Source organism: Cynocephalus volans, chromosome 4 (assembly GCF_027409185.1).
Source record: "Cynocephalus volans isolate mCynVol1 chromosome 4, mCynVol1.pri, whole genome shotgun sequence".
Taxonomy (NCBI): domain Eukaryota; kingdom Metazoa; phylum Chordata; class Mammalia; order Dermoptera; family Cynocephalidae; genus Cynocephalus; species Cynocephalus volans.
The window spans coordinates 101,977,118-102,248,774 of NC_084463.1; the positions used below are offsets into that span (position 1 = coordinate 101,977,118).

The window sequence follows — 271,657 nt, forward strand, 5'->3', positions numbered from 1 at the left end:
AGCAGATTTGTATAGGGGCAACCCAACAGCAATGTTCCTCAGGTGCACTGCGTTTCTCTCACTTTCTGCCCTGGTTCTCTGAAGCCGCAAGGGGAAATGCCTATGGGAACTCACAGGCACTCAGGCATAGGAGCCCTGAATATGGGAGGAATTAACATCCTGAAGGGCAACACTTGACCAACAGGAGATGGGAACCAGCAGATAAATGCTCCCCACTCCCATCCTTTAGGGGGACACTGTGGCACCTGAGGTGCACTAGAGGAGGTGCACTCTATATGGTACCTCAGAAGGTCCTGTGGGATCAAACCAACTCATTAGCCCAGCCTTGCACTGGCTTTCCCTCTTTCTCTGGGTCTAGCTCCCAGTTCCTGTAGTGATCAACTCATTCCAGTTTGTTTGGGAATTCTCCAATTTTAGCACTCTCATCTTAGGAAACCCCTCAGTCCCCAGCAAATAAAGACAGCTGGTTACCCTACCAGTTCCTAACCCCTGCATTCTTGAAATCACCTCCCAAATAAATCCCTTTCAGGCAACTCCTTGTCTCAAACTCTATTTTTGGAAGGGAACCCAAGCAATGGCAATCCATCTGGGTCTCTACAGAGCACCTGCCTGTCTCTGAGATCTGTTTCTAACCAACTCAAAACAAAGGCATCAAGGAGCAGCTGGCAAAGAGCAGCTATATATCCTCGAGAAGTGAAAAACTATAACTTTCCTGTTATTGTGGATCATTGTCTTGTGCCTCTTGCCAGTTGTTCTTGGGTATGACTCCACAAAATACAAGGGGAGTGTTTTCTGTGAGCCTGCCAGCAGTCAGAACAGATTAGAAGAGCTCCTGCGCCTCTGTCTCTTGCAGTGAATGCTTCTAGTTTCTGGGTTACAATTTTATCTGATTTGAAGCTGAAGATTTTTCTTTCTTTCCAAACTAAAGCCCAGCTAAGTGAATTTTCCCTAGAGGCTCCAAGAGGCAAAACTCTGGACCAGAGAAGGTTGTTTTGCACCAGACACAGGGAACTCAGGCCCTTTAGAGGATAAATATGTATATGACGGCTCAGGGAAGCTCAGGGTGTTTGTGTGTTTTCCTTAGAGAGAAATATGGTACTGCTTAATCGTCAGATTGTCCAATAATTTAATAATTTGCTCTGTGTTTGAGTGAGAGATCTGTTCCCCTGTGTAAAAACCCAGCTGCACTGGGTTTGAATTGGTATGAATTGAGGGATTGGGAGTGGGGAATCCAAGGGGATTCTAGAAGCCCAACAGATATTTCAGCTTGCTTGTTTTTGGAGGATTGGTCTGGACATACCGTGGATGATAAAGAAATTAGTCTGATATCAAAGATACTTTTGAATTAATTAGGCCTCCTCTGTAAGTTTGTAGAAAATACAGCTATAATGTCTCTCAACCTCAGTGGATTTCCATTTATATTGGTTTCAAGAGACCACTGAGGGCTTATATAAATCTAAGATAAAGGGACTGAAAATCTCCCAGAGGGAAAAATTAAGAAATCAAGCCACACCTCCAATACTCTAAATGTGCTAATCCTTTATGAAAAGCCCTCTGGCTGAGAGAAAAATAAAAGAAAAACTTCAAATTGCAGAACATTGTGCTTACAAAGAGACTTGAGCTGTAAATTGTACTCTATAATTTATGTTAATACATTTAAATAGACTAAAGAAATTAGTCTTCAAAAGGATGAATCTCTTAACAGTTTTCTACTTAGAAAAAATGACTTCCAAGTGAAAAAAGTGAAACTGCTCAATTGAGTATTAAAACCTTTAGGTTAAAGGCAAATTTTACATTCCTGTAAGAATAAAACAAAATGGTGTGAATAACCTTGGAAAATAAACTAGGTTGTTAATACAAATTTAAACACTATTTTTGTTTTCAAATCTAAGCCCTTTCTTTAAAATGTTTTTAGATGGGAAAAGAGAAAAATCCAACTTTGGTTTAATGCCTTCCAGGTTCCTGCTGAGTTACAAAGTAAAATATGCAGACCAGGCCCAATAATAAGCAAATTCACATCAGGCCCCAAACTGGTAGTCGTAAAGATTTTCAGAAACCCTTCAGTACTAAAACCTCTAATCAAGGTTTAGAGAATTCTATTATTCTGTAAAATAAATGTAAGGAAGCCGTCGAGCCACTCAGCCAAGTGGCCTGTGTGTGGCCTGGTGGGTACTATCTTGTCTGTGGGGGGTGGGACTTCCTTTTGCTGCTCTGCACATGACACCCAGGTTATAAACTGCGAAGACAAAGAGAGTCAGCGTACTCTTCAGTTGAATTCTCCTGTTAGAAGAACCCACAAGTTCCCTCTTTTCCTCTCCAGAGTTCCTGTTTTCTAAAGTGATTTGGCCCGTGTTTAATTATCTGGAGAATCTTATGGGAAAATTACAATGTGTACACATATCACTTACATTGTTTTTCACCTTCCTAGTCTTAGTCTCTTCAAGAGTATTTTCTCCCTGTTTTATCTCAATGATCCACCTCTTCCACACGTCAGGAGAAACAAGGTACCAACCTGCGTGAGAGTTCCAGATCCGCCTTGAAAGGTCTGACGCTCGGGTGTTCAGCAAGGCCAGGGGTAAATGCGCACCGCGCCCCCTGCTGGCTGCATGTGCTCACCGCAGACGATTAAGTGCTGATGGAACAAATGCGGTTGCTGATACGTCTCGGAGGAGCTCCAAAGTGTCTGGGTAAGGGGTGGACACCACACTCTCCTGATTCAAAAGAGCATCAGAGTGTTTTCTAATCTGTACACAAAGCTGCTCTGTGGGTGGGAACCTGCCATCCGCTCCTACACACAACCACTTCAGGGTATCCCTCGAATATTTCTCATTTTATCATTTTCTAAGGAAATACAGTAATCCTTCAGTATCCATGGGGGATTGATTCCATGACCCCAGTGGATACCAAAATCAGCGGATGCTCAAGTCCCTGATATAAAATGACATAGTATTTGCATATAACCTATGCACATCCCTCTGTATACTTTAAATCCTTTATAGATTATTTATATCACCTAATGCAATGTAAATGCTCTGTAGATAGTTGTTACACAATACAAACGCAACTATCCAGATTTTTTTCCAAATATTTTTGACCCACGCTTTTTTGAATCCATGGATGTGGAGTCCATAGACACGGAAAAGCCAACTGTACCTGGAACAATATAGCTGTTTTAATTCCAAGAGAAAAATGTTGGTTTCTGCTGAGTCAGTGCCTGGTATTTTAATTAGCTCAGCTTTCCCTGTGCATACACCAAGGGTGTGTTTTCCAAGACAGAAGAACTTTCACGTCCCAGCTCTGTGGCATGGACCTGCTGGGAATAACCACCGATTCCACTCAAGCAACTTTTACCCTCACCCTCGGGGATGATTGTCCTTTGGATGTCGGTTTTGTTTGACCGAGCATCTTGCCAGAATTCTAAATCTGCGCATGTCCCCAAGAATACTTGTGTTCAGGAGGAAGAATGTGTTCCGGGTATAAATATTTATTTTGTGTGATCCTTCCCAGTTGAGGAATTCATTTTAAACATGTGTAACAGAAGCCCGCATGGCAAGAGTGGAGCTGGAAGGAGCAAATTAGCTGCTCTTTGGAGTTAGCTGTGATTTGGAGTTTGGGGAGGAAAGGAGAAAGAAGGAAGTAAAAGCCATCCGATCTTGCACACCCTTCATCAGATGAAGTTCTGCCTTATTTGTCCCCCTCATACCTTGTGACAATGTGCCTTTATCAGTTAGGGTTTTTATACACAAAGCTCTCAAATAAGCAGATATAAAGTGGAAAGACAGATAAATACAAGGAAATTAAATGCTATTGCATGTGCCCTTAATATTCTCCATCAAGGCAAACGTTTTGATAAAATAAATTGCACTGTGAATTTTAGTTAAAAGATGACTATCGGTCTTCTCCCTGATTTTACCGCAGTGGTAAATAAAAACGTAAATGTGGTATTTTAGGCCCCCAAAGACTTTGAATTTAATTTTTTAATCTCTGCAAAAGCTAAATTGAGTAGAATTTCCAAATTTCCTGATGATTTATTACTTGCAGCAATATTTAAAAGTATGTAAATGTAAACATGAGTATTCAACTAGTTTAATTATTTTAAAGAGCCAGTATTTATAAATCGGTTCTTGTATTACTGGAATGTACGTAATATTGCAAATTGTGTGCACCTACAGTTATTCCACTTAAAGTGGATAATGTTTTGTTACCATATTTCTCTTACAAATTTTTGTAATCAGCAGTGATTGATTGTTCAATGTTAACTTAGTATATTTTCTAAAATCTGTAAATGATTCTGGATCACAAATGATGAAATGTTAACAAGTTATTATTTATCTGGAGGTTTTTTTTTTCACATTAACAAGTGTATATTTATTTGTTTATTTATTTATTTATTTTTAAATTTTATTTTGTCGATATACATTGTGGCTGATTATTGCTCCCCATCACCAAAACCTCCCTCCCTTCTCCCTCCCCCCCTCCCCCAACAATGTCCTTTCTGTTTGCTTGTCTATCTGGAGGTTTTTAAAGAAATTAAAATCCAGAGAAACAGAAAAAATTAAGTATGTAATTACCACATAATCCCCAGGCAGGCTTCTAACCTGTGTATTATTTTCTATGTATGAGCACATTTGGTCTTTGAAACATTCAAATTAAGAGGGTAAAATTAGACAGTATATCATAACCATAGCTTTGTAATATGCTTGATAATATTCATTATGTTTTTAAAAACTAGATATTGTCATTTAAGCATATTGTTTGGTATGATTTTATGTGAGTGTGTATTTAACCTGAGACAGAGTCTTGCATTCAGGTGGCTTATTTGGGAAGTGATCCAAGAAAGCAGAAGGGCAAGACCTAGAGGGTGGAACAGGGAAGGAGTGAAACCAACATAAGGATGCATCATGGTGTGGACCATTGCCACTGGCACCATTGGTGCCTTCTGAGGGTCTATGCATTTATGAAATGAGTCTCAGAACCATCCACCTGGGGAGCAAAAGGGAGACGCTTTTGTCTTTTGACTTCTATTCTCCATTGATTGAGGGTTGCCCCATGGAACTTTGACATCTCCACACTTCTGGGTAAATGGGTATGAATGCAAAGTGGATGCTCTGAGGCATCCTGTGTCTCTGAATCAGGGAAGCCTGGAGGCAGGAAGAAAGAGGCACTGCCTGCCTGAGGAGAGGTGCATCAACAGGAACCAGCATGGGACGTTCACTGCAGCTGTGACTGGAATGGTAGGCGAGGCTGAGAGAATGTGTGTGGTATATAAAAGGTATTTGATACAAGTTACGTGCATGCATATTAAGGCATATATATTACAGTTACTGGTTAAAAAATAGTCTTTGGCTATGCAGTCTGCTCTAAACATGAGGTAGCAAAGTTCTATATTTTCTGCTCAGGTAGCAAAACTTGTTGCCTCCTCTGTACTCTCACTTCTAAAAGTCTGTTTGCATATGTCTTAGTTCTTACTATGCTTTTAAGTACTTCATGACTGTAGACAATTGTTTTAAAAATCCACATTTCCTCGCTAATTGCTGTAGATTAATGTTTGTGCCCTGCCTCCCCTCCCCCCAGTTCGTATGTTAAAATCTTAACCCCCAGTGTATTAGGAGGTAGGGCCTTTGGGAGGTAATTAGGTCATGAGGGCAGAACTCTCATGAATGGGATTAATGCCCTTATAAAAGAGATCCTGGAGAGCTCCCTTTCCCCTGCTGCCATGTGAGGAAACAGTGAAAAGACAGCCATCTATGAGCCAGAAAACAAGCCATCACCAGACACCAATCACTGCTGGATTGATCTTGGACTTCCCAGTCCCAGAACTGTGAGAAATAAATTTCAGTTTTTAAAAGCCACCCAGTGTATTGTATTCTGTTGTGGCAGCCTGAACAGATTAAAGTAAAAATTGGTCCCAAGAAAGTGGGGGTGCTGCTGTAACAAATATCTAAAAATGTGGAAGTGGCTTTGGAAGAGGCTGGAAGAGTTTTGAGGCACATGCTAGAAAAAGCTAATATTGCTGTGAAGGGACTGCTAAAGGTGATTCTGAGAAGAGAGGAGAGCTGTTGAAAAGGTCTTAGTCTTTTTAGAGAATACGTAAGTAATTCTGAACAGAATGTTCATAGGAATATGGATGGTAAAGGCCATTCTGATGAGGTCTCAGACAGAATTGAGGAACATGTTATTGGAAGCTGGAGGAATGGCAGTCCTTATTGTCAATTGGCAAAGAATTTGGCTGAATTGTGTTCACGTTCTAGCGTTTTGAGGAAAGTAGAACTTGTGAGCAATGGAATTGAATATTTAGCTGTAGCAATTTCTAAGCAAAGCATTGAAGGAATGGCCTGGTTTCTCCTGAGTGCTTATAGTAAAATGTGAGGTGAGAGAAATGATTTAAAGACAGAATTGTAGAGGCTGGCTGGTTAGCTCAGTTGGTTAGAGCGTGGTGCTGGTAACACCAAGGTCCAGGGTTTGATCCCTGTTTAGGCCAGCCACCAAGAAAGAAAGAAAGAAAAAAGATAAAGACAGAATTGTTAATCATAAAGGAAGCAAAACTTAAAGATTTGGAAAATTCTCAACCTATCCATATTGTAAAGAATGAGAAAAGAACACTAAGCCATCCTTTGGTAAGGAGATTACTATGGATCAGCTATCTCAACAGAAGCCAGGAGCTATTCTCTAAGACTATGAAAAAATGAACCTGAGGACAATTCAGCAATTATCAGGGCTGCCTCTCCCATCACAGGCCCAGAGTGCAATGGCTCTAGGGGAAGAGCAGATTCAAAGGAGGAACCTCTGGTACATGAGGGACCTGGAGGATGTTGCTTGGCCACCTCACATCACAGTCTCCACTCCCTGCACTCTGGCACTGTGTTCCTTGGCTGCCCCAAGTGTGATCCCAGCAGGCCAAGTACAATGCAGGCCATGGTGGCTGCCCCTCTGGAGGATGAAGGCAGAGAACTGTGGGGATGTCCATGTGGCACTGTGTCTGCCCCAAGGCATAGTGGGTATGTGGCTGCCTTCACCTAGGTTTTAAAGGAAGGCCTGCAGCAGAAAGCAGCCATGGGGTGGGGCCACCCAAAGCTGTGGGGGTAAGACCACTGCCCTAGTAGGCCTGGAAGTCAGGCTCTCAGCCCTAGTGGGCCTGGGGGACAGAACATTGAGCCAAAGAGAATTAAGCCTTAAGAACCCATGTAGTTCGCCTTGTAGTTTGGACTTACTTAAGTATTGTTACCCCCTTTTTTTCTTATTTCTCTTTTTTGGAATGGGAAGTCTGTCCTATACCTGTCCCATTATATTTTGGAAGCACATAACATGTTCGTTTCATAGATTCATTGCTAGAGAGCAATTTGCCTCAGGATGAGTTGTAGTTTGAGTCTTACTCATGTCTGATTTTGATATGTTTAAATGAGACTTTAGACTTTAAATTTGATGGTGGAAAAATTAATTTTATGGGACTGAATGAACTGCCGAAGAAATATGGGTTTTTATGGCATCTTTATTTTGAAACGTTGCTGGTTCTTTTTAATGTTTTGTTTCCCAGATTTAAGAAAACTTTTAAAACTATAGCAATTTGATAAAGCATGCTTTTGTAGACAGAAATGGAAACATTTAGTTTTCCTCTCAACCTGATCCCTCCAGAATTTGGAAACTATTCATGAGTACTATTTTCATGGCAATATGGTATTTTCATAAGTTCAGTAAGAATCTGTTCTCTTTAACAGGATACAACTGGAAACATTAGTTACATTACCAAGGCTTCTATTGGAATGTCTTATTTGAAAATGTGTATAGAATGCCTGGCTTCAAGTTTTCCAGACCTTACAGTAAGTGACTAAAACATTATCACTTCCTGGCGGGCCCAGTGATAGAGTTTGCATGTCAAAACCTGATCTCCAACTTGGCAGTGTTGGGAGTGGTTTGGGTCATGGGGGCAGATCCCTCATTAATAGATTAATGCCCTCCTTGGGGCAGGGGTGGGGATGGGTAGTGAGTGAGTTTTCACTCTATTAGTTCCTGTGAGAGGTGATTGTTTAAAGGACCCTAGCACCTCCCCACTCCCTTTCCCTCTCTTGCTCCTCTCGCCATGTGATCTGCTTCTATCCACTGGCTGCCCTGCCTGCCACATTCCACCATGAGTAGAAGCAGCCGTCCCAGAGTGGTGAACCAAATAAACCTCTTTTCTTTATAAATTACCCAGTTTCAGGCATTCTGTTATAAGCAACAGAAACAGACTAATATACCCAGGAACATTAACATATCTGAAACAGCAGGCAAAATCTAATGTCTGCCTTGGTTTGGCTTCCTAGCATCGAGATTTTTAAAAGTCTAATCTGATATTCTGTGTCAAAATTTCTATCAAAACAAATTTAAAAGTAGCCCATGTGGTTATTCTTGCTGCATTTGTGTAAATAACCAGACAAATTGGTCTCACCATGACATTATCTCTGGTAGAAGTAGGATGACTGTAGAGAGAAAAAATTATGTTTCAAAAGAAAACTGTAGTATGCCTGTTTACCATTTTTGAGTTTTATAGTCTACCTGTAGCCTGGACTGAATTCTAAATTCTTCTAGTGTTTTCCAATATGTGGCTACAACTCTCTAAGAACAAGAATTGATCTTGTTGGAGTGAGCAGGACTGAAGCCATGTTGGGACCTAAAATTAAACGGGCATTAAAAGATTTTGAGAAGACACAGTTTTTTTCCTTGGCATGCATTTGTCTGAGGTCCCTCTTTTCCCATTGTTATTTGATATTTTGAAGCTTGGTTATGGGGCAAGATGACATTATTTACATAAATGTAAAATTGTTTTCTAGCCAGCCTGAAGCTGCAGACTTGCAGGCTTGCATGTACTGTCTAGACCCTGGCAAATCCCCTCCAGGAGGACCCTGAGATAATAGCAAGGATGGATACAGGAACTAGATGGAGTCTTGGTGAGACTTTACACCTGTCCCCTTGCACATCCCCCTCCCTCCTGCTTTTCATTTCCCACATTCCATTCCCTCAAACCCCTCTTTAAAAATGCCTCAGTAAGTCTGAGTCTTTGAGATGGCTTTAGTCTGGACATTCCCCTTCGGGTTTAGTGGAGAGATGGGTTAGCCCAACATCTCTACTCAGGTCACCGGTATTTCTGAATAAGAGCTGACTCTCATTTTCACCAGCATTTGACTTTTGAGTTGTTTATTTTCATCTGGGGCAGGCAGCTGGACCTGAGTTAGTTATCACTTTGCTCCTGAAGACCTGTGAGCTGAAGCTGGACAGCTCAGTGTAGACTTCAAGGGACAAGTCTTATGCCTGATGCCATAACTAGAGATATTCAAATTCTGGACCAGGATGAGAAATTGCCAACTTTATGTTGTGGGCAGCATTTTCCACCTCCAAGATCTTTGGAGCAAGACTTCATATCATAATGAGACACTTACCCCTCTTAATTGTTCCTTACTTATGCCTTCCTCTTTCATTTTGCAGGGTGCTATAGTTAAAATTTCAAAATCAGTAGCTTTTGTGGGTAACTTGCAAATTGCCACTCCCTGCTTCAACCCAGTCATGAGAGGCTAGATTACCTACCAGCTAAACAGAGAGAAGTCTGTGCAGTTACTAACACTTCTTGCTGTACATGGATAAATGCATTGGGTACTGTAGAGACTCAGCTACAAAAAAGATTAACGAACAAGCTACTTAGCAATGAACAAGTTATGAAGTTAAAATGGGTAGACTCCTCATCTCCTATTCAATTTTAATTGGTTTGTTTCATGGGAACCCTGGCCAAGGAGAATACTCCAAACTCTTGGTAACCCTCCTAGTGCATTGTATTCTCTCAAAAGTTTTCAGTGTTTTCGTGTAGCCATCAGTCAAACATCAAATGTCTCTTGTCAAAAGGTCAAATGGTTGTAACAACCAAAACTCAAAGAAATGCACAAGAATGAGGACACCTTAACCTATGAATGGCGTGCTGAGACTGGGAACCCAGAGTGATGGCAACTGAGAGTGGTGCTGATGCCCATAGTTTGGGTCATGGTCTCATCTAGGTGAGAGTGTGACCAAAAGGGGGGATTTGTTAAATAAAATTATAGGAGGCCATTGTTCTGGACTAAGTTCCTGCACTAGGTCCCAACAGACCAGACTAAAAACCAAAATGGAGTCACCCCTACTGAGTTCCATGTCACTTAGGCTGTGGCCAGACCTTCTGAGAAGACAGAAGAAAGAGATAACAGCCAATTTCCCCAAAAGGCCAGTTTAAATCTTCAGTAGATTTGATAATGAAGTTCCATCTGCTTTAATCCTTGCACAGAAGAGGATAGTCTGAAGTAACTTGAAGTTAACTTGTCAGTTATTTTTCTATTGTTCTGTCTTCCTGTCCCTACCTTATAAGGAAAGTAACTTTGAAATGACCAATCTGCTTTTTGTCTTTGTTTCTGCCTTTTTCTGTCTGTAAAATCAACCTCCTGCTTGGCTCATCAGAACACTAATTCTATTTTATGGAATAATGTGTTGCCTGATTCTAGAATCACAATGAAGACAATTGAGATCTTTAGCTAGAAATAAAATAAAATAAATAAATAAGTAAATTTGATGCTAGTTAAGACTTTGGGGGCTATTGAGATGAAATTAATGTATTTTACATGTGAGAAGGACATGAATTTTGAAGGGTCAGGGGTGGAATGCTACAGACTGAATGTTTGTGTCCCCTCAAAATTCATATGCTAAAATTCTATCCCCCAATGTGATGGTATTAGGAGTTGGCACCTTTGGTAGGTGATAAGGTCATGACAGCAGAGTCCTCATGAGTGGGATTAGTGCCCTTATAAAAGGGACATTGGAGAGCTCCTTCACCCCTTCCTCCATGTGAGGACACAGAAAAACATGGCCATCTATAAGCCATGAAGCAGGCCCTCACCAGACACCAAATCTAGGGGCACCTGGATCTTGGACTTCCCAACCTCCAGAATTAAGAAATAAATTTCTGTGTTTATAAACCATTTAGTTTGCAGTATTTTCTCACAGCAGCCTGAACAGACTAAGACACTAATGAAGGAGCTAAAACTTTTTATGGTGCTTATGTACCTTCTACTATGACTATCATAAAATATTGTTACTCTGATTAATAACTGATTATATTGTTACTGCGATTTTAGCCATTTCCTGTTCTCAGGCACTTTTATTCTCATTTAGAATCATCTGACATCTTCTGGCATCTCCTTCAGATGATTCCCTACTCCAAGATTAGGCCACATATTCAGAACCTTTGCAGAGCAAGCAGCATGTCTTTTCACCCAGACCATATTCAGTGCCCCCAAAAAGGTTGGCAAGAAGAACCAAGGGTTTTCCTTCTCACCTTGTACATGGAACCCATAGTTTAGCAACTACAAATACAAAAGGACTTTCAGAAAAGATTAGGTTGTTTGAAATGTGCTAGAGCTTTCAGAACTTTTCAACAGTACTATAAGAACTAAATGTTCTCAAGACTATAATGTGGGAAAAACCTATCAAGACAAGGAGAGCAACTCAACCCCCTCTCTCCTTGGGAGGATGATTGCATACATATTATTCCGTTTACTTTTATACAAGTGAAGTGGTAGCCACATGAATACACTTTAATAAGTGTATACACTTTTTAAGCATGCTCAAGTGCAAGTGTTGATGCAAAGTCTGTTGGGAAAGTTCTAAAAATTTTCTAAAGGTTCATTTTTAAGCTGGGATTACCCTTGTCTATTAACAGTTGTAAAGCCTATGATTCATGAATAACCTTATGGCTCATGTTATTTAGAATTAGATGATGTACTGGATCTAAAAAAGATGAACTGGTCAGAGTTTATGCAGAAACTGGACTAGAGTGACCACATACCCTTATAAGCATAGCTCTTAAGAGCATGACATCTACTGCAAAATGAAGACCAAGACTTATCCCACATGACCCATCTGCGGGAAAACTGTGCTATTTCTAGCTACTACTCCATGGCCACTCCCTGGCAGGGCATTAGTAGGCCAGATGATGTGGCCATCATTTCAAAGCATATCAACGATGATGCACACCAAAGCATTCTATTTGAGATCCAACCAACCAACTGACCCCCATAGAATAATGGGTAAAAGCTGTGGAGAGAGATCACATAAGGTTTATCAAAGGAAGGCATCACTGGAACTTGACTGGGAAGGGCCTTGCAAGCCTTGCCAAGTACTAAAATGGCTGACAAGTTGTATTAGTTAGAGTTCTCCAGAGAAACAGAACCAGTATACAGCCATTCAGGGTACTTCAGAAAGTTTCAAGGTTACTTTCCTTACAGGGTTAAAACAGAACTTCCTTATCCTGTCAGCTCAGGTAAACCAACCCTTCTGATTGGCTGCTGTGACTCTCCTGTTTTCAGGACAAAAAATTCCTTTCGAAATTCAGTTTGATTACATGGCACCTAGCACAAGTGATTTCATTCTGGTTTGGTTGGTCTGTTGGGGCCTAGTGAAGGAGCTTAGTCCAAAACAATGGCATCCCATGGGTTTTATTTAACAGGTGCAATGTAGAAAATTCAATTTCTTTTTTTTTTTTCATGTCCCAACACCATTGATTGACTTGTCTTTTTCCCTCCTGATTTGTGAGGCCACCCCTGCCATATACCTAGTGCCTGTGTTTGCATGGGTCTTTTTTTTCTTGACTCTTTATCCTCTCCAATGATCTTTTTGTCTGTTATTGCACTACTATACTATTTGGCGTTACCTATGGTTTCTTGTAATTTGTCTCAATAGCTGGTAGGCAAGGACAATGTAGTCTTCAGGCATGAAGACTGGGGAATGAGGAGTGAATGAAGTTCTGTTCATCTCTGCCAAACCAACGCTTGGTGAGAGCACCGAGACTTCATGGTTCTATCCACACATCAGATGGTGCCTGCTCATTTCCTCAGAGATAATTAGAGTGAGCAGGTGGCAGGGAAGAGATTCGGGAGCTACTATTAAAGTTAATTGACAGGGCTTGGTAACTACTTGAATTTCTGGTGGGGTAGTGTAGGGAGAAGAATTTAGCTAGAACAGCCCTTGTATTTCTGGCTCAATCAATCAGTCCTGCAAGGATAGCTATAAGAAATGTACAACATGAACTTTCTCAACTATAAAAATACTGGCATCAAATCTAATGCCTTAGGAGAATTTCTCAAACAAATAATACAAACTATGGAAATATCTAGTTTCAGAAAAGCAAAGTGTGATTAGAAATGGTTTATTTCTTTAGACTATAACATTCATCACAATTTAATTGCATTTTTTCCAAATAAATGGAATCATACTAAACTGCATTTTTAAGACTGTTACTGCTGACAGCACTTGCAAACACTGCTTTTTAATCACAGCGAAATATTGAGAGACCTGAGATTTATCTCAGGTAGTGAATTTTAAGACAGAGCACACATTTTTGCAGTCAGACCCAGTAGTTTCCTCATGTGTCCATGGGGGACATGAACACTAACACAGACCACAAAAATGATCCTGTCCCAAAACATCCCAATGCTGCTGATGTTGGAGAGCCAGTCGGGTCCCTGCCTCTTTGCTTTCCTCACCTGCTTCACAAAGTCCATGCAGAACCAGGCCCCAGGCAGGAAGGGACACAGCACAGCAGGGAGAAGCGGCAGGACCAGGAGACCAGGTGGCAGCAGCAGGAATGCAGGGCCTTCTCTCATTCCTGCAGATGGAGAAAGAGAAGGAAGGGCTTCTCAAGACACAGGCCTCCCAAACTTCTAGAGTTTCACCTTAAGGTCAAAGCCGTAAGGGAGTAGGCCCTAGGGCCTCTCTATTCCTGGTTAGACTCGTCTCTTGCCTTTTCAGGATTCCTGAAGGACTCAGAAATACCAGAGAGAGGGAGAGAGAGACTGTGAGGACACAGGCTTTTGGTTCTTAACTTTAAGGTCACCTCAAGTTGACTGAGTTCTTGGGCCTGATGGGTCCCTCAGCCCCTCCCATAGCCCCTTTCCAGGCCCCTGTGCTCTAAGCTCTTGGTGCCTCAGTGAGAAAGGGCTTCCCCATCTGGGGCCTGCAGCTCTCCTGGCCATTGAGGAAGCCCCTCCACACTTGTCTTTCTCCACCAGGAAGATGCTGCAGGTGTGGGCCTTTTGGAAGCCCATCTTTTGCTGCAGCATACACACTCCTTTCTGTACTAGCTGGGCTCTAGTGGTGGGATCTTTCTTCCTCATCTGGGATTCTTAGCATGCCTGAATCTGAACATAAAGCATTTGGCCCACGATAGTGGGCAGCAACTTTCCTTTGCCATACTGTCCACCTGGCTATTGTGTTTTCATTAGGCTTTATCCAAATTCGAAATTTCTCTCTGTGAAAGCTCAGAGTCCCCCTATAATCACTCTCCATGGTCCCATTTCTACCCCAAAGATTTCTCGGGTTCCCAGTACCCCCTCAGGGCATAAGGACTAATTTGGTCGAAATCTGCCAGATACTCAGTCCACTTCTGGTTGGACCCTGGCCTCTCAACAAATGTTAATTTACTTCAGCAACTTGTACTGGAGCCCTGACTCCACCAGGCCCCGAGTGCAGATGAACAGGGAGACAAAGCCACTAGGCTATAAACAAAAGATTATCATTTAAGTGGTGTATTAGTCTGTTTTGTGTTGCTGTGACAGAATACTTGGAACTGGATGATTTATAAGGAAAAACAACATTTATTGCTTACAGTTTCTGAGGCTGGCAAGTCCAAAGTCCATCTGCCGGTGACAAAAGTGACTCAGGGGTCTCACATTGCAAGATGGTGGAAGCAGAGAGAGCAGACAGAGAGTGACAGACTCTCCTCTCCTTTTAAAGCCCTCAGACACGCCCCCAACCGCCATTTTTAATCCATTCACTACAGCATGGTCCTACAGTCCAATCACCCCTTCAGGGCTCCACCTTTCAATTACCATAATAGGATTTCCCACCCTCTTAACAGTCACAGTGGGGGCAGAGTTTCTAATACATAAAATTTGGGGGACACAATTCAAGCTTCAATGAGTTTTGGGGGGACATAATTCAATCCACTGCAAGTGGTGAGTATATGGCTGAGATGTGTACGAGGTTCTCCATGTGGAAAAAAGAATTTGTTGAGCAATGTCTGTGTGCCGGGCAATGAGTTACGAATGTATCTCTTTTAATTCACAGCAATACTACTGAAGTATATTTGTTTCTTATATCCCCATCTTACAAATGAAGCTGTTGAGACACTGATTGCTTAGGTAACTTGCCCAGAGTCACAGAGCTAGTGATGATTGAGCCTGAATTGCCACTGACGTGGTCTGACTCCAGACCTGTGGCACGGAGCATGGCACAATGTTCAGTTCTGCCTGAAAGTGTCAAGGAAGGCTTGCCATTGGGAGTGGTATTTGAGCTAGGTCTTAAAAGATAATTACTGTACTGAAATTGACCACGTCTTAGATTGGATAAAACATGATATATGGTCAAAGAAGGAGAGCAACTTCAGGCCACAAGGAATGATGGGTATAAAGGCACAGAGACCTGAAAGCCAGGATGCCGTGGGAAAGAATGGGAAAGTGCTCCTGGTGGCACTTCTCACCTGTCCCAGGGCTGTGAGGGGTAACAGCCTTTCTTGATGCCCTCCTTTACTATTTCCAACCATTACTGATATGCCTTCACTGAGGATGGTGTCCTCTGGTTTTACCACCTTGAGCCTTTGACAGGCCAGGCATCCTCCCTGTGCATGTGGTCTACTGCGCTGCCTCCTAGTGCAAAACCTTTCATTTCTCACTCCACCTCTAGCTCTTCAGTCTAGCCAGCCACTTCCATGGAAATGTCCTCCACCCTGCTCCCTACTCAAAACCTGTAAACATCCACAATGGAAATCTCAGGGTCCATCAATCTGTTTTCTGGCCACTTTTCTCAGTCCATCCAGCTGTCACTCTCTTTCTCCTGGAACACCTCGAAGAGGGCATCAGTCTCCAGAACTCCCTCCACCACCATGGCCACCTACTCAGTTCAGATACCCTCCTGGCTTGCTGGGTTACTGCAGCAGCCACAGCCTTCTGCCTAATACCAGGTCTTGCGACGCCACCCCCCGCTTTGCTATGTTCCCTGACATAGCAGTAGTTTCTGTAACTCGTTTTCCCTGGTGTCTGGCAGATCTTTCTGACTTTTCTGCACAGCAGAGAGGTTGGGAGCTTGGCTTAGACTAGAAACTGCCCTGTGTCCCTGGGCCTGGGCTCTGCTCTCTATTCTAGGACATCAGCCCTGTCCTTTTAGGAACCTAACACTCTCCAGCAGTTATTGGAGGCCCATCGCTCTCCGCCCTGGGGCTTCTGGTAGGAGAGCACCCATCTTCTATTTCGTGATGGCCCCACCACTCCCACCTCCAGGGCAGACCCAGACTCACCTGAGCTGCTGGAATTGCTGTCTTGTTTTCTGTGATTTTTAGTAGAAGCAATTGAAGTTACTCATCATTTTAGGGGACATTTGAGCAAAATTGCATTGTATTGTTTTATCTGTTTGGTTTACTGTGACTTTCTGATAAACCTTGTACCCTGTAATCAACACTTTATCTTCATAAAGATGGATAGAGAATGCTTTAATATGAACCCCAAGCAGGATGTAATGACAACAGCGTCCATCCCCACAAGAAATGTTGGAGAAACAGCTACATTTTGAAACAAAGATGATAAAACAAATTGCCCAAATCATACACTTTTTTCCCCACTGTAATAAAATTTGGTGCAAGAGCCTCTACTAACAGTGTAACAACTCCCTGTAGTGCAAAGCTGAAGAGCTCTTGTCAGATAATAATGGAAGGCTTTGAACTGACAGTTACGTGAATTTTGATGGAATTCTCTTAACAGCTCTGCTAATTCTGCTGCAGGACTCCCAGTGTAGGCCACTTGAGCTGTTCCGGGAAAATCACTGAAGTTTTTTGAATAGCTTATTTTGTTCTTTATTTGGTTCTACTGCTTTTCTGCCTTTTCCCATTCAACTTTAAATTTTTTATTCACTTTCAGTTCTTCTTTTAACAGCTGGGATGCCTTTTTCTCCATTTCTTTGATACAGCTTACATACTGATCATCAAACACATTGTAAGCCATGTCCAGCTTGACTGGCCATATGTGGCCAGTAACCTGTAAAGAAGTAGAGTTGCTTGACCTGTTCACAAAGGAACCAGCGTACGCTGGAAGCTGCTGAGAGCCCATAGCATGGGCTTCTTGCTCAGCATGAGATTTCACATGTTCCTATCACAGGGCTCGTGTATGGCACATGTATGAATTCAATCTTACTACACTATGAGTAGTGTAAAAAGAAATGCTAAGTTTTGTGACTCTGTTTTGTTTACTGATGCTATTTTTAAAATATTTTTCAGATTTATGCTCTGTAAATGGCTCTAGCCACAGACTCAACTCTGGGAACTCTATTGTCTCAAAGATATGAGGGAAAAGCAAGGTGAGCAGGGTGTGGGTTGGGAGGAGATGGTATGTATTACCTGTTGTGTTACCCTCCAAGTTAGCATGAAGAAGTGAACTGCTATATCTAGAAGAGATGTCATCTTCAAGTTCAGAAATAACTGAAATAAACATAAGATGATGTAAGTGAGGTGTGAACATTAGTTTCATTGTGAGTATGTTGATGCATCAGTTGTGTTAAAGAGTCCCTCCTTCAAATCCAGAAGACCAGGCTCCTATTTATACTGCTTCCTGAACAGCTAACCAGGAGTCTGTGTTAACTGTTCTGCCTGGCTCCTGCCCCAGGGATGAGGTGACTCTGACATCCCCCAGTAAGGAGCTGGTATTGTAACAATCAGTCCTGATGAGGAATTGGTAAAGGAACACGAAAATCAACTACATTGTATTCAATACATTTTTTTAAAAAAAGAAAGAAAGAAAGAAACAATCAGTTCTGGCAATAGACAGAGTTACATGTCACACAGACTGCCACATGTGTCACACAGACTGCCAGTGAGAGAAACAAATCATGTTTAGCAGACTTCACAGGCCCTAATATTTTACTCCCTCTTAGAGAAATATTGTGACTCCTTTCACAAATGTTTAAAAAAATTCTTCTCAAAGTTTTCTTGACCCGGGCCTTAAACGTAAGTCAATACTTCTGAATAATTTCTCTCAGTGTTGTCAGCTTTCACCACGATCAGTCTGTCTGATTAATTACTGTCCCTAATGAAAATGCATTATTTTCACTCCATTTTGAGGGGTGGAGATATAAATGACATGGTTAGCAAGGCAAGTCAAAGCATGAGGTGTGATGGTCACCTGGCTTTGGGGCCTGCTCCCTTCATTCCTTGCTGCTTGCAGCTCTTGGCAAATCATGAAAATTCTCCTCTATAAGTCTCTCGTGTTACTTTCCACAGCATTTTGGCTTAGTCTTGACACGATGGTGCTTGACCCAGACCTTGAGGATGGCAGACAGGGGCTGTGAACCGTGGCTAATTGTCCTTGGTAAGACCCTTTGCTGTGATTCCCGGATCCACCTCCTTGAGCCATTAGGCAACACACTCTAGAAAAAACAGACTTAGAAGTTCTGTAGTCCAGTGGAGACTGTACCACCATCTGTTCACTCTGGATAAAAAGAAAGAATGATTAATTACCATAAACTAACTATAATCAACTGTTCAACAGCTGACCTCAGAGTATTCTTTGTTTGCATATAATAACCACACTTATGGACATCTAAAAACTTACTTCAACATGATATCAAGATGGAATACACAAATATCTAGAATGCATCCTCTGCAGAAAAACATGTGCTGAGAGAGGTGTTTACCTTGTCTGTAAAAGGCAGAACTCTTGAGTGATTGTGCCTTTCCTAATCCTGTACACTGCAGAAAGCCAGAAATGACAAAGAATCCTTGTCTAGCAAGAGGCATTGAGAAGATACCGAAGTTGATGTATAATTGCAAAAATTCTTTTAATATGTGTGGCAACTTTCGTTTTCTAGATAAAGGATTTTCTTCCTCCAAACAGCACTTGGGGAACTGTAACTGATAGGAATATTTTGTATTGAATCAAAATAATGTTCCAAGATCTCAACATATCCAGAATGGTGTCTGTTAAGAATAACATGCTTGACACATTTTTTTGTCTAAGGTTGAACCAACTACACCCTGCTTTCTTTGATTAAATACTAATAGTAATATGGATGTTATTCTTCTAAAACTTTTATTCTGAATTTGGAGGTTCTATTAAATGCTGTTAAAACTTTGAAAGTGATTAAAAAAGAAATTGGAACTAGAAACTTAATTGACATTTTCTCTTAATTCTAAAAAAAGTAATTTTGTATTTTCCTCTGTGATGACAAGTGCATTTTTTATAGAACACAAAATTAGGAATTTTGAGAGTGGCATATTCTGATTTTTAGAAAATGTAGATTTCTTCACTAATATTGAATAGCTAAAGCCTATGCAAAAGTAATATGGACATGGGTGTTAAACTGAAATTTTTTGCAAATTGAAACATGTTATAATTGTAAAAACTGGTCTTTTATGTCTGAAAATTATATGATTCTATGGAAAAGTTTCCACTTGAAATATCTGAGTACAACTTAATTAGATGATATCTGACAGATATTCCCAAGTAATTATTTATTAATTTAGTTGTTTCATCATCTTATACTCTGACCATTTTTTTCTAATATTCTTAATTGGCTCTTAGAATTTTTTAATTGTATAATATTACGGTAATGAATATTTGTATTTATCCAACATCTCTATATTTGGAGTTAATTATAATTTTTTATCTTCAGGCAAAATTATAAAAGCTTATATGTAATATATCCTTCTTTAAGGAATTCTAAGACCCTAGATAGCCTCCTTAAATTGTTAAAATCTTCCTGGAGGAGAATTTTGACACTGAGTCTGAGTAAAGACACCAGTAGCAGGAAAATACTTTGCTTTTATATCCCATATACTTTAAAATTATTTAGCAGCTCCTTATCACCTACTCACAGTGGTTCTTGAAGTTTGATGTGAATAAGAACTTACCCGGGAAACTTGTTACCAATAGAGATTTCTGGACTCCAGTCTCAAAGTTGTAGATTTAGTGGTTCTGCATTTTTAATGAGCTCCCTAGGTAATTCTGAGGCGGTTTGCCTTTTAAGAAGCACCAACCAGTATTAGGTTCAAGCTCAACATGGTGTGTGAGGGCCTCCATGGTCTGGCTCTGCCTCCCTCTCCAAAGAACAGGGATATTACATCTAATTTATGAAAATGGATAAACATAATCTTTACAGAGAAAAAAAAGTCTTCAGATATAACATATAATAATCCTGAAACATATACATATCAAGCACATAGTTAGAATATACAAGAATATATCAAGATTAAGTAAAGAGATAAGTCTGTAGCAGGTTCTAAACATCTGTATATTGATAAAACTCTGTAGATAAGTGATATATTCTCAGTTCAAAACCACTGACCTAGGATATATTGGATTCAAATTTTGACCAAGTTAACATTTTAAAAAGCAACAGAAATTATGGCTGATAACACTAAGATATTGTTGTCTAATATCATGCAAAGCATCACCAGAACTCTGATAAATAGAACCATACCGTGGACAGCAAGGGCACTGACAAATATCTAGGAACTTCATACATTTCTGAAATATTTATACTGATAACATTTTACCCATATAGATTTAACCTAGGAAAGGATAAACATCTCTTCTGATTTAACAATGTTTCTCATGAAATTTATAATATATGAAAAAACCTAATTATTTTTAGCACTTTTCTTCTTACAGGATAGAAGAATAAATCCTTTGTGATTTTCTAGGGGCTCTCTGGTAAACCTCCAAGACAGGTTTAGGGGCAAAAGATATCATTCAGGATGACTTTAGGATGGCAAAACGTTAAAAGTAGTCAGGAGGTTTGAACACTTTATCAAATAGAATCATGCTTTAATGAGAAACAAAACTTTATTACCTATTTAATGAAAGTAACAATAAGAGATTTAAAAAGTAAAATTCTAGCCATGGGTTAGGTATAAACACAAAATACAAAACTTGCTAGTTCATATAAAAGAGGTACTCCTGTCCTTGCCCAGACTTTAAATTTTATTTTTAACCAGGATTTTGTTTCTGGCAAAAGGGGTAAGTTGAAGTTATCTGCCTAATATGAGGGCTAAAGTAAGAACATCATTAAAGAGATACAATTATTTTTTAAAAAAACCAAATAGAAATACTGGAGTTGAAAAATATAATAACTGAAATGAAAATTTCTCTAGAGAGGCTTTCTTTTGTGCTGGCAGAAGAAAGGGTAAGTGAACTTGAGGATAGATTTATTGAGATTATCTAAACAGAAGAACAGAAAGGAAAAACAATGAAGAAAAAATGAACATTGCTTCAAAGACATGTACATTTTATGGATATCAGTAACATACCAACAAATGCATGATGTGAATCCCAGAAGGAGTGAGAAGAAAGAAAAGATCAGAAAAAATATTTGAAAAGTCATGACCGAAAATCCCCTAAATCTGATTTAAAATGTTAATCTACACATCCAGTGGTCTCAGAGAATTCTAAGTAGTCTAAACACAAGGAAATTCACATCTAAACACATCATAGTCAAACTGTTGAAAGACAAAGAAAATATCATGAAAACAGCAAGAGAAAAAATGACTCATCACATGCAAATTGACCAGAATAAGATAAACAGCTGATTTCTCATCAGATACAATGGAGACAAGAAGAGAGTGGGATGATGAATTCAAAGTGCTGAAAGAAAAAAACTGTCAAACAAGAATCCTATACCCAGCATAACTATTCTTCAATAATGAATGAAAAGTGGATTTTCAGATAAACAAAAATTTAGATAATTGATTGTTAGGAGGCCTACCTTACAGGGAATACTAAGTCTTGAGGATGAAAGAAAGTGGAATCAGATAATAATGTCAATCCAGATGAAGAAATATAAAGGACTACCTATTAGACCTACCTATTGACCTATCAGAATGGCCAAAATCCAGAACACCGACAACACCAAATGCTAGCCAGGATGTGGAGTGGCAGGAACTCTCATTCATTGCAGGTAGGAATGCAAAATGGTATGGCCACTTGGGAAGACAGTTTGGTGATTTCTTGCAAAACTAAATATACTCTTCCATATGATACAGCAATTGCACATCTTGTCATTTACCAAGAGGAGTTGAAAATGTAAGTCCACATAAAAATCTGCACATGCATATTTATGGCAGCATTACTCATAACTGCCAAAGCCTGGAAGAAACCAAGATATCCTTCAGTAGATGAACAGAAGTAAACTGTGGTATATCAGGCAATGGAATATCGGGCCGGCCCGTGGCTCACTTGGGAGAGTGTGGTGCTGATAACACTAAGGCCACGGGTTCGGATCCTATATAGGGATGGCTGGTTGGCTCACTGGCTGAGCATGGTGCTGACAACACTAAGCCAAGGGTTGAAATCCCCTTACCAGTTATCTTTAAAAAAAAAAAAAGACAATAGAATATCATTCAGCAAAAATAAATGAACTATTAAGCCATGAAAAGACATGGAAGAAATTTAAATGCATATTATTAAGTGATAGAAGCCAATCTGAAAAGGCTATATACTGTATGATTTCAACTATATGACATTTAGGAAAAGGCAAAACTGTGGAGACAGTAAAATGATCAGTGGGTGCCAAGGGGGAGGAGGAGGCTGGGATGAATAGGTGGAGCACAAAGAATTTTTAGGGCAGTGAAAATATGTGTATGGTACTGTAATAGTGGATACATGTTATTATTCATTTGTCCAAACCCATAGAAGGTATATTGAGAGTGAACCAAAATGTAAACTATGGACTCCGGATGATAATGACGTGTCAATAAAAATTCATCAATTGTAACAAATGTACCACTCTTGTGGAGGATGCTGATAACGGGGGAGGCTGTGCACGGGGGCGGGGGCGGCAGAGGGTAAATGGGAAATTTATGTACCTTCTGTTCAGTTTTGCTGTTAACCTAACACTGATCTAAAAAATAAAGTCTATTAAAAAAAAAAAAAGAAAAAGGAAAAGAGGGCTGGCCAATTAGCTCAGTTGGTTAGAGTGCAGTGTTCTAACACCAAGGTCTAGGGTTTGGATCCCCAAGCCAGCCAGTCACTAAATAAATGAATGAATAAGGGCCGGCCCGTGGCTCACTCGGGGGAGAGTGGTGCTGATAACACCAAGGCCACAGGTTCGGATCCCTATATAGGGATGGCTGGTTGGCTCACTTAGGAGGGCGTGGTGCTGACAACACCAAGTCAAGGGTTAAGATCCCCTTACTGGTCATCTATAAATAGATAGGTAGATAGATAGATAGATAGATAGATAGATAGATAGATAGATAGATAGATAGATAGATAGATAGATAGATAAATAACAAAGAGCACTAATAAAGGTAATTATAAAAGGTGGTATAAATATATTTTTCACTTTTCTTCCTTAATGATTTAAAAGAAAATTACCTAAAACAAAAAATATAAAATTGTATTGTTAGACTTATAACACATAAAATGCAATATATGTAATAATAATAGCACAAAGGAGGAGAGAGGGAATGAAGCTATATTTGAACAAGGAAAAGACACTAGATGGTAACTTGAATCCAAAGGAAGAAAATGAAGAGTACTGGAAATGGTAAACATGTAGCTTAATATAAAAGGCTGTATAAATATATTTCCTCCTTTTAACTTCTCTAAAAGACATAAAATTGTATAAAGTAATAATTATAACACTGTATTGTTGGGTGTTAAAGGGAGATGATAAATACTAATTATGGTTTTGGTACCACCTGCAGCAGCGGGAATTGTAGCTCTTTTCCTAATTCTTTTGCATTAAATCTTTGCAGAGATGGCAGCTGCAAATACCCTGTGATGGACTGGATTTACCAATTGGTATGAGAGGATCTGAAGTGCTACATACTCCAGCCCATTATCTGGATTCCTGCCCAATGCTTGACTGATAGCATGCTGTGCAAATCACACACTCACACTTGTGCCACCCAGAAGTGCAGGGGAGTTAATGCCCTGTGGAGGAATTTTTGACCAATGAAGGATAGGACCCAGTAGATAAATGCTTTCCCCTTTCTTCTTTAGGTGGCTAATATTCGGTTGCATTTCAAGAGGGTACTAAGATGGTCACATGGGATAGAAAAACCAGTCTTTCTTGGTGGCCAACTCAATAATGCATCCTTGTATTGGTGTTCCCATTTCCCCTCTTACACTCTCTCTATCGCTCACTCTTACTCCCTGCGGTCGAACTCCCAAGTAAATTACACATCCATAAACCTTTGCTTCAAGTTCTGCTTAATCTCAAGCATCATCTCAAGTAATTTTATAATAGAGGCAGTATAAAAAAATACAATATCTTGCATATCTGAAAATGTTTCTATTCTACTCCACACTTGATACTGTTTGGCTGGATGTAAAATTATGGATTAAAAGTAATTTCCCTTCAGAAGTTAGAAGAAATGACACAGTTTTTTTAATTTCCAGAAATGTAAATAAAAAATCTAAATATGAATCCAGTCAGATTTACATCCTTTGGAGGTAATTTTTTCCCCTACTCTCATTCCCCTCTGGAAGCTTTCAGAGTCTTTTCTCTTGGATTTCTGAAATTTCACAATGATATATCTGGATGTGGGCCTTTTAATTCCATGTTCTGGGAAACTGGTGGATGCTTTTAATCTGGAGACTTGATTTTTAACATCAGGAAAATTTCTTGTCTTTATTCTTTGATGATTTCTTGTTCTTGGTTTTCTCTTTTAAGAAGTCCTTTTTAGGTTCTGAGGAGAAAGATGGCTGACTAGAAGGATTTATCGCTTGTCTCGCAGTAAGAAAGGGAATACATCAAATACGCAACTACATGTGGGTGAAAAAAGAGAGCGAGAACACATCAAAGGAGAAGCAGAGATGCTGGTGAGTGCAGAAACCCAGGATAGCCACATAGAAAAAGAAAAAGGAAGAAAATTCCTGGTCTTCCCAACCCTATCCCCCAACCAGGAGCAGCAAGGACCCAGGAGGAATTTCTACCTGCAGGAAGGAGGTGAGCAAGCATGGCCCTACAGGCCAGTGGCCCAACCCACAGGGGGATCTGTGCTGCCCCTGCAGCTGTGCACCCAATATTAGGAACTACTAGGAACCATGCAACTGCACTGACCCAAAGAGGGATTTGCATGGAGCCACCCCCACTTCCCAGGTCCCAGGCTACTGAAGCAATTGCAGTTTTAGGATCAGTCCCAACACCCAAAGGCATTTTGATTCAGCCCTGGCAGTGGCTCCACACCTCTGAGGCCACATCATCATGCTGGGTTGTGGCTCACCCACACCCAAGCGCATGCAGCATACTGTGCCCTGGGAACAGGCAGTCCAGTGCAGCAAGAGTGCCACCCTCAAGACAGAGCGGGTCAACATGCACACTTTACAGAGCTAGAAAGCTGCCTTATTGGGGCCTCTAGCCACTACCATCAACTTCTCCTTCTTTGGTGAAGCACCCTTGCAATTCTTATAGACACAAGGAGGTGCTGGAGGACTTGTATGCCTCTCTCAGGCACAGATCCATACCAATAGCACCTGTGAGCCTGCCCAGGGCTGCCCACCCCAGCAGAGGGGTTTCAAAGGGATCCAGCATCTCTCTTGGGGGCACAGCAGCCCACCCACAGCCAGAGCAACCTTGCACAGGGCAGCCCACTCCAGCAGAGGAGCTCCAGAATGTCCCAGTACCTCTCTTAGGGTCACAGGGGCCTGCCCATCTAGCAGCAGGCTCATCCAGAGTGGCCACTCCAGCTGAACAGCTACAGAGGGCCCCAGCATCCCTCTTGGGGGTGAAGGATCCCATCCCAAACTGCTAACACCTCACTAGAGTGGTCCACTTCAACAGTGATGCTGCAGAGGAACCCAGGGCCCCTCCCGAGGGTACAGGACTCCACACATGAATCCAGTGACCTCACTCAGTGTCATCCACTTCACACATGAATCCAGTGACCTCACTCAGTGTCATCTGGGTGCTACAGAGCACCCCAACACCTCCTCTTGGGGATACAGGGCTCTGCCTGGAGTCCCTATGATACCATTGAACCACCTACTTTAGCTGAAGATCTACTGAACACCTCATTGTCTCTCTCAAAGCTTAAGATCCTAATCTCAACCCACAGACCCTGCTCAGGGTTGCCCATTTAAGCTGGGAAGCTTCAGAACACCCCAGTACACCTATCAGGGTCATGGGACACTAGCTGGGGTGCCAGGGAGTCTGCCCCAGGTCACTTACCTCAGTGAAGGAGTGACAGGGCATCCAAAAATTTCTCTCAAGAGCTCAACATCTTGCCCACCACCTTGATGACCCAATCCAATGTCACTCACTTCAGCAAGGAACTACTGAGTGCCCCAGTGCCATGAGGCACTCTCAGATAACTCTGATATAAATATGGTTGAAGTAACCACACAGAGACTACACTATGGCATCTACCTGGAATGAAAACTAAAACACCCTATCCAACAGTCAATATAAAATGCATCTACAGGAGGGAATCTCTCCCCTCAAAAGCTACTCCAGGGTATTAGAAAAAGCAACTGCTCCACCAGATGCCCTGATACCATCAACAAAGGGATACTAGAAATACAAGAAAACAAACCAAAACAAAACCCCAAGAAAATAGAACACCCTCAAAGTAATACAATAATTATCTAGTACCAGATCCCAAACAGCAGGAAACCTATGAAATGACTGAAAAAAATTCCAAGCAACAATCTTAAGTAACCTCAATGAGATATGAGAAAACTCAGGTAAATGACACAATGAAATGAGAAAACAATCCAGGATCTGAAAGAGGAATTTAACTAGGAGATAGACACCTTTAAAGAGAATATAGCAGAACTCTTAGAACTGAAGGATTCATTCAACAATGTAAAAAAAAATATATATATATATATATAAGGGAGAGCTCAAGAAACAGGCTAGAGCAAGTGGAAGAAAGAATTTCTGATCCTGAAGACAGGCTTTTTGAAATAACCCAGGTGGACCCCCCTGCTAAAAAAAACAAAATAGAATTTTGAAAAAAGAAGAAAACCTACAGGTTTTCTATCAGATAACCTTAAGGATATGAATATCTGAATTATGGGTGTTCCAGAAGGTGAAGAGAAAAGAAAAGGCATTGAAAACCTGTTCAGTGAAATAATAGTGGAAAAATTCCCAGATATTGGAAGAGATATGAAATTCCAAATCCAAGAGGCTTGAAGATCCTCAAATAGATTTAACCTAAAAATGTCCTCTCTGGGCCGAGCCCGTGGCGCACTTGGTAGAGTGCTGCGCTGGCAGCGCGGCGACACTCCCACCGCGGGTTCGGATCCTATATAGGACTGACCAGTGCACTCACTGGCTGAGTGCCGGTCACGAAAAAACGACAAAAAAAAAAAAAAAAAAAAAAAAATGTCCTCTCTAAGACACACTGTAGTCAAACTGTTAAAAGACAAAGACAAAGAGAGAATCCTAAAGACAGCAAGAGAAAAATGTCAAGTCACCTATAAGGGAGTCCCCATCAGACTAACAGCAGATTTCTCAGCAGAAACCTTATGGGCCAAGAGAAAAATGGGATAATGTATTCAAAGTACTGTGAGAAAAAAGCTGCCAGCCAAGAATAACATACTCTGCAAAGCTATCCTTCAGAAATGAAGGAGAAATAGTGTACTTCCCAGACAAAAACTGCAGGATTTCACCACCAGAAGACCAGCTCTACAAGAAATCCTCAAGGGAGTCCTGCCTCTGGAATCCAAAAAAATGGTAATCACCATTATGAATACATAAAAAAGAACAAAACCCACCAGTAGAGCAGATATACAAATGAGAAAGAGAAAGAAACTTTTGTATTACCATTACAAAAAACCAACAAATACTGAAGACGAAAAATAAAAGGGAAAGAAAGGAACAAGGGATATATAAAAGAACCATTTAAAAAAATCAATAAAAGGCCAGGAGTGAGACAATACTTTTCAATAATGACCCTAAATGTAAATGGTTTGAATTCCCCACTCAAAAGACATAGACTGGCTAAATGGATTAAAAAATTAGATTCAATTATATGCTGCTAACAAGAAACTCACTCGACCTGTAAAGACTGACATAGATTAATAGTGAAAGTATTGGAAATCATCATGTTGAAAGGATACCTACACTTCCATGTTTATTGCAGCTCTATTTTTAATAGTCCAGACAGGAACCAACCTAAATGTCCATCGATAGATGACTGGATCAAGAAAATGTGGCATATGTACACAATGGAATACTACTCAGCCATAAAAAAAGAATGAAATTCTGCCATTTGTAGCAGCATGGATGAGCTTGGAGAAAATTATGGTAAGTGAAATTAGCCAGGCACAGAAAGAGAAATACTGCGTGTCCTCACTCATAAGTGAGAGCTAAAAAAGAAAGAAAGAAAGAAAGAAAGAAAGAAAGAAAGAAAGAAAGAAAGAAAGAAAGAAAGAAAGAAAGAAAGAAAGAAAGACCATAATAATAAGTTGAACTTTAAGAAAGAGAGAACATAACTATAGTTACTAGAGTCAGGAAAGGGGAGGGACAAGAGGGATAGTGAGAACTTGGTTTATGGACACAAAACATTTAGGAAAGATAAGTTCTAATGATGTACAGTCAAGCTAGACATCTATAATTGACATTAATTTACTGCGTTATCCAATGGCTCGACGAGAGGAGAGCGAATGTCCTCAACACAAAGAAATGATTACATCTTGCAGTGATGAATATGCTTATTATCCTGATTTGATCATCACACATTGTACACATGTATTGATATTCAACTCTATGCCCCACAAATATGTGTAATCAATTATGTTTCAATAAAAAAATGAAGATATTTTTAATAGATGTTGTTCTTTCTGGATTGATCCTCTATTTCTATTATCTTTCTCTCATATTTTCTGATTTCTTGTCTTTGTTCTACCTCTTGGGAGACTCACGTGAATTTATCTTCTGCTCTTCTATTGAACTCATTAAAAACTTGGCAATTATTTTTAATATCCAAGACCTCATTCATGGCTTCTGATTGTTCCTCCCCCTCACCCCCCCAATGTTTTAAAGACTTCGTGGTTTTTTTAGAGCAATTTTAGGTTCACAGAAAAATTGAGACGAAGGTAACAGATATCCCATAGACCTCATGCCTCTCCCACATGCACAGCCTCCCCCATTATTAATAACACCCACCAGTTTCTTTGTTTTATGTAACATGTTGTTCTTTTATCTTGGTTGCTCTCTTTTATCTTGCTGGCTTTCCTCAAATGTCTGGTTATCTTTGTCATCTGTTTATATTTAAGATAAGCCATAAGTAGCTGATCTGGATACATGTACTGGGATTATTTATTTGGGGTGTACCTTGATGTGAACCAGTAAATAGCTGGCCAAATGCAGACATCTTTCCCCTAGGGTCAGTGCATGTCAATAGCTATTCCTGGTCCTGGCTCAGCTGCATGGGCCTCAACTTCCTTGCCCTGGAAAAGCCAGGGGAGAAGGGTTGGTTCAAAGGGTTGACTTCTTCAAATGGAATAGGTGTGATTTCAGTCACCTTAGGCCCAGCATGTGACCAGAGCTCAGGTATTTTGGGGGATCCTCTGCCACACACTCCATCTATCATTCCTGCTACTCTTCCCATTGAAGAAGAATCTTAGTCTCTGGTCTTGCTCTCTCAAAGCTATTCATAAGAAGAGGTGGCTTACCAGATTTTGGCTTATTTCTCCCAAGATTTAACTTTTGAAATAAGGGTCTATCATTAGCTCAACACAAATAATTACAGACAAAAGTTTAGGAAATATTCTCTACCTTAAGTCATTCAGAGATTTGCCTGGGAGGGACCCTCTTTAGTATTCTGTCACATGATTAATGCTAGATTAATGTTTGTTTCATCAATGACTACTAGGCTGGAGCTGCTTAATTACTCTGCTTGATCAGAATTTACTCTAGAAACTGGAATTATACTTACACAGATAACACTAAGTAAACAGTAGGGAGAGAGCATCATTAGAGGTGGAGAAATAGGTAGATCCTCTTCTTGAATATTTGGAAAAGAGAAAAGGCAATGATTAGAAACCTTGCATGTTCCTCATATCTTTCTAATCCTTGTTCTGAAATGATAGAGAACATGATTGCCCAAGATATTTCTAGAGCCTTCTTTATAACAGTGATAAAAATCAGAAACTGCATAAATGTCTAAAACCAGAGGAACAGTCAGTGGATAAATATTACGTAGTCTTTAAACTGATGACTATGCAAAAAGTTATGGGCCTATATTTATATAGAGAAATTACGATTGTAAAGAAACATGGGGAAATAAAAATAGTTTTTTTTTTTTAGGGATGCTTGGACTTATGAGTGAAATTTAAATTATTTTCTTTTTTATGGTGTTCTGAGTTGGTCCTTTTATAAATCCTGAAAGCTTTGCCTATATCTCTCTCCCACACTTACTTACACAAAGTTTTTGACAGATAGACAGCTAGCAAACCTTAACTCCAAACAGCAGATAGAAACCACAGGCAGAAGTTTTTGACCCATTTGAGGTTTGGCTGTATGCTCCCAATTTTGGGTAGAATTACATTACTTCTGACCTCTTTATCTCCTTCCCCAACTTCATTCTTCTAATAAAATAAAATTAGTATTGTGTTTTTCCACACCACAAAGGAAAGCATTACCTTGGTTTCTAACCTGGAAGTCCACTACTTTGACCAGCTGGGAGAAGCTCCTCAGGGGACTTGGGAATGGACACTTTGTGGACCTTTGGTTCTCTCCTCCTCTCTCTCCCAAAATACCACCTTCTCTTTCTTTCAGCTACAGAAATGCCCTAGCTAATTCTGGCCCTTTACTCTTCCATATAAATTTTTTGAAAATCTTATCAAGTTCCATGAAAACTCTGTTGGGATATTTATTAGCATCACATCAAACTGTCAGATCAAGTTGGGAAAGTTGACATCTTTACAATTTTCCCTGTCAAGGTCTTGAAGACCTTCTCATAGATTTATTCCTAGGGACTTGATATTTTCTGATACACCTGTATTATTTTTAATTTTAATTATATTTTCTGGCTGTTTGCTGCTGGTATATAGAAATAAAACTGACTTGATAATCTTATATCTACAACCAGATATAAATATTCCTAATAATTTATCTGTACATTTGTTTGCGTTTATTTTCAAACAACAGCCTTTTTATGTTCTCTTTTCTGATACTTTGACCCTAATATCCTTTTCCTTTGTTGTAATGTACTGATTAGAATCTCCAATACCATATTAAATAGAAGTGCTGATAGTGGTGATTGTGTACCTTTCCTGACTCCAAAGGAATGTTTCCAAAGTTTCCCCACGTAGGATGAGGTTTCTCTGGGTGTTTTTTAAAAAAATATGTGCTCTTTATTAGACTGTGGGTTTTCTCTCCTTAATTTTCCATAAGTACTTTTCATGACTGAGAGTTGAATTTTATCAGAGGATTTTTCTAAATCAACTGACATTATGTTTTTTTTTCTTTTTTAATCAGTTAATACAAGGATGTACATTTGTGGATTTTCTAATATTAAACCAGCTTTGCATACCTGGGTTAAATTCAACTAAGCAATAGTGTGATTGCTTTTTTACACACTCTTGGATTAGATTTGCTAATACTTTAAGAATTTTTTATGTCTATATTCATGAATGGTGTGGGCCCATAATTTTCCCTTTTTGAAATGTCTTTGTCTGACTTGGCATATTGTGACTGTATTAGTCAGGGTTTCTAGAGAAACAGAACTGATAGGATGTGTGTGTATATAGAGATGGTTTATTGCAAGAAATTCGGCTCATGTAATTATGGAGGTGGGGAAGTTCCAAAATCTGCAGAATTAGTCAGCAGGCTGGAGACCCAGGAGAACCAGTGGTTTAGTTTCAGTCCGAGTCCAAAGGTCTGAGAACAAGGAAAGCCAGTGGTGTAGTTCTTGTCTGAAAGCTGGCAGGCTTAAGACACAGGAAGAGCTGATGTTTCACTTTCAGTGTGAAGGCAGGGAAAACCTGATGTCCCAGCTCAAAGACATTTAGGCAGGAAAGAATTCTCTCTGACTTGGGAGGGGATTAGCTTTTTTATTCTATTTAGGCCTTCAACTGATTAAATGAGGCCCACTGATATTAAGGAAAAGAATCTGCTTTACTGAGTCTACTGATTTAAATGTTAATCTCATCCAGAAACACCCTCACAGAAACACCCAGAATAATGTTTGACCAAATATTTGGGCACCCCATGGCCTAGTCAAGTTGACACATAACCTAAAGCATCACAGTGATTTACTTATTCATTCTCCTGTTGATGGGCATTTGTTTATTTCTAGGATTTCGCTTCTACAATGTTCTTGTACCTGAATTCTGGAAAATACCTAGGAATATAATCACTTTGTCTTAAGGAACATGAACATTCAACTTGATAAGATAGTGGCAATATTTTAGTATTTTTTATTGGTTACTTTTATGCTGGCCATCATTTTTCTTAATATCCAGAGATAACTTGTTACTTTTTAAAAATTAATAGACTTTTTTAAGAACAGTTTTTGATTAACAGAAAAATTGAGCAGTGCAGAGATTTCCCATATATCCTCTGCACAAAATTTCTCTGATTATGAACATTTTACATTAGTATGGTGCATTTGTTACAATTAATGAACCAATATTGATACATTATTATGAACTAAAGTCCATAGTTTATTAAGATTTCCTTAATTTTTACTTAATGACTTTTTTCTGTTCCAGGATCCCATCCAGGATACCACAATATATTCAATTGTAATGTCTCGTTAGGCTCCTCTTGGCTGTGATACTTTCTCAAACTGTCCTTGTTTTTTATTACCTTGAGAGTTTTGAAGAATACTCATCAGCTGTATTGTAGGATGCACCGTCCCTCTCAGTCTATAGTAATTTTCTCTGCTCTGAAGTCTACTTTATCTGCTATTAAGATAGTCACTCCTGCTTTCTTTTGATTAATGTGTTCATGATAAATCTTTTTTCTATCCTTTTACTTCCAATCTGCCTATATTATTGTATTTAAGGTTAATTTCTTGTAGTCAGCATATCGTCGGGTAATATTTCTGAATGTAGTCTGCCAATTTCTGTATTTTAATTGGTATACTTAAGCCATTTAAATTTAATGTATTTATTGATATGTTAAGGTTTAATTCTGCCATCCTATTTCTTGTTTTCTGTTTTTTTGTTTATTTCTCTGTTTTCTTTTTCCTGCCTTCCTATGGTTTACTAGAACATTTTTAGAGTTCCGTTTTTATTTATGTATAGTATTTTTGAGTGTATATCATTTTTATGTACTTTACAAAAATATTTATAGATTTTTATATAAAAATGTATAGCTTTTTAAGTGATTGCTCTAGATATTAACGACATATGTACATATATAACTAATCACAGTCTGCTATGTCATCATTTTACCAGTTTGAATCTAGTATAGAAATTGTATGTTCTTTTAAATCCACCTACTTCCCCATTTATGATATAACTATCTTAAATATTTCCTCTCTATGCATTTAGGATCATACAGTGTTACAATTTTTGCTGCAACTATCAAACATAATTTAGAAAACTCAAGAGGAGAAAATACATTTGTATTTATTTACCCATATTTTTCTTTACCACGTTTCTTCTTCCTTTATGATGTTACAAGATTCCCTCTTTTACTGTTTCCTTTCTCTTTTAGAGAATTTTCTTTAGCCATTCTTTTAGGCTAGATCTTCTGGGGACAAATTCTCTTTGATTCATGAATGTCTTGAATTCTCCTTCATTCTTGAAGAATATTTTCACTGGATCTTAGATTCTGGGTTGACAGTTAAAAAAAAATTTTTTTTTTAATCACTTAAAAAATGTGCCTGTTTCTTCTGTCCATTGTTTTTGATGATAAATCTGTGGTCATTTGAATTATTTTTTCCCCATGAGTAAAACGTCATTTCTTTCTGGATGCTTTCAAGATTTTTTTTTTGTCTTTAGTTTTCAGAAGTTTGGCTTTAATGTGTCTTGATGTGGATTTCTTTGGATTTACCCTGTGTGGGGTTTGCTCAGCTTATTAACTCTGTAGGTTTATGTCTCTTGCCAAATTTGGAAATTTTTCAACCATTATTTCTTCAAGTATTTTTTAGCCCAACACTCTTTCTTTTCTCCTGGGACTCCATGACACGAATATTACATCTTTTATAGTCTCACGGGCCCCTAAGGCTATGTGAGTATTTTTTTCAGTCTATTTTCTCATCGTTATTCAAACTGGGTCATATCTTATGTTTTATTTTCCAGTTCACTGATTATGTTTCTCTGTCTCCTCATCCTGCAGGTGAGCCCATCCACTGAGTGATTTTGTTTCAGTTATTACAGTTTCCAGTTCTAAAACTTGCATTTGGTTCTTCTCTATACCTTTTATCTCTTTGCTGAGACATTCCATTTGTTTCATGTGTGTTTATAATTGCTCATTAAAGCTTTTTTTGAAATTTTTTTTGTCTTTTTCGTGACCAGCACTCAGCCAGTGAGTGCACCGGCCATTCCCATATAGGATCCGAACCCACGGCGGGAGCGTCGCCGCGCTCCCAGCGCCGCACTCTCCCAAGGGTGCCACGGGCTCGGCCCTTTTTTTGAAATTTTTAATTATTTATTTTTTGCAGCTGGTTGGTATAGGGATCTAAATCCTTGACCTTGGTGTTATAACACCATGCTCTAACCAACTGAGCTAACTGGCCAGCTCCTTGCCACTCATCTCTTCTTTGGTGAAGTGTCTTAAGGTTGATTTGTTTTTTTTTGTTGTTGTTCCCAGAGGAGCAATAAAAAATTGTACACAGGAAAAGTGAATAAAGTCCTCCCCTCCTCTCCTCTCTGAGCTTACCACATCACCGCTCTGAGAGCCATTTGTCTTTCCTCCATGCTCTTACAAACAAACATGCTCACACACAGTGTGCATTTACAAAGAAGCTTTTAATGACATGGGGAGATGCTTGCTTGTAAAGCAAAGAGAGTAGAATATAATTTTAAATGTACCAAACTGTATAATAATAGTAATAACTAATAGTTAGACAGTACTTACCATGTACTAGATGCTCTGCTAAGTGTTTTATGTATATTAACTCAGTTAATTTTCACGACAGCCTCAAAGGATGGGGTGATTTTCCTTCCATTTTACAGATGGCGAAAGGGAAGCTCACAGAAGGTGGAACTTGCCCAGCGTCACACAACCAATACATGGCGGAGCTAGAGTTCACACCTAAACTGTCTGGTTCCAGAGTCCACGCTTGTAACTAAAAATGGTTAGAACAAGATATGTGAAAACATTAGTTGCGTTCGCCACTGTGAATTAGGATTTTTGTTATTTATCCCTTGCTTACTGCCCTTCGTTTTGACTGTTAGAGCCAAGTTCTTTCCCAACCTTCGGGTCTTTTTATTCCTAGGGTAGACGGTTCTTTTCTGACTCACTGCTCAATTAACTGCTATTCAACTTTGAACTCTCACCCTAAATATCCCTTCCCCACGGAAGCCTGTCCTGACTTCTCACACAAGTCTGGCTTCTCCTGAAATGATTTTACAACTTCCTGTCCTGTTCTTCTCTTTTCCAGCACTCAGCACAGCTGTATTCAGTAGTTTCTGGAATGAGTTATTTGAACAGCTGTCTTCCTCTCCCCTTCCCCCTCCCCCACCACCTGCCTTCTACTGTGGGCTCCATGAAAGCAAGGTCTGGGTCTGTCTTGTTCACCTTCAGATGCCCAGAGCAGTGCTTGACACACAGTAGATGCACACCAGAGTCCTGTTGTGGAGCAGACCAGCAGACAGACAGGTCAGGAGGAGGCACAGCTTGGGGGTCCCTTTCTCTGTGTTCTAACATGGATGTAGTGGTAGGTGCTGGAATCAGACACGTAGCCCCGAGTTAAAATACTGACTTGGCAAGCTGTGCAGACTTGGAGTATAACTCTCACATTCTGAACTATGCTTTCTCTCCTATAATATTGGGTTTAAAATACCACTTTGCACCTACAAGAGTGCCTGACATAGTAAGGTGTTCAATAGTTAAATGAATTTGTTCAGAATTTTAAAGCATTAAGTGTTAATTTTTTCAAGTTTCTTAACTTTCTGTACCTCTGTTTTCTTATCTATAAAATGAGATTAATAAATGAATATATCCATCTCTTAGGATTATTGTGAGAATTTAAGGAGATAATCCACATGATGCCTAGAACCCAGTGTTCAGCATGGAGTAAATGCTCAATGAAGGTTAACTATGATTCTTATTATTATGGCTAAAGTACCTTCTGCAGTGCTCAGCACACAAGAAGTACTCTGTAGATAGACAGTGCGTAATGTTACTGACTTGGCCTGGGCTGAGTAATAACCAGCTGCTTCTGGGACAAGTGTCCTGTCTCAGCACTGCTCTAGGATCCGGAGTTGATGCTGCATGGCCACCACCCAGTGGCCGCCTTCAGCTACTGCAGCCTCAGACTTGGATAGGCTCCTTCCTGGTTCCATGCAAACCTTAGGAACGCACCTGTGGATTTCCCTAGGAGACCTGGAACACTGGAGACAGGGAAGAGAGAATAGACTTGATAGATAATTCAAGAAGGTAGATTCTACAGGACTTTGTGACCAAGTATCTACCTAGTGGGGAAGGAAGATGAATTTGTCTAAGACAGTGGTTCTCAGCTAGGAGCGATTTTGACAAAAGAGGACATTTGGCAATGTCTGGAGACAGTTTTGGTTGTCACAATTTGGTGAGAGGGTGGGAGATGGTACTGGCATCTGGTGCGTGAGAACAGGGATGCTGCCAAATACCTTACAAAGCGCAAGACAGACCCCATTATAAAGAATTATCCAGTCTGAAATGTCAGTAGTGCCAAGGTCAAGATACCTTGGTCTAGGATGATTCTCAGCATTTACCTAGTCTTTCAGGGCATCAAAAAAGCTGTGAAAAGTCTATCACTTGCTCTGTCATTACTGTGTCCAGCTCAAGGATCAGGTAAATCTGAGGAAGACACCAGCCAGGAACTAGCACAGCCTAGACAGAATTCTCTAAAGTTACGGAAAAGGAAACATTATTATAGATCATTTATTTCTTCAACTGAACAATATTTATGATCATTACACCTATATTTAATACTATTGCTGACAGTGTATGCAGTTAATCATACTGAAGGACTTAAACAGATTATGTTATGTTAGCTAGAAATTCTGAAAATAGGTCACATAATCTTATAGTTCAATTAGGAGATCCTTTGGATTTTTATGCATGAAAAAACAAAGCAGTGAAATGAACCAAGGAAAATAATCTATTTTCATGCTTCCCAATATTTGCCATGGCAACCTTGGTAAGTAGTCAGATCCCTGCCTTTCCCTTTTATGTCTGCTCTTCACTGAAGAAAATGTAAAACCAGGAAGCAGGTGAGGACTCTGCTCAGCAGGAAGGAGCAAGACCAAGAGACCAGGCAGGAGAACTGGGAATACAAGTCCTTCTCTTGTGCCTGGGAAGGGAGGAAATGTTTCAGAACACGGATGTATGAGAACTTTCCAGCTCCACCCTTCTATCAATAAACCAGGCAGAGGAGCTCTCGTTCCTCCATATGTCCATCTGGAATCCCCTCTTATCTATCGGGAATTCCTGTGACACCCAAAAGCTCCCAAGGACATCGTCCTTTAGTTCTTTTCCTCTCTACTGGAAATTCCAATCTGAGAAAGTGTCAGTCAGATTGTTGCAGCAGTCAAGCCTGATGGACAATTTAGCTCCTCACCTCTGGGTCTTCGTGCTTCGAGCTGCCAGTCCTCTGCTTTGAGAGCCCTTGGTGTCCTGGGTGCTGCTCCATGTGTGAGAGAGGCCTCTCCTGTCTGGGCTTGGAGCTCCTCTGGCCATCGAGGGATCCCTCTGTGCTTGTCTTTCTCCATCCTGGAGGGGTATTCTGGCTCTGGAAATCCTATTTTTTTTGCAACAAATTCATTCTCTGCCCAATATGACTTTGCAAAATATGGTATTCTAGCTCTTTATGAAGTCTCGCTTCTTGACCAGCATCTGATGGTAATCATTTGATCTGAATGGCAGTCAATATCTTTCCTCTCCTGGCCTATTTACCTGACCATCCTGTTTCCATTAAGGTCTGACGTGAATTGTAAAAGCTTACAAAAGTTCCTTGCGGGAGCTGAAAGTTCTCCTGGAATCATCCTGAGTTTTTGTTTTCTGTGTCTTGAATATTTTCATTTCCAGAGAAATTTCAGAACAAATGACCATGGAAATATCCTAGAATCTAATCAGAACTTGAAATTACTTCACTTTTGAAATCTCAAGATCCACTAATGTGTTTCCTGGTCACAGTCCCCAGTCTGTCCAGCTGTCACTCTTTCTCCTGGAACACCTCACAGAGGGCACCAGTCCCCAGATGCCACTCCACCACCCTGGCCACCTCCTCAGTTCAGACACCCTCCTGGCTTGTTGGGTTACTGCAGCAGCCACACCCTTCTGCCTGAAACCGGGTCTTGTGACCCCACGACCCCACGACCCCCTGACCTTTTGCTATGTTCCCTGACACAACAGTAGTTTCTGTAACTCATTTCCCCTGGCATCTGGCAGATCTTTCTGACCTTTCTGCACAGCAGGGAGGTTGGGAAATTGGCTGGACAAGAAACTGCCCCGTGTCTCTAAGCCTGGGCTCTGCTCTCTATTCTAGGACATCAGCCCTGTCCTTTTAGAAACCTAACACTCTTCAGCAGTTATTGGAGGCCCATCGCTCTCCACCCTGGGGCTTCTGGTAGGAGAGCACCCATCTTCCATTTCGTGATGGCCCCACCACTCCCACCTCCAGGGCAGACCCAGACTCACCTGAGCTGTTGGAATTGCTGTCTTGTTTTCTGTGATTTTTAGTAGAAGCAATTGAAGTTACTCATCATTTTAGGGGACATTTGAGCAAAATTGCATTGTATTGTTATCTGTTTGGTTACGGTGACTTTCTGATAAAGCTTGTACCCTGTAATCAGCACTTTATCTTCGTAAGGATGGATAGAGAATGCTTTAATATGAACCCCAAGCAGGATGTAATGACAACAGCGTCCACCCCCACAAGAAATGTTGGAGAAACAGCTACATTTTGAAACAAAGATGATAAAACAAATTGCCCAAATTGTACATTTTTTTCCCCACTGTAATAAAATTTGGGGCAAGAGCCTCTACAAATGGTGTAACAACTCCCTGTAGTGCAAAGCTGAAGAGCTCTTGAAGTAATAGTGGAAGGCTTTGAACTGACAGGTACATGAATTTTGATGGAATTTTCTTAACAGCTCTGTTGATTCTGTTGCAAGGTGCCCAGTATAGGCCACTTGAGCTGTTCCAGGAAAATCAGGCTTAATCTAGTTTTGTTCATTTGTTTGTCTTTTGCTTCCATTTTTCCTCTGCCCTTTTACATCCAGTTTAAACTTGTTCATTTGCTTTCGGTTCCTCTTTTAGCAGCTGGGGTGACTTTTCCTTCATTTCTTTAGTACAGGCCACATACTGATCATGAAACATGTCATTGGTCATGTCCGGGTCTGCCTGGCCAGTTACCTGTGACACGGAGCAGTGTCCCTTGACCTATTCAATGAGGAACCAGTGTGTGTTGGAAGCTGACCAGAGCCCACAGCATGGGCTTCTTGTTCAGCATGAAATTGCACACATTCCTGTCACACCGCTCATGTATGAAATGTGTAATGAACAGACACTAATTGCCCTATGAAGAATTAAATTTTATGGCTTTTATTTAGCTTTATCATTAAAAAAGAAATCTTCCTGTTTAGGGTTCACAATCTCTAACAGACCCTGGTCATATCTCCACCACAGGGGTCTCTTGTCCTGTGAGATATGAAGGAAGAGTGGCTGTCACTAGGATGCTGGTCCAGGGCTGGGAAACATGACCTGTGTTATTGACCACCACATTGAGATCAAAAGGTGGTCTGTTGTGCCTAAAATTGATGCTGTCTATTAGTCGAACAAGAACTTCACATAGATAATGAAAGTGAGGCCTGAGTATCAGGTGGATTGTTGGGGCATCATTTCTGTGCTAATGACTGTTCTAATGACTGTCAATCACCATTCTAAGGTCCAGACTTGTATTTCCACCTGCGTGCTGGACACCTTCCATCTTAGGTGAGTTTCAACAGAAAACTTCTCAATGACATGATTGCTTGTTTTATCCAACTTGCCTCACAACTTAGTGCATATAGAGAACATCCTTTACCGTTTATTTTCTTCCTTGGAAGATATAAACCATGTACCTAACAAGGCAAGTGAAGGAACTGATTCTTCCTGGTGAGTGTTTTCCACTTCTTCCTGTATGGAGCTTTTATGAAACAATAGACTCTTACTGCCATTTTTAAATCTGTGATCCTATTTTCCACCACAATCTGACTTAATTTTGCCAGAATCTGGAACACCACAGAACCTGAGAAAGGTAGAGGGGCCAGGAGGATGAGACCAGATATTCGTGGTAAGCCTCATTGCTGTCTTAGAGTTCTTTCTGCTCTGACTCCATTTCTGAACTGCTTTTGTTTCCGAAGTCTTTGTCATTTCAAGTAGTGATCATAAACGGAGTCTCTGCACTCCTTATATCTTTACTGTGTGACCCATAAAAAGATAGTTTTTTGTTTTGATCCCTAAGCTGGACTGACCTTTTATGGGCCTTCCCCAGACCAAAGGTTAGGAATTCCTATTTCTGCACATTTCATGTTAGACCATATGTCCCTGGATTGTAAAGTCAACTTAAAATAAAACAATTGGTATACTAGAGATAACTCAAAATCAGAGTTTCTCCTTGATGCTTCTTTGGATCAAGTTGTCCGAAAAGATCCCATTACTCACTTTCCCCTAAATAATCAGGATTAGTTATCACAGTCAGTAGAGTAACTCACATCCCTACCTGTTTGTTCAGTGGCATGAGGGGACCAAAATGGTCACTGAGCTGTCTCAGCCTCTACTTGATGAGACCACAGCTGTCTCCCCTGTTGGAAGCATTTTCTCCCCTGGGAACTAAGACTTATAAACCTGCCAAGGCCACAATGTGGGGACCAAAAGCAAATATTCTTTAACTGGGTTATTAGATGTATTCAGGAGAGGAGTCATTCCTCTTTCTTCCTATGCTTGTGTGTCTGAGCTGTGGAGAAAACAGCGTCTCATATTGGTTGCTGGTTGCGTATACTGCAACTTGTTAGGGTACTGTCTTCCTGCTGGTGCCATAACTGAGCCTTCATTTGGTCATTCCACAGTTCTTTCAGGCCAGCTGTTTCTAGGTGATAATATATATCCTAAGACTAATAAAGTCCATGGTATGAGCCTATTGCCGCACCTCTTTCTCTATAAATTAGCTTCTTGGTCAGAAGTAATGTTTTATGGTGGTAATGATGATATTCTTTGTAAGTCTTTGAATGATGATTCTGGCAGAAGCATTGGGACCAAGAACATAAAATCTGAAACTATATCTATTCCCATGAGGACACTTTCTGTCCTCAGTGAAGGAAGGGTTCCTAAGAAATCAGTTTACCACCAGATGCCTGGCTAGCCTCCCCAGGGAATGGTGCCATACTGAGGGCTCAGTATTGGCCTCTGCTGTTGGCAGTTGCACACTCACCAGTGATGGTATTCAAATTAGCTTTGATGACGGGACATACACATTGTTAAGCTTGTGCATAGCTGTCATCTGTTTTACCACAACACCTTTACCTGGCCCATTGAGCAGCCGCTGGGATAGCTGGGGAAAGAGGCCAACTGTCATCTACGTGACCAGTCGTCTTGTCCACCTGATTATTGGATACCACCTGTTGGGCATTTTTGTGGGACATGATTGTCTTCACACTCTGTGCCCATTCCAGGAGGCCCATCTACATATCTCTTCTCCAGGTCATCCTTGTCATAAGGCCATAGAGGCCATAGGGGTGGGTTGAATAAGAGACAATAAACAATGGGTCGGGTCACTGATGGGGGGATTTGGCCAATTACTAAGTGTGTCTACTTTATATATTCAGGAACTAAGGAAATACTAGATCCATTGGACACACTGTGCAGATGGACTGAGGCCAAGACTCTGTTTATCACATGACTTCCATTAGCCTTCATTCTGACCGGCAGACAAGGATGGCATTTTGTACGCCCAGTGAGTATATGAACCAGTATGTAATAGCATGCAAACAGTTTGGGTATTCTCCCATCCAATACACAGTCATTTTAGTAAGTGGCTGCAGGTGTTTCTGGGGGAGGCTTGAAAGAAAGTTTGATTGTAAGATATACTTACGACTACATTTGCAAGATCCTTCCTTGCAATGCACCCATTTCTGATTACATTGGGAATAACAAGATTCTGGATTGGCAGAGGACAGGTGGTGGCTCTTAACTTTGTAGTCAAGGTAAGTGAATTACCACAGTAGGTTACAGGGACAGAAGGGCTATTAGAGTATTTTGACCTTCAGAGATCTGTGGTAGCAACTAATTGATCATGGGGTTCTTAGGAATGAACAGATGGGCAGTCTACTAAGGGGTTGCTTTATCTATATAATTGGAAAACAGAAACCCAGGTTTCTTCTCAATCAACAGGCTGTAGGCCTGTGAACTGGCTTAAGTTCAGTAACTGGGTATGAGGCAGTAAATTCCCACTATGATGACTTGAGTCAGGTTTCTGTTTTCCAGTTATACAGATAAAGCCACACTTCAGTTGACTGCCCATCTGTTTGTTCCTAAGAACCCCATGAACAATTAGTTGCTACCACAGATCTCTGAAAGTCAAAGCCCTCTAAAAACCCTCCTGTCCCTGTAAATTCACCCACCTTGACTCCAAAGTTAAGAGCCACCAACTATCCTCTGCCAACCCAGGATCCTGCTATTCCCACTGAAATCAGAAAGCCCAATTCTCAGATGGCACCTCCCACTACCATCTTTGGTATTGCTTTTCAGGGGTGTCTTCACGTATTTTAATGCCCTAGGAACTGGCACATCTTCTGAACCTTCCCAAGGTTATGGAGGGGGTGGCTGAAGAAATTGCACATTTAGGTCCACTCCAAGATTTTCATCTCCGTGAGATTTTGGACCTTTGACGCCCTAACCTCATTGACTCTAGGTCACTGCTGAGTCCGGGCTTCAGGAAACTAGCCAAGCAAGCTGTTAAAGCCACGGTGGGAGCTCAAGTTAAATACTATATCCTGAATCCATATAATTACACTCTGGTTGATAATTTCATGCCTATCTAACTTACATTTCCTTCTCTTTGGTCTAATGCACTTAGAATCCATTTCCACACGTGTGTTCTAGCTTTCCCAGCTTTAATGTAAGTCCCTACTTATTCTGACCTTCACACAGGCTAACCACAAAAAGAAAGAAATCAACTTTAGAACTATCAAAATAACAGAGGGTAAATTTTTTAAAAAGCATCAAACACCTGGTGAACAGGACACTTCTCTTTTGGTGCCTGCCCACTGATCACTCCATGTAGAATATCCTCCCATTTCTCTCTGGCTGTCAAATCTTGCATGGTTACATTGAGGAACTCTCTCTTCCCCCTAAACCTGGAAATAAGGGAAGTAAGAGTACCCCAGAAGGGTTAACGCTTTAAAAGAGAAAGAATTAATCAGAGCAGGAACTTGAAAAAGTCTTTCCAAGAAGAAGTGGGGACGCAGGCCAGCAGGATTTGACTTTATATCAGTGGTTCTTTAGCCTGTTTAGGTAACAAATCACATTGAGAATCTGATAAAAGCTATGAATCCTCTCCAGAGAAAATGTGCATAGACACAATATTTGCATTTAATTTTTAGGTACTCAAGAATCTCCAGTTATCCAATTTATAAACCCATAGTTAAAAACTCATGCCCTGATGGACTGGGTTCAATGTGTTAAAAAATATGTTTGTCTGCAGAGAGGAGGCTAGAAAAAAAAAAATCTAAAGAAAGACTGTGTCCATCAGATAGGAACTTTGTTGGTTAGCCATGGGTATAGAAAAAAGAGTCACAGAGACATGCACTGTCAATGTCCATCCAAATATCATCCAAGGGAAAGAACATTCTAGACAAAGAAACCCATCACATGTTCTGGTTCTGGAGTAGGACAGGAGTGTCACCTTCACTTGGCCTGAAGCCACTAACCATTCGAATCATTGAATTCCCTTTGTTTTGCATTTATGCACACCATACAAACTTCTGATTATAGTTTGGATCCTCCGGTAGCCTGCCTACAGGGCAAAAGTGCTCTGACCACAGAATGTGAATATGCAGACTTCTCTGCAGAAAGAGTTCCAGTGTGAATTAACAAACCAGCATTTTTTCTTAAATCAGCATTCTCTGGGAGATTGACTAATGAGAACCCACATATCAAGGGGAAATACCTCTATGAAAGATTGATCCGGTTTTCTAAGCCTGCAAGAGAATATGATACATCTGCCAAATTTCTAAATTAAATCTCTCAAATGTGTTGTCTTAGAACAAAGAGTCTGCCAGAGTCACTGATCTTCGGTCTAAATGAGAAGAATCACATGTGGAATTTTCAGACTCTTCTGCAAAACAAAGGGATTTAAGTTATTTATATATGTTTAGGAGTTACAGACACCAATTATGGTCATACAGTTTCCCATGACAACCAATTATTATGCAATGCTTTGGGATTCAAGGTTTCTTACCATAGGAAATATTAAATTTTTGAATATCCAATTTTTTAAGGAGATTTTTCTGATAACCTTACAAAGTCACCTTTTTTTTTTTTTTTTAAAGAATATAAAATATTGAACAGGATGGCTACAAATAAAAATCCTCTTATGAGAGCTGTAGTCTTGTGATTATTCTTGCCTTCATCTTTCTCTAACAAGGCCTGGGGAGTGGTTTCATAGCTCTGAATTTCATCTCTGTCTTACACCTTAATAACACTTCTCTCTAGAATTTTATTTCCTTGCAACTGATATATAAGAAGGCTGCAGTCTCCACTTTTAGGCAAGATTTTATAATAGCCAGCACTCAGTGGAAAATGCAAGGTCTAGAGAAACCTAGGAATTAATAAGTCAAATATGAAAATAGTAAATTGAAAGAAAAATATATCACTCATATATCATCCAGCACTTGAACTGTCTCCTTAATCAAGTCCACATTCTTAGTCTGGTCTCTAAGTCCTTCCAGAAATTGTCCCCCACCCCCACCCCAACCCCTCCGCATGCATCTTCTTTCCCCTCAATTCCAGCTCAGTCTCTGTTCAAGCCTGGCAAATGGACTTTGTGCAGGTTCCCTCAGAAGCAAACCACAAGATTCAAGTGCAGGTTGTTTTCTGGGGAGGTGCAGGGACTGCCTGCAGGAGAGAGAGGGAGTGACACAGGGAAGAGAAAGGGAGCCAACTGCCACAGAGAGCAACTGGAGCTTCGCCCCGCAGGAAAATTCTGGTAAGAAGTGCAAAACACACACCTCAGAATCATCTCACTAGAGAGACAAGTATTTTATTTAAAATACACCAACTCCCATCAGTCTTTGGTTGAAGGCTCCTCCAGGGAGTGTTAGTTCCCCAGCACTTTCAGTATGCAGAGTTTGGGTGGGTAAGACAGCTTTCTGTGGTTCTGGAAACACCCCTAGAGCTGCCAGCTGTTCTGATTCCTTGACCCCTTTTATCTTGAGGATAAAATATACTTCCACTTTCAAAATGAATTTGATGGTCATTTTTTGGTTCACTTGATTACCTACATCTTGCTTGTTGCTGACCCTCCTTAATGTTCAAACCCTCTTGGCTTAAATTAGTAGTGCTAACAAGTATGCTCATTCTGACATATTTTAGGAACATATTATCTGTTCCCTTTATCCAGCCAGAAAATTTGAATCCTGTTCCCATCCTGCATTTGGTCTCCATCTTCTATCTTCTAATCATCTCTGAGCTTCGTGGATGTTCACATGGTCAAGTACATCTTCTCAACATGTAAGGCTTCTCTGCCTTCCTCTCTTCCATGAGTTTCTTCTTACCAAAGCACGCCTTCCGAGGATGAGGGGTTCCTCAGGTCCCAGAGCTATCTGTGGGATACTTATCTCCTTCAATGAAATCTTTCTTGACCTTAGGTCAGAGGGTGGAGCCTATCATACTCCTTAGTTCACAGCCCTTTGTCAACACTGGTCCACTCAAAGCCTCTCCCTTCTTTTGTTTATTTATTCCCTTCCCTACTTTCAACATAGGCAATCACTCTAATATATTTGATTTGTATCTTTTTATTTGCATGTTTCTTATAAAAATGTATTATGTTATGTACTTGTATTTTTAATTTATGTAAAAGTCCTTGTGCTATTGATCAATCTTTACTAAGTACTGTATTTCTAAGATCTAGCCTTCATGCTATATGTACATCTAGTTTGTTGCTTCTAACTAATAGATGGTATTCCTTTGGGATATGTATATCTAATTTGTTGCTTCTAACTAATACATGGTGTTCCTTTGGGCGCACCCACACACACACACATTTTACCTATTCAGTCTCCCAGTAATGGGTCAGGAGATTGCCCCAAATCACCACTTCTTTAAAAAAGAAAAACTTGGGCCGACCCTGTGGCGCACTCGGGAGAGCGCGGCCGCGGGTTCGGATCCTATATAGGGATGGCCGGTGTACTCGGTGCGGCCGGTCACAAAAAAAATAAAATAAAAAAAGAAAAAAGAAAAACTTGCAATGAGTACCTCATGTATCTCCACTTTGGACATGCGTGAGAACTTTCCTTGGCTATATGCTCAGGAGGGAAATAATTGGGTAATAAGGCTCCTGAGATCTTATTTTTACTTACTATTGCCAGGTTGCCATGCAGAATGGCTGCACCAGTCTGTTATGCCACTGCAGTGTGTGAGCGTCTCTATATTCCTATATCCCCACCAACACTTAGCATTAAGTAGCTTTCTAATTTTTGCCACTTGGAAGTGCGAAAAATGATCTAACTCCTAATTTTAATGACACAGTAACACATGGCGATGCTGCAGATGGAGCCTTGTATTCTCAATGACTTGGCCTCTCCTTCACACCTCACGCCTACTCAGTTGTTAAATCCCATCAATTTATTGCTGAACACCTCCCAAAGCCATTCCCTCTTTGTTTTCCCTTTGCTGTGATCTAGAAAAACATTTTCCCCTCTCACTGTTGAAATTGCTTCCTAATTTGTTTCTTAATTTCCAGATGCCACCCCATCAATACATTCTATAACTGCTGCCAAGCTAATATTCTAGAAGCACAGACCTTTGAGGCAGGAATGAGGATGTTGAGAATGAATAATGGTGGGGATTTTTAACCTAGAACTCTGGTTTGGGGGTTAGATTTTCTTTCTAGCAGGCATCTCAGCCTAATGAAATGTCAACCAGTTAAAGATATCATTCTTATATAAATCTCCATAGTGAAATTTCTAAAAAGTGAATAGCATACCCCAAGAGAAAGAAAACTGGAAATCATAAATGAGTTGAGAATATATCAGTTTGGAATCCACTCTTTTGAGACAAGGAAGTAGATAAAACCTTCTAATCATTAGCAGATGACCCCTTTTCTTGTGTTTTTAAACTTAGCATTACCATTTCCTTAGGATTATTTAATTACATATTATGAAAACCAACTCAAGCTCATTAAGCCAAAAAAGAACTGGGGGACATAAAAAGGGGGTAATTTATTATGAAAATACAAAGGTGGCTTACAGAACCTAAGGGAGACATGCAGTCAGCCCTCAGAAGGAGAATTTGGAAGCTGTAAATGTAAACTCTGCAATATCTCTCCACTCATTTCTTTCACAGTCCGGCTTTCTCTGTTTCTCAGCCTACATGGCAGAACATCACTGTACCATGGATCCCAAGTGTGCATGCTACAGATGGCACAACCCACAGAAACCAAATTTATTCTCTCTCGGCCTCAGATTAACTCACTTTGCCAAGAACCCGGGATTTTATGTCACCCAAGAGGTCTAACTAATACAGAAATTGATCACAGAAATTGCTGGTGACAGACTAAAAAATTTCCAAACTGCTGGGAGGAGGTGTAGTCCTTCACTACTTAGTCCATGAGTTGCCAGGTCGTGAGAAACAACATACAGACCAGATGCAGATGGTATCCAGGGATGTTAGACTTGGAGCTGGATGCAGAAGTTCCATGTGACTGGATTGTCACCCACTAGTGAGTTTGAGGTGGTCTGTGGATTATGTTCATGGGGACATTTGGAATTGTACACATGAGAAGACAGGCATATGTGTTGAGCAGTTAAGGGGTGGGTTGGGTGAACATGATTGTTTCTGTTTTACCAACATCTCTCACATAGGAAGATTTTATGGGCCAGACCACAAAGTGATGTATATCTCTTCTGTCCAAATTCTTTTGGCTAGAACTAAGTTCTGTGACCACACTCGCCTACAAGGGAGGCTTGGAAATGTATTCCAGATGTATTCCCAAGATGAAGAGAAAAGAAGTTTGGTGAGTATCTGGCCATTCTCTGCCACTAAGGCCTTGCACTTCCCAAAATGACTTCAAAACTCTTTAAATTCTAGAAAGCCTGCTCTGTTCTCTCCTCTTCTCTGCATCCTTTCCACTTTTCTGGGTAGCAGAGTATCCTAGCAGAGCCTACACAGAGCCTGGGCACAGGAGGCCTAAAACTCCCTTACACTCATCCATGTACATGAATTAGTTCTACAGGAGGGTTGGAGGTGCTTTGTTGCTGAACAAAGGGGAAAAGCTCGGAGCCTCAGGGAGAGGAAAAAAAAAGGGAAATAAAGGCCCACATGGTGTTTATTCCCCAACCAAACCAAGGAATCTTGCAGCCTACTAGAGAATTAGATGTCTAGGCTCAGAAATTGAGAAGAATCTTCCTTGTCTAAACTTGAGGCACCAAATGCCTGTTTATCTCAGTCTCAAATGATGAAGGAGATGAAGAATTCAGAAGAAATGTCATTCTCCTAACAGCTCAGAGCATTCAGCTAAATATCACGTGAAGCTACACAGGCCTACTTGTAGGTTCCCATCACTGTTTTGGAGTTGATGTCTGTAGGCTGTTTTTCTATGAGTCAAAAGCCGTATAAACATGATGGGGAGAGGTAAATGTGAAGAGTTCAGAATTTACAATTGAATCAACATTAGAACATGATAAAAAATAATGTAAATATGTAATTTCAACCATAATCTTATCACTCCTATACAGTATTTTTATTTCTTTATGTTTCTCTTTAGTGTTTATTCCCATATAGAAATACACTCACCTTTTTTTTTTACATGTTCATTATTTAAAATACTACATTATAACTACTGTCATGGTTAAAAGGAGCCTAAGGAGACATGGCAAGTAAGTGTAACGTGGTATCCTGGATGGGATTCTAGAACAGAAGGGACATTAGGGGAAAACTAAGGAAATTTATGTAAAATGTGGACTTTAGTTAATAACGAGGTGTCCATATTGGTTCATTAACTGTAACAAATGTACCATACTGATGTAAGATATCAATAATATGGAAAAACTGTGTGTGGGGTGTATGGGAACTCTCGGTACTATCTTAAGTTTTCTGTAGATCTAAAACGTTTCTAAAAAATAAAGTCTATTTTTAAAAAGACTACATTATTATTCCATCCAGTAACTGTTTTTCTGGCATTAGGCATTCATGCTGTTTCTAGTTTTCCACTGTTAAAAATAATGTTCTATGAACATTCTGTTAAATGAATTCAGAATCAGAGTCTGCTTCAGATAGAACTGAAAAGTAGGCAAACTCTGATGATTGCTCTCTCACCTCTTCCAAACACTCAAGAACAGGTTTCCCATATTTTCCCAGCCTGTTAGGCCCCATCTCCCTATGCCTTACGGTACTTAATGCTACCTGCATAATGAGTATCATTCTAGTCTCTGTCTCTAGTCTAGTTTCTAGAATGAGTGCTGAGCAGAGCAGAAGGCATTTAAACAAGTCTAGCCCAATACTGACTGTCCCAGCAAACATCTATCAAGTACTCATGACATGGTAAGTGATGGTGCTAAATAACAGGAGTTCTCTGTGGCAAATATCCCCTCCACTTAGAGTAAGCTGATTTCATGAAGTTCTGTTTGTGGTCATCTAAACTTGAGGGTTTACATTTTAAAAGGTGAAGCCAATTTCATCCTATGTATGGGAATCTTTTTTTCATATAGTTTTCCACTTCCTGAATATAGAGGCCATGCAGAAGCTAAAGAATGATCACGCTTTGGCTCAGAATGTGTCAAAGTATCAGACCATGACTAAATCTTTGGAGAAATAAGCCAATGAAAGATAAGCTTTCTTCTTCTAATGGACAAGCTTTGGGAGAGCCCAGTGAGAGGCAGATTCTGCTCGAATGTTCAGGGGTGGTGGGGATGGGACGGAAAAATGGAGTGGAGAAGAATAGCGGCTAACTTGTAAAATATCTGAGCCCTGGTCACAACTCAGGCCAATGTGGTTTATATTGCAGCCATCCCATTAGGAACTTCCCTTCATCTCAACCTTCCTCCTGTCGGTTTCTCCAGGACAGGGAAAATGGAGACCTACAGAGCTGAGCTCTGGCCCAGGCATGGCCATTAACAGCATGTCTATGGTAAGTCACATCCATCTTGCAGTGAAGCATGCACAGGGTTTTCCTCTAAGAAGCTAGGTGGTACTAAATGGTTGGAGTCCTTTCTATTTTTTTTTTTTTAAATCTTCATGCACAATAGAGTAATCTTCTGACTTATGGTTCAAGATAGAAAACACGTGTTTGTGTGTCTTCCCACCTAAGAACCCATTATGTGATTAAAAAAAATAAATAAATAAAATAACATATAAACTCACTGCAAAGAGAAAACAAGAGAGGGGATATCAGTGTAAGAGAAATTTTGACACATTTCTAAAAAGAAGGAAGTGGATGGAGAAGTAGTTACAGATGAAGCAGGTGCAGGAAGCTGCAGACTGGAATGTGCAAGGGGGGTTGGAGGTGGGGGAATGAGTTGAGAACCTAAGGCAACCCAAAGACTCAAACACCAGGAACAGCCACAGGAAGAAAGAAGACTTGCACGTGAAAACCAGGAAATAAATTGTAATTCTACAGATAGAACATTGTACCTGTCTTGCACCCTCTCCCACTTCACCCACATGCAGAAATCCCAGCAGACGGGCTCTCTGCCTCTCAAGCAAATATTTAGAACTTGCTTGTCTAATTTCTGCGCTCTGGCTGGCTGGTTACTGGATCAGCCTAGAACAAATTCCTCATATAAAAGCCCAGTACATGCTCATAGAGTCCCAGTCAGGTCTTCATGGCTCTTTTCTTAAAAATAAACAAGAATTACCAGCCATCTGAAAGCCTGCAAGATGAAATAGAGTAACCAAGAGGCTATGAAAAAGAAAACCAGCTCCTGAGAACTAAATATATAACAAATAAACAATTCAATAGAAGTATTGTAAGATAATGAAACAGAAAACATAAGAAAAAAGATTAGCAACATTAGAGTAATAGAAATTACAAATAGATGAAACAGGGGGTGAGAAATTATCAAAAAGATAATTGAGGAGAATTGACCAGCGCTAAAGGACACAAATCACCAGAATAAAAGGATCCATCAAGTTCCAAGCACTCAAATTAGAAAAGACTCACATCTTGATAAATTACTGTGAAATTTCAGAACTCTATGAACAAAAAAAAATTATTCTAGAAGATTTCAAAGACAGATGAAAAAAAGGTGACTTCTGTTAACATAAGATCATGAGATCTACGGAGGAAGAAGAAGAAAACTTTATTTTCGGGGAAAAAGGCAACCTGCAAATTAGAGAACGCAACCTGTGCAGGAAATCCGAAAGTGCACGTTCTACAGAAAGAAAGGAGAAAATGGTAATTATGTCTCTCAGGGTCAGCTTTACATACATATTTAGTAGGTTCGGGGAATTCTATGAATATTTATGAGTGAAGTCAGGCGTGTAGACAGTAGGTAAACATACATGTAACGTGTTCCATTTCAGTTTGGGGTGGAGATTTAGTATTAAAATGAGGTGGAATTTGGTTCCTGACAGCAAAAGGTCACTAAAGGGCAGAAAGACACTTTGTGTGCAATCTCTGTAAACTGGTCAAAGCTGATTTGGAGGTTGCAGCTGCTTATCAGGAAGGAAAGTTGGTGAAGCCAATTCTCTGTCCAATTGGCGCTTGTAGTGGGGCTGCAATATAAGGGGCTGGGGCAGAGTTGTCTGCTGGGGTCAGTTGGGAAATTTTCCAGCTCTAGCTATTTTGACATTACCTTCCAGGAGCAGTTTCTGCTTAATTACTGGGGAAAAAAAGCCTCATGGCAGTAACATATATATATATATATACACACATATATATAAGTGTGGGAATACATGTTGTAGAGAAAGTGAAGATAAATGGTGTTCCTTGGTTGTCTAATGTAATTGCGTATGTGTGCCTAGGTGTCCTGGGTTATCAGACTTAAGTATATAGGACAAATGGCTCCAATCCACGGTGTCCCCTGTCCCTGGGACGCCCCCTGGGGGAGGCCACGGGGAGGACGCCACCACCACAGCTGCTGGATCTGCTGTAAGCCACCGCTCCCACCCCTGCCACCACTGCCGAGGAAGCTGAGGAAGCTGAGGACTGAGCTCATGTCGTCCGCCAATGGCTCCCAGGATCTTTTCCTGACTACCTAGCATGGACCTGAGTGTGAGGGGTCTGGTGACCCAGCCTGGCATGTGAGGGGTCTGTGACCCAGTCTGTACAATGGGTGAAGCGTCTGTGGGCCCTAACACCTAGCTCAGACAATACAAATGGAAAACTTAGTGTAACTAAAATACTGAAACATTTTGGCTTTAGTTATGAATTGCCTAGCCATGCAACTGGAGTCGTTGCATAGCTTTACAATCGGCTGCGTTGGCAGTATTCTGACAATGGCCCTAACCTGACACATGTCTAACCTCTTATTCTGCTATGGCCATTTAGTTCTGAGCATCTCTCAGATGGTAGTTTTAGAGCATCTCTCCTTAGCCACAGGGAGTCCATTTTGTCAGTCTGTTGGGGTACATTTTAACACTTCCAAATTAGACTTGAAAATTAGACTCACATGAGACTGTTAATCTATAGTCCCAGGTGCTAGAGAAAATAGAATAATGCCTTTAGAATTCCGAGGGGAAATGTTTTAAATCTTTAATTTCATATCCCGCCAAATTTTCTGTCAAATGTGAAAGTAGACTAAGAATGTTTTTAGATAAACAAGGAATCAGAATTTTTACCTCCAACAGATCCCCTAGCAGAAAGTTACTTGAAGATATGCTCAAAGAGAACAAGTAAACCAACAAAGGTGAAGACGTGAGACTTGAGAAGCCAGTAGGATAAGGAAGGGAAGTCCCAAGTAAGCAACCAGTACAGGTTGGAGTGGTGGGTGACTCCAGGGTGAGGGAGCTAGAGGAAATATGGATTCAAGAGATTTGATATCCTTGAGAATTTGGAGAAACCTAAGAAGGTGATAAAAACCAATTTTCTTTTTAGGAAACCATTGTCCTCTGTTTCTAAAAAATTGTTTTAAAATTCTTCCCTGATGAATCTACCCTGCACTTCTCTCCTCTTCTCTGTATCCTCTCCTGGATGGTCTCAGAAGTTGGCTGTCCCAGCAGAGCCTACTCAGAAATTGGGGGTGTAAGGCCTGAAACTCCCTCCCGAGTCCCTGTTGATAGAGTTGATATTCATGAGGGGAGGGGAGATGGGCTTTGATTCGGGGTTGAAGGAAGTTGTTGCCTACAGGTAAGACAGGAGAATTACAAGGAAATGAAGAATTACATGGTATCTATCCCCCAACCAGCTCAAGGCCCTTCTCCAATGAGCCATTGATTTAAATGGGGCGCTGCTCTAAAGTCAAAGGATGTCCTGTATAATCCAGGCTTAAGCTAAACAATACAAAGCCCTCACTAGTGACATGATTGGCTAAGAGTCAACACATGCTCTAAGACATCCAGTCACAGGGAGTCTTAGGAATTTAGCTGGGAATTTTTAGGCAAAGATTTTCACCCTTTCCTGACAGACATGGACCTGGAATGATTAGCCCCAGAAGATTCTGACAGCCTTATCAAAAGCACAGGGCAGGGAGACCCTCTCTGAGAATGAAACCAACATACACTGGGGTGTAGGGCCAAAAGATAGAGAGGACCCAGGTCGTTATTATGTTTTACAAGCTCCTGCTTTAAGTCATGCCTGTAGACAGCCCTAATCTGGAACTTTTCTATTATGTGAGTCTGTAAATCCACCTTTTGGGTTGGGTTTTCTCTTGCATACAACAGAAATATTCTTAACTGATACCGGCTTTATGCATTTGTGTATTGATTTTCAACTTTTGATTGAACAGAATGTATTATGGCAACAGAAGAGAATACCAATGTTTTTAACCTTGACAATATAAAGATAAAAGTGCAGATGATAAAATCAGAGATGGAAGTAGAAGGAAAAGTAAATGAAGAACATGAGCACTGATATATTAAAAACTTGGGGTCAAGAGACACAGACGATGGGTGGTAAACCATGAAATAAAGGTGTAAGTTAGCATTTAAAATTACAGAAGTAATAAATAAAAAAACCCAAAACAATGTTATAACCATATTGGAAGGATTAGGAAGAAGAGTAAAAGATCCATATCGTAGGATCTTTGAGAAAATGAAGTTCAGTTCTAAAACCACTGAAGAAGAGCTAAGATTCTGAGACAGAAATTGATTCTATCTCTTGAAACAGGAAACATTTCATATTGAGCCTACAACAACCTGCTGTTCAAGAAAGGAAAGATACATTCAGAGATACCAGGGGCAGAACTGACAAGGTCAGAAAGACCAGTCTAAAAACAGAGCTGTGAGTGGCCAAAGAGTGACCACTTGAACTCCAGAGAGGAAAACAGTGACCACAGGGAATCAGAACTAGTTGAGTCTGTTAAAAGAACTGTGAGCTCACAAGGATCCTAAATAGAGAAAAGACTTAATAACGGAACTAAGAGGTGGTGGTAATGTGCACACTTGATTGCAATGTTATTGATTTACAACTTTATATTGATCAAACTATGAGAGTCACGCACTGGTATCATATACACTTTAGGAGTAGGACTGGGGAGAAAAAAATCTTAAAAAGACATGTCAAACATGGACAATATTCATCAAAGTAAGAGAGTACATGTAGAAGGTGGGGGGATATTTGCAGAAAGTGAGGGCAATTTTGTAGATGAGGGAAGTGCTGTGGGAGATGGAAAAAAGTAAAAGTGGAGAAATATTAGGTGGGCAATACTGGGCAGAGAGGAAATCTACTGTACTGGAAGGAGGGAAGCTATCAAGCTAAATTAATTGAAATGAAATGCACCAAGTCAGTAAATTCAGGTTGCTGTGTATAGGTCACCAAGTCCTTCTGAAGAATGGGTTAAAAGGAGGTGAGAGGTTTGCACATTGCTTGGAAAAAGAGAGAAACAATCTGGATTAGCTTTATCAGACTGAATGAGTGCAAACAAGTACAAAGCCAGTTAAGGTCAGAGAAGGAGTCAGTGTATCAGAAAAAGAACAGTAGATTATGAGGGAAATGTCAAGAAATTAAAGGTAGACTCTCATAAGAAGACAAAGAATCAAAGAATTATGTAGAAAAGGTGAGGGGATGAAAAGAGAAAGAAAAGTGTGTGAAAGCTTGTTTAAGTTTAATGGTGTCATAGAAATAAGTAGACGTGTGCCCAGTGCAGGCAAAGAGAAACAGTTCCCTGCCAGAATGCAGAACCAAAGGACAATGAAAAAAGAGGTTAGCCTAATACCAGCACCTTTGAGATCTCACAGAGAAGAGACCACCCAGTGCTTATAAGACTGTGATGGGCAGGGGGCTAGTGTGCCTGCTCAGCTAGAGTGAGAGGACACTTCTGCTGTCCTAGAGGCCTCCCTGCCCACAGAGGTTAAGAGGGAGGGGCATGTGCTTTCAGAGCAGGACCCACCCCCATGCCTGCCAGATGTCCTGCCTCGTCAGCGGTGTGGATCGGGAACCCCAGAACGTGCATACTCTGGGCAAGAGCTCACACTCTCCCTTCCCTAACACTTGCACCTCTCCAATGCTGTGCACCTTGGGACCATCAGGACAAATCTCAAGAGGCCCTTTAGCACTGCGCTTGCTGCACCCCACGTCACCCCTCATTCCCCTGCTCAAATCCCCATTCAGCTTGTACATCACCTTCTCTGACCCCATCTTCCATAAATCATGTCCTGAAACCTTTCCGCTGAGCACCCTGGAGCTCAAGGTCATTCATCTGCAGAAGAGTCTGCATCCTCACCCTCTTTCCAAATGTTCTCTTTATCCTCTTGCTCTGAGGTTACGGCTCCTCATTGCTAACCCCAAATACCCTCCCTTTTCCGTGAGATGAAGAGATTATACTCTCCACAATCCCTCTGTATGCAGGCATCTCTGCCCTCCTCCCCACGCTTTGAAGGTTTTCACTCCTGGATCACTCACTCCAACACTCCAACATCATTCCTGGGGATTCCTTATCCACTTAGATGATTATTCCAGTGTCCTGGACTCTAAGTTCCTTGATATTATCTTATCCAATGAACGAGTCGTCCATCCATGGTCATATTCTAGACCCTGTCATTACAATAACTTCAATCCCAGCACAAGTTTAGTTTCAAATACCCCAATCTCTAGCCACATCTCTTTCCTAAACCAGGTTCCCTAGATCACAGAGTCAGCCTGAGGGAAAGCAAATGTGCTGATGCTTTACTGTGAAAAAAGCAAGAGAGAGGGGAAAGGGATGGTTAGACGGGGAAGTCAGGTGTGCTTTACTGAGCTGGCAACATCTTCATAAGAATGTCCAACTGGGCTGCTCACAGGACTCCTCCAGAGATGCTATACAGAACCACTGCATCTAAAATCAGTCCATCAGTGGGAGGAAAAGGAGGCCATTTATCTTCTTCTCATACCTTCTCATGTTCTTTCCCCATTGGTCAAAATCATCTCCATGGGACATCAATTGCTTAGGATTTGCAGGTTGTGTAATTGACCACACTGAGAAATCACCAGGGAAGCCAGAGCCTTCGTGGGTCCAGTCAGGTCAAATCTGGTGCTGGGGCTGCTGGGGTTCTGGTGGCAATGTCGGTGGCAGAGCTATGCTAAGCCTCGTCCTTGATCCCCAGGACAGGGCAAGACCACTGGAATGAAGTGAGCCATCCACGGGGCCAATCAACCAGGAAATAGGGAAAAGGATTAGGTCCAGGGAGAAGAGAGAGCAAGTCAGGCCGAGCTCATCTGGGGTGCAAACAAACCAGATGGTGTATATCCATCCTTTGTACCACTTAGACCTGTTTATACCCATTGAAATCTGGATCTTGTGCGAGAAAAAAATAATGCTCTCACTTTTTGCCTAAGAAGGGAAATTTAAATCCAATTCTTCAAGCTGATGACCAGTTGAAATCTCCTAAAAAAGGAGCTAGAAAAACAGGTTAAATCCCATAATTATAGCTGGTCATAATTGATATTCATCATCTCCTTCCTTTACCAACCATTCTAGGTTTCCGTCACCCTCGGTCAGCACTTTGATTCATCTGGGTTAGTGGTCTGGTGGGGTGATCTAGACCTTTAGCTCTCTTGCCTTGCTCTCATCAGACCATGGTTGCTGCAATTACCCTTTCACAGTTCGACTGGGCAGAAAAGCACCGAGAGATGCCCCAGCGAATCCTCTGAGTTCTAGGCAAACTCTTTCTCTGTCATGAAATGGCAACCCTTGCTATTCATGTGAATCAGAGTCAACTACACCTGCCAGTATAGAAGCGACTTTCTTTGTCTGCCGATCCACTGGCATGAGGAACCTAGAGTGGCCAAACCATGGCCATAGCTTCCAGTTCCCTGACAGAAGCACACATGCGCTCTCTCTCTCTCTCTCTCTCTCTCTCTCTCGTCACACACACACACACACACACACACACACACACACACACACACACACACACACACACACACACACACAGAATTTGTCAGAGCCTAAGTTTATGGAAAACACCAATTCCACAAGTGAGTTGTTGAAAGAAATGGTTGTCAGGGACGATATTCCTACCATTTGTAGTTGTCCAGACCTATGTTTTCTAGCTATGTGAGGAGACAAAACCATCCCACCCAGCACCATGATAGCAATGCATTCTGAGAGAATTGCAAAGATTAGCACCAGCACCAGAGCTTGAAAGATGCAGCGTAGTTATTACCATCACAATCCTGTGCAATTTGTGCTTTTGGCAGATACAAAAATCTTGATGGATGTTGGAGAAAGACTATGGATTATTGTAAACATAATCAGGTACTGAATCCAATTATAGCTGCCACCTGGATGTGGGATCTTTAATGGAGCAAATCAATATAGTCCCTGACATCTGGAAAATGTGTTTTTTTCCACCTCGAAAGCAAACTGTCTTTGAGTGGCATGACAGCTGTTTTCCTTCACTACTTTTCCTCAGGGTTATGTCAACCTCCTCATTTCTGGCATAATATAGCCAGAAGGGCCTCAATTATTTTGATAACCCACAGAACATCATGCCAGTCCATTATATTGATGACATTATGCTAATTGGACCTGGTGAGCAGGAGATATCAAGCATCCCAGATACTTTGGTAGAACACATGCATTCCAGAGGATGGTGGATAAACCCCTGTGAAAATTCAGGGACCTGACAGGTAAGTGTCTAGGGGCCCAAGGCCTAGAGCATGTTGAAAATACAGCTTTTAAAATGAGGGACAGGTTGCTTCACCATTGCCCACCATGAATAAAGAGGAACAAAGCTTGGTAGACCTGTTTGGTTTCTGGAACATATACTATATTTGAACATGTTGGTCCAACCCATTTATCAAGTAAGCTGTAAGTTTTGCAGTTTTGAGTGGGGCCCAGAGCAAGAAAAGTCTCTGAGGCAGGTCTAAGTTGTTCAGGCTGCCCTGCCACTTGGGTCTTGAGACCAAGCAGACCCCATGGTATGGAAAGCTGTCTGTAGCAGAAAGAAAAATTGTACGGGGAGCCTCTCCCAAGCCCACCAGGAGAATCACAGTTCTTATCCTTAGGAGTTTTGAGTAAAACCACACCCTTTTATGCTGGCTATTCCCCACTTGAAAAGCAAATCTTAATCACCACTGGGTTCTGGCAGAGTTTAAATATCAAAAAATGAAACATTAAGTGATGATGCAAGCAGACTCCTGCCTGAGATGGGATGCTGTCAGCACAAGATGCATTTACAATCACAAAGAACTGTCAACCACAGTTATGGCTAACATCAGAGAGAAGCTAAGGACATGTGACACTGGACACCACAGACTCTGGTACAGTCACTCTTGCACTACTGAAATCCCTTTGCATCCCATATCCATTCTGTTAAATCCACCCTGTTAAAGATGGTAGCTGGCTGCAAGCTCTGTAGAAGATTTAGTACATAGGGATTATTGAAACAAGCTACAATCCCACTAGCTGCAACTAGTACCAAAATGGTAACTGAAACTATTGTCTTTCTCCTCTACTGTGCCATCCTCTCTACCCCCGGTCTAGCAGTTCATCTCGTCTACTTTGCCGGCCTGGTAGGATGACTCAGACCTTCTTCTCTCAGGGGTCTGAGCGCAGGGTTGCCTTGCCCTTGTGAGGAGGAGGTTGCTGCAATTGCTCATTCACAGTTATTACTAGGCTTGGAAGTGCCAGGAGACACCATTGGATCCCTGCATTCTAGATATTGTCCTCACTGTCCTTATTATGTCGTAGCTTATTGTGATAATTAGGGTCAATCACCTCTGCAGTATAGTTTTCAGTGCCTGCTGGCCCACAGGTGAGCTCAAAGTGACCAGATCATGGTTGTAGATTCAGACCGAGTGGAGGCTTTATTGTGTTCCCTAGTGGAAAAGTCCTCCCCAAATCCAGCAGTCTACGGTTGAGGGGATGGGCAAATATTTGGGGGTTTGTTACTAGGAGTAATGGTGAGAGGCTAACCTTACTTCCATCTTTTTATAGTGGCTATTTGTTTAGTGAATACACTTCATCCTCGGGGACAGTACCCCACCCTCAGGGTAATGTCCTCAAGTCAATACCTTAGCTGAGCCTTTATTAGGGCATTTCACCATTCTGTTTTGCCAACCATTTTCAAGTATACAATATATGGTAGGACCAGTGGATATTGCAATTATCATTATGCACATCCTCTGCCATAAAATAGGTCCTTTATTCTGAGGCAACATTATATGGTATAAGCAAAGTAGAAAAAGTTTAGTCAGGATCTCTCCCCTCACATCTGTTACAAATGGGCAAGATTCAGCACATTCAGTAGAAACAAGTTATAAAAGTAGTGTAACTGCATATGTGTGCCCATTTACTGATTCAGCATTATTGTTGTAATTATGTAATGCTTGGCTTATGGCTGCTTCTGTATACTAAGAGTATAAAGGTAACTTCTCTGAACTGCTGGTTGGCAGAGCACAGAGCGGGCAGAGCACGGAGGGTCAGTGGAGTAGAGCCAGAGCTCATGTCTGAGGATAAAGCATGTTGGTGAAGCTCACATCTGAAGAATAAAGTATGTCTACCTTGCATAAAGCTATGAGAATCTTCTTTCAGTTACCTGACTCACAGCCTGCACAGGAAGGGGTAGGAGGATCTGAGATCCAGCCGGACATCTGGGATCCCATGTCAATTGATCAGGCATTCTCTAGGTCCAAGTCCTTGGGATAGTAGTGCTGGTAAAGGAAAGGCAAACCTTTCAAGAGCAGGTGTCAATTTCAATAAAGGGGAATCACTCTCCCCTCCACAGTAGAAGAGGTCCTTTGTAATAATCTTGCCACCAAGTATCTTGCTGCTGTTTTAAAGGGGTGACACCATTTCAAGTGCTCATTGTCAATCTCTCCTGCTGACAGGTCAAGCATTCATCAGTAGTTATAGCCAGGTCAGCCTGTTAAGAGCCTTTGCTGTTGGGTTCATGCATAGCTTCCATCCCTGCCACTTTGGCTATTCTGTTCACAGGCCTGTTGTGAAAATACTGGGTAACGTAAGACAGACCTGGCTGACTTTTGTTAGATGAGTCATCATAAATATCCAGTTGTGGAATGTCTTCACTGTAGTGGATGTTACTCAGTGGTGCATATTAACACAAGTCACTAAGATCCATTCACTTTGCATCCACTTCCATAGATCCATCCACATGATTCTCCCCCTTGACCACCTTGTCTCCAGTTTTCCAATCTTGATCTTTCCAGGCCCCTGACCAACCAGCTAACTCATTCTCTTCTGCCCAGGAGTTCATGTATATTCTTACCTCAAGCTACTTTCCCTTCATTTAAAGTGACAACCAAGCGTACTACTCACCACTCTTTCTGTTAGGGTCACCCTTAGTGAAGTGTTAGTGTGGCCACTGTCCAGTTTTGGCTAGCAAAAAAATATCAAGTCTACCCGTCCATAAACCAGATCAAGTGTTTTTTCTCCTTTGCCAACTGGTTGTAAGAAAAACCCCCATGAAGTTGCATGGGTGAATTAAGGGAGAGGCATCAGTACAACAGAGGTGGGTGACATAGACTGGGCCACTGCTTCATGTAACTTACTTGTACTTTAGAATGAAGTAAGTTATGCGAAGGAGTATATGACTTACTCTGGGTTGATGACCCCAATATACCATTTCCCTACTAAAAGGCAAGTCAATTTCCACTGCAACCTGGACCTGCTGCAAAGCTCTGTATTTCTGTGGGCTCCACTTAAAACTAGCATCCTTCTGAGTCACTTGATAAAGGGGTCAGAGCAGTATTCCTAAGTGTAATGTATGCTGCTTCAAAAATTCAAAGAGGCCCACCAAAAGCATTATCTCTTTCTTGGTGGTATGGGTTTACAAGATACAATAACTTGCTCTTTATTTTGGAAGAAAGTCCCAGAGTTCCTCAGACCACTGAGCTCCTAAAAAATTCACCAGTGTGGCAGACTCCTGAATCTTTTTAGGGTTTATCTCCCAGCCTCTGGCATGCATGTGTCATAGTGGAGCATCTAGAATATATGACAGTTTTTATTCCCCAGGCCTAATCAGCATGATGCTATCAATATAGTGGATCAGTATGACGCTGTGGAATGTAAAGATTAAAGCCTCTGTGGACTATCTTTGACAGCGAGTAGTAGGGATAACATAGCTCTGGTACAAGACAGTGAATGTGTATTGTAGATGTAGATTGTAGATTCCCCTGTAGATGTGAACTACTTTTAGTGAGAGTGATCAAAAAGAACACATTTGATAGAACAGTAGTCACATACCTAGTGCCAGAGACGAGATCTATTTCAACAAAGATACAATATCTGGCACAGCAGCTGTAGTTGGGGCTATTGCTTGGTATTGTTTGTTTTAAATGTTTGTCCATTTTGGTGGGTATGTAGTTATAACATGTTTTAATTTGCCTTTCCCCAGTGACTCACAAAATCAACCACTTTTTATATGCTTATTGGCCATTTGGACTTCTTCTTTTGTGAAGTACCTGTTCAAGTATTTTGCCTATTTAAAACATTTATTTGTAGGAATTCTTTTTATATTCTAGATTGTTATAGACTGAATTGTGTCACTCCAAAATTTTGTGTTGAAGCCCTACCTCCTGATATGACTGTGTTTAGAGATAGGGCCTCCAAGAAGGTAATAAAGGTTAAGTGAGGTCATAAGGGTCTGGCCTTAATCCAATAGGGCTGGTGTCTTTATAAAAAGAAGAACAGACACTAGAGCTCTTTCTCTGGAAAGTCCATGTGAGGACCCAGCAAAAAGGCAGCTGTCTGCAAGCCAGGAAGAGAGCTCTCATTAGGAACTGAATTTGCTGGCACCTCGAGCATAGACTTCTAACCTTCAGAAATGTGAGAAAATAAATGTGTGTTGTTTAAGCCTCCCAGTCTATGGTATTTTATCATGGCAGCCCAGACAGACTAAAACACTGAGGTAAGCCTTTAGTCAGTTATATTTATTGCAAATATCTTCTCCCTTCTCCTTATTTCTTAGCAAACTGCATGAACAGCTGTTGTGATTTATCTATTGCTATGTAACAAAAAATAGATAGTAACAAACTTTTACCCCCAAAACATATTGACTTAAAACAGTAATCATTGCTTTTGCTCATGAATCTGCAATCTGCAATATTTGATAGTGGTGGTTCATCTCTGCACCACGCAGCATTAGCTGGGTGGTTTGACTAGGGCTGGAGAATCTACTTCTGTAGAGTGTGCATAAAGCAAATGTACTTCACATGGCCTGGTTTTCCAAAGCCTTGCAATTTCAAATATTGACCTTGCAAAGGACAGGAAATTTTCCCCAGGCTATATAGTCTCTGTTGTAAGATAAAGAATTGTAACACGGCAAGGTTGCTGGCTCAAAGTCAGACAGGTTACTGATTGATAATATAAAGATACCAGGAAATTGCTGTAAGAAGAGAATGTTTGCTAATATCTAGCTTTTGTTAGTAAATTGACTTAATTGCATGTTACCAGCTTCTATTGTTAAGCTTGTTAAATGGTACTTAGCAAAAATCCCACCTGTGTTCTCTTCCTGTAAATTCCTGGTCTGAAGAATAAATGAGGGAAGAGAACCCCAATTCATGGTTAATTTCCCAAATGGAAGGAATGCCTCTCTCTTGAGGGTTCCAGGAGATTAACCCCTTTTTGGGGCTTCTCACTGCTCAGAAGAGATGGGTTTTGAGTAATCTTTGGCAGCTCCATCATCCGGGGGGAAAGGGGTGATAAATCCATGGGAGGCAAAGCAACACACTTCCAAGATGGATCACCCAGGTGACTGGCAAGTTGGGGCTGGCTGACATTTAGGAACTTAGCTAGGGTTGTCAGCCAAGTACCTTAGTTTCTCTCCATGTGAGCTTCCCTATGGGTCCATTCCAACTTCCTCATAGAGGGGTGGCAACATTTCAGGAACACGTATTTCAAGAGATAAGAAGTAGAAGCTACCAGTCCCTTAAGATCTGAGCCTGGACACTGGCACAGTGTCACTTCTGCCTTAATCTATTCAAGCAGTCACAGAGCCTCCCCACATTCAAGAGAAGGGACAAAGACCCCACTTCTTGATGGAAGGTGTGTTAAAGATTTGCAGACACCATGGCACCTAAACATGTTGTTTCCCAGATTTGCAGCCCTTTTATGTCCAAGCTCGTGACAGCAAAAGAAAGACTCTGCTACTAATTGATGATGTTCTTGCTCCTGCATCCAAACTCCCAGGATTCACAGGTCTCCTTTTCCTCTCTGCCTATCCCATCTTCTCAAAGATGTTTCCACACCCCCAAAACTGGCTTGTTTGTCTACACCATTATCATAGCAACCAGTCAGCTGAAGTGTGCTTCACCTCCTCAATAGATTAATTCTAAATTCATTAGCATTGTTATAAGGCTGCTCACAAGCTAATTCCAGCACATCTCTCACCATTCAATCCCTTTTGTCCTGTGCATCCTGAGTTCTTGACAGCCCAGAAGTAATTATCATTATTAATTTTCTGTAGAAGAAAAGTGATAATAATAATAATAATAATAATAACAATAACAAATAATGTCATAACTTGGTGCCTGTATACCCTCTTACCTCTATTGGAAATACCAATCTCTCTTCACCTAACACAAAAGTTCTCAAATATTATGCTCTCATGACCCACTTACACTCTTAAAAGGGTTGAGATTTAATGAAATTAATAATTTTTACAACTTCATCAAAGATATTCTTACGCAGAACTGGACTTTAAAAATGTTTACTGCTAGTGTGTGGCAATGAAGAAGTACAGCTGGGGGCCACTGCTCTGATTCATGTTGAGGCACCACTATTTTCCCCACCTTTGCTTCTGCACCATCAGAGAAATACCAGTACAGCGAAAAGGGAAAATAATATTGGTATTTTTACAAAAATAGTTGTGACCTGCAAATTCTCTCCAAAGGTTTGGGGAACCCCAGCAGTCCACAGACCACACTTTAAGAGCCGCTGACCTCACTATTCCTATTCATTTTAATGTGTTTTTTCAAGGACATGACCAGTAAGGGGATCTTAACCCTTGACCTGGTGTTGTCAGCACCATGATCTCCCAAGTGAGCTACAGGCCAGCCGTCACTATTCCTATTCTTCTGCAAAATCTCTTAAATGTTTTCTCCCCTCCAAAGCTTCCCCCTAGGTCTTCCAGGCCATTAGTTGCCTTCCCCTCTGGACTGCCACAGCACCCTGAGCTTACTTCCATTCAGACATTTATCACAAAGATTTACGAACTTGTCTCTTTAATTGATGGTCTTCTCCATTCAACGCAAAGCCTGTGGAGGGCAGGAACTGTGCTTGCTCATCAGAATGTAAACAAAACAGAAACGTTAAACACAATTGTGCTAGAGGCCAGAAGATAATCAAAAGGTGATGAGCACAGAAAATTGTTATTCCAAAATATCATTTCCAAATTGCTGCTTGTCCTCCAGGGCTCACAGACTCCTCTTACCTAGCTTCTGTCCTTCCCTGTTTCCAAACTCCCTCTAGATCTGCCCTCTTAGACTTCTGGGTTCTTTAAGCCTAGTTCAAGACAGAGAAACTACTCTCTTCTTCCACTCCTCAGTGCCTTCTAGAATCTGGGATGACAGCCACAGCATTCAGATACCAAGACTACACACAGACTATCACTGTGGATAGAGATTGACAGGAAGGTAGTCTCACAAAGAACAGTTTCAGTAGAATGGTAGGGAAAGGCACAGATTGCATTGGAGTGCTGAGAAAATAAGAACTGAGGAATAGGATGTGAATTAATTTTTTTTGAAAAGTTGACTAAGAGGACCCTGAGCAGAGGTTGTCCAAGCTCGAGCAGTGACCCCTGTCTAGGCACTCTTGCTGCCCTCTGAACTGACCACCCTGCTCCATAATTATCCAGTTCCCCCACTAGACTAAACTTGAGGGCAGGACCCATTTCTGTTTTGTCCCCATATCCTCCTCTGTCTCCCAGCACCCAACACAGTAGTAGCATACAGCACACTGGATGAACAATGTTAAGAGTTTTGGTAGCCATGGAGATGTACTGCTCAGATCCCCATTCGAAGAAGAACTTGCGGTCCGGACTCAGAGCATGTAGCCAGCAGACAGACCATAGTTGCCAGCTCTTTCAGGGTCTCCCTAAGCAACGCTTACCCCTGACTGAGCTGGGAGAGGGGTGGGGAAGGGGGGAGGCAGGAAGGGGTTATAAAGACCTGGCCTTTTCAGTCTGGTCCAGCATGCTCTGACAAGCAGCACTCCATAGTAGCTCTGGGTTGACCAAGGCTTGGCAATGTCTGCATCACAGTTCAGTTCTTTCTTCTGCCCAATCCTGCTTCTTTCTCCTTCTCTTCACACGTGTTGATCCCTAATGATCATCTTGTACCCAAAACCGCATCTCAGCTTCTGCTTCCAGAGAGCCCATCATGTGACAGGAGACAAAGTAGCTCGCTCCATCATCCAAGCAAGACAGAGATGGGGCCTGGGGGTAGGAATAGGAGTTGAAGTGCCCAGGAAGAGGGGCCAGCCAAGCAAACCTGTTGCCAGAGTTCACCCACCTCACTATCAAAAATATGTGCTCTAGAATGTCATCTGTCCTTTGCTTTTTAAGATTTTCTTCTGTCTAGTAAAATTATGTTTGAAGACTGTCAAATATCTCAGATGAATGAAGAGGGAAAAGGGGGGTGTCTCATGCCTGTCCAGTTAGAGAGAACAGAGCCCCTTCAAGCTAGGAGAGAGGTGGTGGTGAGCATCTGGGAAGTCCTTCCTGCCTGGAGTTTTCCCTCCTTCCTTTCATTTGTTTGTGCCTTCAGTTCAGTTATGAGGGAGTGGGAGTGCACCCTCACACCCAACTCAGGACGTATCATATTGACTGAACCCTGTATTAATGATCCTTCCAGTTCTTCTCTTTCCCCATATCTCAGGAAAACTTCAGAAATGTCCATTCCATGCGTTTCTTTGGTTTTCTCCTGGTGGTACTGGAGGAAGGGTCTGGGGAGGCCCGATAGTCAGCCTCAACCCACCCTGTCCTCTTACAGGGTTCTTGACTTCACCACAGGAAAGAATTCAAGAGCAGAATCACAGTAGAAAGTGAGAACAGGTTTAATGTAACAAGTAAGAGATACAGATGTCACAGAAGAAGTGCAGTCTAGCTCCAGAGACTGAACAGGGCCCACACCAAGTTTAATATAAAAGTAAGAAATACACCCTTAAAGTTTAGAACAGAGTGCAGGCTGGCTGAAGAGAGTGAGCAGCCACTCACTCACTCGCTTACTTTTTGTTAAGTGTGCTTAACACAAAAGTAAAGCATACATATGGCAGCCTCAGATGTGCAGATTGGCCCCAGGAAAGTAACAACCCTGCCTTCTGCCGGGATTCAACTTTCAGTTTTGTTATGTAATGCATATTTATGTTATCTAATGAATATTCAATTAAGGGGTGGTTCCCTGTTGTGGAACATAGTATTGTACATGTTCAGTTGGCCTCCTTTTAGGGCATGTCCATTGGTCAAATCCTATCACATGCACTCAGTGTATTCAAGAATTTTCTCTGCTCTTTAGCACCCCTAGTGGAAGGTCATTCAAAGGATAAACTCCCTTCAACTGAGCATGCTTGGTCATTGAGGTCATACAAGCCTGTATAAATTCCTTTTACTGAGCATGCTCAGCCACTGGATTTTGATAAATCTGCCCCTTGTGATCTCAATCATCTCATGTTGGTACTGAAAATAGGTGTAGTAAGCAACAGTAACTCTCCTCTAGGGGAGGGCCTGGAGGAGGGGTTTGAGATCTTGGAGAAGGGCTTGAAACCCAAAGGTGTGTCCTGAAACCTGAACCTATGGAAACTGAGCACCTCCTAGCTGACTGGGAGGTGGGATTTTGAAGTGGTTAAGAATCTAGGCATTGAAGACCAGCCTGTGGCTCACTTGGGAGAGTGTGGTGCTGACAATACCAAGTCAAGGGCTGAGATCCCCTTACTGGTCATCTTAAAAAAAAAAAAATCTAGGCTTTGGATTCAGACAATTGGAGCCATGGTTTTGCCACTTACAAGCTGGTTGACACTGGCAAAATTACTTAACTTTTCACATTTTAGTGTTCTTATCTGTAGAGTGGAGATAATATGTTCCTCACAGGATTGTTGCTGGGGTTAAGCAAGATAATGTAGCATAAGCAGCAAAAACATTGCTCATAGTAAGGACTCGGTAAACACATACACACATTCATTAGCACATGGATAGACATAGGGCTGCCATCAAGAGACACAGCTTTCAATGCCAAGGCTCACCTGCCACACCCACCCCAGGTGCTACCTGCCCCACTAAGCTGGAGAGATGGAGAGAGGCTCTGATGCAGGAATCATTCTCATCTATTAGCTTTATCTATCAACATGGCTGGAGTGGACAGTTCCTCTGACACCTGAATTATCACTTCCTGACCCAAGGAGCTTTTCCTCTCTTCTCCCTAGTACCAAGGATGTAGAAAACAAGTGATGTGGAAAAAAGGAAGGAGGGAAGGAAGGAAGGAGAGAGACAGAGAGGGAGGGAGGGAAGAGAGTCCAGCTCCAAGCACAGTTGAAAGGAGCAGAGCAGTAGGCCTGGGGCACAGGAAAGGCTCACAGAGCAAAATCTTCATGGTGAGAATAAGAGGAAGCAGTGGAGTCAGTTAGTCCTTGATTCAAATTTATGGCACACCACGTACTTGCTGAGTGAACCTAGCAAGTTGCCTCATTTCTCACCTCTGAGCACCTCCTACTCTATACTTGAGCCACACTGAACACTCAGTTCCTCAAGCAAGCATAGCCAAAAAAAAAAAAAAAAAATTGCTGCACTTTTGCCTCTGTGACTATACACACAGTGTTCCCTTTACCTACAGCGACCCCATCTAAGTGCCCCAACCCTACACTAGCTGCTATACTTCCTTTCATCTGATCAATTCTGGCTCCTCCTGCAGAACTCAGCTCAGATGTCACCTCCTTCAGGAAGCCTTTCTGACCACTCAGCCTACAGTATGCTCCCAAGGAAACCTGAATTATCTCACTTATTATTATTAATTATCTTGTTATCATTAGTACTTACCACTCTGTGTTGATATTGCCTATGGACTGCATGCCCCTCCAGCACTCCATGACTTGCTCATGACTGTAGTTTCAGTACCTAGTGCCTTATAGGTGCTCATAGATAAGGTCGAATGTTATTGAAACCTTGCCAGCTTTAAGGGTTGAACAAAAGCCCAGGGTAGGTATTCGGCGGATATTTGTTGAGAGGAATGGAGTGGAGCGGAATGCAATGGGATGGCGAAGATTCTGATTTTAATGAAGTTTAGCAGCGTTATCTAAAAAATACACAAGATGTCACTGTTTCTACTTAAGAAAAAAAATAATAATGTAGCCATCTGGAGGAAATTAAAAGCACTCTTCCTATCTGATGCCATAAGTTACGTAAATACTGTATTGACATAGAAATAATAGAGACTGTTTGATACACATGGTACAAAATTCAAATATACAGTAGAAAGTAAACTCCCTCTTCCTACATCTCTTCCTTATCCCCAGGCTCATTTTGCCTACCCTAGGGACAACTGTTTATTTTTGTTTTTTTTTTTTTTTTTAAAGATGACCGGTAAGGGGATCTTAACCCTTGACTTGGTGTTGTCAGCACCACACTCAGCCAGTGAGCGAACCGGCCATCCCTATATGGGATCTGAACCCGTGGCCTTGGTGTTATCAGCACCACACTCTCCCAAGTGAGCCACGGGCCGGCCCGGGACAACTGTTTTTACTATATACATTGGATATTCTATGTATATAACTGCATAAGTAGATATACATGTACTTTTTCCCAAATAACAGCAGTAGCTTTATACAGTACAACTCTTCTGTGCCTTGTTTTTTTCCTACTTAACATATCTGAGTGTTCCATGTTAAAAATTACCCTTTTTAAAAAAATATTTCATTGTTTAGCTGTAACCTAATGTGTTTAAGCAATCTCCTACTAATGGACATTCAGGCTGCTTCGAATCTCTACTACAGATATCTCAAAATATTCCTCATTTTACATATGTGCAATTATATCTATATTTTAAATTCTAATATTTTAATATTGCCAGTTAGCCCTCCATTGAAGTTGTACCCACTTACACTCCCACCAACAGTGGAGGGTCTTTTTCTTCACAAACTTTACACAGTTATGTTAGGTATATACAAAATATCTGCAGGTACTTCAAAAGTTCATGGAAAGTTTAATATTATCTTTTAATTCTCTTTTTCCACAAACTTTTTGAAGTATCCTCATATAAATATATATGTATTTGCCAGTCTGAGAGGTGAACTATATCTCATCATAGTTTTTTTAAACAGCCTTATTGAAGTATAATTGACATACAACAAATTTCATATGTTTTAATGTTATTTTGATAGATTTTCACATATGTACCCCATGAAACCATCACCACAATCAAGATAATGAGTATATTCCATCACCCCCCAGGGTTTTCTTGTGCCCCTCTGTAAATCCTCCCTCCCTCTACCCTATCTCCTCTCATCTCCATGCAACCACTGGTCTGTTTTATGTTTCTCTATATTAGTTTATATCTTATAGAATCTTATATAAAAGGGATATCTGTTTGTTTGTTTTTAGATCTGACTTGCTTCACTCAGCATAATTATCTTGAGATTCATTCATGTCATTGCGTTTATCACTAGTTCCTTTATATTGCAGAGTAGCACTCCATTGTATGGATATACCACAATTTGTTTATCCTTCCATGACATTTAGGTTGTTAGTTTGTAGCTATAACTAAAATTGGTATAAACATTCATATACAAGTCTTTATATGGACATATGTTTTTATTTCTCTTGGGTGAATACATAGAAGTGGAATGGCTAAATCATATGATAGGTGTATCTTTAACTTTTAAAGAAATTGGCAAATTGTTTTCCAAAGTGGCTATACTATTTTACATTCCCATCAGCAGTGTATGAGAGTTCCAGTTTTCCACATCCTCACCAATATTTGGTACAGCCAGTCTTTTTAATTTTAGACATTTTAATAGATGTGCAGTGGTAACTGTTTTAATCTTTTTTTTTTTTCAAAAGATGACTGGTAAGGGGATCTTAACCCTTGACTTGGTGTTGTCAGCACCACACTCTCCCAAGTGAGCCATGAGCCAGCCCTTAATTGTTTTAATTTTCATTTCCCTAAGGTATTGAAGTTTATAAATTGGGTTGTCTTTTTATCATTGGGTTTTGAGTTGTTTTTTTTTAAAATTCTGTTGCAAGTCCTTTATCGAATATATGATTTGCAAATATTTTCTCCCCTTCTGTGTTTTGTGCATTCTCTAACAGTGGCTTTTGAGGAGCAAAAGTTCTTAATTTTGATAAAGTCTGATTTTTTTTTTTTCTTTTATGGATTATGTTTTTGGTGTTATATCTAAGAAATCTGCCTTACCCAAAGTCACAAACGTTTTCTTCTGTTTTCTTCCAGAGCTTTCAGAATTTTAGGTTTTACATTTAGGTCTGTAATCCATTTTGAATTTGAAATAAAGTGAGCTGAAACGCTGGGTACCAATCAAGTTTTATTAAAGGAAAAGAATCTGCCAGGCTGCACTCAAAATGGAGAGCAGCAGCTGGCATCGGGGTGGGAGGGCTTGTATAGGCTGTAAGGAAGGCTGATGTAATCAGGGAGGGGTTTGGTGCTGGTGTGGAAGGTAACGCTGGCTGATGCAATCAGGTGGAAGGTTGTACCCATGCAGAAGAAGAGGAGTTTCTCTTTCTCAGAAACCACAAGGTTTCTCGTAAGGGACAGGCTGGTGGCCATTTTGTGCTCAGTGTGTGTAAAATGGTGCCGGTCACGTCCAAGATGCATCAGAGTTCATTTCTGTATATGCTGCAAGATATAAGACATTATGGTTTTAATTTGTATGTTTCTTATCACAGGTGTAGTTGAGCATATTTTCATATGTTTAAATATGATTTGTATTTCATTTACCACGAGCTCTTCAGTCAAGTCCTTTGCCTGGTGCTGCCATGTTTGGATATGCAGTTCATGTGCTGCTCAAAAGCATAAACCAATAAAGGAGGTGGAAGCTGAAATCTGGCAGCACACTGCTCACTGAGCCACCACAGTCCCCATGGGCCCCTTTTTCTAATTCATCCCAAGGGGGCCCCTTTCTTTACTCTTCCAAGAGGTGCAGCCTAGCTAGCAGAGGCATTGCCCTCATCCACTTATCTATCACATTATACGTCTTTTTCATATTTTTAGGTGTTCTCTATATTACTTAACTCTTCATCACTGTGGTATGAATATATTCTCCCAAAATTGTCATTTATATTTTTTACTGTTCCTGGTATTTCTCCATCAGAATTATTTTTTGTAAAGTCAAACATATTAATCTTTTCTATTGCGGGTTCTGAGTTTTGCATCATCTTATAAAGCTTCTCTACTCTGAAGTTATTTTTTTAAAACCACTTAATGTTTTCTTCTAGCATTTTTATCATTTCTTTTTCACATTTGTCTTTTGATTCAGTTGGTGTTTGTTTTGTTTTCTCATGATTGGAGTAAGGTTATGCATGCTTGAAAAGAATGCACAATCATGATGTTGTGTCCTTCTCAGTGCATCATATCAAGGGATTCTTGATGTGTACCTGTCTTATTACTGGGTGTATTAGTCCGTTTTCTGTTGCTTATCACAGAATACCTGTAATAGATCTGCAACATAACCAGTGCCGTTTTAGACAAGCCCAAGTACAAAATGGCGCCATCCACCTCCTCCCCTCCCCTCCCCCATTCTCTTTTACAAGAAGTCTCATGTTTCGGAGAAAACAAAACTTTCACCATTTCTCCATGCACAGAACTCTCCATCCCCATGACCTAACTCAATCCCCACCCTGGAATTACATCACCCAGCTCTTGGCACCAACATACCAACATAAGCTCCCACCACCCTAGGTTAGCTGCTGCCTTCCATTTTGAGGGCAGCCCTGGGCTGCCACCCACTTTGGGCACAGCCCTGCGGACTCTTTTCCCTTAATAAAGCTTGAATGGTACCTAGCATCTCAGCTCACTTTCTTTCATTATGGTGCCGAAACCAGGGAAGGATCTTGGCTAAACTGTCGGCTGATCCCCTCTCTTGGGTTGATTGGCTCCTGGCCACCCTTCCCAGACCTGCCAAAACTGGGTGCCTCCGGAACTCTTTACTTTTGCTGTTTCAGACCAACTCATCCAACACCAGCCTCAATTCAGGGTGTCAGTGGGTCTGTCCTGCCTACTTCTGTGGTTCCCCTGACTACTCTCTAAGACTCCAGTCTCTACGAAGCCCAGGTGCCTGGCCAAGGGAACTTTTCTCATGCCCCCAGGTATTGAAGGATGCTTCATTAGCTGGTCTTGGCTTTTTTCTTGAAAAGATGCACACCAAGAAGGATGCTCCTTGGTGGCATTCTTCTTCTACCAGGACTGCCTGCACCCTTTCTCACCCTCTACACAGGATCCTCATGATCCATACCTCCATGCTCTACACACTTGGGCTGTCTCCTCGTCAATTTCTTGGCCTCCAGGGAGACATTAAAACTAGAACGCCTAGTTACAATGGCTCCCAGTGGCCACAAGATGGCACTCTTAATTTAGATACTCACTGAAGTGGCAGGACGGAGAGATTCCTTTATTTTCAGGCCTTCTTCCATCTCTGAATGCTCTTTCTCTCTTTCTCTCTGTCAAAACTGTCCTATGTCTCGAATTCTCCTAGCTCATGCTCGACCTCTCTTTGCAGACTCGGATCAATCCCCTGATCTGTCAGACTACTCTGCTACCTGTACAGGCCACCTCAACTACCTCCGAATGCTCAAAATCCTTCACCAGCCCCTTCCACATTTCCCTCTCTTCCCTCTACCTGGTCTCAAGACGTTCGTCCTCAGCCACTGAACCCCTCTCCTTCTCCCCCTTCATCAGGTAACAACCCTGCCTCAGCTCCGGCTTTTTATAACCCTTCCATGAAGTGGCTGGGATGAAAGGAATTGTCCAAGTCCATGTACAGGGAGCAGATCTGGATGGCGGCTCAGGTACATGCTCAAAATAATAGGCAGCCTGTGGGAGCCATTGCTGTTCCTTGCATGGACCCAGATTGGGACTACCAGGCTGGCCACTGGGGATTGGGATCTCCAGGATAACATGATCACACACCTACTTCACGGCCTCCAAAAGACTACTCACAAGTCAGTCAATTATGACAAGCTTAGAGAAATCACACAGAGATCCACTGAAAATCCCAACAAGCTTCCAACCTGCCTCTCTGAGGCTTTACATGAATACACACATATAGACCCATACTCCTCTGCAGGCATGCCCCTCTTATACTCTCATTTCATTATCCATTCAGCCCCTGATATTCAAAAAAACTCTAAAAGAGATCAGGCCAAATACCAGCTCCTGGCTAATTCCATCCACGGCTCACGTACTCCAAAGCTGGCTGCCTCAAGAGGCAAGCCACCCAGGAACCACTTCAAATGTGGTCATCTGGGCCACTGGGCATGAGCATATCCCAATCCACGGCCTCCTCCAGGGCCCTATCCTCATTGCAAATGGCCAGATCACTGGGGGACTGACTGTGCCACTTGCCAGAGAGGGAGTGGCCCAGTCCCCAACCTACAGCCTTTGGCTTCACAGCCATCCCTACTGGAGTTTCTAGGCTTTGCCCAGGAGGAGGACTGACAATGCCCAGGGCCTGATGCCCCCACGGAGATCACCATGCATGAACCCAGGGTAACTCACCTCGTGGCAGGTAAGCTGATCTCTTTTGTCATCAATACAGGGGCCATTTACTCTATCCTTCCTGATTATGCAGGACCAACAACCCCATCCTCTATCACAATAGTAGGGGACACAGGGTCAGAATACCGCCCATGGATCACTCAACCCCTTTCCTACACCCTACAAACACCCAATTCACACACAAGTTTTTAATAATGCCTCAATGCCCAGCCCCCTTACTGGGATGGGACATTCTTTTCAAATTCAAAGCTACTCTTACCCTAAACACTTTAACTCCAGCTACACTACTCCTGTTACAGGCTGCACCCAGACCTGGCCCCTGGGGCTTGCACCTTCCCCTCCCCCTTGGACAAGGTTAACCCCTAGTATGGGACACTTCTTTTCCCCCATTGCTATGTACCATTCCCCTATCTTTGCTAAATTGCGGAACCCTTCTTTGTTCCCTGATGTCCCACAACACCCCATCGCTAATAAACACCTAATAGGGTTAAAGCCCCTTATAAACAAACTCCTTTCTTCTCATCTCTCACGGCCTACCCACTCACCTTTTAATACACCCATCCTTTGGGTTATAAAGCCTAACGGCTCATACCATTTAGTACAGGACTAATCCTCACATGCGCGATTCCCAACAACTTACTTGGACAGTACTATGTCAGGGGTTTTGGGATAGCTCCCACTTTCCAGCCAGCCCTTAGCTCAAGACTTATCTGAACTTCCCCCAACCTCTAGCACTTTAGTACAAATGTGGATGGCCTCCTCCTTTCTAGCCCCTCCTATGAGGATTCACAGGCCCACACTGTTGCTCTCCTTAATTTCTTGGCCTCCAGGGGATATCGAGTGTCCCCAGCAAGGCCCAAATTTCTTCTCCTTTGGTTCAAGAGTCTAATTTCTGAACTCCCTACTCCTACCACCAAGGGTGAAATCCTTTCTTTCTTGGGGCTTGCAGGGTGTCTTCGCCTGTGGATTCCTAACTTTGGCTGCTGGCAAAGCCACTTTATGGGGCAGTCAAAGGGGTTCCTGCCATTCCTTTAGATCCTACAAAGCCCATTCATCCTCCCTTCCAGTGGTGAAAAGCCGCTCTCCTCACAGCCCCAGCTCTATCTCTCTCAAACCTATCTCATTCTTTTATCCTATAGGTCACCAAAACCCAAAGATTGGCAGTCTGGGTTTTGGGACAAAAGGCAGGAGATATTTTCTCCCCGTTGCAAACCTCTCTAAATAACTAGATGCCACCGCTCGAGGATGGGCCCCTGCTTACCGGCCTTGGCAGCAGCCACCCTTTTAGCATAAGAAAGCCCTAAACTAACTTTTAAACAACAAAAAGTCAAGACCTTCTCAGCCATAATGCCAAGTAAATTTTTTCCCTTTCCCGCCTACAACTTATTCACCTTACTTTCACTGAAAACTCCCAGTTCTCCTTTAAACTTCACCCTCCCTTAAAATCCAGCCACTCTTATCCCAAAACACTCACAACCCTTAGAACACAATTGCATGGAGGCTTTAGACCTCTTTCTCAATCCCTTTCCACACATCTCCCTGCATCCCGTTACACAGTTCATAGATGGGAGCGCCACCTCCACGCCCACCCCTCGGGCAGGTTATGTTGTAATAAATCTAACACAAGCTATTGAGGGGGCACAGCTCCCAAAGGAGGTTGGGGTTATATGCTGCAGAGGACACCAAGCCTCCAACAACCCCATAGCCCAGGGAAACAAACTGGCAGATCTAACCACAAAACAGGCTGCTCAGTCACCAGGCCCCCACTCTTCCTCTCCTGCTCAGGTCCTTCTCATGGCCCCTACACCCTGATCCCAATACACACTCCAAGAAATACAACACCTCCAACAGTTGGGGGCACAGGGAAGGACAACTGGTATACTGTCTCCAGTCGCTTGTGCTACCACACAAGCTGAGCAAATCCTTTTAGATTTCCATAATTCAGTTCATATAGGTTAGGAACTACCACTATGCCTTCCTCAGCCCTTATATTACCCTCTCCACAAAAGGACCTGCTATCTTCTAACCTTAGTAGATACCTTTTCAGGTTGGGTTGAGGCTTTTCCCTGCACTTCAGAGGATGCTACAGCAGTAACACATGCTCTCACCTCAGAAATCATCCCTTGTTTTGGCCTCCCCACCAGTCACTCACTCACCTACGGGCTGCCCCCCGAAAGCCCACCGGCCTCAGCCCCCTCGAACTTATGTACGGGAGGCCCTTCATGCTCACACCTCTCCCTTCCAGCTCATCGCCTTTAGGCCAGTATCTCCCTACTCTTTTGCTCATTAGGGATCTTCTTCAGGAAGGGCTAAGCTTCTATTATCTCATACTTCCCCACCACCCCCTCAGACTTTAAACTGAGCCCAGGACAGCAAGTGCATATTAAAACCTGAATCCCAAAGCCCCTCTCGCCATGCTGGGAAGGGCCTTATACAGCACTTCTCACCACCCCCACGGCAGTAAAAGTACTAGGAAAGGCCCCTTGGCATCACTTATCCTTGGTAAAACTAGCTCCTGAGACTTTACCCAAAAATCTGTTAACACCAAGCCAGAGGGGTCCCCCTGCTCAACCCCCAGCCCAACATCTCCTCACACTTCGTCCATTTTAGCACCCACAAAATGGAAAATCTGCAGGACCTTCTCTCTTCTCCAATTGCAGAAAAAGGATGATCTTTCCCCGGCGATTTTCCTCTCACTCTTGCAGGCCGCTTCACGTCCCTCACACAAGAGCTACTATTATACTGTCTGTTCTAGTACTTGCTACAGGACTGGCAGCAGCTGCCCCAAAAGACTGTAACATTATAGGAAGATTTCTCCTGCACTCCTTTGCCTCCATCAGTAGGATGCTTCTTAGCAATGTCACTGTGACAATGTCCCCTTTAAATTCTTTGGGCTCCCTAACCCTTCGCATCCTTCCCGTGTTTTTCCTCCTATCTCAATGCTCCCCTTTACCTGGAACATGGAGTTTCCAGGTCCACAGGGACGATGCAGTCCTCAGCAAATCAGACTGGTCCCCAAACGACTCATCTGTCTCCCACTTTGTGAGAAACTCTTTGTGGTCACCCCCCTCCCTGTCGATGTGGCCCGCAAGGTTTACACAAACGTCTCTTCACTTTCCTCTAATGTCACCTCAGTGGGGACTGTCAGCCTTGTGCGGGGCCTGCCCACACTCTGCCTCACTAGCACCAGACGCCGCCACTCACTTACCCCTCCTCATCCATGCCCTAAAACCGGAATATATTTCCTTCGTAAAACTATGTTATCCTGTTGCCTGCCCCCAACGCGATTTCTTGCACATTCTTTTAACTCGTTCCTGACATCACCCTCCAGACAGATGGAGAGATGGAGACGGGACTGAGACTAACTTCCCCCCCCTCAGGAAGTGCCCCTGCTCCTGTAGGGCACTAATTGTACCTTTTTAATTGGTGCAGGGATCCTTCCTGCAACTGGGACTGACATAGCGGGCCCTGCTACTGCCTCTCAATTCTTTCAAAAACTCTCAGAACTAAGCATAGACAGCATCTCCTTCCTCCAGCGACAGGTCACCTCACTCGTGACAGTTGCTTTACAGAACCTTCGGGCCCTTTACTTCTTTCCAGCTGAGAAGGAAGTCACCTGCCTCTTCTTGGGGAGGAATGCTGTTGTTATGTAAATGAGTCTGGGGTCATCCAAAACAACTTAAGCCATTTCACTGAACCCTGGGATACCCTGGCTTATGCCCCTACTAGGGACCCCTAATTGTGCTGGGACTTATCCTACTTTTTGGTCCCTGTCTCTTTTAGTGTTTCTCTAATTACTTGCAGGAATGTATGCAGGCTTTCACCAACCAAAAGGTCACTGAACTCTTCATCGGAGGATACCGGCCTCTCCAGTTCAGAGACCCGGAAGAATACGGCTGTCCCCCAGGAAAGCAATGCAATGTTTTTGTTTGGCCTGATTTTTCCACCTGATTTTTCCTCTCCCTTCAACCTCCAGCAGGAAGTAGCTTCAGAAGAATGAGACCTCTGCCCTTTTCCCCTTTTTCCTATACTTAAAAGGCGGGAATAATAGATCTGCAACATAACCAACACCACTTTAGACAAGCCCAAGTACAAAATGGTGCCACCCACCTCCTCCCCGCCCCTCCCCCATTCTTTTACAAGAAGCCGCATGTTTTCAGAGAAAACGAAACTTTCAGTGTTTCCGCATGCGCAGAACTCTCCATTTCCATGACCTAACTCAATCCCCACCCCAGAATTACATCACCAGCTCTTGGTGCCAACATATCAATATAAGCTCCCACTGCCCTAGGTTAGCTGCTGCCCTTCATTTTGAGGGCAGCCCTGGGCTGCCCCCTACTTTGGGCAGAGCCCGGCAGATTCTTTTCCCTTAATAAAGCTTGAATGGTACCCAGCATCTCAGCTCACTTTCTTTCAACCTGAAACTGGGTAATTTATAAAAAAATGAAATTTATTTCTTACTGTTTTGGAGACTGGGAATTCCAAGGTCCAGGGGACACATTTGATGTGGACTCCCTACAGAGTCCTGTGCCCAGGCAAAATATCATGTGAGAATGGCAAGAAAACTTATTAATGTACTCACTTGCTCTCATAAACTCACCTGTTCATTCCCTTGATAACCCATTAAACTGTTAACCCATTACTCCATGAATGGATTAATCGATTTGCAAGAGCACAGTCCTCTCAATCCAATCACCTCTTAAAGGGAACACCTTTCAACACTGTCATAGTTTCATTTCCCACCCTCTTAATACTGTTACAGTAGGAATCAAGCTTGGTGATCAATCCACAACACTGGGGATGTTTACCTTGATCATGTTAAGTTGATATCTGCCAGGTTTCTCCAATGTAAAGTTTTTGTGGTTGATAAGTATCTTGCAGGAGATACTTTGAGATGATACAAATCTTGTTCCTCCTCAAACTTTTATCCACTAATTTTAGCATCATCCATGCATCTTGTCTGAAACATTTATCACTGTGATGTGGGCCTTATAGTAATTCTCTATTTCCCTCTTCCTTCTACATTTATAGATTGAACTTGTAATTTAAGGAAGAGCTGTCTATTCCCCCATTTCTCCCCCATTTATCTCTTTATTTATTTGATTATTTATATCACTATAGCCTCATAAATATTTGTATTACTCTGTGGGTAAAACCCCCATATTATCATTATTTTTCAGTCAGATTGCTCCAGCTTAGGTCATCAGGAACTCCTTCACACTGACTCCTGTGTTTTTTCCACAAGCCTGCACCTGGTTTTGAGCATTTCCTTACTTTCTGGCACATAAGATTATGTTAGGTATATGCAGTTTTTAGGTTGTTACAGATTCTAGACCCTCTCAGAGAACAGAGCTAGGTAATATTCAAGGTCTCCAAAAAGTTCATGGAAAGATTAATTTTATCAATCCTTTTGTGTTGCTGTAACAGAATTCCTGAGACTGGGTCATTTATAAAGAGCAGAGGTTTATTTGCTTATGATTCTGGGACAGCTGCATCTGGCATGGGCCTCAGGCTGTTTCTACTCAAGGCAGAAAATGGCAAGCAGCCGGCGGGTACAAGCAGATCACATGGTGAGAAGAAGCAAGAGACAGCAGAGACAGACTCTCCTCTTCTTTTAAAGCCCTCAGAACGATGCCCCTGACCACCATTTTTAATCCATTCACTATGCACAGTCCTACAATCCAATCACCTCTTCAAGGCTCCATCTTTCAATTACCATAATAGGATTTCCCACACTCTTAACAGTCACAGTGGGGGCTAAGTTTCTAATACATAAAACTTGGGGGACACAATTCAAGCTTCAAGGAGTTTGGGGGGGACATAATTCAATCCACTACATTCATATTGTCTTTTATTTTTCACAAACTTTTAAAAGTAACTTCATATATAATATGCTACTAACCCATACATACTTACATATTTATATTTCTGTATCAATCTGTATGTATGTATATTTTAAAACCATAAGTTTATACTGATACCTCTGATCCCCATCTAGTACCATAAGGTTCATTTTGGCTTTCTCTCTTTAATTATACTTCTTTTTCCAATAGTTGAAAAACCCCAGCTACTATCCATTTATTTGTTTAAAAATGTGTATTTTGTTTTGTTTTTCAGGAAAAGCATTTTCCTCAGAAGCTTATAGAATGGGTGGCACAGAATGGCCTCCAGCTTCACTCTAGAGGTAGGTAACCCTAGCAACTGCATTGATTCTTCACTTCCTGCCTCCTCCTAAATCCCACCTCAATATCGCCCAGTCACCCTGTTGCAAACTAAATGAAGCTGAAGTTCTCTGTCCCTCAACCCGAGAGCTAGAAGCTCAGGGCCAATATAAATATAACTGAAACCTAATATAAATCCCCACTTTCTGAGCAGACCAAAAAGAAGCCATCCTGGGTTGAAGTTCTTTTAAAATGCTAGTACTGTGACCTAAGGGTTTTTTGAATTGATTGTTGACCATCTAAACTTCACTCTGAGTCCCAGCTGATTCTAATGGTTGTTTCCATACTTCCCCACTATGTCCCACTCAGTTAGACATTGATCATTTAACCTTCTCAGTATCCCTACCAAATGCAGATAGTAATTAAACCCTTCCTTGCATCCCTCAGGATGTTATCTGTGAATATCAAATAAATCAATGGGTAAGTGCTTTGAAAATTATGCAGTACTAAGTAAATTGAAGTGCCCTAGGATATGTCTGCAGCAAGATGATTTGAACTCTGCACACTCTGAGATGCATTCCGTCTTGTGACCCATCTGGTAAAGTGAGCTCAGAGATTGCTCTTCCTGCTGTGACCTCCTAAATTGTGAGGCAGAACTATTCTAAGAATACAGGGAGGGTGAAGCTGCTACAGTGATTGGGGTGGACAACAAAACAGGATGTCCTGGGAACTTCTTAAAATAGGAATATCAAAATGCTTTGGCTACTGAGTACTTTACAAATATTTATTCATATATTCAACAGCTATTTGCTGTGTGCTTTACTAAGGGCGGTGGAAATGAGAAACTCCATCTCTGCCCTGAAGACGTTTAGAGTAGGAAATCCAATGATCCCCCCCGAGCAGAGAATACTGCCATTTCTTGAAAACCTACTGTGAGCCGGGGATGGCGTCAGAGTCTTTCTACATATTATCTCATTTAATACAAGCAATAATCTTGAAGGTAGGAAATATTATCTTTGATAATAATGAAGAAATTAACTATCAGAGGGGTAACGGAGTTTGTCCAAGGTCACAAGTAGTAAATGCAAGAGTCAAAATTAAAATACAGGTCTGCCTGAATGCCAAAGCTCAATTCATTCCCCCACACTTATAAGGTGAGGGTAATCCATTCACTGAACAAATCTTTATTGAGTGACTCTTTTGTTCCCAAAATTGTTCTGGGTGCTAGTTATATAAAATAAAGTCTCGGCCTCGTGGGGTTCATATTCTACTGGAGACAGACAATAAACAAATATTTAGTATGTCAGGAGTAAGTACTGTGAAGAAAAGCTAGGCAGAATAAGGATGGGTGCAGGTTGGATTGCTGTTTTAACTACAATGGTCAGGGAAGGCTCTGACAAATGTGAAGTTTGAGCAGCCCTAAGGGATGTGCAAGAGACACAACTGGCGCAAAGGAAGAGCTTCCTTTTTTTGCCTATCTGTGGGTTCAGTCTGGAAAAGAGGGAGCGGGATGGGGTGCAGGTGTTAATGAATAGCATAGGCTCAGAATCAGAAGACCTGAGCTCTAATCCAGGTGACTTACTAGCAAATCATTTCACATTTGAGCCTTAGTTTCCCTCACTGTAGAAAATAATAGTTCTTGCCCAGCTTCCCGCACGCAGCTGCCATGAGGTAGCCAACGTGAAAGCCCTTTGAAAATAACACAATAGGGAAAGCTAGGTCAGGAGTCAGCTCTTCAACCGACAGGAAGTCCGTGTAGGAAAAGAAAAGATACTCCAATTTAAGGTGCACCAGTTACCTCTGACATCACTTTGAAAAGTCCTCCCATGCTGAAAAAAGGAAATAGGCTAAAAGAAATAAGCATAAATTTCATGGTAGGCCTCTGCTGAAGATCCCTGTTTAACTTACCTCGGCCAGAAACTGCGTCGTACCTTGTAAATAAACTAGGAAAGAGGTTCTGGGATCTGAATCTTTACCGCTAATCGCCACGCCCAACCCTGGCATTTTCCTTTTTGCCACGCCCCTCCACCCGAACTCCATTTCCCAGCATGCCCCGGGCTCCTCTATGTCGGCAGTCATTGTGACACCATCCCACAGCCTTCTGGGAAGTGTAGTTTATTTGTTCTCCAGCGGTGGAAAGATCTAAGGCTGTGGACTACCACTCCCGTGAGGTAGTGCGCAAAACTTCCTCGTTCGCGGCGTCTCCGAACGCGCCGCGGCAGCCATGTTGGACGTGGCCAGCACAGGGGCCGACACCAGGGGGTTTTCGAAGCAGCTGTCACGATGCTGGGCTCCCTCGTGTTGAGAACAGCGCCGGCGCCGCGGCTCCTCCTCCGGCTACTCAGGTCCTCATCGCTCCGGAGCCATGGAGGTGCCCCCGATCGGAGCATGACCACCGGGGACCGCGGTGAGCCGCAGTGGCTGAGGGAGGCCGCTTGGGGGCGCCCTGGAACAACGCCAACCTTGCTTCCCGGCCGAGGGGCAGCCACCTGGGGGCGCCGAGAAGGACTCACCGAGATCCATTGCCTCGCGGCCGCCACGTGGGGACGCCTTCCTAGTCCCGAAGAAACAGTCCCGGGACAGGACAGCTGGCATGGGGTTCCCAACAGGTCCGGACTGGGCATGTGGGTCCTGGCCACAGCGCTGGTGGTTCAATGCTACAGCAAGAGTCCATCCAACAAGGGTGATTATGGGAACAGTCTGGGTTTGAGGAAGGGAGAGGCGGGAGGAGTGTCCTGACTCTACATCTTTGGAGGGTGGGAGGTGCTTATAGATTTAGACCCTCAGAGCCTCAGTCTTAGAGGGACCCAGACATCATCTAGTTCCAGGGCCAGGGTGTTGCCCTGGAGAGCTCACCGCCTCAGAATTTATAGTTTCACGTTGCAAGTTAGCTTCACCCTTTTGGGCATTACTTTCTCCATCTGTGCAGTGGGAGCATTAAGCTAAACATCTAATATTACAGCATGGTCCCTTTATGCTCTTACACCCTGACTGGTCCAATTTCTCTTTCGAGAGGCCTCCAGGAAACCGCGGGGTTTTTTAAGGTCAACTACCACCGCATGGTTTAAAGTCCCTCCCCCCTCCTTCCCCCACCCCCACCCCCGTGGCCTAAGAAGAGACTTGGTTCCAATGCCAGCTTGCCCCCTTCTCCTCTCTGGCCTCAGTTTCCCCACATTTAGTGAAGAGTAATTTCTCAGGGCCTGGGTCTGTCCATCAGTCTCCTAGGGTTTTGCTGTGCCTGGTCTTAGGTGTGAGGTGATCTTGTTATGTGGGGCAGTTGGCAGGAGAAGGAAATTGGATCTCTGGAGACCCATAGCAACCACGGAGGTATGGCTAACCCAGATTGGCATCTCAGTGGGGTGGAGGGGCTGAGAGAGTGGGTAGAGAGCCAGTCTTCTGGCCTGCATGAGCCCAGTCTCTCAGGTTCTCAGTTATTCTTCATGGGGGAAGACTGAGGCATGGTGTTCATAGATTCCATGCATCCCAAGCTCTGAGACTTTGGAGCAAGAGTGGTGACTGCCTTGACTTTTTGTTTCTTCAGGAAAATGTGGCCAGCTGTAAAGTAAGGGCTTTGGACTGAGAATGAGGACACTGGGGATCTTGTTTTGGTTGTGTCTAACTCTCATTGTGAATTTGGACTCTTTGGTTGTGTCTAACTCTCATTGGCCCTCTCCATTTTCTCTCCAAAGTGAGGGTGTTAAGATAGATTCTAAAGACTTCTAGACGAAGAATGCTGTGATTCTATAATTTTTATCATTTTTTTTTTTTTTTTTTTTTGGATAGCCTTTGTGTGCCTAGTTTTGGGCTAGGTGTGTGAGAAGTCCTAACAACACAAAATCAGTCAACAGGACAGTGCAGGCAGTTTGGTGTGCAGGGCTGGTGAGTGGTGCTTACTATGTCTTGTTGGGGAATCAGAGGGCCAGGAGGGGCAGGAAAACCTTCCTGGAGAATTGGAAACCCCGGGGAGATGTGGAATTTGAACTTGAGTTCTGAAGGATGAGGCAGGAGTTGGAAAGAGAATGACATTGTGAGCACCATGGGAGCAGGGAAAGCATCTTTTTTTTTTTTTTTTTTCAGGTTGATAGTAGCACCTTTCTCTAATACCTACACATTGTCCATCAGAGTGTCTGGAATTTAGAAGGTACTCTGTCTTGAGTTGGATTGTATTCTATGCAAAGACTTCAGGGAATGAAGATAAAAGAGTCGCAGGTCAGCATGGTATGTAGCAGAGTGGTCAGCTTGGTTGGAGGATGGAGTATTTGGACTGAGGTGAAAGCAGATGGACTGGAGCCTGGATGCCAGGCAGGAGGATTTGGAATTCTAGAGGTAGTGGAGAGGCATGGAAGGTTCATGATCAGGGACTGTCCCAAGGCCAGCATGTTTGGATAAACTGGGGAGAGGTGTCTAAGGTCATGCCTAAGAGGTTCCTGGGGCCTCCAGACTGGAGTTTGTGGCATGTGAAGTATAGTAAGGAGACCAGGATCTATTTACCAAAACAGATAATGACCAAAACCATGACCAGTACCAACCCTTCTGACTTGCTACCTACCCTGTCTCCTGACTACAGTTTTGAGCCAAGGCCTTCACTACAGTGTAGTAGAAACTGAACCCTTTAGGAGGCTGTAGGTCCTGGTTCTAATCTTGGCCCATTCCTCATCTACTCTGTGACCTTGCAGAAGCCACTTTTTTTCTGTAGAGTCAGGGGAGAGTGGATACAGCCATCTCTAAGGAAGGTTTGTTCCCCTTCCAGCTGGAGGCTGTGAGCATGGTTGGCTGTGTGTTTGGGTAAGGTAAACAGGAAAGACCTGGCCCTGGAGTCTAGACCAGGAGGTGGGGTTGAGGCACCAGTGTCTGAACCATATATGCATGACAAGGTGGATATCTTATCTTTGTTGTATAGATAAGGAAACTGAGGCTCAGTAGATTAGGTGAGTTGGATAGGTCATACAGCAGAAGTGGCAGAATTGGAACAAGAGCCCAGGTCTGCCTGCTCTTTCTACCCTGCTCCAGTGCATTCTCTTCTGTTTCATTGAATGATTCTCTTTACTGGACTGAGAACTCCCTGAGGCATGGCTGGGTATGAGTCTGTCCAGTGCCCAACAATGTAGCTCAGAACGAGGCTGGGCACAGAGGTACTCCATGGGCACTTGGTATTGGACTATTTGAAAAAATTGTGCCTTTGCTGTTGACTTTTTTTTTCCAGGTCAGGCAGTTTTTCTTTCTGGGCACAAGGTGGTGCCAACAACCTGCAGGCTGCACTGGTCAAACTAAGCCAGGCTCAGCATTGCTTTTCTGCTAGGCCTTGCGGTTCCTAAGGGATCCGAACCCTCTGCTTTGGGTCTCCTTAGCTGGGCTTGGCACTGAGGGTTTTTCAGATTTTTCAACCATCATTTCATCTCCTCAACTTCCTTGCGAGCTGGCAGGGCAAGGGTTATTGTCTCTGCTTTATAGTCAGCAAAGCTGTGGTTGAGACGGGGCGGGGCGGGGGGAGAAGACATAACAACTACAATTCCTTGAAGTTGGTACGACAAGCAAACAGAAAGGACATTGTTGGGTGGGAGGGGGGAGAGGGAGGAGGGAGGGAGGTTTTGGTAATGGGCCACAATAATCAACCACATTGTATATCGACAAAATAAAATATTTTTTTAAAAAAGGTTTTATTTGTAATAATGATAAAAAAAAAAAAAGCTGTGGTTGAGAGGGAAAGGGACTGCCACAGTCACATGGTGAGTAGGTGGCAGAGTGGGTTGGAGCCAGGTCTAGATGAGGCTCTCTGCATTCTCAGAGGGGCCCACACCCCTGCCTGCTCCCCCATCCTATTCCTCCATTTGGGTTTGTGACCTGTGACATCAAGATTCAGAACTGCGCTGAAGAACTGGAATTTGGAGAGAAAGTGGGAAGAGGTTGGGGAATCAGTAATGATAACAATAGTAGTAACATAAAACATATGTATCCAGAGCTTTATAGCTTATGAAGAACAAAAGAATTCATACATTGAGTATTCATCATAGGTGAGACATGGTGCTAGCACTTTACCTGCATCCCCTGTATGATGAGTTAAGAGTTTGGGTTCTGTCATAGAAAGGTGTGGAAGTCAGCTTCTTAACAGTGGACACCATGTGGGGAGGGGACAATCAGCCTTCTCTTTTATGTATCATGGCATCAGTTCGCTTGTTAAAGCCCCTGTTTCTGAAGGGCTTCCACTTCCACTGCCTTACTGGGCCTCCTAAGCAGTCCTAAGGGGTAGGTCCTGGCCAGGATCTGACCAGTGCCTTCTCTCTTTTCAGATGCAGCCCTGATGGAAGCTGCTCGTGCCAACAACATGCAAGAAGTCAGCAGGTGAGTGTTCTGCCCCAGGCCTTGCTGTCCCCAACAGGAGGGGCTAAGTAGGATAAACCCCTTCCTCATGTGATGACTCAGCTATGGCAGAAATCCTCACCCTAAGCTGGTAACTGTCCTCTGTGACTTCCCTGTAGTCACTGAGTCACCTGGTCTCCCTTGGCCCTGGTCAACCCTTACATATTTAAGGTAGGTAGTCAACCCCCAAACATCCCTGAATCCTTCAGCTGTTTTATTCTTCATAGGGTTGGTTTGGGTGCCTTCTATATCCTGTGGGTTCTTCTCTAAATATTCCAATTTGTTCTTGTTTCTCTGTGGAAGTAGCCATGTGTTATTGCTTGCTGCCTGGATGGGGTGCAAGTGGCCAGACATGGAGAAGCTTGGGGATTTGGGAGGGAGCTGGAAGAGACCTTTCTGCCGGAAGGTCTTCTGGGGCTAAAAGGGCCTGCCTGCAGGGCTGGGTGCCCATGCTGGGCCCCTGCTGGGGGACAGACTGTATTTCTGCAGCCTCACTGGCTCAGCTGGTGCCCTGGGACCACTCACAGGTTGGATTTAAAGCTTGTTCTTGGTCAGGAGCAGGACTCAACTCAGGACTCAGTCTGGTGCCAGGGGCAGGGCAGAGTCTGTGTCCAGGATGGAGGCTCAGAATGGGGCCAACACAGGGCATCAGTTATGGGGCTATTGGATAGGGGCAGAGGTGTTTTATTTTTGCTGAAACTAATAACCCCACCAGGCCTAACCTTGGCCTGTTTGGGCCCTTTGTATAGATCTCGGTGGCCATAGGACACCCCCCTTCCCTGCGATCACATACACATTTTTATTTTATTTTTTTATATAGGTGTTAGGATAGTTATTCCTGCACCCAGTGCCATGGACCCGTGGTGCTCTTTCCCACTCCAGCTGCCTGAACATACAAAAAAGTGTTGAAAGGCAGCCACAGCCCCACCAAGACTTACTGCTTTGATTCCTTTTCATTTTATCTGCAACATTATTATTGATTCTCAAGGGTGCTTTTGAGTATTAATGTTCAAGGCTTAGTTTTAATAAACCACTTTTGGAAGTATGGGCTGAGAGTTGTTTTGTAGCCAAATAAATATGATGGAGCAATAGTTTAATAAACATGCAATGATGCATCTTAAAAACCAAGCACAGATGTCTTATAAGAGCCATTCATAACTGCAGGCTATGTGCAGCATCTTCATTTCCCCAGAAAAAGATGAGCCTCACTTCATTCTGCTGCAGTACAAGGGAGTGAGGGGGGCAGAAACTCACCCTTGCTGAACCTGGAATCACCTGTTGGTAACTGCCAAAGGCTGCCAGGCTGCTCCTTTCCCCTGGCTAACCCAGTGTAGGCAGCGCATTTGCAGAGAGCAATGCTGTGAGTCTGCCTTTCCATCATCCTCAGGAGGCTATTCCATTCAGCTGATTATCTTAGCTCTTTCAGATACACCTGCCCAAAGAATACAGAAATGATTGAACTTATGGTGTATGTGTGACTTGGAGAATTGTTCGAAACATTCATTATTGCCTGTGAGGACTGTTATCTATGGGGACCTTTCATGTATGTCCCCAGTCTCTAGCCTGCTTCTCTCCTGCCTCCTCTTGTTCCACCTCCTTTGGTCAGGCTGACTCCATGTGAGGCAGTCAGAGACGAGCAAGGCACAGACCATGCCCTCAGCCCCAGTCTCATATAGAACCACAGAGCAGGAGAACAAGCTGAGCAAAGGCAGGAACTAGGAGATGCTGGCTGGCCGCTGGGTCCGGGGAACATGTCAGTGCTGCCGAGGTGGGATTGGTGCTGGGTTCAAGGTGTAGGGAGAGAGGGAAGGTGATTTGGAAAAGGCTGGAGTGAGTGAGGCCTGCCATGCCCAGGGTAAGGAGCTTTGAACTTTCACCCTGCAAGCACTTGGGAGACACAGGAGGTTTCTGAGCAGGGGAATGACCTGGTTAGGGCTGTTTCAGATGGGTGAAAGGTGGTTTGAATTGGGGAAAGGCTGAGGGCAGATCTGTTAAGAGCCTGTTTCAGTAAGACAGATTGGAGGTGATGAAAGCCTGAGTGAAGACATCCTTTTCTCCCTCCTCACCCAAAGCAGTTCTTGCTTGTGAAAGAATGAGTGGGCTTCCACTGGGCTCCAGGTTGTGATCTCAAGGAACCGGACATGTCACCCGCCAATTACAATTCTTCCTGCTAACAGAGCCAGGTCTGGGGGAGGAGGGGGTGAGGAGAGCTTGACCATCCTTGCTAGAAAGCAGGTCCTCATTCAGCCTTTCTGTGCCTTAGACCCTGCAAACATGCTTCATACTACTCTTTATTCCTTCCTTTGTGTGTCCTGGCCGTTAGCTTTCCCAACAGATCTGTCTATAGCAGAATAAAATCCCATTCTTAATTTTTTTGAAAAAAATTTACACATAATTTACACATGGCTAGGTAATGACATCAGTATGGTCAATGACATCAGTATTTGGAATAAAAATCAGACCTGGTGAACAATATTGTCCTCTACAGTTGTTTCCCCCTTACCCTTTCTGTACTGTGCCTCCCTTTGCCTCTCTTTTTTGACCTACCCCAGCTCCTGTTCCTAGCCCCAGAGCCTTGGGAGAGCTCTGAACAGTGAAGGGCAGCAGCCTGAGGCTCTTCTGCTCAGGAAGAGATGCTTCATCCTCCTCTTTAAGGACACCCTGGAATCTGCAGTCCCTGGGCCCTGCATGCGGGCCCTCCACACAGACCACCCTCTTAACTCTGTGTTCATCACCTTCTGCTTAAATCCTACTAGCTGTTAAGGCTCAGCTCAAGTGCTGCATCCCTTGTGAAGCCTTCATCGATTTCTCCCAGCTGGGTATGATCTCCTCTTCCTTTGCTCACTTCTGGCCCTGCCCCACACCTCCCTTCTGATGTAGAAGGATATGAGGGTCATCTAGGAAGGTCATGCCAGCCTGTAGCAGCAGGGAATCCTTTTCTGGAAGAGAAGTTGGAGGTCAGGTTGGAGAAGCAGGGCTGAATGTCAAGACTGAGGAGGCAGTCAGTCGACAAACAGGAAAACCAGTGAGGTTTATATGCTGACCGAATCAGGAGCACATCAGGAATCCTCACTGAGTATGAGGCCATCAAGCCAACAGCTCCGGACAGCAGCCCTGATGTGTGGGCACTGTTGACCTACTTTACAGGGAGCTGGCTAATTGTGTGTGGTGTGGGCTGCCTGGCTAAAGAGGCAGGGTACGATCTGCCACTTGCCACACTTTGCTCTTTGTATTTATTAAGAAGTTTGTGAGCTAGACTTTGCCTTAAACTACTGGATCGTGTGCCTCCCCAAGGGCAGGGACAAGGTCTACTTCCTTACTGTCTTTTACCCTGTTCCCCAGCACAATCAGAACTCGTTTACTTTTTAGTGTTTTTTTTTTTTCTTTATGTGTTTTTTACTGACTTTTCAGTATAACTGGAGCAAGCAGTCGAGAGTCTTATTTCCATACTCCCATTGGCTAGATCAGAAGTAGGCTGGATCTCTCCCTCTTTCCTTCCTTTTCCCCTGAGGCACTTAAACCTTGTAAGCTCATCCAGCACTGGCTTTTCAGAAGTAGAAGCCTGGCCCCTTTCCTGCCTGTCAGCAGTGTGAGCAGGTGGCCCTGCTCCTGGGCATAGCCCAAACCTGAGCCTGGCTTCTCCAGTCAGGAACTGCTCACCTGAAACCTAGGGCACAGGGCAGCCTTAAGGCACATCTGTCCAGGCTCAGGCTGAGCTATCTGAGCAACTATCAGGACTGGGAAGAATGAGGCCTCCTGTTCTCCCCCAATGGAGATCACATTTCCTTCAGAGCAAATTGGGTGAAAGATAACACCTCTACCCACTTCTCTTCTCCCAGCTGGGGCCTCTCTACTGACTACTGAGTACTTCAATCGGTTGTTCATCAGCCTGAACGGTCTCTGATGAAGGAAGCCTGGTGGCATCACATCAGTCTGGCACCTCTGCCTCCTACCCTTTCTTTCCAGGATTCATTTGTTCATTGGACAAACATTTACTGAGCATCTGCCATATGCTGGGTCCTCTGCTTGGCACAGGAGACACCTGACTAGACATGATTTCTGCCCTTGATGACAGAGTCTGGGGTAGACTGTGGCAACGGTGTGCTCAGTGCTATAAGACAGAGAGTACAGGGGCTGCAGGAGCCCAAAAGATGCCCCTAACCAGCCTAGGGAATCAGAGAAGCCTTCCTAGAGGAAATGGCACCTTAGTGGAGACTTAAAATATCAGTAGAGCTTAGCAAATAGAAGGGGAAGGCATTCAGGCAAAAGGGACAGCATGAGAGGTAGCACCAAGGCAAGGAACACCCTGGCAGGAAGTTACACACTATTTGCTATTGCTGGTTCACAGTCTGATGCCAGGGGGCACTGGAGATAGGTAGGGACCTGGTCATGGGGGGCGTTGATTGACTGTCTGTTTGACTCTCAGTTGCCCATCTGTCCAGCCTGTGCTCTGTTCATAGCCCTGAGCTGAATTTGGAGGAGGGAGGATGGCAATACAATGAGGAAGGAGGAATAGTCCTTGCCTTGGAGAAACTCATGTTCCTCTTGGTGAGGAAGGAGGACATAGTCAAAAATTGAGAACTGGCAAAACATGGCACGAATTATCTGACTTCTGTGAGAATAAGTAACGTGGAAATGACACTTATAACCCATAGAGTTGCAGAGTTATTACTGATAATAAAATTATTAATTTATTCAACCAATTTTTATGAGTGATTATTAGGAGCTAGGCACTGGGCTGAGTGCTGGAGATAGAATAGTGAACAAGACTCCCTGTCTTCTTGGTACTGTGGTTTACCTCGAAGCCGGATGACTAATTATGCAATTATAATTATGTGCCTCAAAAGTGAAGAATAATTTGTCTTTTCAACAAATGGTGCTGGGACAACTGGATATCCACATGTAAAAGAATGCATTTGGAACCTTACCTAACACCATGCATAAAAATTAACTCAACTGGTCATGGACCTAAATGTAACAACTAAAACAATAAAACTCATAGAAGAAAATATAGGAGTAAATCTTTGTAACTTTAGATTAGGCTAAACCTTCTTAGATGTGGCACCAAAAGCACAAACAACCAAAGGAAAAAATAGATAAACTGGACTTCATCAAAATTAAAAATTTTAGAGCTGGCCACTTAGCTCAGTTGGAAGAGCTTGGTGCTGATAACACCAAAGTCTGGGGTTTGATCTGTATACCAGCTAGCCAAAAAAATTAATTAATTAATTAAAAAGTTTTGTGCTTCAAAGGACACCATCAAAAAAATGAAAAGACTCACATAATGAGAGAATGTTTTGCAAATCATATACTGTATCTAATAATGGACTTGTATCAAAATACCAGCATATAAAGAACTCTTATAACTCAACAATGGAAAGATAACCTAATTTAAAAAATGGACAAAGGATCTGAATAGACATTTCTCCAAAGAAGATATATAGGTCACTAATAAGCACATGAAAAGATGCTCAAGGTCATAAGTCAGGAAAATACAAATCAAAACCACAATGAGACACTACTTCACACCCATTAGAATGACTGTAATAAAAAAGACTGACAACAAGTGTAGGTGAGGATGTGGAGAGATTGGAACCTTCATACTTTGCTGGTAGGGATGTAAAATGGTGTAATCACTTTGGAAAACAATTTTGCAGTTCCTCAAAATGTTGAACGTAGAGTTACCTTATGACCCAGCAGGTCCACTCTAGGTATATACCCCAGAGAAATAAAAACATGTACATTAATGTAATTGTACATGAATGTTCATAGCAGCATTGTTCATGTTAGCAAAAAAGTGGAAAGCTCCAAGTACATTCACCAGTGAATGGGTAAATAGAAATATGATATAACCATACATCAGACTGTTACTCATCGTTACAAAGGAAGGAAGTGTTGACATATGCTACAACATGGATTAACCTTGAAAGCATCATGCTAAGTAAAAGAAGCCAGTCACAAAAGGCCACTATCTTGGTTGATTTGGTCTGCTATAATATAATACCATAGATTGGGTGGTACTGTAGATTGGATGACCCCCCCCATCCTCATTGAAGCTTAAATCCCCACTGTAACTGTTAAGGGTGGGAAATCCTATTATGGTAATTGAGAGGTGGGGCCTTAAAAAGGTGATTAGACTGTAAGAACCATGCCTAGTGAATGGGTTAAAAATGGTGGTCATGGGCATGGTTCTGAGGGCTTTAAAACGAGAATGAGTGAAGAGCAGCCTCTGCTCTCCCTGCTTCCACCATCTGGCAATGTGAGGTGTCACTGTCGCCACCACCAAGACGTTCACCAGATGTGTTCCCTGGACTTTGGACTTCCAGCCTCTGAAACTGTAAGCTATATGTTTCATTTTCTTATTTATTTATTTATTTATTTTTAATTTTATTTTGTCGATATACATTGTAGCTGGTTATTGCTCCCCATCACCAAGACCTCCCTCCCTTCTCCCTCCCCCCTCCCCCCCAACAATGTCCTTTCTGTTTGCTTGTCGTATCAACTTCAAATAATTGTGGTTGTTATATCTTCTTCCCCCCCCCGGTTTTGTGTGTGTGTGTGTGTGTGTGTGTGTGTGTGTGTGAATTTATATATTAATTTTTAGCTCCCACCAATAAGTGAGAACATGTGGTATTTCTCTTTCTGTGCCTGACTTGTTTCACTTAATATAATTCTCTCAAGGCCCATCCATGTTGTTGCAAATGGCAGTATTTCATTCGTTTTTATAGCTGAGTAGTATTCCATTGTGTAGATGTACCACATTTTCCGTATCCACTCATCTGATGATGGGCATTTGGGCTGGTTCCAACTCTTGGCTATTGTAAAGAGTGCTGCGATAAACATTGGGGAACAGGTATACCTTCGACTTGATGATTTCCATTCCTCTGGGTATATTCCCAACAGTGGGATAGCTGGGTCGTATGGTAGATCTACCTGCAATTGTTTGAGGAACCTCCATACCATTTTCCATAGAGGCTGCACCATTTTGCAGTCCCACCAACAATGTATGAGAGTTCCTTTTTCTCCGTAGCCTCGCCAGCATTTATCGTTCAGAGTCTTTTGGATTTTAGCCATCCTAACTGGGGTTAGATGGTATCTCAATGTGGTTTTGATTTGCATTTCCCGGATGCTGAGTGATGTTGAGCATTTTTTCATATGTCTGTTGGCCATTTGTATATCTTCCTTAGAGAAATGCCTACTTAGCTCTTTTGCCCATTTTTTAATTGGGTTGCTTGTTTTCTTCTTGTAAAGTTGTTTGAGTTCCTTATATATTCTGGATATTAATCCTTTGTCAGATGTATATTTTGCAAATATTTTCTCCCACTCTGTTGGTTGTCTTTTAACTCTTTTAATTGTTTCTTTTGCTGTGCAGAAGCTTTTTAGTTTGATATAATCCCATTTGTTTATTTTTCCTTTGGTTGCCCATGCTTTTGGTGTCGTATTCATGAAGTCTGTGCCCAGTCCTATTTCCTGAAGTGTTTCTCCTATGTTTTCTTTAAGAAGTTTTATTGTTTCAGGGTGTATATTTAAATCCTTAATCCATTTTGAGTTGATTTTAGTATACGGTGAGAGGTATGGATCTAGTTTCATTCTCCTGCATATGGATATCCAGTTCTCCCAGCACCATTTGCTGAAGAGGCAGTCCCTTCCCCAGTGAATAGGCTTGGTGCCTTTGTCAAAGATCAGATGGCAGTAAGTGTGTGGGTTGATTTCTGGATTCTCTATTCTATTCCATTGGTCAGTGTGTCTGTTTTTATGCCAGTACCATACTGTTTTGGTTATTATAGCTTTGTAGTATAGCTTAAAGTCAGGTAGTGTTATGCCTCCAGCTTTATTTTTTTTGCTCAGCATTGCTTTGGCTATGCATGGTCTTTTATTGTTCCATATAAATGTCTGGATAGTTTTTTCCATTTCTGAGAAAAATGTCTTTGGAATTTTGATGGGGATTGCATTGAATTTGTATATCACTTTGGGTAGTATGGACATTTTCACTATGTTGATTCTTCCAATCCAAGAGCATGGAATATCTTTCCATCTTCTTGTATCCTCTCTAATTTCTCTCAGCAGTGGTTTGTAGTTCTCATTATAGAGATTTTTCACCTCCTTGGTTAACTCAATTCCTAAGTATTTTATTTTTTTTGGTGGCTATTGTAAATGGGCAGGCTTTCTTGATTTCTCCTTCTGCATGTTCACTATTGGAGAAAAGAAATGCTACTGATTTTTGTGTGTTGATTTTGTATCCTTCTACTGTGCTGAAATCATTTATCAATTCCAACAGTTTTTTTGTAGAGGTTTTAGGCTCTTCGATATATAGGATCATGTCATCTGCAAACGGACAGTTTGACTTCATCTTTTCCGATCTGGATGCCCTTTATTTCCTTCTCTTCTCTGATTGCTCTGGCTAGTACTTCCAACACTATGTTGAATAGGAGTGGTGAGAGTGGGCATCCTTGTCTAGTTCCTGTTCTTAAAGGAAAAGCTTTCAGCTTTTCCCCATTCAGGATGATATTGGCAGTGGGTTTGGCATATATGGCTTTAATTATGTTGAGATACTTTCCCTCTATACCTAACTTATAGAGGGTCTTTGTCATGAATGAGTGCTGAACTTTATCAAATGCTGTTTCAGCATCTATAGAGATGATCATATGGTCCTTGTGTTTGAGTTTATTAATATGGTGTATCACATTTATTGATTTGCGTATGTTGAACCAACCTTGCATCCCTGGGATGAATCCCACTTGATCGTGATGAATAATTTTACGTATGTGTTGCTGTATTCTGTTTGCTAGTATTTTAGTGAGGATTTTTGCATCTATATTCATCAAGGATATGGGCCTGTAGTTTTCTTTTTTGGTTGTATCTTTACCTGGTTTTGGTATCAGGATGATGTTTGCTTCATAGAATGAGTTTGGGAGATTTGCGTCTGTTTCAATCTTTTGGAATAGTTTGTAAAGAATCGGTGTCAATTCCTCTTTGAATGTTTGGTAAAATTCTGCTGTGAATCCATCTGGTCCTGGGCTTTTCTTTGTTGGGAGCCTTCTGATAACAGCTTCAATCTCCTTTATTGTTATTGGTCTGTTCAAATTTTCTACGTCTTCACGGTTCAGTTTTGGGAGCTTGTGTGTGTCCAGAAATTTATCCATTTCCTCCAGATTTTCAAATTTGTTGGCGTATAGTTGTTTATAGTAGTCTCGAATGATTCCTTGTATTTCAGATGAATCAGTTGTAATATCACCTTTTTCATTTCTAATTTTTGTTATTTGAGTCTTCTCTCTTCTTTTTTTTGTTAGCCATGCTAATGGTTTGTCAATTTTATTTATCTTTTCAAAAAACCAACTTTTTGATTCGTTGATCTTTTGAATTGTTTTTTGGTTTTCAATTTCATTCAGTTCTGCTCGGATCTTAATGATTTCTTTCCGTCTGCTAACTTTAGGTTTGGATTGTTCTTGTTTTTCTAGTTCTTTAAGGTGAAGTGTTAGGTTGTTCACTTGCCATCTTTCCATTCTTCTGAAGTGAGCGTTTAATGCAATAAATTTCCCCCTCAATACTGCTTTTGCAGTATCGCACAGGTTTTGGTATGATGTATCATTGTTTTCATTAGTTTCAATAAATTTTTTGATTTCCTGCTTGATTTTTTCTTGGACCCATATGTCATTAAGTAGAATGCTGTTTAATTTCCATGTGTTTGTATAGTTTCCAGAGTTTCGTTTGTTATTAATTTCTAGTTTTAATCCATTGTGGTCTGAGAAGATACATGGGATAATTCCAATTTTTTTGAATTTATTGAGACTTGATTTGTGACCTAATATGTGATCTATCCTGGAGAATGATCCATGTGCTGATGAGAAGAATGAATATTCTGAAGTTGTTGGGTGGAATGTTCTGTAGAAATCTGCCAATTCCAATTGGTTTAGAGTCTTGTTTAGATCTTGTGTTTCTCTACTGATTCTTTGCCTAGATGATCTGTCTAATATTGACAGTGGGGTGTTCAGGTCCCCTGCTATTATGGTATTAGTGTCTATTTCCTTCTTTAGGTCTAATAGAGTTTGTTTTATAAATCTGGCTGCTCCAACATTGGGTGCGTACTACATATTTATGATTGTTATGTCTTCTTGATGGATCAGACCTTTTATCATTAAGTAGTGTCCCTCATTGTCTCTTTTTATGGTTTTTAGTTTAAAGTCTATTTTGTCAGATATAAGAATAGCTACTCCAGCTCGTTTTTCTTTTCTGTTTGCATGGTAAATCTTTTTCCATCCTTTCACTCTTAGTCTGTGTGAATCTTTATGGGTGAGGTGGGTCTCTTGTAGGCAGCATATAGTTGGGTCCTCCTCTTTGATCCAGTCAGCCAGTCTGTGTCTTTTAATTGGGGAATTTAAGCCTTTTACATTAAGAGTTGTTATTGAAAGGTGTTGATTTATTCCTAGCATTTTATTGGTTGTTTGGTTGTCTTAGGTGTCTTTTGTTCCTTGCTTTCTGATTTACTGTTTGCTTTCTTTGTTTGGTGGTTCCTTAGGTTGTAGATAGTGTTTTTGTTAGCTTGTTTTCTCTTCATGAATGCCATTTTTATTACACTAGCGGGTTTAGATTTTTCTTGGGTTTTTATGGCAGTGGTAGTTATTTTTCAGGAACCAAACCCAGTACTCCCTTGAGGATTTCTTGTAAGGGTGGTCGTGTGGTAGTGAACTCCCGCAGTTTTTGTTTGTCTGAGAAATATACTATTTGCCCCTCATTTCGGAAGGATAGCCTTGCAGGGTAGAGTATTCTTGGCTGGCAATCTTTGTCTTTTAGTATTTTGAAAATATCATCCCATTCCTTTCTAGCTTTTAGGGTTTGTGATGAAAAGTCTGATGTTAATCTGATTGGGGCTCCCTTATAGGTGATTTGACGCTTCTCTCTTGCAGCTTTTAAGATTCTCTCTTTGTCTCTGAGTTTTGCCAATTTGACTATGACATGTCTTGGAGAAGGCCTTTTTGGGTTGAATACGTTTGGAGATCGTTGAGCTTCCTGGATCTGAAGATCTGTGATTTTTCCTATACCTGGGAAGTTTTCTGCCACTATTTTGTTGAATATGTTTTCAATGGAATCTCCATTTTCCTCCCCTTCTGGAATACCCATGACTCGGATATTTGAGCGCTTGAAGTTGTCTGATATCTCTCTCAGATTTTCTTCCATGTCCTTGATTCTTTTTTCTTTCTTTTTGTCTGCTTGTGTTATTTCAAACAGCCCATCTTCAAGTTCAGAGGTTCTCTCTTCAACTTCGACAAGCCTGCTGGTTAAACTCTCCGTTGTGTTTTTTATTTCGCTGAATAACTTCTTCAGTTCAGCAAGTTCTGCTACATTTTTTTTCAGGACATTGATTTCCTTGTACATTTCCTCTTTCAGATCCTGTATACTTTTCCTCATTTCATCATGATGTCTAGCTGAGTTTTCTTGTATCTCATTCAGTTTCCTTAGAATTATCACTCGAAATTCCTTGTCAGTCATTTCAAGGGCTTCTTGTTCTATAGGATCTAGAGTTTGAGATTTATTAAGTTTTGGTGGTGTACTTTCTTGATTTTTTGTATTTCTGGTATCTTTTTTTTGGTTTTTATTCATTGTGGCAGGGGGTTGCACAGACCACCGGTTTGAGACTAATGACTAACTAGGATATTGCTGTGGTTGCCAATTTGGTATGGCTCCCTCCGTGACTGCTCAGTTGGCCTCTAGTACCTTGTGTGTGTGGTTGCCTCGGGTCTTGGGCTTCTCCGGGGAGCCACCTTTCTGGTCAGCTTGGACTCTGCTGGGCTGGTGGATCACGTACCACAGGGTGTGTGATCTCTGTTGAGCTTTCACTTCCTGTACAGGACTTCTCCCCGTTCCGTGTGCTCTGGCCCAGGCTGTTAGATCGTGCAGTGGCGACCCCACCGGGTGTGTGGTTTCTGTCGAGTCTCCGCCTCCCTGGCCGCACGTCTCCCCCCTCTGTGCGCACTGTGCTGGGCTGGGGAGTGTCTTCTGCACCCCTCGTCTATCAGCTGGGCCTTCAAGACCCTGCTCGGCACCGCCTCGCCCAGGAAGTCTACCAGGTTTCTGCTAGGCACAGACGACCGGTGGCTCTGGGTGCCTTTGTAGCACTGTGTAGATCTTTTCGGGTCTTGTTCACCTTTGTATCCCCCCAGTATAAACCGAACCTAGCGCCCGCCTGCAGCCTGCTCTCCGGCAGGTTCAAGCGGACCTGGGAACTCTCCTACCACACTATTCCCAACCAGAAATTCGTTAGGCTTTTTTCCCAACTGGTGGCCGCAGAGATGGTATCTGCCTCCCAGTAACAGGAAGCTTACCGGGGGCCGGAGTCCAGGGTGTGGTGGTGTGACAGTCGGCCCACCCGTACTTCCTTGCCCTCCCAACACTGGCCGGGGATGCCCCACGCCACCAGCCCCACCAGAGATCTGGGGAGGGAGTGGGAGAGGAGGCTGGTCGACAGGCTCCGGAAAGCCCTGCGCCAGGCCAAGCAAGTGGGAGGGCTCAGTGATGGCCGAGCAGGGTGGAGCTGCCCGCACCTGGGAAAATGGAGGCAGCACCAGGGCGGTGAGTGGCCTGGTGGTGCAGGCAGGAGCCAGGTGGGCATCCGCCCCCCGAACAGAGCTGGGCCAGGGGGTCACTCACAGTGCTGTGCCAGGTCGGGTGCTCGCTCTCTGTCTCTGGTTTGTCGCCTTCCGTGTTCTCGGCTGCTGCCGCCTCGGGCTGTTCAGTCGTGGCGCGGCTCGGGCGCTCCCAGGAATCTTCTTTAATGCCGGCCTGAAACCTCGAATCCTGAATAGAGCAGCTGGCCGCCTTCAGCGCGGCCCCGGCCTCCGGGATCCTGGCTGCATCCACAGCAGCCCTGGCGCCATGTTCCCTGTTTCGAGACTCACTTTTGCAGCTAAGAATCAGTTCTTTTCCTGCTCCACACTTCAAAGCTGTTGCCTGTAAATGAGGCAGCCTCTCCTGCCAGGGGCAAAGTGGCGGTCACCCCCCACGACCAGCCAGCAGCAGCGGTCCTCCCTTAAGAGATGGCAAGAGGAAAGTCCACAAGTTTCCCGGCTGCCTCATATATGTTTCATTTTCTAACAAATTACCCAGTTCCTTATATTTTGTTATAAGCAACAGAAATGGACTAACACAGGTGGCTTATAAACAATAGAAATGTACTTCTCACAGTTCTGGAGGCTGGGAAGTCCTAGATCAAATCTCTGGCAGATTTAGTATCTAGTGAGGGCCCATAGATGGCCATTGAAAGGACGAGTTGACAACAGTTGACGATCCACCGGAGAGAGCTCGTTTATTAGGTGGCACACACACATATATGTAGGGCTTTTAGGGAAGGCTGATTGGCTTAAAATACAATCCCTACTTAGCATACCGCATGGGGCTTGGGGTGAGCTGATTAGTGTGCGATTCACGCCGGTGGGAAGGAGAGTATGGAAGAGAAGGGCAACCAGCGCCATGATGGGGTGTGGCCGAGAAGGACTTATGTGATCAGGGTGTGATCCCTTGGGGCATTTGGGTTCTTACATTCCTCGGTGTGATCCCCTGGGTCATTTGGGTTCTTACATTCCTCCCTTTTTCTTGTTTTAGGAAAGGGGACTTTGAAGTCATCAAGCTACTTCCTGCTGAACTGGGGTGTTGTGGGGGGGCAAAGGGAGGAAGGTACATTAATACCCATTATGAAACCCCAAAGGAGGGTGGAGAAACAAGTAATTTCAAAAGGGGAAAAGTCCATAAACGTTCCTTGAAGCCACAAGTCGAATATGCACCGGTTCCATTGTTCGTAGTTGGAGACTGGAGGGAGCAGCCAGGCGTCGGTGGCAAGGGCGTGTAGGAATGCGTTTCCTCTGTAAGGTGGTGTCTCTTCAGCATCGGCTGAGGTGCTCACGAGATGAGGCGGGGGGGTTCATCTGTACCTAGAAGCTGGTAGTTTCTAAGCAAAAGCTGGTTAAAGGCCTGATTAGAGATTTTCCCACTTGGGTTTGAAGAAACCTAATGATGCAGGACAAGAAAAGGCAGGTTATGAGGATAATGATTAGAGGTCCCAAAATGGGCCAAATCCAAGTTAGGATAGGGTTTAAGATAAAAGAAGAAAAGGGGTTAGAACTGGATGTGGTTCGTAGGCTGGAAGCCAAGTCGGTGAGTTTGATGATGTTTGTTTCTACTAGACCGGATTCGTTGATATAATAACAGCTTTCTTCCCCAAGGAAGATGCAAGTACCTCCTTTTTCTGCGGTGAGGAGGTCTAGTGCTCTACGGTTTTAGAGGGTGACCTGAGCTAAAGAGGTAATTTGTTTCTGTAGAGAGGAAAGAGATTCGGCAGTGGAGGTCAGAGCCCCTTCAAGTTTAGCATTTATGTCTTCGACCGCCCATAAACTGTGTCCTAAGGCTCCTCCCGACAGGCCGGCTCCGACTGCTGATGTTGTTAGGGAAATACCAACCATGATCGGGAGGAAGGCGGCCCTTTTTTGCCTTGAGGGGGGATGAAGAAGATGGAACAGTTCTGAACTGGTGTACAGAGTGAGTTGAGGGACGATGGTGACAAGGCATGGGACAATAAGATTGGACAGGATTGAGGTAGGAGGGTTCCATTGCACCAGAAGAAAGAGCCTGGTGGGGCGAAGATGTGGTTATAAATGGTTGAGGAAGGGAAGCGTTTAAGGGGATGGCCGCCAGGAGTGGTCGCATGAGAGATCTGTTGCCAGGTGTAAATGGGTGACCCTGGGAAGCTAGCAGAGGGGCCTGAAAGCTCCCTGGGTGAAATGAAAAGAACAGGAGAAGTCCAAGGATGACAGGACATGGGCCTTCCCACTTAGGGGTTAGGGGGGTTTTGGGTTCTGGGGAAGTGTAGAATACTATTTGGCCTGGGCTGAGTGAAAGGTTATTTTTGGAAAGTGACGGATCTGGAAGTAGCCAGTCCTGGTACTTCCATAGCTCGGTGCGAAGGTGGGAGAGCAAGGGTAAGGCCATGGTGGGTGGTATGGGTCCTTCAGTTGCTGTGATCCCCGGGGGTAGGAGGGGCCTACCATACATGACTTCAGAAGGGGAAAGATTGGAGGGCCTTTTTGGGAGAGCCCTGGTCTTGAGTAGAGCGAGAGGTAGAAGATGGACCCAATCAAGGTGTAATTCCAGAGACAATTTAGTTAGTATGTCCTTTAAGGTTATGTTGGTTCTGTCTACCTTTCCGGATGCCTGAGGTCGGTAAGGGCAATGTAAGTGCCAGGGGAGAGAGAGTGACTGGGAGAGTTTCTGTATTACCTGGGTGGTAAATTCAGGTCCATTGTCAGATTGAATGGAAGTGGGCATCCCAAATCGTGGGATGATTTGGGAAAGGAGAGTGGGCTATGGTGGAGGCCTTTTTATGGGATGTTGGGAATGCCTCTACCCATCCTGAAAAGGTATCATCAAACACCAAGAAGTATTTGAGGCGCCGGACAGAAGGCATGTGTGTAAAATCGACTTGCCAGTCGGCCGTGGGTGTGAGACCTCTGGCTTGGTGGGAGGGGTATGGCCCAGGTTTGAGAGGGGTGTTAGGATTGGTACGCTGGCAGATTGTGCATGAGGAGGAAATTTTTTGTAAGAGGGCTTTGTCAGATGGGGTGACTGAGAAGAAGGCTTGTAAAAACTGGATATAGCTTGGGGGGCTAGAGTGAAACAGGTCATGGAGCAAGCGAAAGAGAGAGGACTTATCATCATTAGGCGGTTGAGGCTGAGAGGGTGTCTGTGAACCTTGGGAGCCGTATGGAAGAATGGGAAGTTGGTTTTGTGTCTGTGGGTGCACTGCCGCAGTGTGTGCGGCGAGGTCAGCCTTACAATTCCCACGAGTGATTGGGGAATCATCCCTCTGGTGGGATCTGCAATGAATGACTCCTAATTTACAAGGTAAATGGGATGCCTCAATTAATGTGGAGACCGCGTTCTTTCCATATGGCGGCATGAGAGAGAAGTATGTGAAAGACATATTTGGAGTCAGTGTATAAGTTAAGAGTTTTTCCTTCAGCTAGAACGCAGGCTCGCGTGGCAGCGATAAGTTCAGCCTGCTGGTTGGTAGTACCCTTGGGTAAAGGTTGGGCTTCTATCACCGAATCAAGGGAGACTATGGCATAACCTGCGTAATGAGTGTTTCCTTCCTTGAATGAGGACCCATCCGTGAACCATGCGAGATCAGCATGAGATAGGGGTCCCTCAGTGACGGAAGAGCGGTAAGGTATAAAATTTTGAAGGCTTTCTACGCAGCTGTGCAAAGGGGTGTTGGGGGAATCTGGTATAGGCAGTAGGGTAGCCGGATTTAGGGGTGGGCAGGTAGTGAAGGATAGGGCAGGATTTTCCAGAAACAAGGATAGGAGGGTTAGGATTCTGGAAGGTGGGAGGGATTGGAGAGCCTTATAGGTAAGGAGGTCTTTTAGGTGATGTGGTGAGAGAATGGTGAGAGGTGCCCCAAATGTTAATTTGGATGCCTCCGTATGCAGTAACTGCCCCGCTGCCAGGGCTCTTAAACAGGGTGCCCAGCCTTGTACAGTGGGGTCCAATTGTTTTGATAGGTATGCTACGGGGGCAAAGGAGGGGCCATAATTCTGTCCTAGAACTCCCAGAGCTTGTCCCATATTTTCATGAACATAGAGGAAAAAGGGTTTAGTTAGATCAGGAAGATGAAGTGCAGGGGCTGTTAGAAGGGCCTGTAGTGACGGGAGAGGGGGTCAGTCCATGTGAAGGCAAAAATGTCTTGAGTATCGGTTTCCAGGGGTATGGAAAAGAAGGCATCTTTTAAGTCCAGAACCGAGAAATGAGTACAGCGAGTATGGGAGTATTGAAAGGGGAGCGAGTGGGACGGAGATACCCCTTTTTTAATAGGTCTGGAATGATGGGGCTTAACCTGAGGAGGGCTGTTGTGGTTAATGGATACTGAGCCTGACAAATATATTTGGAGGGGTCTTTTAGTTTTATGTGTACAGGGGAACACTGGGCCAGAGCAGGGCTGGCAGTGTCCCAAACTGTGGGGTTAACAGGGTGCATTAGCATGGGTAAGGACTTCTTTGGAGGGGTGGAATTAGTAGGATCTTGGGCTTGAACTAGTGGTAGGAGGAAGGAAACGGGGGAAGAGGAAGAGGACAGGGGCAAAGTAATGGAGACTTGAGAAAGGAATGGGAGAAAATGGATTGAGTGCCTTGAAGGCAGCAGGTTAAAAGAGGGGTTTTTGGGGGAAAGATTTGTTTACCTCCTACCCCGACTATAGGAGAGCTGCTGGAGGTGGTGGGGCCTTTATATTCCCTTAAGACCGAAAAGGTGGCTCCAGTGTCCAGGAGGAAAGATATTGGGTGGCCGTCCACATCCATGGATACCCTGGGCTCTTGCTTTGTTATAGAGATGGTTGGGAAGGGCCCAAGGCTCCGTCAGTCCTTCTCAGCGAGGCCCACCATAGGTGGTGTCCACGGTTCGGGGGACTGTGGGGCAGTTGGTCCCTCACCCCTTCAGGCGAGGGGGCAATTAGATCCCCAATGTCCCTTCTTTTTGCATTTTGGACAAGGAATGGTGGGTGGCCTGGGCGTGGGGCAAGCCTTGGCCCAATGCCCTTCCTTTCCACATTTAAAGCAGGCTCCAGGTGGAGGCTTAGAGGTGGAGGCTGTGGGAGGGCGCCCAGGGGGTTTGGTAAGCCGGGCCAACATCTGGAAGTTGGCGTGGTCGGCCTTTTGTTTTCGACGTTCTTTTTCCTCCTCCCGATTATGAAAAACCTTGAAGGCCACTGACAGGATTTCGGTCTGAGGGGTTGCAGGACCCTGCTCTAATTTTTTAAGTTTAGTTTTAATGTTGGGGTAGGATTGGGCCAGGAAATAGGTCATAAGGACATGCCGGCCGTCTTCTGAGTTGGGGTCTAAGTTAGTGTATTGTTGAAAGGCCTGAGTTAATCTATTGAGGAACTCGGAGGGAGTTTCCTCCTTTTTTTGGACAATTTCTTGAATTTTTTGGAAATTGACCTTGCGAGCCGATTTTTTGAGGCCAATTATTAAGCAAGAGGCAAAACGGTCTCGAGCCTGGATTCCCTGGGCTGTGTTATAATCCCAATTAGGTTCCTGTTCTGGGACTGCTTGGGGGCCTGGCGGGTGATTAGGATTGGTACGATGGGTGTCAGTGGCATGGGTTTGGGCTGTATCCCAGACCCTGCGGCGTTCCTCAGGGAGGAGGGTATTGGCTAGGAGCATGAAGATGTCATGATGTGTGAGGCTGTAGGCCTGCAGGATCCATTGGAATTCTTTAATGTAGGGGGTAGGGTCGATAGAGAAAGAGCCTAGTCTTTTTTCTAATTCTGTAAGGTCAGCTAGGGAAAAGGGAACATGGACCCTAACTACTCCTTCAGCCCCAGCTACCTCATGTAGTGGGGCGATTGTTAAAGGGGCGGGGGGAGGTCCTCGGGAACAGGTGAAAGGGGGGCTTAGTGGGTCAGGAGTAGGGGAGGGTAAAGACGGGGGAGTGGATGGCGCAGGAGGTGCAGAAGGTGACGCGGATGACGGGGGAGGAGGAGCGGACGCCGGAGGCACTGGGAGAGGAGGAGGTCGGTAGGGTGGGGGTTCATCAGCAGGGTCGAAGGTGGAAGAATCGAGGGGTGACTGTGAAGAGGGTTTACAGACTAAAAGGACTTGAGAGGGAGCACAGGAGGAGCAGAGGGCGGGGTTCTGAGCCAAGAGGTGAAAAGCCTCGATGTAGGGGATCTCCTTCCATTTTTTTAGGCGCTGGAAGTAGTAAAAGAGGTCTCGTAGAATGTTAGGATCTAGTGTGCCCTCAGGGGGCTATGTGTTTTGATTATCTAAAGGATAATAAGGCCAATCTTGTGTACAGAATTTGGTGAGGAGTTTGGGCTCAATATCCGGCCTGAGGGAAAGGTTGGTGAGGTTTTTCAGAAGGCATTGAAGTGGAGAGTCCCCTAGGGAGGAGGAGGAAGCGCCCATTCTGGTCTCTTAATGGGAATTTAGACAGAAATCGGACAGAGATTTAGTGATAGGACAGATCCTTCAGCCGGTTGGGAAAGGCGGGATCCTAGAGGGCGTCCCCAGTAGGTCACGTCAGTCCCAGCAGGTTCAGGTACGAACCAGGAGGAGAGAAGGGAGGTGTGGGTCGTCACTCAGACCTCCACTTCTCTAGGGCAAAAGCCCGGTGCCTGAAGGAACCTAGCGCCAGGATTTTCTGGTCGGGTCCCGGACCCGGGAAATGGAGAGAAGAGAGTGGTGGACAGGAGGGTGAAGGAGAGAACAGAATGGGGCTTTTAACCTCCAAAAATGAAAGTAAAAGTTTACCGGGGCTTTGGAACCTGTTATAGTTTGGGAATTTGTGGTGGTCATGAAGACCGTGGTGGGGTGGGTATGGGTGTTAGGGGCTACCGGATGATCTAGACTCCCTGTGGTAGCCTGAAAAGGGCCAGTGCCCTTTAGAAAAGGGGGCTTACCTAATGATGAGCCGGTGGTGAGTGGAAGAAGCCAGCACCGAAAAGAATGGACAAGGGTGGACCGTCAATGGTGAGCGGTGGAAAGGAAGCCGGTCCTGGCGGGACGGAGTTCCCGAGGGGCGACTTGTAAAGTGCTGCCGCTGAGATTCGAAAAGTGTTACAGCTCGAGGGAGCCCTGAGGGGCGACTTGGAAGATGTTGCCGCTGTGATCCGAAAAGTGTCGCCGCTCGAGAGAAGCTACGTCCCGGGTTTGGCACCAAATGAAAGGACGAGTCGACAACAGTTGACGATCCATCGTTTATTAGGTGGCACACACACATATACATAGGGCTTTTAGGGAAGGCTGATTGGCTTAAAATACAATCCCTACTTAGCATACCGCATGGGGCTTGGGGTGAGCTGATTAGTGTGCGATTCGCGCTGGCGGGAAGGAGAGTACGGAAGAGAAGGGCAACCAGCGCCATGATGGGGTATGGCCGAGAAGGACTTATGTGATCAGGGTTTGATCCCTTGGGGCATTTGGGTTCTTACATTCCTCGGTGTGATCCCTTGGGGCATTTGGGTTCTTACAGCCATCTTCTCTGTGTGTCTTCACGTGGTGGAAGGTGAAGAGAGCTCTCTGGGGTCTCTTTATAAGGGACCCAAGTCCCATTCAGGAGAGCTCCACTCTCATGACCTAATAACCTCCCAAAGTCCCCACCTCCATCACATTGGGGATTAGGTTTCAACATAAATTGGGGGGAGATGCAAACATTCTGGCTATAGCAGCCATATATTATATGATTCCATTTATGTGAAATGTCCAGAGTAGACAAATCCATAGAAACAGAAAGTAGATTAGTGATTGCCAAGGGTGGGGAGAGCAGAGTGGAGGGATGGAGAGTGACTGCTAGTGGATCCAGTGTTTTCTTTTTTGGTGTGATGAAAACATTCCGGAGTTAGATTGTAGTCGTGGCTGCACAACTCTGAATATACTAAAAAGCAGTTGAATTGTATGCTTTCAAATGGGTGGAATTTATGGTATATGAATTATATCTCAATAAAACCTTTTTTTAAAAAAATGAGATACGGGCTGGCCCGTGGCTCACTCGGGAGAGTGTGGTGCTGATAACACCAAGGCTATGGGTTCGGATCCCATATAGGGATGGCTGGTTCGCTCACTTCGGAGAGCATGGTGCTGACAACACCAAGTCAAGGGTTAAGATCTCCTTACTGGTCATCTTTTTTTAAAAAAAAATGAAATACAAGACCCTCGGGAATTCAGCCTTGAGTATGGGAGAGGTAGAGGTGGGGGTATGTATCAGTAAGGGAAAGCCTCCGAGTAAAAGAGATTGAAGTGGGCTCTGATGGATGAAGAGAAAGATGGAAGAAAGTTCACTTAGGGGGAACAGCAGGTGGAAGGAAGCCCTGAGTTAAGAAAAGATGAGGAGAAATTGAGGAATTGAGAAATTGTAAAAAGCAAGGGGAGAGTGGTGTGAAATGAAATTGAGAGTTATGCAAGGACCATACCACACTGGGTCTATGGACCATATTATCAATTTATATTTTTGTCCTAAGAGTAGTGGGCAACCATGGAGGAATTTTAAGCCTGTGTATTTGAGAGAGACAGATAGATAGACATGGTGGCATGATGTAGATTTGTAATTTTAAAAGATCATTCTGGTTGCTCAGTGAAGAACAGATTGGTAGACAGTCATGGTGGATCAGGGAGACTGGTTAAAAAGCAACTGGAGTAGCCCAGACAAGAGAAGATGTGAGTTGGGCTAAGCTGTCAGTAGCAGAGTTGGAGGAAGTAAGCTAGATAGGACTTGGTGACATTTAGAATGGTATCAATGCCTGATATAGCCCCTGATACTCAGTAAGTATTCAGTGAATGAATGTTGGATCATTAAATGAATAGAATTGGATATGGTTGATTAGGAAGAAGAAATTGTTAATGAATTTCAGTTCACTGGCGTGATCATCTGTGTAGACGCTATTTCCATTCACTGAGATGAGGATGCCAGAGGAAGACTGGGTTGAGAGGAAAGGAGTATGAGTTCAGTTTTGAACATGCTGAATTTAACATGCCAGTGAGATATTCAAGGGAGATATCAATTGGTCAGATAAGTGTATGGGTCTTTCTGACTCTTCCCACTATTTATAACATGCTGCCTCTCAAAAAAAAAAAAAAAAAAAAAACCTCTTAATTATCAGTTAGGAGGTTCTTTTGATGTCCTATTTTGATTTCTGGTTTGACTGTTTTAGAAAAGAAAGAATTTCGTAGCAGCCCAAACTGGTTTACTAGGTGGCTTTGGAAAAAAATCTGATTTGGTTTACAGTTCAGGAAAGAAGAAAGGGTTGGGCTTTGTTGAGAGAGAAACACATTTATCTATCTTTGCATTGTTGGTTGTCCTGGATGCCCCAGCTTGGGGCTTGAGGCACTTGCTGTCCATGTGCCAGGATTGAGGTGTCCAGAATGTGCTTAGCTACAGCATAGGTAAATGTTCTGCACATTGATCCAGGGATTTTATCTAATTAACAAAAACACTGGCTGGTAAATACATTTGGCTGTCTCAGGGCCTCAGAGAGGCTGTCTGTTTATCGATTGTTGTATCATTTTGGCCGGATGGGAAGATATTAATGATGGCATCAGAGCAACCAAAACATCTAGCTCTCTTATTTGGTAAATATGTAAATGTCCTTGTGGCTTGCAGCAAATTGAAACAGAACCTTTATCTTAGACCAAAGGTCAAGGCCTCAAGGGCATCACTCCTGTAATTTGATGCTTACAGTGAGAGCTTCCTAGGATTATCACACAGTTTTTTGAATGCCAGGGTCTAACCCACACAGGTTTCTTGAATGCCAGGATGTTGGAAGGCAGCATGATGTTACAGAGAAAATTAGAAGAGTTTTAGAGTAGAAGACCTGGGTTCCACTTCTGACATAGTTCCTAAACGGCTGTGTAACCATTAAGAAATCATCAAACCTCCCTTTCTAAGTCTTAGTTTCCAAATCTTGTTAATGGGGTTTCCACTGAGAACTTTTTTTTTTTTTCTAAAGATGACTGGTAAGGGTATCTTAACCCTTGACTTGGTGTTGTCAGCACCACCCTCTCCGAAGTGAGCTAACCAGCCATCCCTATATGGGGATCCGAACCCATGGCCTTGGTGTTATCAGCACCATACTCTCCCAAGTGAGCCACGGGCCGGCCCCTCCACTGAGAACTTTTAAATACTGTTCCCTGTGTTAAGCCCTGCAGAGAACGCTGAGTTCCTCTGGAAGGGTCCAGATCACACATTGAAACTCCAGAGTTGCTCAAGGACTTTTACCCAGCAAGCAGTTTTGCAGAGTGGCCCAGGGCCTGGCTTCTTTTCTGAGGTATGTGATCTGCTGAGTCTATGCTTGCTCACTCCCTGGTGATGGAAGGTAATTGGTTTAGCAGCTTTTCCTGAACTTCGTGGATAGGTGAGTTGTGTAAGCAGCCAGCCACTTGTCCAGAAGCCCAGCAGAGTCAGGCATTTGGCCAAGTCTATGAGCAGAAAACAGCCAGGGCCTTCTGCAGTGGCTTGGTGGGGTGACAGGGGAGGCGGAGAATGTCACAGAACAGAGCCCAGAGTTTCAAGACTGACCCCCTAGTCTTGGTCCTGCTGCCTTTTGGCTGTGTGGCCTTGGGCCAGTCTCTTAACTTCCTCAGTGTCCTTGACTGTAAAATATCTTTGATGATACCTGTCTGATCACCCTCCCAGGATCTCATGAGAGTTCCAGGCAGGTGAACCCTTGTTGTCTGGAAAATTACTCATCCTTTGGGTCATCACTATCACATCTTCTTTCCCTGATTCTCCAAGTACCAGTGAGTTCCCATAGCACCCTGTACTTGCTCTGTGAGAGTACTTATCACCCTCTATTGGGCTGGATTATGTTTCCTTGTCTCTCTCTCACGATACCATGAGTTTTGGAAGGCATCAGACCATCACTGTGCGTGTAAATACTTAGCAAATACTTATTGAACATTGTTGAAAGTGTTTTGTAAATGCTAGGGTTAAGCAAATTTTAGTAGTTATTATAGTTATAATAAACCTGTAAATAGGTTTCAAAGGACTGACCTCCCTTTGAAAAAACAAGTAAAAATGAAGTCATTCAGTCATTTCTTCATTCAGCAGATAGCGTCTGGTATGTGTGGCACTGTGCTAGGTGGATCAGTGGTCAGCCAAAAGTATGTACAGGCTTTGCCTGGTGGAGCTTAAAGCCTCGTCAGACATTAATTCTACAAATGTGAAATTGCAAGTGTGACAAATGCTGCAAGGGAGTGGTACAAAGAATCATGAGAGCCTGAGACAGCGAGATTTCCCCTGGAAAGGAAAGCTCCCCAGAGGAAGCTTGAGCTCCGAAGTGAAGGATGAGGAAGAGTTACCTAGATAAAGAAGGGTGAGAGGAGGTTTCCTGTCAGAAGGAACTTGTATTTGCTAAAATCCTCTGGGAGGAAGAAGCATGGCAAGTGTGAAGACCTGAAAATGTGAAAAGTGAAGATGGGACTGCAGCTAGAGAAAAGGTGCCAGGAGCCTAGTACAAGCAGAGGTTATAGGGCATCAATGGCCATGTGAAGGAGCTTTGTCTTTATTCTCACAGGGGTGGCTGCTGAGTTGGAATTGGGAGGGGACTGATATGGTCAGCAACCATTGCAGTTGCTGAGAAACATCAGGAACCGGTTTGAGTGCCTACCCATTTGTGTGTGCCAGGCATCTTCTTGGGCATGGTCCAGCCCCTCAAGGCAGTGTAAGCCACAAATGTGCAATCCCCCAGGGCCAAGAAGCAGGGGCAGTTGTCAGGCTGTCTCCCTGCCCCCACTGCTGTGGCCCAAGTGCTGCTGCTCCTCTGAAGTCTCAGCTCAATCATGGCCGTAATGGAAATCCTGTTGGCAAGGCTGGAACCAGTGGAATTTATTTCCAAGGATTTTTCCTGGAAACTGAGGAACAGAGAGAAGTCCAAGAATACTGAGTACAGTCAAGCTAATGTACTACTAGGCTTACACTATTCACTTATGCTGCTTGCCTCACAGGTCCTGTTCTGCCCCTGTCCTGTTTGAAAAGCCTTCTCAGAAAATCTTACTTCTGAGCTCTGAGGCCCTTCTCCACCCTGCTTCCTTCATTCTCCTCCCTTCTGGGCAGGGATCCTAGGCCCAAAGTTGTCCTAAGGTATTCATTCAGTGATCCTCTCCCTGTGATTCTGTCAATGGATCTGCCTAAGTGGCTTTCATATCATTGGCAGGAATCAGTGGTAAGTACTTTGGAGTGTGGGAAACAAGGTTTGAGTCCCAGCTGTGCCATTTATTACCTCTGTGACCTTGGAGAAATTGCCCGCATTTTACAGTCTGCATCTGCAAAGTGGGGATGATAGATGACCTACCTTGTCACACACATTGCTGGAAGAATTAAATGAGAAAATGCATGTAAGCCACTTAGTGCTATGCCTAGCACATAGTGAATGCTCAGTGCAGAGTAGATGTTGTTTTGAATATGGTTCCCCTCCTCACCTCAATTAACAAAATAAATTAAGGTAATGGACAGAATTTTCTGGATTTTTACTCCTTACATTTTTCTTAAGCTCTTAGTGTGTGCATTTAGAGATTCCCAGACTAATGAACATAAGATAAATAGGGTGAGCAGAAAAACTCACACATAGCTGTCATGCTTAGTTTTACCACTTTTTTGTTTTTAAGGACCCATATGGGCCGGCCCGTGGCTCACTCGGGAGAGTGCGGTGCTGATAACACCAAGACCCCGGGTTCGGATCCCATATACGGATGGCCGGTTCGCTCACTGGCTGAGCGTGGTGCTGACAACACCAAGTCAAGGGTTAAGATCTCCTTACCGGTCATCTTTAAAAAAATAAAAATAAAAATAAGGACCCATATATACAAGTGACCTTCAAAAAGTTCATGGAAGGATTCATATTACTTTTTTTTTACTTTTGGCAGCTGGCCAGTATGGGGTTCTGAATCCTTGACCTTGGTCATATTTATATTATCTTATAATTCAATTTTATGTGTATTATTTATATATATAACAAAGATGTTATGAAATAATTTAATAACAATTGTGAAACTATTTTCAGTAATTGTAATAATGTTAATATTACCAATAGTGACTGATGTTTATTGAATGTCTTTTTTGTGTCAAGGTATTATGTGAGGCTTTAATCACTAAATCCTTACAAAAACTGTGCAAGTTGAAAGCCCCATTTCACAAATGATGAAACAGAATTTCAGGTTGCTTAAATAATTTGCCCACAGTTGCCCACTTGGGAAGTGGCCTACCACTTCATTTTACGGATGAGTAGGGTGTGAGGCCTGAAGTAGAAGAGACACTTGCCGGGGTCCCAGTTTTCTCTTAGCACTCTTCCAGGCTCAGTGAGACATTTCTAGCTAAAGGGAGAACCATTTCTGCCTGGCTTATTGGGAATCCGCAAAGTTCATAAAGACAAACTGTCAAATCCAGACTCCTTATCTATCTTCACCGAAACTCTGCTTCTCACTGACTTATCCTCACCCCCCACTCCCACCAGCCAAGCATGGCCTTTTTTCTCTCCCAGGAAGAACCCTTGTTCTGATCAGACTTGGCTTTTCACTGTCTCAAACGTACACTTCCCTCATTCCTACATATGAGCCTTTACAGTGCTTCCAACCCAGCCCTATCCTGCTGTCTGTCTAGATCCTGTGTGCTTCATTGCCCACCTCAAGCCCTTCCTCTTCCAGAAAGCTCACCCGGACTAATAATAGCTGTCATTTATTAATTATCGACTCTATGTGGGGCAGAGTACTAGATACTGTATATCTAGTATCTACCTTTGGCCTCATGGCTAGTAAGTAGTAGAACTGTGATTTAAACCGAGGCCCACAGTGTGTGCTTTTCTCACTGCAGTTCACTGCTTGTTCTAGCCCATGTTGATCTTTCTTTTCAGAATTCCCACAGGCCTTAAAGTCTGAGCCATACAGTATCATGTTTAGTGGTTCACCTCCTTGCCTTTCTCCCCAGTTGCTTCATGCATATTTCTCCTCTCCTAGGCTGTGAGTCCCATCACAGCAAGGTGGATGGCACCTCCTTCTCATGCCTCTATCATAGCAAGTCACACAGGACCGGCTGGATACTCAGAAGGCACAGAGTACCGATAGAGAATCTGGCCCGTTGATTGATTGGTTGATTGAAACCCTATTTATTCTCCAAAGGCTACCCAGCAGGAGAGCACAGCCCTAGGCAGCAGCTGGGCAGGCTGACTGGTCTCTAGGATTCACCATTCATGTGGATGGGAGGCCCAGGAAGGCTGCATAAGAATCCTCTCTAAGGCTGGGCTGAGGCTTCCATCTCAATGCCTTTTTGTTTGGGGTGATAGCACCCAGGCCTCCTGGGAAGTCGGTGTGTTTGACCAGCCTTTGCAGATGGACAGTGAGCAGGGACAGGATGTAAAGCACAAACAATTGGGGGAGGCCCCTGAAATTCTCAAGGGCTCACAGTCCAGCAGGTGGGGCAAGATCCTTCTCAGGGCAGATCCAGGACTCAGTAACAGCCCCACATGGGTCAGACAGGATCCCAGGCACTTTTGTCTCTAGCCTCATTTCATCTCCACTATTTTGTTGAATATGTTTTCAATGGAATCTCCATTTTCCTCCCCTTCTGGAATACCCATGACTCGGATATTTGAGCGCTTGAGGTTGTCTGATATCTCTCTCAGATTTTCTTCCATGTCCTTGATTCTTTTTTCTTTCTTTTTGTCTGCTTGTGTTATTTCAAACAGCCCATCTTCAAGTTCAGAGGTTCTCTCTTCAACTTCGACAAGCCTGCTGGTTAAACTCTCCGTTGTGTTTTTTATTTCGCTGAATAACTTCTTCAGTTCAGCAAGTTCTGCTACATTTTTTTTCAGGACATTGATTTCCTTGTATATTTCCTCTTTCAGATCCTGTATACTTTTCCTCATTTCATCATGATGTCTAGCTGAGTTTTCTTGTATCTCATTCAGTTTCCTTAGAATTATCACTCGAAATTCCTTGTCAGTTATTTCAAGGACTTCTTGTTCTATAGGATCTAGAGTATGAGATTTATTAACTTTTGGTGGTGTACTTTCTTGATTTTTTGTATTTCTGGTGTCTTTTTTTTGGTGTTTATTCATTGTGGCAGGGGGTTTCACAGTCCACTGGTTTGAGACTAATGACTAACTAGGATGTTGCTGTGGTTGCCAATTTGGTATGGCTCCCGCCGTGACTGCTCAGTTGGCCTCTAGTGTCTTGTGTGTGTGGTTGCCTCGGGTCTTGGGCTTCTCCGGGGATCCACCTTTCTGGTCAGCTTGGACTCTGCTGGGCTGGTGGATCACGTACCACAGGGTGTGTGATCTCTGTTGAGCTTTCACTTTCTGTACAGGACTTCTCCCCGTTCTGTGTGCTCTGGCCCAGGCTGTTAGATCGTGCAGTGGCGACCCCACCGGGTGTGTGGTTTCTGTCGAGTCTCCGCCTCCCTGGCCGCACGTCTCCCCCCTCTGTGCACACTGTGCTGGGCTGGGGCGTGTCTTCTGCACCCCTCGTCTATCAGCTGGGCCTTCAAGACCCTGCTCAGCACCGCCTCGCCCAGGAAGTCTACCAGGTTTCTGCTAGGCACAGACGACCGGTCTCTCTGGGTGCCTTTGTAGCACTGTGTAGATCTTTCTCGGGTCTTGTTCACCTTTGTATCCCCCCGGTATAAACCGAGTCTAGTGCCCGCCTGCAGCCTGCTCTCCGGCAGGTTCAAGCGGACCTGGGAACTCTCCTACCACACTATTCCCAACCAGAAATTCGTTAGGCTTTTTTCCAAACTGGTGGTCGCAGAGATGGTATCTGCCTCCCAGTAACAGGAAGTTTACCGGGGCCGGAGTCCAGGGTGTGGTGGAGTGACAGTCGGCCCGCCCGTACTTCCTAGCCCTCCCAACACTGGTCGGGACGCCCCACACCCCCAGCCCCGCCAGAGAACCGTGGAGGGAGTGGGAGAGGAGGCCGGCCCGCAGGGTCCGGAAAGCCCCGCGCCAGGCCAAGCAAATGGGCTCAGTGATGGCCGAGCAGGGCGGAGCTGCCCGCACCTGGGAAAATGGAGGCAGCACCGGGGCAGTGAGTGGCCTGGTGGTGCAGGCGGGAGCCGCGTGGGCATCCACCCCCTGAACAGAGCTGTGCCAGGGATCACTCACAGTGCTGTGCCAGGTCGGGCGCTCGCTCTGTCTCTGGTTTGTTGCCTTCCGTGTTCTCGGCGCTGCCGCCTCGGGCTGTTCAGTCGCGGCGCCGCTCGGGCGCTCCCAGGAATCTTCTTTAATGCCGGCCTGAAACCTCGAATCCTGAATAGGGCAGCTGGCCGCCTTCAGCGCGGCCCCGGCCTCCGGGATCCTGGCTGCATCCACAGCAGCCCTGGCGCCGTGTTCCCTGTTTCAAGACTCGCTTTTGCAGCTAAGAATCAGTTCTTTTCCTGCTCCACACTTCAAAGCTGTTGCCTGTAAATGAGGCAGCCTCTCCTGCCGGGGGCAAAGTGGCGTTGAGCCCCCACGACCGGCCAGCAGCAGCAGTCCTCCCTTAAGAGATGGCCAGAGGAAGGTCCACGAGTTTCCCGGCTGCCTGAGGCCCAGTGGCCACCTTTTCCACCTCAGCTACTCCGTGCCAGCCGCCGCAGCCGCCGCCATCTTGAAACTCTCTATAAAATCTTCCATTGTCTTTTTAGAAAATCTTATCTTTTAGGGCTGGCCCTGTGGCGCACTCAGGAGAGTGCAGCGCTTGGGAGCGCAGTGGCGCTCCCGCCATGGGTTCGGATCCTATATAGGAATGGCCGGTGCGCTTACTCAGGAAACAGTTACCTAATAAGATTAGCCCATTCTTTAATCCTGGTTGAGCAAATTCTTTGAACATTTTAGAGACATTTCTTAGAGTAAACAGGGAAAGCCACAGGTGACAAGAGCTGTGATTCCACAACGACCTGAGTGTCTTATCCATTTCATCTCCAATATTCAGTTCCCCTCTCTCTCAGAAGCTAAAGCTTTTCTGATTGGTCAACATCCAGCTCTCATTGGGCACCTCTAAGTATGAGGTGCACTCTACCTCTGAAGGATAAGTAGATTCTGATTGAACTTTCATTTATTTATTTATTCTTTCTTTTGAGATATAATTTATGTACCTTAAAATTCACTCGTTTTTAAAGTGTACAATGCAGTGGATTTTAGTACATTTATAAGATTGTGCAACCAGCATCACTGTCTAATTCCGGAACATTCCATCAGCCCCCCCCCCCAAAAAACCCTGGTCCCATTAAGAGTCACTCCACATTCTCCCCTACAGTCAGACCCTGGCAACCACTGATCTAGTCTGTCTCTATGGATTTGCCTATTCTGGACATTTTGTATGAGTGGAATCTCAATACATGCTCTTCTATGTGTGGTTTATTTTGCTTAGCATAAAGTTTTCACGGTTCATACATGTTATCTGTAGCATGTTATCTGTACTTCATGCCTTTTTACGGCTGAATAATATTCCATGTCTGGGTATACTGTATTTTATTTATCCATTTGTCAGTTGATGGATTTGTGTTTTTACTTTTTAGCTATTATGAATAATGCTGCCATGGTCATTTGTGTACAGATTTTAATGTGAATGGATGTTTTCCTGTCTCTTGGGTGTATGCCTAGGAGTGGAATTGCTGGCTCATATAGTAACTCTATGTTAAACAGTTTGACAGTTTCTCAAACTGTTTTCCAAAGTGGCTTTGTATATACCATTTTACATTCTCATGAATATATGAGCATCCCAGTTTCTCCACCTCCTCACTAACACTTGTTATTGTTTGTGTTTTTCATTATAGCCATCCTAGTATATGTGAAGTGGTATCTCGTTGTGGTTTCAATTTGCATTTCCCTCATGGCTAATGATGTTGAGCATCTTTTTAAGGGCTTATTGGCCATTTGTATATCTCTTTGGGCATTTATTCATTCTTAAGGCCCATTATGAGCAATATGCCCCATTAGTTACTGAGGAGGAGAATACAAATGTATCATGATGACCTCTGCCTTTCAAGGAACTTGTAGTCTGGTAAGAGAATTGTAATTAGTACATATGAAAAGTTAGTGCTTCATAGACAAGGTGGCCTTAGGCTGGACCTGGAGATAGGTAGTATTTGGATACAAGGAGCTTTGTGGAAAGACTTTCTAGGCAGTTGGAGTAATATAAGCAAGGACGATTTGTAATTTGTAGAAAACTATCTTATCTTGTGATGAATTCTGAAGTAATAGGTGTGAAAACACCTGGCTTAACACTTGACTCATGGTGGGCTGTCATTACACGTTAGCCACCTCTTTAGCTCCCCTAATTTGGCCCCAGCTCTGTCCTCTAGGACTACACGGCTCCCTTTCTTGTTCCAGACCTTTAAATATTAGGAGACAGAGATCCCAGCTACATAGGCCTTGTTCCCTAAACTGTGGTTTCAAGTCTTCTCCTCACCCTAGTAATTTTCTAATGAAATGGCCACAAAATTTTGGTGGCACCTCTCATTCCAGTGTGGCATGACCATTATTGCGAGGAGCAGGGCTGTCATCCCCCTTGTTAGAGATTTTATGCTTCTGTTAGTATGGCCTGAGGTTGCATTAGCTTTCTTGGCAGCTGCATTACATTCCTAGATTGTTAAATTTGCAGTCAGCCCGGCCTACTAAGAACCACAGCTTCCTGTACTCTGTAACGTTTTGATTGCATTTGTTTGCCAAGCTTTTTTTTAACTTAAAGGCAAGCGACTTTAAGGCATTGTATTGCCCTGTGAATATGAAAGTGGTGGTGGTGTTATGGAAACTACCATGAAAAAGAAGGGATGGGTTGGGCCTTTCCCATCCTGAGACTAGAAGAGTCTCTTCCAAGGGAGAAAGTTCTAGTAAGCAAAACTAATCAGAGAGTATTCTCCATCCCTCAGATAACTTCTTTTCCACTTAAGGCTTTTCCTTGTTTATCATTTTCTGTCAGCTGGTTAGTTCCATCAGTCAGCTATGGTGTGCTGACCCATGCTAAATGTGGGAATGAAGGGAAGAAGATGGGATGTGTGCCTTGGAAGGTAGGGTGTTTCCAAAAAGAGAATACGGGTTCCTGTCCCAAGCTGCTGCTTACTGGCCAAGTGATCTTAAGCAAGTCACTTACCCTTTGTACGATCTGGGCTTCTGCTCTAATACACAGGATCAAATGAGATCATAAATGTCAAGTGCCTGATCCATAGTAGGCAGCTCAAGAAATGGGAGCTTTTTTGAACATCATTCAAAAGCTTTGCAAGGCAGGCTGGCCGGTTAGTTCAGTTGGTTAGAATGTAGTGTTATTAACACCAAGGTCAAGGGTTTGGATCCCTGTACAGGCCAGCTACAAAAAAAAAAAAAAAAAAAAAAGCTTTGCAAGGCATGAAGAGCCAAGCATGCTGTTGTGCTCTCTGGCCCTGTACAAATATCTCTCAGAGCATCTGTGATACTTGAAGCACTTGTTTGTGTATTTAATTGTTTCATTTCCCCTCGCCCAGCTCAAACTGAGAGCTCTTTTGGGTAAGGTCCATGTCTGATTCATCTCGGTACCCCCAGTGCCCAGCACAGAGGCTGGCTTGCAGATGTTACTTGAGTTTTGTCGAATGAGTGAAGCCCAAACCTTTGCCCTGACGCCTTCAGGAGGACAGGTATCATGGTTGGCTCTGCTCTGCACAGTCTGTTCTTTACTGAAAATCTCATAGGGTTCTAGAGCTTGGTAGTGGTGGCTCATAGGTCAACTCTGCTTAAAAGTTTGAGCCACTTCTGTGTCTCACTGTTATAGTATGACAAAGCTTCCTGGCAGCCATCTTCCCAGCGGCCCTCTGCAGCAGCCTAGACTCCTGCTGTTGGACCAGTAGGTGGCACCCATGGCCCTTTCCCACACCTCAGCTGCCTGGAGCTACCTTTCCTTCTTTTCACCAAGTCACCAAGGCAGCTGCTGACTCTCTGGAACATGCATATTGCCCTGGGCAGAGGCACCCCAGTGAAGGTGCCCTGAGCCACCGCCTTCCCTTCATGGCCTTGCAGCGTTGAATTGCCATGGAAGCAGAGATGTTTGCCATAGACAATCCCAGGAAATCATTTGGAGAATACATACTTCTACCCATCCTTTCTGGTACACTCTGCCTCCAGGAAGTAATCCTTGTGGCTCTGTTGCTCTATCCTACACTCACTGGCACCTTCCTCCAGGGTTCTTATTTGTATTTTAGCCTTTTGCCAGGTGTATAGCTGTCCAGTGAACACCTTGAAGGCAAGGATACTGCAGAATTCATCAAAGTACCCTCAGCACCCCTCTCAGAGTCCTGTAATAACCTGTCATCAGAAAGTTTGTGGAATGACTGGATGAATAGTAGGAAGTGGTACCTCAAACAATGGCTGTCTAAATTGGAGGATATTCTGCAAAAAATGTTGATACCATGAAAAATCAAAGAAAGGCTAAGGAACTAGTTTAGATGAAACTGAAGACACATGCAGTGTTGATTCTGATATTGATCCTGGCTTGCATCTGGATCATAGGGAGGAAATTGCTGTAAAGGATATTGGGATAATTGAAGAAATTTGAATATGGGCTATATATTAGATAAAAATAGTACATCAATTTTACATGTTTTGAATTTGCTCATCATTGGTTGGTAAGAGATTGTTCTTGTGCTAGGAAATATGAGAGTACTTCAAAAAGTTCCTGGAAAGATTCATATTGTCTTTTAATTCTATTTTTCCATGAATTTTTTTGAAGTACTCTTTTACATGCTGGATTATTTGGGGTAAAAGGGCATAATGTCTGAAAATTGTTCTCACACATTTCAGGAAGAAAATAGACAAGGAATGGGAAGGCAAATGAAGCAAAATGTAAAGAGGATATGAATGAGGGATATACAAAGTGGGTTTGTGCTGTTTTTGTAACTGCTCTGTAAGTCTGAAATTATTTCATAATAAAAAGTTAAAAAATAATAATAATATATGCACTTTAATATGTGCCAAATTTCTGTAAAAGACATAGGACAAAGAATAGTCACTCAGTGTTGGACTTTACTCAGTTAATCCAGTAAGTATTCGTCAAGGTTGTGATTCAGCTCCTCCACTGTGTAGCTTTGAACAAATAATAACAGCAACTAACATTTGGAAAATATAAGCGCTTTCACATACATTATTTCCTTTGGTCATCTCAGTACCCTTGTTAGGTAGGTCTGGCAGGCTGATAAGGTTAAGATAACTGAGGTTAGCGTGACCTGCCCACAGTCACAAAGCCTGGAGGAGACAGAGGCAGGCTCATATTCTGGTCACTCTTTTCTAAGGGGGTTGTGTTCAGAACCTACATGTCTGTATGTGTAAATGGAAGGATTGCTGATTGATTTCTGCAGGTCATTCTTTAAGTTCAGAAATTTTAAACTTTTCTATGATAGGAAATAACCAGTTATGAAGCATGCAGACACATTACACAGTGCTGCATTTGTAGCAGGTGCTGCATACCTGCCAGTCCCTCTGTGCTGTCACTGTCCACATGCTTCCCTTTGGAGTAGCTCAAGTATGACATGGTGCTGGACAGGCTGTCTCACTGGGAGTGAGAGCATCTGGAGAACTTTCCAGAGGAAGGGTCCTGAGCTTGGCATTGGAGGAGGGTTCCCAGTCTGAGTAGCGAATGCAAAAGATGCCAGAGAGGGCTTGTGTCTATGGAGATAGAGCGTGAGGACTCTGCCTGAAGTCTGCTAGCCCAGGCTGGGGTCTGAAAGCAGCCTTTGCTCTTTTGCCCCACCCCTCCCAGGGAGGCTGGGTAGATAAGGCGCAGATGGAGGCTGCCTGGGGATTCTAGCCCCAGGCGCATTGCCTCTGCTCAGACAGCAGGCCCTGGTGCTGTTATTACTGTAAACAGGGCCTTCTGTGGGGCTCCAGCCAGGGCCCTGTTGCCCAGATAGTGATCATGATTAGGTCTGCATGGCTCAGTGCTTCCAGGCCTCTGATGCAGGTGGTACAGGGTTCCCTACCCTTCAGGCCCTCCCCAGCTGCGGCTGAGGGCCTGTTCATGGGAAGGACCCGGAAATCAGTTGGAACAATGCATGATTGAAGTTCGGTAGCCGCTTCATATTGATCGGTCATAAAGAAAGAGGAAGAAAATCAAGTAGTAGTTATCCAGAATAACTCAAAACCGCCCCAATATTCCTGTCTGAGACTCTGTCCCTCCCTCCTACAAACAGCAAGCCAGAGGAGTTGTCTTCTCTTTGGAAGTCTTAGTGAGTGCCATGCCTGCTAGAAACTCACTTTTCAATTTTCATTTTGATGCTACGCATATTTAGAATTGTAAGATTTTAGAACCAGTAGGAACTTCAGAAATCATTTTATTCAACTCACTTGCTTTAATGCAGAGGAAAGTAAGGCCCACAGAGACAGATTTATCCAGGGGCACACAGCTAGTTACCCATAGAGTCATGACTGGAATCTGTGGCCTCCAACCCTCAGGCCTGTGTCCACAAATGTCCTCAGCCCCGAGACTGAGAAGCTGCACCCCTACCCTCCCACTATACACAGGAGCCTAAATTCTTTGAAAAAGAGAAGCATACAATTATGAAACAGGTAACTTCCAACACAAGACAGAAGCTTGATGAGAGATTGATGTAGGTTAAGTGCTGTAGATATTCATTCGTTCAGACCCTGAGCCCTCCCGTCTGCAGCCGCTATGGCACCAGGAGCTGAGAGATGAAGACAAGTCCTCATTCCTAGAGGCTCACACTGACTACTATAGGAGTTAGACACATGAACAGTATGACAACCACGTTACATACAGGTTAGCACAGGGGATTGTGGTGATAACAAGGCCATCTTAGGGAAGATTTCTTAAAGGAAGAAAATACAGGATCTTCTTTTTTCCTAAGAAAGTTTTATTTAAAAAAAAAGTAATAGTATGATCATCATTATAAAAAAGTAACAAAACTTCAAACAGTACAGAACCGTTCACAGCAGAGAGTAAAAGTTGCTCTCATCTCCCTTTCCTCAGTCAGAGGTGATCACTGTTACCTGTCTGGCCTCTCGCCTGCTAGTCTCTCCTGGATCCCTGAGGGGTGGGAGCAGGCTTTGTTTGCCCCCTTGATTTGTTCCTCTCCTGTGGTAATCTTCAGCTCTTGGGCTAGGGAACCCTTTCTTGCCTGAGGATTTTAGACAGTTTATTTATCTATCCACAGATAATTTTGAACACTTACTATGTTCAAAGTTCTGTGTACTCCTTTCATATATCATCCTAGCTTACTCTGTTACTTATTTAAAATGGGGTAGACACTAATTGGAAAATGATAAGAATGGCATAGGCTCTTCAGTTTGTATAGGACTTCATTGCATACTAAGTATTTTTACATATTTTCTCTCATCTCTTCATGGCACCCCTATATGACATAGATAGGGCTGGTGGAGTCCTCTCCATTTTTAACAGAGACAGGCTCAAAGGGCAGGAGCTGTCACTTAGATGAAGGCATCACATGAGGTTCATAGAGGCTAAGTTATTCATTCATCCACATCTTCTCACCCAGTTAAGTGGCAGAGCCTCGATTTGAACCAAGGTCTTTCCTACTTATTTTTCTGCCACACTCTACTGCCTGAGAGTTTTGCAAGAGCTAGGATTCAACTCTGGGCTTCTAGAGTGGTCTCCTCTCTGTCTACCCTGGGCCATCCCCAGCTAGTATCACCCACCGCTGTTCTGCCAAACAGGAGACCTAGTTCATTAGGGATAAGCCTTTCTCAAGTCTGGAATGAGCCCAGAAAGGCCTGCAGTGCCCACCCCCTCTCCCCAGCCCCCGGACACAAGCGCTCTGCCCTGACTAGCAGCCTGCATTAAGCATTCTACTCATCATCTCAGGGATGATGGAATTCTAACCTTTTCGGAGACACCGTGCTCTGTCACAAGCATTGCTCTTTTTAAAAGAGATTAATTCACTTGCCGCATTTTGTCCGTTGGTGAAAATCACAGGGGAGAGCAAAGGGTGGCTTTCTTGGGCCTCAGAGGCCCTTTCAGCCACTCTCAGCAGGCAGCCTCCCCCCCCCTAGCTGGCCCAGGACTTTGAAATGACTGCCTGCTGGGCATTCACTTGCAAAGCAACAAAATGAAATGGAGGAGACCCAGTTCTGAAAACTTAACTTTGAGGGCTGCTCTGCACAGAGGGGAAGCATGGGAGGGGCCCACCCAGCTCTGAAAGAGAAAAAGTTATTTGTGGTTGTGTTTGCTTATGGTGGTGGTGAAGTTAGCTGTGGTCCTCCCTTGATTTACCAGGTGCCCCCTCTCCGTGTGGACTTCTACCATGTGGTGTCTCTTTAAGTCCATACAATGCCTTATATAAGAGGAGTTAGTGTCCCCAGAGTCAGAATCTGAATTACAGCCTTTGGACTCCTGAGTTGTTGCTTTTTTCCATTACACCTCAGCCCCAAGAGGCTGCAAAAAATGATGTTCAGTATGTAGCTGGGCAGGGCTTAAAAGGTGGAGTCTCACTGAAGAACACCAAGATTTGCCTCCTACGAATGATCCCTCAGGTTTGTAGAGCCTTTTTCTTCATATTTCAGTTCCACCTCCTATAACTTCTGTGAAGCTGGCAGGGATTGTGATCCTCAGTGAACCTAAGACTGAAGCTTAGTGAGATAATATGCCTTCCTTACAATGTTAGAATATAGGTGGCAGAGCTGAGACTAGAAGCCAGGCCTCCTGACTCTGCCCTTTGTTCTTTCATTGAAGTGATAGCAAGTTTAGAGAAGCTGCCTCTCCCAGCAGTTCCTTTTCTTAAAAGAAAACCCTGTAATGTACAGAAAAAAGAAACCCCCAAATGCAGACATGCGTATAACAAGTAGCTCAAAATTGTTGATCAGAGACATGCAAATTAAAACAATAATACACTATGCCTTTATACCCATTAGATTGGCAGTGATTAAGAAGCTGGCTACTGCCAAGTGGAGGCAGGGAGAGGGCTACACAGGAACTCCCTTGTCCTGCTTCTAGGAGGGTTGATGGAGCAGCTATCCTGCAGAGGATCCTGGTTCTATGTAGTCAAATTGAGCACATGCATACCCTCGGACCCAGGGGTCCCACTCCGAGTACATGCCCCAGGGAAATGCTCACATGGGTCCAAAAGAGGACATGTGAGAGGATGTTCTTTGAGCATTGTCTTTGGTGGCTGGGAGATGGAAGCTACCTGGGTGGGTATCCCTGGGAGAATGGAGAGGGAACATGTGGTAAACGTATGCCACAAAGAATTATGCAGTAATTAACAACAATGGAGTTATTGTATACTTAGCAATCTGAACATATCTTAAAACAATTCTTTGTGAAAAAAAGTAGTAAACAGAATTTTATATACATATATATGCACACAGACATACACACACACACAGATGTATATGTGTATATAAAAGAAGGAAGGAAGGAGGGAGGGAAGAGAAGAGAAAACCCTGCCTCACTCAGGTCCTGGAAAACAAGGACCTCTCTCTCTTTCTCCTCCTCAGAAGCCAGCAAGGGGCCAGGCACAGATGGTTGTGTGCACATGTTTGTTGGATAAATGAACAAAGGAGTGCCTAGAGCCAGCCTGGCTGAATTATGCAGATCATCCTCTGTGACTGCATCTTAGAATCCCTGGGTGTTGGTCAGCCTGTCACTACCAACTTGAGAGCAGAACACTTGGTTCCATCAAAGTGATGGAAGTAAGGTAGGGTGGCAGGCAGAGGCCACCCAGTATTGAATACCTGCGCTATACCAGGCACAGCACTAGGATCCTATAAATTAAAGATTATTATCCTTATTATATAGGTGAGAAAACTGAAAATTAAAGAGTTCATTTGCTCAGGGTTATCTAGCTGGACCAGAATTGGAATCCAGGTCTAACTTACTCCAAAGCCCTTTGTTTGTCCTTTTCTTTTTGTTACATTACATTCAGCCCTCAAGGGGCAGGAGGAGGCGGTATCGCAATCATCTTTCTTCAACCCTGTGTCTAGAGCAGTGCTGCTTGCAGAACTTTCAGGGCCCAGGCTGGGGAACAGGGGCCTTGGTCCTCTGGAGGCATGAGGGATTCTGGCCACACTGAGTTTCTCCTAGCCGTGCCCTGCTTTCTCATTTCCCTGCCTTAGTTCATTTCCCTGGGCTTGTATTACAGCCAGCTTCAGACTGGTCTCCTTATCCCCATTTTCGACTCTCCCTCCTTTCAAATTCAGCCTGCTTAGGCTATTAGGTTAATTTTATAGTTTCTTTTGCCCGGAAACCTTGAATGACAACCTCACTGCCTTTGGTGAAAAGCTAAAGAATTGTAAAGAGGTTTCCTCTCTGTTACCGTCGTCAGTGGATTGATGGTGGCTGATTGAAACGTGTGTTGAGGAGGATTCTGAGGCTCTTTAAAAGGCTCCACCAGAAAGAGCTCCTGGGGGAGATTCTTGATATCTGTCGTAGGCGGAGGAATACAGGACAGTAACATGCATGCCAGTATCTGTCAACCGTTTGGACTGAGGTTTTTTTTTTTTTTTTTTTTTTTTAAAGATGACCGGTAAGGGGATCTCAACCCTTGGCTTGGTGTTGTCAGCACCATGCTCAGCCAGTGAGCAAACTGGCCATCCCTATATAGGATCCGAACCCGTGGCCTTGGTGTTAGCAGCACCGCACTCTACCGAGTGAGCCACGGGCCGGCCCTTGGACTGAGTTTTTATCCTAGGGTCCTTTATTGATTTCATGGGGGCTGTGAACCCCTGGACATTGTATGCAAATAAATAAATAATTGTGTGTGTGTTCCTCTGCACTTTTCTGGAGAGAAATTTGACCATATTCTCAAAAGAGTCCTCAGCTCAAGAAAAGTTATGCCTACTGCCTTGGCCACCCTCCTCTGACATTTGAGGCCCTGTGTAGGCCCTGCATGCCTCAGCAGTTGTCTTTTTCTCTGCTGTGAACTGTCGCCCAAATGGATCTGCCTGATGGTCTCTGAATGATCTTTCCCTGCTTCACAATCATATCCTGTTCCTTTTGCCTTGACTGGCGTGCACTTCCTCCCACTTCTCCAAACTCTTCCTGATCTTCAAGACTCTGTTCAAGTCTTTTCCCTAGAAACCTCTGATTTTCTTTAGCCTGTCCTGATTTTCTGTCTTTCTGGCCTGAGGCCCAAAGAGGTGAGGCCCATCCCATCAGAACCACAGTTAGGATCAGAACTCTAGACTGTTAACTTTCAGAACCATGTACTCTCCACTGTACCACATGGCCTGCTAAATGAGGAGAAAGAGGTTTTGTACAAAAAGATTTTTGTCTCACAGAAAATTCATCCTTAGGGTTATAGCCTCTTTAACATTCTTGGCCATAGAAAATTGTTTCTGCATAAAAGAAATTTAACAGTGTATGTGGTAAGAGGCCATAGACTTTCACCAGAAGAAATCTTCCAAACTAGAGGTGAGAAAGGAGAGTTTCCCAACTTACTCTCTCCACACTTTCCCCTCATGTTTTGTGCCCCAGTCATACCAAACCTCTTGCAGGACCTCATACATCTTGTGGCTTCTCCTCTGGGTAAAGGGGCTTTTACCTCTGCCTGGAATACTCCTTTCCCTCCCTCACCCCCTTTTGTCTGGCTAACTCCTCTTTATTATCACGTCCTCAGAGAGGCCTTTCCGGTCACTGAGACTGGGTTAGGTTCCCCTGTTGTACACCTGCAACCTATAGTCCCCATTCATAGTACTCCTGGGATGTGTAGTTCTGTGCTTAGGGTCTGTTCCTGCCCTCGGGCTTTGACAATGCCTGTCTCATTCACTGCATCAGCATAGTAAAAGGTACCTCAACATCATGGCTAAATGAGTGAATAAGTACATGATGTTTCTCATCATCCTCCCAAGCCTTAGTTACCTGCTTACTTCAACAGCACAGAGATTTTATTTGGCTTGGTCCAGAGGAGCATTTACTACAGATCATGGCATAAGAATTGTGCTTGGACTCAAACCCAAGCCTTTGGACTCTGCCCAGTTCTCATTCAGCTAGAACCCATTGAAGAGTAGACAGCCTGACGGTTCCCCTAAGTCCCTTCCACCCTTTCCTCATAAGGAGATCCTCCCTAGTTGGTAAATCATACTCTCGACTTTTGGTCTCCCCATTTCCTGGGGCTATAGACTCATTTCATGCTGTGCCAAGTCCTCCCTCCCCTAAATTGTACTTTCCTAGAGCAGCCCCGTGTCTTCTCACCCCCCATCCAGAATCTAGCAGAGAACCAAGCACATGCCATACTCATTGGCTGTGATCAATTTAGTCTTTGTCTATCATGTTACATGGAACCGGGTTTCATCTAGAGGAACTGTGGTAAGGTAAGGAGGAATCCGGGTTTGGAGTCATTATTGACCTGGGTTCCAGTCACTGCACCACCCCTTATCTAGCTATGTGACCTTAAGCAGTTCATTTTACCTCACTGAGCCTGTTAACTCATCCAAGAGGAGAGGAGATCACCATCAGCTCTTTAAGGTTGTGTGAAGAGTCAATGAACACATGAATGTGAAGTACCTAGGGCAGCTCCTGATTGTAGTAAGTGCTCAGTAAGAGTTGGTTCTGTTTGCTCCCCTTCTTTCTATCCACCCCCACACTGTAGGGTCCCCTGCTCCTGGAACCCTACAAAGAATTCAGACTTTTAGTGGTATATTTTAAACCCTATATTTGTTCATTTATTACACAATTTTTGAGCTCCTACTACAAGCTAAGTACTAGCATATATGTGTGGACTCTGCTTGGAACGTAATTTAACATTTCTAACATTCTTTCCATTTTTCCTTGGGTTGAAGAATTTCCAATTTCCAAATAGCCACAATACAGATAAACTTCAGGAATGTGATCCTTTTATAAACTGGGAACTTCCTAGGTAAGATGTGAAATTAGGCATTCTGTGCTCAGTTTGGGGAAATTAAGGAAGAGAGCAATCTGTTGACTGGGTGAGTCCAGGAAGGCTTCTCAGGAGAGTCCACAAGCCAGGATTGTATCACACAGCATGAGAGTAGGATTCAAATAGGCAAAGAGGCAGGGAGAGAGCATTCTGGACCAAGGGAGTGAGAGCGTTAGGATAGGGAAGGCACATTCTTTTCTCAGAAGGCCAGGAGGATAATGACCGGGAACAGACTCATATAAAGGAAGAAAGAGAGGGGTAGGGGAAGCCTTGGTGAGGGGAGTGACCAGAGGAGCTCGGATTGGGGATTTAGTTCTCAAAGGCCTCTATTTCCAGACTCAACCAGCCTCGCGGTTCACTGACTATGTCATTTCTTCTATGGTTATTTCCATTCTTATGTCCACGATAAGCCATACACTGAAAATATTATTGTCTCTTTTTAGGCTTTTGTCAGAAGGTGCAGATGTCAATGCAAGGCACAAACTTGGCTGGACAGCACTCATGGTGGCAGCCATCAACCGAAATGACAGGTGAGAGATCTCCTTCCACACAAGGCTCCCTTAGCCAGATCTCTGCAGACTATATTCCTGAATATTCTCCCATCCTTGCCTGCCCCCTGCTGTCTACTCCAGAGCTCAGGGATTAGGATTCAGTCTAAAGTACTGGACTGCATTTGGTGCATTGGACTGTATAGTAGATATGGAGAGGAGAGGTGTGGCTTTGGATCCCGCTTCATCATTCATTGGCTTTATGATCTTAGGCAAGTCATTTGCATTATTGTAGCAACCAAATGTTTAAAGCCTGTTGTAAATGGTTAAGTGTACATGTGTGAGTTATTACCATGTTCTCCTTATCCACTCTCTATCCATGTTGAGAATTCTGCAGTCCTTGTCCACAGCAAGGGCTTTTTTGGAGGTTCTGATGGAACCTTCCTTCCCTGCCACTGGAGGCTCTGCTATTTTCCTACCCACTCACCCATTCCCCCAGGGTTGTAGCTATTGTGTGAAGATTGAAATAGTCCACTTTGTATGGACAATTCACTTTGTATGGACAGTTATTTCTAATTCTTACAATCACCCTACAAAATATATATTATTATGCTCATTTCACATATGAGGAAACTGAAGCCTAAAGAGGTAAAGTCATTTGTCTAAGATGACATGGACAGGATTTATAACCAGGTTTGGCTGCCTGCAAAGTCTGTGTTTTTTCTGTATTTTGCTGGTGCCTCCCTATGCCAGATCCTAGACAGGTTCTAGTAGTTCTAGATGCTGCCTTTCCATCCCAGTTCTAATTTCTGTCCTGGTGGAGTCTGTATAACTGGAAGAACTGGGATGAAGTGTACATTCACTCTACCTAGACTGTGCAAAAGAATTGGTTAAATAAGAGCAAAAGGGGATACTTTCAGTGAAAGCAGTCTGGTTGCTTTAGTGGCAGTCACTGAAGTTGATAGTTGCAGTTACCAATTCTAATTCTCCCTTCAAGCAGGTCTTTAAGGCTTTTATCTGCCAGTACTGGCCACCTTTGGAAGGGTCGTAATGTGGAGGAAAGCAACAAAACTGGAATTTTATAGTATAGGGATAGTACTGTTTCAGACTGGCTGACTTAAATGTACTTGAAATCTCTCTTCTCTGCTTCTTTATTGTGAACTTATTCTCAGTCACTCAGTTTCCTTATTTGCCTTCTTTAGCTCTAAGCACTTATTCTTTAAAGAAAAACTTTGATATAAGCAGACTTTGCAGTTGAGAGACCTGGAATCCAGTCCTGGTTCTGACCCTTAGTTGAATTTTAGAACTCCATGGACACCCTGTTTCTTCATCAGAAATTTATTTTTACAAACATTTAGTAAATTTCTGCTCTGACCAGGCCCTGTGCTAGTGTTTGAAGAATCAGAGACCTTGAGTTCCCAGTCTAATGTGGAAAAGAAATGCAGGTAAGAGACATAGTATAGTGTAATCAGTGATATCAGAAGCAGAGGTTTGAGGGGACTTCATCTGGCCCCAGAATAGATTCTCACTATATTCTTTTGATAATCAAATAAGATAATATATGTGCTACAGGTTATAAATGGTGAGTTGTTATTCCCTCATGCCCACATTAGACATTTCTACACACAAACACAAATGTGTTTATTCTGTAACACTGATACTACAGTGATACCACTACTGATACCCCACCCACCAGTCTTCTTCCCCCAGCTTGCAGGTGTTTCCATCTGCAAAAAATAGCCAGTGGTGGTGAAAAAGGAAGAGGTGTGTTCCCTTCTATGTGTAGTATTTTCAGGATTGAGACTGGATAGGAAATAACACTATACTTAAGAGTACTGTCAATTAGTGATCAAAGAGCTGGTAGATGTGCTTTTGGGGACATTTCACTCTGAATCTAATGAGTTGTTGGTTTAACTGATTGCTCTGTCTTGATCCAGGACCATTAGCAAATGAGTGATGCTTGCTGAGCAAAGTGAGAGTGTTGGCTTGTATTTACTTGCTTTGGTTCCAAGGACTAATTATTAGTTTTTTAGCCTCCATTTTGTGCCCTCTTCTTCCTTTCAGTATCTAGGGAGGACAGATTTTTATTGAAAATAGCATACTCTCGGGCTGGATTTATTTATTCATATCATGAAATTTTTGTGGCCCCTACTGTTTGCCAGGTACTGTTCTAGGTACTTGACATAACATCAATGATAAACGAAGAACCCTGCCCACATAAAGCTTACTTTTATACTAGTGGTGATCCCTGTGTAGAGAGACGCATGGACAGACAATAAACGGTATAATGCATAAGTAAAGTAAATAATGTATTAGAGTGTAGGAAGTGCCATGGAAAAAAGGAAAAGTAGAAGTTGTTAAAAAAGGGAGGGCTAGCTGGTTAACTCAGTTGGTTAGAATGTGGCGTTTTAACACCAAGGTCAAGGGTTTGGGTCCCTGTACCGGCCAGCCACAAAAAAAGGCTGGGGGCAGGGGAAGTACCAGGAGTACATTGGTCAGGGTGAGTAGGCCTCATTGGGAAGGTGCCATGTGAGTAGTCTTGAAGGATTATCATGTCCATATCAGCACAATCTGCCAGTAAGTTTCTCCTTATTAGAAGTGTGCTGATTTTCATATAATCAGTCACCGAATCCTTCTAGAATCATATTGGCCAGGCCTGAAGTGCCGCCACCTTTGAATTGGATTTGGAGGAAGGGAAGGTAGAGAGACAGTATCCCTTGATTCCAGGCTGAAAGCAGAGACCCTTCACATCCTTTAGAATGTTGGCAGCCCATAAGCTCAAGAGAGAGATCCTGAGAGTAGCCCAGTCTTTTCACCCTCAGACACCGGCTTAATGTTATGTCCTTAGGGATATAGGATAGAATAGTCTCTGTCCATAAGGAGCTAACCTTCTTGTGAACTTTTATTTCTGTATATATTTGTTATTTTATTTACTTTTGAATAAGAGATGCAATGCTATCATGCTAAATTAAAAAAATATTCAGGGGAACTTAATTTATAATGTATTTCCTCTTTTTAGTTCCAAAAAGGGTTTGAGGTGACTTAAATTAAAATACAAATATAAATATACACAAGGGAGTTAAAACTGGATTAAGATGAGAAATCATATTGGTAAAAGGAAAGATAATTATATCAGGATTGAACAAGAGATTTTCTTTTCTGAAAATAGGTTTATTGTTTTTGTAAAAATAATATAGAGAAGAAAGTAGCAGTCAACCTGAATTCCCTCTGTCTAGAGATTGATCATTGTATGTATGTTTATGTGTGTGTGTATAATTTTACATGAATGAGACCATGCTGTACTCTCTGTAAATTAGGAAATTGGTGAAATTGAATATCAATTTAGATTGAAGTTTCCTAACAAGCAAGGCAAAAAGAGTTTGGTTCATCAGAAGAGAACTTTGTTCTGGCATTCCATTATATTATCATTTTCTGTGTCCAGCAAACCTTTTTTTAAAACTATACTGTGTCAGGTGGTGCTGATGTGCTAGGCTATCAGGGGATTCAGAGAATAAGCAGTCACAGCCTTTGCCTTAAGAAGCTTACTTGGACTACTGACATCAAGGACTTGAGTGATGTGATGGCCATTGTCTTCGGTAGCCATTCTGCCAAAGATTTACCAACATTCTACTAGGACAGTCCTTTTGCCAGCCCTAGTAACAGCTTGGGTGTAGTATTGACTTAAGGAGCAGTCACTGGGGTCTGGCCCCCTTCACCAGAAGGATAGTGAGCCCTCTATAAGCCTCATGACACAAGGCACTTGTTTAGCCTGAGTCTGGGTGCCTCATTCTATGTTGTACTCTGACCTAGCCCAGCTAAAGGCTAAGCCACAGGGTACCAGGATGATCACTGTGACTTAGCACAGCCTTCACCGGCTCGTGCAAATATACCCAGCCTTCAGCTAAATTCAATTAGTTTTTCTTTAAGAAGGAAAAGAAATCCAATTTTACCAAACACGGACAGACGGTGGAAGGCACTTTGATGTTACAACCTCTCAGGGATGCTTTGCTTAGTCACAAGTTCATAAGCAAGAAGGCTTAATTACTTGGGAAAACACAGGATTAAAACTGGACACAATGGCTGAGTATCCGCTCTCGGGCGACTTGATTCGAACCCATGCACCCAGTTCGTGTGTGGTGCAAACTTTGATGTGTACTATGACAAGCTGAAAGTCATGACCCCCTCGGGGAAGCTCCTTCAGATGGCATTTGCAGGATGTGTAGGCGGAGAGTTAGGGTCTGCCAGTCTTGTTTGCTCAACTTTGATGTCCAAGCAGCCACAGGCCCCACTGTTTGCTCTTTCACTGAGGGATGGATTGGGAGCCTCCTACCTTTCCCAGTGGACAATGGCCAGCAATGGAGTGTGACGACTGTTGACCATTCCAGGAGCCTGGCGGACCAGAACAGGGCTTTGGGAGGTGCAGAGCCTGGGAGGCCAAAAGCCATTTATAGGACAGTAATTTCTCCAGATGTAGCTTTCCTTAAACCCCTAGTTAGTGTTGGTTGGGTGCTTGTACTGGAGATAAAAATAGTCTGACAAGTTTTAGCAGATACCAAGTACTGCTTGACCCTCTGTCTAACACACTAAGGTATTTGTAAATTGAAAATTTAAGTCTTTTCTATTCTCTTTGTCAGAGTATATGTGCAGGGGATGTGGTTTAGAAGAAAAATGGTATGATTTAGATCCTTATCATTTCTAATTCCTCAAAAAAGAAGCTGTCATAACATTTCTGATAAAGGAATAGTATCCAGAACATATAAAGAACTCTTACAAATCAATAATAAAAAAACAAACAATCCAGTTTTTAAAAAGTGGGCAAAAGATTTGAGCAGTGTAAGCAGACACTTCACCAAAGAAGAGATGAATGGCAGGGGTCTGGCCAGTTATCTCAGTTGGTTAGAGTATGGTGCTGATAACACCAAGGGTCCAGAATTCAATCCCTGTACCAGAGAGCCACCAAAATTAAAAATCAAACAAACAAACAAAAACTGAGGGAAAAACAAAAGAGTTGAGTGGCAAATAAGTACATGAAAAGATACTCACCATTGATAGTCACTAAATGCAAATTAAAATCACAACGAGATACCACTATACACCTACTAGAATAGCTAAAATTTTTAAAAATTGGCAATATTAAGTCCTGGTGAAGATGCAGAACAATTGTCATACATTGCTGATAGGAATGCATAATGGTATAGCCTCACTGGAAAACACTTTGTCAGTTTCTTATAAAGGTAAAGAATACTTTTACCACACAGCCCAGCAATACCAGCCCCTAGGTGTTTGTCCAAGAGAAATAAAAACACATATCTGCAAAAAAAACTGTATGCAAATATTTATAGTACCTTTATTCATAATTGCCAAGATCTGGAAATAACCCAGATGTTCATCAACTGGTGAATGGACAAACAGTGTTGCATCTGTACAATGGACTACTACTAAGCAGTAAAAAACCAAAAAGAACAAACTACTGATATATGCAACAGCATGGACAAACCTTAAAAGGCTTATGCTAAGTTAAAGCCAACACAAAAAGCTACCTACTGTATAATTCCATTTATATGACATTCTGGAAAAGGCAGTACTCTAGGGACAGAAATCAGATTAGTGGTTGCCAGGGTTTGGGAGTGGGAGGAGGATATAAAGGAACTTTTGGGGTGATGGAAATATTCTATATCTTGATTATGGTGGTGGTTACATGATTGTATACAATTATCAAAACTCATCAAATTATACATCTTGAAAAGGATGAATTCTACTATGTGTAAATGGTACTTCAACAAACAGACTTTTTAAAAAGCTGTCATCCCTCTCCAATTTCCATTATTAACTGTGACCAGTGGCATACTGAGAATTTGTGTTTGTAGTGTCAAAATTAATTCTTATTGTTAATGGTCACCTGGAATGTTTTGAATTCTTACTGTTGATGGTATCTCACATTAGAGTACTATGTATTCTGGTTATTTGTAGAGAAGGAAGATTTGTGAATTCACACCATCAGTGATGTCTTGAAGTATAATTACTGATGAATAGTGATAAATTCACTTTACAAGTGGTATACAGTGGGCTTATATAAATTCACAAAGTACATATATGATTCTTTATTCTAGCAAGGAGAAAGTTTGGGGTACAAGGCTGGGAGTTTGCTTCTCCCACACCATTCTTGGGCTCCTTATCCCTGGACTGCCATGCAGGGAGACCAGCTATATAATGAGGCCATGGAACTAAAGATCCTGAAAGAAGAGGGTGGAGTGGGGAGATTCAGATTTGAGTCTGCTTGGGCTTGCTGGCCATTTTTGCAAGCCACTGCCTCAGAGAAGGTGAGAACCTCAAGGCAGAGCATGAGGCACCAGCACAACTGTTTGAAATTCCCCACAGGAGGCTCCCTCCCTCCTCCTGCCTTTTCTCCTGGAGTGCATTTCATCAGCATCGGAAGGACTGGTTCCCGGCACTGCCTTCCCTGCTTGGCCAGCGTCCCTGAGGAACTGAGCTAATGAGTGGATAACACGCATTTGCCAAGTCCTTCCTGGATGTGGTACCTGGGCTTTGTTAATTTTAAAATGCTGCCATCCTTGGCTGAAGACTATTTAATTCCTTCTCACAGTAGTCATTTATTTTTAGCATTTGCTTGTTTTCCTTACACCTTACTTGTGGGGTGGTGGGGGGGAGCATTAAACCCTAGCTTTTAGAAACCAACAGATTAAGCCAAATGGCTGTCCTACAGGAGAGATTTTACAGGCCTTTGTGGACTATGACAGATCCACAGGTGTTCTTAGAGCAACGAGCCGATGCTGCTTTCACAGCTAGGTCACTGGCAGCCTCCGTGAGAAGCTCTCCTTCCTTGCTGACTCTCCAGAGGCAGAGCAGGTAGAGCACCCCTGTACCTGTCCTTGAATGTGGGTCCTTTGGGAGTCAGACCACATGGAGGCCTATCCTGCCTCAGGGGCATAGAGCCTCTTCCCAGGGTCCCCAGCCTACTCTTGGCCTGGCTTCATGCTGTAGAGTGGTGCTTCCTTCTGCCCAAGGAGCCTAGGTTTTGTGCTGTCTGATCTTCTGACTGTAGTGATGATGGTGATGGCTATCATTGATCAGATGCCTTCTATGTGGTAGGCCCATATTAAGCACTTCCCACGTTGGCTCTAATCCTCAGGGCAATCTTGAAAAGGAAGGATTTTAATCCTTATTTTACAGATATTGAAAATGAAGCTCAGAGATGCCCAAGCTTGTCCAGTTAGTGAAAGAAGTAGCTCTCTGAACCCCAAACCCTTGTTCTTCTTTCCACTGTAACACACTACCTATGCAAGGAAGGGGCAAGAAGCAAGGCCCTGGGATGGACCAATGAATGTTAGGACTGGGAGTCAAGTCAGTTCAGTCAGGGTTCTTGATGACCCACTATGTGCCAGATGATTTTGAGAACTCTAAACACAAACAAACCACTCTCCTTGTCCTCAAAATACTGACAGTCAGAAAAGGGATAAAACCAGTCCCGCTTTGACTGCAGGATGAAGCAGAGTGTGGTCAGTACCACAGAGAACACCACAGAGAGTGCTGTGGGGGAGATCATGCTGTGTAAAGGTGACATCATGAAAGGAAGCCCTTTTTGAGGAGTTGGGCCTTGAAAAATGGACAGGATTTGATTGGTAAAGGAGGGGAGTAGAGGGACAGCACTTATGGAAGAAGGACCATTGTGAGCCTAGGCTCACAGAGGTGAGAAAGTAAGGATGTGCAAGAACTAGTAGGAGGAATTGACAGGGTCTGGGGAACAGAGAGTGTGCGTGAAAGACCTCAACTAGCACAGACCGTGATCCTCTCTGGCTATGTCTAGTATAGCATATGGAACAATTGTGGGCTCTAGAGCCAGACTAGCTGTGCTCAAATCCAAGATTTGCCTCTTTCTAGTTACATACCTTGGCAGGTTCCTTCACTTTTCTATGATTGTTTCCTCAGCCATAAAATGGGGATAATTGGATCTACCTCAAAAGGCTGTTTTGAGGTTTAAATGTGTAAATATATGTAAAGTGTTTAAAACAGCACCTGACATATAGTAAGCACTTGGTAAGGGTTTACTACTTTAGTTAATAGTAGCATAGTAGTAGTAGTAGTAGTGCCTTCATTATTATTATTATTACTGGTACTGCTGCTGTTGGCTGTGGGTCACCCCAGGATGAGGTTAATGAATGCCCCGCAGGCAAGCCAACCTTTGATTAAGGTGGTGGTGTAACCTGTCTCTCATAATTATCTCATAGGTGACTCAAAAGCAGTAGGGCTTTGGGAATTCTTTTTCCAATCCTTTTTATCTAGGAAGCTGGGCCTAGAACATGGGACTCTTGAGCATGGTGCCTTGACGTGGGGCCAGCTTTTGTCCCAGGTAGCCACCTGCCCCATGCAGGACAGAGCCTTGTGTTTCCCAGCAAGAAAGGATGGGTGAGGGTACTGGCCAGGTACCTGGAATGCCAGCACCATGCCCCTAGAAAAGTGTGCTGGGCTTGACATTTCTCCCACCGCTGCTGCTATGGCCGATTATCTCTGAGTAACAGTCATTTCTAATCCCATTTGGAATTGTTGCTCAAGATAATCCTGTTTCATGGTAATGATATTCCAATTCCAGCATGCACCCGTTTCTAGTTTAGCAGATGCATGTCTTGACCTCAGGCAACCCAAAACACTGCTCCCTGGAATGCAGTGCCAACTCATTTGCCTAACATGACAGTCTCGAGGTACCCTCCCCCCCTCAATGCTATATCCCATCTTAGGGTTCTGTGTTCAATGCTGTCTTCATGAAGAATGAAAGGGTGTTCCATTTCTAGAGAATGATATGGTCCAGTCCTGCACCTCTTCTTTAAAAAACACCTTCTTTATGGGCCGAGCCCGTGGCGCACTCGGGAGAGTGCGGTGCTGGGAGCACGGCGACGCTCCCACCACAGGTTCAGATACTATATAGGAATGGCCGGTGCACTCACTGGCTGAGTGCCAGTCACGAAAAAGACAAAAACAAAACAAAACAAAAAAAAACACCTTCTTTAAAAGCAGCTATGCCACAAAGCTGCTTATTTGAATAGGGCTGCCCGGCTGGTGGGTCAGGGGTCTGCAGTAGATAATGGTGGGTGTGTCTGAGTTTCAGCAAGGTATTTGGCTGTCTCTCATGACACCCACATGAATAAAATATGTGGAAAATAGTACAGTCACACTAATAACTGGTGAGTGACCTGCTTCGTTGTTTATATATGAGTGTACATCAGACTAGAGAGCAAACTCAAGTGGTGAGCCACGAGGCTCTGCCCCACTCGGTAGTTATATCACTGATTTCATTGAGGTCATTGATAAATGCCAACCAAATTGGCAGATTAAATGAAGCTTGAAGAGATACTAATATGTTGGGTGAAAGAATTGGGGACATAAAAAAAAGAACTGAATGGGCTCGATAGAGCAATGGCTAAATCTGTGTTGATAAAAATTAATAGGGATGAATGTGTAAGTCAACCATTAAAACCAAAAACCAACTGTAAAATTCAAGGTTCAATACCTCGCAATACTAATTAAAGCCTAAGAGCTGACTACAAACTCAATGTGTGAGTCTATAGTGCAACATCAAGGCCCCTTCTGGCCTTGTGAACTAATTCAACAAATTTTGCGAATTAATTCAACAAGTGTTTACTGCCCTGTATAAGCCCTGTATGTGAGGAAACAGAGATGGTCAAGGTACAGTCCCTGCTTAGGGGGGAGCACAGTCTAGTTGTATATAACATGGTAGTGAAGGACAGAGGCCCTGGAATGAAACTGCCTGAGTTTAAAACCAAGCTCTACCTCTTACTAACTCTCAGCTTCCTCATCTGCAAAATAGGTATAATAATAGCACCTACTTCAGCATAAGGTGGTTGTGAAGATTAGAATGCATGTAAAACTGCATGATGCTGTGCACTAAGTACACATAGTATGTAGTAGCTGTCTACTGCTGTTACTAATATTACTGGTTTTCTTATTGTTGTTATTTTCACCCAATGTGTAAGAGATATACCAGCCCCAACATACCCTTACAGATCATTTGACTAGAGGAAGCCTAGTCATGGCTCATACTGCAATAGCAAGCCCTCACTACCAGGGCCTGACCATGTTCGCCCGCAGGTTTTGTGACTATGTTATGAACCCTAGATTGAAAGACATGGAAGTGTATTTAGAACTAGGTTGAGGATGTGAGATTGGGATTGTCCTGGAAACCCTTTTATGGGTGACCTTGATTCCTTAGCTCTCTGCTTAATATTCCATGCCTTCCTTGAGCCTTGCCCCTAATTATGTCACCTCTCTCTGGGCCTACCTTTTGACCCTTCTCTATCTCAGTCAGACTCCCTTTTATCCCAGCAAGCTGCTGTGACCCACTTGCTTTAACTATTATTTGAAAACATCACTGGTCCTGGTACATAGTAGGGGCTCAGTAACTATGGGATGGTTAGACAGATTAATGCATGGTCAGGTGGGTGACAGTCAGTGTGGTTTAGGGGAATGTGCACCAGTTTCGGACCCAGACAGAGCTGGATTTGAATCTTGGTTCCTGTGTTTATTTAATCTGTGTACTTAGTAATTCATGTTATCTTGCTGAACTTCAGTTTACTCATTTATAAAATGAGACTGGTACCTCATTGCAGGTTGTTATAAGGATCTGAAATAGTGAATGTAAAGTGCCTACCACACTGGCAACTTTATTATGATTATTGATCTTTACCTATTGAGGTAAGTAAACAAAAGATTGTCATCCTCATTTGAGGAAATTGGGACACATTTTTTGCATAGGTACCTAACTTATTACCTAACTTTTAATTCAATTCCTAAGGAAGATGGCTTTGAAAAGAAAACTGTTCTCCCTGCCATCTCGAACCTCAGCCCATGCCCCCATGCCATAGAACCTTAGATTTAACACATGCTAGCACCTTTGGTCAGGCCGCCTGGCTTTTTTGACCAGCCAGTAGACCAGGTTACTGAATGAACCACAGCTCATTTGATTTTCCAGCAAACCTCCTGAACTGTGACCTCTTTGCTTCCCCTCTCATCAAGGTGTACACTGGGTTGAGAATAGGTCATTCTTTGTCTTCTTCTTGGGACCTGTGACACTCATCACAGTGACCCTATGCTTTAGATGTGAGGGTGAGGAGGAGGAGGAGTCGAAGGAGCTTCTTCTGAAGCTCAACATTGTGTGGGGATGACCTGGAGCTGGGATCACTGCCCTTCTTGCTTCACCAACTCCAGCTGCTCGCCAGCCGTCTTTGACATGCGCCTGGCCTAGCTCACACTACAGGTTTCATCACTCTTCCCTAAACAATGTGAGGACCCTGAGCCCCTCCGGCCACTGAGAGCAGAAAGCCTTAACTTCAATCGATGTAACTGCCCTCACATGCATTGTGACTCCCCACTGCCCTAAATGCAAAAGCCAACCTTCTATATGTGCTCCCACTTCTAATCTAATTACAGCCTGATCAGCAAATTAATTTGGCTGTGGCTCCAAAGGGAGTTCCCTGAATCCCAGGAGCTGCCATTTAGGGACCACCCTCTTATTCATTTCTTTAGCTTTGTCCGGGAATTGCCTGTAGCCCAGGAAGGGCCTGGTGCTCATGAGAGGAAGATGGAGGTTTTCCACAGCTAAACTACGTGCAGCCTAGTTTGGACCTTCAGGTGGGAGAGGGCTGGGCAGAGACAGTTGCTTTCCACCTCTCGCTCCCATTTCCCATCAAATAAAATAATGATTTCATTTATTCATCTTTCACTTATTTATTCATACACTCATTCAGAAAACATCTATTGACCACTTGCTATGATCCAGGCACTGGGCAGGGAGCTGGGAAATAAGATTGAGACATTGCCCTTGCCCCATAGTCTGGTGGGAAAGGCAAATAAAACAGGCAATCATGATACAATATGATGAGGGTCACCTACCATGGGGGTGACTACTGGGTGCCATGCAGACAAAGAGGAAGGGCATGGACCCAGGCTGGGAGTCCGAGAAGGCTCAGTTGAGTTGGGGACAGTGTCACCGAGGAGCTCTGAAGGAAGATGAGCACTAACTAGTTGAAGCAGGGAACAGCAGGTGGAATGGCATGTTTGATGGCCTTTGGTGTACATTATTTTCATTGGGACTTTAATTCTTCATCCCCCAATATCACTAGATTAGATAGGAATTAGAAGTTCTGTAATTAAGAACTCTGTGGAAGGAATAAATTTTTGGAACAAATAGGTTCAATTAATGTGTAAATAGAAGGGGAAAGGGTATCAACCCCTTTTTTAAAACATCCATCTGTGTTGCTGTACGTATACCCAGCCTGTTGTTTCTAACTGCTGCATCATGTTTCAGAGTGTGTAGCTACCACATATAAAGCTCATCCATCCCCCAAGTGATGGACACTTGATTGTCTGCAACTCCCACTGCTGCAGAATGCTATGATGGACAGTTTCCTGTGTTGCCTCTTACGGGCCTGCCTGAGAGTTTCTCTGGGAAGTATATACTTGGAAGCACGGAGGTAGTTTAATTTGACCAGGTACCACAAGATCCGCTTCCAGAATGGCTGCACCAGTCTGTATCCCAACAGTGCATGAAGAGTTCCAGATCCCCATCCTTAGCAACACTTCAACTTTTTCTGCTTTCTAACTTTTCAAATATGTTGAATTTCAAGTGGTATCTTGTTTTAATCTGCATTTCTCTAATAACAAATGAGCTTGAGGATCTCTTTCTATACTTAATAATCTTCTTTTGGTTTCCTACTCAGGAAATTGACTCTTCGTATCCTTGCCTCATTTTTCTGTTGGACTTCCTGATCCTAGCATTTCTATTAAAACCTGAATTGAGTCAGCATGCTCCTACAAACTGTTAGCTACCTGAGAGTCGATATAGGGAAGTGAGGCGCAATATAGCACACCTCTTGTGCTATGGACACTCTCTGCTTGCCTAGATTAGTAAGGCAAATAGGATGGCTGGAAATTATCTTTAGCCTTTGAGGTTGATACTGGCATTGTTAGGTGTATCTTTCCACAGACACTAGAGGCCAGATCCTGAGCTGACTGAGAATTACTGATATTCCCAAGCCTTTGCCCAGTGAGTGCCTGTGGAGTAGTTTCTTTGAGTGAAGATGTTTCTTGTTATAGAAAAGCATAATTGAATGGAATGGTGAACTCTGCCTCCTTTAATTCAGCTATTAATACCATGAAGGCCTAGCCCTCCATCATAGCCCATTTGGTACCAACTACTCAAATGTAAGGCAGCAGTACCTAAAACCAAACCTACAACGTAGCAGCCAGTATGCTAGCACCAGAACAAAGGAGAGGTTGCAGTTGTCCTTTGGTGAATCACCTCCAGTAGCAGTGCCTGCCTGCTTTGTGCCGTCAGATTCTGTTCTCATTGCTGGCCCTGTACTCCACTTGTCAGCAAGGTGGGCTAACTCACCATCTCCCCACGTAACTCACCTTCTTCCAAATACAGTTCTGAGTTTGGGGATTTTTCTGCCTCAGCAGAAAACAAAAGAGGCAGAAATTACATTTCCAACGTCTCCTCACTGCAATTCCTGCATGCCGCTTTTGTCTTGTCTTGACTTCTGGTACCAGTATATTACTTGGTTTCTAGATACTTACTTGGTTTATAATCTACTGTTCTATCTCACCCTCTAGCCCTTGACCTCTGATCTGGCTTTTGACTCTCTGCCTCATAAATCTCTGCTGTGTGGTATCTGGCCCTTGGTTCTATTTTGACTGTGAACTTCTTGGCACCCCCTGGTTCTGGCCTACTGCTAAACCTCTTCTTACCACCTGGCTTTAGTTTTCTCTAATGTGGCTAGCCCCCTACCCTCTTTGTGCCCTGCTATAGCCCATAGTTCCAGTGAGGTTCTTTTGATCATCAAAGCTAGTGGTAAACTGTACTCATATAGCCATCTGCCTGATCGAGGCTGTCTTCTCCAAGAAGGGCCTGACCCCTTTGGAGCTCTGGGTTAGATGCTTTATAAGTATGTGATGGCTGTTTGACAAAAAGCCTACCAGCCGTCTAGCAAGGTGTTTGGTACCAGTGTTGCTTCCCTTAATCCTGTCTATACCCCACAAAGGGGCTGCTGCCTTTTGAGTTGTATTAAAAGTGAAGGGAATCTTCTGAGGTTGCAGGATGAGTCACTGTCTTGGATGTTTACCCTCTTTGGCCTCCAAGTTTGTGAAGTGAGTTGCCCATTTCTTTTGATTGGGTTAGCAGCCTCAGGGCCAATCCCAGTCACTTTCTTCTCCCCATCCTGCTAGACCACTGTCTGCCCTCCATGGCTGAGGGCAGCATACATGGTTGCTTGGACACGTCCTGTATCCTGCTAATTGGACAGATGGAATCAATACTGATGAACCTGGAGAGGCCAAGGTAGCACAGTTAGTGACACTAGCTGCCTGGAGGGACAGTCTGCCATGAGAGGGGGTGTGATTGAATGGTGATTGGACACAGCAGCTGAGGATTAACCAAATTATGTCCCTTTGAGTTTAGATTGACAAACCATTCTCACTTGGACTTTAAAATACGTCAACTTGTGCAGAATATAGAAGAGCTGCATTCTTAACACAGCTGTGCTGGCATGTGTCCTGGGGGGTAGTCAGGTATAGATCTGGTGCCCACCACAGCCCAGGTTCATGTTATTATTTCTAAGATTATATGGACAAAGGGAAGAGAGCTTATATTTGTGGAGCTTTTTTTATGTGCCAGGAACTATGGAGTTTTACATACTTATCTCATAACCTGCAAGGGAGGCATCATTATCTCCATTGTTCTGGTAAGGAAATGGAAGTTCAGAGGTATTGTAACTTGTCCATGATCACATAATCAGTAAATGATGGAACTTTGATTTGAACCCACGTCTCTCTGTGCTTGTTATAAAATGCCAGCCTGTCTTCCCCGTTTAAGTGTCTTAGTTTATATTTCTCTTGACTTCCCAACAGCCCAACCACAGAGTAAGGTACGTAGTAATAATAACTAACATCTGTTGAGTAGTTATTATATGTCAGGTACTGTCCTAAGCACTTTACATGCATTAATACAGCCATATGAGCTAGTCTAATTATTCCTGATAATTACTATGAGGTTGCAAAATGGTGATTTTCTAGTTTCATCATTCCTTTCACAATTATTAGTTGTCATTCTACAATAAGGAAGAGTTTTCCTTTCTCCCATATTTACTTATTAATTTATTTTAATGTGGACTCATGGCATTTTATTTTACTCAATACTCAATAAATATAATTATAATTATGATGGGTTATAATCCATTACTGTCATATTCATTTTGATGCTCAGATTGTTCCAGATTTTACAGCCAGTGTTCTTAACCTCTGTGCTATACAACCTATCAGATACCGTTTCTTGCTGCCTTCAGTTAATTTGCCTGTCTATGTCAGCCTTTTTGTACCTTCTTGGCTTTTAACCTTCTGGGAAACAGGAAGACTAATGCCAGTCTTAATCCAAATTGTGTGTAAACTATTTGAATAATCCAAATTGTGTGTGAACTATTTTATAAAAGTAAATAGTCTCCAAGCAAGAACCTGACAGATTCTAGTATGAAATAGATCATGAGTTTTAAACATGGATTTTAGCTGTTTAGAGACCCTTCTTGTTTCATTTCTCTTTGAGATCTTAATCCATATTCTGTGTTGATTTTGTATCCTGCTACTGTGCTGAAATCATTTATCAATTCCAACAGTTTTTTTGTAGAGGTTTTAGGCTGTTCGATATATAGGATCATGTCATCTGCAAACAGGGACAGTTTGACTTCATCTTTTCCAATCTGGATGCCCTTTATTTCCTTCTCTTCTCTGATTGCTCTGGCTAGTACTTCCAACACTATGTTGAATAGGAGTGGTGAGAGTGGGCATCCTTGTCTAGTTCCTGTTCTTAAAGGAAAAGCTTTCAGCTTTTCCCCATTCAGGATGATATTGGCAGTGGGTTTGGCATATATGGCTTTAATTATGTTGAGATACTTTCCCTCTATACCTAACTTATAGAGGGTCTTTGTCATGAATGAGTGCTGAACTTTATCAAATGCTTTTTCAGCATCTATAGAGATGATCATATGGTCCTTGTGTTTGAGTTTATTAATATGGTGTATCACATTTATTGATTTGCGTATGTTGAACCAACCTTGCATCCCTGGGATGAATCCCACTTGATCGTGATGAATAATTTTTCGTATGTGTTGCTGTATTCTGTTTGCTAGTATTTTAGTGAGGATTTTTGCATCTATATTCATCTTTTTTGGTTATATCTTTACCTGGTTTTGGTATCAGGATGATGTTTGCTTCATAGAATGAGTTTGGGAGATTTGCGTCCGTTTCAATCTTTTGGAATAGTTTGTAAAGAATCGGTGTCAATTCCTCTTTGAATGTTTGGTAAAATTCTGCTGTGAATCCATCTGGTCCTGGGCTTTTCTTTGTTGGGAGCCTTCTGATAACAGCTTCAATCTCCTTTATTGTTATTGGTCTGTTCAAATTTTCTACGTCTTCACGGTTCAGTTTTGGGAGCTTGTGTGTGTCCAGAAATTTATCCATTTCCTCCAGATTTTCAAATTTGTTGGCGTATAGTTGTTTATAGTAGTCTCGAATGATTCCTTGTATTTCAGATGAATCAGTTGTAATATCGCCTTTTTCATTTCTAATTTTTGTTATTTGAGTCTTCTCTCTTCTTTTTTTTGTTAGCCATGCTAATGGTTTGTCAATTTTATTTATCTTTTCAAAAAACCAACTTTTTGATTCGTTGATCTTTTGAATTGTTTTTTGGTTTTCAATTTCATTCAGTTCTGCTCTGATCTTAATGATTTCTTTCCGTCTGCTAACTTTAGGATTGGATTGTTCTTGTTTTTCTAGTTCTTTAAGGTGAAGTGTTAGGTTGTTCACTTGCCATCTTTCCATTCTTCTGAAGTGAGCATTTAATGCAATAAATTTTCCCCTCAATACTGCTTTTGCAGTATCCCACAGGTTTTGGTATGATGTATCATTGTTTTCATTAGTTTCAATAAACTTTTTGATTTCCTGCTTGATTTCTTCTTGGACCCATATGTCATTAAGTAGAATGCTGTTTAATTTCCATGTGTTTGCATAGTTTCCAGAGTTTTGTTTGTTATTAATTTCTAGTTTTAATCCATTGTGGTCTGAGAAGATACATGGGATAATTCCAATTTTTTTGAATTTATTGAGACTTGATTTGTGACCTAATATGTGATCTATCCTGGAGAATGATCCATGTGCTGATGAGAAGAATGAATATTCTGAGGTTGTTGGGTGGAATGTTCTGTAGATATCTGCCAATTCCAATTGGTCTAGAGTCTTGTTTAGATCTTGTGTTTCTCTACTGATTCTTTGCCTAGATGATCTGTCTAATATTGACAGTGGAGTGTTCAGGTCCCCTGCTATTATGGTATTAGTGTCTATTTCCTTCTTTAGGTCTAATAGAGTTTGTTTTATAAATCTGGCTGCTCCAACATTGGGTGCGTACATATTTATGATTGTTATGTCTTCTTGATGGATCAGTCCTTTTATCATTAAGTAGTGTCCCTCATTGTCTCTTTTTATGGTTTTTAGTTTAAAGTCTATTTTGTCAGATATAAGAATAGCCACTCCTGCTCGTTTTTCTTTTCTGTTTGCATGGTAAATCTTTTTCCATCCTTTCACTCTTAGTCTGTGTGAATCTTTATGGGTGAGGTGGGTCTCTTGTAGGCAGCATATAGTTGGGTCCTGCTTTTTGATCCAGTCAGCCAGTCTGTGTCTTTTAATTGGGGAATTTAAGCCTTTAACATTAAGAGTTGTTATTGAAAGGTGTTGATTTATTCCTAGCATTTTATTGGTTGTTTGGTTGTCTTAGGTGTCTTTTGTTCCTTGCTTTCTGATTTACTGTTTGGTTTCTTTGTTTGTTGGTTCCTTAGGTTGTAGATAGTGTTTTTGTTAGCTTGTTTTCTCTTCATGAATGCCATTTTTATTGTACTAGCGGGTTTAGATTTTTCTTAGGTTTTTATGGCAGTGGTAGTTATTTTTCGGGAACCAAACCCAGTACTCCCTTGAGGATTTCTTGTAAGGGTGGTCTTGTGGTAGTGAACTCCCGCAGTTTTTGTTTGTCTGAGAAATATACTATTTGCCCCTCATTTCGGAAGGATAGCCTTGCAGGGTAGAGTATTCTTGGCTGGCAATCTTTGTCTTTTAGTATTTTGAAAATATCATCCCATTCCTTTCTAGCCTTTAGGGTTTGTGATGAGAAGTCTGATGTTAACCTGATTGGGGCTCCCTTATAGGTGATTTGACGCTTCTCTCTTGCAGCTTTTAAGATTCTCTCTTTGTCTCTGAGTTTTGCCAATTTGACTATGACATGTCTTGGAGAAGGCCTTTTTGGGTTGAATACGTTTGGAGATCGTTGAGCTTCCTGGATCTGAAGATTTGTGATTTTTCCTATACCTGGGAAGTTTTCTGCCACTATTTTGTTGAATATGTTTTCAATGGAATCTCCATTTTCCTCCCCTTCTGGAATACCCATGACTCGGATATTTGAGCGCTTGAGGTTGTCTGATATCTCTCTCAGATTTTCTTCCATGTCCTTGATTCTTTTTTCTTTCTTTTTGTCTGCTTGTGTTATTTCAAACAGCCCATCTTCAAGTTCAGAGGTTCTCTCTTCAACTTCAACAAGCCTGCTGGTTAAACTCTCCGTTGTGTTTTTTATTTCGCTGAATAATTTCTTCAGTTCAGCAAGTTCTGCTACATTTTTTTTCAGGACATTGATTTCCTTGTATATTTCCTCTTTCAGATCCTGTATACTTTTCCTCATTTCATCATGATGTCTAGCTGAGTTTTCTTGTATCTCATTCAGTTTCCTTAGAATTATCACTCGAAATTCCTTGTCAGTTATTTCAAGGGCTTCTTGTTCTATAGGATCTAGAGTATGAGATTTATTAACTTTTGGTGGTGTACTTTCTTGATTTTTTGTATTTCTGGTGTCTTTTTTTTGGTGTTTATTCATTGTTGCAGGGGGTTTCACAGTCCACCGGTTTGAGACTAATGACTAACTAGGATGTTGCTGTGGTTGCTAATTTGGTATGGCTCCCGCCGTGACTGCTCAGTTGGCCTCTAGTGTCTTGTGTGTGTGGTTGCCTCGGGTCTTGGGCTTCTCCGGGGATCCACCTTTCTGGTCAGCTTGTACTCTGCTGGGCTGGTGGATCACGTACCACAGGGTGTGTGATCTCTGTTGAGCTTTCACTTTCTGTACAGGACTTCTCCCCGTTCCGTGTGCTCTGGCCCAGGCTGTTAGATCGTGCAGTGGCGACCCCACCGGGTGTGTGGTTTCTGTCGAGTCTCCGCCTCCCTGGCCGCACGTCTCCCCCCTCTGTGCACACTGTGCTGGGCTGGGGCGTGTCTTCTGCACCCCTCGTCTATCAGCTGGGCCTTCAAGACCCTGCTCAGCACCGCCTCGCCCAGGAAGTCTATCAGGTTTCTGCTAGGCACAGACAACCGGTCTCTCTGGGTGCCTTTGTAGCACTGTGTAGATCTTTCTCGGGTCTTGTTCACCTTTGTATCCCCCCGGTATAAACCGAGTCTAGTGCCTGCCTGCAGCCTGCTCTCCGGCAGGTTCAAGCGGACCTGGGAACTCTCCTACCACACTATTCCCAACCAGAAATTCGTTAGGCTTTTTTCCAAACTGGTGGTCGCAGAGATGTTATCTGCCTCCCAGTAACAGGAAGTTTACCGGGGCCGGAGTCCAGGGTGTGGTGGAGTGACAGTCGGCCCGCCCGTACTTTCTAGCCCTCCCAACACTGGTCGGGACGCCCCACACCCCCAGCCCCGCCAGAGAACCGTGGAGGGAGTGGGAGAGGAGGCCGGCCCGCAGGGTCCGGAAAGCCCCGCGCCAGGCCAAGCAAATGGGCTCAGTGATGGCCGAGCAGGGCGGAGCTGCCCGCACCTGGGAAAATGGAGGCAGCACCGGGGCAGTGAGTGGCCTGGTGGTGCAGGCGGGAGCCGCGTGGGCCAGGGATCACTCACAGTGCTGTGCCAGGTCGGGCGCTCGCTCTGTCTCTGGTTTGTTGCCTTCCGTGTTCTCGGCGCTGCCGCCTCGGGCTGTTCAGTCGCGGCGCTGCTCGGGCGCTCCCAGGAATCTTCTTTAATGCCGGCCTGAAACCTCGGATCCTGAATAGGGCAGCTGGCCACCTTCAGTGCGGCCCCAGCCTCCGGGATCCTGGCTGCATCCACAGCAGCCCTGGCGCCGTCTTCCCTGTTTCAAGACTCGCTTTTGCAGCTAAGAATCAGTTCTTTTCCTGCTCCACACTTCAAAGCTGTTGCCTGTAAATGAGGCAGCCTCTCCTGCCGGGGGCAAAGTGGCGTTGAGCCCCCACGACCGGCCAGCAGCAGCAGTCCTCCCTTAAGAGATGGCCAGAGGAAGGTCCACAAGTTTCCCGGCTGCCTGAGGCCCAGTGGCCACCTTTTCCACCTCAGCTACTCCGCGCCAGCGGCCGCAGCCGCCGCCATCTTGAAACCTTAATCCATATTCTGGATAAATTATCTGTGAAAGGTAATTTTTAAAATCCTTTTCAGTAAGGTGAATAGATTCAGGAGACTCACCAAACTATATTAGAGCAGAAGTAAAAGAACCTCAGATATGTGGGAGATGGATTCTAGTTTTATAACTTACCTGCAAGGACTATATGTTTGTATACACAGAAGTTATTGAAAATCATTTGTCCAATTAGCAAATAATTGAGCCAGATACTGTGCCTGTTGAAGGCAATGATATTCAAACCTGATGGTATATGGAAAACCATCAACACTACTGGTTACAAAAACTAAAAAACTAACAAAAAAGAGGAACTGAAATTATAGTTTGGCTTTTTAATATTTACAATAATTAGATAATGTATTTGAAAGCTTACTATCTATGCCTTTCTGTGCCAGGCTTATTTCACTTAGCATAATGTCCTCCAGGTTCATACACAAATGACAGGATTTCCTTCTTTTTTTAAGATGAAATAGTATTCCATTGTGTATATATACCATATTTTCTTTATCCGTTCATCTGTTGATGGACACTAGGTTGATTCTATATCTTGGCTATTGTGAATAGTGCTGTAGTGAACATGGGGGTGCAGATATCTCTTCAACATACTGATTTTATTTCCTTAAGATATATACCCAGTAGTGGGATTACTGGATCATATTGTAGTTTTATTTATAATTTTTGGAGGAATCTCCATACTGTTTTCCGTACTGGCTTACCTATTTACATTCCCACCCACACTGTGCGAGGGTCCCTTTTTCTTCACAACCTCACTAACACTTGTTATATTTTGTCTTTTTTGTTAACAGCCATTCTAACAGGTGTGAGATGATATCTCATTATGGTTTTAATTTGGATTTCCCTGATGATTAGTGATGTTGAGCATTTTTTCATATATCTGTTGGCCATTTGTATGTCATCTTTTGAGAAATGTCTATTTAGGTCTTTTGCTCATTTTTTAATCAAGCTATTTTTTTTTTTGTTTGTTTTGAGCTATTTGACTTTCTTATACAGTTTGGATATTAACCCCTTATGAGATGTATGGTTTGAAAACACTCATATTTTCTTCCATTTCATAGGGTTTTCTTTTCACTCTGTTGATTGTTTTCTTTGCTATGCAGAAACTTTTTAGTTTGATGTAATTCCATTTGTCTATTTTTGTTTTCGTTGCCTTTGCTTTTGTGGACATATTCAAAAAGTCATTGCCCAAACCAATGTCATGGAGCTTTTTCCCTATGTTTTCTTCTAGTAGTTTCATAGTTTCAGATGTCATGCTTAAGTCTTTAATCCATTTTGAGCTGATTTTTGTTTATGGTGTGAAATATGAGGGTCTAATTTCATTCTGTGTGTGGACACTCAGTTTTCCCAGCACCATTTATTGAAGAGACTTTCCTTTTCCCATTGTGTGTTTTTGGTGTCTTTGTAAAAAATCACTTGACCATAATTGTGTAGATTTATTTCTGTGCTCTCTCTTCTGCTCCATTGGTCTCTGTGTTTACTTTTGTGCCAGTAACATGTTGTTTTCATTACTATAGCTTTGTAGTATAGTTTGAAGTCAGATAGTGTGATGCCTCCAGCTTCGTTCTTTTTGCTCAAGATTGCTTTGGCCCTTTGGGGTATTTTGTGATTCCATGAAAATTTCAGGATTGTTTTTCTGTTTCTGTGAAAAGTGTTATTAGAATTTTGACAGAGATTGCATTGAATCTGTAGATCACTTTACGTAGTGTGTACATTTTAACAATATTTATTGTTCCAATCCATGAATACTGGATATTTTTCCATTTATTTGTGTTATCTTCAATTTATTTCATCAATGTTTTATACTTTTCAGCATACGGATCTTTCACCTCCTTGGTTAAATTTATTCCTAAGAATTTTGGTTTTTCTTTTGTAGCTATTGTAAGTAGGATCATTTTCTTCATTTCTTTTTCAGATTGTTGGTTGTTAGTGTATTGAAATACTGCTGCTATTTGTATATTGATTTTGAATCCTGTAACTTTATTGAATTTTTTTATGAGTTCTAACAGGTTGTGGGGTTTTTTGGTGGAGTCTTTAGGGTTTTCTATATATTAGATCATAATGTTTGAAAACAGGGACACTTAACTTCTTTCTTTCCAATTTGGATACCTTTTATTTCTTTTTCTTGCGTAATTGTTCTGGCTAGGACTTCCAGTACTTTGTTGAATAGAAGTGGTGAGAGTGGGCACCCTTGTCTTGTTCCTGGTCTTAGAGGAAAAGTTTTCAACTTTTCACCTTAGTATGATGTTAGCTGTGGGTTTGTCATTTATGGACTTCATTGTGTTGAGGTACATTCCTTCCATACCTAATTTGTTGAGAGTTTTTATTGTGAAAGGATTTTGAATTTTGTCAAATGCTTTTCCTTCATCTGTTCAGATGACCATATGGGTTTTTTTCCTTTATTCTATTAAAGTGGTGTATCACATTTATAGATTTGTATATGTTGGACCATTCTTGTATCCCTGGGATAAATCCCACTTGATCATGGTGAATAATCTTTTTAATGTGCTATTGAATTCAGTTTACTAGTATTTTGTTGAGGATTTTTGCATCTATGTTCATCAGGGATAATGGCCTGTAATTTTTTTCCTTTTTTTTTTTTTTTTCGTGTTGTGTTCTTGTCTGACTTTGATGACAGGATAATGCTAGTCTCATAAAATGAGTTTGGAATTTTTTGCTTTAATTTTTTGGAAGAGTTTGAGAAGCAATGGTGTTAGTTCATCTTTAAATGTTTCCTTATTGGCTGTTGGCGGTGTTGCTGCTAAGCTCGAGTGCGGCCGAGGTGTCTGCAGCGGTTGAAACGAAGAGAGTTTGGCGCGATGTCTCACACCATTTTACTGGTACAGCCTACCAAAAGGCCAGAAGGCAGAACTTACGCCGACTATGAGTCAGTGAATGAATGCATGAAAGGTGTTTGTAAAATATATGAAGAACATCTGAAGAGAATGAATCCCAACAGTCCCTCCATCACATATGACATCAGTCAGTTGTTTGATTTTATCGATGATCTGGCAGACCTCAGCTGCCTTGTTTACCGAGCTGATACCCAGACGTACCAGCCTTATAACAAAGACTGGATTAAAGAGAAGATCTATGTGCTCCTTCGTCGGCAGGCCCAACAGGCTGGGAAATAATTGAGTTGGAAGCATTAGGGGGTTGGGGGTGGCTTGGAACACAGGTATGTACAGCTTGCTGTAGTGGAAGTTTTGTATTATAGTAATCCTGTTTCCATTTTGTTATACTCTAGCCAAGATTGAATGTATTAGATGAAATGTGACGATCTTATTCAATCTGAAACCCCTTTTGCCCCCCCCCGCTTTTTTTTACTTCAACATTTTTTTGATGATTTAGATGGAAGTTCTTTGTCAGTTAATGTTGGTTCCAATCCTTCAAAACTATTCATATCTGCTTTATAACATTCACTGTACTAACCCTTCTTCAAGATGGGGTAGGGGGTGGTAACACAGTTTAGTTTTGTCCTCAAGATAAAGTCTTAATGAAAAATAAATGTTCTTTAGTTATAAAAAAAAAAAAATGTTTCCTTATTGATTTTCTCTCTAGGTTGTCTGTTACTGAAAGTGAGGAATTGAAGTCGCCTATTATTATATTACAGTCTACCTCTCTCTTCACATCTGTTATAGTCGTTTTATATGTTTAGGTGCTCTGATGTTGGGTGCATACATGAGTATATTCTGTATTTACAATTGTTATATCCTCTTGATGAATTAATCCCTTTTTCATATATAATGACCTTCTTTATCTCCTTTTACAGTTTTTGACCTGTGTCTATTTGATCTAAGTATCTCCTGCTTTATCTCCTGCTTTCCTTTTCTTTCCATTTGCATGGAATATCTTTTTTCCATCTGTTTACTTTTAGTCTATGTGAGTTCTTACAGGGGAAGTGTTTCTATTGTAGGCAGTATATAGTTGGGTCTTTTTTTTTTTTTTAATCCATTCAGTCACTCTATGTCTTTTGATTGGAGAATTTAACCCATTTACATTCAAGGTAATTATAGGGGTAAGGACTTACTACTGCCAATTTGTTGTTTTCTGGTTGTTTTGTAGATTCTTTGTTTCTCTCTTGCTGTCTTCCTTTGTGATTAGGTGATTTTCTTTAGTGGTATGTTTTGATTTCTTAGTTTTTGTTTTTTGTGTATCTGCTATAGGTTTTTGCTTTGTGGTTTCCATGAAGCTTACATAAAACATCTCATAGTTATAACAGGCTATTTTAAGCTGAGAATAACCTAACTTTGATCACATACAAAAACTATACTCTCATTCCACATACACACTCCATTTTGTGTTTTTGATGTCACAATTTACATCTTTTTCTTTTGTGTCCCTTAACTAATTATTGTAGCTATTATTATTTTTAATAGTTTTGCCTTTAACCCAGTGCCGGGGACATCCAGAGCCCCAGGCCACTGGGGCCAGCCTGGGTCTGGAGATTGAGTCTGCGGGGTGGACCTGGACCCCAAGTCTGGGGGGGGCTAGCCTGGCACTGGAGCCAGCCCAGAGTCTGGGGTCACTAAGGTTGGCCTAGCTGTGGAGCAGGCCCAGAGACTACGTCTGCCTAGCAGACCTGGAGCCTAAGTGGGGTCTGTAAGTTCAGTCCACTGCCCACCACTGGGTTTTACTGAGACAGACGTGGTTTTGAGTCCAAGACAAAGACCAGCGCTTACTTCATTCTCCTTCCCCCACATGGAGGGTATGTCTCTCCACACTGTACTGCCTGGAGTTGGGGGAGGGCTGATGTGGGTAATATAAAACTGTCCTTCCTACCCTCTTCAGTGTGTCTTTTCTTTATTTCTGTGCTATGTCCAGGTGCTAAAATCTCTCACCTGGTTTCCTTAGCTCTTATGAAGGAAGTTTCACATGTGGATAGTTAAAATTGATGCTTCAGTGGGGCAGAAGCACTTGAAATTCCTATTGTTCTGCCTTTTTGCTGTCATTCTGCTTGGTGGCCTTTATTGAGCCCCTCCTGTGTCCGCCTACTGCGCATGGTATTTCTCCCATCATAACTTTTATCACACTTTGCTGTAATTTTATGCTTAATTGTTATCCTTTCCAGCAGACTGTCTTGAGAGCAAAGACCCCAGCACCTAGAACAGTGGCCAGAATTTGGAAGGCATTTCATAAGTAATTGCTGAATAAACAATTTGTATTTTATAGTTGTGGAAACTGGGCTTTAGAAAGGTGTTAAGTGGCTTTTCCCAGGCTTCTCAGCTGATAAGTTTCCAAGCCTGCTTTCTTACATTTGTATTTTGTACTCTCAGAGTTCATATTCTTTCCACTGTATCACTCACATGGGCAGAGACAGACCCAGTCCCCAAACACACTTCTGGATCTGGGTCTCTACCTCCTGGGCCTCTCCTTCTTTTGACACTTCTGTCTTTCTGATTTCTTCCAGTGTGGTGCAGGTCCTACTTGCTGCTGGGGCTGACCCAAACCTTGGAGATGATTTCAGTAGTGTTTATAAGACCGCCAAGGAGCAGGGAATCCATTCTTTGGAAGGTAAGCATGGGCTGCCCTGCTGCTCTGAGAGCTCCCCTGCTGTGGCTTCCACACTGCCTTGTTCTGTGCCAGCTCTGCTAGCAATTCAGTGAGAACCTGCAAGTCCTTTATCTCTGGGAACTCATGGATAACCCAAAGGGCTTGGAACAGATGCTCTTCACAGTCCCTGTGGCTCTATAGTTTATGTTACTTCAGAAGTCTTGGGGAAAGAAATAGAGGCCCGATTTCATGACCTAATGAGGGGAGGAGGGGTTCATTTCACCTCTGTTCTCCTAAAAGTGCCTCAGCCCATGGAGCCTCAGATGAGTGGACAATGGAGCAGGTTTCAATAAAATAATTAAGGCAACTGCATGGAATGTGGGTTTGTTCCTCTTCTACTTCCTGGAGACTTACCCTGCCCCGTCCCTGCCACAGAACTAGAAAACAGCCTCACTGGTTTCCTCAACCTCCGAGGTCTCTTTTCCCTTCCTATATGTAACATACAATCCTTTCTCTGGGACTGGCCTCAGCTTACTATATGATCCAGGACAAACAGTGGACCTCTCTGTGCCTTGATGTCTGTGCTTGTGAAGCGGGGTCATCATCAGTGCTTCCACTGGAATGTTGCGTGGGTGTTTGTTTGCACTTCAGAAGAAAGAGGTGGTGTTACGTGTCTGTTGGAGGGTACCTGGGCAAGTCAATTCGTGTTGCTTCTGGTGAGTAATTCTTGCAAAGTGGGGTTAAGGCAGCAGGTTACTTTGGCTGCAAATAGAAATAAATATTTCACATTTGAGCTTTTGCTTGTTTAGACTGTCTGTACTGCCTGCCCTTTGTCTTGGATTGTTCACAGAGGCTGAGATTCTTCTGACATTTCTAGTAGCAGGGCAGCTGAGCAGGGTTGGAAATGATGCCAGAAGGACAGACAGCCTTGCTGACTGCTGGAGGATCAGAACATTGACCCCGGGGGAGATTCAGCCAAGGAGAGCAATGTGCTCAGCCCTCAGAGCTATCAGTGAGGCTGCCAGACTGACGTGGATGTGTGGTAGCCCAGAGCAAAGGTGTTATTTCTGCTTCAGAGAGGAGGTTTCTCAAATCAGTGGCACAAGAGGAGTGACCAAGAGTATGAGGGCTTTGCTGCTCCCAAGAAGTGTGAAGTTGCCTAACCCCTGCTTTTCTACCCTCTACGCCTGGTCTTTCTTTTTTATTTTTTATTTTTATTTATTTTTTTTTTTGTCGTTTTTTCGCGACCGGCACTCAGCCAGTGAGTGCACTGGTCAGTCCTATATAGGATCCGAACCCGTGGCGGGAGCGTTGCCGGGCTCCCAGCGCAGCACTCTACCAAGTGCGCCACGGGCTCGGCCCTACGCCTGGTCTTTCTATCAAGGCTCCATTGCTGAGGCTAGATCATCCACAAAGGCTTCCCTGTCCTTGGCAATGTTTGCAACCTGCCTTCAGCTGCTCTTTTGAATGTTCTCTAAATCTTGGCCTCTTCTATGGTTATTTGAACTCTCATCTGCCCATATGTCTTTTCTCTCCTCCTCAGCTGACAGTTCCATCTGCAGGCCATGACCTATGCCTCCTTGGAGTTCCCACTGAGCCAGAGGAATTATGTTCACTTTATGTTTCAAATAGAGGAGAATTTCTTGAGTACCAAACTTTGCAGCCTGACACGTGGGGACTCAGCTTATGTGCTGTCCTCTTCTCACGCAAACATAGCATTGCAACCCTCAGCTCTGTCTTCTGTTCAGGTGCTCTCACCAAAAAGCAAAGAGGAGCATTTGCTGAGAAGACAGAGCCAGGTAGGTGGGAGGGGATTCTTTTGAGTGACTTCTCCTCTGCTCTCAGAATTCTAGCAGGGCTCAGTAAACATTAATGATTTCACAGAATCTCAGAGCCATCCAGTCCAACTTCCGCTGTCACACCAGTCTCCACCGCCTGCATTCAAATTTTGTAGCTTTGTGTTCTAATGGTTCTCTCTGGTTGGTGCTCATATTCAACATGCTAGATCAGTGACCAGCAAACTTTCTGGAAAGAGCCAGACAGTAAACATTTTAAGTTTTATGGGCCAGTCAGTCTTGGTTGTGGCTGACTACTCAGATTGGCTGTTGTAGTACAGAAGCAGTCACAGACAGTACACAAATGAATGGGCATGGATATGATGTGTTTCAGTAAAACTTTACTTACAGATATATGCAGCAGGCTGGATTTGGCCCCTGGGCTATAATTTGCCAACCCTGTTCTACATAATTTCTTTTCTTTCTTTCCTTTTTTTTTGTCAGCCTCTGAATTCTTTTTAACTCTTATGCCAGCCAGCCTACATTCTAGGTAGGAAAGTAGATAGATAAACAACAAAAATATTGGAAAAAGCTATTATATCCCTCATGAAATAAAAATAAAAATATTAACTTTCTCTTCTTATTTTGTGTGATTTGAAAATTTAATAAGTAGGCTTTCTATGGACTCACTTATTCAAAAGTATTTACTGATCATATTTGTATGTACCAAGTACTGTTTTAGATACTAGTTAGTTAGATAGACAAGATCTCTGCCATCATGTATTTTCTTTGATTAAAATGTTTATAAAACAGAGTCATGGAGCACATGATCAGAACAGTTTTGATGCACTATTCAGCATTCACAGCTATAAATTCATCAAACTTCATTCTTTTTTATCCTCTATTTTGTTCACAAAATTATAAGAGATTTTCTGATTTCTTGCTAAAATATAAATGTGTCTAGCATTTGTCTTATTCTTTCGCCCAATAACCCATTCAACAAAGGAGTTCAGGTTATTCTGGCATGTTGATGTCTTGTTCTTCAGGAACCCATACTGGTACCCAGTAATTACCTAAATGTTTTAGAACCATTAAAATAAAAGTACATTCTAGAATTTTGTCAGGATAAACTCACTGTCACGGTTTGCAAGACATCTTTTTCCACCTTTTTTAAAAATTCCAGAATTCCTTTCTCTGCAGCAGTTTTCTGGCAGCTCATCTTTTTTCCGGGGGCTATCTGTTTGTATGTGCTTTGCTCTTCAATTTTGTGTGCTCTGCTTTCTGACTTTAGAAACTGAATAGTGACTATCCTTTAGAATCATCTTAGGGATCTCTTCTCTCCCTACTAGCCTAAGCCTTTAGCTCCTTTTTAATCATGTTTTTCTTTCCTTTTTCCATTTAAGGATACCTCATTCTTTTACCCATTCAACCAGTGTTCATTGACAGCCTGCTGTATGCAAGGCACTGCACCCAATTCTGAGTCATTCTCATTGATGAAGTAGACAGAAATAAAAGAATCTTTTGGTTTTCTTTTCTTTGGATTGGATTAATTTTTTAATGGGAAGTCACCTGACTTGTGGGGATGTGTGAAGAAGGTAGAGTAGAACAAGAGGTGCAAGCCCCTTGCCCAGGGTGTTTCCAGGCAAATTCACAGGAAAGTCACAAGCTCAGGAAATTTGGACAATTCTTCACTGTTGGAGCATAGAAGCGGTGCCAAAGACCATCAAGTTCACTAAATTTCTAATAGATATTATTGTGGGCCTTGGTCTGCACTTAGTACTGAAGGAAAATGGTGAATTGTAGTTTATGACCTTGGCAAGACCTCCCTAACCCCCAGTAATATATCCCTTATCTACCTTATCAGTATTGTTGTGAAAATCAAAAGGTAAAATATTAAATGTGTGAATTATAAAGTGCTCTACAGTTGTAATTGTTTATTAGTTTCATTTATTTATAATTCAGTATGCATTTATTGAGTGTCAGGCACTGTGCTAGGTGCTGGGATTATATAAATGAATGTACATCGTCCATCCCCTCAGCAGTGCTCCCAGTCAAATAAAGAGACAGGCCTGTGAACAAAGAATCACAGTATAGAGTAATAATTGCAAAGGTAGCAATACAAAGGATGTAGGCAGCGCTGATATAGGTACTGATGAGCTCTACCTGAGAGCAGGCTGGTGTCTGGGAAATGTCACAGGGTAAGTGACTTTGAATTGGTTCTTAAGGATGAGTTGAAGATGCCTGGCAGGCTAAAAAGGATGCACCTTCGAGGCAGAGGGAACAGTGCATGCAGAGACATGGGGTGGGGATAGTGGTGATGGCAGATGGCATCATCTGCCATGGTTTTGAGGAGAACACCAACAAATAAGGCTGGAGAGGGAAGAAGGTTACTCGTACATAGGAAGTACCTTATAAGGCAGTTCTAGGGTGCTCACACTATATTCTGAAGGCCGTAAACGGATTTTAAGCAGGGTAATATTACATTTGCATTTTAGGTGGACCATTCTGACAGTGTAGAAGAGGGATTGGAGGGGAGAGATTAGCAATGCTTCTTGACTTTTTAGGGATGATGGACCCCTTTGAGAATCTGATGAGAAGGTATATTCCTCTCCTCCAATGCACTTAAAGATTCTGGGGATTTCTAAAGGTGATCTTTGGGATTGGAAAAAAATAGGTTAGGAAAATATTAGGAGGAGGTTGGGTACTCAGTGGAATGTAAGAATTGATGGAAAAGGAGGTGCCAGTGGTGACAACTCAGTTTCTGATTTGAGTGAACAGCTGGATGTGTGGATCTGGAGCTCAAAGGAGTACTCTGGCAGGAGATAGGGATTTAGGTGTCACCAGCATTTTCTTGGGAGTTAAAACAATGGATATGACTGAAATTGCCTAAGAAAAGGATTTAAAGTAAGGGGGTGGAAGGACAAGTCCCTCACAGATACCAGCATTTAAGGTATGAGGAGGAGAGAGGATCCAGGCAAGGAAATGAAAAGGTATCAGAGATGTTTTGCATCTGTCCTGCCTGCTCAGAACAGACAACCTAGAGAAGAAACTTCTTTGCCCTCCTTGCTGAGATTTTGTCATCTCTTGTCCCATTCCTAGTGACACCCTTTTTCTTTTGTACATATGAGCATTGCTTCCTAGCAGGAAGCCTGCTCAGCTGGGAACATTATAGTATCTTTCGCTCTTATCAAGGTTGGGGTTTCTGTGTAAAGGGCAGACTTGCTGGTGTAGGGTATTTGGTATGGAAAAATTCTCAGCCTGAGTGTTTTTTCTGTTGTCTCCAGCTCTTAGAGTGGCATCTTCAGAGGCACAGTAATGGCCTGGAGAAAGGTCAAGCTTCAGTGCCACGCAGTGATGGTTCATCTAAGCTCTGTCACTTAAAAGCTGTGTGATCTTGAGCAGTGACTTAAAGTTCTTGAATTTTAATTTTCTCATCTATTAGATAGGGATAACAATACCCATCTTACAGTGTTGCTAGGATGATTAGAGATAATCATATATATGTAAATTAAAGCACAGTGACATTTAATGAACAGTTTCTCTGTGGAAGTGGCTTTTGGCTCAGTAAAAGGCAGGAAGCCTGCCTAGGAGATATTGAGCAACTCACCACTCAAGGAGTACTGGCAAGGCTGGCTGTCTGCCCATCAGGGATTCTATAAAGGAGATTCTTGCCTTGGGTCATTGGATTATATGGCCTCCAAGGTCCCTGTCAGCCATGTGATTTTGAAGGTTCTAGAAGCTCTAGGCTTACCATCAGAGCAAGTAATGTACTTAGAAGAGGTGAGATTTGAACTGGGCTTTGGAGGGTGAAGAGGAAGGGAAAAAAGAAAAGATATTCTAATTAGAGGACACAGCTTGAACAGAGGCACACAGATGGGATGAATGTGGAGGGGAGCAAAGGGATCATAGCTGTTCCTCTGCCAATTCATTCCCTGATATTGACCACATTCCATTCAGTGCCTTGAGCCCCACCCATGCCCACTCCAGGAGAATTCCACTTGTGGCTAGCTGATGCATGGTGGGCCCCCTCTTCAGGTAGAGGAGGCAATAAATCAGTGGTAACAGTAAACAAGTCGCCCAGCTGAGGATGCCGCTGGCTGCTTGTAAGTAACTGTTATAAACATTGGGTGTCTGGGACTGTCAGAAATGCAAGTGAGCACTCTGAGTGCCTCTCATATGTACAATTAAAACAATAAAACATGGCAGAAACGTGGCCAGAGCAGGCTATAAATTAGCTTCTCTTCTCAGCTCCAAGTGGCGGCTGAATAAAGACAAGTTGTGCAGAAGCTGGGTTGGCATAGGGCCCTTCTGGGGGTTGAGGGCCTGGCTTGCCAGGCTAGACCTGCCAGGGCCAACTCCCCCAGCCCAAGTGCCCCATTCCCATAGCACCACGGGCTGCAGGTCTTGGCCTGCTCCAGCTGACCTCCCCATCTCTGTGTCTTCAGATGGGGGACAGGACGGTACAAGTTGGAACATCACAAACCAGTGGACAAGTGCCCTGGAGTTCAGGAGGTGGCTAGGACTTCCTGCTGGCGGTAATGGAACTGCTCTCTAATATTTCTCCTCCTCCCCAGGACATGTCAAGGAGCATCTCATCTGACTAGCTTATTTACTCAGTGTAATAAGTTAACCAGCCAACACCTGCTGCGTGCTCAGCCCTACCCAGGCACAGCAGAGAGAATGTTTGCCTTTGGGGAGAACATAAACTCAGATGAGAATAATAATGCTCCCAAGGAAATAAGAATTTCCTAGAGGGCTTATTGAAACACATATTCCTGGGCTCTACCCCCAGAGATTCTGATTCAGTAGGTCAGGAGTAAGACCTTAGATTTTGCATTTCTAACAGGCTCCAACTCTTTGAGTAGCATGATCTAGACTACAAGCGTTCACTGTAGTCTTGTGCTTGAAGTGCTTAAAAACTCACCTGGACCTTCACCTCCCTAGAAGAGACCTTACTTTGCTGCTGTTAGCTTCTCTCCTAGAGAAGCTGTGTGCTTAAGCCATGGTCTCATGGGTGTGCAGAACACTTTATAGCTGCGACACCTAGAGCAATTTTCTATACCTCTCAGAAGCTTTGTCACCTTATTTGTAAAATAAAGGCTATTGGAGAGTTAGAGGTAGTGTATTTATCTCTAACCTAAAACTTAGAACATTGGAGGAATTCCATTAATGTAAACCTCTGTTTCTGTATTATTATCATTATTGTCATCAAACTCTTATGGAACTTTAGAGTCTTTGACACAGCCTTCCAAATGCTTTTCTGTGGCAGCAAAAATCCTCAGAAAGCCAAATATTATTTACAGTCCAAGGAACGGCTTGACCATTACCTAACTGTGTGACTTTGGGCAATTCTTTTGATCTCTGAGCTTCATTCTCTAATCTGTAGAGAATAATGCTTCCTACACCATAGGCTTATAAGGGTCAAATTGAAGTACTTATGAAAGCACTCAGAAAATACAAGACATTTTGCAAATGTAAGGTACTAGCAAGAAAAGTAATTATTAATAATAAATATTGAAGACATGACCAAGACAGTATGTGGCAAGGGTCCAGTCAAGTACGTAGAACAAGGACTGTTAGAGCTCAGAGAAAGGTTGGGTATGAGTAGAAAAGGGGTGTGCTTTGTCCAGAACACTCGGAGGTGGGAGACAAAAATTATGTTTCACACTGGTAAGTAAACATGTTAGGGTGAAGCATACAGTAAAGATGCAGGATTAGTAGACTGGGACCAGACCAAGATGCTTGGACTTTGTCCTTTAGACAGAGGAGCCTCGAAGGTCCTCTAGGAGAGAGTGCTGCATGAACTGATTCCTTCCGAGGTGGAGAAGCAGGGGAGGTGATAATGAGATGACAATGATAATAGCTGCAGCAGCAGCAGCAGCAAGTAACATCTAATATTTACTGTGTATTCACAGCAACCCTATGATGTAGGCTGTAAAGGAAACTGAGGCAGAGCAATGATGCCAAATGCCAGCAGAACTGTCTCCTGCTCTCATATAGAACCCAGCAAACATATCAGCCTGTGCATACCCCATACTTAGTCAGCCCGGAACCTCTGGCTTGTCCAAAGTCTTGGGAATCTGCCAGGCCAAAAGCTGTTTGGGCAAGTTATTATTTTTAATAATGTCCCTGCCTGTTCCTCATCCTTGTCCAGGCCCACTTAGAGCCTTGTCACACCTCCAGGACCAGTGGTTCTACTTGTCATTTCTCAGCATTGCCAGTCACCATAGACTCACCAGTACAGACAGTGCACTGTCACTTCATCAGGCATTTTGGCCAACTTCAAGATTAAATGTATCAACCAGTTAGGTTAATTATTTCCATCCTTTTAGCCGTCCAAACCTAGAAGAGGGAGATAGACTAGTTGACATGTTTTATTAAAAAGAATAAATTCGATGCATTTATAAAAATAAGTGGGATCAGGCAGCAAAGAACTAGTTTTGTGATTTTTAACTGATTTACATATTTCGTATATAAATATTTTTTCATCAAAAGTTCCAAATCAGGGATGGGTCCCACACACCACACAAAATATATTAGAGACATTTATATGGATAGCAGGAAGGGAGACAGAGGGCTGAAATTTTCCAGGCACCCAGTGATTGATGGGGGCTGAGGCTCCCCCTGACGCTTTATTGAGTTTCCGATGATTATCTCTCGCTGAGACATTTTTTACAGATGACGGTCGAGCTGTCACAATGGACCATGGGGGAAAAAAACCCAACAATAATAACACTTTAATCTTTTTACTGCACTGCTCCCTAGTATCTCAGATTCATCTTCCCTGACGCACGCAGTTCATTATTCTGCCCCTCCCTGGATGGGAAATAAAGGAAAATAAATATATATGTAGACACACTTACCCACATACATACACACACAGATGGAGTATATAAAAGAGACCACCTCGGAACCAGAGAGGGGCAGAATTTATTGTTTTTTTTGCAAGTGTTGAGGTTTATTAGTAGAGATGCTGGGTTGGCTTGGAATTGGCTATTAATTACAGCATTTTGTATTTGTTTTTTATTGCAAGTTTTTAACATCTTGAAGAAAAGGCAGAGGAGAGCCAGGCAGGTATAGAGATGCAGAGCACAGAGGGACCAACTTTGACCAACCAGATAGCTGGCTTAGAGGCGAAGAGGGCAGGCTCCTTCCTCTTGCTGCCAGCCCTGCCCCAGAAGAGCCCTGGAGCTGAAAGGATATGGCTGTGGTTAGGATTGGGGAGGTGGGGGGGGGGGGGAGGTGGGGTGGAGAATGGGGAGAGGGTGAGCTCAGGGCAATTATCGGGCTAATCAGAAGGAATCTGGATACCTGTGAGCATGTCACTACTCTGAGAGTTAGGAGAGGTGGGAAGTAGAGGAGGTTCAGAGTTGCGATGAGTCTGTAGATAACAGTAAGAGATTCTTAAGAGCTTGTCCTACCTTTTGAATTTGATTATATGAAGGTGAGTCATGGGCTCTGTGGCCACAGAAGGGATTCTCGGCCATAGAGGATGCCACACTCACTATGTAGGGCCACAGGCAGGGTCAACAACCTGTCTTCTTCAAGTTCCAGGCCAACTGGATCAGCACTTATTCTACTGGAGACACATCAAGGGCAGCCTTCCCACAGGGACCCCAAACCTATCTTCTCTCTCCCCCATGAAAGGGAAGGGGGAAGTCAGGAAGGTTGGCATTAATGTCTCCATTTTACAAATGAGATATTTGAGGCCCAGGGAGATGAAGTAATTTTCGAGTCACTAGGATTAGAATCGAAGTCTCTCAGACTCAGAATTCTGAATTCTTTCCTTTCAGAGATACTCTGTAAAAGAGAGATTATTCTGATATTATTTGTAGCTTTTAACAAGCTCTTAAGGACAGGACCCATTCTTTAACCCCATAGCCTAGTCCCTAAAAAGTACTTAATATTTGGTAGATGGAGGAGGAGACAGACTAGGATATGTGATATAGAAAATCCAACTGGAATTTTTGGAGCTTATGAGTGAGACATTGGGTGTGGGTCTCATCGCAGTGCATGGTGCCCTAGGGACTTCTTTATTTGCGAAGAACATTCTGGTGCCAAGGCATCCTTGGCCTCCCTGGAGTAGGACCATACAAGTGGAAGGTGGGAATGGCCAGTTTGTATCTTTCCTGTGTTCTATATAAGAACATTAGGATAGGAAGGACCCTGAGAGATCATCTAGTCTAGTGCTTCTCAGAGTGTTTTCTGAGGAGCAACGCCATGGGCTTTTAAAATGTACATTCCCAGGCCCTGCCTACTGAATCTGAATGGCTGAAGTGGGGGGCCCAAGAATCAATGTTTTTTTGACCAGTTACCCAGGTGATTCTGTTGCCACTAAAGCTTGAGAATCACTTATGTAGAAAAACTACTCTACTTTAAAAACTGAGAACTTGGATCTCAGGGGGAATGAGTCACACATCAGGTTAATGGAAGGGCCAGTTTTGAACCCTGTTCTCTTGTCTCCTGGTCTATTGTTCTCGTTGATCCCATACTGCTTAATTCATTAACAAAAACCATTGCATGCTCATAGCTTTCAGGATAAAATCCAAACCCCTCTCAGGACCAGGCCTTTGCCTGCCTGGGCAACCTCATCTCTGTCCACTGCTCTACCCACCTTAACTTGGCATCCAGTGAAGGATGCCTCACTGAAGGACTCCTGTTTTCTTGAATGAATAGGTAATGCAGTCTTTACTCTCTGGCCTTTGCAAATGCCACTCCTCTCCTGAATGCCCTTCTTACCCTCTCCACATGGCAAGCTCCCCCTCATCCTCAGGACAGTTCTTCTGGAAGATACCTCCCCAGGCCACATTACATGTGCCCATCTTCACTCCCTTCAGACATGTGGTCTGTCTCATTCCCCTTACTGTGCTATAGGTGCTCAGTAATAGTGTGCTGGTGGGTAGGTGGATGGATGACGGCTCATGTGAGCTCATTCTGAAGCTGCATGAAATACTGAATTGATGCTATATGGAAGGCAGAAAATGTTATGAACTAGTTATTGTCATATATGGGGAGCCTAGGATCTAATTGTGGAGTCAGTACAAAAGGGAAAAATTTAACGCCAAAAAATATTACAAGCAGAATAGTAGGACAATAAATAATTGACTGCTAAATGGCTACCTACAAATCAATGTTACTGGCATTCAGGGCAGAGCTGGGAGGAGAGAACTTCCTGGACGAGGAGGACTTGAATTGGGTTTTAAAGAACAGGTAAGATTTGGAGAGGGAGGAGAGTCTTCCAGGAAGGCTGTGTAAGGAAATGAAGGGCCTTTCCTTCTCCGGGGATGGTCTCATTTTGACTCAGCACAAGGAGTCTCCCTCTGCCCCACTCCCTGGCTGAAGACAAGTGCAAGAGGTGGAACTGACAGCCCCCACTGAGGTTGCTGATCCACTTGGCAGTAGGACGGCTGTCTCTCAGGTTATAGTAAGCATTTAGTGAAGAAATATATATAAAACACCATAAAATGGCCCCATTCCTCACTAATAGTGTGAATTCCCCGAGGAAAATTAATTGGAATATACTCTGTGCTGAAGCTCTCTGCACTTTTTCTGGTGGTGGAAAGGATGAAAGTGTTGAGGTGAAATAATTTCTCCAAGTTGAGAAATCTCAGTCCTCTCTGGTGTGTTTTAGAAAACTCCCCCCACACTCCTCCCCCCGCAACACACATTGTAGGTGGAGCACCTGAGCAGTGGCAAGAAGGGGCAGGTGCTCTGATTCTAACTGTAATGCTAATGATGCCTCACCAAGGTCTAATTTGCCTTGAGGGTGAGAGCCTTGGGCTGGAGGAAGCAGAGGGTCCAGAGGCTTCTTTATGGAGATTCAATAAAAATTGGGCTTAGTCCCTAAACTTCAGGTCAGATTAGTTGACTCAGAGTTATGTAAGGCTTGAGTCTGTGAGCATTGGCAGAAGCTGTGTAGTATGGAGGATAGAGCAGAGGCCTTGGAGCCGGACAAACTTGGGGTCTAGTCTTAGTCCATCTCGGACTAGCATTATGAGTTGAGCAGGTCACCTAACCTCTTTAAGCCTGTCTCCTCATCTTTTCAATGGCAATAATAGTACTTGACCTCTCTGCCCTACATGCGTTGTCATGAAGATGAGGGAGTGATCACCTTGAAGTGCTCTCTAAACTATAAAATGCTGTACAAATGTAAGGGGTTATTCTCATGTTTGTCTTATTAGTCATAGAGTTTCACTCTCGGAGACATGCTCAAATCTTTATTTTTTATTTTTTATTTTTTTTTAAAAGATGACCGGTAAGGGGATCTTAACCCTTGACTTTGTGTTGTCAGCACCACACTCTCTGAAGTGAGCTAACCGGCCATCCCTATATGGGATCCGAACCCATGGCCTTGGTGTTATCAGCACCACACTCTCCTGAGTGAGCCACGGGCCGGCCCCATGCTCACATCTTTAAAGGCAAGGGTGCTGCTAGACACTCTGTAACATTAGATGGCACCTGCTCCTGGGAGTGGCCAGCAGAGGCTGAGTCTGAGGGAGAGGGACTCATAGCTAGGGTTGCTTCTCCACTGCACAAGGGAACAATAAATAGGACCACTCATCTTCTCGTATCTTTTTTTCAAAGCCTCCCCCAGTAGACTTAGCGACAGGAGAGCAGGAACCATGTCTGATTCATTTCTGTGTCCCTGGTGCCTAAACCCAAGGGAGAAAGCACCATTAGTGTTTGTAATACTTTTTGTAAAAAACCTGTTATCAGAGTTGATTCTCATATTTAAATATTCAGGATTTCTCAAATTATTGCTTATCATACCCATTTTACAGATAGAAGAACTTAGTAAATGATGCCTTAGTGTATGATGCCTTTACTTTATTAAATCATTATTTCTCATCATGGGAGGCATTGTTTTTGCATTGCAGTCTGAGTAGTTCTGGGGAGTGGCCAGGGCTACATGAAAGGCCTCAGGGACTGCTTTCCACCTCTGCTGACTCCTTGGCATTTGCTCAGCAGTGCAGATTCTGCAGTTTACATCTGGGCACATACCTGCCACAAGCTCCCAGAACTGACCCTGTCCATGGCACACAGGCATAGACTTTTCAACATCAAGTGGCAGAGTTGGGAGCAGAAGGATGTCATAGTGATGCTTCTGTCACTCTTCCTGTGGTCAGAGGGCTGTTGGACCCCCTGCAGAGACAGGAATGACTGCCGGGAAGGGAAGCAGGAGCTGAGCCTGTCTCACTCTGTGCTGGAGACAGGCTGGTAGATGTCTTTGTTGGGAAGGGGACGGTTCACTGGCCAAGGACCAGATGTAAACACAGGCCTCAGAAGACCACCTTGGTGGCAAGCTGGCAAGACAGTATTGGATGAGTCACTTTAGCTTCTGTGGGTTTGCTTACTCTTCCTCAGTGAGGGTGGGGTGTGTGTGCATGCTGCCCTTCCCCCTACCTCCTTTCCCCATTCAGCCCCTTTTTGTGGATAGAGAAGAGTCTGAGATCTAATGAATGGGGGGCTTCAGCAAGATCTGGGACAGGGCTTCTAACTCTGGGTGGTGTGGGGAAATACCTTAATGCTAAGAGCATAAAATGGGCCCAGATGAACTGGACTGGGTCCCAGCTTTACTGCTAAGTTATTGTGTCATCCTTCTGAATGTCAGTGTCCTCATCTATAAAATGGGAGAGTAAACTTATACCTCACAGGATTATTCTGAAATAAATAAGTAAATGAAAATGCTTTACAGATTGTAACACACTACTCAGTTCCAAAGAGTGTTCTGTAGGACACGATACCGCAGGATTTTAACAAGGTTAGGTGAAAAGAGGCTGTCAGACAAGAAACTGCTGAGTGACACCAAACGAAATAGGTAATTCTTAACTCAGAACTACATTCTCATGCTCACTGTGCCTTTCTAGGAAGAAAAGTGTATGCAGAATTCCCCAAATGAAACCTTTTTTCACAGAGAGAATACATTTTTGGAAGCACAAGACTAGACAGGAAGGATAATAGCTAACATTTATTGAAAGGTACTATCTGCCAGGCACTCTACCAAGCACAATTATTCAGTGTCTCATTTAATCCTTACAACATCCCACGAAGGGGTTACTGTTATTATCTCCATTTACAGATAAAAGAACTTGGCCCAGAGAGGTTAGGTAAATTGCCCAACATTACACAGTAAATTCAGAACAGGGATTCAAACACAAGTGGTCTGGCTCCAGATCTTACCTATTTAACAGTCACACTCTACTGCCTCCACTAATACTTGTTGGCTATTATTATTATTATTTCAAAAACATAGATGATATTAGGGCCTTGGTTTGTATTATGTTGATTCAACTGTCAAACACATATTTCTAGCCAGACACTGTACTGGACTCTGTACAACAGTGGAGAAGACAGTCACACTTCCTTTCCTCACTGAGCTTTTGGTCTAGTGGGGAAACATAGTCAAATAAGCAGGTGATTGTTTACTTGAATGTAGTAAATATTGTTACTGGGAGATGTCTAAGGTGCTAGGGGAGCTGTTAGGAGCAATAACTACCTCAAACTTAGAAGGAATCACTGGAGGAAGTGACTTCTAATCAAAGGCCTAGAAATGAATTGGAGTTAGCCAGCTGAAGGCGTGGGAGAAGGGAAGATGTTCCAGGTAGAGGAATGGTATTTACAAAGGCTCAGAAGCAAGAAAGAGCATTAAGAAGGCCATGGTGAGAGATGAGACCTCAGAGGTGAGCAAGAGTCCTCTTCATGAACGTTCCTCACTGGCTGGGCTATGATGCTGGCACTCTGCTGACATTTGAAGTGAAATAGTCCCAGCTGTGTTCTTTGAGTTCATCTGCTTTTTTATGGTAAGCACCCTGTGTATTATCATTGCACTTGTGAAACTATTCTAACTTGTCTGTTCAGTGGTATGATTCTTGCATTAGATTCTTACCTTCTTAGAGTCAGGAACTGTGTCTTATTCATTATTATATCTCCAGAAGCTCCCACCATGCATTGGTACTCATTAAATGTCATTTGTTGAATGAATGATGGGTTGTCTTTGTAAAATGGATTATACCCTTCTTGCTTTCTTGAGCCAACTATTACTTTTCCTCAGGTCCATCATTATATCCAGCAGTTAATGTCCTATGTGGCAGTTCAGTGATACCCTTAGGGGCTTTTGAGGTGCCGTACTCTGAATTTCCTTTTCAGCTTTTCATTGTCCTGTTCTTTTCCCTCCCTGCCTGGCCAGTGTTTGATTGTAATCAATCTGCTTGATTCTAAAGTATCTTTTCCAGCCTCCTTATTTCCTTCTCCTAATCTGCAGTGGGCTGGAAACAAGATCATCTAGCATGATTTGATAAGACTGTGACTAAGAGTTAGTAATCTCTGATTGAGGTCCTTTAGGACTCTCAGATGGGAAAAGTGTAGATTCCATTGCACAAGAGACTTGTATGTTAGCTCTCAGAGGCCTTCCTCCTGTTCTTCCTGCTCCAGGAAAGGTGAGATAATACTGGGGGGTGGGGATGGGGGATCATCAGTCTGAAGAGCCCCTGTCTGGAATAGAAGAGCTGATTGACCATTGATTCAATAAACCACACGTATGTATGTTCTGTTCTCCAGCTACACACTCCACCAACTTCATTTTGGCCAAACATTTGAAATGTTTCCACCCAAGCTAGCTTATATGGGTGCTAGCTACAAACCTCTGGTCATTTTCTATTAAGGGCAAGTTCCACAGAGAGCATGCTTGCAAGGAAAAATGAGAGTCAAGACTGGGACAAGAACATCTGGGCTCTACTCCTTTCTCTGGGCTCTGGTTCCCTCATTTTGCAAATGAGTTGAAGCATGATATGATGGAAGGAAAGAATAAGGACTCAGATTAGACCTGGGTTCTAATCCTCACTCAATCACTTATTAGCTGTGTGACCTCTGAGCTTCAGTTTACTCATCTGTAAAATGGGGATAATAATACCTGTTATGTAAAGTCGTTATGAGAATTAAATAAGATCAGTTGTGTGAAGTGACTGCCAGGCACAGAGTAGAAGAAGGTTAATAAATGAAATCTAGTAATATTAGGAAGAAGCACAACAGTCTTCTGCCTTTTGAAATTTTAAATAGGATGTTCAGTATTACAGGAGAGGGGAATGCAGACGCCCCATTCCAAGACCATTTGGAAAAGTATGGTTTAGGAATTGTCTGGTGCTTTTGACTACCTAGGCAAGGTCACCTTTTGACCTCCTGTACACTCCTTCATCCAGTGTGAGATAAGAGGAGCCTACCCTTTGGAGGCCCTGTGCCATGGGCTAGGGGAGAAGGGGGTTACAGGTAAGCAGGCCCCAAATTCCACCCCCAACAAACTCAGCTCAGGAGCGAACATAAGACAGTTACCCAGATAATTTCCACATGCAGAAAGAAAGCACGTCACCTGAACAGAATAGATACTGTTTTGTAGGGTCTCATTTCCCAAGGGAGAGCCCCAGAGGTGGAGTAACCTTCCAATTTATTGTTCCAAACTGGAACAGGTGTAAACCAGGACCATCCTGGGTGAACAGCAACGTGTGTATTCACCCAACCCAGAAAGTCTTATAAAAGTGATGGGCTGGCCAGTTAGCTTACTTGGGTAGAGTGCAGCCTTATAACACCATGGTCATGGGTTCAGATTCCCGTACTAGCCAGCTGCCAAAAAAAAAAAAAAGTGACGAACTGGTTTTAGGTTATCTTATATAAAATTGGAGAGAGAGAATATTGAATATTAGCACTAGAGTGAGCTTAGGGGGTTTTGGTTCTTTGATCACATGAAATGCTTGTTCTTCTTACCTTTCAAAAAATGTTTACAGTATTTATTAAGGGTAAGAAAGCCAATTACAAAATTATATATACAGTAAACCTCAATTTTGTATGAAACCTGGAAGGATTAATACCAAAACATTAAATGTAATTTCTGATGTTGAGATATTGGTCCCTTTTCTTCTTAGCACTCTTCTGTGGTTTCAAAACATTTAATTGCTTTTATAAATTAAAAAAGCTCTTTAAAAATTAAAATAACTTATTCACTAGATTATAAACATCTTCAGAGCTGTGCTGTTCTTCTGCTAAGAACAGCCTCTGTCTCTTGCTCCACCCTTCCCCTGTCCTACCCCAACTTCCTTTCTTCACCTGGATAACTCCTCTTCATCCTTTGAGACTCCCATCTTCCGGGATTCTCACTTCATGCCCAAGTTGAGCTAAGTTTTCCTGTGGCTTCTTATATCATCCTGTTGTACCTCTAACATAGCATTTACTTCAAACAATACTATAAATATGTATTTATTTTCTGCCTCCCTCATCAGATTAGGTCAGGGGTCGTACCTGATTTGTTTCATGTTCCCAAGGTGAATCCTAATACATAATAGATGTCAGTAAACATTTGTGGAGCTAACTGACCTATTTTACCTCCTTTGCCCAGCACAGATGGCCAGACACATGGTAGTTGCCATTTTTTGTTTAGTTAAATAGGTAGATGAGTGAGTGAGTGAATTAAAATGCCAAGAGAAAGCAGATGAGATTGGTGGCTCATGCATTTGTTGCTAATAGAAGGATTTGTGTTCTTCTCCCCCTAGTCCTGGTCACCCGAGAGGATGATTTCAACAACCGGCTGAACAACCGCGCCAGCTTCAAGGGCTGCACAGCCCTGCACTATGCTGTCCTTGCCGATGACTACCGCACCGTCAAGGAGCTGCTTGATGGAGGTGAGAGTGGGAGTTGATGAGGGGTGGAGTGGGGTTGGCAGGGGGAGAGAGAGTACTAGGCAGCCATTCCATCTGGAAATGCCACACTTCCGCAGAGCGCTGTTACCCTCCCAAAGCTGGAAATGCCTTGAAAGTGGCTGCACTTCCTGAGAGTGGTAGTGTGCACATGTGATTTGCCCTCCTGTGACAGATGTGTATTCTTTGCCTACGTGTGTGGTATGTCCATGCCATCCTGCCTGTCTACATGTGCTGTAAGCGTTTTCTTGATTATTGCTCTCTCCAAAAGTGTCCTCTCTTCTGCCTGTGACCTTCACAGCAAAGCTAGTGGAACAAGGGAGATGCTCCTCAAATCTCTACTAATGCAGGTCTCAAAGACCACCTCCTTGATCACACCTTCCCCTCAGTCTCAGTTAGACCCCTCCCACTACTCTGGGTCATGACACCCTATTCTTTTCTGTCATTGCACTTGTCACAATCTGAAATGGTTTTTATTTGTTCAATAGCCTTCTCCCTAACTTCACTCTGAGCTCCCTAAAGGCAAGAACCATGGCTGACTTGTTTAGGTGTTCCCAGCACCTAGCAAAGTATTTGGCACTTAGTAAGCATTCGATAAATATCTTGTTGAATTATGAATACCCTACCTTCGGAGAGCATCAGTTTAATTGGAGGGACAGTATGTACCATCCCCAGACTCAAGCTGAGCTGGTCCTGTCCAGGTCTGGTACAGAGTTAACTGCCAGACACCTCCCAAGCAGTCACTTTCCCTCCTACTTCCCCTTAACTCACTCCAACCTCTCTTTGGGATAGGGAGAAAGCATCTTGCCAGGATGTGTGGGACCCAGGCCCCTGAATGAGTACATGGCACGTGACTGTTCATGTCCTCCTTGCCACCTCCTGAGGGCCAGGAACCCTCTCTTGGGGCTAGCTCCAGGGTTCTCCTTATCAGGGGTTATTCTCCATAGAACTTGAGAGCTGGAAGGGTCCTCAGAGGTCCTGTGGGCTGCTCTGTTGATTGCCTGCCTCCCTGCCAGCAGAAACCTCTTCCAGAGCCAGCTGGCTGGCATTTTCTTGGATTCTGTTAGAGACTGCTTCTTCCCTAGGGAGTCCTTTCCATTTTACTCTGACTGGTTGAAACATCTTAATGAGCTGTGATCTTCTCTGTAACTTCTACAAACTGTCATCTGCTACCCAATCACTTTTTCAAAAATCAGTCTTCAAAGTTCTTCCAGTCCCAGAGCCTTTGCTTCCCCAAGCCCAATATCCCAGGGTCATCTTCCAGCCCTTGTGATGTGGTTGGGCTGGAGGAACTTTCCAGAAACCCCCAGTCCTGCCACCTTCCTTCAGCCACATCCATGCTAACATAAAACCCAGTCCTGGCCCATATCCCCAGCCTACAGGGGGTCTGCCCCAGAGCAGCCAGAATGTGCCTTGCCCTTGGTCGTGTACAGTGTGAAGGTCAAGACTACCCTTGGATGCAGTGACAGTGCCTAGAATGACTGATGCTTTTGGAGTGAGAACTCACTGCTCTTAGAAGTAGAGACTTAGAAAACATCCCCAAGCAGGATGCTTCTTATTTTGTCCTTTGGAAAGCTCTCTGGTGAGATATTTGTAGCTAAGAATTGGAGCATTCACCAAGGGGTTTCTCTCTGCCATGCCTGAAAGTCAATCAATACTTCCAGCCATTGTCCGGTAGTTTATATTGCCCGCTTATCCCCAACCCCAAACAGACAGAGAATTCACTCTGTAAGAAGCCCCTCTCCCTAGCCTTCCAGATCGAACACCTTTGAAATGAAAAGACTAGGGCCTTTTATGAAGCTCCCTCCATCCTCACCCCACAGGCCAAGGCTGGCCCTTTGAGTCGTTCCAGGGGCATGGTTCCTGCCTGTTGACTTGGAACAGATGCCCTTAGCCCCCACCTTTATATTTCTTCCACCTGCCTTTTTAGCCAGCATCCATTTACACCCCTGCCCCTAGCCTCCCAGCCTCAAGGGCTAAAACCATTAACCAGTTATTTTTCCCTCCCAGACCTGAACAAGTCACTGTCACTAGGAGCCTGCAGGCCTGCTGGCTTCTGACCTCCCTCCCCCTTGACCTCCCTTGGTCTGCCTGTGTATGTGACCAGCCAACCAAGAGGCAGGATCCTGTTCTCTTGTCCTTAGGGGCTGTTGCCAGTAACGTTTCCAAAGTCTTTTGACCTCAGCTGACCTCTCCAAAGGGTTTCATGGAAGGCAGGAGTGCCTGACTTCCTGCCCATTTAACTTTCTTAGCCTGTACTTGCCACCAGCTTTGCTGCAGCGATGTAGAGAGAGGTTCTGTCTGTGAAATCCAAGGCAGGCTTACACATAGAGGCAATCCTATGCTCACAAGGTCCATATATAAGCCTTTTCTTTGAAATTGCTCAATCCACAGTGATTTAGGGTCTCCAGGTCTTAGAGGCTTAGAGCTAAAGAGGGCAGCTACTGTTGATCAGAAGTCTCCGTTTGAGCTGGGAGGAGGTTCAGGCAGCAGCATCAGGCTGATTTTGTGGGAAGTTCTCTGGCCCTTTAGGAGGCAGCATGGAGTAATAGAAAGGGCACTTCAAGCTTCAGGGTCAGGCCAGCCTGGTTTTGAATGCCAGCTGTCTCACCTTCTAGGTGTGTTGCCTTGGACATGTTACCTTAACTCTCTAAGTGTCAGTTTTTTTATATGTAAAGTAACACCTGCTTCATAGGGGTAGCATGAGGATTAGTGATAACGTCGATAAAAGCCCCTGACAGGCACATGGTAGGTGCTCTGTGATAGGTAGTTGTCATTACGACTTATATGAAGAAATCAATTTCTCATCCTGGCAGCTATAATCCCTTTCCTCTCCTGTATGGAACCTGTACTCCTCTTAATTCTGTCTCTGCCTACAACTTTGTCACCCTCCTAAAATGGTACTGTGTTCCCTCTCTTATCTGAATCCTCAGATTCTTCAAGGCCTCCCTCTCTCAGGAAACCTTTCCTAGTTGTCTGGTCTACTCTGATACTTTCCTCTGAACTTTTATAGGATTGCAGAAGTGCTAAGCACAGAGTGCTCAAGGTCACTTCTTCATCTTCAGGAGGCCCTGTAACAAAGTGAAAAGAACGTACGCTTTGGAGTCAGACAGACCTGGGTTTAAATCTCAGCCCTGGGCTGGCGAGTTAGCTCATCTGGTAGAGCGTGTTGCTGATAATACCAAGGTCGAGGGTTTGGATCCCCATATAGCCAGCTGCCACCCAAAAAACAAATAAATATTAATGAAAAATAAATAAATAAATCTCAGTCCTGTTATGTGACTCTGGGTGAGACACTTGCCATCTCTCAGACCATGGACCTCAAGGCATCCTAAGATCAGGCACACTGTTCCTGACCCTGAGAGACTCTTAGACTGTTGCAGGAGACAGGTGTAGAAACAGGCCATGACAGCAAGGTAGGTGCTCTGGCAGGGGGCCAGACAAGGGCTCTGGGGACATAGAGGAGAAAATGCCTTCTTCTGCATGGTGAGCAGGGAGGTAGAATCAGTTACAAAAAGCTTCCAAAAGGAGGGGTGCTTGAGCCTTATCCAGGAGGGTAATGGAAGTTTGCCAGACAGATTCTCCAGAAGGGTTTTGAATTAACCCATGCTAATCTTTTACCCCCAACCTCCACAGAAATGTAGGTACACAGGCCTCTGTGTTTTTCATTTTTGAAGATGCTGCTTCTGCCTATGTCTGTAGCTTATAAGCAGGAAGGCTCTGCTTCAGCACTTGATGGCAAGTACAAGAAAAGGTGGGAGGGAGGGAGAGGCAGGACAACTGATTTCCAAAGCTGTTAAGATGCTCTAGTAACCGTTTCCTCTCAGGGTTGTGATCCCACTGGCGGATCCATCTTTCTAAAACATATCTCTAATCATGGCAGCCTTTCTCGACCAGGGTTCTTCCAGGAAATTGAGCCCTAATGCTCTAAGGCATCCATTGTACACAGGAATTAACTTCTCTACCAGGCATCTAAAATCGTACTAGGTATATACCACACTCTTGGGAAAACTGAGAAAATCATTACTCAAATAATTTTCTGTATGTGGTTCAAAGGAGACACCCCAGCTGAGAAAGGCGGCAAGGAAAGGGCATGAGCTTTAGAGTCAGGATCTGAATACCATGCTACTTAATAGCTGTGTGATCCTGGGCAAGTTACCAACCACTCTGAGGTTCTTTTTCCTCATCTGGAAATGGGGAGGGATGCCACCTACCTTCTAAGGTTTCGTAAGGAAGGACATGTGTAGCTTCTGCAGAGTAGGCACTTTATATATAGTACCTGTTGTTCACTACAAAAACACTCAGTGCTTACTTGCTTTAGGGGAAAAAAAAAAAAGAATCCTAACCATCCTATCTTGTAACTGGTTTTTGAGTCTGACCCTCTCCTAACTTTTTCCCCCACTGCTGCCCAGATCCTCCAGCTACATGGTATTGTTGATTCAATGTTCCTACCTTGGTGCCTTTACTCTTGCAGTTCTTTCTGCCTCTCTTTTACCTTTAGACTTTGTTTCTCAGGCTGCTGGAATTCTTTCTACCAGTCAGTCCCAGTTCTCATGCTGCCTTCCTTCTGGAGTCTTCCCCATTCCCTGGGATTCCAGTCCCACTTACTAGACTGAGGTAGATTGAAGGCAGTACAGTCTTTTTTTGTCTTTGTCTCCCTTGGATGCTTTGTGCATAGTTTAGGACATTTTTGATACACTGATAAATCTCCAAAACCATAGTAGGTTTTCCTTGGGAGATATGGTATCTTCGCTTCCTGTCCCACCCACCCTTAATGTCCTAATGTATCTGGCTTTTTAGAGCTTCACATATGAGCCACCTCTTTCCCTCTTTCTTTCTTCTCCTTGTAGTCACGGTGCCTCTTCCTTTTCAGCCACCAATGCTCATCACCTCGGAAACACTTGGGCTTTATGAAACCTAATACCACTTTCCCCAGGGCCTCCCTCAGCCTCTTTCCTACTTACTTTCATGGCACCTCCTTGCCTTTCTCTGCAAGTACCCAGCTCAGTTGTCAGTGTTAACCAGCCATCACCAAATGAGTCCTTAAGTCCCCCACCATCTCCGCCTGAGGCAAGGAGGCTTTCCAGTGCTGAGAGCTTCCCTTTAGCAGCCTGTTAGCTTGTTGTCAGGACCCAAATGTGGAGTTCCATTTCTTGTTCCACTTCACTGTCTGTCCATCTGGCTACATGGCCAGATGTGGAGGGAATCAGCTTTGCCTCAGGCTGTTCTCTGTTGAAGCTTCACTCTGATTCTCACCAGCAATGCAGGGAAGGAGTCTGAGCACTGGGCTGAGGATCATCAGTTCTGGCACTGCCATTAAGGAAATCCTTTTTCCTCCTCCCTAAAAATAGAGAAGTTAGGGTAGCTGATCCTGATGACCGCTTCCACGGTGTCCTGTGTAACCCCTGGGCAAGTCTTTTCCTTCATTTATCAAACACTGACTGAGCATCTCTCCTGTTGGGCCCCACCCTAAACACCAGGGAAATAAAGATGATCCAGACATGGTCTCTGCCCTTAAGGAACTCATAGTTCAGTGAGGAAATCAGACATTTTAACAAAGAACTGCTGTCTGGTATATTAATGGCGATCTATAGAATGTGCTGTGGGATCACAAAGAAAAGACCTTTTACATCTTGGAGAGGACAGGGAAAGCATGATGCAGGATAAGGTGTACACACTGCGTCTAGAAGGAGTAATACACGTTTACCAGGTGGATGAGGGAGAAGGGCCAAGGGAGTAGCATGTTGAAAGGCATGGAGTAGGAAGCAGTATACCTTCTCCAGTATGCTGCAGGTGTTCAGAAGAGCTGGATTTATACAGTATGGATGGAAGAGTCAGAAGGGAAAAATGGAAAGCAGGAGCTGATAATGAAGGTCTGTAATACAAGCTCTGCCAAGGAAATTGGACTTTATCCTCCAATGGGAAACCATTAAGATTTAGAGGAGGAACAGGGTAGGTTTTATGATTAATGTGAGAGATGTTTTAGAAGTTTCCAAAAAGTTTATCAGTAGCTGAGTGGATAAACAAATTGTGGAATGTTCACACAATGGAATAATATACAGCAATTGGAATGAATGAATTCTTAATCAATACAACAACATAGATGAATCTGATAAACCTAACATTCAGGTCAGAAGCCAGACATACAAGAGTTCTTATTGTATGCCTACATTTAAAGTTCAAAATAGACAAAACTGATCAATGGCATAAGAAGTCAGGGTAGTGGTTAACATCGAAGGGGTGGGTAGTGACTGGGAGAGGGGATGAGGGAGCATCTGGGACACTGTAATGTTATTTCTTTATCTAGGTGCTGGTTATGTGAGTAAATCCACCTCATGAAAATTCATTGAGTTGTATCCTTATGAACTTTTGTACTTTTTATATATGTTGTACTTGAAAGGAAGGTTTAAAAAATGAGAAAAAAAAAAGATTAGAAGGAGCATGATTGGAGAAAGGGAAAATAATTAATTTGAAATCTATTGTAACTGTCTAGGTGAGGCCTAAACTAAGGCAGTTTCAGTGGGAAAGGAGACAAGGGGACTGATCCCAGAAAGATTTAGGAGTGGAATCAGTAAGATCAGATGATGAGAGAGGAGGGGGAGTCAGGGTGAGGTCCAGGTTCTGAATTGGACGGCTGGTAGATGGTGTGCCCTGTACCGATGTAAGGAATACTGGAGGGGGCGTGAGGGGCACAGAGTAATCAACAGTGCTGTTTTGAGCATGTCTGTTTATCCTTCCACCATCCCTTCCATCCTTCCTCCCTCCCTCCTTTTAGATTCAATGGTGCAGCATTATAACTACTCCCTTTCTTCTTTCTCCCTTCTTTGTAGTCACCTGACAAATTATAAACCCAACTTTCTTTTTACTTCATTTCTGTATCTGGAGAGTTGAATGTTGCTGAAGAAAAATCGTACAGCCATACTAGCTGAACTCACTTCACGTTTATAACCATAACTCTCAAACACTCAACACTGCCAGCCACCCCACTACACTTCATGAGCAATATCACTTGCTTATTTTGGATCAAAACAACTTTTTTTGTACTTTCTTTCTCCTCAAATCTCCAGCCCCCTCCTTTGCCAGCTCCAAAGCTGATGATTGCACCTCATATTTCCTAGAGAAAATAAATTGCAGTCCAAAGGAGTACCTCATCTTACCACCATCACCTCCACTAGCCTACCTGCATCTGTTCCCCTGTATGCTGCCTTTCTTCCTCTAACAGTGGAAGAAGTTCCTAAGGCCAACCCCTGTACTAGGCTCTGACTCCGCTCTGCTATTTATCCCCTATCCTGCATTATCTGCTTTCCCCTCTCTACTGGCTCACTCCTATCAGCATAAAAACATGCCTTAATATCATCCATCTTGAAAAATAAAGCAAATTAAAACTTGCCTTGACCCAATATCTACCTCCAGCTGTCATGTCATTTCTCTGCATCCCTTCATGGCAAAAATCCTTGAAAGAATGATCAAGTATCCACTTACGCTACTTCCCCAGTTCCTGTTCTTTCCTGAATCTCGATGTTAACATGGTCTAAATGATACCATCATCTACCCAGTTTTTCAGGCCCTAATTCCTTGAATTCTCTCTTTCTCTTATGCTCCATATCAAGTCCTTCAGTACATCTGTCAGTTGTACCTCTAAAGAACATCTTGAATCCATCCCATTTTTGCAGTTTTCATTGCTGTAACTCTGGTTCTGTTCAGGCCACCATCATCTTTCCTGGGCTATCACCACAGCTCCTATTTTCACAACTTCCACTCTTGTCCCCCTAAGTCCATCCTCCAACTAACAGCCACAGTGATCTTTTTAAAACATAAATCATGTCATTCTCCTGCTTGATCCCCTCCATAGGCTTCCCATTGAAACCAAAATGAAATCCAAACTCCTTACCAGAGCCTGCAAGGCCCAACATAACCTAGACCTCTACAACCTCTTCTCTATCTAATCTCCCACCTAGTTACTATTCTCCCCTAACACTGGCCTTCCATTGTCCCTCAGAGATACTAAGCTCCTTCCCATCTCAGGGCCTTTGTACCTATGTCTCCCAGTGATTAGAACACTCTCCCTCTTGGGATGGCTACCTCATCATTCAGGTCTCAGTTCAGATGTCCCCTCCTCAGAGAGGACTTTCCTCACTACCCTAGTAAAAGTAGCTCCCCCTGCCACTTTCTATCATTTTGCCCTATTTTATCTTCATCATGGCACTTATCAGTCTCTAAAATGATCATGTTTATTTGTTTATCTTCTGTCTCTCCTCCACTAGAAAGTAAGGTTTGTGGTGACAGAGACCTTGTCTGTTTATCTTACTGCTATATGCACAGCTCTTAGGAAAAAAATTCATAGCCAGCATATGGCAGGTGATTCATAAGTAGCTGTTGACCAGCCAAGGAACCTGTGGAACATTCATAGAGAGGTAGAGCAGGCAATTGGATAAATGAGAAAGGGCTTTTAAGTTGGACATGAAGATTTGAGAGTTGTCAGTCTTTGGGGTGGCTGAAACTGGCTGAGTCTGGAGTTGTTTATGGAAGGTTGTAGAGCTAAAGAGACCCAAGGACACAACTGGGAGAACCTGCACTTCAGATGTAAGCATGAGAAGGGGAGCCAGTACAAGAGATGCTAGGAAACAGAGAGGGAAAAGAGAAGCAGAAGAGAGTAGAGAATGGGTTGTTTAAGGCAGTGCTGCTCAAACTGTCTATGAAAGAACTGTCTCTTTTTGTTGTTGTTGTCATTGTTGTTTGAATTTGCTGTCTGTCATGGACCAGTATCTTTGTAAAATACAATAAAAATGAATTATTAGAAAAATGATATTTTAAAAAGGCATACAAAATATAGGCCCAAATTTGTCACTAGATCCAGCAGACATAAAATTACTCTGACAAGTTGCTCTAAAAGTTTCCAGACAGTTACTCTCAATTACTGCACTTACGTCATCAAGGTCTGGTAGCAAAGTTCACAGACCAGCAGCAGTACACAGACCACACTTGAAGTATCACTGCTCGACTCCCGGGCAGAGAGGGGAGACAAATGAGCAGAATATAGCTTCTGCCCTCAAGTAGCTTAAAGTCCAGTGGGGTAGACAGTCTGGAACACACACAATCATACTGCGTGGCAGAGAGGTCAAAGTACCACCGTTAGGATGTAGGCGTTGGGGACTATGATCCGCTCCAGCTCTGCCCTGTAGATCACAGGCCCCTCTTTGGCATCACTTGTTTTTTATCTATAAAATGAAGAGATCTTGTCAGATAATTGAACACTAAAGGGTTCTTCTTATTGTTTAGGTACAGATGTTAATAACCCTCTGTGCTGGTAATTGTCTGGGAGAAGGATGGGGAGGGATTGCTAATCAGCACAAGGTTTCTTTTGGAGATGATGAAAATATTCCAAAATGAGATTATGGTGATGGTTGCACAACTCTGTAAGTATACTAAAAAACCATTAAATTGTATGCTTTAAATGCGTGAGTTTCATGGTATGTAAATTTTATCTCACTAAAGCTGTTAAAAGAGAAAAGAAAAAAATGTTCTATGCCATTCAAAACCAGAAAATATTGGCTTGGATGAGAGTAGGCTAGAAAGCCAGGAGGACCTGATCACCCCATAGCCAATGTGGTGGATAAGATGGGCTCTTCTGGTGTATATGAAAGCTTCCTTTTAAAGAATACTGTTAAAAATTTATCTAATAAACCTCTCCCTTGCCCTTACTGATCTTTTTATTGATTTCCTGTTATTATTTTAACACGTATTTATTGCACTCCCCGTCCTTGCGAAGCTTAAAGTTTGGCAGAGTAGAGACATTAGGCAAATAATTACAATATTATTAGCTAATAATTATTATTATTATTATTATTTTAAGTGACCGGTAAGGGGATCTTAACCCTTGACTTGGTGTTGTCAGCACCACGCTCAGCCAGTGAGCGAACCGGCCATCCCTATATGGGATCCGAACCCGGGGCCTTGGTGTTATCAGCACCGCACTCTCCCGAGTGAGCCACGGGCCGGCCCATTAGCTAATAATTATAATGGGGACCTAACCTAGTCTGAAAGGGGTGGGGGAGTCTTCTCTAAGCAAATGGCATTTACGTTGAGACCTGAAATGTAGATGTTAGTTATTTAGCTTGAGAAAATCCTGTGGGGAGGGATGGCCATGAGTCATCCAAGGGTATCTAGCAGTACAGTTGGGGGCATTTTGGGGAACGGAGGTGTTCTGTTTTATGGTAATTGCCATCCATGTATAGATCAGGTCTAGAAGGGACCCTCAGTGACCTGAGTCCTACCCTCAGCCCCCTACTCAGTGAAGAGTGAGGAACTGTCCTTGCTCACCCCCAGGGAAAGATATTTCTGTATCCCAGCTCCTGTGGACATAGAGGAGTCACTGCATGGTTGAGTTGGAGATGAGAGCCTGGTCACCAGAGCCCATGCTCTCCAGAGCCACCTGCTATCCAGGCACCCGCATTTCATCAAGCCTCTAATCGGCTCCAAGCAGTCCTCAGATGAGCCTGGCTGGTATCCGGCATGACCTCATTACCGCCAACAGTGGCAGCTGGAGGCCAAGGCTTCCCTGGGTGAGGGAGAGGTCAGCATCGGCTGAGCCAGGTCTGTTCTGTATCCTACACACTCCTCCACCTGCACTGGGCCTGGAAACAGAGCTGAGTGGGACTCAGATTTCTCAAGGCAGGGCCACCTTCCCTTTGCCAGCCCACTCGTGCCCCTCTAGTGTATGTGCTCTTGGGCAGAATACATAGAGAAAGGGCAACAGTGCAGCTTTAAGGAAGGGGAATGTCAATCTGAAGGTCAGGGATTACAAAATAGTAGCAAAGGCCCTATCTCAGGGTCAGCCTGGGGGGTAGACCAGAACCAAGTTTTCCTTCTCCAAAGGAGTTTGCTTCTAGCACTCATGTGCTCTCTTCCTCTGTACAAAAGCCTGGCTGTGTCCTAGGAAGAAAACAGCAGGGATGTTCTCTGTAGGTATGAACCACAGACTCCTTCCTGAACAGCATTTTGGAAATGAATTCTTTTAAATGTAGCAGAAGAAGGGAACTTGCCACTTAAGAAATCTTTCAGGGATCCCTATGATGTAATGGAACCATGTGTGGCAGGAAGTGCTGACTAGAGGTCAGGGGACCTGGCACTTTTTTCTGCCACTAACTCCATCTTGCCATGGGACTTCAAGCAAGTTCTTCCCTCTCACTAAGCCTCAGTTTCCCCATCTGTAAAATAAGATAGTTGGACTGCAATTTCAAAACTCCCGTTTTAGTATTTTGTGATTCTGAATGAATTCTTGCCCTCTGATTTATCCAATTGCAAATCTAAGTATTCATATTTATGCACCAACTATTAATTATTTTCCTGAAGATGACTACCATCATCTCTATTCTAGGTTCCTCTGATATATGCTCTTAAAACATCCTGTATAATTTCTTTATCACCTTTACCACAACATGTAGTTCTATAGTGATTTGAGTAGTATATCTCTCCTTCACTATGAAATGAATTCCCAGAAGGTACAGTCTGAATCTGCAGTGCTTAGGTTCCTAGCACTTTGCACTGTCCTTAGCACAAGATACAGGTGCTCAGTAAGTTTTGTTGAATAAGTTAATGTATAAGTGGGCACTAGGCATTACAGGAAATAAAAGAGAAAAAAGATACAGGCCCCTCCTTTCGAGTACACCCTGTAGAGTGATAGTTTGGTGAAAATGCCCATACACAATGCACACTGAGAACAGTGTAGGCCAGTAGATAATAGTACTCTAAGTTAAATGTAAGCAAGGGCCAGAATGAACAAGTGTAATGGGTAATGAGGAGGGGAGAGACCAGTGTTGGCATTGTAAAGGGCTTCATGGAAGAGGTGGGAGTGGAGTCAGACCCAGAAAGACAGGTAGAATTCAAACAGGCAGAGGGAGGAAGGGAAGCTTTTCAGGTGAGGCAGCAACAGAATTGACCTTGCATGTTATTTAGTGACCTGCAAAAAGCTGGCCACCTGCTGGATTATGGAGGAGGAAGGCTTGGGTGTGGAGGGTCTTGAGGATGAGACAGAGGACTTAATCTTGCAGTCAATAGAGTGTTCCTGAAGTGATTTTCTATTGTTCGTGTGTTTGTTTAGTGTCCATAGTGATTTTTCACTTTAAAAAATGCACAAGATAAGTTTCAAGCAGTACCAGAGGATGTATAGTGGAAAGGAAGTCTCCCTTCCTCGTTCCTGGTCCTCTTCCTCAGAGGCCACCACTGTAACTTTTCTTACCTATCCTCCCCATTGCTGCTGTAACTAGTTATCACAAATTCAGTGGCTTAAAACAACACAAATTTATCTTGACAATTCTGGAGATAAGTCCAAAATGGGTCTCACCAGACTAAAGTCAAGGTGTCGGCAGAGCTGCCTTCTTTCTTTGGAGATTCTAGGAGAGAATCTGTTTTCTTGCCTTTTCCAAATTTTAGAGGCTGCCCACATTCCGTATCTCCATGTAGCCTTCTTCCATCCTCCAAGCCAGCAATGGCCTGTCAAGCCTTTCTCACATGACACTGACTCTTCTGCCTTTTTCTTTCACTTATGAGATCCTTATAGTTACATTAGGCCCATCCAAATAATCCAGGATAATCTCCCCATCTCAAAGTCAGCTGATGAGCAACCTCTCTGTAACTTTGATTCCCCTTCATATTCCCCTAACATATTCATAGGTTCCCAGGGATTAGAACGTGGACATCTTTGGGGCGCCATTATTCTGCCTACCACACTCTCAGAGATATTTTATATGTGCTTCATTTTTATTCCCGTGTTTGAATAGTTAACACTTGCACATAGTATGAAATTCAAAAGAATTTTCAGTGAAAAGTCTTACTCCCACTCCAACTCCAATCAAAGTTATTATCCAATTGCTCCACTGTATTATTATTTTTTCCCTTGCAATTAATTAGCATTCTGTAGGGAGACACTTTTAAGACCATGAAAATACCCTGTTCCTTATCAAAATGTCCCCCTAGATTTAGCATCCGTTAGTTCTTGCCTGAACCAATCTTTCTACAATGGTTGGAAAATGAATATTTTCCATGTTTTCTAACTTCAGCACTTACTCCACATTGGCCAGTCAGCACTTGGCATTCTATGGTAAACAAGGACCCCTTCTCTCCTATTTATCTATTTATTGTCAAAATGTTCTCATGGATGTTTTTTGTTTTAATGTTCTGTAATTCATTATTGTCCTTAGTTATGTTGGTGCTAAAATTGCCTCAGAGCTGGCAGTGTGGCATCCCCCCCTCTTTCTTATTTTATTTTTCTTTTTCTTAGCAGTTTCCTATTTTGCTGCATAATAAGATGGTTCAGATTCAACTTGTATTCATTTTGCTGCTGCCCTAGAAGCAGCCATTTCTTGAGCCCTAGGATTTTTCAGTGTGCAATTGTATTAGAGACTGAAATCTGACTACCAGGTTTGCGCATTGCCTCTTACGTTGACAGAGCCAAGAAATACATGTATATACACATACATGCATATACATATACACACATATATTCATATGCAGATACATGTTTTAGAAATCCTGAGAACAGCAATACCTCCCTTTCCAGTTGATCCCTGCCGGGTTCTTTCTTATCTTCACACATTTTGTATTCATATGTCCTTTTTCCCTTAGTGAGAATGTTGTCTGCAAATAGCATTGACACACGTGTACTCATTCTCTCAATACTATGATCCATCTAAAAAAGTTCCAGAACTCCTTCACCAATACCACTGTAGAAAACAAACCTCCTAAAATGATTTCAGGTCAGGATTTGTGCAGTTCTCACCTCTAATCCATCCAAGGCTGAGGGTAAATAGTGAAATACTGGGTTCATAAGATACTTGGGTTCTTATTTCCCCTCTTCAGTGTGTTTAGGTTACTCATTTGAAATACAGTGGGTTAACTTTTCAGTTTGCTTTTGGTTTTAGGGTTTTTCTCCCCTACCTATCCTGGTTCATTTAATTTTGTTGTTTATATATAGAGACCATTAACTTGTTTCTAAAAGTCAAAACTTTACAAAAAGGTGTGTACTCAGAGAAGTGAAACTTCCTCCCATATTCCTTTCAACCTTTTTCTGCCCCCCTCAGTGAACCCGAAACCCTTGTTATAACCAGTTTTATTGTTTTCTGATTTGGCCTTCCTGTGTTACTTTATATAGCAAATATTTGTATATTTTCTTATTTTGCCTTTCTTTCTACACAAAAGGTAGCATACTATATGAGGGTACTTCCAAAAGTTCGTGGAAAGATTCATGTTATCCTTTAATTCTATTTTTCCATGAACTTTTGGAAGTACCCTTCTATATGCTGTTTTGCAGTTCACTTATTTTACTTAACAATGTTCCCTGGAAATCACTTCAGGTCAGTTCACAGAGATCTTCCTTCTTTTTTATAGCTACACAGTACTCCATTGTATGCATATGCTGTATATCCAAAGCTTGGATATTGAAGTTTTTGATATTCTGCAATTGCAAATATTGCTACAATGAATAACCTCTTATATATATATTTTGGTATTATTGGAGGTGTGTCTTTACAATAAAGTCCTAAAAGTGGTATTGCTGGGTCAGAACGTAAATGCATATGTCTTTTGATTAGGTATTGCAAGGTTTTCCTCCATAGAAGTTGTTATATTTTACATTTCCATAAGCATTGTACAAGCATGCCTGTTTCCTCACAGTCTCTCCAACAGAGTGTATTGTCAAACTTTTGGATTTTTGCCAATCTGATAGATGAGAAATAGTATATCAGCATAGTTTTAGTTTGGTTCTCTTATTACGAGTGAAGTTGAACATCATTTCAGATGTTTAAAGGCCATTTTATATCTCCTTTTACATATTGTCTGTTCATGCCTTTTGCCCATTTTTCTATAGGACTTTTGATCTTTGTTTTTCTCTTGATTTTTAAAAGTTCTTCGTATGTTAAGGGTATTAGCCCTTTATTTGTGAATCTATTGCAAATATTTTCTCCCACTTTGGATTGATGTGGTTTTAACACTTCCCATATAATTCTAATACATAGCCAGGATTGAGAATCAATGATGTAGTTTAAACTGTGCAAATCAGAACTGCTTTTTAAAGGAGAATGCATAAAGAGAGAAAGGGATAAGGGCTAAGGACGTGGCCTTGGGTGACACCCATAATTTGAGACAGAAGAATGAACAGGAACTGCAGAAGAGACAAAGACATGGATATTGTGTATCATGGAAATCAAAGTAGAAAAGAATCAAAAAGAGGCAGGATTGGTCAGCAGCATTGATTACTGCACCCGTGGAGGAGAAGAAGAAGAGATTGCTAGATGTGGTAATGAGGTCTGTAGCCCTGCCTCCCAGCATGACTTCTTTCATGTTCATTCAGACTGAGAGAAGACTCTTCTGATCTCCGTACAGTGATTTTGTCCAGCAGGATTGCCAGTGACTATAGGAGCCCTCTCCTGACAAACAGAAATAGAAGGAACATAGCCCAGCTGTGTCATAACTGGGGAATAATTACTCAGTCAGCAAATATTTATTAAACTCCTACTTAGTATCAGGCATTGTTCTAGGCATAGGATATCACAACAGAGACCCCATATTTAATTTGTGCTTCTCTCTTACCACTTTCTAAAAAGTTGGAGGTTTCCTTTACCCAAGTCCATCCATCTGGTTTGTCATGCAGCCTCAACTTTGGGATAAAATTGGTAAAGTCTGAAGTAATTGGGGAAAAGCTGTCTTGAGAAAAATGGAATCACTAGCACCAGCAAGGAGCTCTGGGTCAAAATGGTCCTCTTAGTGATTGTGGTCTATTCCATGTCCTTTCCTTGCTCGCCAAGGAAATCTCACCACCCTTCCACTTTTATTTTTGGTTATGGTTGCCTAGTGACTGTGGTTGGACATAAAGGAAGGAGCATAAACTGGAAGAGTCCTTGTTGGCAGCATCTTCTGTTTTTTAAAAAAAGCAACAGTTTTATGAGGGAGATGAGTAATTCCTTCAGCCTTGATGGGGGGGTTGAAAGCAGACATGAGCAGATAAACGGTTCCTGTGCCCAGACCATAGCCTGTAACATTTGATATGATAGTTAAAGATACCTCCCTCCACATTCTGATTCTGTCCATACAGGGAAGTGTAGCTAGCAAAGATATTTCACTGGTTTCTGTTTCTGCAAGTGTTTGCAAAGCCAACTGCAAATAAGGCGTCTTGTCATCCTTAAGTTCAGAGTGAAAGTCTGTATATTTGAGTATACCTCATTCCAGCAAGCCTGGGCCTACCACCACTTTAATGTGCTGATACTTCTTATCTAAGCAGAAGGCTTTACTTAGCTTTGGAAATAGACATGTGAATGGAAGCATAAGCCCTCTCTTGATAACCCCTCTTCCCTGCTATGGGCATTAGCTGGGATTGGTCAACAGAAACTTAAACATCTGGTCAGCTCAGTCCTTTGGGGTGGTTAGTGTTTTATAGACAACCCATCAAGATTGATTGGCTTTGTAACTGAATTAGCCAGATGTGTGGGCATTGTGTGCCCTTTCCTCATCCTTCCTCAGTGTTGTTAGATGGAAGCAGACATGCGATTAGCATGTTTGAAGATGATGTGTTTTTAGTGCATGAACAAAAGCTGCCACCTTCTGCAGAGACTGTGGCTCTGCCCCAGACGTCAGCAGTATAATTATGACTGCTAAATTCAGCTCAGACCCCGGGCTCAGCTGCCTTGGTCTCAGCTGTCATTTGCTGGGGTCGGGGGTGGAGGGACTGCAGAATCCTAGGGACCCAGGCTCTTAGAGTCTACTTTGAATTCTGCTTTATCTAGAGTCTTTCCTTCCCTAATGACAATTGCTCCCAGCTGCTTCCTGGTCACAGAGCCTGCTGCCACCTCTGGAGGTAGTCTTTGCTGGATTATGGGGAAACCAGGGAGGAGAGCTGGCCTCCTGAAAGCCCATGACTTCCAGGAAATTTGCCCCAAATAAAAATGAGCTAAGTATCCTCACTTCTAATGCTTGTGTCACATGCTATTCAGAGCATTATCTGCCATCTAGAAAACTCCTACTTTAGGTTTGCATTCAGCAGAAATCCTTGGCAGGGGCTTTTGCTTTTGCCCTTTTCCTTGCTTGACAGTGTCTGTGAAGTATATTTGAACATTCATTTTCATGGCTTTGTACCACCTCTTTTTTAACCACAGTGGCCTACATATTTTCCTTAAAACCAACTGGGAATTTTCATGTCTCCAAAAGCTCTGCTGTTGCTTAACATTCTGCAGACATCTCATGCTCAGTGTGCCCAAACTCAGCCCTTCTTACTTTTTTCCGTATTCCCTATTTGGTGAATGGCATCATCATCTACTGGTGTCAAACAAATAAGAATTGTAAGAAACTCTGATGATTTCTCCCTCATTTTCCACCAAGCCTTGTCTTCCTTACAATTTCCTCTCAAATCCATCCTCTCCTCTGTCCTCACTACCCTGGTTCAGTTTTCATCCCTCTCACCTGGACTGCTATAACAGCCTTCTTGTTGGTCTCCCTACCTCCAGGTTCCCCTTCAAACCAGCCTCTACCCTGCAAAACCCTGTCACTCCCCTGTTTAAAAACCTTCAGCAATTCCCAGTGCCTATAAGGTAAGACCAGATATATCTAACCCAGCTTGCAGTCACTCTACAGTCCACCATGAGTCTTCTGCCACCCTGTCTCTAAGAGGGGATGGGAAATGGTGATGTGCTCCAGGATTGGGATCAGAGCATGGTGGGCCTACCGGGAGGGTGCCTGCTGCCAAGTGGACCTGGGAGACAGGAACCATCTCTGCCATCGGCCACCAAACTGCTCACTCCTGAACAGAGTCTTTCCTGCCTCCAAACCTGTCCTCCTTCACTTTTCTCTGGCTGGAATGCCATTTTCCTACTTCTCCACCTACTGAACTGCTTAGCTTTCAAGATACAACTCATTTATATCTCTTCTGTTTAACTTTCCTTGGTTTGCCCAAATGAAGTGAATCACTTCTCACTCTGTTCCTCCACATTTTAGGAGGCTGTTTTATTGTTTTAAATATTACAACTGAAGCTTCAAAAAGCAGAGCTTAACATGTGTCACCTCCTCACACACCCTCTTCTCCCACTCCTCTGATTCTGCTGCCAGTAGCCCTGGCGAGGTCTCTAACCTGGAGAGGCCACGCAGCCTCCCTTCTGTCTGCTAAGGAGGCAGAGTGGTCGGCTCCCTGCTCAACCTTCCATCTCTACACATAAACCATGGGTGACACCGAGGGTAGGAAGGAATGTTTAGTAATGGTAATTGAAGGAGAAATAACAATAGCTATCTTATTTAGGTCTTACTGTATACTAAGCTCTGGACTAAGGCTTTCATCTCCTTTAATATTTAAAATAACTCTGCAAGGTAGGTACTCTTATTTCTTACATTTTCCATATACATAAAAAAGGGCACAAGGATGTTAATTAACTTGCCCAAGGTCCACCACTATTAAGTGGCAGAACCATTGTGGTATATCTGTGACTATGATCTTGTGAGCAGAATTCCAGTCTGTGTCCCAAGCCTCTACAGGGTCTGGCATAAAATAGGTGCTCTGGAGTGTTGGTTGCTGGATTGGATGAATGAATGAATTAGTGTTGTTTGCATCAAACTTGCCTTCAGGCTTAAGAGGGACTGGCTGAGCATCTGTAGCTTATGCCAAGAAGTATGGATTTTGTCTCATCTCCTAATGCCCAACTATACACAGACATGTTCCCTCCCACTCAGTAACAAACTGCCTGGAACTCTTTCCTGCCTCATATTTACAAGAGAATGTGATAAATTCCGTATTGATCCCTCCTGTTCCACTGTAAATTTTGCAAAAGATGATTAAATAGAGCAATAGAGTCTGCAGGCATTGTGGCTCAATATGTTGTGGACTGGTATATCGACCTCCTCCATCCAAAGGCAGCCAGCGCCTATCCCTGTTGCCCCAGACCAGTAATTAAAATCCTGTGAGACTGGGATTTAAAATCCAATCATATCTCTGAATCAAGCCTTCTAGCCTCCCCATGTGATGAGTGCAATAAGGTAACGGCAGGAGCATGTTTATGTCTGTGCTGAAGCAGTCCCCATAGGGTGGGTAAGAAATGGAGATTTGGGTAGCCCTGCTGGCTAAATCACTGAGCCCTGACACTACAGCCACTTGTAAGACAATCTGTAGGTACATAAACAAGTCCCAGCCAAAGACCAAAACTCAGGCTATAAGAGCAAAATATCATGCACAAAAATTCACAAATTGCAGTTATTGTACACTTCTATTCCCACAGACAGTAATTGGTTTAAGCAAGTGATTTCACCTTGACTAAACTATTTATGGCCTTTAGTAACCAAATACTTGTTTGAATTTCTAAAGGAACTTGTTGACCTAATCTAAACTGTAGCCAATCTTCCCTGTGCTGAGGCCTGTAATGAAGGCATGAGATACTCTTGAAAGGAACTTGTTCATCTCCCCCCCACCGCCCAGCAGCATCAAGAGCTCCTTAAGAGAAGGAACAGTGTCTTCTTACTTGCCTTTGTATCTCTAGCATCTAGCATGGTGCCAAACACATACAAGACTCTCAAAAAGTATTTTTAAATGCATAAATCTGGAAAAAAGATATGTAAGCCAATGTGTAATTAGTAAACCTACTAAGTGGTCATCCATTCAGTGTTTGAACACTTCCAGTGCTAGGGAACTCAATTGTTCCTGAGGCTGCTCACATTCTATCTTTGGATGATCTGATGGTTACAAATTCAGCCAAAATCTGCTTCCAAAGTTCTTAACATTATCCTTGGGTTCATGTAGAATGAATCAAACCCCATTTCTACATAATGGCCCTTCAAATACCTGAAAATGGCAGGTGCATATTCTCCTGAGCTATCTTTTCTTCATCCTAAACCTACAATTCCTTAAACCATTTTTCTCACATGGCTTCTAAACCCTTTCCTATCTCAGTCACATTTCCCAGAACAATCTCCACTTTGTCTCTCTTCCAAAACCCATGACTCCCATTTATCTCCATTAATTTTCATCTAATTTGTTTTAGCTCTTAATGTCAATCTTCCACCAGGTATATTTGGTGCCTTTCCTAATTATGTCCTCAGATTTGATGAGTAGGCCATTCCTGTGATATCCATGTCAGAAATAAACATGCTGAACAGGACCAAGCCTATTTGCTGCCACTGGAAACTTCCTTCCTGGTCACCTCTGATCCATCAGTTGCCCCACCCTCCTTGGGTCTCACTAGTCCATCAGTCACTTACTAACATTCCATATGGTACTGGCATCCAGCCCACATTTCTCTGTCATGACCACGGTGTTGTCCTGAGACATCCCATCAGATGTCTGATGAAGTAAGTCCATATTTGCCCTGACTGCACCTGACTGAACAAACAGGCAGTCCTGACAAAGAAAGGCAAGCAGTTCAGTCTGGTATGACCTAGTTTCTGTGAACCCATCCTGATGCCTGGTGATCATCACCATTTCCTTTTCTAGGCATTCACAAATTATCCCATTTAGTAATACATCTGATTCTGGAGACAATACTTGTGTGAAAAGTTTGGGATCAGATAAGTGCTCTATTGGTTCAAAGGAGGAAGTGATCCATTGACTAGAGTGGTTCCTTCAGGGAAGGGGCAATGGAGCTGGACCTCATAGAATGTAGGGTCTGAGTGGTGGGCAAAGAGGAGTTTGACACCACTGAAGACAACTGTGGCAGCCCAGTGTGGTCTAGTCCTTCCAGTCAGTGCTGGGGAAGTGAATGCTGCGGAGTAGGGGGCAGTGCAGATAGTGGAAAGAGCCCTGGACTGGAAGGTCTAGGTTCTAGCCCCCACTCTCTCACTCAGTCTCAGTGACTTTGGGTTCTAACCTTCCCTTCCCCAGGCTTCTCTCTTTCTTCAGTCTTTTTTAGTGCTTAGTGCAGCATCTTCTGCTCTTCTCCATCTGGTCCTGTGGTTTCCCATCTCCCTGGTTACATAGTGGGTGGCTCTCCTGTATTGGGAGTGGGGGGTTCAGGTCATTAACCTCATCTCCTCACCCCCCTGACACTTCCCACACTATATTGTCATTGTTTCTATCCCTGTCAGTCTCCCATCAGTCTGGGTTCTGCCTGAGGTCAAGAACCAGTCTGATTCTACTGTGTACCCAGCCCTTGGCCCAGAGTTGGTACTTAGTGGGTTTTAATGGAATGGCTGGATCCAACCTTGAGGCAATAGTTCTCTGTTCCCTGAATTTTAGATGTCTGCCTTCCTTTAGGCAAGGGCTCCCATCTAACCATATCCATTGCAGGATAGGACTTCAGGATGACCTTCTGGGATGTCAGTTAATGTGTCACCATTCACCTGGCCCCCAGTCAGGAGAGCCCTGAATGGGAGGGAAGGGAGCCCCATTTTGAACTATCTTGGCTTTGGAGCATCTGAGCACACTGAAAGGGAGGAGGAGGAAAGATGGTTTTTCTTTCTTTTTGAGTCATCAGGCCTTTGGTAGCACTTTGTGTTAGAAAACCAGATCTGACTTCTTTGGAAACAAAAACCAAAACTTTTTATTATGTAAAATTTCAAACATATACGAAAAAGAGAATAGTAATAATAAATCCCTGCTTTAAATCCAGCTTTACTATTTATATGCTGTATGGCCATGGGCAAATTATTTCAGCTCTCTGAACTTCTCTTCTCTCAAAGTTTTGTATGATGAATAATTCAAACATTGTGTATAAAGGCCTTATAACCAACAAATGTTAGCCTGTCTCCTTTCCCCTTGCTCTTCTGCCAGACTCAATTAAGTCATCTGTAAAATGGAAAGAAATAACAATAATATGTCTCCTGCTTTCTTCGCCAAATTGTTAAGAATTAAATCCATGGAAGCAGTCAACACAGGATATGGCACGTAATAAGTGCTGTAAGTATTCTCAGTCACAGGGAGACATGTGCAAGTGCACATGCCCACGAGTACACCTATGTTGAGCAGTGCTCAGTAGTGTGGTTTATGGAAAAAGCTCAGGATAAGATATCAGAAGACTGGCATCTATTTCTAGTTCTGCTGTGCTTCCTGTCACACTCTGACCAAGTCTCTTCTCTCTCTCTCTGTCAGCCTCTAGGAATATAGAGGAGAATCAGTCAGTCTCTGGCCTGAGGTGCTACATACAGACTAGCTGTGAAGACTAAACAGAGATGTGGAAAGGGCAGGCCAGGACGCTGAGGCCAAGGGCCAGGGAAGGCGTGAATAGGGAGGACAACAGGAGCCTAGCAGGCAGAGCACTGATCACTGGAGGAGGGGAGAACCAGGCCTGGAAGAATGAATCATGCAGACAAGGGGCAGGGTTCCAGGTATGACGAGCAGCCCAAAGGACAGAGTGGAGATGAGCGTGAGACAGGGAAGGTGCACATCTTCCATGTGGTCACCCTGTCTCTCTCTGAATGCTTCCTTGATGGGGAGCTCACAACCAAAAAGAATCAGTTGGTCCACATTGACATCTCTGATGATCATGGGAAAGATTTCTGTTATATAAAAAACTTCCAATTGGAGTAAATATACTGCTGAAATAGTGACAATCAGGGTGAATGTGGTAAAGGAGCTAGCAGTAAAAATGGAAAGGAAAATGAATATAAAACTTATTAGAAAGAACATTATACACCTATACAATCTTTTTTTCAATCATTTTTAAACTTTTTAATCTTATTCAGTCCTCACAGAACCTCTAGTGGTAGGCAGGGTAGCAGTCATTACTACCAGAAAAGTAAAGCAAGTGCCCTGGATCACACAGCCAGGAGGTAGTAACCCCTCTCCACTTCTGGCTCCGCAGCCCAGCACGCTTTCAGAGGTAAGGGGTGAGTCATGAAAACTGCAGTAGTGGTAGAACTGAATCACTAGAAGGGCAGTATGGCTTACAGAATGGAGTGGGGGGCCAGAGGGAGCATGTCAGTATTATTGATAATATCAGCCTAACATTTACATTGGGCATTTACTGTTGTTTTTTTAAGCCCTCTTACATACATTATCTTCTTTGATGTTCACAGAGGTAGGTGAAGGCCGGGATAGAGTAATGTCAATGGAGGAGGGAGTAATAAGCTTCCTCCCACTCCCCCAACCTGAGCTTTTCCCGCCAGCACAGAGAAGATCTGAATCCCACTCCCACCCTAATTTCAGCATTCTCCCCAGGAAGGGCAAATGTGCCTCTCTCTGACTTTCTCCCTACCACCCACCTACAAAGCAGAAGGTGTTCGGGCCTGACCTGACCTGTTTGCCACCCAGCCAGAGAGGTGTCTGGTGCAGGCAGCAAAGAAACTAGGGGCTTTGGCCTACAGGAACAAGGGACATGGTCATACAGTTCTATCAGAAAGGCTCTTTTGGGGTAGAAAAACCAGCCCTGTTCTGTGTGGCCTCAGAATATAGCACCTGGAGAGAATACAGCTCACTCATCTGATAGATATTATTGAGCACCTGTCCTCTGCTGGGTAACACAGATGTAGAAGTGTATCAGGCATAGTCCCTGACTTCTAAGAGTTCAGTCTTGGATGGAGACAGACTTTAATACAGAGTGGTCAATTCAGTAAGATAACAGCAGAAGGGCCTATGGGAGCACAAAGGATGGTACCCACCCCCCTGGGGTGGGAGGGAAACAAGGAAGGCTTCCTGGAGGAGAAGCCTGAACTGAGTCTCAAAAGATGACAGGTGTTTTCAGGAAGACCAAGATGCGAGTGGAGTTGGTGAGAGAGGCTGGTGCTCATATAAGAAGGATCTGCCCTCACTTTAACGGGGGAATCCTGTTGGAGAGCCATGAGATTAGAGCTGGGTATTAGGAACATTTATAGGAGCCAGAGTGACCACCTCTCTCAGATGTATTAAAGAAGAATGTCTTAGGAAATTGGAAGCACTCACCATTAAGGTCTTTTTCCACTTGGAGAGTCTATGATTTTGTCACATCAAAGGCAGGTGCTACGCCAGAGAAGAGCAGTGGGCTCCCTAGGCACCAGTGGGCCAGGCCTTCTCTCCCACCAGTGCCATTTCCACTGCCTTAGCCTGCCCAGGTAATGAAACCCGAGCCAGCCACAGTGGCACCAACCAGCACCAGCCCCATGATCCCCCACTTCCCACCCTTCTTTTCTGGCCCGAACCCTATTGACAGATCCCCCAGAATCTGAAGGAATTCAAGACAAATGGTTAAGAGGATGGAGTTAATAAAATTTGAAAAATTGAGGCCTGTCACTCCACTAAACTTTTTTCAATACCACTGACAGAAACATATTTCCCCAATGAGTGACCTTCCACAGCTGTAGCAGGCAGGCGCAGCCGCAGCAGTACTGCCAGGAATCCAGTCTGCTATTTATCAAATATTATAAGCTGGGACATACTAATCTGGAGCAGGGAGAGGAGAGGAGGGGAAGGGTCCTGCACTACACTGCCTGGGGTGTTCCAGGTGTTTGCCCCAGCCCCAGACAGCCAGTGGGAGGTGACGGATGGCCTGCGATTAGCACTCCCATGTCTGTCCAGCCCTTTCACTTGCTCCCAGAGGCCTGGCCCTCTAGACCAGCTGCTCGGCCCGGAGGGGCCCTGGGTGGGAGGCAAGGGGAGGTCAGACCAGGGCACGGGCCATCCCATACCCCCAGAGAGGGCAGGCGGGTGAGGCCCAGTATGGTTATTTATTGGAGTGTAATGGTTTGTGGCCGTTGGTCGTGGAGGTGAAATCGATCAGTAGTGGAAGTCAGGTTCTATCAATTATTACAGCAATTAGTCAAGTCAGAGTGAGGGTGTGGGGCTGGGGGACTAATATTAGATGGACATTATCCATGGTGCCCCTGCCTCAGCCTTCCTAAAGTGGGGGCAGATGTGCTGCCCTGAGGCTCCAGAACCTTGGGGAGCACGGCTGGCTTCCCCCCATGAGTGGTCAGGTGGGGCCTGACCTGAGAGCCTCCTGGGTGGAGACAGACCCAGCACTACTTTAAAAGGAGCCCCAGTGCTGGCTGGCCCAGGTGCAGAGATGTCCTACCTCTCCCCATCCCATCCTTTATGAGAAGTGACACAACTCCTACTAGAAATTATTCAGTGGCCAATGTTTATGGCACACATTTTTCATTCTGTAAGCAAATATAGATCACTGACAGCACTTGTTTGAAGCGGCTAATCTCATCCTCTGTTCTTTCTTCCACTGTCTTCCTCTCTCCCCTTATTTCCTCTTCCCCCGCCCCTTCTCTCTTCCTACCCATTTCTCCCTTCTTCTCTTTGCTGTTTTTTTCTTTCCCTTCCTGAGGTCTCTCCGTAATTCATCCTTCCACTCTAGCATATATCTAGCAACAGAGCTCCCCTTCAGGCTGCCTAAGAAAGGAGAGGCCTTATCACTGCTTAACTGTAGCGCAGCTGGGGCAGAAAGGGAGTCACAGGAGCTTTGGCAGGAGGGGATGATGCTGTCTGCCACTGGCCCCTCAGATCTCACAGAGTCCCTTCAGTGCTGAGCAGCAGAGAAAGCAGTGATGGGCTAGGAAGGCTGGGCCAGACGAACAAGCCCCTGAGCACTTTGTTCCTTCCCCCACAGTGCGGTCTGTCTGTCCCTCCTTTAGCACAGAGATCACACTCAGCCTGTGTTATAGTTGTGTGCTCATCTCTTGTCCCCATAAGCTCCTAGAGATCTGGAATTGTGCTAGACTCAAACTCTAGGAAACACCTAATCTTAAAGACAGGAAGAGGAGACTGCAAGAAGCAGAGAAGGAATGGTCACAAGTGTGGGAGGAAAACCTGGAAAGTGGTTTTATAGAACTCAAAGGAGGGAGTGGCCAAGGTATCAGTTGCTACAGAGTGGTCAAGAAATATAAAAAAGAAAACCATTCCTTGGCTTTGCTGATCCCTCATCATCCTGCATACAGAGCCCTGCAGATATAAAGTGCCCAGTGAGTGCCAATAGAATTAAAAGAATGTGGCTTTAACTGAGCTTCTGAGGACTTGCCCGCTAGTTAGAACACCACAGACATCCTCCTTACTAAGGAATTTGCACTTTGTCCTGTAAGCAGTGAAAGAAAGGCCAGTGGAGGATTTTTCAGCAGGCGTGTGTTGTGGCCACCCTGCTGAGAGTGCAGGGAATTGAAGTTAGGAGAAGAACCTGGAGATGGATTTGACTCCTGGTTCAAGCAAATAAAGCTAGTGTTCTGACCCTGGGCTAGTTATTTCACTTCTCTGAGCCCAGTTTCCACACTATAGCTTGGGGATTTTAATTCCTATCCCTCAGGGTTGTTGTGAGGATTAAGTGATAAAATGTACAAAAAGTGCATAGCACAGTGCCTGGCACGTAGTAAGTGCTCAGTAAATACTAGCACTATAATTATAATAATAATTATTATTATATTTTATAATATAATTATATAATAAATTATAATAATAAATATAAATTATAATTTATTTATAAAATAAATTATAAATTATATAATAAATATAATTATAAATAAATAATATATTATTATTATTATTATTATTATTATTATTATTACCACCACCACTCCTAGGTATCTACCCAGGAGACATGAAACATACATCCATACAAAAACTTGTACATGCATGTTCATAGAAGCACTATTCATAACAGCTAAAAAGGAGAAATAGCCCAAATGTCCATCAGCTGAGAGGTGGATAAACAAAGTGTACTATGTCCACAGAATGGAATATTATTCAGCCATGCTAAAACATGGATGAACCTTGAAAACATTATGCTAAGTGAAAGAAGCCAGACACAAAAGACCACATACTGTATGATTCAGTTTATATAAAATATCCAGAATAGGCAAATCTTAAGGAACAGAAAGTAAACTAATGGTTGCCAGGGCTGGAGGGAATGGGGGGTGTCTGATAATTGGTATGGGGTTTCTTTTCAGGGGGATGAAAATGTTCTGGAATTTGATAGTGGTGATGGTTGCACAACCTTATGAGTATATAAAGCCACTGGATTATATAATTTAAAAGGTTTAACTTTATAGTATGTGAATTATAATAAAAATAATATATAACAATATTTTATACTAAATTTCAGTTAGAAAATAGAATCATGTATAAAAGTATTAATTTTACATATTGATAAAAAAATTTCCTTTGCCTGGATCGTACATCCTCCTCTCTGCCTCATCCCCCTGCCTCCTCTCACACCTGTGTAGAAGTTTAGCCTCATCCTCTGCAGCCCAGACAGTCACATGTAAATGCTTAATAAACGTTTATACTGTTGGCAAGTTTATAAGGTCTTTTAAGAAGCAAAAACCTTCAATAGGAATAGTTTTTAATCATGATTTAAATGTTACCAAAGACTGAAGTTGAGAAACACTGATTTTCACTGTCCAACGAACAGTGGTTGGACACCTACCCTGAGCCAGGCCCTGTGCCCAATGGGTCCCCAGCAGCCTATTATATCCTATGACAGGGACATAATCCTTCTTTACTTCCTGATAACACTTCTTTAGCAAGAAAGAAGCTCAAGGAACACTAAATAATTATTACCTTAATATTCCAGTTAACCCTTATTGAGCATCTGCTGTGTACAAGAACAGCTTTCTTATATTTCTGTCTTCTTGCCTTGAGAGGAGTACCTTTGGGGCAGGGCCAGACCTGATCCTTCTGCATCCCCAGGTCCCACTCAGTCAAGGTTTGCCAGATTGAATGGAATGGATGGCTTTTGGAGAGGAGAGTGAGGTGCTCAGACCTGGGTTTGGGGAAGGAGATTCTGACAGCACAGAGGGTCAGAGTAGCATTTCTTCCATAACTGCCAAGTCTTACACAAAGTAGACACTTTGTACATGTTTATTAGCTGTTGGTACTTAGAGAAAAGGTAGATACATAGCCCCCAGCTAATGTCTTCTTTTTGTCATACTCAAAGTTCTTTGTCCTCAAATCACAGAAACTAATAATTGGAGGAAATGCCTGCCCACATACACACTCTACCAATAGCTAGGGTGGCATAGCCAGGTTGCTGGTGATGCCCATGCCCTTCCAGAGGACTCAGCTGACTCTGGCAGGCAGGAGATACACAGAGGTAAGAGAGCATAAAAGGAGAGAGAGGAACAGAGTGCAGCAAGGAGGAGAACCTTTTAATTGTTATTTGGGATATTATTTTCTGCTTTAGAGAGAAACCTTTATATGACTCTATGAATAAATTTTCATCTTTATCAAATGTGTTGGAAAATGTGGACATTTTAACAAATGTATATATGAATTTGTGTATTTACATGTATTTGTGTTGGGGTATATTAGTCTATGTATTTATTTGGTATATTTTGTTAGCATGTTCAGCTGTGTGTATTTGGATGTATAACATCTACATGTGTGTAGTACCTTTCTATGTGGGTAGTGAGTTACTGCACTTGTGCGCATGCACACATAGGAGCTCCAATAACCTGACCTCTTTGTAAGAAAGGACTAAGAACTTTCCTCCCAGAGTAGCTTGATGTGTCTTTCCTGCCATTCTGTGATCTCTTAGGTTTCTCTGGGCATTCCTCACACTGAAATTGGGGACCTAAGCCACCTCCAGGGAAGGCTAAGGTCCCACTGACCATTCATAGAGCCTCTGACCATTTATCCTTCTCCTGCTAGGAGCCAACCCCCTGCAGAGGAATGAAATGGGACACACACCTTTGGATTATGCCCGAGAAGGGGAGGTGATGAAGCTTCTGAGGACTTCTGAGGCCAAGGTAAGTTTCAGAGAAAAGAGGCCTGTGGTCACTCCAAGCATCATTTAATCTTTCACTCATTAAATTATGTCAGACTCCACACCAAAGGCCACTTCTCCTTAGGTGATTATTGTCTGTTTAAATACAAATCCAGCCCCCAGTCTTATCAAGAATAGGAAGCTGCCCCTGTCATGACCAGGGAGAGACCTGGGCCACTTCTGGCTTCTGAGGATTAACCTTCAAATTCAGTTTTTGAGGTGATAGACCTCCCAGCTTCTTTTCAGAAGAGAGGGGCTAGCCAAACAAAATCTTTAGCCCAAGTAGTATTTCCCCTAGGCCTCATGTGTTCTATAGCCTCATCAAGCAATTCTTTGCCATCATCACTCCTAGAACCATTCCTTTACCCCTTCTTTCCAGACACACTCCAGAGAGCCTGATAAAGAGTCTCAGCCCCAAAAATCTCGATCTTAATTCAATCTTCTCAACCAAACTTTTGAACTCCCTGAAAACGAGGCTAAGACTTCCGCCCCTCACAGCCACAGAGCTGTAACTCAGGAACTACTGGGCAGAATCCAAGAACTGGAATCACAAATCTCAGAGTTGGCAGGACCTTAGAAATCATCAAGTCCAGTGATGGGAAATCTTATGAGAGCATAAACAAATAAATCAGGAAAATTGCTGCTCTAGTTGAAGGGGAGATAGACCAGAACATTGTCCACGTGACCCACCCTTCCCTCCTAGGGTAGCCTCTGAGGGGGCTCTGCTGTGGGCACAAGTTTTAGATCTCTGAAACCTAAATCAACTGACTCATTTTACTCCTGGGGAAACTGGAGCCCGGGTGTCATGTGGCTTGCCTTTGGTCCCAGCATCAGTATCAAAACTGAAATGAATAGGCTTGACCACAAGGCCATGTAAGATTCAATGGCAGAACTGATGCTGGAAGACCTGGTTTCTAACTCTCTATCTTGTCCTCTTTCTAGCACCATGTAGTCTATTGTCTGCAAATTGACTGAAGTGCTTTGGGATGATTAAGTGACAGGTCCCACCTAGTGGCAGATATTCTCTCTGTCTTGAGTCAGAGTACTTAGCTCACTGAACTGAGACAGAGGAGATGTGGGTTCTGATCCCGCTTCCACCACTTACTGCCCACGTGACCTTGGCTAGCACCTCCCCTCTTTGAATCTCAGTTTCCCTCTGTGAAATGAAAACATTGGACTAAATGGTTTCTAAGTTTCTGTTCAATGTATTATGATTTGCATATGAGTCAGGATAAGCTAGATATGCTGTTGTAACAACCCAAAATTTCAGTGGTTTAAAACAACAAAGATTTATTTTTGCCTCTTGCTGCATGTCCATTGTGGTTCGGTGTGGGGGTGGATTGGGCTCATCACAGGGATCCTGGCAGGCAGAGTAGCCACCACTAGATTGTTGTTATTTGCTTGCCAGAGAGAAAAGAATGCCCTGAAGGGTCTTACATTTACAGTTACATGTTCAGCCTAGAGGTAGGACTCTTACACTCAACTCCTGGGCCAGAACTAATCCCATGTTCCCACCCAATCACAGGGGGCAAGAAGAGTAATCCTACCATGTGCCTAGAAGGAGAGATCTGGTAATACTTGGTAATCAGCATTAACTATACAGAGTTTGTCTCCCTAGTATCCTTAGTCACTGTCTTGCAGTAGTTTCCTCCGGAGAAGGGAAGGAGTTAGGAAGGGTGGCTAGCTTTTTACAGCCCATCCCAAAGGGCCTTGGGAATAGAAAGAGCTACTAAATGAAAGAGGGCAAGTGCTTCTCTCCCTTTGTTCACATTTTCCACTCCCTCCTAGGAGCAGCCCTGGAAGTTGAGTTAGCTTCCCCAAGCGCCTGAAGGAAATCCCTCAGCACTGTTTCAAATAATCTCAGGGACTGCACTCCCATCATCACCTCCCCTTTCAGGCCCAACTGGATTCCCTGAGAGACAAGCGCTGGACTTAGCTAAGAGTACTCACAGTTTGTCAGGTGGTGTAACATAGGGCAGGTGCTGGTCTGACCATGTGGAGCAAGAGAACAGGCCTCTTAGTGCTAGCACAGTAGAGGGGTTAGGGCAACTGAGGAACCCTTAACAAAGTTTGGCTGCCCAAGGGAAGTGGCTTGTTGTTGGCCACATTATTACAAGGTTAATGTCCATAGTGAACAAATGGTGGTTGCAATCTCCTGTGCTGGTCAGACCCTTCTGGGGCAGGGAGGGCAATTGCACACACCACTTCCTAAGTAGACATCGAGCTCTTAGAATCTGTGCAGAGGTGGGCAGCAGGGTGGCAAGAGGAACTATGCCATGAGAAAAAGTTGAAGGCAATAGGAGCTTCTGGCCTGGAGAGGAGAGACTGCATTTAGGCACCAGAACAACTCTGGGTGAGAGGGGATGAGATTCATTCAGTGAGAAAGTTAGAAGAGAGGCAGGCATATTGAGTGGCAGCTGCAGGGAGGAGCTCCCTACAGAGCTATCCCACAGTGGAAGAGACTGCGTGTAAAGGCTGGAAGACCACTTAGAGCCAGCTCAGGGATTCCGCAGACTCAATCTGTTGTCCCCTCTGTACACTTGATCTGTATGTCCTCCATCCTGAATATCCAAGTGTCCACTGAGCAGCTCCACCTTAGTGCTGTGCTGTCCCATCAGATTCTACCGATGGGAACCACCCCTCGGCTCTCCCTGGATGTCAGAAGCATTGTCTTTCTCCCCGTTGTTCAGCATCTACTTGGTCACCCATTCTTTCTGCTCTGCTTTTTTCCTCCAAGCTGCAAAAAACTACCTCTTCAAAATTGTGAGGCAAACTTTTGTGGGAAAAGCACCGTTTTAGACTTGAGTTCTGTCTCCTACCAGTAAGTAAGAAGCAGCTGCCCCTCTCTGAGTTCTGGCCCTACATCTGCAACATAATGACTCAGGCCTGGAGGGTGCTGAGGCTCCAGCCAGAGGCCTCATCTCCTGGCTCTTTGTCTAGACATGGGCTACTGCCGCCCTGATCTTATCTGGCTCCCCTCTGTCCGTCCATCATCCCCCTGCCATCCAGCTCAGCCTCCACCTTCACCTACCACTCTGTAGTCCAATTAGGCTCATTATAGAAAATTTGTAAATATTAAAGTCATATGTCTCATTATAGGAGATTTGGAAATAGAGAAAAGTAAAATGAAGAGAATTAAATAACACAGTACATATTTATGAATGACATCTATGTATCAGGGGAGGTCACAGTCTCAGAGGGAGGCAGGCAAGTAAACCATGACACCAAGCCATCAGTTGTGTGACTTATCAAGGAAGGCTTCTTGGAAGAGATGACAACTGAGCTGAATCTCGATTAAAAGCATTCTAGCCCTACTATGTAGATATAACCACTATTAATATTTCTAATTATTTATAATAATAGTAGATACCATTTATCAAATGCATCTAGGCACTATGCCAGGTGCTCTAATATATATTTTTTCTAATCCTATAACAAATCTATGAAGTATTTCTCTTATTACACGTTTCCCAGATGGAAAAACTGAAACTGCAAGAAAGAAAGCAGGCCACTTACAGAAAATCTAGTTGTTATAAGTGACTATTAGATTTGAATCAGAGGTTTCCTCTTATGGTACTATATTGGCCTTTTCTGGACAAAATCTCTCTATATTTTTATAGATGGCCTTTTTTAAACCTGGTTGATAGCCTACTCTATATACCAGAGGTCTCAAACTGGCAGCCATATTTGATTTTTGCCAACCCGGTTTTTCAAAACTGTAAATTTAATGCTTTCAGGTTGGGGGCACAGGCTCTTCAGCCCCAGGTTCCCCCATTCCCTGTTATATTATGTCCTTCCTTGTCAGACATTTATGTTTCCTATTTGGCCCTGAAAGGGTTTGTGTTATGATCCTATGTTTGGAATCTGCTTTTTTTCACTTAATATCATTGGTGATTTTACCATTTAAAAATTATTCATAAGCCTAATTTTTTATTTCATTCTGCCTTTTAAAATGTGTCACTTACTCCAAGAATCTCTGTAACCTCAAGTGGCCTGAATGATTTTCTCCTCACTGCCGTTTCCTTAGTCCTCTCAGCATTTGCTGTGCTACAGCCTCCATAGGCCTCCTGAGAAGATCCAGAGGTGGATGAGGCCCAGCCCCTGTCCCTGAGCATGCCATCTGGCTAGGGAGGCACAGGCACTCTTAGCTCTGATACCCACAGATTGACTGACTCGTACCTCAGGAGGGTCTGCACAGAGTTGGTGAGGGCTCCAGGAAAGCATGGATCGCCTCCTGGCCGAATGGGCAGGGCAGCTTTGTAGAGGAGGTAGCCTGTGGTCTCACTGTGAAGGATTTCAGTAGATGCAGAGTTTAAAACCTAAAGCCTAGCCGATTTTCATGTCTTAACTAACAGACGAAGGAGAGGTGGAAATATATCTCTGTGCACACGATGGCAGATAAAACAAAAATATGGGGAGCTATCCTGTGATGAATATTCAGCTGAGGGGGACGCGCTCATGCCAGCCCGCATCTCCACTCCCGATTGTCTCTCCGCCGAGACTCACGAGGAATTTATTGCTCGTTTTAATCACACCCAGAGAATGAATTGGCAGGAATATTAGGCAGATAGGCCTATCCTATATTTTTTATTTGCATATCCCAGTGACAGGATCACAAGCACATTTCCTGTCTCTATATTTTTTCATTTGCTTCAGGGGTAGCTGGGGATGGTATGCTCCCCTGGGCCTGCATTCCAGGCTGAGAGCCTGGGTGCTCCCATCAGAGCTGAGCACAGCCAAAGCCCTCCTGGAGAGGAGGGGTGGAATACACAGGAGGGTGGGAAAGGTATGTTCTTCTTCCCCCTGCCTCACTCGGCCTGTTCTCTGCTACGCATCTCATTACAGGTGCCAGCTTGCGCCTGCCTGGCCCTGTGCTTGGCGTTGTGGCTTACTGTGGGCCACACACAGTGCTGAGTACTTTATGGGGACAAGCTTTCACTTTCTCTCTTTTTTTTAACTTTTAAAAACTTTTTATGGAAATATACTTGTATAAGGTGTACATGTCAGAAATATACAGCTCACTGTGTTTTCACAAACTAAACACAGCCAGTCAAGAAACAGACAGTGACAAGCTCTCAGAAGCCCATCACATACTCCCTTCCAGCCACTATGCATTCCCATCCCCCAAGGGTAAGCATTATCCTAATTTTTAAAAAAATTTTGTTTTTGCCTAATTTCAGAAATAGTACAATGAAGACCTATAAGCCCTTTGCCCAGAATTCCCAACTGTTAACATTTTATCACACTTGCTTTATTATTTATATATATAAAATAATATAAATATGTATATAATAAGATTTTTTTCTAAATCATTTGAGAGTAAGTTATACACATGATGCCTCTTTACCCCTAAGTACTTCCTAAATACTAAGTATTTCCTAAAAAACAAGGATATTTCCTTATATTACCTCAGTAGGATGATCAAAATCAAGGCATTAATGTTGATATTAACTAATCCACAGATGTTATTCAGATTTCACCAGTTGTCTCAATAATTCTCCTTACAAGAAAAGAGAATTCTGGATCCCAAATTTCATTCAGTTGTCATGTCTCTTTAGTCTCTTTTAATCTGGAACAGTTCCTCAGTCTCCTTGTCTTTCATGACCTTGACATTTTAACAAATACAGGCCAGTTATTTTGTAGAATGTCCCTCAATTTGGGTTTGTCTAATGTTTCCTTATGATTCAACTCAGGTTATGTACTTCTGGCAAGAACACCCTCTGGTGTTTATTTTCAATAAGTTCTTTAGGTACCCCTGTTGCAGAAGTAGGGATAGAAAATTTGTGTTTTAAGTCTCATCTCCCTAAAAAGTCTCTGGACTCCCTGAAGGTAAGAACAGGTCTTTTCTTATCTCCAGGTAGAAAGTGCAGGCTCTGGAGTCAGACTGCAAGGGTTAGTATTGTGTCTGTTTCTTGCTGCCAGTAGAACCTTGCTTGAATTCACTTAATCTCTGTACAGTGGGGATGATGGTCAACTATCAACTTCATAAGGCTGTGAGTATTAAATCAGCTGGTCCCAAATGAGGCAAGACTCATCAATGGATGCTAAAACTAGTGAGTGGAAGTTTGAGGAGTAACAGAATATTTACATAGTGTCAAAGTCCCTCCAACAAGATATTTATTAATTACAAGAAAGGTGATAGCAGAGAAACCTGGCAGATACCACCAAGCGATCAAAGCTGACGTCACCAGTTATGGGATAAATCAACATCATGTGCCCCTGATATGCACTGAGATGAGCACAAACTCATTTTCTCCCTTTAGCCACTCCTTACCCCTTTTAACCTTCTCTCACCAGTCTTATTTTTGGATGAACCCAGCTATTTGCAGAGGAGTGACATGATAAGATTTACATGTTAAAAGTATGCTCTGGCAGCAAAAAGGATGAATGGAAGAGAGGAGAATGGAATCACAATGCTTACCTAGTGGTTACCAAGTCTGATGGGGCTGACTCCTGCTTTGTGTCCAGCCTTCCTCTATAGGAATTCATACTTTATGGGCTATTTAAAGAGACTTTTGAGTCCCTTGGGTGTCCTTCTCATCCCCTGGTCTCATGTTCCCATTTGCTCTGTATCCCCTAGGCTTCTTTGTTGGACCCCCTGGGCTCCTCTGTTATTCCCCCTTTTCCAGGTTTCCTCCATCATCCCGCCACCCCCTACCCCCCCAATCTCATCTGTTACCCGATGGTCCATTTTGTTGACCTCCCTACCCACTCCTCTCTGTCATTCCATCTCAAGCCATAGTAGAAGCCCTGACTGCAGTATGAGTTAGGGTCTGAATCAGGGAGTCAGAAGCATGGGCCATATATAGGTCTGCCTGTGAGGAGCACATGGACTCTGTAGGCCTAACTTCCCAATGAGAAGCAAACTAAAGCTTGGCCTTTTTTTTCTTTTCTCTTCCCTATCCCGTTCTTGCCCAGAATCTTACTCTGCCTACACACCACCGCCCCACTGTCCTCTCAGTGAACACATTGCCAGGTTCATTGTCAGATCTGTCCTCTGAGGGATGCCCAACAGTTGGGATGCCTGCCATACCCCTTCTGCCTGTAACCCTCCCCCTCAGAGCCACTCAGCTTTAAGCAGAGCGAGCCCAGCTAGGTTTCGCCTCAGCCTCCCAGCCCTTTCCTGTAAATGCACTCACAGCCAGAAGGGGTGCCATATTAAATCAAGACTGATGGAAACCAGTGGCTGCGATTATCCAGCCAAGATGTATCATGGGAAGCTGGTTGCTGCCTGCTCCAGGTGAGGGCTTCTGAAGTTAATTGTATATGGCTTTTATTAGGAAGATGATCACTCCCCCACTCCTCTCCTGGGTGGCTCCTTCACAGTGCCTTTCTCAGTTCATGCCCTCTGCTTTTGCAGGCTGGGTTACCTGCCCTGTCTTCTTCTCTAGTGGAACCCCATCAACTCAGAGGCTTAAACTGAGTCCTGTAGCCTTTCTCCCCATCTCCTCAAAGAGCCAGAAACTATAGTAGCCTACATTTATGCAGCCCTTACCAAGCTCCTTCTCCCATCCTTCTTTTCCTGTCCCCCAAATAGAATATATACAAATCAAGTATTTTCCTTTTCTAGTTTCCTCACTGGCTAGTCTTTCACAAGGCTGGGCTCATGGCTCATGGCTCATGCCTTAAAGAAGTCATTGATTCATTCAACACATTATTTAGTACAAACTCTGGGCTAAGCATTGGGAAAAGAGCATGAAGCAGAAGCATTCAACCTGGGTTAATCCCAGTATCCTGTACATTTTTATCAAAAAGTCTGATCCATTTTCAGAGGTTTTTCTGAAATGCCATAGGTATTTGGGACTCCAGGCTGGGGAGAATCAGGATGTTCTCAAAATTTGGGCCATAGTTTGAACCTTTCCCAAGATAGTCTAGAAAGCTCCTCAGAACCCAGTCAGTTCAGGGTATAACCATCCCACTTCCATCCCTGCTCATCCCCATAGAAGTCAAGGAGTCTTTCCCTTTGCCCAAGAAAATAACAGGAATACTAGGCAACCTAAATTCATGACACTGAAGAAGAGTTACAGGAAATAGAAATGTTTCCCTGGAGCAGACTTAGGAAGGCCATGATGGTCATACCCACATCAACAAATTGGAAAGAAAAGTCATGTTGGGCTTTGCCTGGGGCAGACCAATGGATAGAAAGTACCTAGAGGCAGAATTCTCTACCATGTAAGGAGAACTGACACCCAGAGATGAGTGGCGTCAGGCAGTAGAGTCATCTCCAGAACCCAATTAGTGTTGAGACTGTACCTTGCAGACCTAGGCTCCTAGAGGAAGGAGCCTCAAGAGCCACTTCTGGGGCAGTGGAGGACACCCAGGTGGACTTGGCTCCAGGCTTCTGCTTGAGCCAGAGCAACTCTTTTTTTTATCTGTGGAACTCCACACAAAATTAAACCAGTTTAAAAGGGTTTTAATACAAAAAAAAAAAAGAAGAAGAAGGTGGCACTGAGCAAGACAGTATATTATCAGAATGCAAGAAGGAGAAGGGAAGTAACATTTATCAAAGGCTTAATAAGGGCTAGGTTCTATACTAGCCCTTGAGTCACTCATACTACCACTTATTATACATATACACATTTGCTATGTGCCAGATTCTGCTAAGTATCTTATGCACATTATCTCATTTCATCCTCACCAGCATCCCACAAGGATCCCACAAGATAGTATGAGTACTGTCCCCATGTTACAATGAGGAAACTAAGATTCATAGAGGTGAATTAATTTACCCAATGTCAGATAGCAAGTAAGTGGGTGAGTTGAGGTTTGAACTCAGATGTGAATGGAGCAAAGCTTGTTCTTTCTCCACACAACTTGCCTCAATTTGAACCAAAAGAGGAGCCAAACTTCAGATGGGGGACGACTGTAAGAATTAAATGAGATGCTGTGTATAAAGTGTTGAGTATAGTGCCTGGCATCTAGCAGCCATTCCACCAATGGTAGTACATCATTCAGTGAGCAATATGTGCAGAGTCCTTCTGTGAGCCAGGCCCTGTGCTAGGAGCTGGAACTATAGAGATGAATAAAACGTGGTTTTTATAACTGAGAGCCTCATGGTCAAGAAAGAAGAGACAAACAGGAAGTTAATTACATGCACCAGAGGTCCCAGGAGCCAGGATAGACACAAAATCTTACAACAAGCTCAGACAATATCATGTTTAAGCTAAGATCACCGGGGCACTGGAAGTTGGTGGAAGTGGGGAAGACTTCTGTGGCAGGGTAACAGTGTAAGCAAAGGCCTGGAGTCATGAATACTCTGAGACCCATCACTGAGGGGAAGTGAGGAAACCAACCCAACAGACCCTCGCAAGCCAGCTTCCAGGGCCTGTGCAACTGCAAGCCAGCACTGTCCCAGCCAGTGTGTGCATCTCACCATCAAAGCTTTCTAGCCCGGTGGGCCCGAGTGCTGAGCAGGATTTGGTGGGCAGGGAGGAGGAAGAGGCAGATAGATATATGGCTGGAGTCATCAGAGCCAGGTGATGTATGTGGCGCCTGAGGGAGCAGCACAGTGACATTCTGGATTCCAGCCGGCAAGCGTCGCTCCACTGGGATCGGCGCCGAATTATTGCTCCATATGAAACCCCAGGACTGATGGGAGCTTTCAGTTACAGACTGATAGCAACAGCCAAAATTGGATTGTTTGCTATTTATTTTTTTTAACTTCTGTCAAGGTCACTACCATAACAGGAAAACACTGCCCAAGCAGCAGGTATTTTTCATCCACTCTGCCCGCAAGAGCAATCTGCAACCGCAACTTTTGTGACAGAGCCTTACCTTGACAGCTCTCTTTCTAGAAAGATGTTAGTATTATCAGAGCTTAGGGGAAAGGAGCCTCCTGGAGACTTGGTCTTTCATTCCCAGTCCGGCTCCGACCTCTACAAATGCTTTACCATCAGGCCCATGCCCTTGCCCTTCTCTGCCTGTTCTCCAGTCCCACAGTTCCCATCTGGCCTAGTCCTCAAGCTTCTTCAATCCTCCTGTTTACTAGAAAGCTGCCCTGCCCCACCCCCAAAAATGTTCCACATTTATGTATCTTCTCCTTCTCTTTACCCCTATACCAACCCGTCTGGCTGTTAATTCTGTCCTCTTTGTTTCTGTCATTGAACTCATTTTTGCCAACACTCACCAGATGCCCCCACTGTACCAGGATCATGCTGGAAATAGCAATGAGTAAAAGATTATACCTGTACTCAGGGAGCTCATAACTGATTTAGAGTGAGACTCAAAAACATTCAACCAACTTGATTTCAGGTAGTTTTTTTGCTAGAGGTAAGTATTTGTGCTTTGGAACCATGATGTAAGTGGTTGATTCTGCCTGAGAAGTATTCGTGTACAGGCCCTGGCTGACCTCCTCCTGACTCTGAGCTCCCTAAGGGCAAGGCCTGGCTCTCCTCCGCACCCTCCAAGCCCAGGCCTCCTCCTTCTGCCTTTTGTGAAGTGGATGTAGGCCAGGGCCAGGCATGCTAGGCACTCTGCATCAACTAGAACCTCCCAGGGGATAGGGCACAGTCCTCCTCCTCCCCCCCCAACCCCCAGCCTATCCTTCCATCATGGCCATGCACAAGGCTGGGCACACAGCAATTGCTGAATAATTATGTTTAATTGAAAGGCAGTATCATTGAAGTGGAGGGTGTTCATAGCTGTGGTTTCTAACAGGATGAGAGGAAAGGAAAGGGAAAGAAAATTGTATTTATTAAGCAATTATTACATGCAAGGCATGATGCTAAGCCCATTATATACATTATCATATTATTATATCATATTTAATCCCCAATTTATAGTTGAGAAAACTTGAGGTGAAGTAACTTGCTCCAGATGATAAGCACATATTATAAGTGATAAAGCTGGGATTTGAATGCAGGTCTTCTGTCAGACGCCAAAGCCCAGGGTTAATCTCCTAGCAGTGCTTAATTTACTAGCTGGTTGAGCCAGGACCCCTGAAGGGAGGAAATTATATGAGGAGAGTGGGAAGGACTGCCCCAACCTCCAGTGGTCATGAGCCAGAGCTGTGCAGCAGGATCTCCAGGGTTTTTTTTCCCAAGTTGGGGGATAGAATGAAACTAGGGATCTACTTGGCCCAGCATCCCTAAGCCTCTTGCCCTCTTTCCCCACAGTACCAGGAGAAGCAGCGGAAGCGTGAGGCTGAGGAGCGGCGCCGCTTCCCCCTGGAGCAGCGACTGAAGGAGCACATCATTGGCCAGGAGAGTGCGATCGCCACGGTGGGTGCTGGTGAGTATGCGGGATGCCAGCCAGCACCAGAAAGGACAGGGCAGTGCACACTGCTGCAATGAGGTGTACGTCCTGCTGTCACCAAACTGAACAGAGGCAGCTAATAGTGTTAAAAGTTAACATTTGGGGCTGGCACTGTGGCTCACTCAGGAGAGTGCGGCACTAGTAGCGCCAAGGCCGCGGGTTCAGATCCTATATAGGGGTGGCCGGTGCGCTCACTGGCTGAGCGTGGCGCAGACAACACCATGCTGAGGGTTGAGATCCCCTTACCAGTCAGAAAAATAAATAAATAAATAAATAATTTTTTGAAAAGTTAACATTTGTTAGGGGCTATCTATGTGCCAGCCTTATTATAAGCTCTTTACATATCTTGTATCATTTAATTCTTAACAGCAACCCTATGAAGTTGGTACCACTAAATTCCCATTTTACAGACGAGGAAGCTGAGGCTCAGAGCATTTAAATAATTTGCTCAAGCCTGCTTTCCTATTCTTAGAATTTAACTCTGACCTTCATCTGGTTCACTGTGCCCATCTCCCACTTTTCAGGTGGGAGATATAAGACCCAGGGAGGGGCGGGAGCTTGTCCATCACTAGTAGTGTGGCAGCTGAGCCAGAAAATGTGTATTTCTGTCTGCCAGCCCGGGACTCTTCTATCACTTCAGGAAAGTTTGTCAGGAGCTGGCTTAATTTTAGAGAAAACATCCTGCACCACTCTTGAGTGCCGCCTTCTTCACCCCTGAAGCTTTAATGTCCCATACTTTGATCCCTAGGAGCCAGATTGCCCTCTGGTGTAACCCCTAATCTAATGGCTCTCCTGCCCATGTAGACCCCATTGGATGAATATTTAAAACTAGGGTTCCGCTGAAGACAGTGGCCTCACCTTTATTTTCTGACTCTGGTACATAACTCCCTGAGGGTGATTTCAGACAGATGAGGCGAGGGAAGAGGAACCTTACGCCAGGCTGAGACAAAGAGGTATCCCCCAAAGCAGTGGTTCTCCAAGCACGATCTCTTGACCAGCAGCAGCAACATCCTCAGGGAACTTGTGAGAAATCAGATCTCAGGCTTCACCCCACACCTGTGGTATCAGAAACTCTAACTAACAAGCCCTTCAGGCAATTCTGATGCTTGGCTGAAGTTTAAAACACCACTGCCCTGAGATGTCTCGGTCAGTACCACTTACATGTTGCTTGCCTCTTCTCTTCAAGCATCTAGTCCCATTAGAGGCAGTCCAGCAACTGCTAAGGACAGCACCAGCTTCTGCTCACTGAGAAAAGGAGCCATCAGTCTAAAATTGTGGCTGCCCCTTTGGGACTTTCTGGGGTAGCCCTAAGATACCAATTAAGGGAGTAACTGAAAAAGAAGGCAGCCGCCCCTGTGACACCTGGGCCCAGCCTGATCTCCATTATCCTCACACACCAGAGGGGCTCACATGGGGGTGAGGGCCTGACTCTATCAACAGAGAAAAGGAGCCCATAGACCAGATCTGCCTCACCAACTAGAGGTCAGAAGCCTGCCTGCAGGCACACACAGGAGCTGGGGAAAGCTTTTGTGAATACATAGGGCCCCACTGCTCAGGCCCAGATCACACCAGGCTGCCCTTTTGGGTCTGGATATTACAGACATCCACCCCCCAACCACCACCTTAGAGGTCGCAACCCCTAATCCTTTGCCAAGGCTGCGTCTGAGGTGCAGGCAGGAGAGACTCTGGGAAATCTCATGGTTGAAAAGAGGAGTATAGGCTACAGCTGAGACAAGCTTACCTGGGTGGAGGTCTAAGAAAGCATCTCTTGCTGCAGTCTCATGTCTATGTGGGCCTGGACTGCTGCTACCACTGTAGTATTTTCCCTTAGCTTGCTACGCAGTCCTTTCCCACCAGGCTACCTGCTCTCTTCTGACCTCCCACTTCTCACCAGCTCCTCAAGCCCATAAGATGTGAAGCTCCCCAAAAGTAGGGTTTGGTAGGAGGTATTGAGATGGAAAGATTAGACCAACTTGGGCTCACAGCAGGTCTGCTGCGCAACTCAGCTGTGCAACTCAGCCTGCTCACTTAGCTTCTTTGAACATCACTGTTATAGTCTGTTTTGTGTTGCTACAACAGAAACACCTGAGATGGGGTAATTTATAAAGGAAAGAGGTTTATTTGGCTTACGATTCTGGGACAGCTGCATCTGGCATGGACCTCACGCTGCTTCTACTCATGGCAGAAAGTGGCAGGCAGCCAGCGGGTACAAGCAGATCACATGGCGAGAGGAAGCAAGAGAGAGAGACAAAGGAGGTGCCAGGGTCTCTTAAACAACAAGCTTTCATGGGGACTAATAGAGCGAGAACTCACTCATTTATCCTTCCTCCCCCAGGGAGAGCATTAATCCATTCATGAGGGATCCACCCCCATGACTCAATCAGTTTATAGCACTGCCACATTGGGGATCAAATTTCCACATGAGTTTTGGAGGGGACAACACATCCAAACTCCATCAACCATTTTCCTCACCTGTGTAATGAGTCACCAAATCAGGTCTGTCTGACTGTAAAGCACATGATCTTTCCAGTCCTTGCCACACAACAGGGATGAAAACCTAGCCCCTGTCCTCAAGATGCTTAGTCTTGGGTTAGGTCCTGTGTGCTCTTTAGGTCAAGTCCACGGCTATTTCCGTCAGCCTGGGACTAATCCTTAGTTCCAGCCCCAGCTCACCTCTTCCCCTGGCCCTATGCTGACCTCTGATGCGTCACCCTCCTTGTCTCTCTTTTTCATTGGCCCAGAGCAAGAGTAGGTGATTCCACTCCTCACCTCCAAGAGCTGTCAGAATATGTACCCCGAGTGCTTCCTTCGACATAGAGTTCCCATTCTGTCACTTGAACTTGGCCTCAGGTTAGAAGCAAAGTGACTGCCCAGGAAGGCCCTGCTTCTGTCCTATGTATGTAGGTTGACCCACCTATGGCTCCAGTGAACTTAGAAAAGACAGAAAGGCCACTGAGGCCTGAGTCATAGGCTTGGAGCTTTTTTACCTCCATTCATAAGGTTATAACTGTGTGCCCACTTTGTTGAGAAGCCCTGCAGCTTGGAATCACACTGATAATGTTCAGAAGCATGCTCAGACCCTGTGATTAGCTCCCAGAGGCTTCTGGAACCAAGCATAAGGGAATGGGGCAGCCTAGTGGTTTTAGCTCCCAGCCCAGGAGAAGTGCGAGGCACTCACTGGGTCAGAACTTGTGGTAGGCAGCACACAATGCCTCAGTACCTCAAGGCTAAAGCAGGTATGGGAAAGTGAGGCAGATCTAGAGGCTAGGCCTCCCTGGGTCCTCTAGGCTTAAGTCAGGTGTGTGCTAGGGACTGGATGGATGGAGCCTGGCACCCCATGAGTACCATGAGGATGGGCAGCCAGAGAAGTGCCGCAGAATGAATTGATTTGATAAATGGCCATTTATTACCCTCATGAATTGGCTGAAACCAATTTCGGTCACATCAACCCCTGGTAAGTGCTGGGATATTGATTTGTGCAAAGTAATACAGTGAATTTATCAGTGTGATCCCCAGCTGCAGGGCGTGTAGCAAGGCTGGCGCACAGTTACCGCCTTACAAATGGAGCAGATGAAGCACCAGCCCCACAGCCCATGTCCCCATTGCCTCTCTGGTCTAGGGTCACTGGAGCCAAAGCAGGACCAACCTACATACCACAAGCCAGAGCCTTGGCATTGAAAGTGAGGCTCTCCTTCCAGAATCCAGTGCTGCTGTTGGTCATGGGGATGGGAGGATGCCTACTCTGTTGACAGACCTCCTGGAGCTCAGGGCCTCTAAGCTTCACTGTCCTCCTCAGAATGGCAACCAGCTGTTTATTCAGCACATTGAGAACTTGCTCCTCCCCTTCCCCCAACCTGCCCACCTCCTGTGTTCTTATCTGCATAAAGGAACCACCATTCACTGGTCTCCTAAATAGAAACCTGGACGTTTCCTTGGCTCCACCCTCTCTCTCACCCCTTACAGCCCTATATTCTACCTCCTAAGTGGTTCTCAAACCTGACCTTTCCCTTCTGTTTCTAATATCATTGCCCTAGCTCAGAACGTCAGCGTCTCCCATCTGAACCACAGCAGTGGCCTTCTCACTGGTCTCCCCACCTCCTTTTCTTCCCCTGGAATCAATTCTCTTCCCAGCTGCAGTGATCTTTGTAAAACACACATATAAGAGTGCTTCCCCCAAGTTTCAAGCCTTTGAGGGCCCCTCACTGCCTGAGCTGGCATACAGGGCCCACTGCTGCTTCTGCCTCCTGCACGTCCTGCCTGCACTTGTCTCTGCTGCCCTCTCTGCTTGCAATTCCTTCTCTTCTGGCCCTTTCCTGCTCCCCAACCCCAGCCCATCTTCCACACATTGGCTGGTTTTTACTTAGCCTAACTCAGTTCAGGAGCAATTGACTGTGGGCTCCTTGAGGGTAGATACCATGACTTAATCATTTTTGTTTTCCCAATTCCTGGCACAGCATACTGCTCAAAGTAGATGATTAGTGCAGTTTGTCAGATTAATGAATTTGGTGTGGACCTTTGTCCATCTCTGTGATGTGCTCTGAAGAAAGAAGAGAAACTATAGTGCTTGCCCTCTAGTAGCTCACAAGCATATTGGGATTGTGACTTAGTGAAATAGTTAATTACAACCATAGTTCTTGACCTTCGACCCTTTGAGTGGGCAGGTCATTCCCCAGACCTGCTCTAAGAAGCCTCCTTTGGACAGCAGATCAACCTGCACATACCTGGCAGTTTCCATGGAGCTCCCTTTGACCAGGGATCTGTCCCCGACACCCATTTCACCTACTTCCAGTTGACTGTCTGAAGCCCACGCACTCCCACAAGGAAGCTCTATCACCTCCACTGCTGTTCTACGCCTGGGCCTGGCCCCTGTTATAGAATCTCAGCATCTGCTATGTGGCACACCAGGGTGCACTATTCTATCTCATGAATCATTTCCCCCTTTGACTAATCCAAAAACAATCTTCCTAAGCCCTGTATTTTTCTGGACCCTCCCTTTGAGTCCTGTTTTTTTGTTTTTTGGGTTGTTTTTTTTTTTTTAAGTGAACATAACTTCAAGATTTTATTGTCTTCATAATAAAACAAAAGATAAGGCTTAGAACTGGATCACTTGGCCCTTTCTCTTCTTATCTCCTCCTGGTTCAAAATGCTTGCACCTCTTAATAGCCAACGTTCTCTTAGTTCTGCAGTTGAACTCAATGCACTCAACGCACTCAAGCCTCAGAACAAATTTTTAGTTTTAGCCTTTTTCCAAAAAATCAGCTAAGTCTGCCCACCATAGCCACTCTGCTTCTGTCATAATGCTGCTTTCCCTGGGTATACAGAAAATCCTTGACCTTCTTGTTCTGTGTCGCTTTGTGGGGTTGGTGCTCACCACACTTCTGACAGAAAGTCCGGAGGGTTTTAGGAACATTCAGCATGTTTTTGGGAGCACCATCAGTAAAGAAAGCTGAGTCCTGGTTTCTGATCTGAGAAATACATCCAGGTCATCCTTCGGTTGTGGAGTGGAAGTGATTAGCCTACAAAACTGCTTGCAGTCCCACCCCCACATCATGCCACTTCAGGCATCCCTGCTTGTGCTCTGTTGTTCTCCTTGCCTAGACTGCCCTTCCCTTCCACTTTACACACGGAGACATCCTGCCCTTCCCCAGGATGCCCTCCCTAGACCTCCACCTGAACTCAGGACCCTTTCCCTGTGCTTCCTGTGAACACCTTTTTTATTACTGCACTTACTACATGGTATCTACTATGTTTGCATATCTTTCTCCCTCAAAAGGTCAGGAACTACCTGACGTGGCAGCAGCTCTGTTTCCCCAGGGTTGGAAAGTCTAGGCCCATTTTGACATTTTGCCTCTCCTCAACCCAGATTCTCATCTCAGCCTCTTTCCGGAAGGGTGCTACTCTTCCCTCAGGTGATCCCTACCCGCAGCATGTGTGTGTGCGCGTGCACACATGTGCTCGCATACAGACACAAGGAGAAGGCTCAATACAAGCTCTTCTTTGCACTTTTAATATGTTAACCTCTCAGCAGCAAGTTTATTCTTGCCTGCAGAAAGAATAATCCTTACTAAGGACTAAGAAGAGAACTGTTCTCCCATGATGCACTAAACCAAGACACCAGTATCCACTTAGTCAGTAGGCACTGTGTTCCTTGAACCTGTAAACAGTAGACAGGAAATTGCTGATAAACATTTGGGTGACTCTCAACCATGGGAATCCCTCAGAAGGACTGGTCCCCCTAGGAGATGCCTCAAGCGTGGAACAAACCTGTTCTAGGTTAGGCTAAAAAACCTCCCACACTAGATCACTTGAACTTACCAAGAAACATGAGTTGGCCCACCCAGACTGCCCCAGAACCTTGAGCAGGATGGAGGCAAAAGCCCAGGGTGTGAGGAGGAGGCAACTCTTTCCTCTCTTTGTTTTACACACACTGGGGCCGTCTTCCTGGAACATCCCTTCGTACCCCTAACTGCCTGGCAATCTCCCCCTCATCCTTCAGGCACAAGTGTCAGGCAGGCACAAATGGCTTTTCCCATACTTCTCCCACTTCACCCATCCTGTTTGAAGCCCACAGTTTTCATAGCAGCATTTACCTCAAAGGCACAGCCATGTTTTAGGCCTCTTTGTGGGTTCCCCATCACCTGACACAGAGCTTATTTACTGAACAAATGCATAAGGCTCCCTGGAGAGGGGTTCAGAAGAAAAACCTTCTTCACCCAAAGGTAGTAGTAACTACCTTGAGACTCTTGGGTCAAAGCCTCACTCTTCTCTGAAAAATGAGAGTTGGAGTATCTTTTCTTTACTCCTTACAATTCTAGAAAGACCAAGAATTAATGCATTTAGTCAGCAAGTATTAAACCTGTGTTGGGCTAGTCTCAATGGTCCCTCAGGAAATAGAACACATAGCCCCTGCTCCCATGGAATACACAGTCAGATTGGGGGCACACCTTCCCCCTGTTTACAAGAGTGCAGGCAGATAAAACCCCTTATACTGTTCCCATTTTATGGATGAAGAAACAGGCTATAAAGGAATAAGTGTTTTACTCATAGTCAATTAGAAAGTCACAGAGGCAGGATTCCAAGCTAGATCCTGTAACTCCTACCCTCTCCTCAACACAGATTCTCATCTCAGCCTCTTTCTGGAAGGGTGCTGCTTCCTGTAGAAGAACATGTACAAAGAATACAGACCCAGGAGTTAATGGGGTAGATGTGGTGTAGTGGAGTTAATTGAAAAGAGTTATTGCGGGTGAGTTTTAAGATGGTCCAATAGAGACAGACATGGAAACAGACATAGCCAGGAGAAGGCATTCTGGCAAGGGCAGAACACAAGCAAAGCAGGTGCTGGCACTGCTTGTGGAGAGACAGAAGAGCCTGGTTGGAGCTTGCAGAGATGGGACTGGCCAGGGAAGGGAGCTGAGCTGCCCGTGCAAAGGGCGCTGACACCATCTCGAGCACAAGAAGAGTGGTCAGGACAAAGTCAGAGCACAGGGGCTACTGAAGCCATGTGTTGAAGCCTGAGTGAGTCAGACTGTAGCTACAGAAGAAACTTTTGTTGGGGAAGTGAGAGTATGAGGAGGTGCTGGGGCAACAGAGAGCCAGGAGGAGAGCTGGCTCCTTTCTCTAAGCTCTTGAAGCACCAGCACCAGCTCAGGCTCCAGAGTCAGCCTGGAGTCAAAGCCCAGGGTCTTCATTTATTTACCCATGTAACCCTGAGGTACCTGTTTTGCACTTATTTCCTCATCTGTAAAATGGGAATTGGCTTTCCTGCCATACTTACCTCATGCAGTCATAGCAAGGCTGAAATAAAATTGTGTCAACGGAAGTTCTTTATAGATGTGAAGTGCTAGCAGAGTGAGTTGTGCACTTGCTGGTCCACAGTGACTAGAGAGCACCAGCACCTATAGCCACACCCCATATGGGCCCATCCAGGTCTCTGTCTGTCCCATCCTCTACACTGGCAGGTCAGGACCCTCAAGGTTCCCAGCCTTGGTCCTCAGTCACCCTGCTAACTGCACATACTAGGGCCCACCTTCTCCAGTCCTTCCTAGGTGCTTCCATTTTTCATTCTGTCAGACTCCATCTGCTTGGCCGTTTTTCTCTTCAGATTTATTAGAAATATCTGAAGTTGTAATTGTTTAATGGTTGGCATTTTGCCTGTTTCATAGGGTGCCTAGATCAAGCCCCCTCCAGACTCATGCCCTGGGCCTGGCAGAATGGCCCAGGGACAGCTGTGCAGTGGAGTCTGCCTAGCATTATAAAGAGCTCTCTCCCAGGTGCATTATTAGAAAAGAAGGGGAAAAGATGGCCCCAGGCATAATTCAATTCCACATTTTCTGTGGCATTTTTGTACTGCACAGCCAAGCAGTGTTCAGTTCTCGGTGGGCTGGGATTTTAACCTGAAATTTTAAACCAACATCGGACACTCAGGTACATGATACCTGGGGAGCCCCGTTTCCTCCTGGTCATCTGAGTGATGCCTGGGTACTTCTGCCTCCCCAAATACTCCATGAACCTGAACCCAGTTCATACACAGCTTCTTCCCAACCTAGATTCTCAGTTTAGCCAACTTTTGGAAGAACACAGTTTCTCTCAGGTGACTACTCTCTTACCTTCTCTCCAACACACATATCCACACATAGTGCTCACAGAAGTCTAACCTTGCCATTTTAATACCTCCACTTCCCCAATTACCCCCACTCCTATCTCCTTGTATCTGTCAAGATACCAGGTACTCCCCCTCGACTAGGCTTGGACTTCTCCTTCTTCATCCTCAGCATTCAGGTACCTATGAGGTCTGGATTCCTAGCCAATCCTTCCACAGAACCTGGGCCACTTAAATTAGAGATATGGATTCTAGCCCAGGGGAGAGGTTGGACTGTCTTCCCAAGTGCCTTTTAGGATTCTCAGGGAGCATATCCTGGGCAGGCAGAAGTAACTGGTCTGATGTCTATGAGGTTGCAGTTTCCATCTGTTTCTACTGAGGCCAGAACTAGAGAGAAAGTACTCTATGTAGCAACATTAGAGGCTGAGGTGAAAAAGACCACAAGCATGGGGCTGAACTCCTGAGACGGGTATTCCAGAGAATCTGACCCCACCTATGGCTACTCATGTTCATTCCTGTCTCTCCACCTCTGTTATGCTCGCCACCTTTGCCTCCCCAAATCCTGCCCGGGCTCCATGACTCATCAGCAGTCCCACCTCTTCCAAAGAGCCTTTCCTGACCCCTGCAGACGCTTCTTTGAAACCCAACTACATAATATAGCATTTAGGATCTTAGCACCTCAATATTGACAGACACATATCTAAGATTGTCAACTCTTTCTCAATTGACTAGGTTTCCAGGCCTTGACCTCTGACACATATCCCTTTGCTAATCTCTCCCTGGCACTCTGGGGACCAGACCAGACATACTGTTCCTTCTGTGGACTGACCTTGACATTGCACAGTGCTCTGTCCCCTTCCTGCTCCTGCCTGTCATGTTTCCATTAATGCAACCCAAATTGGTACTTTTTAAAGCAGCCATATGTGATTTAAAAAAAAAAAAAAAACAGGTTTAGAGAGAGAAGCAACTCTACCACCTAGGTGTGTGACTTGGTCACGTCTCTTTATCTGTTGCCTCAATTTCTTGTTTACTATAATGGAGTTGAGAATGATACTTTTCTCTCAGGGTGTTTGTGTGAATCTGGAGTAAATACGTTTTTGGAAGATTTTCCAGTTGTGCCTAGCATACAGCATGTTCAATAAGTGATTCTTCCTCTTATGGTTCTTGCCTTGCTCCACCCTCTGCTCTTACACTTGAGCGAAGCTTCTGAGCCTGATTCTCCCACTCTGTAGTTGAGCACTTAGTTTCCTCATCTCGAATGCGTAGCCCTTGATTATATACTTCCTCTTGAAGAGGAGAGGTCAGGTGTCGCTGCAGCAGAATTGAGCCCCCAAGGGGCTCAACCTAGTACACATGTGTCCCACTCCCCATTCAGCCCCTCCCACTGGAGGCCGTGGTTAGTAGAGATACTAACCAAGTGCCGTTGCACTTCTGTGTCCTGAGCTCCACACTACCCTTGATTGGCTTCCAGAAAATTCACTTGGCTGTGTTTCCTCTTCCTGATCCAGACAGTTGACCAGACCTTGGTTTCCCCAAATGAGAAAGAGTCCAGAGCTGAAACCCCAGATCCCCAAGGCCCTGCCATAGGCTTCTGCCTCTCATATTTGCATCAGAGGCAGGCCCACACTCCCACCGTGGTGAATAGATGAGTAACCAGCGAGAGCTAAAGTTCCTCTCAAATTCTCCTTCACCAGTCCCCCACCCCCTTCACCTCCATTCACCATCCACCCGCCTTTCAGTTTCCCTGGCAACACTGAGTGCTCATCCTGGAAAACTTTATCCGAAATCTGCTCTGGGCAGCTTTCCAAATCCATGCTAACCTGATTAGGTGTCTCTAGGGGCCTTGCCAGCTAATCAGATTAGGCAGCACTAATGGTAGTGAGGACTTTGAGTGGGCGCAGAGCAGTAAAACATATTGTATACTTAGTGATAATTATCCTGCCTTTTGTGTCATTGATTTATCTGCCTCCCTCCCTGTCCCCCCTGTCTTGTGTGTTTGGCTGTAGCAATCCGGAGGAAGGAGAATGGCTGGTACGATGAAGAACACCCTCTGGTCTTCCTCTTCTTGGGATCATCTGGAATAGGTAATTGGGAGCAGATCAGCCAGTGGGGAAGGAGAGCTGAGGGAGTGTCCAGCCCAGGCCCAATAGCCCCAGCTTCTGTGGGCCAGGGTCACACAACCCAACTCTAATTCAACTCCCAGTTCCAAAAACAACTGCCTCCAAATCACAGAGCCACCAAGAAAGAGGACTCCATTTTTTTTTTTTTTTTAATCATCTGTTATGAACAGCTTGAATTATGCACCCCACTCTGGAAGCTATACAAGGACTGATCCACCTAGAGGACCAGGCCATTCAGGGCCCATTAGCCCTGCTCCAGCCTGAGGCTCCCCTTTAGGAACAACTGAAACACCTCCGCTGCCCAGCACATCAACCGTGTTCAGTGCAGCCTAATTTTAGGAAGCCAAAGAAAGCTCCTGATGACCAGCACAGTGCCATGTACATATGAGAATTGGTTGCAGTAAAATAGGCTGGGTATTTTTCTAACCAGCCAGGCTAGACTATCAGAGGCATTCTCACCCCCTCACTGCCCACCTACACAGACCCCCCTCTCCTCCACCACCACCTTCCACCATTGTCTTGATGGGGAATTTCATGGTTTATTTGCTGCCTCTTCCCTTCCCAACATCTTCATGGGCCTAGCTCTCCCTCAGTTGTAGAGTCTCAAAAGGTTACCACCACCTGACCATTATACCATAGAACTTGGTTTCTATACTTGACCATGAATTCTAAAGGATTTACCATTATACCAAATGGCCCTTCAGAGCCACCACTTCGGTATTGTCTTTGCTTCTTTATGTTACAAAGAAAGGCTCCGAAGCTGATGAGAGGCACTCTTCATTTCCTCCAGCCTCTATTTGGCATGTGGTTCCAGGGCCTGGCCAAATGGCAGGACCGTGGGTGTTGAGACAGACGCAGGGCAGTGAGCCAGGAGGTCAGAACGCTCCTAGGAGAAGTGAGGTTTGTGCTGGGCTTCAAAGGACAAGTTGGCTCTGGATTATGAGTCAGCCACCTACTCTTAGGATGCTGCACAGAGAAAAGGCCTCAGTCCTCATTCACAGAAAAGTCAAGATGCAGTGCAGACTTTGATTCTGGTCCAGCCTCACCACTAATTCCCTAGATGACTTAAGGGGAGTCACTGACCCTCTCTGAACCTCCACGTTCCCATCATAAAATATATTCTTTCCAGTGTTTGTGCATTTCCAAGATTCTTTCATTCCATCAGGTAGTCATCTGGTCCTAACCCAACTCCTCTTCCTTCTTTCTAACTAGGAAAAACAGAGCTGGCTAAGCAGACAGCCAAATATATGCACAAAGATGCCAAAAAGGTAAGGGCTGGGACCTACACCTGATCTGCAGGCCATAGAGACCTTGCCATTCTTTCTATCCCCAAGAATCTGAGGCTCTGTGAATCTGGCAATAGCCAGTCAAAAAGATGGGCATTGGCCCAGGAAGCAGGCCTCAGCTCTGTTCCCAACTTGGCCACCAATTGCTCCAGGAATTTGAGCAAGTTTTCCAACTTCTTGGTGCCTCAGTTTCTTCATCTATGAAATAGGAAGAATAATTCTTACCCTGCCTGACTCTTGGGGCTCTTGGGAAAACCAAGTGAGATTCATACATACAACATTTTCAAGTATCTACCCTGTGCCAGGTGTTGTACTAGATGCTGCTAATACAGCATTTATTAAAACACTCTCCCTACCCTGAGGAGCTCAAGCTGGAGAGGAAAAAGCTTTAGAAACCTACTGTTGCTGTCCAATGCAGTCAAAGCTGTGCTAGAGAGTCTCAGGGGCCGTGGGAGAAAACAAGTAGAAATAAGAGGATCCTTATTGCTTCTCTCCACCCTGCATGAGCTTTTAAATATGGAGTCTTATGCCTTAAACTTGAGGTGCTCATAGTTCTGCTTTCTCCGTGGCTCAGAGCTCTGGATTCTCCACAGGAGAGGGCCTTCCTCATCCCATATTTGTTCACACTAGGGCTTTCCAAGACCTGCTCGGTTTGACTTTCTAGGCTGACAGGAAATGCTTTCATGCAGAGGGAGCAATCTTCAGAGAGAATGCAGAAGCAGTTCACCAAAAGCCAAATGTTCTCCTACCAGCCTTCCTGGTGTTGAGACTAAGGTCCTCCTGCTCACTGCTGGAGGTTGCCTGACACCCCAGATGCTCTTGCTTAGTTTCTATGGAAAGTCTCTCTAGATGAGGCAGTGAGGAGTTACATAGGACCCTGCCAGCCAGGTGGCCCCAGCAGCACAGAGTCCTGGACTCCTGTTCCACTTCTGGCCTACCTGCCCTCTTGTCACCTCCCTGACAGCCTGGTAGCCACGGGAACAAGGTAGCTCAGACTATGTCCTCCTGAGCCTCCTTCTGCCTAATAACTTACTGAAGGCTCTTAAGCCTCCCTGACTCTGCCTGTAGCTATGCTCTGCCTCAACCAGACCCAGAGCAGACCCACTTGACAGACAGGCAGGCAGGCAGGCAGGCAAGTAAGTGCATGGCTTGCTAATACGCTCCAATCCAAATAGCATTTTTAAGACAATTCATCAGGTTGGCAGCGATTGAAACAATTAGCACTCTGGAAAGGGCAATAAACTAGCAAGACTATTAGAGAAGATGCAGTTACGGGCAGGAACCACCTGATTAGGGATGAAGAATTCTGAGTGGTTTAATTTTAATACTGTCAGAAAGGTTAATATTTAATTACAAATTATAATCTCCTTATCCAAGCCGTCTTAATATGTCTTCATACACAGTAGAAGTAGAAGGAAAGTATCTGCTGACTCGCTGGTGTAGAAGAGAAGGGGCTTGTTAAAAGACTGATGATGCAAGTGATTTTTTAGGTGGTGTGTTTGGGTGGGAGACAGATTTACACTAGTGCAGGGTGTCCTGAAGGCGTGTTGATGGCCTCCTTCAATACATGCCTCACCCAGAAGGAGGAAGTAACACCATCATCCCTTGGGGGCAGTGGACTATGGTGCACAGAGCTCCAGAGCCACCCATTCCTTGCCTCAACTTCCAGTTTCACTTTCTGCCAGCCCTAGGAAGGTTACTTTACCCTTTGAAGTTTCAGCTCTCTTGCCTCAAGGTCAAGTTATCTAGTCCTGTATCTCAGGTTGTTGTGAGCATCCAATGGGACAATATGAATTGCAGCTAGCTCAGGCTCTAGCACACAAGTGCACACCCTCTTGACTTGTATTTATCACTTCATACTTTCCACCGCAGGACGTCATCTCTCTTATTTGATCCTATGAGGAAGCTAGCCTAGGTGCTAAATTAGACCCACTTTTCAGATGAGAAAACTGAAGCCCTACAGCATTAAGAAGCTTGTCCAAGGCCACTTGTCAGAGGAAGAAGTAAAACAAGGATCCAGTCTGTCAACTCCTCTCTCAATACTATTCTCCGCTGCTCTGGAGGCTAGGTTATAAACTTTTGTTTTTTTGTCAGTTTGTCTCCATTTCATATTGAGGGATGAGACACATGAGAAGACTGATAAAACTATCTGTGTATTTTATTTTTGAATCATAAGTAATGCTTCTATAAAACTCCTACCTGTACCAGCCCTGTGGGCAAACCTATTACAGAACCTGTGTTTAGCATAGACATTTTCTGGCCATGTGACAGGTATGTTTGAGAACTGCCTTCAAAATCCAAGAGAGTCCTGGATTGTAAGCTGTCTAACCAGTGTACCTGCTGCCTCCAGGACCCAAGGAGTGACATATGAAAGTGTCATGTACAGAGCCCAGGGTAAAATAGGCTGTTAGCAAATGGGAGCTCCCTTTCATTTGCCTCCCAAGGTGGCTGATGAACTGAAATGAGCACTGGCCTGGGTGTCCAGTGCCTTGAATTCTAGTTCTGGCTTTCTGATTCTTAGTTTCCTCATTTATAAAGAGACACCAATACCTCTGGATCTTGCTGCCTCACAAGGCATTCTTTGCACATTTATATAATTTTTTTTTTTTGGCAGATATACCTGCGAGCTTATTTTTTCCTCTCATTAGCCTCTGTACTATTTCTCCCAAATTCAGCAGCTTTGTTGACTTTCATTACCAGAGTTAATAATCCTTGAGAAAGAACCTTAATGGTGTTCTGTGAGCTCATCACAAGGTAGGGTGGTGGAACCCAAAAAACTTGCATTTATAGTGGTGGTATGATGAAGGGATTAAGAGCAAGTATATGAGTCCAGCTGCCTGGGTTCAAATCCCAACTCTACCCTACTACATAGAGTTGGCCAGAACCTCTGTTCACATATTTTCTTGTCTGTAAAATGGGTTCAATAATGATGCTGAACTCATTGGATTGTTATGAAGGTTAAATGAGAAAATGATGTAAAATGTTAGACACCATTCTTGGCTCACAGTAATCAAATCAGTACGTGCTGGATGTTACTATTGTTGTTGCCTCACTTTGTAAGATCACGTGAAACCAAAAAGATTCCAGCCAAGAAAATCAAGCCCAAAGACTTGTTCAAAGTTACATAGCAATCACTAGAAGAACTAGAGTGAGAACCCAGGTCACTTGACAGAAGTAAGCAATAAAGTCTATACTCCCTGTATCAGGGGACATTGACTGACATGTGGGCACAAAGCTCAGAACCCTTCAAATGAAGATTGGCAAGAGCCCAGCTGTTTGGCAGAGGGGGAAATGTGAGGCAGTGGAGCATAATGGCTAAGGGCACAGACTTGGAGCCAGATTGCCAAACTTGGGTGACCTTGGGCCATAGATTAAAGTTACTTTAATCTGTGACTTTGTTTTTTCATCTGTTAAGTGGGGATGATAATAGGACTTACCACATAGACTTGTACATGTTCTAATCCTTTTATAGCTTGCATAGAATATTGCCAGGCAGCTGGTAAGCACCCAGTGAATGTCAGCTATTATCAGCAAGAGACTCATCTGTGGCTTCCAGCCCATTGCTTCCTCTAGGCAGCACTCTCAGCTTCCCCATGGCCATCCTCCCACCCTTCCTGAAGCCTGTGTGTTTCTTGTCTGGGCTGTGTAGGGACCCTCTGGAAATGTTTGCTGGCTCATCATGCCGCATGCGTTCTGATAGCAGTGCTTACCCCCACATGGCCTAATAACTTCTCTAAGCCCTTTCCCACCTCAGGGTAGGTCCTTTCCTCAGGTCCCTGGTGTGGCAGGGAGAGGAGTCAAGAGCTTTGTGTTACACCAAAGAAACTGCAGTTCAAAAAGGGGAGGCAGCATGTCCAAAGCCATAGAGACAGTGGTGGAACTGGGACTGGAAGCTGAGCCCCTAGCTGCCAGCCCAGGGCTCTTCCTACCACCCTGTACCTCAGGTACAGAGTGACAGGACAGAGAAGGAACTAAAAATACATCACTGAGTGAATTTCTGACCAGCGGCCAAGCTAGAATATGGCCCTGGATTTCCGACGTGGCTACCTGCCTCTGAGGGTCTTGGCACCCTGTCATCCCCAGCTCTCAGAAGAATCAGTATTCAGTGAGTGCTGTCTCTTAGATGGAGCTGGGGGGACTGTGGGGAACCCTGGTCTGAGTGGATAGAAAGGGTACCTGCGAATGCCCTCATAACTGCCTAAATCAGTCAGTTCTTCAAGAAAAGAAGTGGGCACTCCGCGGGTGATAACTCTTCCAATCACACACTACAAGGTATTCTCTTCCCTGGGGCTAATCATGGCCCTCACCCCAGGGGGCCATTTCCTTGGAATCACTCCTAAGCCTAGCAGAAGAGAGAGAAGGGCTGCAAGCTACATTATGGGTATCTTTTAATGAAGTGAAGAAATGGAAATAAATAAAAAGATATATTCATTTTAAAGAAAAGTAAACTGAAACAAAGGGGTGCCCACCCCACACAGACTTGCAAAGTTGAGTGGCACAGTGGAGCCATCTGGGTATTTGTTGCTCCCATCCATCTCATCACGATCCGCGCTGATTGTAACTGACTCTGTCCATGTCGGCCTACCAGCCCCACCCAGTGGGATGCTCCCCAAGGACAGAGACCAAGACTTGTTCACTGTGGTAACCCCAGCACACACAGGATACCTTCAGGAAATGCGGGATGGATGGGTGGGTGGGTGGACGAGTGGACAGATGAATGGATGGATGACGTGTTAATTAGACCGGTAGAAGCCTGCCTGAAAGAAGAGACATCCTGAGTCAGATCTAGTAGGGTAGGGACATGGTTTGGCTTTATTAAGGAAAAGAATGAGGGAATCGTGGGGGAGTAGTCAGAAAAGGGGGGGGGGAAGGAGCCAGAAAAATTATCATGAAAATGAAATAGAAGATCTTGGGTTGGTGTGGTCTGAAATCCTAGTGGATAGCTGAGGTGCTGCCCTCCTTGGCCCTTTCCTTTACCTTCCTGCCTCCAAATGGATGTGGTTTCTGCTTGTTTCCACACAGGGCTTCATCCGGCTGGACATGTCTGAGTTCCAGGAGCGACATGAGGTGAGTGAGAGTCCTTGGTGAAGTGTCAATCAACATGACTGCTTTAGTGTTTTATATGACTTGTCATTTAGGCCTCAGATAATTCCAGCAGACTTGGGATTTGTCCTTGGGGGCACATGTGTGCAGCAGGGTAACTGATGTTTTGCATGTCACTTGCTCTGACAAATAAACATAAAGAATAAACATAGAGAAGATCTATTTGCCTTCCCATCATGGCAGGATTCCTGCCACACCAGGAGAGAGACAGCTGGCCATCCTTGTTGAAAAGGTAATCTTAATGGTGTATAAAGCCATCTTCCCACACACAGCCCATATTGTAAACTAAAAGCACAGAAAGGCCCTCCTAGCATGTTTCTTTCCTTCCACCAGGTGGCCAAGTTTATCGGGTCCCCACCAGGCTATGTTGGCCATGAGGAGGGTGGCCAGCTGACCAAGAAGTTGAAGCAGTGCCCCAATGCCGTGGTGCTCTTCGATGAAGTGGACAAGGCCCATCCGGATGTGCTCACCATCATGCTGCAGCTGTTTGATGAGGTGAAAGCCTGGGCCATGATGGAGCAGGGGGACACCTGGAGGTACTGGGGGCTGTGAACAGCAGGAACCAGTGGCCCAGAGGCCTGTCTGATCATTCCTCAACTTGCTGCTCCCCCATGTGTATGTTCAGTCATTTAGCAGGTTGGAGCAGGGCCCAGGCAGGCACTCAAGGAAAGACCAGCACTGCCCACAACTTGAAATTTCATGGCTGCCAGGCTACCTTCTAGAGAGACAGAGTAGGGCAGAGGTGCCATGAGAGAGAGAGACCTGCATTTTTAGTTCCAGCTCCACTCCTGAGTGGCTTGTGGCCTTGTCAAGTCACTGTCCATCTCTAGGCATCAGGGGCCTCATGTGACAAACAAGGAGGCTCAATCAGGTAAGCTCCTAGAAACTTCTGGCTCAAACAGCTCTTGTTCCTCCCTGTGTGTCAAACATTGTCTCCACCAGTTCTTTAAGGTGCTAATAGTGTTGCTGCTATTGCTGAAATGGTAATACTCTGCCTCATGGAGCACTTTCCTTCTGAGGAGCTCCAGGCTCCTCACAAACTACACAGGCCTCCCCACTAGTAGCGGTGAGCTCTAGATGGGGAGATTTCACTTTTATTCAGTACATTCTAAATACTAGACCTGTGCTAAAGACTTTACAGACATTATTGCTAATCATCACAGTAGCCAGGAAAGAAATTATCTCATTTTTTTATAGATGAAGAAACTAAGGTTCAGAGAGATTATAAATGATATAATGAGAGCTACTATGTAAGGAGCCAAGATTGAGACTGGCCAGTTAGCTCAGTTGGTTAGAGCATGACGCTGATAACACCAGCGTCCAAGGTTTGATCCCTTTACTGGCTGGCTGCCAAAAAAAAAAGTAAGTCAAGATTGGACTACAGATATATCTGTTCTCATAGTCCCAGTCCTCCCCCTCCATACCACTACTCACTTTGTGCCAGGGGAGGGATTGCTTATGACCATGGGAGAGGACGACCTCCACTTTTCCAGGGGCCCTTCTCTGCCAAAAGAACACTAAGACCCAAGATGCAGGATCTATATTAGCCATGACCTGACCAGATGTAGTCCAGCCCACCTTTCTCCTTAGCCCCCTCCAGCCCTGGGAAAATGGGAAAGTGCTTTGTTTCCCATGTCACGTGAGGCATAGGGAGGGACTCCCCATACCAAACAACACATCAGGTACCAAGCCAGGAAGACCCAGATCCAGATCTCCCCCCCAGCTGCCCACTGCCTTCCCCCCTGGCCCAGCATCCTTGGCCCTGCCCCAGTTTTGTTGCTGTCTTCCTTGCCTCTCAGCTGCTCCCTGCCCCCTGAGCCTCCTGCTGAGGACTAAGAGGTCATGTATTCAGAAGTCACATATTCAGTTACTCACACATGTATTCTGTTCCAGCCTCTTGGTGGATTCTGGTGCACAGCTATGGGCCAGACCCAAACCTACCCTCTATGAGCTCTCTGCCTACTAGACAGTGGAAAGGAGATGCAGTAGTAGTTGGCATCTGTGCACTTCCTGTGCCATGCACTGTTCTAAGAAATGTACCTGTATCAACTCCTTTAATCTTACCAACAACCCTCTGAAGATAGTTAATATTACTGCTTCCATTTAACAGATGTGGACACTGAAGTAAAGTATGATTAAGTAATTCACCTGTGGTCTCACAGGTGGGAAGGGGAGTCAAGGATTCAATCCAGTTCCAGAGCCTGCAGCTTACATGACTCCCATGCAGCTAGGGCCAAAAGAGAGAGGTCAGTCTGCAGTGAAGCACTCAAAGGAAGGGAGAGGCCAGCTCAGGGAGGAGGGCATAGCAGCCTGCTGGACCTCTGGCATCCCTGGAGAGGTACTTGTGATGGCATTCTTGGCCCAGGAAAAGGGAGGCAGCTGTTGTCTTAAGTACAACCAGCCCTACTTGGAAGATGCTTACAACCCCTGCGTAAGCCTGTCTACTTCTCCTCTGCCACTTCATTCTGCCGAATGCCTGTTAGGGAATTGATAATAATTCCTTAGTGCAGCCCCACTCTCCCCATCCTACTACAGTTTCTGATGCTCCTGGTTCCGTTGAACAAAGCTGTCACCCAAGTTCACTTAGCCAGATTTATGCACATATGCTGCTTGAGGGCAGGACTGTGTCTTGTTCACTCCAGCCATTCCCAGAGCTCACAAAATCAGGGAAATGCTCTGTTGATTAACTTAATTCAACAGTAATTCAGCAAACCTTCAGGATGAGTGTTTGCTAGGTGATCAGAGTGGAGAAGGGCTGGCAGTAGGAACCTAAGGTGCAAAAGCACAGGGGCAAGGAACAGCCTGGTCTATTCAGAGAACTACAGCCATTCAGCCTTGCTCTGAGAACAGTGGTGTGAATGAGTTGGGTAAGGTAGATGGCCAGTTAAAATGCCAGACAAAGGAGTATGGCTTTCTCTGGTTGATAGTAAGGCGCCTTTGAAATAGACTTGGTCAGAGTTTGCTTTACAAAGATCCTGTAGGCAGCTGTGTAGAGAATGGACCAGAAGGGAGAAGGGGACCCAGCGAGGAGACTGTTGGAGGGTCCAAGGCAGAGCTGGGGAGGCTGGATCTAAAGTAAGGACCGTGGGCTTGAGAGAACTATTAGAAGGTTGACTGTGAGGAGAGAGGGAGGAGCCAAGGATGACCAGAGGCCAGATTTCTGGGCCTGGGTGACTGGGCGGCTGTGGTGGCCATCAGCTGAAGCGGGGAGCCCAGGGGGATAAGCGGCAGATTGGCGAGGAAGGTGAGGCAGTGAGGTTTGGGGTTGTTGAAAGTGAGGTGCCTGAGGGCCAGCCAGCTGGAAGATGTCTGAGAGACCATTCATCATTTTTTTGGGTCTGGAGCTTAGGAAAGGTCCAACTGCAAATAGCAGTTCAGGAACCATTCGGCAAAGAGCAGGTAACAGAAGCCACAGGAAGGGATGAGATCTCTCACCTAGGGAGAATATGTATGGGAGAGAGCTAAAAACAGAGGCTTGGTAGAAAAACAGAACAAACAAAAAATGGCCCTGGGACCAATCAGGGGATAGTCAAAGAGGGAATCAAACCACAAGAATACGACTCATTTGTTTATTCATGAAGCACTGTGTGGGGCAGAGGGGACACAAACAAACTAGACACAGTCCCTGCCTCTGTATTATATACCAGTGGGGAAGACGGGCAGCTAAAAAGCAGTTTGGGGGCTGGCCCATGGCTCACTCGGGAGAGCATGGTGCTGACAACACCAAGTCAAGGGTTAAGATCCCTTTACCCGTCACCTTTTTAAAGAAAAATAAAAAGCAGTTCGGTCCCCTGTGGTAGGTGTTGCACTAGGGATAAGTAACAATATCAGCAGTTGTAAGGGCACCTCACTCAGTCTGGAGGTGTGAGAGAAGTCCTCCGTCCACACCCAGCCCAGTTCTCCCAAGCCTGGGCCCAGAAAAGCAAGAACCCTAGTGCTCTCACCAAAACACCAAGCAGGATTAATGCTGGCCACTTCTAGGTGACCCCAGAGCCTACAGCCCAGAGCAAAAGTCATAGGAAGACACTGGCCACTGGGGAGCCCACCCTCCGCCCTCCCTTAGAGGGAGACATGAGGCAGTGGGAGAGCAGCCCCGTAACCCTGGGGTGAGCATTCGAGCTCCACCCAGGATAGGGTGGTGGTAGGAGGTGGAACAGAGAGAACGTCTTTTTTGGGACACATCTTTATTGCCAAGGAAACTGAGGAGAAGGAGACATGAGCACTGAAGGTCACCCTTTGGATCAATCATGCCCCACACCTGCTCCCCTCGCCCACCTAGGACCCATCCTCACACCCAATTATGAGCAGAGTTTTGATCTCTTCGAATGAAATTGCTGCTGGGTTATTGCTCTGGCCGGCACAGCAGCGTGTGAACTCAGTCCTCAGGGATGAGCTCTGCGAGGTAAGCGTGGAACACACACAGTGTGGTATGTGTGTACTTGGGCACATCACACACACACACACACACACACACACACACATTTTGGGCACATCTCACACACACACACACACCTGGTCTCCCACACTAGAATTGCGCACACACACACACACACACACACACACCTGGTCTCCCACACTAGAATTGCCCTCAGTGGATTCTGTTGTATCAGAACCCATAAGCAGGGGTGAGAGTGAAAAACTGATGGCAAAAGCTCAAGAACATCCACTTGCATCCTTGCCTCCCCTTTTCCCACCCCAAGGCAGGGACAGGAGAGTGACCAACTCCAGGACGTGGATTGCCAACCCCCCCCCTTTTTATTTTTTAAAGATGACAGGTAAGGGGATCTTAACCCTTGACTTGGTGTTGTCAGCACCACACTCTCCCAAGTGAGCTAACCAGCCATCCCTATATAGGGATCTGAACCCGTGGCCTTGGTGTTATCAGCACCACACTCTCCCAAGTGAGCCATGGGCCGGTCCCCACCAGGCCCCGTTTGAATAGACCCTTTTGCAACTAACAGAGGGCTGTGCCAAGGGCCAGTGTAAAGCAAGCCTAGCTGGCACACAGTATGTGCTCAATTGATGCACATTTCTTCCCCCTTTCTCCTAAGAGGCAGGGTTGGCTTTGCCATTGCACTGGCTTTACAAGCAAGAGCTGACCCTGAGCAAGGTCCATGCCAACAGGGAAAGCAAAAAGCTTGCAGAGGATGGTTACTGGCTGAGGCAGGGGCAGGGCCCATCATCACTGGCTTACACAGGAGCCAACAGGCTAAGGTCAGTGATTTGTTCCCAGAGCCATGTTCTCCAGCTTGGCAGGAGCTATGTATGCTCTGTCTGCTTCCCAGAGGAAATCTCAGGCAGGTCTCCCTTTCCCTAGTACCTGTCCCAGTTGCTTCTCTCTGGTGAGGATCAAAGGAGGCTTATAGAATTTGCTAGAATTCTGAAAAATTTTATAGGGGGAAAGAAAAGAACACAAGGCCTCACTTATCCAGCACCATTGGTATGACCTCTATAGCCTTGTGCAGAGGGAAGGGCATGGCTGTGGGGTCAGACAGTTTGAGTCTCAGCTCTACTTTATTCTAGCTGTGAGACTTTGAACAAGTTACTTAACTTCTCTGAGCCTCAGTTTCTTTGTAGGAGTCATAACTGCACCTATCTCCGAGGGTGGTATGGGGATGCAGCTGCTTAGCAAGCAGGTATTGAACACCTCTTCTGTGCCAGACACTACTCTAGGACACAGTGATGAACAAGACCCAGGCTCTGCCTTCGCGCAGCGGCTTTCTAGCAGATGGAGTGAGACAGTGCGTGGAAAGCACTAAGCAGAACACCTGTAATCAAAGTAGAAGTGGCCTATCAGTGTTCACCATTGTCTCTCCATCACTTTCAGTGAGTTCTTGATCATTGCTTTTGTTGTAAATGACCGCAAACTGCTGTTGAACAGTGATACCCTTGAGGTTTGCTGAGTGGGTGGAGCTCTGTACCCTTCAACTGATTGGCCCAGAATGCAATACTTTTATAATTCTTCTGTCTCTTCCCTCTGCTTTTTTGCTCCTTTTCTCTTTCTTTGGTGCATCTGTCCAGTATAGATGCCTTCTTCTAAGTCACTTCTAGAAAGAGCTAAAGATTCCAAGGAAACTTCCCAAGTGGGTTAAAGGAGGAACTTTATTTTCTATACCTCTCTTTTATGCCAGAGGATGGCTCAAAAGATGTAGAGATTACACCTGTTTCAATTCATTTCATTCATATTGATCCAATAAATATCATTTGCTATCGTAATAACAGCTCTAAACATTTGCACAGCATGGTTTACTAAGGATCTTCCACCAATATGACCACATCTAGCCCTGTAAAATACCCTTCTCTGAACTGTTACAGCAACCTGGGCTTCCCTTTATCATCACAATCAACTTATTTATATGTCATTGCTTGTCTCACTCATTCTCCAGACTGAGCATGTATCAAAGGCTCAGTGAATCCCCAGTGCCCCAACACAGAGCCTAACCCAGAGTGGACCTCCAAGAAAGTGTGTTGGATGGATGGATGGGTAATCAGACTAACTTCTGGACGCAAGGGATATTTTGGTGCCCTGAGAGATGCCAAAGAGCAGGTGCAGTCTCGCCCAGAGGTGCTCTCTTGCAGTAGGTAGAGCAGTTGCAGCCCAGGGCAGTGAGCACTGCAGCCAAGGTGTGAGTCTGGTGCTCTGAGAACCCAGAGGAGGGAGGAGCTTACTGCTGGGGCTGGGAGGAGGCACACAGGGATATGGAGAGGTTTCCTGGAGGAGGTGAGTACTAAGAGTACTAAAGCCTGCCCAGGCTTGTAGCTTCCTGACCGCACAGTCCCTTTCCTTCCCAGGGCCGGCTGACAGATGGGAAAGGGAAGACCATCGACTGCAAGGATGCCATCTTCATCATGACCTCCAATGTGGCCAGCGACGAGATCGCACAGCACGCTCTACAGCTGAGACAGGAAGCTCTGGAGATGAGCCGCAACCGTATCGCTGAAAACCTTGGTATGATGGATGACCTGGGCTGTCTGGGCAAGTTACCAGGCCACCAGCACATCTCCTGGGGGCAAGGATAGGATTGGGGTCCTGGGCCCAGGTGAGGGTCCTGGTAGGCAGCTTTGTCCCGAGCTGAAACTGGGCAGAAACCAGGCCCCACACCAAATAGTGGAGGGAGACATACAAAAGAGACAGTGCTCTGGAATCCTATCTGACTCAGACAAAATCCCATTCCACCCCTACTACACGATTAAAGACACACTAGTAGCCCCACTTCCTCCAGAAAACCCCAAGTCTCTGTGAGGAGGGCTTCAGAGGAATGGGCAGAGCTACGTTAAGTTGAGGGGCCAGAAGATACACACTCAACAAATAGAGATGCTTTGGGGCAGTGAGGGGGCAGCAGATCAGAAACTGTGCAGAAATGGCCTCAGCCTCTTTTACCCAGGGCAGCTTTGTGCGTGGGTGGGCCCTGGAGAGTGGTGAAAAGGATGAGCACATCAGGCAGGAGACTGTCTGCAGCTTTCTGTTCAGGATTGAGCCCTGCAGCCACCTTCCTCCAATCAGAACTCGAGTCTTGATCCTGACTCTTATCTCCTTTCTCCCTCACGCAATTCCACCTGAAGGAACCCCAGGCTTATAGCACATGAGAGCGGGTAGGGCCCCAGAAAGTACTTTGTCAGGTGAGGAGACCAAGCCCAGAGAGCCTTATGCTTGACAGGATCACATAGACGGGGTCAAGACCAGGGCTCTTTTCATGCATCGGGCCAAGGGGCAGACACTCCCCAAAGCTCCCTAAGTGAGGGGAGTAAGCAGGTTATGATTCTCTCTCCACAGGGGATGTCCAGATTAGTGACAAGATCACCATCTCAAAGAACTTCAAGGAGAATGTCATTCGCCCCATCCTGAAAGTAAGAGGTCTTTCTTGGTACTTCCTTCTGGAGCCTCAGGTTGGGGGAGGAGGCCTTAGCCATCCAAAAGATATGGAAGCCCCCATCTTACCCACTGGGGTCCAGTAATTTCCCTTAGCCTCTCTGGGTCACTGAGCTCACCCCACCCCTAACCTGGCCCTGCAGGCTCACTTCCGGAGGGATGAGTTTCTGGGACGGATCAATGAAATCGTCTACTTCCTCCCCTTCTGCCACTCGGAGCTCATCCAACTAGTCAACAAGGAACTGAACTTCTGGGCCAAGAGAGTAAGAGGGGACTGCCCATGGGCGGGGATGGGACATCCACACACTGGAAATCTGAAAAACTGGACTGGGAGCACCCTCTCCCCCAAAAGGTGGAGCACAGTATTGTGGAGCCAGTGGCCCTAGGGGCGCGGTCTCTCACAGTCCTTGGCCTTAGGGCCTTAGGCCAGAGTGCTGAGAGATGGAAAGCACTGGGTCACATGCAGGCATGCTTCTATCTAACCTGTCTCAGGCCAAGCAAAGGCACAACATCACACTGCTCTGGGACCGCGAGGTGGCAGATGTGTTGGTTGACGGCTACAATGTGCACTATGGTGCCCGCTCTATCAAGCATGAGGTGAGCACAGGAGCCTGAGAGAAGTGAGGTGCCCCACACCTCCTTCCCAGGGTCCCCCAGAACCCATCCCTGGGCTCCCAGCCTGTCTCCCTATAGTGTGGTTGCTGGAATTGTCCCTATCCAGAGCACATGCCCCTTCAAAACCAAAAACACAAAATTATTAAGTAAAGCCCCTGTTTGGAGGGTAACCAAGTATGAGCCCTACCAGGAGTGGGGAACCGGGCTGGGAGCCTCAGAAACTGACATCACTAGGCCTTTAGCATGATCTTGCAAGCTGAGTGGTTTTAGTCCCACTTGGCAAATGAGAAAACTGAGGCTTGGAAAAGGTCTCCAGCTTGCCCAAGCAGTAGGTAATAGAGGCTGGTCTCCAGGCTCAGGCCACAGGCTTGAGCCGAGGCCGAGGCAGTGACAACTCCTTCCCCTGCCACCATCTGCAGGTAGAGCGCCGCGTGGTGAACCAGCTGGCAGCAGCCTATGAGCAGGACTTGCTGCCAGGGGGCTGCACTCTGCGCATCACCGTTGAGGACTCGGACAAACAGCTACTCAAGAGCCCTGAACTGCCCCAGGCTGAGAAGCGCCAACCCAAGCTGCGGCTGGAGATCATCGATAAGGACAGCAAGACCCACAAGCTGGATATCCGGGCACCTCTGCACCCTGAGAAGGTGTGCCACACCATCTAGCATCTACCTACCTGCCTTCATGTTTCCACATCATCCAATAAAGGCCCCTTGGCTGTGGCATGTGGCAGCTGACCTATCTTCCGCTCACATGCTCACCCCCTCACAGCCCCTGGAAGACCCCTCCGTAGCCCCAAAGCCTGAAGAAGGAATTTTGCCCTACCCTGGCCCCTATGTTATGGGTCCATAAGCTGCTTACAAGTCTGCAGGAGAGGAGCTGCCTTTTCACTCCCTTCAAGGCAAGGAGGAGGGAGGTCCCTTACCTCTATCCTTCAGCATGATTCCCATACCCTTACAGTTGATGGAACTTTATCATGTTCCCAGGAAGCTCCGAAGTATGGCAGCTGAGAACAGATCTGGCTGGAAGAAGATAGGGACCAGGCTGTGACCTGCTACCTTCTGCTTGCCCTCTAATCAACTCAGTCCCCAGAACGTAACCCCTGAGAGAGGAAGAAGAGTGGAGAGGACCAGGCACAGGCAGTTCTGCAATTTAGTCTATAGCCACCTCTTTCCCATGCCCTAAAATTCTAAGGGGAAGGGCCCATAGAACCTTTCCCCTTTCCACTGCTGTATCATGCCCATTGTTCCTTTCCACCCCATGTTCTGGGAACTGGCTAGACCATGTTTCTCCAGCCTTGGGACTAGGCCAGTGTAGGGCACCTCTAGGAGTGGAGCTGACTGGTTCATTACCCTGCCCTACTCAGACTGGACAGAAGTCCCAGATGACCAAGCAAGCTCAGCTACAGGGGCCTCCTTCAGGAGACTAACAATGTATATACATTGGGAAGCTGTAGGGGGAGAGATTATGGGGTTAGGCTCTGCCCAGATGGCCACGGAGTCTGCTTCAGCCTACATATACTGCTGTCCTAGCTAAGTTAGCCTGGAATAAACAAGCAATGTATTCAGTCTGCATGTTAGTCACTAAGCAGAAGGTCTGGACACTCCTCAGACCCAAGGACATTCCTCAGACCAGCTGTTTCAACCTCAGCTTAGCAGGCCACAGCAAGGCCCAGTGCATCTTTGGGCACCATCTGTTGTAGCCACCACTGATAACCACTCCTTCTACCCTCTACCTGCAGGGCCTTTACAGAACCCTCCTGTGGTGTTAGCCAGTCTCTTTCAGGAAGTAGAGGATGGTGGCAGGAATCAAAGTCCATTGGGCAGTGGAAGAATGACATAACAGTATGGTGGGTATGAGGCAGTCAGAAGCCAGGGCATGGGCTCCAGCAGATGCTCCGCCAATCATCCCTCAGGAACTGTGTTGGCTGCTCCCTACCTCAGTGACTGCAGTTCTTTCTGTTGTTGCTTTTTACTTTTTATTTTGAAATTATTTTAGACTCAGAAAGTTGCAAAAATAGTAGAGTTCCCATATGTTCTTTACCCAGCTTCTCCTAATATTAACATCTTATAAAACTATACTGTAATGATTAAAACTAGGAAATTAATATTAATGCAGTACTACTAACAAGCCTATAGACATTCTAATTTTGCCAGTTTTCCCCCTGATGTTCTTTTCCTGGCCCAGGATCCCACACTGCATCTTGTTGTCAGGTTTCCTTCATCTCCATCAGCCTGTGGCAGTTTCTCCATCTTTCTTTGTCTTTCATGACCTTGACACTTTTGGAGAGTCCAGGCTGGTTAATTATAGAATGTCCCTTAACTTGGGTTTGTCTAATGTTTTTGCACAATCAGATTGAGGGTCTGCATTTTTGGCAAGATTACTGCGGAAGTAATGTTGTGCCCTTCTTAGTGTCTTCGAGCAGGGGGTGATGTTAACTTTGACCACATGGCTAAGGTGATATGTGCCAGGTTTCTCCACTGAGAAATTATAAATTTTCCCTTTGAAATTAATAAGAAAAAAAAGAAATTAATAAGGATCTTCTGGGGAGATGCTTTGAAGCTGTGTAAATGTCTTCTTTATCCTTAGAATTTTGCCTACAGATTTTGGCATCCATCATCAATGGTTCTTGCTTACAATTATTAATGTTGTATTTGCCTAATGATTTTGATTTCTTATTTCATGTATATTTATTAATTGGTATTCTACTGTAAGGAAGAGCCATCCCTTTTCCCCCATTCATTTATTCACATTGATATCAACATGAACTAATGAATATTTGTATTATTCTGTGGGTTATAATCTAATACTAACATAGTTTTAGATTATAATAAATACTAATAGTTGCTCAAATTGGCCCAGATTTGGCCACTGGGAACCCTCTCAAGTTGGCTCCTGTGTTGTTTCAACATTGCCCCCATCATTTTTTGAGCACTTCTTACTTTCCAGCACTACAAGGTGTTCCAGGCTCACTCACATTTTCCCTGTCCCAGCCCTGACATCAGCCACTTCTTTAAGAAGCTGTGGCAGGTGATTTAAATTTTATCCTTTTAATAGATTGTTTTTTAATTAAGCTTTTTAATTGAAATATACAATTGACCCTTGAACAGCATGGGTTTGAACTGCACAGGTCCACTTATACATGGAGTTTTTTCAATAAATATATTGGAAAATTTTTTGGAGATTTGCAACAATTTGAACCTAGAAATATCAAAAAATTTTAAAGTTAGGTATGTCATGAATGCATAAAATATATGTAGATAGTATATATTATCATTTACTACTACCATAAAATATGCACAAATCTATTATAAAAAATTAAAATTTATCAAAAGTTATGCACACACAGACCATGGCACCATTCACCATTGAGAGAAATGTGGAAAACATTTTCTCTTTTCTAGCTTTATCATAAGAACATAGTATATAATACATAAACACTAAAAATATGTTAACTGTTTATGTTACTGGTAAGGCTCCCAGCCAACACTAGGCTATTAGTAGTTAAGTTCTAGGAGAGTCAAAAATTATATGCAGATTTTTGACTACACAGGGTATTGACACCCCTAAGCCCTGCATTGTTCAAGGGCCAATTGTGTATATATATAGAAAAGTGCACAAATCACAAGTATAGAGTTTAATGAATTATTACAAAGTGACCACACACCCCAGTAGCTATCACTCAGCCCAAAATATAAACTGCTTCAGACCATGGGAAAAGATGGAGAGATACTGAATGGATTTTTTTTTTTTTAAGCCAGTGTACTCAATCCCGATAAAGTGATAAAAAGAATACCATAGCTTAATCTCACCTATGACTGTAGATGCAAAAATTCCAAATAAAATCAAATTTGAACTATACACCATAATCACATAAAGTTTATTTCAGCAATACAGGGCTCAGTGTCAGGAAATTTATTAATATGATTAACCACATCAAGAACTTAAATATTATTTAGATGTTTAGAGTAATAGTGTTGGTGTTAATGTTTTTCTTTTTTTTTTTTTAAGATGACCGGTGAGGGAATCTTAACCCTTGGCATGGTGTGTCAGCACCATGCTCACCGAAGTGAGCTAACTGGCCATCCATATATAGGATCCAAACCCAGGGCCTTGGTGTTCTCAGCACCACACTCTCCCGAGTGAGCCACAGGCCGGCCCTGGTGTTAATTTTTTAATTTTTATAATTATACTATGATTATGGAAAAGAATGTCCTTGTTTTTAGAAAATTACACAAGTATTGAGAGGAAACTTTAAATTTAAATTTAAATTAAACTTTAAATTTTTTATATACATAAATACATACCCATACATATATATGAGAGTATTTCAAAAAGTTTGCTGAAAAATAAAATTAAAAGATAATACAAATCTTTCCATGAACTTCTTAAAGTACCCTTATAGGTATGTACACACATACATATATACATACACAGAATGATAAAGCAAAAGTAAAGTATTAACATTTGGGAAATCTGAGGGAAGGGTATACAGGAATTCCTTGTTGTTGCAACTTTTCTGTAAATCTAAAATTATTTTTAAATAAAGTTTTTTAAATGAAAGGAGATGAAACATGATTAAATCAGTATAGGCTGAAATCATTTGGTAAAATTTTGCAGCTTTAAGTACGATTTGATCAAATTAAAGCTCTAAGGAAAATGATTTGAATATGATAGATCATCAGAAACCAATAGCAAACATCATTTTAAATTGTAACTACTAAAACCATACCAAAGTCTGAAAAAGACAGGATTTAATGTTGCTCTGAAGGTTCAGATAAGAGCAATTAGGGAAGAAAATAAATCAGTGTAAATATTGGAAAATAATAAATTATCTTGTTTTGCTGATATATGACTATGTATTTAGAAAATCCAAAAGGCTTATAGTAAAAACCTATTAGCATTAATAAGGAAATTTGTAAGTGACTGAATAAAAGATAAATGTACAAAAATCAGTCACTTTTCTCTGTTCTAGCAATAATCACCTAGAAATAGTAACAGAAGAATTGAAACAAGTAGGTGTGTATATTTGCTCATATATACATAAACTACCTCTGGAAGATTGGGTGATTGAGGGACAGCAACAGGAGGGAAACTTCACTATATTACTTTTTAATACCTTTTTTATTAAGTTTTGAACCATATTAATGTATTGCCTATTCAAAATTACAAAATACTGAAGAATAACAAGAAAATTATATTGAATGGCATAAGACAAGATTGGACAAGTGAAAAGCTTTGTTCTTGGAGAAGATGACTTAATTAACATCATTAAAATGTTGATTCTTAGTATATAATTAAATGCAAACCTAATGAGGCTCAACAGCATTTTTAATTGAATAAAGTTAACTAAAGTCATGTTGCACTACTATGTCCAGAGGTGATGCCTTGTGGACCTACTGTTTTCTGGGTCTAGGCTCTCAGGTGGTAAAACATTACTAATCCTGTCACAACCCTGTCTTGATAGTACACAAACTATAGGGAATAAATTTAACTATCATCAACATGCTCTAAATACTATTATGAGAGAAAAGAGAGAAGAATTATTGCTGTAACTGGAGTGTAGAGGCTGTGTGGGTGTGGAGAAGAGGAGAAAGTGGTGGAAAATGAAGCTAGAGAGGCAAGTTTCCTGATTTCAAAGAGCCTTAAATGCCATGCTAAGGGAATGAAATGGCCAGATTTGTGTCCTTAAAAGATCCTCTTATTGCATTGTGTGAAATGACTTGGGATGACTTCTGACCAATATACAGAAAATGGAGTAGTTCCAGGCAAACTCCTTTCCCACCTCAAACAGAAATATTGAATTTGTGTAACAAAACAAGTTTAATGCACAAGTAGACTTGAAACTGGGAAATCCCTATGTGCCAGAAATGATTGGGAACCTAAAGTTCAGAGGGTGAGTGAAAGTGGAGGTCAAGGAGTTCGTGGAGACTTGGTGCCAGATGTAGGCCTAATGGCTGGATGCTAGGGCTTCAGCAATGAGGCAAGAGTCTCAAAAGACCACCCCCTTGTGAAATGAAGACTAGAAAAACACTGCTCGTTGACCTGAGAATCAGCAGAGAAGTGCAAGAAAGTCACCACTCAGGAATGTAAGTAGAGAGCTAAGAAGAAACTCACACTTTTGCTTTGTCCAAATTTACAATACTAAAATACTGGGACATTAAGCTAAAATAACAAAAAGGTGGTCCCGGACTAGTGAAACCTATATAGTGAACCTAGGATCCCAAAGAAGCAAACGCAAAACCGTTCTGTAAGATTATTCCCATAATCCAGTTTTCATAAAGGAACCTATGGAAAAACAAATATTTTGAAAATGATCTTAAAGGAAAACTTACACCTCAAAAGGAGAAATAAACTACCATGAAGGAAAGTCAGCAGATGCAACAAATGGGAGAATTTGCACTCCAAGAATTGTAGGTAATGGAAGAATAAAATAATCTCAATTTAAGTATGTTTAAAATGTTCAGAGAAATGAAAAGACTGGAAACCATAAGGCAAGAAAGGACAGTATGGAAAAAATAATACGTGGATTTGAAAAAGAACCTTCATTCTGGGTGGTTTCCTTAAATTTATTTCCATGTTTTTTATATTTATATTTTTTGTATTTATTTTTCCAGTGTCCTAATTGATGTAGGTATCAGATACTAGGACTAATAACAATTCATACTCTTAAAGAATAAAGATTTACCACTTTGCCCCCGGCAGGAGAGGCTGCCTCATTTACAGGCAACAGCTTTGAAGTGTGGAGCAGGAAAAGAACTGATTCTTAGCTGCAAAAGCGAGTCTTGAAACAGGGAACACGGCGCCAGGGCTGCTGTGGATGCAGCCAGGATCCCGGAGGCTGGGGCCGCACTGAAGGTGGCCAGCTGCCCTATTCAGGATCCGAGGTTTCAGGCCGGCATTAAAGAAGATTCCTGGGAGCGCCCGAGCGGCGCCGCGACTGAACAGCCCGAGGCGGCAGCGCCGAGAACACGGAAGGCAACAAACCAGAGACAGAGCGAGCGCCCGACCTGGCACAGCACTGTGAGTGATCCCTGGCCCACGCGGCTCCCGCCTGCACCACCAGGCCACTCACTGCCCCGGTGCTGCCTCCATTTTCCCAGGTGCGGGCAGCTCCGCCCTGCTCGGCCATCACTGAGCCCATTTGCTTGGCCTGGCGCGGGGCTTTCCGGACCCTGCGGGCGGCCTCCTCTCCCACTCCCTCCGCGGTTCTCTGGCGGGGCTGGGGGTGTGGGGCGTCCCGACCAGTGTTGGGAGGGCTAGAAAGTACGGGCGGGCCGACTGTCACTCCACCACACCCTGGACTCCGGCCCCGGTAAACTTCATGTTACTGGGAGGCAGATAACATCTCTGCGACCACCAGTTTGGAAAAAAGCCTAACGAATTTCTGGTTGGGAATAGTGTGGTAGGAGAGTTCCCAGGTCCGCTTGAACCTGCCGGAGAGCAGGCTGCAGGCAGGCACTAGACTCGGTTTATACCGGGGGGATACAAAGGTGAACAAGACCCGAGAAAGATCTACACAGTGCTACAAAGGCACCCAGAGAGACCGGTTGTCTGTGCCTAGCAGAAACCTGATAGACTTCCTGGGCGAGGCGGTGCTGAGCAGGGTCTTGAAGGCCCAGCTGATAGACGAGGGGTGCAGAAGACACGCCCCAGCCCAGCACAGTGTGCACAGAGGGGGGAGACGTGCGGCCAGGGAGGCGGAGACTCGACAGAAACCACACACCCGGTGGGGTCGCCACTGCACGATCTAACAGCCTGGGCCAGAGCACACGGAACGGGGAGAAGTCCTGTACAGAAAGTGAAAGCTCAACAGAGATCACACACCCTGTGGTACGTGATCCACCAGCCCAGCAGAGTACAAGCTGACCAGAAAGGTGGATCCCCGGAGAAGCCCAAGACCCGAGGCAACCACACACACAAGACACTAGAGGCCAACTGAGCAGTCACGGCGGGAGCCATACCAAATTAGCAACCACAGCAACATCCTAGTTAGTCATTAGTCTCAAACCGGTGGACTGTGAAACCCCCTGCCACAATGAATAAACACCAAAAAAAAGACACCAGAAATACAAAAAATCAAGAAAGTACACCACCAAAAGTTAATAAATCTCATACTCTAGATCCTATAGAACAAGAAGCCCTTGAAATAACTGACAAGGAATTTCGAGTGATAATTCTAAGGAAACTGAATGAGATACAAGAAAACTCAGCTAGACATCATGATGAAATGAGGAAAAGTATACAGGATCTGAAAGAGGAAATATACAAGGAAATCAATGTCCTGAAAAAAAATGTAGCAGAACTTGCTGAACTGAAGAAATTATTCAGCGAAATAAAAAACACAACGGAGAGTTTAACCAGCAGGCTTGTCGAAGTTGAAGAGAGAACCTCTGAACTTGAAGATGGGCTGTTTGAAATAACACAAGCAGACAAAAAGAAAGAAAAAAGAATCAAGGACATGGAAGAAAATCTGAGAGAGATATCAGACAACCTCAAGCGCTCAAATATCCGAGTCATGGGTATTCCAGAAGGGGAGGAAAATGGAGATTCCATTGAAAACATATTCAACAAAATAGTGGCAGAAAACTTCCCAGGTATAGGAAAAATCACAAATCTTCAGATCCAGGAAGCTCAACGATCTCCAAACGTATTCAACCCAAAAAGGCCTTCTCCAAGACATGTCATAGTCAAATTGGCAAAACTCAGAGACAAAGAGAGAATCTTAAAAGCTGCAAGAGAGAAGCGTCAAATCACCTATAAGGGAGCCCCAATCAGGTTAACATCAGACTTCTCATCACAAACCCTAAAAGCTAGAAAGGAATGGGATGATATTTTCAAAATACTAAAAGACAAAGATTGCCAGCCAAGAATACTCTACCCTGCAAGGCTATCCTTCCGAAATGAGGGGCAAATAGTATATTTCTCAGACAAACAAAAACTGCGGGAGTTCACTACCACAAGACCACCCTTACAAGAAATCCTCAAGGGAGTACTGGGTTTGGTTCCCGAAAAATAACTACCACTGCCATAAAAACCTAAGAAAAATCTAAACCCGCTAGTACAATAAAAATGGCATTCATGAAGAGAAAACAAGCTAACAAAAACACTATCTACAACCTAAGGAACCAACAAACAAAGAAACCAAACAGTAAATCAGAAAGCAAGGAACAAAAGACACCTAAGACAACCAAACAACCAATAAAATGCTAGGAATAAATCAACACCTTTCAATAACAACTCTTAATGTTAAAGGCTTAAATTCCCCAATTAAAAGACACAGACTGGCTGACTGGATCAAAAAGCAGGACCCAACTATATGCTGCCTACAAGAGACCCACCTCACCCATAAAGATTCACACAGACTAAGAGTGAAAGGATGGAAAAAGATTTACCATGCAAACAGAAAAGAAAAACGAGCAGGAGTGGCTATTCTTATATCTGACAAAATAGACTTTAAACTAAAAACCATAAAAAGAGACAATGAGGGACACTACTTAATGATAAAAGGACTGATCCATCAAGAAGACATAACAATCATAAATATGTACGCACCCAATGTTGGAGCAGCCAGATTTATAAAACAAACTCTATTAGACCTAAAGAAGGAAATAGACACCAATACCATAATAGCAGGGGACCTGAACACTCCACTGTCAATATTAGACAGATCATCTAGGCAAAGAATCAGTAGAGAAACACAAGATCTAAACAAGACTCTAGACCAATTGGAATTGGCAGATATCTACAGAACATTCCACCCAACAACCTCAGAATATTCATTCTTCTCATCAGCACATGGATCATTCTCCAGGATAGATCACATATTAGGTCACAAATCAAGTCTCAATAAATACAAAAAAATTGGAATTATCCCATGTATCTTCTCAGACCACAATGGATTAAAACTAGAAATTAATAACAAACAAAACTCTGGAAACTATGCAAACACATGGAAATTAAACAGCATTCTACTTAATGACATATGGGTCCAAGAAGAAATCAAGCAGGAAATCAAAAAGTTTATTGAAACTAATGAAAACAATGATACATCATACCAAAACCTGTGGGATACTGCAAAAGCAGTATTGAGGGGAAAATTTATTGCATTAAATGCTCACTTCAGAAGAATAGAAAGATGGCAAGTGAACAACCTAATACTTCACCTTAAAGAACTAGAAAAACAAGAACAATCCAATCCTAAAGTTAGCAGACGGAAAGAAATCATTAAGATCAGAGCAGAACTGAATGAAATTGAAAACCAAAAAACAATTCAAAAGATCAACGAATCAAAAAGTTGGTTTTTTGAAAAGATAAATAAAATTGACAAACCATTAGCATTGCTAACAAAAAAAAGAAGAGAGAAGACTCAAATAACAAAAATTAGAAATGAAAAAGGCGATATTACAACTGATTCATCTGAAATACAAGGAATCATTCGAGACTACTATAAACAACTATACGCCAACAAATTTGAAAATCTGGAGGAAATGGATAAATTTCTGGACACACACAAGCTCCCAAAACTGAACCGTGAAGACGTAGAAAATTTGAACAGACCAATAACAATAAAGGAGATTGAAGCTGTTATCAGAAGGCTCCCAACAAAGAAAAGCCCAGGACCAGATGGATTCACAGCAGAATTTTACCAAACATTCAAAGAGGAATTGACACCGATTCTTTACAAACTATTCCAAAAGATTGAAATGGACACAAATCTCCCAAACTCATTCTATGAAGCAAACATCATCCTGATACCAAAACCAGGTAAAGATATAACCAAAAAAGAAAACTACAGGCCGATATCCTTGATGAATATAGATGCAAAAATCCTCACTAAAATACTAGCAAACAGAATACAGCAACACATACGAAAAATTATTCATCATGATCAAGTGGGATTCATCCCAGGGATGCAAGGTTGGTTCAACATACGCAAATCAATAAATGTGATACACCATATTAATAAACTCAAACACCAGGACCATATGATCCTCTCTATAGATGCTGAAAAAGCATTTGATAAAGTTCAGCACTCATTCATGACAAAGACCCTCTATAAGTTAGGTATAGAGGGAAAGTATCTCAACATAATTAAAGCCATATATGACAAACCCACTGCCAATATCATCCTGAATGGGGAAAAGCTGAAAGCTTTTCCTTTAAGAACAGGCACTAGACAAGGATGCCCACTCTCACCACTCCTATTCAACATAGTGTTGGAAGTACTAGCCAGAGCAATCAGAGAAGAGAAGGAAATAAAGGGCATCCAGATTGGAAAAGATGAAGTCAAACTGTCCCTGTTTGCAGATGACATGATCCTATATATCGAACAGCCTAAAACCTCTACAAAAAAACTGTTGGAATTGATAAATGATTTCAGCACAGTAGCAGGATACAAAATCAACACACAAAAATCAGTAGCATTTCTTTTCTCCAATAGTGAACATGCAGAAGGAGAAATCAAGAAAGCCTGCCCATTTACAATAGCCACCAAAAAAATAAAATACTTAGGAATTGAGTTAACCAAGGAGGTGAAAAATCTCTATAATGAGAACTACAAACCACTGCTGAGAGAAATTAGAGAGGATACAAGAAGATGGAAAGATATTCCATGCTCTTGGATTGGAAGAATCAACATAGTGAAAATGTCCATACTACCCAAAGTAATATACAAATTCAATGCAATCCCCATCAAAATTCCAAAGACATTTTTCTCAGAAATGGAAAAAACTATTCAGACATTTATATGGAACAATAAAAGACCACGAATAGCCAAAGCAATGCTCAGCAAAAAAAATAAAGCTGGAGGCATAACATTACCTGACTTTAAGCTATACTACAAAGCTATAATAACCAAAACAGTATGGTACTGGCATAAAAACAGACACACTGACCAATGGAATAGAATAGAGAATCCAGAAATCAACCCACACACTTACTGCCATCTGATCTTTGAAAAAGGCACCAAGCCTATTCACTGGGGAAGGGACTGCCTCTTCAGCAAGTGGTGTTGGGATAACTGGATATCGATATGCAGGAGAATGAAACTAGATCCATACCTCTCACCGTATACTAAAATCAACTCAAAATGGATTAAGGATTTAAATATACACCCTGAGACAATAAAACTTCTTAAAGAAAACATAGGGGAAACACTTCAGGAAATAGGACTGGGCACAGACTTCATGAATACGACCCCAAAAGCACGGGCAACCAAAGGAAAAATAAACAAATGGGATTATATCAAACTAAAAAGCTTCTGCACAGCAAAAGAAACAATTAAAAGAGTTAAAAGACAACCAACAGAGTGGGAGAAAATATTTGCAAAATATACATCTGACAAAGGATTAATATCCAGAATATATAAGGAACTCAAACAACTTTACAAGAAGAAAACAAGCAACCCAATTAAAAAATGGGCAAAAGAGCTAAGTAGGCATTTCTCTAAGGAAGATATCCAAATGGCCAACAGACATATGAAAAAATGCTCAACATCACTCAGCATCCGGGAAATGCAAATCAAAACCACATTGAGATACCATCTAACCCCAGTTAGGATGGCTAAAATCCAAAAGACTATGAACGATAAATGCTGGCGAGGCTGCGGAGAAAAAGGAACTCTCATACATTGTTGGTGGGACTGCAAAATGGTGCAGCCTCTATGGAAAATGGTATGGAGGTTCCTCAAACAATTGCAGATAGATCTACCATACGACCCAGCCATCCCACTGTTGGGAATATACCCAGAGGAATGGAAATCATCAAGTCGAAGGTATACCTGTTCCCCAATGTTCATCGCAGCACTCTTTACAATAGCCAAGAGTTGGAACCAGCCCAAATGCCCATCATCAGATGAGTGGATACGGAAAATGTGGTACATCTACACAATGGAATACTACTCAGCTATAAAAACGAATGAAATACTGCCATTTGCAACAACATGGATGGACCTTGAGAGAATTATATTAAGTGAAACAAGTCAGGCACAGAAAGAGAAATACCACATGTTCTCACTTATTGGAGGGAGCTAAACATTAATATATAAATTCACACACACACATACACACACACACACACAAATCGGGGGGGGAGGGAAGAAGATATAACAACCACAATTATTTGAAGTTGATACAACAAGCAAACAGAAAGGACATTGTTGGGGGGGAGGGGGGGAGGGAGAAGGGAGGGAGGTTTTGGTGATGGGGAGCATTAATCAGCTACAATGTATATCGACAAAATAAAATTTAAAAAAATAAAAATAAAAAAATAAAATAAATAAAATAAAATAAAATAAAAAAATAAAAAAATAAAAAAATAAAAAAATTAAAAAAATAAAAATAAAAAATAAAGAATAAAGATTTATGGCAACAACTGGACAAAGAACCCTAACAATCTGTGGTGCCAACATAGGACAAGGGGAATATGGAATGGGTAAGGAAGGAGGGAAGTCACCAGTGCCAGCCCACAGAGCCATTATCAGTTGCAGAAATGAATATTACCTCAACCACAATACTGGAACCATTTGCCCATCATCCTCTAAGAGTCGCTTAAATCTAATCCCACCATGCCTCACAGATTTGTCATAGAAATCCCAAGTGGTCTGAAGCTCAGTGATCACCCACTACCACCTCATCACATCCTGTGCCCCTTCCCAACCCTTCCACTGTGTCCTACAGCTCTTCCCTTTCATAAACAGCATATTCTTCTATATAAGCACCTTCTTTGGGGATATTTTCTTCACATTGTCTCCTTAACTGTCCCCTAAAGACATTGCTTACTCTGGCTGTCCCCTAAGATGCTGCTGCTTCCCCGGTAGCCTTCTTAGGCAGAGGCTGCTTTTACATATTGTCAGACCCAGGAAGTGAGCCCCCACTACTTCTGATCATTTCTCATCTTTCCTCACAGCTTTTTAAAAATTCAGCAGTTTGACTAAACCAGCCTTTCTCTCATTGTTCTACCTACTGATCTCCCAATCACCGTCCCACATACAGGGAATAATTCCCCAGCACATGCCATCATTCTTGATGGCTACAACTTCCCATGAATGATCTACCCAATACCCTCCTGTCTGCACATTTAGTGATCTTTTTCTGCCCCTGCCCACCTCAATCACCCACATTATGGTCACGTTTTAAATTTTATCACCAGTAATTGCACTTCCTCCAAAGCTTCCATCCCTCTCTGGCCAGTACCTTCCATATTCCAGTTCACTGGCTATATTAAATTCTGTGTGTAATTATTTGACTTTATTGATATATCTAGTCCATTAACCTCACTACTTGTCATTGCCCATCTGCCCCCTCTTTCTGCACTTCCAAGTTCACTTAGATCTCATGGTCCATAATTGTAATTTCTCTCTTGCAAATATTCTTAAAATCTGGGCTATCCAACATCAATATAAATCTTCCCCAACTTATACTTTAGACAAAAACTTCACATCACATAATGCCACCTATCCCTTGCACAGAGCGACTTACTCTCACAAAGGTGGACATAACAAAGTCCTATCAGTTGTTGTAACTTGTTCCATAAGTAGGTTTTCTGTGATGAGAATTCCTCCTCTGGTTCTATCATAACCCAATTTACATATCGTTTAACCTGTGGGCAAAATAGAGAAGTTAACACAATCTACATAAAATAATGGGGCAAAGAGGAAAAGGAAGGAAAAAAGTGGACAAAGTAAGGCAGATGAGCACTGTATGTATGCTACCCACCTTAAACCCCCCACACACACACAAAAGTAAAATTTTTCAGACGAGATCAGGCGCATTCAGGGTGGTATGGCCATAGACAGTAAAATTTTTCAAAAAGGTAAATACCCAGAGGATTCTGGGAAGATAGCAGAGTGAGAAGCACCAGGAATCTGTCTCTCCACCTAGACAACAATTACATTGGTGGAATCTGTCTGATGTAACTCTGGAATGTATTGAAGGCTTGCAACTTCCTGGGGAAGGTTTGAATAGTAAATTGTGGTTACTTTTGGTCATTTTCAGCTCTTACCACAGTAGCTGTTACCCGTCCCCCACCCTCTAGCTCAATGGCAAGTAGCTGTGCACATGCTTCTGGAGCAGCTTGAATACAGCTTGCGGGAGCCAGGTGGGCAAAAAGGACCCTGTCTTTCAAATATCTAGGAACTGTGCTTTGGTTGCTGATTGCTACTTCTATCTGGTCACAGAAGTGGAGAAAAAGAAGTAGAGGCCATTGTTGTTGCAACTCTTCCCATTGTTACAAGCCCCTCTGCCTCTTGCTGAAGTGGCTTCAAAGGAATTTAAAGGGATGGTTCTCTTTTTTGCTCCCCATCCCCTTTCATTTTTCTCTTCTCCCTCTGTTGGGAGCCAGACATTCAAGACTACATTATTCAAAAGCAACTGCATAAGAGAAGATTGGAAAGTGACCGTGCATACCCAGGGAAAGGTTCAGGCTCAGGAAAGACCTGAGAAGATGTTAAGTTTATACCTCAGGCTGATCACAGAGACAGTCTACAACAATAAAAAAAATAAACAAAAACTAACAATTAGCAAACCCTGGGAAAGAGGGAGAATCTGATTTCCAGAGTTACTACATTATTAGAGTCAAATGTCCAGTTTTCAACAAAAAAATCATAAGGCATACAAAGAAATAGGAAATTATGGCCCATTCAGAGGGAAAAAGTAAACAATCTGTCCCTGAAGAAGACCTAATGGCAGATCTATTAGACAAAATCTTTTTTTTTTTTTTAAAGATGACTGGTAAGGAGGTCTTAACCCTTGACTTGGTGTTGTTAGCACCACGCTCTCCCAAGTGAGCTAACCAACCATCCCTATATAGGGATCCGAAACTGTGGCCTTGGTGTTATCAGCACCGCACTCTCCCAAGTGAGCCACGGGCTGGCCCTAACAAAAATCTTAAAACAACTGTCTTGAACATGCTTAAGGAACCAAAGGAAGACATGGAGAAAGTCAAGAAAATGATGTATGAACAAAATGTAAATATTAATAGAGATAGAAAAGCTAAAAAGAAAGAGAAAAAGAATTCTGGAGCTGAAAAGTACAAACCTGAAATGAAAAATTCTCTATAGGGACTCAAAGGCATATTTAAGCAGGCAGTAGAAAGAATCAGCAAATTTGAAGAAAGGGCCATGTAAATTATCAAATCAGAAAAAAGGTAAAAAGGTTGAAGAAAAGTGAACAGAGCATAAGGGACCTGTGGACACCATCAAGCAGGCTATCATATATCTTGTGGAAGTCCCAGAAGAAGGAGAGAGAAAGGGGCAGAGAGAATTTTTGAAGAAATAATGGCTGAAAACTTCTCAATATGATAAAAGACATGAATATAAATATCCAAAAAGCTCAACAAACTCTAAGATGAACTCAAAGACACCCAAACTGAGACAAGTTATAATCAAACTCTTGAAAGACAAAGACAGAGACACTCTTGAAGGCAGCAAGAGAGAAGTAACTAATCACACACACAGGATTCTCAGTAAGATTATCCACAGATTTCTCATCCGAAACTTGGGAGCCCAGAAAGCAGTGGGCTGATATATTCAAACAGCTAAAACAAACAAACAAACAAACAAAAAAACTGTGAACCAAAGATCCTATATCCAGCAAAACTTTTCTTCAAAAGTGAGGGAGAAATTAAGACATTCTCAGATAAAAGCCAAAGGAGTTCATTACCACTAAACCTGCAAGAAATACTCAAGGGAGTCCTGCAGGGTAAAATGAAAAGACACCAGACAGTAACTTGAAGCCATATGAAGAAATAAATATCTCAATAAAAGTAAATACTTGGACAATTATAAAAACTAGTATTATTGTAACAATGGTTTCTAACTGTACTTTTTGTTTTCTACATAATTTAAGAGATTAATAATTTTTAAAATCTAGTTATAACTTTCATGTGTAATGCTACATTATGTTTTCTACATAATTTAAGAGACTGATGCATTTCAAAGAATTATTAGTTTGTTTGGGGGCACACAATGTATTAAGGGGTAATTCTGTGATCTCAACAACCAAAAGGGGTGGGGATGAGCTGTTAAAGAAGCAGAGATTTTGTATGTTATTGAAGTTAAGGTGGTAAAAATTCAAATTAGAGTGTTATAATTTTCAGATGTTAAATGTAATCCCTATAGTAGCCATGAAGAAAACAGCTATAGAATTTATTAGAAAGGAAATGAGACATTAATTTGAATGTTTCACTATAAAAAATTAAACACAAAAGAGGACAGTAATATGTGAAATAAGAAGCATAAATCCATAAGGTATGTAGAAAACAGCAAAGTGACAAAAGTAAGTCCCTCTTTATTAGTAATTACTTTAAATGTGTTAAACTTTCCAATCAAAACACAGAGATTGGCACAATGGAATTAAAAACATGAGCAAATTATGTGTTCAAGAGTCTCTGTACTTTCTTTTTTCTTTTCTTTTTTTTTTTTGTAGTTGGTCAGTTCAGGGATCCAAACCCTTGACCTTAGTGTTCTCAGCACCATGCTCTAACTGAGTGAGCTGACTGGACAGCCCCTCACTTTACTTTCAAAGATACAAATAGATTGAACATGGAAAGAATGAAAAAATAAAATTCTATGCAAATGGTAACTAGAAGAGAGCAAGAGTGGCTATACTAATATTGGACAATATATACTTTAAATCAAGAAAGCTTACAAGAGAAAAGAACATTATATATTAATACAAGGTTCAATATGGCAAGAAGATATAGTAATTATAAAAATCCGTGCACCTAATAACAGATCATCAAAATGTATGGGACAAAAACTAACATAACTGAAGGAGAAATAGTTCCACAATAATAGTTGGAGATTTCAATACCCTACTTTCAATAATGAATACAACAACCAGACAGAAGTTAAGCAAAGAAATAAATAATTTAAACAACACAATGAACCAGTTATACCTAATGGCATATATAGAGCAGTCTGTTCAAAAACAGCAACATACACATTCTTCTCAAGTGCACCTGGGACATTTTCCAAGATAGACCATATGTTAGGCCATGAATTGTCTCAGTAGATTTTAAAAGATAGATATTATGTAAAGTATCTTCTCTGACCACAGAAAGATGAAGTTAGAAATCAATAACAGAAGTAAAACTGGAAATTCATATAATTGTGGAAATTAAACAACACACACTTAAATAACCAATGGACCAAAGAAGAAATCACAAGAGAAGTTAGAAAATACAGATGAAAGAAATGAAAACACAACAGACCAAAATTATGGGATGCAGTGAAAGCAGTGCTGAAGAAATTTATAGCTACAAATAAATAATTATATTAAAAAAACAAGAAAGATCTCAAATCAGCAATGTAACTTTATAACTTAAAGAACTGGGGGAAGGAAAACAAGAAAAGCTAAACCCAAAGCTAGCAGAAGGAAGAAAATAATAAAGATTAGAACAAAAATAATGACATGAGAATAGAAAAACAACAGAGGAAATCAATGAAAACAAAAATTGATTCCTGGAAAAGATCAATAAAATTGACAAGTCTTTAGCTAGGAAAAAAGAAGATTCAAATTACTACAATCAGACATGAAAGTGGGACGTTGTTACTATGATTCTACAGAAAACAAAAGGATTATAAGAGGGTACTGTGAACAATCGTACACCAGCAAATTGGATAACCATGATGAAGTGGATAAATTCTTAGAAACACAAAACCTACCAAGACTAAATCATGAAGAAATAGAAAATTTGAATAGACCTATAACTAGTAAGGAAATGGAACAGTAATCAAAAATCTGACAAGAGCCCTATACCTGATGACATCACTGATGAATTCTACCAAGCATTTAAATAAAGATTAGCACAAATCCTTTTCAAAATTTTCCAAAAAATTGAAAATTGAGGCCAGCATCACCCTAATACTAAAGCCAGACAAAGATCACAAGAAAACTACTGACCAATAGCCCTTATGAACATTCACATAAAAATTCTCAGCAAAACAATAGCAAACAAAATTTAGTAGCATATTAAAAGGATTATACACTGTGACCAAGTGGGATTTATTTCTGAAATGCAAGGATCGTTCAACATAAAAAAAAAAAAAAAAAAAATCTAGGGCCGGCCCGTGGCTCACTCGGGAGAGTGCGGTGCTGAGAACACCAAGGCCCTGGGTTCGGATCCCATATACGGATGGCCGGTTCGCTCACTGGCTGAGCGTGGTGCTCGCAACACCAAGTCAAGGGTTAAGATCCCCTTACCGGTCATCTTTTAAAAAAAAAAAAAAAAATCTATAAATGTAATACAACAAATTAACAGAATAAAGGGGAAAAACCACATGATCATTTTAATTGATGCAGAAAAAGCATTGACAAAATTTAACACCCTTTCATGATTTAAAAAAAAACACTCAACAAACTACAAATAGAAGGAAACGACATGAATATAATAAAAGCCTTGTATAAAAAACCCACAGTGACATAAACATTATACCCAATGGTGAAAGACCGAAAGATTTTCCCCTAAGATCATCCTAAGTATGCCTGCTTTCACCACTTCTATTCAACATAGTAGTAGGAGTTCTAGCCAGAGCAATTAGGCAAGAAAAAGAAATAAAAGACATCCAAATTGGAAAGGAAGAAGCAAAATTATCTGTTTGCATATGATATAATCATATTTAGAAAACCCTAAAGATTGTGTACATGCACTCACACACAACCTGTTAGGCCTAATAAATTCAGCAAAGTAGCAGGATACAAAGTCAACACAAAAATCAGTTGCATTTCTATACATTAACAATGAACAATCTAAAAAGGAAATTATGAAAACATTTACATTTACAATAGCGTTTATTTACTATAGCATTAAGAAGAATAAAACTCTTAGTAATTAGGGAGATGAAAGACTTGTACAATGAAAGCTACAAAATATTGCTGAAAGAAATTAAAGAATGCATAAATAAATGGAAACACATCTCATGTTCATGGATTAGGAGACTTAATTTCTTTGTTTTGTTTCGTTTTGGGCTTTTTTTTTTTAAAGCCAAGGGGATCTTAACCCTTGCTTGGTGTTATCAGCACCACACTCTCCTGAGTGAGCCACAGGCTGGCCCAAGGAGACTTAATTTTGTTAAGATGTCAATATTATTCAAAGTGATGTATAGATCCGGTGCAATCGCTACCAAAATCCCAATAATGTTTTTTGCAGAAATAGAAAAACTCATCCTAAAACTCGTATGAAAGAAACCTCAAGGGACCCTGACAGTGATTTCTTGGGTATGACACCAAAGGCACAAGCAACAGAAGAAAAAATAGACAAACTGGACTTCATAAAAATGTTTTGATTTGCACATCAAAAGAGTAAAAAGGTAACCCACAAAATGGGAGAAGATATTTGCAAATCATACACAGATACACAGATGGTCCCTGACTTACGGTGGTTTGACTTACAATTTTTTGACTTTACAATAGTATGAAACAATTCTGTTTTTTACTTTCAGTAGAGTCTTCAGTAAATTACATGAGATAGTCAACACTTTATTATAAAACAGGCTTTGCGTTAGATGATTTTGCCCAATTGTAGGCTAATGTAAGTGTTCTGAGCACGTTTAAGGTAGGCTAGGCTAGGCTAAGCTAAGATGTTTGGTGGGTTAGGTATATTAAATGCATTTTTCAACTTATATTTTCAGCTTACAATGGGTTTATCAGGATGTAAATCCATCATAAGTCAAGGAGCATCTGTTTCTGATAAGGGATTAATATCCAGAATATATAGAGGATTCTAAAATTCAGCAACAAAAGATCAAACAACCCAATTAAAAAATGGGCAAAGAATATGAATAAACATTTTTCCAAAGAAGATATACAAATGGCCAATAAGCACATAAAATCATTCTTGACATCAGTAATTATTAGGGAACTGCAAATCAAAATTACAATGAGATACCATCTCATACCCATTAAGATGGCTACTATAAAAAAGAAAAACAAAGTAACAAATGTTGATGAAGGTGTGGAGAAATTGGAACCCTTGTGTACTGTTGATGGGAATGTAAAATGGTACAGACATTGTAGAAAACAGTATGGTGTCTCCTCAAAAAATTAAAAATAGAACTACCATATAATCCAGCAATTCCACTTCTGGGTATGTACCCAAAAGAATTGAAAGCAAGGTCCCAAAGAAATATTTATGCACCCATGTTCTTAGCAGCATTATTCACATTAGCTAAAATATGGAAGGAATCCATGTGTCCATTGACAGAGAAACAAAATGTGGTGTATATATAAAATGAAATAAGTTCAGCTTTAAAAAAGAAGGGAATTCAGACACATGCTATAACATGGATAAATCTTGAGGACATTATGCTAAGTGAAATAAGCCAGTCAAAAAAATACTGCATGATTCTGCTTGTATGAGGTACCTAGAATAGTTAAGATAATAGACACAGAAAATAGAATGGTGGTTGCCAGGAGCTGAGGGAGAGGGAAATAGGGAGCTATTGTTTAATAGGTATAGAATTTCAGATGAAAAGATGGAAGAGTTATGAAAATAGTCATGGAAGTGGGTGGTGGTGATGGTTGCACATTATGAGAGTATTTAATACCACTGAACTATACACTTAAAAATGGTTATGATCAAAAATTTTATGTTATGCATATTTTACCACAATAAAAAAATGGGGGGGGCAAATACCCATAAGGACACAAAGAACAGAAAGAGTCAAAAGTACATGAGGAAAGTGAACAAATTTTGAAAGATTAAAAAAATTGATAGGGCCAGCCTGTGGCTCACTTGGGAGAGTGTGGTGCTGATAACACCAAGGTCACAGGTTCAGATTCCTATATAGGGATGGCTGGTTAGCTCACTTGGGAGAGTGTGGTGCTGACAACACCAAGTCAAGGGTTAAGACCCCCCTACCAGTCATCTTTAAAAAAAAAATTGATAAAGTTGCTGCCACCTAGCCTTCATCCTAACCATAAGGTAGTGCTAGAGGAATTTGAAACTTATGGTGTGTAGAAGGTAACCATAGCCACAATAAAACTTAAACCCAGATCAACTCTTGACTAAATAACCTCATTGCCCACACTAAAAGCCTAGCAGAAGAGGAGACATGTTCATTTCTGCACATGATGTCTAACATTCAAACAAAAATTATGAAACAATGTGGAAAGAATAGTAAATGGTGTTGGGACAACTGGATATCCACATACAAAGAAACAAATTGGACCCCTGTCTCACACCATCCACAAAAATTAACTCACAATTGATCAAAGACCTAAATGTAAGAGTTAAAACTATAAAACTTTTAGAAGAAAACATAATCTCTCCAAAAAAGATGTACAAAAGGCCAACTAGTACATGAAAAGATGTTTAACATTATTAGTCATTAGCAAAATGCAAATCAAAACCATAATGAGATACCACTCACACCCACTAGTATGACTGTAATTTAAAAACAAAAAGCAAAAAAGTGTTGATGAGGATAAGGAGAAATTTGAACCCTCATATATTGCCAGTGGGAATGTAAAATGATGCAGATGTTCAAACAAAAATTTCTACATGGTTCATAACAACACTATTCACAATAGCCAAAAGATGGAAACAACCCAAATGTCCATTAACTGAGGAAACAATAAACAAAATGTGGTGTACCCATATCATGAATATTATTCAGCCATAAAAACTAATGAAGTACTGATATATGCTACAACATCGTTGCATCTTGAAAATTTTATGCTAAGTGAAAAAAGCAAGACACAAAAGGCCACATATTATATGATTCTGTTTATATGAAATGTCCAGATTAGACAAACCCATAGAGATAGAAAGTAGATTAACAGTTGCCAGGGGCTGGGGAAAGGGAAGAATGGGGAATAAGTGGGTGTACGATTTTCTTCTGGATGATAAAAATGTTCTAGAACTCGACAGTGTTGATGAGTGCACAACATTGTGAATGTACTAAATGCCATTTAAGTATACACTTTAAAATGGTCAAAACGGTGAATCTTTTTTTTTTTTTTTTAAGATAACCAATAAGGGGATCTTAACCCTTGACTTGGTGGTGTCAGCACCACACTCTCCCAAGTGAGCTAACTGGCCATCCCTATATAGGCATCCGAACCCGTGGCCTTGGTGTTATCAGCACCGCACTCTCCCAAGTGAGCCACGGGCCAGGCCTAAAATGGTGAATTTTATGTTATGTATATTTTAGCACAATTTTTTTTAAGATGGAAACCTTCATGACCTTGAATTAGGCAATGATTTCTTAGATATGATACCAAAACACAAACAACATGAAAAAATAAACGGGACTTTATCAAAATTAAAAATCTTTGTGCTTAAAGGACACTATCAAGAAAGCAAAAAGACAACTACAGAGTAGGAGAAAATATTTGAAAATCATATATTTGATAAGGGTTTAGTATCTAGAGTATATAAATAACTCCCACAATTCAACAATAAAAAGACAAATAACCCAGTTTTTAAATGAGCAAAGGATCTGCATAGGCATTTAGCCAAGGACTGTATACTTGTACAAATGGCCAGTAAGCACATGAAATATGCTCAACGTCATTAGCCATCAGAGAAAAGCAAATCAAAACTACAGTGAGATACCATTATACACACCCACTGAAATGGCTATAATTGAAAAGATAAACAATACCAAATGTTGGTGAAGATGTGGAGAAACTGGAGCTCTCATACATTGTTGGTGGGAATGTAAAATGTTGCAAATACTTTGGAAAAGAGTCTAACAGTCACTAGACTAGAGTGATTAGTAGTCACTCAAAAGTTTAAACTTACAGTTTCCATATGACCCAGCAGTTCCCCTCCTAGGTATATACCTAAGAGACATAAAAACATATAGCCACACAAAAACTTGCACACAAATGTTCAGAGCAACATTATTCGTAATAGAAAAAATTGGAATAAATTCACACACACAACACACACACACACACACACACACACACACAAAACCGGGGGGGGGGGGGAGAAGATATAACAACCACAATTACTTGAAGTTGATGTGACAAGCAAACAGAAAGGACATTGTTGGGGGGGAGGGGGGGAGGGGAGGAGGGAGAAGGGAGGGAGATTTTGGTGATGGGGAGCAATAATCAGCCACAATGTATATCAACAAAATAAAATTTTTAAAAAAATAATGATAAAATAAAATATAAATAAATAAATAAATAAATAAATTTTTAAAAATGTGAAAAGACAAAAAAAAAAAAGAAAAAATTGGAAATAATCCAAATGTCCATCAAACTGATGAATAAACAAAATGTGGTATATCCATACAATGTGGTATATCCATACAATGGAATATTATTCATCCTTAAAAAGAATGAAGTACTGATTCATGCTACAACCTGTATGGACCTTCAAATATGCTAAATGAACGAAGCCACTTACAAAATGCCACCTATTATGATTCTATTTATATGAAAATGTTCAGATAGACGAATCCACAGAGACAGAAAGTAGGTTAGTGGTTGCCAGATGCTAGAGAAGAAGGGAAGGAAGATGACTGATAATGGGTATGGGGTTTCTTCTGGGGGTGATGAAAATGTCCTGGTATTAAATAGTGGTGATGGATTGAATTGTATACATTAAAGGGTGAATTTTATGGCATGTGAATTATATCTCAATTTTTTATATCCCCAAAAAGCATACCTCAATTTTAAAAAATAGGAAAGCCTTTCAGAAATGCCTTTAACATTTTTGATGAATCAAAGTGAAATGTCAAGAGAATGAAAAGTCAAAAGATCTGAACAGAGGGCCGGCTGGTGGCTCACTTGGGAGAGTGCGGTGCTGATAACACCAAGGTCACAGGTTTGGATCCCTATATAGGGATGACTGGTTAGCTCACTTGGGAGAGCGTGGTGCTGACACCACCAAGTCAAGGGTTAAGATCCCCTTACCAGTCATCTTTAGAAAAAAAAAAAAAAAGATCTGAACAGACCAAAAGATACATAGATGGCAAATAATATGAAAAGATGTTCCACATCACATCATTAGGGCATTGCGAATTAAAACAATAAAATACCACTGCACACCTATTAGAATGGTTTAAATCCAAAACACTGACAACACCAAATATTTGCAAGGACATGGAACAACAGGAACTCTCATTCATTGCTGATGGGAATGCAAAATGGTGCAGCCACTGTAGAAGACATTGGTAGTTCTTTACAAAACTAGACATACTTTTACCCTGTGACTAGACTCCTTGGTATTTACCCAAATGTGTTAAAAACTTATGTCCACAACAAAACCCGAACATGGAATGTTTGTAGCAACTTTATTCAAAATTGTCAAAACTTGGAAAAAAACCAAAATATCCTTTGATGGGCAAATAGATAAGGAAACTGGTACATATAGACAGTGGAATATTATTTAGTGCTAAAAAGAAATGAGCTATTAAGCCATAAAAAGACATGGAGGAACCCTAAACTCTGTATACTTTCCACTCAATTTTGCTGTGCACCTAAAGCTTCTAAAAAAGAAAGTCTATTAATTTCTAAAAGTTAAATGAACCACATTCTAGTTGAGCAGTATCAAAGAAGTTAAGGTTCGTATTTTAACAGGACAATGTTATGAAACTGTTTTAGGATCTTTATCCACTTGATTTCTATGGCTTACCTGGGCATAATCAGACACACAATAGGCACCAAGTGTTTGCTGGAAGAGCAAATCAATCAATACACTTTCTATGGCAGAATCTCATGATTTGAGTTTTTATATTTGATAGTTTCTTCCCATTGCAGTAACTCTTCATCCATCTAGCATTTTTTAGACCATTAAATGTGTAAAATAAGTATGATGTCCTAAAACATACCAGCTTAAAGTCCTTACACTATAGCAATTAGCATACCCAGAGCAATCTAAGAGAGGCAGACAGAAGCCACACTGTCTTGCATGACCTAAGCATCACAAGTAGCACCCCATTATCGCCTCCACACTCTCTTCATTAGAAATGAGTCTCTAAGGGCCGGCCCGTGGCTCACTCGGGAGAGTGTGGTGCTGATAACACCAAGGCCACGGGTTCGGATCCCATATAGGGATGGCCGGTTAGCTCACTTGGGAGAGCGTGGTGCTGACAACACCAAGTCAAGGGTTAAGATCCCCTTACCAGTCATCTTTAAAAAAAGAAAAGAAATGAGTCTGTAAGTCTAGCCAAAATTCAAGGGGAGGGGAATTGAGCTCCACCTTTTAAAGGAGGAGGAGGTAGAGGTATACATTAAAAATATGTATACGTATTTTTAAACCACCACACAAGTCTAGACCCTTCAGATCCAAATTTTCAAAAACCAAAGATAAAGGGAAAATCTTGAAAGCAGCTAGAGAAAAAAGATACATTACATTCAGAGGAACAAAGCACTGTTCTCACCAGAATCTGTACAAGCCAGAAGACAGTAGAGTGCCACACTCAAAGTGCTGAAGGGAAAAACTGTCAACTCAGAGTTCTACACCCAGTGAAAATATTTCAAAAATTAAAGTGAAATAATTATTCAGACAAACATAAGCTGAAAGAATTCATTACCATCAGACCTGCCTTACAAGAAATGTTAAAGGAAGACCTTCAGGAAGATGAAATATGATACCAGACAGAAAGGTGGATTTACATAAAGAAATGAAGATTTCCATAAACGATTAAAAGGAAGGCTCTCGGCTACCACCTCCTGCAAGCAAGGCCTGGCCTTGTTTTGACAATAATGCACTGCTTTTCACTTTTGCTTGGAAGGATCAGACAGCTTCGGAGGCCCAGAGAGGGGTGTGCTTGGTGGGATCCAAACTGGTAAAGGACCCTTTGTTTCGGTAGGGTCTCTTCTCTGTGACTCAAGGAACCCTTGGCACAGTCATTAGAAAATCTTCACCACCAACACCTTGGATTTTCTTCCAGTGATAGCACAATTGAAATCTTATTCCTTCCAGGAAGCTTCCACTGAAAAATTAGAAAATTCTGTAATGGCAGACCCGTGGGTGACAGTATGCTCAGCACTCCCCTTTTCATAGCAACACTCTCCCCCCTGCTCATTCCCACCATTCAAATGCGATCAAGGTTGCTGCCATGTTAGTTCATTGCGACACTGGCCCCTGGATACATCTGCATACGTTTTATTCATTCTGATGTGACAACCTGACCCAAACTGGGCCAATCGGACTCCCCTCTCCCCAAGAAATTTTAAAACGGGACTGAGAAAGACCCTCAAGGCTCTCTTTAGAGGGCCTAAGATGTACAGGTCTGGGGCTGCCTGTAACCAAGTTATCTACTCTGAGGGCTAGAATAGTAGAGGAAACTGCTGTTTCTAGTGGGGTGGGGTAGGGCACGGGTAGGAGCAAAGAACAGAGCACAGAGAGGAGCAGAGCTAGAAGTCATAGGGGAATCCTCATGGTGTCGAGGTCCCTGGTCCAGTTTTCCATCAAGCCCCATTGCTGGTAAGTCTTGCAAGACAACAGAGTATCCCTAAAATTAACTTTCCTTCTTTTAGCTGGATCTTCCCTTCGGGTGGAGTTCTTGTTTCTTACAACCAAAAGATCTCAATAACTTTGCTCACTTCCTCACTGGGTATTTCACCTGAAACCCCTTGTAACTATATGTGTAGCCATCTGTAAGTTGAAAGTGGGATCACTTTAGGAAAGCTTGATATGTTAATATATAAGTGTACAAACCTGAAAAATTAATGAATAAGTATTCATTACCATGAAATAATCATTTGCTCTTAAAAAAAAAAGAATTTACTAGAGGGGATTTGTTAAATTATAGTTTTCCTAGTGCTATAAAAAGATTGTTTCAAAACTAACATGTTCATTTAATATATTATGATGTATCCATATGATGAAATACTATACTGCTAATACAAAGAACAATAAAAATCTGCATGTGCCAATAGGTAAATATCTCCAGGAACATTATGAAAAATTCTATTTAGCTTTATAGTTTTATTTCCTTATGTATGTGCACCTGCACACATACATGCATACTTAAGGATTTTTCATTTTTTAAAAAAAATTTCTAGAAGAAATCAAGAAAATGTTCACAAAGATTACTTTTTGAGAGAAGGACTAGAATAAGAAAGCAGGGAGATTTTTATTTTTCATTTGTGCTTTATTTTCTTTTATTTTTATTTGTCATTATACAATGTAATTGATTTTCATGGTCCTTTACCAATTCCTCCCTTTCTCCCCTCACTCTCCCCTTTCCCACCCCCATCAATATCATATCTCTTCACTTATCTTAACAAGTTCAAGGAATTATTAAGATTGTTGTCTTTTTTTTCTATTTGTTTGTTTATTTATTTATTTTTATTAGCTCCCACCTATAAGTGAGAACATGCAGTATTTCTGTGCCCGGTTTATTTCTACACTTTATTTTCTATTCCTTTATTTTTTTAATCATCTGTCATGTATTTTTATTTGGGATTATATAGTAAAATTATAAACTTTTTTCTCTCTAATGCATTTTGTCTAATATTTTTGCTCTCTAATATATTTTTTCTAATATATTTTTTAATCTATTAAAATGGAAAATATGAAAAATGAATAGAAAAGTCAGCAGAACTGAGAAAGCTGAACACTCAATAGCTACAGAGGGGATGTTAAAAAGAAAGAATCAAATTCATAGCACAGAACCCCAGAAGAGTTCAGGAATGTGAAGTACCAGGTGCTATGAGAATGTGGGGTGTAGCATGGGGCTAAAAATAGGGGAAATGATAGAAAGTTTATTTTTAAAATGCAATAAGATTTCCAGATCTTCTCCTCTATGATCCATTTCCCACAGGGACAGGAGATCGAAGCTTTAGTCTTGGAGGAATCCACCCTGAGAGCCTCCAGGCTCAGAACCATCAGGAATAGCAAAAGGTGAGGAGTAAGCACTGTGCCCAAAACAGAGAAACTGAGAACAAGTCCCCTGTCATATCCCAGCCCCTCTGGCACACAGCTCCAAGAGCAACAGTAGCTAGGCATATTTCCTTCCTGGACAGAACATTGGAAGATTTGTCTCTTAAGATACTAAATGTCCCTAGAGAACAGAACTATAGATATGACATTTTGCATTCTGCAGCAAAATGGCTGAGTCCCTATCAAATCACCATACAGTGAAACTACAATTCACAAACTCAGCACACACATACAGCTTCCAATAAACTTTTTGGTATCACACTGTTAAATATGAAAGGAAACAAGAGACATGAGGAAAGCTTGAACATAAAAGACCAAAAATATAACCAGAAAAAAAGAAAACTAAGAGGAAGCAAAGACAATACAGGAAACAGAGGAAAATTTCCCCCCAAATCTATACTATCTAGAGAGAGAAAAAAGAAAATAATATAGCCATGTAACAAAAACAATATGGTTTTTTAAAGTAACAAGAACAGAGCAGAAATAACTTTAAGAAATATTAGCTAAATTTTTTAAATCCATAAAATAATTGAAAGATAAACAAGAAAATCTCCCAAGAAGTAGAACAAAATGGAATAGAAAATGTGAGAGAACGCACAAAGTTAGAAAAGCAATGAAGGATGTACAACATCCACCTAATAAGAGCGTCAATAAGAAAGAAGAGATTAGGTGAGGAAGAGAATGTTATCAAGAAGACAGCACAAGAAATGTTCCCATCACTAAAGGACATGAGTTTTTAGACTGAAAGGACTCATCAAATGTCCAGTGGTTGCAAATAGATTCCCAGGCATATCATTATGAAATATCACAACACTCAGGACATAAAGAAAATTCTAAAAGGGAAAAATAAGTCACATATGAAGAACAGGGAATCGTAATGCATCCCTTAAAAACAACACAGGAAGCTGAAAGACAATGGATAAATGCCTTCAAAATTCTAAGAGAAAATTACTTACAACCTAGAAATCCATACCTAGCCAAATTACTGATTAAATGTGATGGCATGATAAACATGTGTTCAGATATTTGGGATCTCAAAAAAATATTCCTACCATGAACCCAGTCTCAGGAAGCTACTGGGATGTGCTTCATTAAAACAAGGAAATAATCCAAGAGAAAGGAAGCCACAGAATTCAGTAAATGAGTGATCCATCCCAAAAGATAGGTAAAAGGATATTCCAGAACAGCTCTGCAGAGCAAATACTAGTACAGATCGGTGCAGGAGTATAGAAGGTATATTCATCAGTTTTTCTAAGTAATAAAAGAAAACCTCGAAATCTCAGTGGCTTACAATAACAAAGACATTTTATGTTCATGGATCTGCATACTGGCTAGGGTTCAATCAATATCGCTGGGCTCAGCTAGACTTGGTTCTAGATTGAGGTTTGGGTAAAGGTCTTCTCCCCATGTTTTCTCATTCTACCCAAGCCATGATCTTTGTGTGGTAGATTGCAGAAACTCAAGAAGCAAGCCAAATTATACAAGCACATTTAAATCCTCTGCTCCTTTCATGTCTCTTAATATTCTTGGACCAAAGCAAATCACAGGGCCAAACTCAACATCTATGGGGCAGGGAAATATACTCCTGCTCTAGTAGGAGATACTGCAAAGTCACATGGCAAATAGCATGGATGTATAATTCTGTAACGGAGGAAGTCAAAAACTGGGAATAATAATCCAAACTACCCCAAAAAACTCCAGAAGAGAGGTCTCCAAGAAAAAAAATACTGGAACTGATAGAAAACCTGATGTGTCTGACCGTGGAAGCGTCTCTCTAAGGCTTGTACAATTCCTTAGGAGAGTGATAAGGATAGAGACTTAGAAGATGAAGCAAAATTTTTTTCAAAGGTAATTATTAATTCTAGGAAAAGCAAAATTGGTACAAGGAAGTTAATTTAATCATGGTACATATATGACACATCCATGATTCAGATATAAAGTCCAACTAAATGTTGACATAACTAAAATTTGCATACAACTACTGTTTTTTCATGGACTACAATATGCATGTGTTATCAAAACTGAAATCTGAAAATATGAAAAGGAGATGAAATGGTCACAATCACTGTCAGCCAGGCAGTGGTCATGATGGAGATGCCATTGCCATGTGCAAGCACTGTTGTTATTCCTGGTGTCATGACTTGATAACTGCCACTCCTGGGCATTTCAGTCCACAAACTATTTACAGACCATTTGAGGAAAGAATATGAGTCCTGGTTAATATCTGAAAAGTTTTCATGTTTACTTTCTGGGAAAATCAAGAAAGTGCCAGTAACAAAACTTGCAGAATGAATATCAGTGGTTTAGTAGAAAACACCACTGGTAATAGTGGATCCCTTTTTAAAAATGCTGTGTCACCAATATTCTTGAAGGCACAGAATATGATATTGGGTTTAAAAAAACATGAATTATGAGAGGACTTCAAAAAGTTCGTGGAAAAATGGAATTTAAAAAATATATGGGCAGAGGCTGGCCCATGGCTCACTTGGGAGAGTGTGGTGTTAATAACATGAAGGCCACGGGTTCAGATCCCCATATAGGGATGGCCGGTTAGTTCACTTAGGAGAGCGTGGTGCTGACAACACCAAGTCAAGGGTTAAGATCCCTTTACCAGCCATGTTTTATATATATATATATGTATGGACCTTGATATCTTTGAGGCAAAAAGTGATTCAAAAGAATAGGACTCTGAATGCAAAGGAATTTTAGAAACACAAGGATACTTCAAAAAGTTCATGGAAATATTCATATTAACTTTTAATTCTATTTTTCCATGAACTTTTTGAAGTACTCTCATACTTTAACCAATTTATTTGCTTATATTTTTTCTTTTTATTGTATGCATGTACAATAGTGATATATAAGAAATTATACATCTAAAATCTAAAAGAACTTTTTCAATAAATATAAAATAAAAATTCTATGATAAGATAGATTGCACTGTTTGGGTAATATTTGTCCTTCTTAGTGGTATATAAAGGTGTGTCTTACAATCAGTGATGTATTGGATGCAGTGAAATAGGACATATTGAGATACTAAAGGTAGATAAACTGAAGGCCTGAGTGGTGTGAATGATAAAATATTCATACTAGGAAGCCAATAAATAGGCAAAAATTGATACATCAAGAAAGCACAGGGTAAACATAGCGTACTGAAAGAACACGGTGTCTAGGACTAAATCCCAGCTCTGCCATTTGCTAGCCATGCAACGTTACGTAAATTTCCTAACCCCTCTGTGACTCAATTTTTTTCATCTCTAAAATGGGAATAGAAATAATACCTTCAATATGAGGTCATTATGAAGATTAAATAATGCATGCAAACCACTAGAACAGAGCCTGACACATAAAAGCACCCAAATGTTAGCTACAATTGTTATTTGCTTATTTAAATATATGAAGATCAATAACAAAAGAAACAGCTAAAATGGTTAGGAGGGTGGGATCTGAGGACAGAAAGGGATAAAGAAACGGACTGTGTTTTTCATTATAAATCTTGATTTTTGGAAATATGTACACTTTAATTGGATAAAATAATTATTAAAAATATGTATGTAAATGGATCATAGACCTAAACATAAAATATAAAACTATAAAACTCCTAGAAGATAACAAAGGAGAAAATCTATGTGACCTTGGGCTTGGTGATGATTTTTTGGATACAACACCGAAAGCATAATCCATGAAAGAAAAAACGTACCAGTTGTACTTTATTAAAACTAAAAATTTTCTATTATGCAAAAGAAATTTCTATTCTGGGCTTTATTAAAGTCAGTAACTTCTATTCTGCAAAAGAGAATGAAAAGACAAGCCGCAGACTGCAGACAAGAGCAAAGCTTTCAATAGAAATTTTAAACAAGTAGGATCAAGATCATGAAACATGGCTTGACCAGTATGATCCTGAAGACAAAGCACAAGGTCATGGCTACCAAGAGGTGGAAGTGGTCCAGTCAAAGCAAAAGCTGACTGGTCAAGATCAAAGTCACGATGACAGTTCTTTTGGGGGTGCTCAAGACATTTTGCTTGTTGACTTTCTGGAGGGGCAAAGAACCATACCATTTGCTTACTCTGAGAGTGTTTTCAGGAAGTTAGCCACAGCTTTAGAAGAAAAAGTCATGGGAAAGCGGCAACAGCGAGTGCTTTCCCACCACCACAACGATCCTGCTCATTCCGCTCACCAAACAAGCGCAATTTTGTTGGAGTTTCAATGGGAAATCATTAGGCATCCATCTTACAGTCCCAGTTTGGCCCCTGTGACTTCTTTTTGTTTCCTAATCTTGAAAAAATTTTAAAGGACACCCATTTTTCTTTAGTTAATAATGTAAAAAAGACTATATTGACTTGGTTCAATTCACGGGACCCTCAGTTCTTGTGGGATGGTCTAAACAACTGGTATCAGTGCTCACAAAAGTGTCTTGAACTTGATGGAGCTTACATTCAGAAAGAAAGTTTATTTTTTATCTTATGTTTTTAGTGGCTGGACAACATTCCTGTTTTTTGCTTAACAGGAATCAAACCATGGACCTCGATGTTATCAACACCATGCTCTAACCAACTGAGCCATTCAGCCAGCCTATTTTTTATTTTAATCTTTTTTTTTCTTTTTTTTAAAGATGACTGGTAAGGGGATTTTAACCCTTGACTTGGTATTGTCAGCACCACACTCTCCCAAGTGAGCTAACTGGCCATCCCTATATAGGATCCAAACCCGTGGCCTTGGTGTTATCAGCACCGCACTCTCCCAAGTGAGCCACGGGCTGGCCCTTTGTTTTTATCTTTTAATTCCACGTTTCCATGAACATTTTGAAGTCCCCTCATATGTCATCAGGGAATTGCAAATGAAAACAATAGTGAGATACCACTACACACCTACTAAAATGGCTAAAATTAAAAACACAACACCAACTCACTAAGGCATCCAGAGTATCCAATATTTTCTCCTGTT

The 271,657-nt window shown here is 43.0% G+C and overlaps 2 protein-coding genes and 1 pseudogene across 2 annotated transcripts; 2 read left to right on the forward strand and 1 right to left on the reverse strand.

Moving 5' to 3' along the window:
- The first annotated feature begins 82,991 nt into the window (after positions 1–82,991).
- Positions 82,992–243,219, forward strand: CLPB (ClpB family mitochondrial disaggregase). The gene is made up of 16 exons (XM_063093871.1): positions 82,992–83,431; positions 87,036–87,087; positions 128,862–128,948; positions 154,850–154,953; positions 172,244–172,372; positions 200,904–201,001; positions 212,133–212,247; positions 222,877–222,954; positions 224,203–224,258; positions 229,299–229,343; positions 229,713–229,874; positions 236,172–236,328; positions 237,154–237,227; positions 237,393–237,512; positions 237,742–237,846; positions 238,284–243,219. The coding sequence occupies exons 1-16, from the start codon at positions 83,032–83,034 to the stop codon at positions 238,524–238,526; spliced, it is 2,025 nt and encodes a 674-aa protein (XP_062949941.1). The 5' UTR covers positions 82,992–83,031; the 3' UTR covers positions 238,527–243,219.
- On the forward strand, positions 152,184–152,967 carry LOC134376971 (enhancer of rudimentary homolog). The gene has a single exon (XM_063095579.1). The coding sequence runs from the start codon at positions 152,259–152,261 to the stop codon at positions 152,571–152,573; it is 315 nt and encodes a 104-aa protein (XP_062951649.1). The 5' UTR covers positions 152,184–152,258; the 3' UTR covers positions 152,574–152,967.
- Positions 217,364–217,688, reverse strand: LOC134377274 (large ribosomal subunit protein eL42-like; annotated as a pseudogene).
- Positions 243,220–271,657: the final 28,438 nt, after the last annotated feature.

Bases quoted from the DNA above. Each gene is read 5' to 3' on its own strand.
- CLPB (XM_063093871.1), top strand. From the start codon at position 83,032: ATGCTGGGCTCCCTCGTGTTGAGAACAGCGCCGGCGCCGCGGCTCCTC. The intron at 229,875-236,171 runs GTGAAAGCCTGG...TTTCCTTCCCAG, and splicing joins TGCTGCAGCTGTTTGATGAG to GGCCGGCTGACAGATGGGAA. The intron at 236,329-237,153 runs GTATGATGGATG...CTCTCTCCACAG, and splicing joins CCGTATCGCTGAAAACCTTG to GGGATGTCCAGATTAGTGAC.
- LOC134376971 (XM_063095579.1), top strand. From the start codon at position 152,259: ATGTCTCACACCATTTTACTGGTACAGCCTACCAAAAGGCCAGAAGGC.